The 288,358-nt window shown below is 43.7% G+C and overlaps 1 long non-coding RNA gene and 1 pseudogene across 1 annotated transcript; one reads left to right on the top strand and one right to left on the bottom strand.

The window, feature by feature from the left end:
- Positions 1 to 70,815: 70,815 nt before the first annotated feature.
- Positions 70,816 to 255,329, bottom strand: LOC149750773 (uncharacterized). Its single transcript, XR_016387616.1, has 4 exons — positions 255,203 to 255,329; positions 154,835 to 154,946; positions 86,046 to 86,278; positions 70,816 to 85,613 (listed from the first exon to the last, which is right to left on the bottom strand). It is a non-coding gene; the product is annotated as an uncharacterized LOC149750773 (long non-coding RNA).
- On the top strand, positions 119,072 to 120,291 carry LOC111175669 (transmembrane protein 59 pseudogene; annotated as a pseudogene).
- Positions 255,330 to 288,358: the final 33,029 nt, after the last annotated feature.

Genomic DNA, 288,358 nt, shown 5'->3' with positions numbered 1-288,358 from the left:
AACAGTATGACACAATAGCCAAAAGGTGCAAGCAACCCGTGCCCACTGATGGATGAATGGATAAACAAAATGTGGGAGAGACATACAATGGAATACTATTCAGCCTTAAAAAGGAAGGAAAATTTTTTTTAAACATCTTTATTGGCGTATAGTTGCTTTACAATGTAGTGTTAGTTTCTGCTTTATAACAAAGTGAATCAGCTATACGTATACATATATCCCCATATCCCCTCCGTCTTGCGTCTCCCTCCCACCCTCCCCATCCCACCCCTCTAGGTGGTCACAAAGCACCGAGCTGATCTCCCTGTGCTATGCGGCTGCTTCCCACTAGCTATTTACATTTGGTAGTGTATATATGTCCATGCCACTCTCACTTCGTCCCAGCTTACCCTTCCCCCTCCCCGTGTCCTCAAGTCCATTCTCTACGTCTGCGTCTTTATTCCTGTCCTGCCCCTAGGTTCTTCAGAACCTTTTTTTTTTTTTTTAGATTCCATATATATGTGTTAGCATATGGTATTTGTTTTTCTCTTTCAAAAAGGAAGGAAATTCTGTCACACGCTACAACATGGGTGAATCATGAGGACATTAGGCTAAGTGAAAGAGGCCAGTCACAAAAGGACAAATATTGTATGATTCCACTTACGTGAGGTACCTAAAGTAGTCTTATATAGAGGCAGAAGGTAGGATGGTGATGCCAGGGGCTGAAGGGAGGTGGCGGAGAGAGAGGCAGTGTTTCATGGGGACAGAGTTTCAGTTATGGAAGATGAAAAAGGTTCCAGAGGTGGATGGTGGCATAGCTGCCCAACGATGTGAATATAGTGAATGCCACTGAACTGTACACTTAAATATGGTTAAAAGGGTACATTTTAGGTTATGTATATTTTACCACAATAAAAAAAAAGAGCAATGTGAGCACAGAGAGGAGTTTAATGCCTGTTTATTGAGTGAATCAGTGAGCGAATGGGTAATTAACCAAGGGAAATCGTTGGAGCCTCCACAAAGCACTTAGGGGATTATGTAACCAGGTCAGAACTGAAAAGCCTGGAGGTCGGGGTGCGACAAGGGTAGCCTCCATTTCTATCACTGTCCCTCCCAACAAGAGGTCTTCACAGTGCCTGGGCCACGGTTTTCAAACCTAGACCTCCCAAACCAAGTCAAACCTTCGGGGCTGCAGCTGGATGGAAATCAGTGTTCGTCCTCAGGGGCCCTGCCGCGTCCTCCCAGGACCCACATAGAATAACTCCCAGGGTAGAATCAAGGGGGAAAAGTTAAGCCCTTTGGCAGAAGCTGTCACCGGCTTGGTTTTCACGGGGTGTGGGGGTCAGGACAAGTGGGGAGGAGCCCGAGGGGGCAGGCTGGCAGGAAGGGTTCACTCCACACTCAGCCCCCGAGTGAGCCGCACGCTTCGGAAGTATCACATTAAAGAGATGAATCACACCCCGACTCAAAGGGAGGAGGTTGCAGGGTTGTAAATCAGAAGAATGGCTTCTATTTGTCAGAATGCTACAATAAATGACATCTCCATGTGCCACTTGACAAAAGGAGAGTGGGCAGGAGGGCACCTGGGCGCTGCAGGGCGAGGGGTTTGCAGAGCAATATACTGGGGGCAGCGGGGGGGTAATCCTGCAGCCACCAGGCGCTTTCAGGACACTCTCCAGTCACTGTTGTTTAACACAAAGGGAAAGAAAAGTAAAGGATCATCTTTCCCCCCAGCTTCCTGAGAACACAGGGTCCTGACATGACAGCATAAGAACGGCTGGAGATGGAGGAGACCCTCAAGGTCATCTGCTCCAGCCCTGCTTTGTAAGTACAGCTGGCTGTCTTGCTGGAGATGACGTTTATGGGTGTTCTTCAGAATCATGGGGCCAGAAAATCACCCACTGAGGACAGAGACCCCTTAGAAAGGGGGGAAGGTAAGGCGCCCCCCCAGAATTGATGAAGGTCGCTGTCCTTGCATTGGTCAGTCAAGGCAAGTTGCCGTGGCCAGAATCATGGAAGGAAGCTCTTCCCAAGAGAGGTGCAGGGTGGGGCAAGTAGCCCATTATCTGGGGAAGGACATAGAATCTGATCCTTTGGCTTCCAGGGCTTAGGAATAAAAAGCTGCCTGGCTCTGCAGGGACCATGCAGAGGAAGGATGGGGGATCTGAGTCTGCAGAGGGGCAAAGAGACATGTGACCAAATCAGGCCGAGTTGCTCGGGGCAACCTGCAGCCTGTAGAGGCAGCTGTGCTTCTGGAGAGCATCATTCCGTCAGGAAGCCCAGGACCCCGCCTCCCCGCCTACCCCGCCTGCCTTGGGCTGTTACTGGGGAAGGTGGACTCCAGGCTGTAGGGCTGTGCTGTCTGAAATGGAAGCCACAAGTCACCTGTGGCTATTGAAAGGCGGCTGGTCCACACTGAGATTTGCTCTAAGGGTAAAAAACACACTGGCATTCGAAGACATAGTATTTTAAAAAAAGAACGTCAAATAGCTTATTAATTTTTTAATATTGATGACATGTTGAAATGGTATCATGTTGGATATGTTGTGTTAGAGAAAATGTATTATTAAAATTGATTCCAGCTGTTTCTTCTTACTTTTTTAATGTGGCAACCAGAGGATTTAAAATGATACATGTGATTCCCACTGGGGGCTCGCATCATGTTTGCATCAGTTGATGCTGCTCTGGAGGAATCCTTGGACTCAGAACAGGGAGAGCGATCGCCCCAGACTTACTGCTCATATGCTGGCTGGGTGGGGCAGCCTGGGGATGTTCAGGGCTGCAGCAACAGCGCTGCACACTGAGAGGGGCTGGGTCAGGCCAGCTGCTGACATGCATAATGGGACAGAGACCTGAGTGCTTCCATGACCTGCTCAAGCAAATTAATCAGATCTTGGCTTACAATCAGGCTTCATAAATTCTAGTGTAGCCTTCTTACCATCACATCCTAGTTTACATAGAAAACGCTCTTGTGAAATTATTAGCCATTTTAGTGAGGGTGGCATGAAACAGCCTCCTGCTTAGAGCGTAAGCTTTTATAATTTTTTTTTTTGGCAGATAATTCAAAAACCTCTATCAAAGCCCTGTAAGCCTAGATAAAACTGGATCTGAATGTCCATCCATCTTGGCAGGGTGCTCCATCCAAAAGAAACACAAACCGAGCTCCCCATGTTTGGGAAAGTATTGTTAATTCTTGACTGAGTTCTCCCGAGGAGGTAGCAAAGGGAAATGAGTAGGCATGGGTCACGGCCAAGCTTCCTAAACACCCACAGCCCTCCTTCTCTCGTGTGCAAGGGTCACTCCACAGGGCAGCCGCTCAGATGGCTCCCTTCTGCCTCCTACACCTGCCGACTGCATTCTTCAGTCCCCCCTCTTCTCTGGCCAAGTTCTTCTCAGCCCGTCTTCCCTCCGGGATCTTTCTTTTCCGGCCGTGCCTCCAGGCCCTTCTACATAAGTATCAGTTCAGCTCCTTATGCTGCTTTCATTTCTCCTGTATGTCATCTGCTGTCATCTGATCAGCCCAAGAGGCCCTACAACTGGCTGAGTAGGCAAGGAATGGGGAGTGGAGGGGGCCCACATTCAGAATTTTACACCCTTTGACTAATTCCACTCCTAGGAATCTAAAACGGACCAACAGTGTAAGAGATCAAAAATTTAGGTTCAAAGTTGGGGATCATAGTATTATTTATAACAGCAAAACAGCTGGAAACAACCTCAGTATGCAAAAGGAGTAGTGGTTAAATAAATAACAACTCTACAAAATATTGGGAATATTGGGAGGACACTAAAACTTCTGTTTTTTTGTTTGTTTGTTTGGTTTTGGTTTTTTTTAGTGGTACGCGGGCCTCTCACTGTCGTGGCCTCTCCCGTTGCGGAGCACAGGCTCTGGACGCGCAGGCTCAGCGGCCACGGCTCATGCGCAGCCACTCCGCGGCATGTGGGATCTTCCCGGACCGGGGCACGATATTTATTGGTGTGGGAAATTATCCATGGTAACATTAAATGAGACCAAAAACTAGAATATGAAGCTGTATACAAACTGTGATACCAATTTTGCTTCACTTTATATATGTATATTGAAAAATGCTTCTCTGGTGTCCCCTATTCCAGGCTTTTTGTGGTTTCCTTGGACCAGTAAGAACCCAGGAGATGGTAACTGAAAAGCATGAAGTCAAGTGACTTTTTCAAGTGGGTTATCAAGGTGCTACCTCCTTTTCTTTGGCCTGTGACGAAGGAGAGGAGGTGACATGGAGTCCAGAAGCCCAGCCAGCTCCCAGGCCCCCAGGGGCTCCCACCAGCGCCCAGGAGGAGCAGGAAGGGCATCTGGCTCCCCAAAAGACATCACCTTCACCACACATGCCAGGGATTCAATGCCGGAACAGGGAGGCATGAAGACCTGGCTTCGCAGACAAGAGCATTCCTTGCAAGGAGACACGCATCAGAAGGAGATCTTGCTTGGAAGGCGGGTGACCTAGGACCAAGGGCAGGCTCAGGTACCAGGTGTGGAGCTCAGGCAAGTTGGGTCCCCACTAAGCCCCAGGTGTTCATGTGAAGTTAGGTTACTAACACTTACCTCATAAGAGTGCTGGGAGATGCAGCGAGGAAAGGGAACAGCACATAAGAAGCAGCAGAAAGCACAGGCTCTGGGCCAGGCTGGGAATGCATCCTGGTACCTCATCTAGAAAACGGGTTAATTATGGTACTGGTATGCACCCTACAGTTTTGTTGAGAGGATTAACGTAGTTAATACAAGTACAATATGTGAAAAATGCCAGGCACACACCAGGCGCTCAGCAGATGTGAGTTTCCTTTCCCCCCTGTTGTCTTTCAGGAGGACTTTTCTTACTCCATCCTCTGTTCAGGGCCTGCCCTTCCTTCTCAGCCCAGCCTTAAGGATGCTCCTTTAACCCTCATCACTTCCAGTTTTACATTTCAAAGTTCACTTCCTGTTGCCTGCCTAAAGCCGTTATCTGCAAATGAGAGCTCACAGGTCAAATTCAACTTGCCACCTGCTTTTATAAATATAGTTTTATCGGAACACAGCTCACTCATTCACTTCTGTATTGTTTATGGTTGCTTTAGCATTACAACGCTGAGCTGAGTAATTGTGACAGAGACCAGATATCCCACAAAGCCCAAAATATTTACTCTCTGGCCTCTTACGGATAAGGATTGCCAATTCCTACTCTAGACCAATGCTGTCCAATAAAAATACAATATGAATGATACAAGTAAATTTCTCATAACCACGTTAAAGAAGGAAAAAGAAACAAGGTGAAATTAATGTTAGTAACATATTTCATTGAACGCAATATATCCAAAATACTATCATTTCATTGAGTAATAAATATAAGAAACGATTAACGAGGTACTAGAAGCAAGGCTGGCATCTGACATACACACTATGACAGAACAGTGACATCTTACTGGAGGTTAAAAAGTGAACTGTAGTACTTCCAAAACAATAAAGTTGTATTTCATGGGAAAATATTCTATGTGCTTTATTTCTAAATTCAAATGTAAATGAAAATAAAAAATCTAGTTCCTCGGCTGCACTAGTTACATTTCAAGCGATTGTCATATTGGACAGCACAGACATGGACAAGAATTCCTCCCCACATATGCATACGCTCCTTCCACACACACAGCAGATCACTTTGTATGTGGTTCCACCTGTGTGCAAGGTGATTTTCAAGCTGGGAAAGGAGAAATTTTGGTGAGGGGTAGGGCAGAGGGAGTGAGAGAAATAAGTAAGGAGGGGGGTGGATGTCCGTAGGTCCCCTGGCCAGTTCTGAGCTCCTGTGGAGAGAGAGGTCAGAGACAGAAGCCAAAGGAACTACTCGAGAGGGGTTTCCTATGACTTTGGGCCCACGCATGCTGCTTTGGGGCTCAGGTGGTAAAGTACCACCTCTATCTCCACCCAGCTTCCCGTCTCTCTCCAGAGTCCACACTGCCCTGTGCCCGAGGACTGGAGGCCTTGGGACCATCCAGACCGAGCCCCCTGGCAAGGAGTGGCCACCACCTGATAGGTGGCAGCAAGAATGAAGCTTCCCTGAGCAGCTTCAAGGGAGGCAGATGTGCTTAAGTGGGAACCAGAGCAGGAAGGCAGGAAGGGAGCGGAAGCCCGTGGGGACCACAGCTGACGCACAGCGTGGTGGGTATATAGGAGACCCCTTAGAGGACTCCTCAAAATTACTAGGAGACAGTTTGGGCTGCATCCAGATGAGCACAGACCCAGGGAGGCAAAGTAACCCAGCCAGTGACCCCTCGCAGGTCAGGAGCCAGGGGCCCTATGGGGACGAGGGAGAGAGAGGCCTGAGCGGGAGGGCATGGCCAGGTAGTCCCGCTTCCCAGTTGGGAACAAAGCACAGTGGGTCCCGCAGCTCTGATGCGCTCTGGGGCCCGGCCAAGTCCATTTGTTACAGGGAAGCACAGGTGAGTCACCAGGCATCCTGCTAGCAACGGCGTCCTGGGATGTGGTCCAGGTAATTAGTGCCTTGGGCACAAGGGTTTCTCTGAATTGCATCTCATCCAGGGAAGTGAAATTTGAAGAAAGCTGGGAATGATGCAAACCATTCTGTTAGAAATGAACGGCAAATGGAATAAGGAAAACTCCAGATAAGTGCCTATAAACTTGCCTGTGGAAAGGAAGGCACGTCAGCCAGCTGCTCCTTTGTCCTCCATCTCAACTTGTCTGGCAGCTGAGCCCAGCCTTCTTCCCACTTTAGCAGAATCCCGTATCCCCTGCCAATCTCCAAGTCTTTTCCTGTCAGGGGTCCCTCCAGCTCTGGGGACACTGGAGCAAAACCCTGTAGTCACCTTACCTCTCTGCTCCCCATCTCTCCTGGTCCGCAGGGAATCAGTATCATCCTTACACACTCCTTCCCTCTTTGGGCACCAACCGCCTTCCCTGGACCGCAGTCATCGCGGGCCAGCTCACATCGCCACACTCACGTCACCACACCCCCTGCAGCAAAATCTATCGTAGAATCGTGGCACCTCAGACAGAGCCAGGCCTTGCCTTGGGCTTCCCAAGATGGGGAGCAGGTACTGCTGGAGGATTATAAGTTTATTTGAGGTGGATCTCGCTGTGTGATCTTGGGCACGTTACACAGTCACTCTGCTTCAGTTTCCTCATATGTGAAATGGGGCTAATAAAGTACGTACCTCATAGGGTTACTGCAAAGATGAACTGAGTTCATACATTACTCTGCTTAGGGAAGTGCTCAGTTCAACATTTGGTAGCTATTATTATTACTATCGCTATAAAGACAAACTTTGGTGTTTTATTTATAGTTATGAGTTTATTTTAATGTGACTTAGAGAAAAGCAAATCAAAACAAACCCATGATTCTACAGACCCATGTTTAGGTCAAAACTGGATGAAAAAAATATATCAATGTAAATAGATTTAAAGAAAAATTTACATAAATAATAGTCTAGGGGATAGGTTGGTGTGGTGTGAATTGTGAGGGTGGAACACAGATGATTTGGGAAATATTCATTTAGTCTGAACTCTCCAGTTCACTGAAAAGGCAACTTTGAACAGGAAGTAAAGGGCTGGGACCTCAGCCGCTGGTGTTGTCACCGGCTGGGCTGGGACCAGACCTTCCTCCTGTCTTCCCAGTCATGTTGCCTCAGTACGAGACTCATCAACGCTTCATTCATCTGAATAAGTACATGTAAAAAGCTATGAATACGTGGCTTGTCACCAGATAGGATCACACATAACATCCAGGTCAAACCCCACGTCATGTAAAACAAAATAACCCCGCAGAGTAACAGCCACCAGTCTAGGAAACAGAGTCAGGTGTTTCTCCAGGGTCAGAGGTGACTGGTGGAACTGGCTTCTCTGGTTCTGCCACTTCCTAGCTGTGCGACTGAGGACATGTTGCTTAACCTCTCTGTGTTTTCATTTTCAGATCTGCAAAAGGAGGTAAGAGGCAGTGTAGAGAGAGTAAAGTGAGTTTCCTTTTTTCCTTCCACCAAAAGCCAGAGCAAGCATCCCTGCTGAAGACATGACCCCACTGGCCATGGGAAAATCCATAGTTAGGATACCCGACTACCAAAACTTCAGTGGCTCCCTGTTTCTTACGACAGCAAGTCTCCAGGCCTCCACAACGTGGCCCTTCCCTCCAAGACAACTTTATTTCCCTGATCCCAACACCCATCCTGGTTTGTCTCACTTTCCCTTACTGTCCCATGAATAAGATGCACACATTCTGACACCAGTACCCCCAGGCCCGTTCTCTCTCCCTGACCTGAGTGTTCAGACTCACCTTCCAAAAACTCATATCTGATTAACTTACCCCCTGAAAGTCTGCATGATTCACCCTTTCCTGCAGAATCAAGTCCAAACTCCCTCCAGTCTGTCATAGTTGCCCCATCCTCCCTCTCAGAACCCCTCCTAACCCTTCCCCATACATATGACACACATATGTATAGACACACATGCACATACACATTTTGTGTACACACACACAGTCTACCTTTGAGCCAGTCACATCCACTCACTGTCCCCCCAACAGCACATGCTCCTTCATACCTGTACACCTTTGCACCTGCTGCTGCTTCTTCCTGGAACACCCTATTCCCTTTCTTTGATGGACAAACTCCTTCTGACCTTTGAACACCTTGCTGAAATGAGGTTTTTTCATTCTGCAAACTCTTACCTCCCCTCATTTCTTGCAGTTAGGTGACTAACCCCTGGCCAATAAGATGTAGGGGCAAATCATTGGGAGGAACTACCAAAAAGTCTTTTTGAAAGGAGCACAGATGGCTGCATGGCTCTTCTGCTTTTCTCTTGTTGCTTTATATAAATTGGATGTGATGGCTGGCACTTCAGTAGCCATCTTAGAACATGAGGTGGCCTTCAGGATGGAAGCCATGCTTTGTGGATGGAGGGCCTGAAAGAGAGGAGCTTGGATATTGTGGACGGCACACAGTAAGCCTAGGCTGGCTACCTTTGGTTCTTTTATGAGAAAGGAAAATAAACCCTATGTATTTAAACCACTGTCGTTTTAGTTTGCTGTTGCTGTTTTACATGCAGAAACTCTAATCCTATCCAATACAATAGCTCTACAAGCCATTTCCTGATTTGGCTCCTACTTATCTCTCCAGACATACATTCCCTTTCTCTACTCCAAACCCACTTATTTACTTTTGGTTTCCTCAAGCATCATATTTTTCTCAGGCATCACACCCTCTGCCCTCTCCTCAACACCCGTTCTTCAGCCACCTGGGAACACCTTCTCGGCTTTCCAGACCCAGCTCAAGGGACACCTCCTCCAGGAAGCCTGTGCAGACACACTCGCCACACGCTAGCCAGGTAGAAGTAAGCACTCCTCCTGTCCTGTATGCCCCCAAATCTCTACCATAGCATCTCTACCATGTCATCATTTTTTTGTCCATCTGCACCTCCCAGGTCCTAGATTGCTTGAGGCAGGAGCCATGTCATCCGTCCTTGTTTCTGACATCTAGTCCAGGACCGGCAACATCAGGCATAAGTGAAGTTGTTCAGGGAACGTTCTCCAAGACAGGATTCATCTTCTCAGGCCTGGGAGGTGAACTTAGGGGCAGGGCCGTGTCCTTGGGGGAGGATGGGGCAACAGGGCCTGCTCTTGGGCACAAGTCTCCCAAAATGTGTGTTGACTGGATGAATGAATGTGTAACACAGCCTCCCTTCCAGCTTCTCTGGTGCTCACAGAAACCTTGTTTAGAGCTCTGGCTTCTATTCGTGGTGGCCCTGCCAGTCACCACCTGCCCCTCCCCAGGTCCCTCTCTCTGCTGCACTGAGCAGACACTCATGCCCTAAGGCAGGAGGCTCAAGAAGTGAAGGGGAAAACACCCAGATGCCTTAAACCTGCCCTTCTGGAGCCACCCACTGCCCAGGAGCACAGAAGTCAGTGCTGTGAGGAGGCCAGTGAGCAGGAGACAGGCAGCCCTGCAGAAGCCATCTGGCTGGGCCTTCCCTCCCACCAGGACTTTGACTTAGATTCAAGTCTGCAATATACAACAAACCCACGGCAAACATAATTCTCAATGGTGAAAAACTGAAACCATTTCCTCTAAGATCAGGAACAAGACAAGGATGTCCACTCTTGCCACTATTATTCAACATAGTTTTGGAAGTCCTAGCCACAGCAATCAGAGAAGAAAAAGAAGGAATACAAACTGGAAAAGAAGAAGTAAAACTGTCACTGTTTGCAAATGACATGATACTATGCATAGAAAATCCTAAAGATGCCACCAGAAAACTACTAGAGCTAATCAATGAATTTGGTAAAGTAGCAGGATACAAAATTAATGCACAGAAATCTCTTGCATTCCGATACACTAACAATGAGAGATCAGAAAGAGAAATTAAGGAAACAATCCCGTTCGCCATTGCAGCAAAAAGAATAAAATACCTAGGAATAAACCTACCTAAGGAGGTAACAGACCTGTACTCAGAAAACTATAAGACACTGAAGAAAGAAATCAAAGATGACACAAACAGATGGTGAGATATACCCTCCGCAGCATGTGGGATCTTCCCGGACCGGGGCACGAACCCGTGTCCCCTGCATCGGCAGGCGGACTCTCAACCACTGCGCCACCAGGGAAGAATGAATTGGATTGGAAGAATCAATGCTGTGAAAGAATCAATACTGTGAAAATGACTATACTACACAAAGTAATCTACAGATTCAATGCAATCCCTATCAAATTACCAATGGCATTTTTCACAGAACTAGAACAAAAAAATCTTAAAATGTGTATGGAGACACAAAAGACCCCTAATGGCCAAAGCAATCTTGAGGAAAAAAAAACAGAGCTGGAGGAATCAGATTCCCTGACTTCAGACTATGCTACAAAGCTACAGTAATCAAGACAATATGATACTGGTACAGAAACAGAAATACAGATCAATGGATCAGAAGAGAAAGCCCAGAGATAAACCTGTGCACCTATGGTCAACTAATCTATGACAAAGGAGGCAAGAATATACAATGGAGAAAAGACAGCCTCTTCAATAAGTGGTGCTGAGAAAACTGGACAGCTACATGTAAAAGAATGAAATTAGAACACTTCCTAACACCATACACAAAAATAAACTCAAAATGGATTAAAGACCTAAATGTAAGACCAGACACTATAAAACTCATAGAGGAAAACATAGGAAGAACACTGTTTGACATAAATCACAGCAAGATCCTTTTTTGACCCACCTCTTAGAGTAATGGAAATAAAAACAAAAATAAACAAATGAGACCTAATGAAACTTAAAAGCTTTTGCACAGCAAAGGAAACCATAAACAAGATGAAAAGAAACCCTCAGAATGGGAGAAAATATTTGCAGCAAATCAATGGACAAAGGCTTAATCTCCAAAATATACAAACAACTCATGCAGCTCAATATCAAAAGAACAAACAACCCAATCCAAAAATGGGCAGAAGACCTAAATAGACATTTCACCAAAGAAGACATACAGATGGCCAAGAGGCACATGAAAAGATGCTCAACGTCACTAATTATTAGAGAAATGCAAATCAAAACTACAATGAGGTATCACCTCACACCAGTTAGAATGGGCATCATCAGAAAATCTACAAACAATAAATGCGGGAGAGGGTATGGAGAAAAGGGAACCCTCTTGCACTGTTGGTGGGAACGTAAATTGATACAGCCACTATGGAGAGCAGTATGGAGGTTCCTTAAAAAACTAAAACTGGAATTACCATATGACCCAGCAATCCCACTACTGGGCGTATACCCAGAGAAAACCATAATTCAAAAAGACACATGCACCCCAATGTTCACTGCAGCACTGTTTACAATAGCCAGGTCATGGAACAACCTAAATGTCCATCAACAGAAGAATGGATACAGGAGATGTGGTACATATATACAATGGAATATTACTCAGCCATAAAAAGTAATGGAATTGGGTCATTTGTAGAGACATGGATGGACCTAGAGACGTCATACAGAGTCGAGTAAGTCAGAAAGAGAAAAACAAATATTGTATATTAACACCTATATGTGGAACCTAGAAAAATGGTACAGATGAACCAATTTGCAAGGCAGAGATAGAGACACAGATGTAGAGAACAAATGTACGGACACCAAGGGAGGTTGGGGGGGGTGGGATGAATTGAGAAATTGGGATTGACATATATACACTAATATGTATAAAATAGATAACTAATGAGAACCTGCTGTGTAGCACAGGGAACTCTACTTCACTTCATTGTACAGTAGAAACTAACACAACATTGTACAACAACTATACCCCAATAAATAAATAAATAAATAATTTTAAATTAAAAAAAAAACATTTTAAAAATAAATCTGCACTGGGGCAGTTCCGCTCAAGCTTCAGTGCATACGTGAAAGATACATGGACAGAAAACAGAGAAAAGTGGGAGAACTACCGAAACCATACCAGGAAATGCAGAGGAACTTAAAGCAGCTGTGTGTGAATGCGTTTCTTGACTCCAGAGCCTTCACGTTGTGTCCCTGAAGGACAGGGAGATGAACGGCCAGGAGAGAAGGTTCAGGGAACCTGGATTCCGTTCTTCCAGATATGGATGACCACCACATTGTAGGATGATAGGACCATTCCCCCAGAAGGCTAATGATCAACGGGAATTACAGGGAGGAGGATTTCAGTTCAGCCTAAAGAACTCCCCAAGCATCAGAACTGGCACATACAAGAGTGGGCTGCCCTGGGAAGCTGCCACCCTGTGTGCCCTGAAGCCAGTGGACATACCCAGGATCACATGCCACCACAGAGACCTTGGGTTCTGGGAACTTGGGGCCTGAGACCTTCTGGGATGACCCAGGACATCCATGCAGTCTGTTCCTGGGAAGGCCTGTTGCTCCAAACATCTTGTCCAGCTTTCTGGGCTTCTTCTGCCTCATCAGGGATGCTCTCTGCTGTAAAGATCCTTCTCTTAATCTGGCCACTCCTCTAGTCCTTCACTTCTCTGCCCACTGCTTGGGTTTCAATGTCCCAGCACTGGTTCCTGTGGGTCTTACTCAAAGGGGCAGGAAGCTGCCCTGCGGGAAAGGCCAGCAGAGCAGGTGGGAAGATGGTATGCTGCAGAGGGGGCTCGGCTGTGTATTTCCCACTTGGTCATAAGCGTTCATTCATTCATTCATTTATTTATTCACAAAACATATATTGAACACCTATTATGTACTGGGCATAATTCTGGGAATAAAGCAATGAAAAAAACCTGATCAAATAAAGGGAAAACTGAGTTTATAAGTAGAAACGTTTCTGTCCTGCAGGAATCAGAACTTTTACTATGTTAACAGGCACTGTGACTCCCCCCCGAGGGGGCTTAGCATATAGGTCCTTTGCACAAGAAACAAAAGTATTGAAAATTTTGAAAATATATATAAAAAAGCACAAAGAGGAAAATCAAAAATTACTGGTAATCCCACCACTCAGAAATTACTCTTATAAACATTTTGGTATTTGGCCTTTAAATATTTTTATATACATGTACATGCTTTTTTCCTAAATTTGTATCGTTCTGTGTATACATTCTCTTCTCATTTACTACACCAAAAAAATCTTTCCATATATTAAACAGTATTCTACCATACCATTTTTTGGATACATGGTATGTCACTGTATGTATGTATTAGAACTAGTAGAACCAGTGCCCACATTCCTGTATATATGGATTGTTTCCAGTCTTTCACTATTGCAAACAATGATATACAGAGCATCCTTCTAGGTAATCCTTATCCACATCAGTGAGTATTTTATTAGTATAAATTCCTGAAAGGGGAACTTATGAGTGAAAATGCACAACTATTTGATATATACTGCCATACTTCCCTTGGGATATCTGTAGCAATTTGTACTTTTTAAAAAAATTGAGGGACAACTGACATAACATTATTAGTTTCAGATATACAGTGTAATGATTCAATATTTGTATACATTACAAAGTGATCACCACAGTAAGTCCAATTAATATCCATCACCACAGTTACAAAAAATCTTTTTTCTCATGATGAGAACTTTCAAGATCCACTCTTCTACCCTCAAATGTGCAACAGTGTATTATTAGCTATAGTCACCATGCTGTACATTACATCTCCATGACTTACTCATTTTATAACTGGAATTTTGTACCTTTTGATCCCCTTCACCCATTTCCACTCCCTTCACCCCCTACCTCAGGCAACAACCAATCTGTTCCCTGTATACATGAGCTTGCTTTTTTGTTTATTGTTTTTGTTTTGTTTTAGATTTCACATATAAATGAGACCACACAGTATTTATCTTTTTCTGTCTGACTTATCTCACTTAGCATAACACCCTCAAGGGCCATCCATGTTATTGTGAATGGCAAAATTTCATTCTTTTTATGGGTGAATAACCATTCGTCCACTGATGAACATTTAGGTTGTTTCCATGTCTTGCCTATTGTAAATAATACTGCAGTGAACATGCATATATATTTTCGAATTAGTGTTTTTGTTTCCATCGGATAAATACCCAGAAGTGGATGCTGGATCATATGGTAGTTCAATTTTAATGTTTTGAGGAACCTCCATATTGTTCTCTCTGGTGGATGCACCCATTTACACTCCCACCAACAGTGCACAAGGGTTCCCTTTTCTCCACATCCTCACCAACACTTGTTATTTCTTGTCTTTTTGATAACAGCCATTCTGACAGGTGTGTGGTGGTATCTCATTGTGGTTTTGATTTGCATTTCCTTGATGATTAGTAATGTTGAGCATCTTTTCAGGCACATGCTGGCCATTTGTGAGTCTTCTTTGGAAAAATGTCTCTTCAGATCCTCTGCTCATTTTTTGATTCGATTGTTTCTTTGCTATTGAGTTTTATGAATTCTTTATATATTTTGGATATTAACCCCTTATCAGATATATGATTTGCAAATACTTTCTCCAGTTCAGTAGGTTGCCTATGAATTCTTTATATATTTTGGATATTAACCCCTTATCAGATATATGATTTGCAAATACTTTCTCCAGTTCAGTAGGTTGCCTTTTCATTTTGTTGATGGTTTCCTTTGCTGTGCAGAAGCTTTTTAGTTTAATGTAGTCCTATTTATTTATTTTTGCTTTTTGTGTCAAATCCAAAAAATCATTGCCAAGACCACTGTTGAAGAGCTTACCACCTATGTTTTTCTTCTAGGGGTTTTATGGTTTCAGATCTTACATTCAAGTCCTGAATCCATTTTGAGAGTTAACTTTTGTGTATGGTGTAAGATAGTGGTCCAGTTTCATTCTTTTGCATGTGGCTGCCCATTTTTCCCAACATCATTTACTGAAAAGACTGTCCTTTGCCCATTGTACATTGTTGGCTCCTTCATCATAAATTAATTGACCTTATATGCGTGGGTTTATTTCTGGGCTCTCTGATATGTTGCATTGATCTTTGTGACTGTTTTTTATGCCAATACCATACCGTTTTGATTACTACAGCTTTGCAATATAATAGAAACCAGGGAGTGATGCCTCTAGCTTTGTTCTTCTTTCTCAAGATTGCTTTGGCTATTTGCGGTCTTTTGTGGTTCCATACAAATTTTAGGATTGTTTGTTCTCTTCCTATGAAAAATTGATAGGAATTGCATTGAATCTGCATATTGCTTTGGGTAGTGTGAACATTTTAACAACACTAATTCTTCGAATCCATAAGCATGGAATATCTTTCCATTTATTTGTGTCTTCTTCCATTTCTCTCAACAGTGCATACTTTTCAGTGTATAGTTCTTTCACCTCCTTGGTTAATTTATTCTTAGATTTTTTGTTCCTTCTGATGCAGTTGTAAATGGGATTGTGGGATTGTTTTCTTAATTTATCTTTCCAATAGTTCATTATTATGTATGGAAAAGCAACAGATACTTTATATTGATTTTATATCCTGCAACTTTACTGAATTTGTTCATTAGTTCTAACATTTTTTTTGGCGGTATCTTTAGGGTTTTTCATATGTAATATCATGTTATTTGCAAAGAGAGACAGTTTTACTTCTTCCTCTCCAATCTGGATGCTTTTCACCTCTTTTTCTTGCCTAACTGCTCTGGCTGGGACTTCCAATACTATGTTGAATAAAAGTAGCAAGAGTGGGCATCTTTGTCTTCTTGCTGATCTTAGAGGAGGAGATTTCAACTTTTCACCATTGAGTATGATGTTAGCTGTAGGCTTGTCCAAGTTTGTACTCTTACAAGTGGTTGTTTACAGTGCCCAGGTGCCCCACATCCTACATAGCACTAGGAGTGTTAGGATTTATAACAAAATGTTTGCCAATTTAACAGGTAAAAATGATCTCTCATTATTGTAACTTGCACCTTTTTATTATTAGACAAACTGAACTTTTTCTATGTTTATTGGGCTTTTGTATTTCTTTGGTGCATCACCTATTTTATCAGGGAAGAATTTTCAAAAACTTGTTTTTGAAACAATCTTAGATTTACAGGAAAATTGCAAAGATAGTACAGAAAGTTCCCATATACCCTTCATCCAGCTCCCATTAATGTTAACATCTTCCATAGCCATCATACGTTTTTCAAAACTGAAAACTTAACTTTGGTACAGTACTATTTACCAAACTCCAGACTTTGGATTTCACCAGTTTTTCCACTAATGTCCTTTTTCTGTTCCAGTGGCTGATCCAGGATCCTACATTGTATGTAGCTGTCATGTCTCCTCACTCATCTCTGATCTGTGACAGTTTTTCAGTCCTTCCTTGCTTTTCATGACCATAATATTTTTGAAGAGCTCTGGTGCAGTATTTTGTAGAATATCCCTCAGTGTGGGTCTATCTGATGTTTTCTCGTGACTGGACTTGGGTTATAAGTTTTTGAGAGGAATACCACAGAGGAGACATGCCCTTCTCCTTTCATCATTTTTGGGGTCACATGATAGCAACATGACTTAGAACTGAGGATGCTAACCTTGGTCATTTGGTTAAGGTGGTGTCTGCAGGGCTTATCAACCATGACTTACTATTTTCTCTCTCCATACTCTATTCTTTGGAAATGAGTACTAAGTCTAGCTTATCCACAAGGGGAAAGGCATTAAGCTCCATCTACTGGAAGGGAAGTAGCATATATCAACTGGAATTCTTCTCCAAAGAAGATGTGTGCCTTCTTCCCTACTTATTTATTTATTCATTTGTTTATTTGTAATACATGGATTCACGGATTCTTTTGGTTATAATTCAACGTTATCATTATTTATTTTATTGCCCCAGTTGTTCAGCTTTGGCCATTGAGAGCTCTTTCTAGTCGGCCTGTATGTCCTTTAGACATACCCTTACCTTTTGTGTTGTTGGGTTTTCGTTTTAAGCACTTCCTTACTTTCTGGAACTACAAGATGTTTCAGGCTCATGTTGTAGCTTCCCTGCCTAGCCCCAGAATCAGCCATTTCTCCAAGGAGCCCTGGTTTCTTTTACTGGAGAATGGTACTCAGAAACTAAGATCTAGTACTGGGTATGCTCATTTCTACTGGAGTGTCATTGCTAGTGGGCAGAGCTAGGAAATAATTGTTTGTATCCTAACCCAAGCATAAACACACACCTCTATTTTTTTCTGTATCTGTACATGTATTAAACGTACATTGAAGATACATCCCAGCCCTGCCACTAACTTTGCCTCCTGACAGATTCTTTTCTTGTGAAATTAAATTAGATGATGTCTTCTATGATACACAGAAAGCACTCAATCAATGGCGGTTGAGTGAATGAGTGAATAGGTGAAGAGAGGACTGGGGCACATGCTGTGGCCTCTCTCTAGTTCAAGTCCACACTCCATCACTTACTAACGTGGGCAGGTGATTTACCCTTACCAGGTCTCAGCATTTGTTATTTTCTTCTTGGTATGTTTCTGTATATTCTAAATTGTCTAAAATAAACATGTGATTTTATAATTAATAAAAGAAAACACTTAAAAAAGCCCAACAAAATAGCATCTCCCACACTCCTCCCTACAATTAATATTAATAAGCACATCAGAGGCTTGCACTGAGGACAACATGCACGTGTGGATGAAAACACACACCAGCTGTAAGTTTCTGACGTAAAGCAGACGCTTAATAGGTGTTGGCTGCCATCCTCTCTCTTATCTTTCACTGATCCTTCCAGAAGCTATGTTATGAAACTGATGAAAAAAGTCTTCCTCTCCTTTTTTCTCCAGGTTTGAGCAGGGATGACCAAAGCAAAAAGTCATTGTCAGATGAGCCCCTTTCTTTGTCACCCAGAGTCCTACGACCAGTGTCCTCTTATGGTGGAGGTTTCTGGTAGGAATATTCTTGAGGACGTGGAGGGTCCACTCCCAAAGCCCACGCTTGGGTGTCTCCCAGCCCAGCACGAGGCCCTGGCTAAAGCTCCAGGCTCCTCTGCTCATTTGCAACCAGGGTCCAGCTGCCGTCACTCTCCTGAATCTGCACTGGAATCACAGGGTTTGGAGCCTCACAGCGAGCACAGCAAAGCACCCAGCCTCCGGGCTACACGTCACCATCTCAGTAGTCCTGGCTTAACTTCTGTCCTTCTACCCTGGAGGAATTCCTCTGGGAAAGTCTTCCCTCCCCTTCTTCCAAGAGGAGGGAAGAACGAGCATTTTTAATTTCCACACCTCTTTTCATTTAAAAAAAAAATTAGGGACTTCCCTGGTGGCACAGTGGTTAAGAATCCATCTGCCAATGCAGGGGACGCGGGTTCGATCCCTGGTTCCGGAAGATCCCACATGCTGTGGAGCAACTAAGCCCGGGCACCACAACTACTGAGCCTGCACTCTAGAGCCACAACTACTGAAGCCCATGTGCCTAGAGCCTGTGCTCTGCAACAAGAGAAGCCACTGCAATGAGAGCCACTGCGGTGAAGAGTAGGCCCCACTCTCCGCAGCTAGAGAAAGCCTGCACGCAGCAATGAAGACCCAATGTGGCCAAAAACAAACAAACAAAAATAATAATTTAAAAAAATTAAAGAGAACCACTCAGAAGGAGAGGAAATATTTTGCACTTTTAGAGCCGAGAATGCAGAGATGTTCAACCATGGCAGCAAAAGTCACGAGTCTGGGAAAACGTATCATTTTCAGCAAAAGCCAAAGGGAGGCCTTGTCATGAAAACAAATCTAGAAATACTGAGTTCATCCCCCCGCAAAAAACTTAGCATTTTGTCGGAGGGCTCACTTTCCACATGAAAAATTTTTTCCACTTTCATCCCTTTCTACTGTAGTGGATTTACGACCAAGTCCCCCTCTTCTTCCCATTCCCTTTTCAAGAGAATTGTAACATCCTGCAGGACTACGGTAGGTAGGGGGGAAAACCTCCTTCTGAGCTCGTGCACAGAGAGCACCTAGCATTTCTCACCTGGAGCATCACTTCAGCCTCCCAGCTCATCTCCTCCCGTGTTTTCTTTACTGCAGGACTTCTCAGAGCCTTTAGTATCTTGATGATCAGCCAAGAGAGAAATACATAATAATATACATATTTCCCAAACTTATGTGCTATGGAATCCTTTATTCAAGGGGCATCTACTAGCATCTTTCAGGCCACTACAGTTCCAGGAACCCAGTTTGGAAAACTCTGGCCTACAGGGTACAATACCAACTCCTCAAGAGTCAATCAAGGCTGTCCATCGTCTGGTGTGAGTACCTCCCATTCCATTCTCTGCCTCCCTCCTATACTTTTCCTGCCACTCACACTTGAACTAATTACCTGAGGGTCCCTAAACAAGCTCACCTCAAGTTTCAGTGTCTTTGCATATGCTATTCCACCAGCCTCAATGCTTTTCCCAACTTCTCCTCTGAGGTCTACACTGCCAATTCTGTGAAATGTCCCCAGCTCCCCCAGGCTGACGTAGACATACCGGCCCCGATGCTCCAGCAGCTCTTGGCCTGTACCCTCTGAGCACTCCCCCAGACTATAAATGTGTTTCCAACCTGTCAGTCCTTTATTTTGCTTCTTGCTCTCTCCTGGCCCAATTCTTCAGCCTCCCACCAATTCCATGAGGCCCCCATTCCCTTTTAATACATTTCTTCTTCTTTTTTGTAAAGTTAGTGAGAATTAGTTTCTGTTGCTTGTCATTAAAACAAAAAACTAACTTCTACACCCAGGAAGAAGAGTTTTAAAATATCTTTAGCCCAAGAAACAGATGTTGAAATGGCAAAAAAAAAAAAAATTCAGGTCTATTTTCATAGGGGGATTAATGATTAATGCTCACAGGACTCCAGGGAAAACTTAGCATGATCTGAGTGGTGCCTGAGGTTACAATTGTGACTCCAATCCTGAGAAAGCCCTCCCTTCATGCAGTGCAGGGGCCGTGCACCCTAAGGTGTTGCTCATGTTAATCAAGAAGGTGGGTGTTCACATTCCTTAGAAGCAGCCATCCCCAGCTCCACTCTGCAAACAGCCTCTTCCAGAGCTTTGGGGCAGGCAGGGACCAGAGCATCAGTTCCTGAACTTGACCATGCCATGTTCAGACGGCTTCCTTAGAAACCATTTCACAAAGGTTTCCAAAAGGAGGATTTTCCCTCTCAAAGCAAACAAAGCAGGGTGTAGTAGATCATTGCTAAATAGTCCCAGAGCCTTTGCAGTGTGACTTTGCCACTCCTGTCAACAAGGGGTGAGTCTATCTTCCCTCCCCTTGAATATGGCTGGCCTTGATTTTTGTTTTAACCCAAAGAATGTGGCAGAAGTGATGCTGTGCCAGTTCTGGCCTAGGCCTTCAAAAGCCTAGCAGCCTTGCCTTCACAACTCTGGGAACCCTGAGACCAACGTGCTGTGAAGAAGCCGGGTCTGGCCACCTGGAGGCTGAGAGACCACGTGGAGGAGAACCAACTAGCGCTGAGACCCTAGGCATGGGGGTGAGGCTCTCTCGGACCTCCCAGCCCAGCCCTGACACGAGCTGAATGCAGCTATGGTTCCCAGCGGAGAACTGCCCAGCCAGAACTGTGAGAAATAAGAAATCATTGTTCTGAGCTACTAAGTTTCGGATTCGTTTTTTAGGTAGCAGTAGATAGCAAAAAATAGCAGGAAGGTTTGGAACGAAGGACAAAGCACAAATGTGGCCAGCCACTGGGGAGAAGATGCAGAAACAAGGTGGGTGCCCCTTTCACAAAGTCTGCAAAGTAGTGAGGCATCAGGAACCCAAGTGACAAGGCTGCTTCCTATACAGAGAGATGACAGGCCCAGGGGTGGAGGATGGGCTTGAGCTGGGACTGTCCTTCCCTGCCTCTCCCATAATGTTCCAGCCAGAGCCTACCCTGAGACAAAGGAAGGAATTCACTACCCACCTGCCTACCCACCCCGCCTCCCTTTCTTCCACATTATCAGGCCCTGAACCATGCCGTGGGGAGAATAAACTCTAATTAGGGCATCTTCACACTCAAGGAGCCTCAGTTACCAAGTGGAGTTAAAGAAAGTCACAAAGAACTTAAAAGCAAGTACGGTGAAGACAGGTCAGAAGAGAGGCAGTATAACCAAAGGCTCATCAGGGCTTGGAGGAAGAAGATGCAAGGCTTTTTTGCGCGGTTCTAAGCCTGGAAGGAAGGGAGGTCTCAGCAGGAAGTGATGGGGAGAGGACATTATCCAAGGCAGAGGGAGTGGGAAGGAGGTAGCAAAGTAGGGGACACTGGCAGACAGCAAAAGCCCCCCCCCACCAGGTCATTCTCACCGCCCCACCCCCAGGTTGGTCTCCCTGCTTCCCTCTCCAAGGCCCCTCAAGGCAATGCCCTCTAGGCTGATGGGTTTTCTTATGTCTCTACCCCACCCTGTGCCCAGCTCTGCTTTGGGTTAATCTAGAAAACTAAGCATTTGAGAAGATCTACTAAGACCTGAGAATGCCCCCTGGTACTGGTTCCAGTCTTGGGAATTTAAGAACTCCCGCAAGAAATCGATGATAACTTTTAGCATCTGTTGCTTGAGAAAATATACATGTGAAAATAGATTTCAGTTCTCCTCACAATAATGCCCCCCCCCCCAGCGTCCAGGAGGAGGTTGAAAAAACACCAATAAAAGGGAATAACCAGCTAATAAAACAGACCTACACTTTTAGAAGGGCAGTCATTGTTTTACCCCAAAAGACAATGGGGGAGTTGCAGGATCTGGGACGGCATGTGGAGGAGTGAGGGGGAGGGGCAGGGAAAAACAGAACCCTATGACCCCGTCCGTCACCAACTAGCTTCTCTGAGAGAGAGGCAATGCTCGCAAATGTAAACTCCATGGCTGGCTGGCCTGGGTTGCCTGGCTAGGAGTTCCAACTCTGTCCCAGGTCAGGCTGGCATCATTTCCCTGCCAGTTTAGAAAGCATCTAAGGCAGTTTGGAAGACCAGTAGACTAGAAACCAGGAATTAACTAACTTTCTTACTCTGCTACTAACTAGCCATGTGAGTCTCTGCAAGCTTTTTTGCCTCTTGGAGCTTCAATAAAAAGGTGTGGGGAGAGGGATCAGAGAGGAATGTTGAACTTGCTCCCCAAGGCAGGTCAGACTGCCAGCTCCTGAGTAAGTGGCTCTAGTCAACTGAATGTTTCTGAGCCTCAGTCTCCTTATCTGTAAAATGGGAATCACATGCAACAGTTGAGAGAGCTGTGAAAATGGCAGCTTCCTAACAAGTACCAATTAACGTTAGTTTTTCTCTCTTCTTCCCTGACCCTTCTAACAATAGCTGGCTCTTTCTTCCAAGTCCCGCCCTCACGCTCTTTCTGAATCTCTCATTTGACCCTTGGGTATGAAAGGTCCCCGCTTGTGACACAGAGCTAGTCTTCCCAGAGAGAGGCACTGCAGAACTGAGTGTGGTGACTTCAAACCCCTGGGTGTCCCAGGAAGCAGCTGGCAGGGTGCCCCAGTTCCTTGCCCCCTCAATTCTGGGTTCCTCTTTGGCCGCTGCTCAGAAGGGAACTGGCTCAGGGGAGAACAACGGGCCTCAGCGGGTGAGGCCACCTCCCTCCAGGCCAGGCACAGACAGCGACAACCACCCATTTTGCAACAAACAGGAAACCAGTTTACCAGCCTCAGAAATAGAACAGACAAAAACCCCAAAATTTGAGGCTCTGACAGTGGGGCAGCTCAGGTTTCTCACATTGCTTCCTGACAGCCTGCAGTGTATGTGTGTTTTTTGTTTTTTGTTTTTAATTTCATACAAGAAAAAGTCTTGCAATTTCTTTATAAAGGCAACCAGCCTCTGGGGACCAAGGGCAGGAGGCAGCCCAGCCAATTAGGCTTCCTGCACCACTGCCAAGGCCCCGCCTTCTGAGTCTCCAACATGATTGCAAATGGTCGTATCACACGGCCAGAGAAACCCGGACACTTGTCTCATCCCAACAGGTCTCCACACCCCGGCATTGCCCTTCCTGTGCCCCCCATGCAATGCCATCCACCCCCAGACTGCTTCCACAGGTACCCCGAGGCCCCACTGGGTCACCCCATCCGAGAACCATGCTGGGAATTGGCCAGCAGACATTCCCTGCAAAGAACCCCTGATAAAGACTTGGAGCTGGGCTCATGCCGTTCCCTCTGCCAAGAACACTGTTCCCTGCCTGGCACACTCCCCCTCAGAAGCATTCACATTGGAACGACATGATTATTGCAATGATATCACTAAGGCCTATGCCACACAGAGTTCCCTCGTCGAGGGGTCCTGGGGAAAGCATGTCTCAGTTCTTAGCCCCAGGAAAGCTGTGCACATCCTGGGCACCTGATTTGTTTTTATCCTGTGAACACGATGACTGAGAACTGCCAACCTGATCATGTTCCCTTTTTGTTTTCATTGCTAAGAAGCTTAGTGCCAAATGTGTTCATCACCTCCAGCAGTTTTATGTCCTAACCTGTCCCATGGTTTTATTTTAGTTCCTTCTCCTTATTTCCCTTGTACCGTATTTCCTCATTTACCTTATTTTACCTTCATGTAGAATATCTATAAATCATATTACCTCTTTATTTGGAATAAGGCAGGGTATACATAAGTAATTGAGTGAACAGTTCCTTCTTACTCTGCAAAACCCACCTTGAATGTCCCTAACTCTGACTTCTCCCTAACCACTCCATGAAAGTGGGGCTCCCCTTCTCAGTGCTCCCACAATCCCTGTGTGTACCCTCCTGGATCGGCACTCAGCCACAGTTCTGTACTTTCTGTTTTCACCATTCTCACCACCATCAGATTAGAAAGTTCTAGGGTATAAAACCTGAGAGCTTGCCTTCTGCCAAGATTTGTACCTAGCGCTTCACATATATCAGCTTGTTTACTTCTTAAGACAAACCTGCCAGATAAGGAAGACTGTACCCATTTTACAGCTGAAGAAACCAAGACCTGGCAACATGAGATACTTATACAAGGCCACATACTATTAAGTGGCAGAACTGACATCAAACCCTGGTGTCCTAACCTAGTCTTAGGCTCATTTACCTAAGGTGACCTGACATAGGAAAAAGAGCTTCACATGAAAGAAAACATTATAAGAAAGAGAGAGAAAAGGAGAAAGAGAGAAGGAAATTAGATTTCCTTAGATTATTAAATAATTTACTGCAGACGTCAAATTCATCCACACCACTTAAAGCATTTAAAATATGGCTTGGATTATAAAATCCATTCTCTGCAACTGCCTAGAAAAATTTCCACACATTTAATTGTGGTTTCCTTATGCTTACCCTCCCATAGGCTGGTTAGAACAAACAGATTAGAGAATTTAATCACATGCTTGACTGTTCGCGAGCATCCCCATGCTCACCTCCCCCTGAAACATACACATTTTTAAATTCTGGAAAGTGGTTACAGAATAAAATGAAACCAGAAGCAAGAGCTCATTCTGCAAGAAGCTTCCAGAAGAAAGTGAGGCCAACTTTCCTGATGAGCAAGTGCATGTAAACCTCGAGGCCATTCATTGTCCAGCCCTACAGTGACCAGACTGTAACTAAACTATATGAAAGAATTTTTAATGTTTTAAATATTTAATGTTCCAATTGGGAACCTAATTGGTCTGATGCTTTTAAATTAAAGTGCCCACTGGATACAGACCAGCGCACTTCCATTCAACCTGGGAGGCAAAAAGGCGGAGGGCTGTCTGGATCTGGGTCCAAATGAACTTGGACAAGCCCAGGACCCTCCCTCTAAGCCTCAGTTTACCCTTTTATAAGGGAATGATAATAGCACCATCTCGTAAGTGATAGTGGGGATGGCCTGGCACAGGCGGGAATGTTCCATATCACTGCATTCTGGGTGAAAGGATATGCAAGCAAGAACAGGGATCCTCTTTCCAGACCCTGTGTTCCCTCATTTTAAAATGAGAGCAAAATTGGAAAGAAAAAGGAATAGGGCATAAGATGTGAGTAGACGGGAAGGAAAAGGGCTTCTGAGCCACTTCTTCTGCAAGAGCATTTAGTGTCCCGATGGAGATCATCTCTTTGAAGGATCTGGTTTGTTTTTCTCATGGGCCACTTTATACCTTGTGTTGTGTGTGTGTGTGTGTGTGTGTGTGTGTGTATGTGTGTGTGTGTGTGTGTGTATTTGTATATGTGTGTGTGCCTCTCTTCTGTAGAGCCATGAGCTCTGTGCACCCAGTTGCTGTGACTAATTCACCCCAGAGTCCCCCCAGCACGTGGTTGAGATCAGTATTTGCTGAGTGAATAAATGAGGGCAGCAGCTATCTCAGAGCTGGTGAAAAACACAAGCCTGGCAGAGTCTAAAGGCTCTGAGGTCAGAGAGGCCCAGTGTGCAATTCCACTTCATCAGCCGTGTGCCCTGGGGTAGCTTACTCATTCTCTCCGACCCTTCATTTTTTCATCTTAAGTTTGAGCATAAGACATCTCCCTGGCAGGCAAAGCACCCAGCCTAGTGGCTGGCACAAAGCAGGCCCTCGACAAGTTCAGTCTGGCTTGTGTCCTCCTGCTTCCATCTGCAGGATCCTGGGCCACCCTGCTTCACCTTTTCCTTGGTCAGAACCCAGGAGAGGGAGTCAGGGGTGGCTGGTGTCACCTGCCCCGTTCAAGATGCCCAGATTCAGTGTGGCAGCCTGGGTGTCAGGTGTAAGTGTCAGCAGGACTCTCCATCTCTCATCCTCAGGATAGGATCTCCCAGCCTCCCCATTAGCCCCACGCCCTCACTTGTCCATCTTCCACACTGACCGTCAGAGTCGCTTCTCTGATACCAATCTAAGTGTTTATCAAAGTCACCCTCGGCTTCACCCTCCAGTGGTCCAGGAAGCCCCCATGGCTCTCCCCTGCTGGACCCTGCTCACCCCTCCCCTGCTCCTTCCATAGGGCCCAGCCTCCTTCCTGCCTTTGCCGTGCTGCTGCCCCAGCTCCCGGCAGCTTCTCCACGCCGCCTCCCTTCTCCCAGGGGCTGCCTGGTGAACAACTGCTTGCCTTCAAGACTCAGCTCAAACGGGCATCCTCCTCTAGCCATCCCCACATCCTTTACAGCCTGCACGCACTCCTCACTCCCCTCTACCAGAGCATCTCGCGCATCTGTCTCTGGTAGTGCATCTCGCATTACCCTGCTGCTATGGCTCCTCACTGGCCTCCGCCACTCCACTGAGCTTCCTCAGGCGGAAACGCAGCCTTATTCCGATCTGGGTCCCCAGCTCCCAGCATGCGGCTTGGCACACAGCAGGTATATCCTAGATGTCAGTTCTCTCTGTCCTCCCCGCCAGATAAAGCCCTGGTGCCTGCCCTCTGCCTCCCTTCCTGAAGGTCCCAGGGCCTCGGGCCACTCCCCTCCATTCTCTGGGCCAGCTCCCTCACTGCCCCACAGGTGATCTTCTCAGCCCAGACCAGCTGCACCCCCATATCTGTCCTCCTCAGGTCTCCCCAATTCTTGTCGACACCCTCAGGTGCCATCACCTCAGGGAAACCAGCCAGGGCGACCAACCTGACCACACGAGGGGACAGATGACCCAAGGATCTCCTCAGCATGTCCTTTGCTCTGCTCCCCTCACCCCCCGTCACCTCCTAAGAGAATGTCACGGTGATTGACTGCGTTGGGGGCCCACAGACTCAGGAAGGAGTCCCTGCTATGCCAGGGCCCTTTCGGACCTTAGGCAAATAAGTTCACCTCCCTGAGCCTCTGTTTCCCCATATGTTAAGTGGGGAAAGAATGGCCTCTGCCCCTGAAGGTTGTGGTGAGAATGTGAAATGCTTATCCTGCACCTGGCGCACAGCCAGGGGCCAGTGACAGGTGGCTTCTGTCACAGCATCATTATGAGTAAGAGCTGAGCAGGAAGGGACACGTCTGTGCTTCCCCTCTGTAGAAGGGGCAGGGACGGACCCAGCTGGATGGCTCAGGCCTGACTCAGACTCTGGAGAGAAGGGGTATCTCGAGGGGATTCCAGCGGGGTGGGGGACTCCAAGCTCAACGCCTTCCCTGCTTTTCCCAAGAAAGATCAACTGGACAGGACCCAGATTGTGATGTGCTCACCACCTCTACCCTCACCTCCTCTCCTACCCGCACACTCCCTACACCCCCAAGTGGACAGGGTGAATCATCTCCCGATCACCCGGTCACTGAGCCAGCAGCTGAGGCTACTAGGGCTCAATTTCCTCTTTCTCTTGACTTATCCCACCCCCAATTCCCCTGCCACTCTCGACCCCTGCCCCTTTCCTGTGCTCTAATGTGGGAGGGATATTGCCCCTTGACATGTTTCAAAATCAAAAGTAGAGCACATTTTTTTTTTTTTAATGTTGGGGGTAGGAGTTTTTATTAATTAATTAATTTATTTTTGCTGTGTTGGGTCTTCGTTTCTGTGCGAGGGCTTTCTCTAGTTGTGGCAAGCGGGGGTCACTCTTTATCGCGGTGTGCAGGCCTTTCACTATCGCGGCCTCTCTTGTTGTGGAGCACAGGCTCCAGACGTGCAGGCTCAGTATTTGTGGCTCACGGGCCCAGGTGCTCCGCGGCATATGGGATCCTCCCAGACCAGGGCTCGAACCCGTGTCCCCTGCATTAGCAGGCAGACTCTCAACCACTGTGCCACCAGGGAAGCCCAGTAGAGCACATTTAATTCTCCCCGTCATAGAGCGCGGATCAGCCAAACAGAGGGCCTGGGCCTGGCCCCCAGGACCCTCCTCCGTGTCACTTGGACCCGGTTCCCTCCCACTTCTCATCCTTACACTGAGGGCCCTTTCCCCACTATTTGATAGCCCTGTGCTAGAGAATGAAGACGTGAAATGAGGAGGGGAGAAGGGAAGAAAATACAAACATGCATTCACCACCACCCCTGCCCCCATGCGTTAGGCCTTGTGGTAGATCCCAGGAGCCCAGAGGACGGGCGAGGAAGGGTGCTCAGAAACCAGCATGCGTGGCCTCTCTGGAGCGCCAGACCTCTCGCCAGGTCAGGGAGACTGAGGTAAGGACAGAGGGAGCGAGGGAAGGGACTCAGGGATGGGCCAGACACACAATCTCTCCACACCCTGCCAGGCAGCTGTGCCCATCTGCAAAGACAAGAGGGGAGGGCAGGCGGTTTCCCCAGGGTCTCAGCTCTGGCAAGCTGTGAGCCAGAGTGCACATCCAGGTCTGCTGCCTCTAGCACGGTGGGCGATGGAGACACACGAGGAACCGAATCACTGGGGCAAGAGTGAAGAGAGCTCACAGTGCAGGTGAAAGGTGCTCAGGGGGCTCTGAGACGGGCCGCTTGGCCCTGCCGGGCGAGGCGGGAGTCCAGAAGGATTTCCTGACAGTCGTGGTGTTTGGCCTGGGTCTAGAGTGGTGTGCGTGTGGGAATAGGTCAGGAGATCAAGAGAGAAGACTTCCAGCAGTAGGGGCTGCGGCCAAGGGCAAGATCGTGGAGGAGGCCCCCAGTGGTCACTGCTGTCTTCCCTGCTCACTTGGACCCCAGAAGTCATTCTGTTTTCAGATAATTAGAGTTATAACCCCAATAATAATAATGTCAAATATTTACACCATCTGCTAGACACTGTCCAAAGCACTTCATAAACATTAGCCCGTTTAATTCCCACAGCAACCCTAGGAGGTAAGTATGATTATCCCCGCCTTATAGTTAAAGAAACTGGGCCCAAAGAAGCTAAGTAACGTGTCCAAGGCACACACCCCTGTAAGTGGTGGGGCTGGATCCGAATCGGCCGGCAGGCTCCAGCGGGCCACCCCACTGACCTCTCTGCTTTGCTGCCTCTGCCGACCTTACCCTGCCTTCCCTCTCCTGAACGGGTCCATCTCTGCTGGTCTCCCCCACAGACTGCAGGCACCTCGGCAGCAGGTGCTGTATCTCTTCCTCCTCCTGGGTGTCCCCCCGACGCCCCGCCTGGCCTTTGTAAGGAACTTGACGGGCATGTCAAGGCCTGAAGATTCCAGCAGGAGAAAGCCCTTGTCGCCATCCGATTCGGGCTGGGAACCAACAATTTGTTGACTTAATCAGGCAGATGCAGAAAGGTGTTGTCATGGTGGCAAGGTTTCTATTCCAGGAGGCCAGCCCGTAATTTAATGTCCCAACCTGCACACCTCCAATTATTGCACAAGAGCTGGTTTCCTGGGCCTGTTAACTAGCAATTATAGAACCTTCTGCTGAAATTCCAAATCATTTAGTAAAGGTTATCTCCTTTATTTATTTTTCAGATTTGGGAGTAGAAGTGAGATGAAATTATTGCCCAAAGCACAAGTGATATTCATTATTTAAAATAGGTTTATTCAAATAGTCAGTCAGAAGCAAATGACACAGTCCTCAGTCCTGATAAGTTATTGTTGGAAGGGCTCCTGTTTATGGAGTATTTACTGTGTGCCAGGCACCACTGTAGGTGCTTTAAATGTGTTATATGATTTAATGTTTATAATAATTATTATTATTTCCTTTTTATAGAAGAATAAACTGAGAACAAGAAAAGCTATATAACTTTCTTAAGGGTCACACAGTACACCTGGAATATTCAGGATTTATAGCCAAATCTGTGTGCCTCCAAACACCAGGTTCTTTCCATTAAACTAGGTTGTCTCAAGGTGAGAAACTTTGGGATTCAGAACAGGGCTGGCTATGTGCTTTGCAATGAGTGCTGAGAAGTCCCAAAATATCCCCTTCTCCTGGCCTATCTCTGGATGCTCAGTTGAGACATGGGTCTCTTCCACCCTCTGGGATGGTTACCCCATTAGGGTAATAATCCCTCACCACTGATGACTAAGGCAGCTTTTTCTATGACAAGAGAGACTTGAAACAGCTTGAGAGCAGAAGGACCTTGGAACAGAAATATCTTGGTGCCAAAGACAACACCAGTGGCCATATGATGCTCATGACAGACATCACTAATCGATCACGACCCTCTTTCCCAGTACAGCCTGAGGCTCCTTTTCAACACAGGTGATCCCTCCAATGGATTGAACTGGCCCAGGAGATGAAAATTATTTTCCCTTTCAGTCTTTGACATATGGTGACGATATTTCCTACATGCAAAATTCAGACATGTAATTTGACTGAAGATTATTTTCCTGATTTAGGAATTTATTTAGGTTTTACAAAAACATAAAATGAAATCACATTCAGTCATACATTTAACAAATCACTTTTAATGAACAGAATGAAAGTATCCATAATCAGAATTGTCCCTGAGAATCTAGGGCATACGGTTACCACAGGTGACCATGGGTGCATAGCTCAGCTCTGCACAGAAATGACAATAAATGCCCAGGGAAAAGTGAAGACGAGGGAAACTGAGAGAGAAGAGAAAGAGGAAGCAGAGGAGCCATGAGGATAAAATCTGTTGACATCACCAACTCACCAGAGTCCACACCTGGCTGGGGACTGAACCTATTAATTTTTTTTTTTAAATGCCTTGTTCCAGAAGAGAAATATCCAAACCACACCCCCACCTGTACACGCACACACCAGATGCGTGTGGGTGCATCTCCCCAAACTGCAGTTGGTCAGGTTTTATACCAAACTTAATCAGCCTGCACTGTTCAGGGCCCGAAGCCTGAACATGTGAAAGCCTGGCTTCGTCCTGCGTCTCACCGACAGTCCCTGGACACCCACAAGAACTGAATGGATCAATTGGAGAGATTCACACATCCATGAGGCTGAAAAAGCAGAACTGCCACTGAGCTTGTCCCAGTTCTTTGGTTCTGCCTTCAGGCAGCAGCAACCCTTTCAATGTCTTATCTCAAATAACTAAGTCACCTCCACTAGAGGAGAAAGGCTACCAACTGCCTCTAAGACGGCAAAGTGCCACAAACACCCTAGTGACAGGACCTAATAGCTGACTCCAGGATCGGTGCAATGATCTCTACTGGGTACCAGGAAGACTGCATCCAGGGAGAGGGCAGATACCCAGTCTCCATCCTGAGCCCTTGCTCCCCACCTGCCCGGCTGACCCGGCTCTGGGGTCTCCACCTAGAGGAGTACCAGCCTTCACAATTGATGCCCACAGGAGATACGGGCCGGCACCTCACGGGTCCAGCAGCAGGCTTCTGACTCATGCTAAACTAGTTGCCTGCCTCAGCTATTTGGAACCCCCTTGGAGCTCTCCAAGGTACTGACCCTCATTCCTGGCTGGGCCCCTGAAAACAGTGCCCTGGTGAACGGTGGTTATTCAGAGTTTATATAACATACACGCATACCTTGGAGATATTGTGGGTTTGGTATCAGAACACTGCAATAAAGCAAATACCTCAGTAAAGCAAGTGACATGAATTTTTTGGTTTCCCACTACATATAAAAGTTATGTTCATGCTGTAGTCTGTTAAGAGTGCAATAGCATTATGTCTAAAAAAAAAAAAGTACATACTGTAATTAAAAATTACTTTATTGCTAAAAAATGCTAACCATCGTCTGACAACACAGGTTTGCCACAAACTTTCAATTTGTAAAAATCATAGTATCTGCTACATGCCATAAGGGGAAGCACAATAAAACGATTACATTATTTTAAAAATGAATAAATTTAGCTTCATTGCTGTACTATGTGTGCCTCTTAAGGAGGAAAAGGTATATTCTTATCACTTTGAGAAGCAGCTTTCTAACTTTTTACCCCCCATTTATAGTGCGGGTCTTTTTTTGAAGCCAGAAGGCCTATGTGGCACACGGGTCATGGGTTTGCCTACAATTGCCCTGAACCTTTGATTTCACCAAGTTTTCACTCTCTTGGATCTTGCCTGTTCTATACCTTGATCTTGGGTACTTCCCACCCCCTCCCTAGTAACTCCAAACTCCTAGGATGCTGCATTTTATCTTTCCTACTGGGTTGAGTCTTCCAATAACCAGATCCATTTTCATCCCTCCTGTAGGGTGTGGCCCTCAGGGTCCTCAGTTAGCATTTATTGCCTTGGTCTAGACAGTTAATGAACAACCTGCTGGCTGTGACCCCATCTCTTAAACCCTTGGCTTGACCTGCTCTCCATGGCCCATTCTGCTGGCCAGCCAGCTGCCTCTCCTCCTGATGGTGGGGACAGTGGCCTGTGCTGGTCTCGCACTCAGAACGGACACCACTGGAAACTTCAGGATCCATGTTTTCTGTTTATTTCCTTGCTTGTCTGTTGCATTTCCTAGAGGAAAAGAGGCTGGTGGTGACTCTGGGTTACATTTGCCATCTCACCCCATAAGAAAGCAGCAATAACAGAATAACAACAAATGAACACTGCCACAACCATTCTAGGTGCTTTACATGCATTTGTCTCTAAGGTAGGTGCTGGCGTTATCCCCTTTTTGACAGATAATGGAGCAGACACAGAGAGGCTAGGTGATGCACCCAGGGTCACCCAGGTGTCAGTGATGGAACCAGACCACACACCCAGGCTGGGCCCCTCCAGAGACACTACCCTTAGCCATCGTGCTATGTTGCTTCCTGCTGAACTCAGAGCATCTTCAGGTTAGGGGTGTGGGGAGCGGCAAAACGTCAGGAGGAAGTGAGAAATAAGAGGTAAGGCAGAAAGTTAGGGAAAGGAGTTCTTTTTCTTGGGGTCACAATAAATTCCAACAAGAGAGATAATACAAAGATAGCAGCCATTGTAATTGAAAAGGTAGATCCCATTCTATCTAGTTACCTATTTAACTCCCAAAGTGTCATATAATTTAGAGCTAGAAAAATTGCCTTCTTTTGAAGCTGGGCAAGCAGAGGTCCAGAGGAGCCCCTACGTGCCCAAGTTACAAAGAGAAGTTCCCAGGGGCACCTGCTTAAGAAGACAGATGCCTACGCAGTCGAACCTTTCTTACGAGGGTATGACATTTTAATAAACAAAACAACCCAGGTCATTAAAACATCTGCTACCTTAGGACAGACAGGAGCGCAGAGCAGAGGGGGTATGCGAGGCTGCCTACCCTAACCGCAGCCAGCTGTCCTCCAGGGGGAGCCAGAGTCAGTCCTTGTCTCTAAACAGAGCCTCCTTCCCACGCACTTACAAACACAAGAAACACAAATATAGAACTGTCTCGGCCTGAAACGGACAGATGTCTGATAGGATGCTGTGGATTTGGCACAAACAGAGGATAAGGATAAGGTGTCTGGAATGTCTCAATTCCAGACACCGCTCAGCAGCTTTCTAGCATCCCCTCTGTGATAGCTGGGTCACATCTGTATTGTGCTCCCATCTGGACGCCTCATTTCTAAAGTGATAGTGACAAGTGTCCCAGGGAAGGGAAATTAGCAAATACTAAGACTGTTGGGAGGACCCGTGGTCTTCAGCCCAGAGAAGGCAAACCACTGCGCTGAGCACCCACTACTCAAACGGTTGCTCCATCTGTGAAATGAGAAGCATCCCCACCCCTGGACAGATGAGACAGAGCGGGGAAGTCTCTCTGCTCTACAGATGCAGCCCGTCAGGATGGGGCAGGGGCCCAGTCCTCAGCAGCACTTGGAGCACAGCAGTTTTCTGGACCTGGGTCAACCCGGCCACACCCATGATCCTGTGTTCTGTGGGGCCTCAGAGGCTCTTAGAGGGGGCACGAGCCTTCGTGGTCTCGAGGTCCTGGTCCAATGCCTTCATTTTAGAGATGAGGTCTCTGAGGTGTCAGATCCCACAGCCAGTAAGAAACAGAAGTGGGGGTCAAATCCAGTCATCCGGGCCCTCCTCTAGCACTCTTAACATCTGGCCTGCAGCTTCCTGCAGCTGTGGCAGCCCCTACGTGTCAAACACATCTTGTCTTTCTGGTGACCCAGAAGCAGCGCTGGCATGGCAGTCCCAAAACAGTGACTCACGCGTCTGCCGGGCACTCACCACCAGCTGGTCCTCCTCCCAAACACGACAGGCAAGACTCAATGACCTGGAGGGAGCTTAAGAGACTGCTCGCTTCCAGCTGCCTCTCTCTCGCCACGAACAGCGGTGCTATTTCTCTCCCGAGGACCATGGCGAACAGAAATTGCTGTGGAAATCTCTTCTTTGCCATTGGCCATAAAGAATGTATCTTCTAGGCCAAAAGAAGAAGGCTTAGAGAGTCACAGAGCCATCAAATAAGAAGGGCCATCAGAAGTCAGCCAGTGCCCTCCAATTCTGTGCATGATGCCCAATATGTAATTCTAACACATGAGAGACTATATGAAAATAGGAAAGCTGACACCGTGCCACTTAACACCTTCCCTTTAATTCCAGGTCAGAGCAGCAGGTCTGAACACTGGGTCAGCGCCCACCCTCGCCCCCCAAAAGAGGCACAAACAGAAAGAACCATGACAGTATCTGTCTCACAGCTTTCCTCAGCCACTCTGATGGTGGCCTGGGCCTCCCCACTTAAGGGGTGTTTGGGGCTCCTGTGCCTTCCTGCGGCCATCCACAGCAGCCCCCTCCTGACCCCCCACTCAGCCCATCCTCCAATGGCAGGGGCTTCATTTCTTGACATCCTGGACCTTGGGCACTGTAGTTCTGCTATCTGAGAAAATCCCCAGAAGACTCTGAATTGTGAGAGCCTTCTTAACGAGGACTGGTTTTGTCTGTTTGTTTGTTTGTTTTTGTTTTTTTGGGCCACGGATAAAATTCAAGCCCCAATACGTCACGTCTGTGAGCTTATAGAAAGCTGGCTTCTGACCACAGAGGTTGGAGAAGAGCATCCCTCAGCCAACACTCAGCAGACACATATCTGGCATGACCTCTGAGCTCACACTACCAGGGCCAGAGCTGGCCAGAGCAGGGTCACATGATGACGGTCCCTGCTCCCTCCCCAGCCTGCACCAAGCCCATGTTTGTTTCACATGCACCATATCCATCACCTTGGTCAGTCCTCATAACTACCATGGCAGTTAGTATGCTCGCATTTTACAGATGAGAAAATATAGGCTTCAGAAGCTTAAGGGAAGTGCCCAAAGCCACACAGATAAGAAAATACAGAACCAGAACTTGAACTCAGGCCTTGCTTCTCCAAGGCAGACACGGAGCCTATACAACCTGAGTGAAACCCTTTCTTGAACTCTATTTCAGAATCAAGAGCTGGCCTAAACTATGCTATAGGCTCAATCCTCAGTGCTTCCCACAGCACGCTAGTCTTGCAATTATTACTCATTTACGATCGCTCTCCATGGTGCTCTCAACTAAAAGCTTTATTGTGCATTAATATGATTCAGTTCCACAAATATTTATGTTTCAATTCCACAGGTTTGTTTCGTTTTTTATTGTGGTACGCGGGCCTCTCACTGTCGTGGCATCTCTTGTTGCGGAGCACAGGCTCCGGACGCACAGGCTCAGCGGCCATGGCTCACGGGCCCAGCCGCTCCGCGGCATGTGGGATCTTCCCGGACTGGGGCACGAACCCGTGTCCCCTGCATCGGCAGGCGGACTCTCAACCACTGCGCCACCAGGGAAGCCCCCTCCACAGGTATTTATAGGCACCGAAGAAATTAGTTTCCATATTTTGAAATGGAGAGTTGCTTCTTCTTTCAGTAAGTCCATTTATCCAATTGCCCATGTATTCAAATATATTTATTGAGTGTATAGTGTGTATATAGCACTGTTCTGGGTTCTGGGGATATAACAGTGATCAGGACAGACAAGGTCCCTGCTAAGACAGAACTTATATTCTAGCAGAGGAGACAAGTAAACAAGTAAATAAATAAACGAGATGACTTCAGGAATAAGTGCTACAAAGAAAATAAAACAGGTGACTAGGGGGCAACAAGAGATGACGTTCGAACTGATAATGCAGAAGGAGCCAACCCTTGAAAAATCAGGTGGAAGAAAGTTCTAGGCAGAAGGAACGGCAAGTGCAAAGTCCCTGAGGCAGCAATGACCTAACCCTAACCCTCTTCCCTTGGTCAGTGTTAACAGGACTTAGAGAGCTCAGGGAAAGCAGTGGAAGATGAGGAACGTTAATTCACACAAGGCCTCTTAGGCCAATGGAAGAGCTTTGGTTTTCAGTCTAGTTACATGCAGCATGTGCCCCCAGAATTTAGGAATAAAATCACCTTCTGAATTAAACCACTAAAACCCATACACCATTGATGTAACTAGCCCCCTGTTGGTTCCTGGAGTGAGCACCCAAAGAACTGTAAAGCACCCCAAACTAATCAAGGTGGCCCTGGAGGCAGAGCCAGAACTAGTAAGTAGAAAGTGGCAGACCCAGCATTTGAACTCAGGTCAGCCTGACTCCACAATCCTGAGTCTTTCTCTGCTCCAGGCTCCCACGTAAAGTTTAGACACAGAGCACACATAAAGATAACAAGAAGGAAAAATGAACCACAACACTGAACAGAAGGTGTAATCTCATGCAGCTCTTTCCCTGTGCACAAGTGGGGTGGGTACGTGGAAGGCAGCCAAGGAAGGAGGCCACCCAAACCTGGTGAGACAAAAGCCCAGCATTTCTCTTATTTCAGATCAAACCCCAAAGGCAAATTTTTAATCAAATAACAACTAATAGCACCCATCCCTACAGCACGTGTTGGCAATGCAACACCATCCCTTGGTATCTGCGAGGTATTGGTTCCAAGACAACCCAGAGGATACCAAAATCTGCAGACGCTCAAGTCCCCTTCTGCCATCTGGAAAACAGCATGACAATTCTGAGTTTAAATAAGTGTTTCTCTTCCTTGTGACCCAGAGAGTTCACCCCCAGCTATAAATTCCAGAGAAATGTTCACAGGGTTCTATAAGAGGTCATCTATGAAGAAATTTCCAAGTATTGTTTCTTGCAGCCAGGAATTAAAGGCAACCTATGTTCCTGAGACTAGGGGAAAGTGTAAGAAGAGGTTGTGGCCAGATCTGGCTCACCATTGAGTATCACACAGTCATTAGAGGCCATGAACTAGATGCATTACAGCACAGAGATATCTTGACATGTAATGCCAGTGAAATTGAACACAGTCAATGGTAGATAACATGGTTATCACCTTTCACAGGAGGGAATAGGTGTTCATCTAGCACACCAGCTGATGCACTGAGGAGAGTTAGTAAATACTGGTTCTTTACCTTGTATCTTCCCAGCTCCGTTCCTCCTTCTACAGCCTCCTTTGACAAGCCCTCCCCTTCCTCCCAGGTGGGGTCTAGAGCACCAAGAGAACTTCCTAAGGTCTCCAGGGTAGTTAAAACATTCCTGTCTAAAGGTGAGGGAGATGCATTAAGCGATTCTGGGGCAAGCTTAAGACTAGAGAAAGTTTTGAAAATCAGTGTCAATGAAACCTTGGCCTGAAATCCCAGCATCTTGAGAAGGAGGGCGTGTGAGCTGATGGGCCAGATGTTATTATTACCTTCATTTTACAGACAGGGAACAGAAGCATGGGAAGGATTTAAGTACCTTGCCCCAAGGTACCCACTAACAAAGTCTAGAACCGATCTTAAAGCTCAGGCAGTTTGAATCCAGAGCCCACACTCTTTTTTTGTTTAAACATTTTATTTTACGTGTGCACGTGTGTGAGAGAGGAAATCTTTCAAACATACAGAAATGTACAGAGACTAATGAAAAGAATACATTGTGCCTATCTCCCGCTCTATCCAGTCTGTAGCCATCTGACCACAAAGCAGTTTCATTCTCAATGGTGTTTATTTGTTCTCATCTTTTTTTTTTTTCCTCTTGGTCTGTCTTGCTGAGGGATTCTTTATCTTTTGTTTTCTGCTTTACTGGATCTTTTCTATTGGCTCTTTATTTTCTATTTCATTAATTCGGTCTTTAATATTTCCTTTCCTCTACTTTCTTTGAGTTTGCTCTTCTGTTCTTTTCCTTACTTTTGGAATTGGATTCTTCTTCCAAATATAGATAATTATAGCTCTACATTTTCCTCTCAGAATTGTTTTAGCCATTTCCCACTCACTTTTGAAATGTAGCATGTTCATTATCATTCAATTCAAATGTATAATTTCTATTATGATTTCTTTGATTCATTAATTATTTAGAAAAATATTTTAAATTTCTAACTTAGGGGATTGCTTATCTTTTCATTATCAATTTCTGATGTAATCGCTTTGTGATCAGAGATATATGATATTGGGTTTTTTCTGTGGTTAGAGATATATATGATATTGGGTTTTTAAAGTCAATATTTGCTACATTATCAATTTTTATAAATGTTCATGTGTGCATGAAAAAAACATGTACTCTTCAATTGTTAGAGGCAGGGTTTTGTTAAATGCTTTAGATCGGGGTCAACAAAATTCCTATAAAAGGGCCAGATAGTATATATTTTCAGCTTTGTGAATACTGTCTGTCACAGCTATTCAGTGCTGCCATTGTAGCACAAAAGCAGCCATGGTCAATACTAAATAGATGAACAAGTCTGTGTTCCAATAAAATTTTATTTATAGAAACAGGCAGTAGGATGGTATTGGCCCACAGGCCATAATTTGCCAATCTCTACCTTAGATCAAGCTTGTCACTTGTGTGTTAAAATATTCTGTATCCCTAATAATTTTTTTGTCTGTTTACTCTATCAGTTATCGAGTTTTAAGAGTTATGTTTAAATCTCCCTTTATGATAATGGATCTGTTCATTTCTCCTGTCATTCGGCCAAATTTTGCTTTATGTATTTTGAAGTTATGTTATTAGGTACAAGCAAGGTGAAAATTGCTATAGCTTCATGAACTCTTTTTTAAAATCCTTAACAGCATTCTCTGTTAACAGACTGTTTTCTGATGACAATATGGTTATATCAGCTTTCTTTTGGTAGTGTTTGTCTAGTAAATAGCCATTCATTAAAATTCAAATGTTTTAAATATTTATTTTGTATTTACTTATCCCCTCAAATTTCTACTCTCTTTTGGGTAACAGGCAGTTTTGCAGTCACTGTAAGTCACAACATAAAATATCAACTTTAAAATGTCTAGTCCTAGATATTCATCCATTAAAATGTTAACTCCATGACAGAAGTTATTTTTATGTATCTTGTTCACCGAGAAATCCCCAGCATTGAGCAATGCCTGGCACAGAATAGGCACTCCATATGTATTTGTTGCAAGACTGAACTCTTGAATCTTCATTTCAAAGTAAGACATCTTCTGTCCCCAAACAGGCTGGTTAAAGGTGGTTTCCGCCTTCCCTATATACGGCCTATGACAGGTGGGAACTTGGGGTCAGGGAAGGGAGGTATGGTGAGCTTCTTTTTCCTCTTACCCTCTTGCCCCTAGCTTCTTAAGCAGGGCTTCAAGCCCCTGAGTGATTGGGGTACAAAGGGGAGGAGAAGCAGGGGCAGTAAAGCTCTTGCTTGGCTACTAGCTGGCCCTACAGACTTTACACTCTGGGCCAAGCAGAAGTTACAGCTGGGCTCCTCTGGCTGCAAGTTCCCTGAGGTAGAAGCTGCATCCCATCCCTCTGACTGTCCCACCCCTCTACCCTCGGTCCTTCAGAGGTCCATATCACAGGATCTCACCCTGTCTTTTTGGGCCGGTCTTAAATATTAAGGCTCCCATCTGACTATCTCTGCATGATCCATATCTCATTCACAGAAACCATCCTTGGCCCTGCTGTAGTGGGAACGTAGGTACTTCCCAAATGCAATCTGTCTGCAATCTCTACTCTCCCTTCCCTGCCAAAGGCCACTTTAGTGTCTCAGTCCTATGTCAAACATCAGAGCAGATCTCTCGCAACTGCAGGAGACAAATCAGGCTCTCTGAGTTGTCTGGTTGAAGAGTTTCCCCCACCCAACCCCAGCACGAAAGATAACTCAGGTTGAATTGAAAGGTTAGGCTCCCTCACCTCTGTATCCTTAGGGGACTGGACTTCAGCAACTTTCCAAAAATTCTCCTCACAAGATGCCTGCTTCAAAATCCTTACCCAGATCCCCTTTGATATACTGGATCCTGCTGACGGGTCTCAGAATCAAGGAATTGGGGATCAACGTTTCCGTTGGAAATTCTGCATCTTGATTTAGCACCTCGTTTTGAAAATAGCAGATAATTACATCTTGGTGCCCCTGTCGAAACTTCCATTTAACATCCCGTTTGATTTGTATTTCCAAATGCCTCTTTTTATTGTTTAACCTAAGTTTTTTAATGCACACAAAGACTTACATTAGCTCAATTCTTCTGTCAAATATTACAGAAATTCAGAGTGCTTAAATGTCCAAAAAAAACCTTTTTACCGTAAAATTAGCATTGTTCAGTATTTTAATTCTCCCCGATCTTCATACTCTCAAATTTGTGATTATCGTTGTTTTAAAACAGTAAATGGTTATTTATATGTATTCATGTTTACCAGTTTCTTTGCCCAATGTTATACCCTCTTTCTTGCTTCTAAGTTCCTCTTCCTTTTTCCTGAAGTTTGTTCCATAGTATGTCTTATCTTTATTCTTGAATAATAGGTTAGCAAGGCATAATATTCTGTATTAGTTATTTCCTCTCAGCAATTGACATATAATTCCATGGGCATGTGAGGGTGGGGCTTCCACTGTTGCTATGGTGTCTATAAATCTAATCATTTTCATTCATAGATGACTTGTTTCTCTCCAGTTATTTTGAGTTCTCTCTTTGTCTTTGGTATTCTGCAGTTTCACCACAATATGCACAGTTTAGTTTTAGTTTCATTTATCCTGCTTGGGGATCATTGTGATTCCTTTATCTACAGACTAATGTCTTCAAACACTAAAAGTTCTCAGCCGTTATTTGTTTATTGCTTCTTCTCCATTCTCTCAAATATTTCCTTTTGGAATTATTCTGGACATATTCTGCACTTTCTCCTTTCTTTCATATTTTTTGTACTTTCATCTCTCTGTGCTACAATTTTGATAATTTGGTAATTTCCTCTAGTTTACTAATGTATTTACTAATACATTTTTCTTCTGTGTCTACCAAATGCTTAACTGATCTACTGATTTTTAAAATCAATAACTATACCCAGAAGCCAAAGCTCTGACTGAGCTTCTGAGTAAGTTCCTATTGGATTAACCTTCCTTCAGGTAACAATTACATATTCAAAACAACAAACAATGACTCAAAGGGATTGGAGAGTGAAAACCTAAGGTCAAAGGAGCTGCATGGGGTGGGTTTCCCATTTTTGTACCTTTTAGACTATTGGCAGGTCATACCACCTTGGAGTGGTTAAAATGCCAGTAGTAGTGAAAAACAGGAAATGAAGGGGGAAATCCCAGAAAAGAGAGATCCAGAAATGCAACCCCAAATTTTGTGTAAAATTTCTACCCCAATCTCTGGATCTCTGAACTATGCACGCACAGATCAGGCTCCAGGAAGACTTGGTAAGGAAAAAGAAATAGATGGATATTTAAACTGCAACCCAAGAGATTACATTTTCAGCTTGGATCCAACCAAGCTAATTGCCTGCTAAAATCAACCAACAACCAACTTAAATCAACACACCTTTTGGAAGAATATAGAAGGGCCAAGTCTGTAAAACATTAACAATGTCCAGGATTCTTGATACTTGTTCAAAGTTACCTGATATATGAAAACAGGAAAGTATTATCCATTTTCAAGAAAAAAGACAATCAACAAGACCAACCTCAAGATAAGCCAGACGCTGGAACCAGCAGACAAGAATTTTAAAGCAGCTATTATAACTACATTTGATAATGTAAAAGAAAATGCAATCACAATGAAGAAGATAGGAAACATCACCTGAGAAACATGAACTATAACAGAAGGACCAAATGAAAATTCTAGAACTGTAAAACACAACATCTGCAATAAAAATTTACTGTATAAGCTTGACAACATAATGGAGACGACAGAAGAGAGAGTGAATTCATAGATCACTAGAAAATATCCAAATCTCAAGAACAAAGAGAAAAGAGATTTTTAAAAAATGAACAGAGTGAACAAATAAATGAATTCAGTGAAGTTGCAGGATATAAAATCAATATACAAAAGGCAGTTGTGAGGAGACCTTCAAGATGGCAGAGGAGTAAGACATGCAGATCATCTTCCTCCCCACAAATACATCAGAAATACATCTACCTGTGGAACAACTCCTACAGAACACTTACTGAACACTGACAGAAGACCTCAGACTTCCCAAAAGGCAAGAAACTCCCCACATACCGGGGTAGGGCAAAAGAAAAAAGAAAAAACAGAGACAAAAAGAATAGGGATGGGACCTGCACCTCTGGGAGAGAGCTGTGAAGGAGGAAAGGTTTCCACACACTAGGAAAGGAAGCCGCTTCACTGGAGGAGATGGTGGGTGAGTGTGGGGAGGGGAAGCTTGGGAGCCATGGAGGAGAGCACAGCCATTGGGGTGCAGAGGGCAAAGCGGAGAGATTCCCAGACAGAGGATCGCTGCCGACCAGCACTCACCTGCCTGAGAGGCTTGTCTGCTCACCCGCCGGGACAGGTGGGTGCTGGGAGCTGAGGCTTGGGCTTCGGAGGTCAGAGGCCAGGGAGAGGACTGGGGTTGGCTGCGTGAACACAGCCTGAAGAAGCTAGTGCACCACAGCTAGCCGGGAGGGAGTCCGGGAAAAGGTCTGGACCTGTCTGAGAGGCAAGAGACCATTGTTTTGGGCTGCGCGAGGAGCGGGGATTCAGAGCACCACCTAAACGAACTCCAGAGAAGGGCGCAAGCCGCGGCTATCAGCACGGACCCCAGAGATGAGCATGAGACTCTAAGGCTGCTGCTGCCGCCACCAAGAAGCCTGTGTGCGAGCACAGGTCACTATCCACACCCCGCTTCCGGGGAGCCTGTGCAGCCCGCCACTGCCAGGGTCCTGGGATCCATGGACAACTTCCCCGGGAGAACGCACGGCACGCCTCAGGCTGGTGCAACGTCACGTCGGCCTCTGCCGCCACAGGCTTGGCCCGCCCTCTGTGACCCTCCCTCCCCCACGGCCTGAGTGAGCCAGAGCCCCCGAATCAGCGGCTCCTTTAACCCCGTCCTGAGCGAAGAACAGACGCCCTCAGGTGATCTACACGCAGAGGCGGGTCCAAATCCAAAGCTACACCCCATGAGCTGAGCGAACAAAGAAGAGAAAGGGAAATCTCTCCCAGCAGCCTCAGGAGCAGCGGATTAAATCTCCACAATCAACTTGATGTACCCTGCATCTGTGGAACACCTGAATAGACAACGAATCATCCCAAACTGAGGCGGTGGATTTTGGGAGCAACTGTAGACTTGGGGTTTGCTTTCTGAATCTAATTTGTTTCTAGATTGATGTTTACCTTAGTTTAGTATTTAGAGTTTATTATCATTGGTAGATTAGTTTATTGATTTGGTTGCTCTCTTCCTCCTTTTTTTTTTAATATATAGGTATATATACTTTTTTCCTTCTTCTCTTTTTGTGAGTGTGTAGGTGTATGCTTCTTTGTGTGATTTTGTCTGTACAGCTTTGCTTTTACCATTTGTCCTAGGGTTCTGTCTGTCCTTTTTTTCTTTTTTTTAGTATATTTTTTAGTGCTTGTTATCATTGGTGGATTTATTTTTTGGTTTGGTTGCTCTCTTCTTTCTTTCTTTCTTCTTCTTTTTTAAATTACTTTTTAATTCTTTTCTTTTTAATAATTACTTTTTATTTTAATAACTTTACTTCTTCCTCTCTCTTTCTTTCCTTTTTTCTCCCTTTTCTTCTGAGCCATGTGGCTGATAGGGTCTTGGTGCTTCAGCCAGGTATCAGGCCTGTGCCTCTAAGGTGGGAGAGCTGAGTTCAGGACATCGGTCCACTAGAGATCTCCCTGCTCCATGTAATACCAAATGGTGAAAGCTCTCCCAGAGCACTCCATCTCAATGCTAAGACCCAGCTCCACTTAACGACCAGCAAGCTACAGTGCTGGACACCCCATGCTAAACAACTTGCAAGATAGGAACACAAACCCATCACTTAGCAGAGAGGCGCCTAAAATCATAATAAGGTCACAGACACCTCAAAACACACCACCGGACATGGTCCTGCCCACCAGAAAGACAGGAACCAGCTTCATCCACCAGAACACAGGCACTAGTCTCCTCCACCAGGAAGCCTACACAACCCACTGAACCAACCTTAGCCACTGGGGGCAAACACCAAAAACAACAGTAACTACGAACTTGCAGCCTGTGAAAAGGACACCCCAAACACAGTAAGTTAAGCAAAATGAGAAGACACAGAAACACACAGCAGATGAAGGAGCAAGGTACAAACCCACCAGACCAAACAAATGAAGAGGGAATAGGCAGTCTACCTGAGAAAGAATTCAGAGTAATGAGAGTAAAGATAATCCAAAATCTTGTAAATAGAATGGAGAAAATACAAGAAATGTTTAACAAGGACCTAGAAGAACTAAAGAGAAAACAAACAATGATGAACAACACAATAAGCGAAATTAAAAATTCTCTAGAAGGGATCAGTAGCAGAATGACTGGGGCAGAAGAACGGATAAGTGACCTGGAAGATAAAATAGTGGAAATAACTCCTGCAGAGCAAAATAAAGAAAAAAGAATGAAAAGAATGGAGGACAGTCTTAGAGACTTCTGGGACAACATTAAACGCACCAATATTCGAATTATAGAGGTCCCAGAAGAAGAAGGGAAAAAGAAAGGGACTGAGAAAATATTTGAAGAGATTATAGTTGAAAACTTCCCTAATATGGGAAAGGAAATAGGCAAGTCCAGGAAGCGCAGAGAGTCCCATACAGGATAAATCCAAGGAGAAACACACCACGACACGTATTACTCAAACTATCAAAAATTAAATACAAAGGAAAAATATTAAAAGCAGCAAGGGAAAAACAACAAATAACATACAAGGGAATCCCCATAAAGTTAACAGCTGATCTTTCAGCAGAAACTCTGCAGGCCAGAAGGGAATAGCAGGACATATTTAAAGTGATGAAGGAGAAAAACCTGCAACCAAGATTACTCTACGCAGCAAGGATCTCAGTCAGATGCCACAGGGAAATTAAAACCTTTACACACAAGCAAAATCTAAGAGAATTCAGCACCACCAAACCAGCTTTACAACAAATGCTAAAGGAACTTCTCTAGACAGGAAACTCAAGAGAAGGAAAGGACCTACAATAACAAAACAATTAAGAAAATGGTAACAGGAACATACATAATGATAATTACCTTAAATGTAAATGGATTAAATGCTCCAACCAAAAGACATAGACTGGATGAATGGGTACAAAAACAAGACCCATATATATGCTGTCTACAAGAGACCTATTCAGACCTAAGGACACATTCAGACTGAAAGTGAGGGGATGGAAAAGGATATTTCATGCAAATGGAAATCAATAGAAAGCTGGAGTAGCAATTCTCATATCAGACAAAATAGACTTTAAAATAAAGACTATTACAAGAGACAGAGAAGGACACTACATATGATCAAGGGATCAATCCAAGAAGAAGATATAACAATTGTAAATATTTATGCACCCAACATAGGAACACCTCAATACATAAGGCAAATGTTAACAGCCATAAAAGGGGAAATTGAAAGTAACACAATCATAGTAGGGGACTATAACACCCCACTTTAACCAATGGACAGACCATCCAAAATGAAAATAAATAAAGAAACACATGTTTTAAATGACACATTAAACAAGATGGACTTAATTGATATTTATAGGACATTCCATCCAAAAACAACAGAATACACTTTCTTCTCAAGTCCTCATGGAACATTCTCCAGGATAGATCGTATCTTGAGTCACAACTCAAGCCTTGATAAATTTAAGAAAATTGAAATCGTATCAAGTATCTTTTCTGACCACAACACTATGAGACTAGATATCAATTACAGGAAAAAATCTGTAAAAAATACAAACACATGGAGGATAAACAATACACTACTTAATAACCAAGAGATCACTGAAGAAATCAAAGAGGAAATCAAAAAATATCTAGAAACAAATGACAATGCAAACACAAAAACCCAAAACCTATGGGATGCAACAAAAGCAGTTCTAAGAGGGAAGTTTATAGCAACACAATCCTATCTCAAAAAACAAGAAACATCTCAAATAAACAACCTAACTTTACACCTAAAGCAATTAGAGAAAGAAGAACACAAAAACCCCCAAAGTTAGCAGAAGGAAAGAAATCATAAAGATCAGATCAGAAATAAATGAAAAAGAAATAAAGGAAACAATAGCAAAGATCAATAAAACTAAAAGCTGGTTCTTTGAGAAGATAAACAAAATTGATAAACCTTTAGCCAGACTCATCAAGAAAAAAAGGGAGAAGGCTCAAATCAATAGAATTAGAAATCAAAAAGGAGAAGTAACAACTGACACTGCAGAAATACAAAGGATCATGAGAGATTACTACAAGCAACTCTATGCCAATAAAATAGACAACCTGGAAGAAATGGACAAATTCTTAGAAAAGCAAAACCTTCCGAGACTGAACCAGAAGAAATAGAAAATATAAACCGACCAATAACAAGCACTGAAATTGAGACTGTGATTAAAAATCTTCCAACAAACAAAAGCCCAGGACCAGACAGTTTCACAGGTGAATTCTATCAAACATTTACAGAAGAGCTAACACCCATCCTTCTCAGACTCTTCCAAAATGTAGCAGGGGGAGGAACACTCCTGAACTCATTCTACGAGGCCACCATCACCCTGGCACCAAAACCAGACAAAGATGTCACAAAGAAAGAAAACTACAGGCCAATATCACTGATGAACATAGATGTAAAAATCCTCAACAAAATACTAGCAAACAGAATCCAACAGCACATTAAAAGGATCACACACCACGATCAAGTGGGGTTTATCCCAGGAATGCAAGGATTCTTCAATATACACAAGTCAATCAATGTGATACACCATATTAACAAATTGAAGGATAAAAGCCATATAATCATCTCAATAGATGCAGAAAAAGCTTTCAACAATATTCAACACCGTTTTATCATAAAACCCCTCCAGAAAGTAGGCATAGGAGGAACTTACCTTACCATAATAAAGGCCATATATGATAAACCCACAGCCAACATCGTTCTCAATGGTGAAAAACTGAAACCATTTCCACTAAGATCAGGAACAAGACAAGGTTGCCCACTGTCATCACTATTATTCAATAGGTTTGGAAGTTTTAGCCACAGCAATAGAGAAGAAAAAGAAATAAAAGGAATCCAAATGGGAAAAGAAAAAGTAAAGCTGTTAGTGTTTTGCAATGACATGATACTATATATAGAGAATACTAAAGATGCTACCAGAAAACTACTAGAGCTAATCAATGAATTTGGTAAAGTAGCAGGATACAAAATTCATGCACAGAAATCTGTTGCATTCCTATACACTAATGATGAAAAATCTGAAAGAGAAATTAAGGAAACACTCCCATTTACCACTGCAACAAAAAGAATAAAATACCTAGGAATAAACCTACCTAGGGAGACAAAAGACCTGTTTGCAGAAAACTTTTAGACACTGATGAAAGAAATTAAGGATGATACAAACAGATGGAGAAATATACCATGTTCTTGGATTGGAAGAATCAACATTGTGAAAATGACTATACTACCCAAAGCAATCTACAGATTCAATGCAATCCCTATCAAACTACCAAAGGCATTTTCCACAGAACTAGAACAAAAAATTTCACAATTTGTATGGAAACACAAAAGACCTTGAATAGCCAAAGCAATCTTAAGAAAGAAAAATGGAGCTGGAGGAATCAGGCTCCCTGACTTCAGACTATACTACAAAGCCACAGTAATCAAGACAATATGGTACTGGCACAAGAACAGAAATATAGATCAATGGAACAAGATAGAAAGCCCAGAGATAAACCCACGCACATATGGTCACCTTGTTTTTGATAAAGGAGGCAAGACTATACAATGGAGAAAAGACAGCCTCTTCAATAAGTGGTGCTGGGAAAACTGGACAGCTACATGTAAAAGAATGAAATTAGAACACTCCTTAACACCATATACAAATATAAACTCAAAATGGACCAAAGACCTGAATATAAGGCCAGACATTATAAAACTCTTAGAGGAAAACATAGGCAGAACACTCTATGACATAAATCACAGCAAGATCCTTTTTGACCCACCTCCTAGAGAAAGGGAAATAAAAACCAAAATAAACAAATGGGACCTAATGAAACTTAAAAGCTTTGGCACAGCAAAGGAAAACATAAACGAGATGAAAAGACAACCCTCAGATTGGGAGAAAATATTTGCAAATGAAGCAATTGACAAAGGATTAATCTCCAAAATTTACAAGCAGCTCATGCAGCTCAAAACAAACAACCCAATCCAAAAATGGGCAGAAGACCTAAACAGATATTTCTCCAAAGAAGATACACAGATTGCCAACAAACACATGAAAGAATGCTCAACATCACTAATCATTAGAGAAATGCAAATCAAAACTACGATGAGGTATCACCTTACACCAGTCAGAATGGCCACCATCAAAAAATCTACAAATACTGAATGCTGGAGAGGGTGTGGAGGAAAGGGAACCCTCTTGCACTGTTGGTGGGGATGTAACTTGATACAGCCACTATGGAGAACAGTATGGAGGTTCCTTAAAAAACTAAAAATAGAACTACCATACCACCCAGCAATCCCACTACTGGGCATATACCCAGAGAAAACCATAATTCAAAAAGAGTCATGTACCACACTGTTCATTGCAGCTCTATTTACAATGGCCAGGACATGGAAGCAATCTAAGTGTCCATCAACAGATGATTGGATAAAGATGTGGCACATATATACAATGGAATATTACTCAGCCATAAAAAGAAACAAAAGTGAGTTATTTGTAGTGACATGGATGGACCTAGAGTCTGTCATACAGAGTGAAGTAAGTCAAAAAGAGAAAAACAAATACCATATGCTAACACATATATACGGAACCTAAAAAAGAAAAAAATTGTTCTGAAGAACCTAAGGGCAGGACAGGAATAAAGACACAGATGTAGAGGATGGACTCGAGGACATGGGGAGGGGGAAGTGTAAGCTGGGATGAAGTGACAGAGTGGCGTGGACTTGTATATACTACCAAATGTAAAACAGATAGCTAGTGGGAAGCAGCCGCACAGCACAGAGAGATCAGCTCAGTGCTTTGTGACCACCTAGAGGGGTGGGATAGGGAGGGTGGGAGGGAGATGCAAGAGGGAAGTGATATGGGATATATGTATATGTATAGCTGATTCACTTTGTCGTAAAGCAGAAACTAACACGCCATTGTAAAGCAATTATACTCCAATAAAGACGTTAAAATAAAAGTCATTTGTGTTTCTGTACACTAATACCAAACTATGAGAAAGAGAAATTAAGGAAACAATCTATTTACAATTGCATACAAATTAATAAAATATCTAGGAATCAATTTGACCAAGGAGGTGACATATCTGTACACTGAACACTGTAAGACACCAATGAAAGAGGATGAAGACACAAAGAAATGGAAGGATAGTCATGCCCATGGAATGGAAAAATTAATATCATCCATACTACCTAAAGCAATCTACAGATTCAATGCAATTCCTATCAAAATTCTAATGGCATTTTTCACAGAAATAGAAAAAATAATCCTACTATTTGTATAGAATCACAGAAGACTTTGAATAGCCAGTGCAGTCTTGAGAAAAAGGAATAAAGCTGGAGGCTTCACACTACCTGATTTCAAACTCTATTACAAAGCTATAATAAGCAAAACAGTATGGTATTGGCATAAAAACAGACACAAAGATCAATGCAACAGATTAGAGAGTCCAGAAATAAACCCATGTACATATGGTCAATTAATTTGCAACTCAGGAGCCAAGAATATACACTGGGGGAAAGGATAGTGTCTCCAATAAATGGTGATGGGAAAACTGGACAGCCATATACAAAATAATGCAACTGGACTACTCTCTTGCACTGTACACAAAAATCAAGTCAGAATGGATTAAAGACTTGAACATAAGACCTGAAACCATAACACTCCAAGAAAACATAGTGGGTAAGTTTCTTGACATCAGTCTTGGCCATGACTTTTTTGATTTGACACCAAAAGCAAAGGCAACAAAAGTAAAACCAAACAAGTGGGACTACATGAAACTAAAAAGCTTTCTGTAGAGCAAAGAAAATCATCAACAAAATGAGAAGGCAACCTACTGAATGGGAGAAAATAGTTGCAAGTCATATACCTGATAAAGGGTTAATATCTAAATTACACAAAGAACTCATACAACTCAACAGCAAAAACACAAACAATTTGATTAAAAAATAAGCAGAGGATCTGAATAGACATTTCTATAAAAAAGACACACAGGTGGCCAACAGGTGCATGAAAAGGTGTGCAACATAACTAGGCATCAGGGAAATACAAATCAGACCCCAGTGAGATATCACCTCGTACCTGTCAGAATGGCTATTATCAAGAAGTCAAGAAATAACAAGTGTTGGTGAAAATATTGAGACAATGGAACCCTCCTGCACTGTTGGTGGGGATGTAAATTGGTGCAGCCAAAATAGAAAACAGTTTGGAGGTTCCTCAAAAAATTAAAAATAGAACTACCATATGATCCAGCAATTTCACTTCTGAGTATTTATCCAAAGGAGATGAAATCACTATCTTAAAAAGATATCTGTATCCCATGTTCATTGCAGCATTATTTACAATAGCCAGGACATGGAAGCAACCTATGTGTCCACTGAAGAATGAATGGATAAAGAAAATGTGGTATATACATACAATGGAATATTATTCAGTCATAAAAAAGAAGGAAATCCTGCCATTCACAACAACATGGATGGAACTTGAGGGCATTATGCTAAGTGAAATAAGTCAGATGGAGAAAGACAAATATTGTATGACATCACTTATATGTGGAATATAAAAAACCTAAAAACCAAAAACCGAAAAACAAAACCAAATTCATAGATAGAACAGATTGGTTTCCATAGGTTGGGGGGTGGTGGAGGTGGTCAAAAAAGTACACACTTCCAATTATAAGATGAGGAAATCCTGGGAACGTAATGTACAGCATGGTGACTACAGTTAACAACACTCTATTGTCCATTTGGAAGTTGCAAAGAGAGTAGTTCTTAAAAGTTCTTATCACAAGGAAAAAATTGTAACTAACTGTTAACTAAACTTATTGTGATAATTATTTCACAATGTATACATACATCAAGTCACTATGTTGTATACATAAAACAAATATAACATTATATGTCAATTATATCAGCTAAAAAGGTCCACTCATGATCAGCTGAAATTTTTTTTTAAAAATTTTTAATTAAAGAAATGCCAAAAAAAAAAAAAAAAAGAATAGAGCCTCAGGAGCTAGAGGGACAATATGAAAAGATTTACATGTATGTATTTGGAGTCCAGGAAGAATAGACGTGAGAGAATAAGGGTAGAAAAAAATTTGAAAAAATATTGGCTGAAATTTTCCTAAATCATGTAAAAGATATATAGATTTAGGAATCTCAGTGAACTTCAAGCAGGTAAAACGCAAAGAAAATTATGCCTAGTTACATGACAGAATAACTGCTGAAAACCAAAGATAGCAAATCTTGAAGACAGCCAGAGAAAAATGACACATCTCATACAGAGGATCAAATCTCACATTTCAGGTAACTGTTCATTAGAAAAAAATGAAATGGCCGCTGAGGATAATGGAACAACATCCTTAAAATGCTGAAAGAAAAGAAATTAAACTCAGAACTCTGTATCAAGTGAAAATGTCCTTTAAGAATGAAAATGACCCAAATGTATTATGTTAAGTAAAAGAAGCCAGACCAGAGAGCACACCTGTATGGGCCCATTTAAGTGAAATATCCAAAAAAAGGCAAATTTATAGAGGCAGAAAGTAGGTTAGTGGTTGTTTGGGGCCGGGGTAGGAACAGAGATGCACTGCAAATGGACAGAAGGGGTGTTCTCGGGGGGCGGGGTAGGGAGGAAATGCTCCCTGACCTGGAAACTTGGCCATTGCCCCCAATCCCTCCCCACAATGTGCTCCCAGAGCACCCTGTCCATTTCCCATAATAACACTCAGTGGGTATTATAATCGTGTTTACTATCAACCTTCCCCATTAATTATGAACTTTATGAGGACAGGCTCCGGTTCCAAATTGTTTTTCTTGGTACCCCCCATCCCTCACACAGTGCCTGGATACAAACTTAGGGCTCAATACATACTTGGTGAATGGAATTAAGCTTCTAATTCCCTGTTGGTGAGCCCTTTCCACAAACTGTGGGCCCCTAGGTTCTCCTCTGTGTGGCCTCTCTCTCTCCATAGGGTCTCTTATCCTCCAGGGCCCTTCTCTCCAGCAAGAGAGCCTGGATTTCTTCAGTTTGCGGTGGGTTCTGAGAGAACAAAAGTGGAAGCTGCCAGGCCTCACTGCCACCGCATCCTACTGGGCAAAGCAAGTCACAAGACCAGCCCAGATTCACGGGACCTGCTTCTGGATGGGAGGAGCAGCGGGTACACAGAGGGCCGAGAGGAATTGTTGACAGCCAGATAGAAGAACTACCGCTGTCCTCTTCTGCTCGTATTCCTTGTTAATTCCTTGGAGATTATTTCTCATTCTTTGCATGGGGACAAAGAAAATAATGGTGTGGTTAGAGGTTCACTTGGCCTAGGCCTTAGGATACTAGTATTACCTGGAAGAGGGTCTCCAAGAAGGCTCCTCTGCATTTTTCCCAGACCAGCTACACCACTGGAGTCCCCAGATTTGGGGGTATCAGTGTGGTTTCTCAAAATTTCCTACACTTACCTTTCATCACACGAAACTGCTTTATGTGGAAAAGCAAGCTCTCCAGCAACTCAAGCATCCTCCTACCATTTGGGCTACACGGCTCTGAATCTGGAAAAGGTCTGCTAATGTCTGTAGAATGCAGTTGAGACTTGTGCCTCGTTCAAACATTCATGTTCTATTCTTTGCCATTTTCACTTCCTTTTGATGATTTTGTCCAGTTCCACTTTCCCCAATGCTAAGGACTGATTTGAGACCCCCCAAATTCATGTGTTAAAACACTAACCCACCATGGGACTCTAACTGGAGATAGGGTCTTTAGGAGGTAACTAAGGTTAAATGAGGTCAGAAGGGTGAGGTCCTAATCCAATAGGGCTGGTGGCTTTCTTAGAAAAGGAAGTGAAAAAAATCTTTCTCTCTCTCTCCATCATGTGAGGCAAGCCAGGAAGGGAACGCTCACCAGAATTCAACCATGCCAGCACCCCAATCTTGGACTTCCAGCCTCCAGAATTGTGAGAAAACAAATGTCTGTTGTGTAAGCCACCCAGTCTGTGGTATTTTGTTAAGGAAGCTTGAGCTGACCAAGACGCTGCACCAACTGCTTAAATCTCCTCACAAGGACGCAAAGATGCAGGTGTCACATCTCACAGATGAAGAAAAGGGGACCAGTCTTAATTAGAGTAACGTGACCAAGGTCACCCGGTGAGTGACAGATCGGAACCCAGGATGCCTGGCCCCAAGGCCCAAGCTCCACCTTCCTGCCTCCCGTGGATCTCCTGGTAACTCGCAGTTGGGGAAAGGAGGCGGAGTCCTGGACTTCTTGCAGCTGGTGGCTGTTTGCTCCTGGCTCTGTCCTCTACTTCATTCTACACTCTCCTTAGGCACAGGCCACCCCAGAGTGGTGACCTCGGGGTACGGAGAGAAGAGGAATTCTGCTCGGGCTGCACATTCCTTCCCAGCCTTTGGGGAGGGCAACAAAGAAGCCCAATTAACGCGGAGTATGTAGGTGGGCGGGGAGACAGCGGCTTTTGTCTTCCCTTCTTGGGGAAGTACACACACAGCTCCTTTCTAGGTCCTGGTCATTCCAAGAGGGCGCTAGGACACCAGCATGCACACTCCTGTCAGTTATTCAAAAGCCCGGAAACCAAATATTTTAAAAATCCATTTATTTCTCTCTTGGCACATAAAAGTCTGGTTACTTGCTATTTCAAAGTAGGCAGCAGAAGCAAAGAAGCTGGTTTGTGAGCTCTAGTGACAGATTTAATCTCTAGTGAAAAACCACCATTGTACAGCACTTTTCAGTGTTCAGGGCACGTTTATACCACTCCAGCTTTATCCTCACATCAGGTGTCTGTAGGGCGAGTATTTGAGTATCATGATCCCCATTTCATAGGTGAGGAAATGAAGACACACAGGAAGTAAGAAACTAGCCCAAGGAAACACCAAGAATCCACCCCAGAGCTTCTAATTCTGAGTGCAACACTCTCTCCATCTCAGAAGGCTTCGTAACACTGGTAATGATCACCCATTTCCTAACTACTTCTAATAGAAATTTCTATTACTTTTCACTAATCATTTCTTGCTTTATCAAAACTACTATCTATCATTTTGTAACTTAATCATAGCCTGGTATAGTAGGAAAGGTAATACTCCCTTTTCAATTGAGGACAGGCTCACACAGCTAATGTTATAAGTGGCCTAGACCTTAGTCCTGACATTTTTCCTTGAGATCCACACAACCCACCTGTCAATCGACAACCTCAACAACTCCCAACCCCGACTAAAAAACCCTCTAATACCTAAGCAACTAGAAAAGATCTTTTGTGTCTGGTTTATGCTGTTTGTGAAAAGCTAGTCCTTCCCATGAACATGAGAAACATTAACTCACATGAATAAGAATCAGAGTTAACATGTACTGGTGATCACCAGATTCTGGGCCCTGTTTTAAACGCTTGACATGTAATAATAACTCATTTAAGTCTCACTACTTTTGACGTGACCTCCAGAGACCCCTTGGTCCCACAGCAGCTCCACTTCCCTGCAGCCCTGAAAGAGTGATGGACTGTAATGTGAATGATTCACCCCTGTTGTGCAGTGCACAACCTGTACAACTGGACATGGCCACCCTGCTGGGCTATGCCACTGTTACCCCCTCACTCTGGCACAGGACTTACTTGAGGCCTTCTCTCTCACAAGTGAGGCTGCCTCCTTTCTTTTCCAGAGCCTGTGAGCATATTTTATCATTCATTAATAAACATTTTGTAAAAGGCTTATTTCTCTTTTGCACAGTGGCTTCCCCAGGGATCACCATCACAGAGGTGAGGGTGTACTGCCCCTGGGAAAGACTGAATGAGGAATTTAGGGACTTGAGGAAATGGGAGATTCTAAACAGAGTACATGGCCTTGGATGGGTAGCAGCATTTACTCAGGGTTTTCAGTATGTGTGCACGGGTATGAGGTGTCCTAGGCTTTTAAGTAACATGTAATTATAATGTGGTTTATCTCATACAACAATTAGGCGGAGCATTGGAGAAGATAAAGGGAGAAGGGCACCAGGCACCTGGCCAGGTACTTCACTATTTGTGTACACCAACCATTCAACACCAAAGAAAACGCTGTCAAGTTCATACTACTGTCTACATTTTACAGAGGAGGAAATGTAACCTCAGAAATGGCTCATCCTTCAAAACCGAGCTCAGGGGTGTGAACTGATACAACCATTTTGTTTGGCTACAGATATCAGGAGCCTTATCTTCCCTGTGACCCAGTAATATACTCCTCGGAATTGATCCCAATGAAATAATCAGAGATTGGCCTAAAGAATATGTAGAGGGATGCTCACTGCAACATTAACCATTGATATTGTTATTAATTATAATTGAGAATGGCAAAAAGTATGGAACATCGTAAATGGCCACTGGGGAAATGGCCAAGTAGATTATGGTAGATCCAAATAAAAGGCTATCATGCGGTCACTAATAGTCAGGTGTTCAAGATAACTGTGACATGGGAAAATGTTCATGATCAAAGAAATCAAAATTATATATAGTAAAAATCATTTATAAGTATATGTGTGGCTATACACAGAAAACAGTCAAAGGAAATGCACCAAAACATTAACAGTAGCTGTCACTCGGTGGTGGGACAGTGGGGGATTTTTTTTCTTCTTTATACATGTGTATCTTTTTCAAACATTCTATAAAGAACAGGTATCACTTTAATAGTCAGGGAGAAGTGTCACTGACTTCAAAACCTGCTCAGGCAATAGCAGACCAGACTAATAGTGCCTGGGCATCTCCACGCACTTGGCATTGAGCGAGCCATACAAACTCATTTATTCTCGAGTGGAGAATTTAAAACCTCTGTTTTAAAGGTGAAGAAACTAAAGCTTCAAGAGGTGTGGTGTCTTCCCCAGGTCACACGGAACCCACGTCCTTCTGTTTGACTCTGAAGCCCCAGCTCTTTCCTCTAGCTGGAGCTCTTTCCTACCTCTACTGTATCTGGGCAGGACAAACAGCCACCCAGCGAAGGTGGTGCCCCATAGCTGGGGTGCTGCTCACAGCAGAGATCAGGGAATTCTTCCTGAAATAGGTAAGAGACATGGGCCTGGATGGATGGAGAGGTGCTTTCTTGTCACACCCCAAATCCACATGACATTCTGCTTTTCCACTAGCTTTTTCACCAGGAGCTCTTCAGTGCATGTCCTCACTGACAACACCTAAAACCCAAGAACAACCTGATTTTCTTTCTGAATCGGTTTCCATGCCTCTCCCTATTGACGGGCTTTGGGACACCTCTTCCTCGCTGCTATGGTTTTTGCCAACTTTACCAATTTACCATCACCTGCAAATGAATGCTCCCTTTTGCCTAATCCTAGATGAGCTGATTTTTACATTGTTTCAGGATACCATAGAGGTTCCAGGTAGGATATCTGAGGCACCACTGGAAAGGCATGGGCTGCGGACGGTGAGGAAGTGGCCAGGCCAGGCCGGCTCTCCCCTCCCCCACCCCAACCAGAGCAGCCACTATGCATCTTTGGGTGAATACTGGGCTTTGTTCGAAGAAAGGACCTGAGAGTGATTGAAGGCTACGGATCTAGATCATTAATAGATATATTAAATATTCCATAATTAAACTATTCCTATAGAACTCAATCACAGACAGAACATGAGGATGATTCTTTTCAAGGTTGCACTTAAATCTCATTGATTCTAATTCACTGGGCAATTTCAGCAAGGCCTGCCTTTTCTAAAGGCTTACTGGGGAAAGATGGTGTGTGTGTATGTGTGTATGGGGGATGGATGGGGAGTAAAATAGGGAGGGAGAGGTGGGGAGAGGAGAGTCAGGAGGGAGAGAAGAGAAGAGAGAGAGGGGACAGGCAGGGAAGTCGGGGACCTGGGGACTCCTAGGATAGCTCTCTGGCTCCTTCAAACACTGACGTCAAAGAACACCTTTACTTTATTTGTAGTTTCCCAGTAAGCCATGACTCTGGCCTCCCTGCCTTTGGAGGTGCTATTTCCTCTGCTCGGAAAGTCTTTTCTGTGCTGATTCAGCCGGTAAACTGCTCAAATCTCGCCTGGGACCCTCTCCTTCACCCCCCTGGGAGCCACAGACAGTGTGAGGGCTGCTGGGATGATGCCCAGCTCCCTGCGCAACCCCCCGTGGAAACAGCTATAGTCCCGAGTCAGCTGGATGGCCCTCTGCTTGTCCTTCTGCACGGCAGGCCGAAGTCTCCTTGAGGACATGAGTCCTCCTTGTCACCTCTGCACCCCAGGCCCAGCTCCAGGCCTGACACCTGGCCATATGCTTTTCTCGCAGTCAGGCAGCCCTGCATCTGAGTCTGGACTCAGTTAATCAATAGGTACAGGACCATGGAACGTTACTTAACCCTCCAGAGCCTCAGTTCCATTACCTGTAAAATGGGTATAATGCCACCCATCAGAAGGTGGTTGAGGGGACTGACTGGCCTCCTTACCTTTATTTGTCTCCACAGCATTCAGCACCATCTGAAAAATTATATACTAACTTTTTCTTTATTGTCTGTCTTCCCTCGCAAGAAGGCAGGGATGTCATACAACGGGGACTGGCACCTGGTAGGGGCTCCATAAATATCACTGCATGAATGAATGCACTGAATATATACATGGACAGCCCCTCAAGTAATGCCTGACCCAGTGACTGTACTCACAAAGGAGAGAGAGTTCTAGCCAATGACCCTGTGGCTCCCCCGGCACAGGCAGACTATCATCAGAAGAGTGAGGAGAAAGTCAGAGGAGCGATTAGAAGTGAACCAAATGAGACTAGAAACCTGCGCACTGTCGGGGGGAATGCAAAGTGGTATGACTGCTAGGGAAAACGGTGTGGAGATTCCTTAAAAAAATAAAAATAGAACTTCCATATGATCCAGTGATCCCACTTCTGGATATACACAATAAAGAATTAAAAACAGGGGCTCCCCTGGTGGAGCAGTGGTTAAGAATCTGCCTGCCAATGCAGGGGACACGGGTTCGAGCCCTGGTCTAGGAAGATCCCACACGCTGTGGAGCAACTAAGCCTGTGCACCACAACTACCGAGCCCGCATTCTAGAGCCAGCGAGTCACAACTACTGAGCCTGTGCACCACAACTACTGAAGCCCGTGTGCCTAGTGCCTGTGCTCCGTAACAAGAGAAGCCACCGCAATGAGAAGCCTGTGCACTGCAACAAAGAGTAGCGCCCGCTCGCCACAACTAGAGAAAGCCTGCGCACAGCAACGAAGACCCAACGCAGCCAATAAATAAATAAATCTAAAAAAAAAAAAAGAATTAAAAACAGTATCTCAAAGCGATACATGCACGTTCATGTTCATTGCAGCATTATTCACAATAGCCAAGAGGTAGAAAAAACCTCCATGTCCATCAATGGATGAACAATAAACAAAATATGATATATACATTCAATGGAATACTATTCAGCCTTAAGAAAAGAAAATCCTCCCATATGTGGCAACATGGGTGAATCCTGAGGACATTATTGTTGCTAAGGGGTAACGAGCTGGTCACAGAAGGACAAATACTACCAATACATGATTATACTTATATGAGGTATCTGAAACAGTCAAATTCATAGACTCAAAGAATCAAATGGTTATTGCCAGGAACTCGGGGAGGGGGATATGGGGAGTTGCTGTTCAACAAGCATGAAGTTTCAGTCGAGATGAATAAGCTCCAGGGATCTACTGGACATTATATCTGTAGTCAACAGTACTGTATTGAACACCAAAAAAAAAAAAAAAAAGTGTTAAAAGGGTAGATCTCATGTTACGTGTTCTTACCATAAAATAAATTGTTTTTAAAAAGTGACCCCCACGTGAGTAGGATTCCCCAGACTCACAATTTCTTCAACCACTCTCACCCAGCCAATTTCTGTGTCTCAGAAACACTACCGGGCTATTTGGTCCTCTAGGAAGTTGTGTTGACTGGAGGGATGGGGGAAGGCAGGCAGCCTCAGCCAGACAACACTTCTGAAGAGCGAGTCCTCACTAACAGGTGGACCTGGCCCATCCCAACCATCTGGCAAGACTGCTCACACCCAGGAGAGATAGAAGCCCCAGGCTGTAAAGCTAGTGAGAAAGGATGGGAAGGGGGCAGGTGAATGAAGGGGGATGATCTCCACCAAAAACTCACGCTCTCCTTGAGATCATACTCCCTTTTCATAAAGCTCTTTCCACATCACAGAATTCATCTACATCCGACCTCACACCCAGCTGCACATAACAGGAAATAACGCTTTTAATTCTTTCAAGTGCACTGTGGACTCTGGTCCAGGTCAGGCAGCTGAGGCGTTCTAGAGCTCAGAGGGTCCTCTGGAGGTCAGGGCACCGGGTGGGCATGGGCCATGACCCTGTGGGACTGGGGGACTCCCTGAGGCCCCTCACTGCTGCTCTATCAGGCCCGAAATCCGCAGATGCTCACAAAGGTCTCTGGAAGGAACTGCCTTCATCGGAGCCAACTCTTAACCACACCAGGGATTGACTCTCCTTATTTGGAAGAACCCCTAACTCACGTTTTGAAACAATCCGAAGAGCATTACCAATTTGATTTGATGGACTTTTGCCTTTCGACCATTTCCAAAACGGGACCCCTTCTTAAAGGATGAAGAATGGCCTTCCCTGGGGAATCCTAGGAATGAACCCCAGGCTCTGAAGGCATTTCTGGGTAGTACTTTAAGGCAGTGGTTCTCCACCTTGGCTGCCATTGCAACCAACCGGGAAGACTGAAAACAAAATACAGATCCCAAATGTCACTCTCAGAGACTCTGGTGTAAGAAGTGTGAGTGCTGCCCGATGGAGATATATTTGCTCCCCAGGTGATTCTAATGTGTAGCCAAGGTGGGGACCCACTGCTTAGCACTAGCATCAGAAACACACGTGCTGGGTACCCCACTCTGGTGGTGGCAGATGCCTACTTGAACGTTATAAATTTTGTAAATTTGCAAAACCATTGTAGAAGCTGCTCAAGAATAGGTGGCTTGCCCAAGATATCAGAGCTGAAAGTGCCAACTGAGGCTCCTTCAATGATATTTGTCAAGCACCTGTGCCCTGGTCAATCTCTTAATTCCTATCCAGAATCTCCGTCACGGTACCAGAACTTGCATCCAGTGCAGCCCTGCCATCGAGTCTGTGCGTCTGTTTTATCTGACATTCACAGTCTTTTATAAAAGTCTGAATTAGTTGGCTAAGAATCAGAAGATTTTGCATTAAAACTCTGGATTTGGGGCCACCGCTATGCAACACTCCCACAAGGCAGAGGTCACCTGTTGTTGGCTGGGTGGCGCCCTCCCTTGGACACCCAGGCTCTCTAGGGGCTACCCCCTTCCCCTCCCACATGGCCTGTTGACTTGACCTGTCTGGCCGTGTCACATCCGCTTTTGTGGCCCCTGCATTACACCATGAATAGAGGTGAAGCTTCAGAAAACGGGAACAACACCCACTTAGATATCTCATGCTTTCTGGAAAAATCAGTCTTTGCTTTTACCTAAAGAAATGGGAATCAGACCTGATACACAGAAACTCAGATGAGAATGACAGAAGGAAAATACCACACTGACACAGTGTTTTATCATGCTCAAATTGCTTTCATGCACCTTCACTTATTTGAGTTAGAAAAATCCTTCCTTCTCTGTCTTCGTCTAACCCTGTTGCTTAACCAGGTCCTGAAAATGGTCTGGATGTAAATCCAGATCAGTGGCCACTAGACAATCAAAACAGAAACCCATGAGCACAGGAAGCATTGTTCCTATTGCTTTTCAGAATAATCCTCAGAGATGCAGAATTAAAAGGGAAAATGTGATTCCAACATATAATAAGAATGTCAAGGGGCAGAATGCAATCTCGCACATACGAATGGATAGAAGCTATGAAATACATTCATATACATTCAACAAAGGTCAGAAGGAAATTTGAGGGGTCCACATAACTTTAGATTTGTTAATTAGCCTCTTTCAAAAACGTTGCCTTTAGGGCTTCCCTGGGGGAAGCCTGGCGCAGTGGTTGAGAGTCCGCCTGCCGATGCAGGGGACACGGGTTCGTGCCCCGGTCCGGGAAGATCCCACATGCCGCGGAGCGGCTGGGCCCGTGAGCCATGGCCGCTGAGCCTGCGCGTCCGGAGCCTGTGCTCCGCAACGGGAGAGGCCACAACAGTGAGAGGCCCGCGTACCGCAAAAAAAAAAAAAGTTGCCTTTATGGTCCTAATTTTTAAAGAATGACTCAAGAATCCCTAAATTTCTTGTGATTTTCTCATCTGTAAAATGAAACAACAATGGTAGCCATATCGCAGAAATGTTGAGAGAGCTGAAAGAGTTAATCCATACGCAGCGCTCAGAATAGCACTGGCACAGAGTAAAGGATTCAACTAATATTTGCAATTTTTTACTATTATTCAGGTGTACCAGGCAACTGATCTTTCCTTTCCCTCCTTCCTTTGCCCCAAAGAAGCTAATCAAATGGGTCTATGGAATGCCCACGACTTCTGTCCATTAAATAAAGGTGAACACGTTCAGGTGTGACACACTTTAGGCAAAGCTCTCATTGAACCCACAGATTTGAATGTTTAAGTGACTATAGTGTCTATTAAAGAAGAAGTATTTTTGTACAATTTACTGGCTGGAAGAGCTACACAGAGATACTTGTTTAACTGTCTCTCTGTCTAATTTTCTCTCTCCGCGCAAAGGCCTATAAACTCCAGGATGGGAAATGTGCCTAATTCCTTTCTGCCCCTTCAGTGTCCAGCCCCATATTTGGAAGTCAGTAAACATCTAGAATATTGTGATAAAGAAGTGAATATTCAGACAAGGCAAATATAAATCAAGATAAAGATGTCCTTATGTCTGTCCGTGGGGTAGTCCTGCCAGCAATAAGTCTTAGTGCCCTAGTGACAGGCTGTGGCACTGCCCAGATGCCCCTTTAAGATAAATGTACTCATTCTCCCAGGTGCCAGGAGTGTTGCCAGCTGCCAGCTCACAGTTGAATCCCTCCCCAGGAACTGACTTCACCAAAGGGAGCTGCGTTACCCAAAATGCAATACCAAAGGGAGCCACACACCCTCCCCAAGGGCAGCCTAAATCCAATGATCCGTCAGTTGTGCAGGGACAAAGCCCTGGCCACTTGGCCTCCACATGGGACAGCTCTGAAGTTCCATTTCAGCTTCAGAATGAACTCTATAGTATTGACCTTTATTGCAACTGCATCACAGCCTAACTTTTTCCTTGGCCCAACCCTGCTTCCCTCACTCCCCAGTAAGCCTTCTGCACACAGATCTCCATCTCCAAATCTGTTTCCTGGGGAACCTGGCCTGTGACAGTTGGTACCAGGATTAACAGCTGGGAGGTGGGAGCAGGTTGGCTCTTCCTGGAAGTTTCCTATCCCCATACCTGCACAACTCACAGCCTCACTTTATTCATAGCTCATCTTGAATGCACCATCTCAGAGAAGATGCTCTGACAGCCCTAATGCTTCCCTGCCCAAATCAATTGCTAGCACATTGCCCCACGTTACCTCCTATGCAGGAATCGACATCTGAAATTGTTCTTGTTCTTTGCTTTCTTACTTGTTCATGGTCTTTCCCTGCCACCAGGGATGTAAGTTCCAGAGGACAGACACCTTGCTAGGCTGCTCACCACTACATGCCCAGCTTCTAAGCAACACCCAGTACAATGTAGGCCCTCAAGAAGTACTTGCTGAATGAATGAATGGGAAGATGTATACACATCTGCAGTGGAAAGCATTGGGCTGCAAGTGAGGAACCCTTATTTCTAGCTCTGTTCCTGCCATTAACCACCTGTGTGACCGTAGGCGAGTGCCTTGACTTCTCTGAGCCTCAGTATTCTCGTCTGCAGAAGGAGGTGGCTGAATGGGGTGATCATTAGGGGTTCTGGCGGCTCTAGCATGCTACAATTTTACATGATTATGCAGCTTGGAATTACTCTGTCTATAAACTACGTGGGAATCATAGAATTTTTGAGCTGGAAAGGAGCTTCCCAGCGCATTTTGCAATATCCGATGAGTATGGGCTTTCAGATGCCAATTTTGTGATTATATAAGTGCTAGAAAAACTTTCATGGGAGACCCCGCATTTAAGGATATGTTTAACATAGGGGTCATCAAAGCTTTAAACACCATGAAATAACCGTTCTCCTCTTTCCCATGAAAAGTGTGAAGTCTCCTTCTCTAGTCCTAGGTAAGGATAAAAGCAAACAGTGGGGAAGGCTGCCCAAGTGGCAGCGTGAATCTGTGCTCATGAAGCCCTAGGCACAGCGCCTGGCCTGGAGCAAGCTCTCAAGGGATGCTGGCTCTGAACGGCTACATTTTTGAAGGCAAACGACACTCATGTTGAGGTGGGTGCTTTTACCACGCACCTTGGAGTTACAGAGACTGAAGCATGGAGAGACCACATAACGTACCATACCTGTCATACAGCTGACGAGTGGTGGAGCCAGTGTTTGAATCTGGACAGTCTGGGTCCAGAGCTTTGTCATTTAGCCACTGCACAATGCTGTCACCCATGGGATTCTCATCTTTTTCTAAAAAAAGATGGGAATCCTGGCTTGGGGACAGGTCACCACTTGACCCACAACTAGAGGCGATGGGTCTGGTCTAGAGAAAATTTTCTCAAACGTTGACATGCACACGATCAGCCGAGCGACCTTCTCAAAATGCAGGTTCTGATTCAGAAGATCCGGGGACGGGCCTGAGACCTGCATTCTTAACTGTTTCCAGGTGCTGCTAATGCCACTGGCCTGTGGATCAGACTTTGAGCGGCAAAGATGTAGAAGAAGGACTCCTGCTAAAAGTCAGAGACTAGCTGCTGGCCCAGCCCTGGCCAACCCTGGTGATGAGACCATGGCCAGCTTGTGCCTCACCTCTCCAGGACTCAGCGTCCTCACCTACACTATAGAGATGACCTCGGGATGCACCTACCGCCCAGGATGGTCATGGTGACCAAATCACAGGGGATGTGTGTGTGAAAGCACAACATAAACCGGAAAACTCATAAACATAAGCGAGGGGGCTTGAATGGACAACACTTGTCCACTGGTCTATAGCCCCCTAGGATACAGGTCCTTGAGGGGTCACCAGCAGAGGGCCTGGCACATCGGAGGTAATTAGTTAGTGTTCAATCAAAGAGACAAGCACCTTAAAATATTATCTAACTTAATCTTCCCAACAATCTCTGATTCCCATTTTCCCAGATAAGGAAACTGAGACATTACCTACCACACCCCAAACCACCCATGCAGTCAATGCTGGGCCCTGGATTCAAACTGAGATCTGTCTGGTTTCCAAGGCTGTGTGTACCCTTCACTCCTAGCATTCCTCTACCTGAGAGGCTTGGCTGAGCTCTCCCAATGGACCCAGAGTTTGCTTCTGCACCTGGGCACTTAGAACAAATGAGGACCCTCTGTGGGCTCTGAGGACCCTCTGAGGAACTCTGGGCTCTGGTCTGGAGACAGATCCTACAAATCCAAGTTGAGGCTCTTCATTTTAGGGGTGGGAGAAGGCACAGAAATAATAATCCAGCTGAAATAAACTCTTTAAGTATTCTGCAGTGAAAAACAAAGTCAAGGGCTTCTTACTATCAGGGCCTCCAAAAGCCAGTGTCCAGACTGTGTGAGTTTAACAAGTTAAAAAGTTAAAAGGAGCAAATGCTCAGAACAGTTGTTCTCAAAGTGGGGTCTGTCAGGGTCTCCAGATGGCCCTGCTGACCACACTATTTGTCCTTGACACCGGCATATAGCTCCAGCACTGGCAGGAAACGTAGAGGTCACTGAGCCCAGCTTCCCACACAATGCAGTGCCACATGGGAAGGCTGGTTTTTGAGGCCTTTCATCCACTAACCAACTGTATTTGAGGCCCAGCCGCTTAAGGGAGGAAGAAAGTAGAATGAGAGGATGACATTATCCTTATCTTAGAGGCAGGGAACTGATGCTCAGGGAAGCTAAGGAGTTTAGTCCAAAGCACAAAGGTATGAATGGTAGAGGTGAGACTTCAATCCAGGGCCACAGGACTCCAAAGTCTGTGTCCTTTCCTCTGCCTCCCTGTATCTGTAAAAGAGCAATAGGACCTGGGGCCCAGGAAAGAGCTGGACGGGGGTCCAGGGGCTCCCCTGAGCACTGCTGGCTTCAAGCATCGCAGTGACAAGTGCCTCACCTGCGGCCACACAGTGAAAACGTGCTCCCCCCTCCATGACTCCTTCTGCTGGTGGCGCCCAGCTCATATGAACAATGACTAAACACAAACTGGCCACAGAGAGAAATCCAAGACCTGATGAACGCTCAAAGGAAATCACTTCTCAGGAGATGCTGCTGAACCCGCTCAGAGTGGGAGCCTCCAGCTCGTGAACCAGCGGGGCCACGAGCCCTGGATGGGGATGCAACAGCTGGAGAGGGGAGCGGTGCTCTGACCCCAGAAAGGAACCTGCTCCTGGGGGTCTGCTTTCCTGTGTGTCAGAGGTATGCACAGCTGCCCCAGCACAGTCACAGAATAAGAAAGGTCAAGAGGCTGGAAGGTCATGAGACCAGCCGACCCTGTTCCTCTGGGCCTGTGGCCAGACCTTACATAACACACCCTCATTTAACCCTCCTCACAAATGGGTCAGAGAAGCCAGAAGCAGTGGAGGACAGGCTGGGTGGTAGCCTCTGGGAGCCCCATCAGCTTTTTAGATACTATCAGAACCTTTCTTGTTCTACCTAGAGCCAATTTCTCCTTGCTCAGTTCTCTGCAGACAGGAGACATCTTCACTGATACCCCCACTGCCCTGCTCTGAGTCGACAGCTCCCTGGGCCCTTCCCCAGAGGGCCTTGTCACTGCCACTGTTCTGTGGGCTCTGTCTGGCTGCCCCTTACCCTATAAAATACAGAGACCAAAATGCAGTTTTCATCAATGTCTAGTGCATTCATTCTCTGGCACAACAAGTGCTCAGTAAATGCTGGCTCAACTAATAGTGATAGTGTGAAGGGTCTGACTCAGGAGAACCCTGGGGAAGACACAGTTCCCTAGTCTTAATGGCACAAGACACTGATGCTGGAGCTTCTTCACATAGGCAGGCTAGGACTCTAGTGGGGACCTGCATCGATTCATTCATTAAGTAATTATTGAGCATCTACTATGTGCCAGGCACTATGTGGGGATTTGGCAACCTACAAAACAGACACTGGCCCCTGCCTTCACGGAGCTTATATTCTAGTGGAAGAGATAGACAAGGACATTATATAGTGTCAGGTGGTGATAAATGTTCTGAAAAAAATCATAAAGGAAGGTATGAGAATAAAGAGCTTTAAGGAATGCTCTCTGAGATGGGATGGCCAGAGAAGGTATTCCAGGCAGAGAGAATAGCAAGTGCAAAGGCCCTGAGGTGGGAATGTGCTTGGAGCTGGAAAGCAGTGATAAAAGTTGAAGGGTTGGGAAGTGAAGCTGGAGCAGCAGGCAGGATTATACTGGTCATGGTGAGGTCTCTGGGTTTTATTCTAAGCACCATGGGAGACACTGGAGAACCCTGAGCACAGCAGTGCCACTATCTGATCTATCAATACATGGTTTGGGGACCAGAATAACTGATCTCCAGCATGAGCTCCAAGGAAATCTAGAGACATTAAAGGAACCTAAGTACATAGAAAGAAACTTGTTTCAAAAACACTATTGTCACAGTCTGCTTAGGCAGTTATAAGAAAACATCACAGACTACGTGGCTTAAACAACAGAAATTTATTTTCTCACAGTTCTGGATGTTGGAAGGTCCAAGATCAAGGTGCCAGCCAATTTGGTTTCTGGTGAGAGCTCCCTTCCTGGCCTGCAGATGGTAACCTTCTCAAAGTGTCCTCACATGGCCTTTCCTCAGTGCAGTACTCCAGGGAGAGAGAGAGCAACCTCTCTGGTGTCTCTTCTTATAAGGACACTAATCCTATCAAGTCAGGGTCCCACCCTTTTGGCCTCATTTAACTGTAATTACCTCCTAAAGGTCCTATTTCCAAATACAGTCACAACGGGGGTTAGGGCTTCAAAATGTGGATTTTGAGGGGTACACAATTCAGCCCATAGCAACTATACTCCTATAGAACTAGAGGGACAAAATCATTTCGGCTCCTTCATGGTTAACCTCAGAGGCACTGATGGAGAAAATCAATGGTAAAGTCAGAGTCAGCCAATACAGAGAGAAAGGAAGCAGATCACCCCAGTATCCCCAGGGCAGCAGCTGTATGCCCTGGGGTGGTTCTAATTCAGAAGAGCAGATGCCGTCCAGGGAAAGTACATGTTAACAAGCATCCTCCATGGACTGATGGATGGTGGATGACTGCAACGCTCCCTGGGCCGCACTGAGAAGCTGCACCAAAGATATAGTTAATTCCAAGTCCCCAGAGATAGAGTACTATGCAAATAAAAGATAATTTCGTGCTCCTCATGCTTTCACCAAAAGATGCTGCTAACATAACCTTCCATGTTAGCTCCTTCGTGTCCACCTGACACTTGTCTTCCTAGATTATATGACTTTTGTACATAGTACAGTCCATGAATGAGTGAGTCTACAAATGCTGGTGCCTGCATGTCCTCGGGGGCCACAGGTACATTTCACGTCCCACAACCCTCTACCCATGACTAAGTCAAGAATATGTGCACAAGCCAAAGACAATGACCTTCAGGAGAGATGTCAAGGACTCCAGCTGCCTGAGGCCTCTGCCCTGCAGACATGCCCTGTGGTGGACCAGCCAATCTAAGCAGATGTTCCCTGTTGGGAGCTGGGAGCCAGCAGGCAGAGATGCTCTGGTCTTGAGAGCTGCCAATGGCCCTGGGTGATGAGGAACATGCTTGTAATTCTCCTTGGTGCTCAAGGAGCAGCTGCCAGGATGCTTTCTGGAACTTCCTCACCTCCCCAATATCCTTACAATTAACCCCATCAATAAGACAATCTGAGTATGTTCTCTGTGGCGAGAATGAACCTAAGAACCCAGACCAGTGAAATCGGTAGCATGCCACACCACTGCAAACTTACTGAATCTTAGCTGATTCTCACTTCTTTCCAGTGCTGTTCCCTGATGGCAATTCATAACGTCCAAAAGATGACCAGTTCCCTGGAATTAGGTGTGGGAGGATGTGACTGGCAAGCCTAGGGGTCATCCTGGTCTTTTTCCTTTCCACCCCACCTAGGTCCAGACTACCAGAAAATCCCTAAAAGCCTCACTTCAAAAGTATCCTCAAACCCAACACCTCTTTCCATTTCCACTGCCAAAGCCCTGTCACGCCACTGCCATCTTGCCTGGACTATTGCAGTAGCATAGCACGTTCTCCTTTTTCCCACTCTTGCTCCTCTAAAATCTATCCCCACATGGCGGATCGTGTCCTTCACCCACTTAGAAAATTCCAGGGGCTTCCCAATACCAACTCCTTAGCAAAGCCTACAAGAACCTATAGAATCTGGCCCTTGTCCATCTCTTCAACATCATCTCCCTCCACACCATCCTCCTCAACTCCCCCCCCCACACACACACATACACACAATGGCTACTTTTCCTCAAACCCAACAAGCTTATTCTGTCTCAGGGACTTTGCACATGCTCTTCCTACATGGCTGTCTCCTTCTCATCATCTAGGTCTTCCCTCAAATGTCCCCTCCTCCGAGCAGCCTTCCCTGACCACTCTGGCCAAAGCAGCCCCTCAGTCACTCAGTCACACTTTGCTCTTCTGTCTTCTTCAAAGCACCCATCAGCACCTGATGTGTCAGATTCACTTACGTGTTCTGTGGTTAGCGCCTGTCTCCCATTCTACAGCATAAGAATTATAGACGGGAATACTGATTCTCTTACCGCTGAGTTCCCAGCCCTGGAATGGCACCTGGTACCCAGAAGGTGCTCAACGAGTATTTGTCGCCTGCCTGACTGACCAGGATTTACCGGACATCCCACCACCTCTGGGGATTCTGACTGGTCTCCATCACTCTTCCTCTTGCACTGCCTTCTGCCATGGCAGCTCCCACTCGGGGTGGCCCTCTCAGCTCCACAGCGCCCGAGCTAAGCCTCAATGCCTCTAGTGCAGACACGTGAATACCTCTTTGCTGCAGAAGACGGTGCTCAGGCTCTGCTTCCAGTGCATGAAAGGTATCAGGATTCTGCCCCTTTGATGCAGATGGCCCCACGATCTCCTTGCTTTCTCTTTTTCAGGGTCTAATTAAACTTGTTGAGATCATTGTAGATTCACATGGAGCTTTAAGAAATAACACAGAGAAATCCCACATCCGCTTCACCCAGTTTCCCCCAGTGATAACATCCTGCAAAACCATGTTACAATATCTCAACAACTGGATGTTGTTGATGCCGTGAAATACAGAGCATTTCCATCACCACAAGGATCCTTCACATGGCCCTTCAGGGCCACACCCACTGCCCTCTCCCACCCTGACAACCACTGAACTAGTCTCCTTTTCTATAATTTTGTCATTTCACTCTTGGCTTTCTTACCACACTTTCAGACCCCACGTCATTGCTGTTGGATGCCTGGCTGCCTCACATCCGCTTGTGGTCAGCCTCAGGTCTGGCCTCCCCTTCCTCCTGAGTCACATTGTCCCAATCTTTGCCCTTAAATGGCACTCTGATTTTTTTTAGCAACTTCCTTCTACTGTATCCAGGGTATTTCACATGTATCTCCATCTTCCTAGGGAGGACGGCATATCTCTGTGCAAAAAGAAGGGGCTTCAAAACCTGTCTCCACTTCTTTCAGCCTCGGTTTCCTCATCTATGCAATGGGGTCAGTAATACCAACCTCCTTGAACCACGGAGATTAAGTGACACAAGGAGGGGACTTCCCAGTACCTGGCATGTAGTGGGCATTTGATGCATGGTAGCCGGGAGAGGCAGCCATGCATACCTTAGGACCACCTACAAATTTCAGCCACCGGTGGGCAAAATAAAAATAGCAACCAAACAAAATGCCATTTCCTGATGGGATTAAAGTCAGAAAGCGCATCCGGTCCCAGAGCAGAATTCCCACAGTTTACTCACAGTAGCTGACAATTGGGCTAAGTTATTTTCTCTCAAAAAGGGTGTCAAGGCTTTGGGGAAAGCCCAGGAATGGATTATCAGAAATCCGCCAATCAGTAACATTCATCACACAGCTTGCTGTGTGCCCTTGTCAAGTTTCTCTACCTCTCTGGACCTCCACTTCTTGGTTGGCCACAGGGGAAACCAGCCTCAACCTGTGGTTTCCTCAACCTGTGCTTCAGGGTCCACAGAGGAGGGCAAGGTGGGGCTCTACGAAAGTCTCTGGCCTCCTCCTCCCCTCACCCACCAACACAAAGCAGCCTTCTATTACTGATTCTACATATTAAGAGTCCAAGAGAGTTTTCCTTTGAAGAAGCTCTGGTGGTTTAAGAACTTTTGAGACCACATCCTGATAACTGCTGAGGTCTCTCTGGCTCTAAAGGCCTGTGATCCTGAGCACTTGTCCTCGTGTATGAACACTGGGCTCTCTGCAGCAGAAATAGGTCTCAGCTTCAGCACCAAGTCCTCCAGGAGGCCTTCTCTGACTCTGAAGATGAGCACAGGGCCACCTGTGGGCACGTGCATGGCATCTCCTTCCTAACTTGCCCACTGGAGCATTCTAGGGGATGGGACTAAAGAATCTCGTGGTCCAGAGCATAAGCATCCCAGCAGCAGGGTGATGGGGATGCTTTGGGTGTATGAATACCCGTGAGGGGCCGACCCTGACTAATAGGCACCATTGGGGATGAGAGGACCCCACGTGAATTGTAGCATGGCTTACTTTGTGACACAGTCACAGCAGAGGACTTTGTATGACATCCTTCTCCTAACCCAGAGGGAAAAGGAGCAACAGTCCATCTTGTTCAGCTTTGTAAACACCTGGTAACCACCATGGATGCAAATGACTCTGCCCAAGTCTGATATGGTAGCCACTTGTCATTTTAAATGATTTTCAATTTAATTTAAATTAAATACAATTTAAAATCCAGTTCTGCAGTTGCACTAGGTATAGTTCAATTGTGACTATCATAGCTGAGGGCACAGCTACAGAACATCTTCATCATCACCCAAAGTTCAACTACACGGTGCCGCCGGAGCTCAGCCATTGCCAGACTTCCTTCTGTGAATCAGTATATGCCATGGTCCCCACATCTGTATCACTTGCTCCTAAAGGGCTTGGACTGGGGTGAATGGTGCCCCCCGCCCCCGCCAACAAATTCATGACCACCCAAACTGTGACCTTATTCTGGAATAGTTAATGTAACCAGTTAAGATGAGGTCATACTGGATTAGAGTGGGTCCCAACTCCAGTAGGACTGGCATCCTTATAAGAACAAAAGACACATAGATTGGTTCAAGGTGGTGGTTCAAGATGGAGTAGAAGGACATGCGCTTGCTCCCTCTTGCGAGAACACCGGAATCACAACTAACTGCTGAGCAGTCATTGACAGGAAGACACTGGAACTCACCAAAAAAGGTACCCCACAACCAAAGACAAAGGAGAAGCCACAGTGAGACAGTGAGGGAAGCAATCACAATAAAATCAAGTCCCATGGCTGCTGGGTGGGTGACTCACAGACCGGAGAACACTTGTACCACAGAAGTCTACCCACTGGAGTGGGGGTTCTCGGACCCACGTCAGGCTTTCCAGCCTGGGGGTCTGGAAGCAGGAGGAGGAATTCGTAGAGAATCAGACTTTGAAGCCTGGCAGGATTTGATTGCAGGACTTCAGCAGGACTGGGGGAACCAGAGGCTCCAATCTTGGAGGGCGCACACAGGGTAGTGTGCACATCAGGACCCAGGAGAGGGAGCAGGGACCCCATGGGAGACTGAACCAGGCCTGCCTGCTGGTATTGGAGGGTCTCCTGAGGAGGCAGGGGCTGGCTGTGGCTCACCGTGAGGACGGGGACACTGGCAGTGGAAGTTCTGGGAAGTGCTCCTTGGCATGAGCCCTCCCAGAGCCCACCATTAGCCCCACAAAGAGCCGGGTAGACTCCAGTGTTGGGACGCCTCACGACAAACAACTAACAGGGAGGGAACCCAGCCCCACCCATCAGCAGACAAGCAGATTAAAGTTTTACTGAGCTCTGCCCACCAGAGCAACACCCAGCTCTAACCACCACCAGTCCCTCCCATCAGGAAGCTTGCACAAGCTTCTTAGATAGCCTCATCCACCAGAGGGCAGACAGCAGAAACAAGAAGAACTACAATCCTGAAGCCTGTGGAAAAAAACCCACATTCACAGAAAGATAAACAAGATGAAATGGCAGAGGGCCATGTACCAGATGAAGGAACAAGGTAAACCCCCAGAAAAACAACTAAATGAAGTGGAGATACGCAACCTTCCAGAAAAAGAATTCAGAATAATGATAGTGAAGATGATCCAAGACCTAGGAAAAAGAATGGAGGCAAAGATCGAGAAGATGCAAGAAATGTTTAACAAAGACCTAGAAGAATTAAAGAACAAACACCTAGAAGAATTAAAGAACAAACAAACAGAGACAAACAATACAAAAACTGAATTGAAAAATACACTAGAAGGAATCAATAGCTGAATAACTGAGGCAGAAGAACGGATAAGTGACCTGGAAGACAGAATGGTGGAATTCACTGCCGCGGAACAGAATAAAGAAAAAAGAATGAAAAGAAATGAAGACAGCCTAACAGACCTCTGGGACAACATTAAATGCAACAACATTTGCATTATAGGGGTCCCAGAAGGAGAAGAGAGAGAGAAAGGACCCGAGAAAATATTTGAAGAGATTATAGTTGAAAACTTCCCTAACATGGCAAAGGAAATAGCAACCCAAGTCCAGGAAGCACAGAGAGTCCCAGGCAGGAAAACCCAAGGAGAAACACGACGAGACACATAGTAATCAAATTGACAAAAATTAAAGACAAAGAAAAATTACTGAAAGCAACAAGGGGAAATCGACAAATAACATACAGGGGAACTCCCATAAGGTTAACAGCTGATTTCTCAGCAGAAACTGTACAAGCCAGAAGCGAGTGGCATGATATATTTAAAGTGATGAAAGGGAAGAACTTACAACTAAGATTACTCTACCTGGCAAAAGACCTCATTCAGATTCGATGCAGAAATCAAAATCTTTACAGAGAAACAAAAGCTAAAAGAATTCAGCACCACCAAACCAGCTCTACAACAAATGCTAAAGGAACTTCTCTAAGTGCGAAACACAAGAGAAGAAAAGGACCTACAAAAGAAACCCCATAACAAATAAGAAAATGGTAATCGGAACATACATATGGATAATTATCTTAAACGTGAATGGATTAAATGCTCCAACCAAAAGACACAGGCTTGCTGAATGGATACAAAAACAAGACCCATATATATGCGGTCTACTAGAGACCCACTTCAGACCGAGGGACACATAGAGACTGAAAGTGAAGGGATGGAAAAATTCCATGCAAGTGGAAATCAAAAGAAAGATGGAGTAGCAATACTCATATCACATAAAATAGACTTTAAAATAAAGAATGTTACAAGAGACAAGGAAGGACACTACATAATGATCAAGGGATCAATCCAAGAAGAAGATATAACAATTATGAATATATATGTACCCAACAAAGGAGCACCTCAATACATAAGGCAACTGCTAACAGCTATAAAAGAGGAGATCGACAATAACACAATAATAGTGGGGGACTTTAACACCTCAATAACACCAATGGACAGATCATCCAGACAGAAACTTAATAAGGAAACACAAGTTTTAAATGCCACAATAGACCAGATAGATTTAATTGATATTTATAGGACATTCCATCCAAAAACAGCAGATTACACTTTCTTCCCAAGTGCACATGGAACATTCTCCAGGATAGATCACATCTTGGGTCACAAATCAAGCCTCAGTAAATTTAAGAAAATTTAAAACATATCAAGCATCTTTTCTGACCACAGCGCTATGAAATTAGAAATCAATTACAGGGAAAAAAACATTAAAAACACAAACACATGGAGGTTAAACAATGTTACTGAAGAACCTAGAGATCACTGAAGAAATCAAAGAGGAAATCAAAAAATACCTAGAGACAAGTGACAACAAAAAGACGATGATCCAAAACCTATGGGATGCAGCAAACGCAGTTCTGAGAAGGAAGTTTATAGCAATACAATCCTACCTCAAGAAACAAGAAAAATCTCAAATAAACAATCTAACCAATCTAACAATCCACCTAAAGGAACTAGAGAAAGAAGAACAAACAAAACCCAAAGTTAGCAGAAGGAAAGAAATCATAAAGATCAGAGAAGAAGTAAATGAAATAGAAAGAAAGAAAACAATAGCAAAGATCAATAAAAATAAAGCTGGTTCTTTGAGAAGATAAACAAAATTGATAAAACATTAGCCAGACTCATCAAGAAAAAGAGGGAGAGGACTCAAATCAATAAAATTAGAAATGAAAAAGGAGAAGTTACAACAGACACTGCAGAAATACAAAGCATGCTAAGAGACTACTACAAGCAACTCTATGCCAATAAAATAGACAACATGGAAGAAATGGACAAATTCTTAGAACGGTATAAGCTTGCAAGACTGAACCAGGAAGAAATAGAAAATATGAACCAATCACAAGTAATGAAATTGAAACTGTGATTAAAAATCTTCCAACAAATAAAAGTCCAGGACCAGATGGCTTCTCAGGTTCATTCGATCAAACATTTAGAGAAAAGCTAACACCCATCCTTCTCAAACTCTTCCAAAAATTTGCAGAGGAAGGAACACTCCCAAACTCATTCTATGAAGCCACCATCACCGTGATACAAAAACCAGGCAAAGATACTACAAAAAAAGAAAATTACAGACCAACATCACGGATGAATATAGATGCAAAAATCCTCAAAAAAATACTAGGAAACAGAATCCAACAACACATTAAAAGGATCATACACCATGATCAAGTGAGATTTATCCCAGGGGTCAAGGATGCTTCAATATCCGCAAATCAATCAATGTGCTACACCATATTAACAAACTGAAGAATAAAAACCATATGATCATGTCAATAGATGCAGAAAAAGCTTTTGACAAAATTCAACACCCATTTATGAGAAAAACTCTCCAGAAAGTGGGCACAGAGGGAACCTACCTCAACATAATAAAGGCCATATACAACAAACCCACAGCAAACATCATTCTCAATGGTGAAAAACTGAAAGCATTTCCTTTAAGATCAGGAACAAGACAAGAATGTCCACTCTTGCCACTATTATTCAACATAGTTTTGGAAGTCCTAGCCACGGCAATCAGAGAAGAAAAAGAAATAAAAGGAATACAAATTGGAAAAGAAGAAGTAAAACTGCCACTGTTTGCAGATGCCATGAAATTATACACAGAGAATCCTAAAGATGCCACCAGAAAATACTAGAGCTAATCAATGAATTTGGTAAAGTTGCAGGATAAAAAATTAATGCACAGACATCTCTTGCATTCTTATACACTAATGATGAAAAATCTGAAAGAGAAATTAAGGAAGCACTCCCATTTACCACTGCAACAAATAGAATAAAATACCTAGGAATAAACCTACCTAGGGAGACAAAAGACCTGTATGCAGAAAACCATAAGACACTGATGAAAGAAATTAAAGATGATACCAATAGATGGAGAGATATACCATGTTCTTGGATTGGAAGAATCAATATTGTGAAAATGACTATACTACCCAAAGCAATCTACAGATTCAATGTAATCCCTATCAAATTACCAATGGCATTTTTTACAGAACTAGAACAAAAAATCTTAAAATTTGTATGAGACACAAAAGACCCTGAATACCCAAAACAGTCTTGAGGGAAAAAAATGTAGCTGGGGGAGTCAGACTCTCTGACTTCAGACTATACTACAAAGCTACAGTAATCAAGATAATATGGTACTGGCACAAAAAAAGAAACAAAGATCAATGGAACAAAATAGAAAGCCCAAAGATAAACCCACACACCTATGGTCAACTAATCTATGACAAAGGAGGCAAGAGTGCACAATGGAGAAAAGACAGTCTCTTCAATAAGTGGTGCTGGGAAAACTGGACAGCTACATGTAAAAGAATGAAATTAGAGCAACCCCTAACACCATACACAAAAATAAACTCAAAATGGATTAAAGACCTAAATGTAAGACTGGACACTCTAAAACTCTTAGAGGAAAACATAGGAATAACACTCTTTGACATAAATCACAGCAACACCTTTTTTGATTCACCTCTTAGAGTAATAGAAATAAAAACAAAAATAAACAAATGGGACCTAATGAAATTTCAAACCTTTTGCACAGCAAAGGAAACTACAAACAAGATGAAAAGACAACCCTCAGAATGGGAGAAAATATTTGCAAACGAATCAACAGACAAAGGATTAATCTCCAAAATATATAAACAGCTCATGCAGCTCAATATTAAAAAACAAACAACCCAATCAAAAAATGGGCAGAAGACCTAAATAGACATTTCTCCAAAGAAGACATACAGATGGCCAAGAAGCACATGAAAAGCTGCTCAACATCACTAATTATTAGAGAAATGCAAATCAGAACTGCAATGAGGTTTCACCTCACACCAGTTAGAATGGGCATCATCAGAAAATCTACAAACAACAAATGCTGGAGAGGGTGTGGAGAAAAGGGAACCCTCTTGTACTGGTGGTGGGGATGTAAATTGATACAGCCACTATGGAGAACAGTATGGAGGTTCCTTAAAAAAACTAAAAATAGAATTACCATATGACCCAGCAACCCCACTCTTGGGCATATACCCAGAGAAAACCATAATTCAAAAAGACATGCACCCCAATATTCATTGCAGCATTATTTACAGTGGCCAGGACATGTAAACAACCTAAATGCGCATTGACAGATGAATGGATAAAGAAGATGTGGTACATATATAAAATGGAATATTACTCAGTCATAAAAGGGAACGAAATTGGGTCATTTGTAGAGACGTGGATGGATCTAGAGTCTGTCATACAGAGTGAAGTAAGTCAGAAAGAGAAAAACAAATATCGTATATTAACGCATATATGTGGAACCTAGAAAAATGGTACAGATGAACCGGTCTGCAGGGCAGAAATAGAGACACAGATGTAGAAAACAAACATATGGACACCAAAGGGGGAAAGCGGCAGGGGCCATGTGATGACAGAGGCAGAGATTGGAGGGACACATCTACAAGACAAGGAAAGCCAAGCTTTGCCAGCAACCACCAGAAGCTAGCAAGAGGCTATGCCCCTACTGACACCCTTGACCTTGGACTTTTGGTCTCCAGAGCTGTGAGAGAATACATTTGTTGTTTTAAGACACCCAGTTGGCGGTAATTTGCTACCGCTGCCATAGGAAACTAACACAGGACTCTACCTGGAGACCTCCACATCCTCATACAACTCTCTCCCTCCCTTCCCAGACATCTCAGACCATTGGATCCTTTGGATACTAACCTCTAGACATGAGACCCTCGGAGCAAATCAGATCCTCAGCCATGTCAGCTGGCCATTTGCTATGTAAGGTGAGGAAGCCTGGCGCTGGAGGGGTGCGTGCTGGCAGGGCTGACCAGGAAGGAGCCGGGAGACTCCTGAAGAGCCCACAGATCCCACACGTTCTGTCTTTTCAATTCTAAAACAATATCAGAAGGTTCCCAGAAAGCAACAAGCCCCGGGCGATCCGGTCAGTGGTTAAACAGTGGAGCCTGATAGCTTACTTTATTAACTTGCTAAATCAAAGGGCTGTTATAGTCTCTGTCTGGTAATAAAACTCAGGAAGGAGTTGAATCACCCACCTATTAGATTGGTGTTGGCGTGGTTAATGGACGTGGCCCGCCTGGGCCCAGGCCGGACCACAACAAAGCCAGCCCGCATTTCTAACTACAAACCCCGCCACCTCCTCTGCCCACCTGCCCGCAGTCCCCTGCCTGGGGATGAAGGCTGCAGCAGACTCTGTGTGCCGTGGCGTGCTTTTTAAATACACCCAGAATTGTCCCTCTCAAACACACTTCCACCTAGCTCCTCCAGGGTCCCACCACAACCCCAAACAAACACAAAGAAACCAAACATCCAGAAATACAGGCTTTATTGAATCCATTCTTTAAGGAAGCAGCCAGCACCAGAGTTTATACAGCTCAGTATAAGCAGGTGCAAAGCCCCCAGAGCCTGATGCTGGGCAGCGTGGATAAGCCCAGTCCTGATCCAGTATCACCCCCTGACCACACAGAGCCACGAAAACACCCTATTTTCTGCCCCTCACCCTACCTTCTTGGGGCTGTTCCTCCAAGCACTTTTTCCCACTGCTTTAAGAAGGGGAGGAAGGGCACCGCTGGGAAAAGACGGGCCTCAACCGCGGTTCTCCTTCATGCAGCTTTACCAGCACTGTCACTCTGAACAGCTGAAGAACGCTCTGAGCCTCAGTCTTTTCACACGTAAATGATGCCTCCAATGGGGACTTCCTTCTAGGGATAACTAGGAAGGTATGTATCTAAAAGTGCTTAAGAGTTTGCTCTATCATAAATGCTCCGTTAATGTTGCTTGTTAATGGTTTTGATAAATAATGTGCCTGGTGTACAGCAAGTACTCAGCAAAAATAATAATCACTGTTATTATTTCTATAATAACATCCAGCAAAACCAGGCTCCAAGGGCAATAAAAACTCATTATGAAAAGCTCATTATAACAGATTCAACTCTATAACCATCCAAATTACATCCCTCAGAACATTCCATGGATACCCAGAAAAGACTGAGCCTGAATGTCCCACTCATGTTAAAAGCAGGACCCACAGGGACTTCCCTGGTGGCGCAGTGGTCAAGAATCCGCCTGCCAATGCTAGGGGACATGGGTTCGAGCCCTGGTCCGGGAAGATCCCACACGCCGCGGAGCAGCTAAGCCCGTGCGCCACAGCTACTGAGCCCACGCGCCTAGAGCCCATGCTCCACAACAAGAGAAGCCACCGCAATGAGAAGCCCGCGCACCGCAACGAAGAGTGGCCCCCACTCGCTAGAGAAAGCCCGCAAGCAGCAACAAAGACCCAACGCAGCCAAAAATAAATAAATAAAGCAGGACCCACAAAGACCCCCAGAGTCACAGGGAGCCAGGTTTGGTAGATTGCTCCCTGCTGTCCCATGACTGGCTCCTCATCCAGGCCACTTGATTTATTACTGCACTAGGACTGAGCTCTTAGACCAGGAGCTCGGCTCCATTACGCTCCATTACTCTCAGCCTCATTTGCAAGCAGCCTCTGGAGCTTAATCCACTTCCATCCGGAAGCCTTGGTGGGAAGAGTTCCATGCGCCCCTGTGATAATGTAATTCTTGACTCCCAAAGCTCCGACCCACTGAGGATCCTGAAGAAAGAACCCCACATGAGTTCGTTCTCTTTCCCAAGAGAAAAGAGAGCAGAAAGAGAGAAAAAAGAGAGGCATTCATTCTTGACGTCTCCGGAGACGGTGACGTTCCTTTGCATCTGCTTCTGAGGTCTGCCAACTGGATGGTGATTTCAGCCCCACCCTTCTTGCCAGAGCATCGGGAAGGCACTAGGGCCAGCAGCTTCTTCTTCACCTGTGATTAGATCTACAGCTGGGATCTGTCCACGGGGCGCTGACCTGGGGTGACCTCAGATCCGATCTCTGCAGCTTGCCGGAATGGGGTTTCGTTGTGAGAAAGTTAAGGCTTTCCTTACACTGGAAAGCAATTCACCCTGGAATTGTTGCTATGAGGACAGGAAGGAAGGATGCATGCATTCAGCTACGAAGTCAGTCCTCCCTTCTCCCTTACAGAGCACCTCTACTTCCTCCCAGACCAAAGATCTGATAAAACACTAAGAGTGGGCATACGCACTACACAGCAAATCCCAAATTTTGTGGCATATGTGCCTTTCCAGATGACTGCATGGATACACTCCATAACACATTGTTAAAGTGATAATTAGCGATAGACTTGTTATGAATATTCCAAATAAAATTTCTCTCCACAACAGTTGATAGAGACAAAGGGCATCACAGGAAATGTAAGAAGTAACAGAGGGATTTTCGTATATCTGTATCTTAAAAAGGCATTGGGAGAATAGCATAAATCAGAAGTTCAACAAATTAAACATCGCAGAATCCATCCTCAATGGAAGGCACGTGAGTATGTGTATTTCTCCCACAATGCTGAGGGAACACAGTGCCCCCACTTTAAAAAAACCTCCAGTAAGGGAAGAGAAACCCAGCTGTGGAAGCCACTCTTCTGTTGCCCTGTTTAACAGCAGCCAAGGATGCTAATAAAGATGGGTAGTTTAAGAGGAAACAGGGGAAGCGCTGAGGAATAAGCAAGAAAGGAACTACAACCAAGGTGACACATTTTAACAGTGAAAGAGAAAAGGCTTCTACTCATGTTTAACATTTTTCTCCTAAATGAAATTGCTGAAGCCTCCAGCTCTGTCCCCACAACCTTTCACACACATTCCCATTCTGAAATTCACAGTGATTTTGCTCCACATGGAAAAATGGTGATGCCAATGACACACTCTCTCTCCTCCCCACTGCCTCATCCATCAGGGCAGACGAAAGACTCCAGGCATCCAAACTGATGAGAGTGAGACAGAGAGGGCACCTCTGAGGCCAAAAAGAACAAAACAAGGAGCTCCACACCCCGCCATGGCCACGGCCACGGCCACTTGAGACTGAGGATCAGCGCAGCTCAGGGGCATGGAGAAAACCAACCCTTCAAGGGTGCAGAGGAAACAAGGAGAGGAATGCAATTAGCAGTGTCACCGTGTCTCCTCTGTTATCATCAGGGGTTGTGACTTACTCAGATGGAATATTCTATTTTAAGGGTGAAGCTGAGCTCTTCTAGTCCAAGAGGGGAAATCAGGAGGCAGTGCCCATTAGCACATGCACCGAGTCCTCTGCGGGCAGAAGCCCCCACTGCATCCCCTGAAGTATCACTAGGCATCACCTGACACCACTTCCTATCTAGTCCGAGGACAGCCCTAAAGCCATCTAAGTACACCCCCTTCAATTTCTTTTTTTTTTTTTAATAAAGATATTCTTTATTTTTTAAATTAATTTATTTATTTAATTTATTTATTTTCAGCTGCGTTGGGTCTTTGTTGCTGCTTGAGGGTTTTCTCTAGTTGCAGCGAGTGGGGGTCACTCTTCGTTGCGATGCGCGGGTTTCTCGTTGCGGTGGCTTCTCTTGTTGCAGAGCCCGGGCTCTAGGAGCATGGGCTTCAGTAGTTGCAGCACGCAGGCTCAGTAGTTGTGGCTCGTGGGCTCTAGAGCGCAGGCTCAGTAGTTGTGGTGCACAGGCCTAGTTGCTCCGTGGCATGTGGGATCTTCCCGGACCAGGGCTCGAACGCATGCACCCTGCATTGGCAGGCGGATTCTCAACCACTGTGCCACCAGGGAAGCCCCCCTTCAATTTCTAAATGAGGAAACCGAGGCCCAGAGAGGTAGAGAAATGTGCCCCAAATGCCTGAAAATATGTGGCAGGATTTGTTTACAACCCAGGACCCTTGAGTTTCAGTCTTGCTTTTTCTGTTGCAATGATGCTATTCCCCTTCTTTCCTTATTTGGACTAATTAACCACCAAACCATAGAATTATCTTGGAAGGAGTAAAATTAAACATTAGGATCAAAATTTAGAGAAAGGAGAAGCTAACATCTAGTATAGAATAATCTCAGCACTGCACACAGAACCCACCAGCCTGACTTTGGGGTCTTCAGGAACTGAGGGAACCCAGCGTCAGAGCAGAAGTCACCAGGTGCAACCTGCGGGTGGTTCCTGCCGGCAGCTTCCCAGACTCACTCTTCTGCCACAGGGCCTTTGCACTGTCTCTTCCTTCTACAGGTGCTCCTTCCCTGGATATCCACAGGGTTCACTCTCTTACCTTCTTCAGGTCTGTGCTCATACACCCCCTTCTCAAGCCCACCCTGACCACTCACTTTAAAATTGTTCCCTGATACTCCCCATCTTCTGAACCCTACTTAATTTTTTCCATAGCACTTACCACATTCTAACAGACTACAGAATTTATTTATTATGTTTATTGTCTACCACCTTCCATTTTTAATGAATATTCATGAGGACAAGGAATTTTGTCTTTTGGTTCACTCCTGATTCTCCTGGATCTAGAATAGTATCTGGCGTATAATAGATGCTCAATAAATACTGGTTGAATAAATGAATAAATAAAGGAATGATTACTCTTTCCTTTTGTTTCTTGTCCCTTCCCTTTCTCCTTCAGCAACGACAACCTACTCCCCTCCTACACACACACACACATACACACACACACACACACACACACACAAAACCCAGTCTGCCCCTTTCTCTCTTCTTCTCCATCTGTACCCCAGGACTGTCACTAAGATCCACAGGATAGTTTAGACTAAACTTACAATATTCAGTAATGATATTACCAAGTCCTCCATTAAAAATTCATATATATATATATATATATATATATATAATTTTATATGCATGAAAAAACTGTAGAAGGATACACAAGAAACTGATACCCTTGGGTCTCTCTAGGAAACTAGATGGCTGGGGCATAGACTTTTCATTCTCTATGCTTTCACGCTATTTGAATTTTAAACTATGTGAATATAATTAACTATTAAACATGTTAAATTAAAAATTAAAATGGGACAAAACTAAAAAAAAAAACCTCACATATTCCTCCACTCTTATCCTCAACACCATCTTAATACACATTTTTCTGGGCAAAGTTCACCCAAATGCCACCAGCCCCGGGTTAAGATGATGAGACAGGGTGAGAGTGGTCCTTTTCTCTAGTTCCCATATTTTCTTAAATGAGATTGTTACTTTCATAATGAAATATTTGAAAAAGTTTCTATCAACAGAAGGATATGAATTAATGCAAATTTCCCTGCATACATAAAATATTGACTCTGTTTCAATTCATGAATCCCTTTACCTTTAATTTTGTTTCTTCCCATTTGGATTTCACATTGAACAGATTTCTGAATAAGTTGTCTAAGACGGTGCCAGAGTCTCTGGAGGTGCAGATGAAGGACACAGACAATGCCTTCAAGGAGGCTGTACCCAGTGAGGATGAACACAAGCGAGCAAGCCTCAAAGGACACACTTGAAAAAGATAGCTGTCATGAATAGGCCAGTGGATTATGTGTGATTTTCATGTTTTTCCTTTGGGACTTTCAGATTGTTCCTATTTTCCTGCCCTGAGATGTATAACTGAACTTACATGTTTCTCCCCTTACTATACTGTAGAGTAAATGTGTGTTATTCATCATTGACCTTCTCTAGGCTGTGATCTTCCGGAGGATGGAGTTCCTGTTTAATTCATCTTTGTCTTCTCAGACTCCAGCTTGACACCTTGCAACAGTGGCTGCTCCATAAGTGGGTAATGAATGAATGAATGAATGACTACCTCTCAGCATCCAATGAGGAATCACAAGATATACCCAAGTAGCCAACCCAAAGAGACAACATCACTCCCTCTTTCACCATCTGCTTACTTTAGACGTCATTTGTGAGTGCCTTCTGTTCTGGGCAAGGGAAAGGAGGCCAGAGTTACCCAAGCACGGATGTGTGATGTCACCTTAGGAAGGGTGTGTGCAGCCTTCCAGTGGCCCAGCCTTTAACACATTTTGGTACCAAGCAGTTAATGCTGGTTGCATACTTGGAGGTCTTTGTAGCTTTCACTAACTGTCCTTTGATCTCCTTCTGGGCATTTACTTCAAGGAAATAACTGTAGGTAGATTAAACCAGAACCATGCTCATTAATGCTGCTTAAAATAGAGAAAAGTTGGAAACAACCTAAACATTGAACCATATGAGATTAAGTAAATGAATGATGGGATAGCTCTATAATTGAGTACTCTTACATTACAATTGCTATAGACTCATATAACTCATGGCCCAGAAAAATGGGGGTGTGCATGCTTTGCGCTGAATCTGCTTGGCTTTATTCCCTTATACCAAATGACTTAGCATCCTCTTTTTTCTGTAAATTACTTTACATTTTGTCCTCAGTTTTCTCTTCTGTAATTAAAGACATTACTTAACCATTTTTAAAAAAGTTTGTTGATATAGAAAAGCTGTTCATTATAAGACATTAAATGACAACATATGTTATCAAAGAATATACGTGGTATCATGACATCACAATATGAGAAATCATAGTGATATATGATATATATTAATATATATACGATACTATATGCCTAGAAAGGGATCTGGAAGGTTCTTCAACAGAGTCTCAATGGTTGCCTTTGAGGCAAATAGGATTTGGGGCTGGTTTTTCCTTCTTTTGTTTGTCTACCTTTCTGATGTCTTTGTAATTAGCATGTGCTGCTTTGCAATAATGAAAATAACAACAGAAGTGGCTTCTATTTGAAGAAAGAAAAGAAAAACTACCCTGGATTAAGAAAGACACTAAAAGGCAAGACTAAGAGTTAAGAGGGTAGAACCAGGGGGCACACGGAGATAAGGGCTGGCCTCTCTGAAACTACCTTCTCCCAGGAATAAAGCCCTGCTCCAGTGGCCTCCAAATTGACAAAGATGTTGGTCCACCAGACCACACTTTCTCTCACACCTCCAGCCAAAGGCCATCTGCCACATATACGGTCCTCACCAGGAGAGGTAGGGTTGCCACTGAGTGAGTCTCACCTGGGACAGGGTGGAGGAGGGGAGAAAAGTACCAGGAAGCCAACAGGAGACACACTGCCCAGGCCAGGTAACATCTGTCAGAAGTGGACCCCTGTTCACAAATGAAACAAGTGTGACATGAACTTGGCAACTTCTGAGAAATGAGAATGTCCAGAGGTGCTTCTAGCCTAAAATGACCCAGTTTCAGGTAAGACAGTTCAATCCAGAATGTGGAGGGAGAAAAAAATGAACATTTTCTCACAGAGAAGGTTAACCACACAGAAGGTTAACTACCACAGCTGAAGCAGGAACTGCATGCTTAAAGGTAGATATGAGATCTTCGAAGTCCACAGGGAAGGGCATCCAGATAGGATGGAACCCAGTGGGGGAGGGAAGGTCTCTTCTCACACATTGGTAAAACTGGTTGTCATTCAATAGACAATTTTCTCAGGGTGATTCTGAAAGCTTCTGGACTCGTGCTGCTTCGTCAGCTTCTCTGGCCTTTGTTTCAGCTTTTGTGGTTGTAAAGGGAGAGCCGCTGCGTGTCCTCCATTCGGTGGGTCCTGGACGGACAGCCGGGGAACTGCTATGGGTGGCCCTTGGTCATTGCTGGTATCTGCGAACAGGGAGAGTGCTTATCACGATGGGACTCTACCATTCTCCCGTTTCCATCACGTCAACGATGCATAGAAGTGGACGAGGAGGATGGAGTGGGCAGTGGGCAGGGTACAGCAGGAGCATGGGGCGGGCAAGTGGTTAACAAGGGTGTCAGGACCGCCAGGATGGCAGGAGGAAGGAAGGACCCCGGGATGGAACGGCATGGTCAGAGATGAAAGAATTCAGAAAGAGGGGCAGGAGGCGTGAGCAGAGAGGCAAGGCCAGCTTGGGCTGAAAGCCTCATACTCCTTGCCATGCCCTTGTCACCTCCTGCTTTGCCCATCTGCCTCCCATTCTCTGTCTTCTGGCCAGTAGAGGCCATCCCAGCCCCACTCCCGATGCCTACCTAGTACTAACCCTCCTCTAAGCCCTACCAGGAAAATAAACTTACTTCTACCCTTCTTGGGCCTGCGTGCCTCCGGATCCAGCATCCTTGGTGCTCCTGTTGGTGTGGGGCAATCCCTCCAGGTATAGGTTTCCTCGGCCTCTGGTACAGTATTGCAATCTGTGTTTTCAGAATCTCCTCTCTTCCCATTCTTCAGGAAGGTGTCAGGGCGTTTTGTCCCTCGAATGGACAAGATCCAGCGGGAGTGGGCAATGCAGGGCCAAATCCGAGACACCAGACTGAGAGGGACAGGAAGGGGAAAGACGGGACAGTCCTGGGTGATTTGGACCATCTGGTCACCTCACTCTTGTTTTACGAGTGGACATTTAGACAAGGAGACCAAACTGGATCAGAGCTCTAGATTCAGTGTACAGCAGGGTCACCAGATTACTTTTTCTTTGAGACCCAAGACTTTTCATCACCACTGATCTTCACGACACAGGTGCAAGCAGATCTATCTACCAGACTCTTATAAACCCAGGACAGTTCCATGCTTTAAAACTGTGTGAACGCTAACATAATCAACAGCCGGCTCCACTTGAATCAGCCTCCACCGAAGCACGTCCAGCAGCCCCTCTGCCAAGGCTTCCTCAAGGATGAGCACTCCCCTTGCCAACACCCTCCTCTTAGCAGGTCCTCGCCTGGAGTAGTGGACAGGATATGATGCCAACCAGAAGATCTTGGGCCCAATCCCAGCAAAAGCCATGAGCTTCCCTTCCGCTTTACAGCCACAGGACTGTTCGCCAAGCCAAGCTGGATAAACATCTTACAAATGCAAGCATTTCCTGTGGCCACAAGAATGGCTGAAATATAAGAATCCATCACTGGTAGCCCCAAATCTTAAAGCACGTACTCTACACCAGTGGCTCTCAAACTTTACTGTGCGTCAGAATCACCTGGAAGCCTTGTTAAAATCAGATTTTGGGTTACACACCCAGGGTTTCTAATTCAGTAGATCTGGAGTTGAGGCTGGGAATTTGTATTTCTAACAAATTCCCAGGAGCCGCTGGTCCAGGGACTACATTTTGGGAACCACGGGTCTACACCGAGGGGTCAATAGTAGCGCCTGGCTTATATGAAGGAATCACTACCATTACAAATGACTCACCTAGACTTAGTGCTCTAACCTCACTCAAAGCGGGGGCACGAAAAAGGCTGCAACACAGAGAAAACTAACTGCTGATAAATGCGTTCATTTTAAGGCATTGAAAGGGAAAGGAGAAGTGTCTTAGAGTTCATTTAATCTCCCTCCCTCACTTAATATAATATTTCTAAGTTTAGAGAGGTTAAGTGACTTGTTCAAAGAAACAATGAAACACAGATAATTGATAGCAGAACCCCAACTTGAAACCCCAGCAGCACAATTTCAAATCATAAATATGGAGTCTTAGAAAACCTGACTCTCGTCATTACCAGGGTTACAAGGGTCAAGAGTTTCTATAATCGGTGAATTGGGGCTTTCTTCCAGTCCTCCCCACTGAAGCACTCATTCCATGCCCTGGTCATTTCTTAGTAAGCCTGTGATGGAAGCAGTTCCTGGGTCTCCAAGTTCAACTGTGAGTCCACTGTCTAGCACCCAGCCTGGTTTTCTCACAGAAATCCCATTACACATGTGTCGGGTCCTGGGATAACTCCTCCCACTAGGCATGTTGTTGCTGAACCACAGTGATGACAGCACATGCAATCTAACCACCATGAAGAATATTACTTCCTTAAAATCTCATTCTGAGCTTCCACTTGGACCTTTGCCCTTCCTGGTCCCTCTTCCTGGCCTGGTTTTCTCATGTTGGGCTCCTTCTGTCACCCAAGTCTCCGTTTGTATGTTTCTTCCTCTGGAGTCACTCCTGAGTACCTAATCCAAGCAGCTCTCACTCCCACCCTTTCTACCCCATCACCCTTCTCTATTTTCTTTATAGCCCCCAGCATGGTCTGAAACATTGTGTTCATCATTCACTAGCATGTGAGCTCCAAGAGGGTGAGGACTCGGCCTGTTTTGTTCACCATGGTAACCCCAGCACCTGCAACTGTGCCTGGCACAGAGCAGGTTCTTTATACATATCTGCTGAATAAATAAATAAATGCACAGAGGAACAAAAGACCCTAAGGCACCAGGAGCATCTTCTTCCCAAATGGATCCCAAAGTTGGAATCTGAGACTTCCCTTTGAATTTCTCTCCCTTTCAATAGTAGGAGTTGGACTCCTCGTGCTTCAACAGGATGTGGAAGAAGAAAATGTCCCCTTAGGCTGGTGTCCTCAATGACAGGAGCAAGAAGACAGGAAGTTCCAGGGATTGGGGGTGGTGCTGAATCACTTCCCAGCCCTGGTGCCCCTTCACCTAGCAAGAATGCTAGTGAGTCAGGTCTATCTGGATACAGGATTTGGGAGGCAAAAAGTGTACTGGAATGATGAGATGCTTTAGAGTCAAGAGATTTGGATTCCAACCCTAGGCAAGTCATTTCAATCTCTCTGAGATTCATTAGTTTCTTCATCCATAAAATGGGTATGGTAAAAATACCCAAGACGGGCTCCCCTGGTGGCGCAGTGGTTAAGAGTCCGCCTGCCGATGCAGGGGACGCGGGTTCGTGCCCCTTCCCGGGAAGATCCCACATGCCGCGGAGCGGCTGGGCGTGTGAGCCATGGCCGCTGAGCCTGTGTGTCCGGAGCCTGTGCTCTGCAATGGGAGAGGCCACAACAGTGAGAGGCCTGCGTACCGCAAAAGAAAAAAAAAATACCCAAGACGTGGGGTACTTGTGAAGATCAAGGAAATTAGCATATATGGAAACTCTCTGTAAACAGTAAAAGACTATAACTTGCCATTAGCTGATCAATAATAAGACCAAATAGTCTCTGGAGGGATCCAAACCAGTGAAACTTCTCAGGGTGTGCATGTCCACCCACTCGTGCTCTGCCTCCCTCGTAGTTCTCCCCAGCACCCCCAGGCCCCAGGCTGCTGGGTGGAAACCCCTAGCCTTGGGGTGCTGGCACGGGCCACTCAGAGCCCTGGTGCAGCTTCCAGAGGCATCACAGCCACAGGCGGTGCGGCCAGAAGGAAGCCCAGGAGAAGACCACTGTGGGAAGCCGCAGAGGAGCTTGGGGAAACCGTCAGTGGAACTGAAGCAGGGCAAGTGGTAGAATATAGGCTGAGATCCCTCGACTTCTGGCCAAAATTTCTGGATAACCTAGAGTCCCATAGATGGGGACTTCAGAGGAGCTAAGATTCCCTCTTATCACCAGGCCCTGACTTCTTGACATCCTTGGTGGTGGTGGGGGGGCGGATAGGAGGGCACCGGGTCTACACTCCTTCCCTTCCCCAAGCCGGCATTAACCCGTAGGATGCCTGAACCAATTTCCCATTAGCCAAATTTTAACACTCCAGGCAAAGAGGCTCTTGGCCACAAGGTGCCCTCACATTACAGGTGTCACCTCCTCTGACCCAGTCACTCCCAAACTGTTACCACTCTTCCTCCAGTGATAACCTTAATGACAAATCTGCATGCAAAGACTAACTTCTCATCCCTTCTACCAGGAATTCAATTCAGGGGGCACCTGGCTACTAACCACGTACCACTGGGCACAGTTGTTATGCAGCAGCGAGCACATCTTAGGGAAAACACGCACAGCAGCCAGCTCCTGCCCTCGAGCAGCGAACAGCCTGGTTGCGGGCACAGAGTTCACCACCCCCACCAAACCGCTATGTTCACCGCCATTAAAGGAACACACGGTGTGGGAATAAAGCGAGGGGGTCATCTTCAACGGCTGAGTTCTCTTCTGGCTCTGAAATGCTGTATTGATTGGGGCATCTGGATCATGGGTGAGTTCTTTGATTTCTGGCAATGTTATGATGTAATCGGTGCTGGTGCTTCCCCAATGAGGGAGGTCCAGGGAGGCATCATGCATTGAGGGGCTTAAAGAAGGAAGGATTTCAACATTTTGAAAGGGTGAGAAAGGGAGATCCAGACTGAGGGAAGTGAGGTAGGTAAAGGCATGGCGAAGACTGCACCCAGGACAAAGCCAGGACTGGGGTGTGGAGGGGATGAGAGCAGGTAGGGTTGGAGGCTCCTGTGACCTCTCCACAGTGAATCACGCATAAACTACAAGTCTCCTCCCACCCCTCCCACTCTGGGTTGACGATGCCGGCTGGGGAGACACCAGACTACTATAAGTGATGATGATGCACGAGTGCCGAGGGAGGACCGGGGGAACGCACGTGTTGAGGATCTCCAGCTTGTGCCAGAGAGGGAGGGGGACCATGGAGGCTTATTCAGCCTGTCCACTCACTGGGTCTGTGCCCAGGGCCACCTGCTACCCCCTGAGGGTGGAGACAGAGCTGCCTTGTCCTCTCCCTCTCCCTCTGCCCTCCCCCCTCCCTGGGTTCTGGGCTGGGGTGGGGAGAAACAGCAGGACTCTGTTACTCCAGACAAATTTTGGCAGATGGGTCGGAACCTGTTCACAGGCCACCCAGCTGTCTGGGGCAGGCGCTGGGGGAGGGGTGACCACTGGCCAGAAGGGTGTGAAGGGCCCTGGGGTCTCTGGTTGGGGTTGGGCAGAGTTGGACAGGGTTGGCCGAGGAGCATCCCACTGAAGAGAGAACGGCCTCAACCCTACCTGCGCTGAGGTTCGCCCCGCTCCCGTCCCACTGGACTTCCCTGCTCCTTCGTCCTCTGAGCCGCTATAAAGACCAATCCCTGTGTTGGGGGTGCCCTTCACAGCTACATCTTGGCGTATTCTTACTGCATTTTCAAGTTCTGGGTCCAAACTCACTTTCTCCATCGAGTCCCTGACTCTTTTCGTCAATAACAATCTTTGCTTCCCCCGTTCTTCCAAAGGACACTGTTCTCATGACACTTCTCATGCACTAAAATTACCTGTGGCTCTGCCTCCCTCCCCCACTGGACCATAAAACCCCTCAGATCAGAATCTGCATCAGGGGTCACAGGTTCAAATGCACAGGGCCAGGCAGGTCCCACAAATGCGTGTGGTGGCTGATTTATGGGACCTGTATGGTATTTGTCTTGGTGCTGGCCAGAAAATTGGGAGTCTCGGGATCCGTGATGAATCAGAGGGACTTGCCCCACCTAAAGGGGGCAGGTGCCCTTGTAGAAAATACTAACACGCGGGAGTGTGGGCCTGTATTGCCAGAACTTCAGATTTTCGGGGAGAAGTAAGTGTCGGCATACTCATGTGAAATCGCCACACCTTTACTGTCAGCAGCAAGTCCAATCTAAGACACCATGTCGTGAGCCAAGTAACAGGCATCAGCAGGCCAGGCCGACTCAAGTGCCACCCGCTTGCAGCCTCTAGATTCATTTGTACGTTGCCAGTGCTTGGTACATCATAGACGCTCAATAAACGCTTGTCGATTGAAAAGCAAATGAACGAACGAACGAATGAATAGAAAAGAAGGAGCAGATGGCTGGGAGAGGGGAAACAGGATGGATGCCCAAGTGTCAAGATGCCAAGTGACAGGTCGGGCAGCTCAAGGTGACCCCACTGCCAAGCTGTCAGTGTGAACATTGTGGTGGTCTTACTGGCTGGCTGAGGCAGGGATGAGAGACTGGGGGCCTGTGAGCTCAGAGTCAGCGTCCAGCTCTCAGAAGGCACACCACTAAGAAGCTCTTGCTGCAGCCAAAACACAGACGCGGCAAACGAGCTGGTGTGCGCACTCTCACGTGCACAAGGCATGCAAAAGCGGAGGCTCGGCGTGCCACGGATTCCACACTCCCAGCAAGGCCCACCTTCTGCCGTATGATACAGACGTGTTGAGGGGAGAAAGAAGAGACAATTTTACAATTTGGGGGGTGCGAGGGGAAAAGAAAGGAGTCATCCAGCCAGAATTCTGTCTCTAGCCAGACATTCCCTCTCTGCTGCCTTATGGACTGCGCTGAAGCTTTGAGGGGCCATGAGTGAGCCTGGCGTGGATCCTCGGCCTCCAGGAACTCTATCAGGAGGGAGTGGTGTGCAAGCCGCCCGGGTGGAATGCCTGGGGTTGCAAAAGAAAAGTTATTTCAGGTTTAACTGAGTTATAATTTATTTTTTCTAACTGATCATTACTGCTGCCGGCTCTATAAATAACCACCTAGGGAGTCTGCTTTTCTGCTCCCAAATCCTCAAAAAGCATTGCCAGGTTCTCTGTGGTTTCTGGCCTGCCAAACACACAGCACATTTCTTTTCTGTGCAGCCCTTCAGGGAATCCTTCTGCAGCGCATGCCAAGGAATCTGCTGAGTTCTGCCCAACTCAGTCCTCCCCTTCCTGATCCAATTCCTCTCCTCCAAACAGGCCACTCAGTCCCCCTCCCCCACTCCACAAGAGGCCTCACTGCCTGGACACAGGTGGTTCCCAGGCCAAGGTCCCGGCTTCTCTCTGTTTACTCTGCTTCAAGCCAACGGCAATCCTCCATGCTCAGAAGACAAGAGCTGTTGGTCGTACAGAAATCCAGCTGCCACAGCATCTAAGCTTGAGCCCAGGGAGGAAAAGAAGGTTAGCCTGATAGCATCACCAGCAAAATATCAAGGGTCAATACAGCCCCAAGAAGGATGGCTGTGGTTTACATGAAATCAATTTAAATTATTTAAAGAAGAACCTATTCAAGCATGACTCAGTTTAATCAAGTACAAAAAGAAAAAAGCACGTTCTTGACGATGTTCTGAAGGACATATCAGTCCTTTCTAAGTGTGCGGCGTTTTCTCTTTAAACAGAGGAACTGGGAAGGAACTGATATTCAGATAGACACACCATGTACCGAGCACTGCGCTGGGTCCTAGATGCTCATTGTTCTGTTTCATCGTCACAACATGGTGTCTCTCAGGCAGGCATCCATGTGCGCATTTTGCAGATGAGTGATCCAAGAAAAGGGACTTGCTCGAAGTCACGCAGAAGGAGAGTTTCAAGTCCGTCAGACTCCAAAGCCCATGTTCTTCCACTGCAATGCCCTACTGCCTCTCTAGCTAGGAGACCAGAGTTTGAAGACATGTTTATTTTTCTATTTTTCAGATTAATTTTGCAGCTCAGAAAGTAAGGACAACTTGGATATTTAACCACAGTCATTAACAGCCATATTTAAACTCTTTGGAAACTACTCTCTCTAGCTAGTCAACTGTGAACTCTCAGGTGGTCTCTCTTTCACCGTCTATTAGGAAAATGACCATAAGGGCCATGGCCATTTATGTTGCTTTAATTGTCTAAAAATAAGAGCTTGTGTATTTTTGGATAGTTTTTAAAAAATAATTACAAATATTAACAAAACAATTTTTTTAAATGTAAGTGTTCGCAATTATTCAACCCCCTCAAGGCAGGTTAGGTAACCCTATATGTGCTGCCTCAATGGCACTTCACACTCATGCTGTCAGCAGCACCTGTAACAACACATCAGCTGGCCTGTTTCCTCACCTGTCTCTCCTTCTAAACCAATGATCCCCAAAGTTTTTTGGTAATGTGCCCTAGAAGTAAACATTTGAGTAAACTGGCATATGTGTATATTTGTTTATTTATAAATTATATTCACACTCTGTCATTCACAAAAATAGAAAGAAAGGATTATATGTGTGTGTGTCTACACCTATATATTTACCTACCTATTCATCTACCTTATTTCCTTCCTGCCCCACAGTGGGTCATCTTGCCTTCCATGGCCTCCAATGTGCGTGTCTCACCTAGAGACCATCAGTCTCTCATCATCCTTCATTTATTCACTTTCCCCCTCTCTTCAGTAGCACCCACTATGTGCGGGAACTATGGTAGGCACTGGGGACACCATGGTGATCAAGAGGACAAGGATCTTGCTCTGCTAAGTCTGTTTTTGAGCTTGGCCATTGGTCTTCTCCTAAGTCTGTTTTTGAGCTGGGCCATTGGTCTTCTCCTGCACTTGGACTAGAATTTACCATTGGCTGGACCATCAGCTCTCCTGGTTCTCAGGCCTTTGGACTAGGACTGGAATTATACCACTGACTTTCCTGGGTCTCCAGCTTGCTGATGGCAGACTGTGGGACTTCTCAGCCTCTATAATCATGTATCATGTGAGTCAATTCCTTATAATAAATAGATAGATAGATGACATAGATATAGATGTAGACATAGACATAGAGACAGACACAGATGTAGACAGAGATATATCCTATTGGTTCTGTTTCTCTGGAGACCCTGATTAACACACTCATCTATAAACTAGCGAGGGTACCACAGGACTCTTGGGCAGATTATAGGGGACAATGTATATAAAGCAGGTTAGCAAAGCACTGAATATGTTAGTGGGTATAATTAAGTTATTACTACTGTTTCAACAGAGAACAATGATACTGACCAAGGGTTCGAGGGCACGTGGAGGTGAGAAGGGAACGCATAAATGGCATGTACTTGTCTTCCTTGATTCAATTTGACAAAAACACATGTTGATCACTGTTTGAAAGTTCTCCAATTTACTATTTAGAACCAGATCCATGTTAATTCTGAGTCCCAAAACTCCATACGGTTGAAAACAGGTAGATGATGTCTGATCATATCTCTCCTTTACTGCATGTATTGTATTGTAATACATCATATTAAATATACAACATTGAAAAATATATTTTAATAAATAAATAAATGAGACCTCTCATATTAAAAAAAAAAAAAAAAAAGGACAAGGATCTTGTTCTCCATGGCGCTTACAATCCAATCATCTGACATTGGGTGAAACAATGTCAGATAATGTCAGACAGTGATAACTGCCACAAAGAAAATAAAACAAGGTGATGTGATAGACAACGATGGTGAATGACTGTGGAAGTGAGAGGGAAGCCACACGGGGAGCTCAGGGAAGGTCTCTGTGAGCTGCATGATGAGGAGGCCACCATGCTAAGGTCTAGTGCGAGAGTGAGTGCCCTGGACAGAGAGAATGTCAAGTGCAAAGGTCCTGGGGTAGGAGAGGAGCACAGTGTGACTGGACTGTAATGAATTTGTAGTAGGAGAGGCTGGAGAAGTTAGAAGCTTAGGCTGGAAAGTCCCTGCCAGGGATGAATCCTAGCCCCACTGCCTACGGACTGGGTGACCTTAAGGATTAATGCCACATGCTGTCCAGGGTTATAAAAGGAGTTATGTAAAAGACTAAAAGAACAAACATATGAAACATCAATATTGGTTAGATGCATACCCAGCACACAGTTGGCATCAATAAATGGCAGCACTTGGTATCTGTTCATTTGTTTATCATTGGTCTCCCCATGGCACAGAAGTTCTGTACCAGTTGGGCATAACCGGTCTTCTACCATGCTGATCCAGAGCAGCTGTCATCATGCCCTGCCTATTGAAAGAGCTCAATGAAAATTTGGTAAATGAAAGAGTTGGAAAATGGGTGAAGCCTTCAGAGCTTGGCGGAATATAAAGGATAGATTTTTTTTTAACCAAACTCTTTTCTAATTATAAAAGTAATGTTGGGCTTCCCTGGTGGCGCAGTGGTTAAGAATCTGCCTGCCAATGCAGGGGACACGGGTTCGAGGCCTGATCCAGGAGGATCCCACATGCTGCGGAGCAACTAAGCTTACCGTGCGCCACAACTACTGAGCCTGCGCTCTAGAGCCCACAAGCCACAACTACTGAGCCCATGTGCCACAACTACTGAAGCCCTCATGCCTAGAGCCTGTGCTCCACAACAAGAGAAGCCACCACAATGAGAAGCCCGTGCACTGCAACAAAGAGTAGCCCCTGCTCACCGCAACTAGAGAAAGCCCGTGCACAGCAACAAAGACCCAACGCAGCCAAAAATAAAAAATAAAATAAATAAATTTATTTTTAAAAAGTAATGTCATGTATATTCTTCAAGTCTTTGATATTTGAGACAAAAATAGAAACATATTCTACATACCACCTAATACATATTTTCCGCTTCACATGTCCATTATGAGAGGCAGTGGAGCATATAGGTTAAGAATGTGTGGGCTCCGGAGAGACCACCTGGATGTACATCCCGCTTCCATCATTGGCCATCTCTATCATTTCACTGAAGTTACTGGCCCTCTTCATGGCTCAGTTACTTTTATCTGTAAAATTGCCAAAATAACAGGCCTACTTTGTAGTAGTATCATGAAAACTGAGTCGATAAAAAATGCCTAAGTAATGCTTAGGCTGTGGCACCCTTGACTTGATCAATCCCCCCTTGTTAGAGACTTGGCTACTTGTCAGGTTTTATTATAAGCATCACCACTAGGAATATCCTTATAGCTAAACCCTTGCCACACAAACAGTATCATTTCCTTAAGAGAAAGCACTAGAAATGGCATTGCCAAATCAAAGGTTATACAGATTTTAAGGCTTTTAATACATATTGCCAAACTGTCCTCGAAAAACAAGTGAGGGCCGATTTCCTCAGATGTTCGTCTATGCTGAGTACTAACCTTTGAGAAAATCTTTACCAATTTGTTGGGGGAAAGAAGGGCATTTCATTGTCTTAATTTGTCGTATTTTTAATTACCAGGGATGCTGAAGTTTTTCATTTGTGTTGCTTCTCTTGTGAATTGCCTGCTCGTGTTTAAAATGGAAGTCCATTCTAGTAATTAGAGGCAGCAGAACAGGCAACTGAAAGTGAATTCCCTGCCACAGGGAACGGTCAGGCAGATTGGTTGCACACTATGGAACTTGGCATCTCTTTACTTCGTGGAGGGTTGAATTAGGTGAGCGCCACAGTCCTTCCTAACGCTGGGATTTAACTCTGGTTCAGACCAGCAAGGGCAGTAAGCAAACCTGATAGGAAAAAAGCCCTGCGAATCAACAGCTGGACTTCGGGTCCCTCTGAGATCAGTGGTCCCCACGCTTTCCCAGGATGGATTGAACACCTAAACATCCATCAGGAGCCTCTGCATAAGGATGCCCGAGTTTCACGAGGAAGAAAAGTTAAGCTGACAAAGCTATGCCTCCAGTAGACGAAAACACGCCACAGCAGGGAAAACTCCTTAAATCTCCCCCTTGCCAAGATGGAAACCTTTGAGGGCCACAGACCAAATCCTGTTACAACAAATGCCTTCACACTCCAGGCCAATGGAACACGAGACTTCCAAGGTGTAGCCGTGGCCTGCTTACCTCAAGCCGTAACTGTATAACTTTCTTCCTTGCTCTGCATCGGTTTTGGGACAATAATTTGACATACAACTCCCTCCGTATCCCACTCCCCGGCAAGTATTTACACAGCAATTTTCTCCTGAGCTGGTCAAAATCCCGCTGGATTTGGAGAGTCTACTGTGTTTGTAGTAAGCAGACACCTGGACCCAGATTTGCCTGTTGTCCACTCTTAGAGAATTACTATTCTTGGATTAGAAATGGGTCTGACTCCTTCAGCCAGAATTCTGCAGTGTTTTCAGAGGACCGTCTCCGTTTTCACCAAGGGGATTTTCCTCCTCTAAAACCTCCCCCATTTCTGCTGTCGCAGTTGGAGTCTCTTGCTGGGTTTGGCCCCAGTGGCATAACGGCAGTTGGAAACAGAACACGCATCTCTTAAATTACAGCTCTGAGGAAGGAGTCACGTGTGGGGTGAGAACCCTGGCGGATTTTCCTGCGGGCACACAGTAAGCCCACAAACCTGAAAGCTGCAGAGTAGTAAAATCGGCAGCCAAAATAAAGCAAGGAGAAGAACATCCTCCAGGAGGGAGGTGGAATCAGAGGGAGGCAAAGCCAGGACTAGGTTCTTGGCAACAGGAGCGAAACCCCAAACTAAGAGGGAGGGGAGTGCTTATTGCCAGCCCCTTGGCACACCCCTAGGAGGGGGAGTTGGTGGGGGGAAGCTGGGCACTGTGCATGGAACCCTAAGCGATGGGCAGATTGGCTGATGACCCCAAAGGAAACCCTTATTCCATCCTCAGTCTGGGACCACATCGTAGCAGAGGATACAGAGTCACTTTGTAGCTTGCTTGAGCAGTGCACGATAATCCTCCAAAACAATGTCCGGAGGCCCGCAAGGGTGCTACGCTGGGCCAAGCACTGGGGTTGATAAAAAAAAAAAATCCAGTTGCTCTAAGGGCTTGTGATTTCACCGAGGAGATGATGTTCATGACAGTAGCCGGCAAGTCAGGTGCCAAAAAGAGATCCCAGCAGTGAGCGCCACTAGACACCCCCAAGGGGAGCTGGCAGATTCAGGAAAAGGCTGGCTGGTCTTTCTGGGAAAATGGGGTGCCTTTCACCTTGGAGTGCGGGCGGGGAGTTTAGGCGGGTGGATAAGAAGTGAGCTGGTTTGCGGGGGAGAGGGCAGACTGTGAGAGCAGCTGAGCACAGGCACAAGCTGCCTGCACTCCCAGCCCCAGGAGGAGGGTTTGTGCAAAGGGAGACAGAGACAAAGAGAATTTGATAGGGAGGAAGGAGGCCAGATTTCAGAGAGGTCTGAATCCCACACAGAGAAGTCTGGGCTTTATCCAATAAACAGTCGGGAGCAGTTGGAGACGTGTGAATAGCAGATTAACATACTTAAAGGAGAATCTTAAAGGCTTCAGCTTTCTGTGGGACTGCAGAATAGGCTAGGGTGCGGAGGGTACGAGGAAGCTTTCACAGCGGTCCAGCCTGGCCCCGATCGGGGCTAGACCACGGTTTTGGCCATGGGAGAGAAAGAGAGAGATCTGGAAGGTACCACAAAGCAAATCTCTAAGGGAGAAGAATTCGGCAAGAGGGCTTAAGGATGAGTCAGAGGGAGTTGTGAATTTCGCAACTTGGTAGCTGTGAGGTGGAGGTAGGCAGACAAACAGGTTGCAGCTAAGGAGGTAAGAAGTGAAGGGTTCGGGACCTCCCCGGCGGTCCAGTGGTTAAGACTCTGCGCTTCCAAATGCAGGTAGCACGGGTTCGATTCCCGGTTGGGGAACTAAGATCCCACATGCCGCGTGGCGCTGCCATTAAAAAAAAAAAGGCGAAGAAGAAGTAATGGGTTCAGATTTGGAGAGTAAGGGCCGCTTTACAAGAACTTAAAAAGGCCCAAACATCCAAAAGGCAGGCAGCAAAACTGGAAGCAGAAGGCCACAGATGATGCTCTGTAATTTCTGTTAAAGGGAAGTAAAAATATAACTGAAGTTTTATCCAGCGTCAGTGAAACAGCTGTCTGTCAAAACAAATAACCAGTGAGAGTGGATTCTGCACACCCCTTCTGCCTCCCCTGCCCTTGATCCTCCCCTGACAGTTTCTCAGACCAAAGGTGGAAATCAGCTGCAGAGAGCAGGACCTAAAAAACTCAGAAATCCAGATTTCTAATCCTCTCTCCTGACGACAAACCAGAGGACTTAATTATTTTCACACATATGCACATGCCTTCAGCTCAGTGTGTGAGTACTGAGTCACTTCTTCCTTTACCCCCTCTTCTCTGCTCCCTCTTCCCCTCCCACCAGCACCACAACCTCCTCCTCTGACCCCCAAACTGCTGCTAATGTCCCAGCATGCGGTTTTCTCCATCACGTTACTGTGTGATGCTCCACACTTCCCATTCCCTCCAAGCTTGTCTCCTACTTCTTTAGAAATGTGGGGAGTCTGCAAGATGAACTACAGATTCAACAGGACAGAGGACCACAGATTTCAACAAAGACAAGCAGCTTGTTGTGAAAGGAGCATTGAGGCAAGTCAGGAGACTTGAGTTTGGGGAGTCACGCAAGGGAATCAGATAAAGATCCTTAGGGACCAGGGGTCTTATGATTACCCAGCTCTACTGACGTAGACAAGTTTTCTCTCTCCACAGATACAGATGGGAGATAAGCAGTTCCCTTTCAGAGAGGTAACCCCAAGTGCAGTGCTCACAGCAGCAGTTACTCTGAATGACAGTGGGAGGGAAGGAAACAATGAATGCAAAAAAAAAAAAAAAGGGCAATGCTTAAGGTGGAATGGACGTGAACAGTTGAAATGCACACCTCCCTCCAGTTCCTGGAAAACAAAGATGAGTCAAACAGAAGCTTAGTTTCACAGGCTTTCCTCCTCCGCTTGTCACACACATTCCCAGACACAGAATCATCCGTCCCCATGTCACCCAGCATCTAGAGCTACCAGCCACCACTTCCTTGTAAATTAAGCTGGAGGGTCAGATCCGCTGTGGCTAGGGAGCTGAAAGCAACCTGGGCCACATGGGGATGATTCCAGTGACCTGAGGGCAGGTGAGCGTAGTAGAAAAAGCAGAGAAGGCTGGTATGACGTTGTTCTGAAGGAGCCGAGGATCACCCGATCTGCACAGCCTGGCAACTGTCGTTATTTCTAGTTTCCTAGACAACTCTGCCTAAACCAGGTAGAAATCGGAACTCCAGCTCAGAGAATTCATGCAGGTCCTGGGAATGGGACAAAATCAGAAAGGCAAGGGGATGATGCCATATGCCACTTCAGGGAATGGGGACAAGCAGGGAGAGGGAGGTCTTCCTAAAGGGAAGCTGAATTCCCATTAGGCTCTGTGCTTTCAATAATCTTGCAGTTGTGGCCCAGAGAATGATTCTAATTCTGGTTCGCTGCTGAGGGTGTGGGTTACACAAGTGCCTGGAAACTGATCTGTGCATTTCACTGTAGATTCCTTAGACCCCCAGTAAATCTGGCTCTCCCAATTAATTGATTGTGTGACCTTGGATGAGTCGTTTAACCTTTTGTGGTCCAAAGTTCCCCATCTGTCAAACTGAAACTAAGAAGCCAGCCTCTAAGTGTCACGTGGCTGTAAAATTTACAATTGTAAGAGCTGGTTGTCGCAGGAAACGGGCAGTACATCCAGATTAAGAAGCCATGATCATCGACCGAAGCTAAGAAGAATTTCTGAGTGAGATTCGCTGCCTGCAGAAAATTCCCCCCAAATCATCCATCCTGGAACCAAATTCGGAGAGACGAGAAGATGCCATCCTCCACGTCAAGGAAAAAGGCCAATAATCACTCCCTTTGCAGTGTCACCTGCTCCTACAGGCTATCTAACCTCTTCCTCTTGAGATTCTCCAGTGGCCTCAAGATTGGGCCATACAGTTCTCTTCCCTTCCTTCCAAACTCCCTCTGGGTTTGTGATGTCCAGGTAGCTGGAGCAGGGCTCTTCCCAGTAGGGGAGGAGAGAAAGCATTCACACTTGGGTGCAGGCAGTGTGCAGAGAGAGCTGGATGGTTGCAGAGACTTAGAGGATGTGAGAACCAGCCAGCCATCGCCCCCATCCCCCTTCTTATGGATAAGAAAATGAAGATCCAGAAACGTGGTATAACTTCTCACCATTTCTAAAGCCCCCCCAAAGAACAGAACAACGAAGCAGCCTCTGGCTAACCTCAGGCTGGTCCTATGACACTGAAGTGAGTCTGCTTGCTCCACAAATGGGTGACCTTTGGACAAAGGGACCAGATCTAACATAAACAGGCACTGAAGCATATCCAGGTGACAACCTGGCTCACCTGATTCTCTTCTCAGAGGGGCTTTGAGACACAGGGAGAACCTTTGGATATGGAGCAATGGCTTCTGTCAGGATGGAAAGGAATTTACAGAACTGTCTTGATAGCAGCTACCCTGGGACACAGCTGAGTGGTAGCTGACTCCTGGAAAAACTCTGCATAAGAAAGACTATCAAAGGAGCATCAGATCTAGATTGCAAATGGCTTTAGCAGCTAAAACAGGCGTAAAGATAAAGCAACTCACTCCAATCCGAGGGGTTTATGCTTCAGCACTGGCTGCCTCTGACTCACTCTTGACCCAGCCCATTCATCAGTATTTTGATAAGCAGATTCCCTTCACAGAGCTACTTAATCTGGGTTCCCAGAGAAGTCCTGCAGAGCTTAATGAGAGCACTGTGCTTGCTGCCAGCTCTTGAGGCCAGGGCAGTTAGACAGCAGAAGGGAAGGGACTTGTCACAGGTGCACAAACTTTCCCATCACTGGACTTGACCCTACTAGGGGTTCACTCAAGTATCTTTTCAATTTAAATACTTGGATCTATTTTGTTTAATCCTCTTTCTCCTTGGTATCCAGGGAAATTAAAGCCCTGGTTCACATCCTCCTTGATGCCAGCTTTTAGTCAGAGCCATAACAGCATCTGAAGCTAAACAAAGATTAGCGGCAAAGGGGGCAGGAAACACAGGGACGGACAGGAGATCTGGTGCTACCAAGGGCACCACCAATGAGCTAGACCCGTTTGGCAGCCCTCCTGCCAAACGCCCTCTGGCCGCGTCTCCTTAGGCCGTAGTGGTAGGGGAAGCTGGGGCTGGAGCCCGGAATCCTGAGCCTCACAGAAGTGCAACCAGCACCTGTCATCAGGCCCCTGCGCTCAGAGGATGCTCTGGGGAGTTGCCACACCCCAAACTTCAGGGACGGTCACTGCTCTTGGCGTTACCTCTGTCTCTTCCAATTGTCTTTAAAGTGGGGCAACTCTGGGTGCTGCGTTCCCTGTGAGAGATGATCTGGGGAAATTTCCTGGACTGTACCCTGGAGAGACGGGAATGATTTCAAAGCAGAGTAAGACGTGACAGGAAAACTCTAGATTTGAATTCTATGAATCATTAGGTAGGGGTAAAATCAAGCTTAAGTAGTTGGTAGGACCTTACATTTGCTGGAAGGAAAAAGTCTTAAAAATTAAAAGTTACAGCTATGGCAAGGAGGAGGGTGACCAGGGGCAGCAGCTTCAGCTATGGCTGCTACCAACGTTGACAACATTTGACCATCCCATGTCGTTTCAGGATTTGGGGGGAAAAAACCAGAACGTGGAGCTTTGAGCTCACAAACAGGTCTGAAGGAGTTGCTAAGTCAACTAACAAAGGTTTTGTGGTAGAAAAAATGGTCAAAATCTGAGCCCCTCTGTGCCTTCCCTCGCCGCTACTGTGACCGCCGCTGGCGTCTCAGCCCTGCTGTCCACGAACAGACAGGGACCCAGCTGAGTCGAAGTTTGCCACCAGAGGAAGAGCCAAGGCTGACTTTCTAGGAATCTTCAGTCCCACTTAAACCGGCAGATCGCAAAGTGTGGGGTGCAGATGCCCTCGGTCTGTGGGCTGTGGACTGGGAGGACGGGGGATGAAAATATCTGGGGGTGGGGAGAAGTCCCAGGCCACTGCTCTTCAGAGGCTGGTTTTTCGACCAGCCCCCAGGACCGGGGGTCATGGTAGAAACCACCGCTGCCACTGCATTGGCAGTAGTAGGTAAAGAAGATCCTCCCTTCTTCAGCCAGAGCTGGAAGCCAAAGACGTCAGGCTGACCTACAGCCCAGGGTCCGCCCCAGGCCAGCCTCTGCCTGGCCTACCTCCTGGCCTCGGAAGTGCAGCTGGCTCTCAATGGCAGGCTACTTGCCAAGGATTCACAGTGAACTTGGCTGTTCCTTGTGCGATTTACTGGGTCTGGACCCAAGAACCAGCCTGGGGTAGAAGGTCAAGTAGGTTCAACAAGATAACTCCTGTCCCCTACTTCTACCTCTCTTTCCCCCTCCCCAGCTACCTTTTCTTCTCCCAATTGGCGTTCCCTTGGATCAGTTTCACCCTGACCTTGACTGACTTCTGGTGTACTAGGTAGTTTTCCAAGGAGAACGGCTGGCCCATCAGGCGAGCCTGGTCTCTTCCCCCAACTAACGAACCACACCGGACAGTCAGCAGCACAGAGCGTTCCTGATGTGCTAAAGTTTGTTCAGGGGTCACCTGAAGAGCGGGACAAGACTCTAAAAGTCCCAATGCACCATCACATCCTGCCTTAAACACAGACTCTGTCTCAAGTGTGATCAGTGCCAGGAGACCCATGACAGGATGGACAACCTCTAAGTATTTCAAACACAACGGGCAAAACTGTCACCTGCAGGGCTTCTGTTACCCTATCTTCCGCCCAGGTTCCCACAGCCGCCTTGACGGAGAGCCAGGGTTGGTCTTTCCGATCATTCAGTCTTTAAATGGCTATTGAGGACGTTCCCTCTTAGAGAGGGGCACTCAGCAGAGACTCCAGGGAGCGCGCTGTTCTGTATCGGGCATTCCTGGACCAGATGCCCGCCCGCCAGCACGATCTCCCTAAGAGCGGCATGAAGTGGGATGGGTGGGGCATGCTTGTCTCGGCCCCATGATCTACCTACAACAAGCCTTTCCTGTGAAGCACCAACAGGAAACATTTTAGGCTTTGCAGGGTCATACACCTTTCCTTTTCTTTTTCTTTTTTTTTTTTTTGCGGTACGCGGGCCTCTCACTGTTGTGGCCTCTCCCATTGCGGAGCACAGGCTCCGGACGCGCAGGCTCAGCGGCCATGGCTCACGGGCCCAGCCGCTCCGCGGCATGTGGGATCTTCCTGGACCGGGGCACGAACCCGCGTCCCCTGCATCCGCAGGTGGACTCTCAACCACTGCGCCACCAGGGAAGCCCCATATACCATTTCCGTTGCATACTCTATACCTTGAGAGCTGTTATTTGTTTTAAAACAACCCAACCATTCTTAGCTTGAGGGGCCGGACAAAAACAGGCAGCAGGCGGATTTAGCTCGCAGGCAGGCTGCAGTTTGCAGACCCCTGGCTGACAGGAAGAAGCTGCAACATTTTTTACTGGTCCCCACCCAGCAGCCCCTCACCACCTTCCCTCTCTGCCCTGATGCCTCCAGACCCGCCCTCTAGCCCAAGGACTGCCCCCGACACTGCGCCAGCTGCACTTGGCGTCTGTGCTCAGGCCCAGGGTGGCCTCTCTGCAGCACGCGTTTCACTGAGAAGGCACCTTGTACAGATACAGATCATGAGCTGTTCTGTCTTCCTTGTGCTTCACTTGAGATGCTGAAGGCCCAGACAACCTCATCCTGCACTGTGAGGTCTCACCTGACCACACACATGCAGCCATGTCCACCCATCTCCCTGCCATGGTGGTGCCATCTAGTAAATGACTTATCTTGGGTTCTTCCTACAGGGCAGGCAAACCCACGGCATGGCAAATCCCATCAGTTCCATCTCGGAGCATAGCCAGGACCCATCACTTCCCACCCCTCCACTACTGCCACCCAGGCCACACCCCTTCTCCCTGGACCACTGCCAGCCTCCCATCTAAGCCTGCTCCCTCCACCTCTGCCCTTCTCCCTCTCCCTTGCTCAAAGCCCCCGGAGGCTTCCCAGCTCATGCAGAGTAAGTCAATGACTGAACAATGAAAGCAAACCCGACATCGGGGTCCTTCCACTGGCCCACGAAGCCCCCTGGGTCTGCACGGCCATGTGCCTGGCCTCACCTCCCACCTCCTTCTCCTGGCTAATGCCAACTCTAGCCATACTGGCCTCCTTCCTTACCCAGCTTTCTTTCTTCTTCTTAGCACTGATCATCAACAGGTCATGTAATTTTTCATGTTTTTGTCCCCCTTTGGTCTTGTTTTTTGTTTTTCTCACTAGAATATTTGCTCTCTCAGCGAGAGGTTTAACCTCCTCAGTGTTGTATCCCAGAGCAAAGCACCCACCACAGAGTAGGGGCTCCACAGATGCACAAATATCTGTAGAATGCACGGGGACAGGGTCCCCCGCTGACGGGAGAGAGGTGGCTGCGTTGCCATGACACTGTGCACCCATTTCCCACTTGGATACCTTTATGCAAATAAACATCCTGCTCTGAAGCCCCCTCAGGACAAAACAATGAAAACAGATCCATCCCTGGAGCCGGCAGTTTCAAACTGTTTATGTTCAATCCTAAAGCAGCAACAAACTCAGACCTCAGCCGAACTAACCAACCATCCACGGGAAAAAACAATGAACGATTGCATCACGGTTTAGAACACACCGGCTCGTGCTTCTTACTCATTCACCTCAACCACCCTGCAGGCACAGAGGGAGGAAGGGGAGCACGGGCTTTGGTGGCAGGTCAGATGTCAAATCCTAGAGCTGCCTTTACAAGTGGTCTGATTCTGGATGCGGCACCAAGCGCTCTAGGCCTCAGCTTTCTCATCTGTTAAATGGAGGTACCAATACTCATTTTATAAGGTTGTCATAAGCTTAAGTGAATAATTAGCGAACAAAACCAGACAGATCCCAGCATGATGACTGTGCACAATAATTACCCAATAAACAATCATTTCTCCCCTTTTGTAAAGGACAAAGCTAAAATTCAGAACGGCAGTGACTCGCCTGAGGTCAGAGGACTTACTCCATGGCAAGGCTGGGACTCAAACCAATGGTTCCTGTTGGTGTATGTTATTCCTGTCATCCTGCCTCTCTCCTGTTCATGTTTCAGACATTACACACTGCTTATGTCAGGAGAAGGAAAGCAAGTGTTGGCTCTCCCATCAGTCTGCTTGTTGAGAAGTTTGGGACAGGGTCTCCTGGAAGAATGCTCATATTAAGATGACATTCTTAAGGGGGTCACCCCGTGACATTGGGAAATCTGAGTGTCACAAGCAAGGGATCAAAAGCTAAGAGAATTCACCTGCCTTGCTTGCTAATCATCCCTAACAGATGCAAACAGGTGACAGCCTTCCTTTCACCGAGAGAGGAACAGAAAACACACCAAGACTAGGACCCACCAGGGACGTAGCAGAACCTGGTGCAGCCACATCTGAGATGTGACGCCAAAGTACAAAAGCCACCTTCAACCTGAATGCTTCTCCAGAAGGGACTGTTCTTTCCACGCACAAGGGTTTTTCTTTATGAAGCACATGTACTCAATAATCCTACCGATAAAGTACATTTTTATACCATACAAGTGCTTCTCCCATTAGCCGTCATCATGAAGTTGAAAATGTGTTCTCCTTCTGGAGGAAAAAACAATTGGCCTCAGACATTATGACAATGTGAATTATTAAGGAACAAACCTTTTCAGTAAGACATTTAGAGAACAAATAATGAGGAGACAGCCCAAACAACATCTAAACAGATTTGAAAAGAAGGAGAACATGAGTGTGGGTGACTGTAAGACAAAGCTTTGCTCAAGATGTGAGTCCCGAGTCCAGGACCAGAGGTGCTTGCCGTCCAAAAGCAGTGTCCCTGCTCCTCCAAGGAGGGAGACGCTGCAGTCCTGAGGATCACTCCCCGCCCCACCATCCCCACCCCGCTGACCCTACCCACACCTCAGACCTTCGCCAAAATGTCCCTTCTTCAAAGAAGCCTCCCTACACTAGGCCAGGTCATTCACTCATTCATTGCCTCATTCATCCAACAAATGATTGTTGAGCACCTACTATGGCTCAGAGTCTCCTTATCACTCTCTACTTTCAACTTTACAATTAAATAATTACATGCAAAATACTCCAATTTACTTCCCCTCCCCTTCCCTAGACTGTCAGCTCCCTAAGGACAGAGACTGATTCCTCTGTCATTTCATCCCCGGCACCTGACACAGTGCCTGGAAAAGAGTAGGCATTCTATAACTATTCATCACATGAATGTACAAATGAATGAACCAAAGCATTCAAAAGCTCCCTTCCTATGCCCAAATTCCAAAATGCATCCTGCTGTCTGCCTTACACAGTTATAACTGATGCCGTAATCAATGGGACTTCTAAATTTAATGAAGGAGATTTACTAATTTATGCATACTTTCTGAATAAAGGAAAACAATAAGATGTACAGCGGTAGGCAGAAAGTTACTTTCCCTGAGGGGCAGTCCCATGGGACAGGCTAGAGGATGGGCCTGTAGGTGTCCTCCTGGGACAGGCAGAGGTAATGAAGAGGGATAGTTAAGGGGAAGGTGGAAAGAGCCAGACTGCCTGGGATAGGGGTCTGGACCCCACCACGGACTAGCTGTGTGACTCTGGGTAAGCTACTAAACCTCTCTGTCTTCCAGTTTCCAAATAGGAAATAATAAGAATATCATCTTCAGATGACTGCATTAATAATGAAATGAGTTAGTGCATATGAACTGCTTAGGACAAGGTCTAGCACATGCTAACTAGTCACAATAAGTTAGTTATTTTTATATTCTGGGAGAATGAGAACAAAGGTAGGCTAAATCAAGGAGTTTGATATGCTTTCAGTCAGTCCACAAACAGAACAAATCTCCAAGACTCCCTATTACTGAAATTAAGTAACTCATAGGCAAGTGACGGTTTACCTACCTCAACTTTCCAGGCTCAGTTGCAGTTATAGTCAGCTGAGGCTATCATAACAAAATACCATGGACTGGGTGCTTAAACAACGGACGTTTATTTTCTCACAGTTCTGGAAGCTGGAAGTCCAAGATCAAGGTGCAGGCAGGTCTGATTTCTCCTGCAGCCTCTCTCCTTGGCTTGTAGGCAGCCACCTTCTTGCAATGTCCTCACATGGCCTTTCCTCTGTGCACTGCACGCCTGCTGTCCCTTTTTCTTAAGAACACCAATCCTATTAGATTAGTCCCCTTTCTCCCATAACCTCATTTAACCTTAATTGCCTCTTTCGAGACCCCATCTCCAAATACAGTCACACCAGGGTTAGGGCTTCAACATATGAATTTGGGAGGAGCACATGATTCAGTCCATAACAGTTGAAATGGTAAGAATGCCACACCCATCTAAAATAAGAGCCAGAGCAAATGACCCCTCGAGGTGTTTCTAGACCTAGAGTCTAAGATTTGATTTTGTACATCCCACAGTGCCCAGCACAACAACAAGCATGTGTTTAAAGCTTAGAAAATGTTCTCTGTATTCATTTATAATGAATAAATACTACTTAAGGCTGAGAAAAGTGCATACCTTCCAAAGTCTATACATCTTATTGTTCACCGTATATGTATACATGGCTGTGTACACACACACACACACACACACACACACACACACACACACACATGTTCCCAGGAGAATAAAATGCAGTGGTAAGGAAGAGCTGTTTGATGAAACTGAAATTAACTGTACATAATTATCTCTGAGCTCTTCACACATCAAGCGGGCAATGGAAAAGCGGATGCAGAACCCCCTTGATAATGAATCCAATGATGAGTACCCTTCCACAGAGGCCAGCATCAGGGCTCACCTGCTGAGACAGCCAGATTTCAGTGGAACGGTTTCACTATCTCTGTGAAATATTGTTCTGGAATCGGGGCATTATTTGACAACTCAAGCAATGAAATAACAGTCTTATCAGTGATTTCAGGATGCCTTCAATGAATTGATAGGAGGAACTATTGAGAACAGACAGGAGGGGCTCAAAATCAAGACGCTCAAAATCCTCAAGTGCTAATAAAGCAAAACCCTGGCAAATCAATGAGCCCAAGCCATCAACAGGCAAATCCCTATGTACTAAGTAACTTCTTAAAGAAAACTTGTTACATTTATTAGGTTCTTTTATAAAAATCAACTTTACTGAGGTATAATCTACATATAATAAAATGGATACATTTCAGGTAAGCAGTTGGTTTTTGTTTTGACAAACACATATACCCAGGTAACCATTCCCCCAGGTCAAGATACAGGCATTTCCATAATCCCAGAAAGTTCCCTTGTACCCTTTACTGGTGAACCCCTGGTCCTACTTCCTTCACCCACCCTTCACCAGGGCAACCACTGTTCCATTTGTTTCCCCCCATAGATTAGTTTTGACTGTTCTAGGATTTCATATAAGTGGAATTATACAATATACACTTTTTTTGGCAGCTTTTCCAGCAAAATACTTAGAAGACTCATGCCTGTCCTTGCATGTATCCACAGTTTATTCCTCTTATTACTGAGTTGGAGGCCTGCACGTGAGTGAGCAGCAGGTTGCTTATAAATTCCCTAGTTGATGGGTGTTTGGGTTTGTGTTACTTCCAGTTTTGGATTATTATGAATAAAGCTGTTATGAACATCCATCTACCAGTCTTTTTGCCAACACAAATTTCTCCTCGATAAACACCTAGGTGGAAAATTGCTGGGTCATATGCTGTAGATGTTTAACTTCACAGGAAAATGCCAAACTTATCCTGAGTAATAGAAATCATCAATAGGTTCACTCTTAAAGCACTTATTAGAGGGATTTTAAAAATAAAAGAGGAAACCAGAGCAGGGAATGCCAAAAAGGCCATCCAAAAGCACATTCAGCTGCTTTACTCAGGGAGCTGGCAGGGTCCTCTCAGGACAGCTCTACTGTCCACCTCCCCCCGTGTGCCCACTTCACCCCAGGAAAATGGCCACCTTTGTCCCACCTTCAGTGGACATGTTGTCCCTCCTCAGTTTCCTTCCTCTCCTCACTCTGTCTTCAGGGGCAGTTTCGACTGGCCTGTTGCCAGCAGGCTCTCCTTGCTTTTCTAGGAGAGTCAGGACTTGGAAGGACCATCAGACCCAGGGGACGTGAACCCAGCTCACCCAGGAGCTTCCACCCTGCTCCACTGCTGCGGCAGCATCAGGCCATGGAGCCCCTCATTGGTGGAAGGCTTATGGAGGGGGTATCCCCCCTTTCTCCCCCTTGAGAGGGGCTAGGCAAAGCTCACAGTGGGGACTCCAGTACTTCCCTCTGCCCGACGGGAACCAGTGTGGGCCACCCTTCAGCCAGGCCTGCCCACAACCTAGCACGTGTCTTCAGAACACAGGGGATCCCAGCAACCACTGTGCCCAGCTAGGCCAGGAAATGGCTCATTTAATGTCATGTTACATAAACAGCATCTGATCTACAAAATCCTATATGTTAACAACCACATGCCTATTCTTTTTTTTTTTTTGTGGTACGTGGGCCTCTCACTGTTGTGGCCTCTCCTGTTGTGGAGCACAGGCTCCAGACGCGCAGGCTCAGCGGCCATGGCTCACGGGCCCAGATGCTCTGCGGCATGAGGGATCTTCCCGGAACGGGTCACGAACCCGCGTCCCCTGCATCGGCAGGCAGACTCTCAACCACTGCGCCACCAGGGAAGCCCACATGCCTATTCTCATTATTTCAGAGGCGTTCATTCTTTTATACAAGATAACTTCCCAAGACACCAAACTGAATTTTGATAAATGTAGGTTTTCAATATGTTCACTGACTTATATTTTTCACATAGGCTTTATTTTGTTTTCTGAGAGATAATAAACTCCCCTTAAAATCCTTCCAGAATTCTCATCACCTTCAGTAAGGAAGGAGGAGGAGAAAAGGACAGGGGGGTGTGGGTTGTAATTTCTCAAAGGCAGGGAATCTCAGAGCTTTGAAGCTTGAGGAGTCAGGAAGCTCAGGGACGAAAGAGATCAAACTGCAGGTCCAAGGGGAACGAGGAGCCCTCAGAATGCGAAGAAGCTTCTCAGAGCTGCTGGCCCTGAGGCCTCACCCTGGCCTTGAGCTGGGATCAGGAACCCCTTTCCCATCCCCCCTTCCTTTCTCCTACTCCTGCCCCAATTCTGCTCCAAAAGCAGCTGCTTCCACGAGACGGCCACCTCCTGAGCTTGTAACAACCACCTGAACAGCAGGCTCCCCCGGCTTCACTGAAACCATTCTTGCTTGCCTTAGAAAGTGACCAGAAATGCAGTAAAGGTGCCTTAAAATTCCCTTATCACTGAAACGAGCAAATCGCAGAATTGCCTATCCGCAGTTTTCATCTTATTCACTGAGTTTTTTAAAGGAGAGCCAAATATATCTAGAGACAACCACAATTTGAAAAGATACATGCACCCCCAATGTTCATTGCAGCACCATTCACGATAGCCAAGACACGGAAGCAACCTAAGTGTCCATCGACAGAGGAATGGACAAAAGATGTGGTGTATATAGATACATATACAATGGAATACGACACAGCCATAAAAAAGAATAAAATAATGCCATTTGCAGCAACATGGATGGACCTAGAGATTATCATACTAAGTGAAGTAAGTCAGACAGAGAAAGACAAATATCACGTGATATCACTTATATGTGGAATCTAAAAAAGGACACAAATGAATCTATACACAAAACAGAAACAGACTCACAGACATAGAAAACAAACTTAGGGTTACCAAAGGGGGGGGGAAGAAGGATAAATTAGGAGTTTGGGCTTAAAATATACACACTACTATATATAAAACAGATAACCAACAAGGACCTACTGTATAGCACAGGGAAATAATACTCAATATTATCTTGTAATAACCTATAAGGGAAGAGAATATAAAAAAAGAATATATATATTTATATATATGTATAACTGAAGCACTTTGCTGTACACCTGAAACTAACACAACATTGTAAATCAACTATATTGCAATAAAAATTTGAAAATAAAATTAAAATAAAGTGGGGCCAAGTGAGGGAAGAGGGCCCACATTTACTTGCTGGGACTTCCCTTGGGCTGTTCGTCTGGAAAGCAAAATAAAGGCTGAAGGTGGCCCACTGATTTCCTCTCACTCAGGGAATTCTGCCCGAGTTAGGCTTGGCCGACTAGCACATGATCTGTAAAGACGAAAGTCCTTCTCTTCCTCGGGAGGGCCACAAAGATGCAGTTACTAGCAGCAGGCCGGCCACGCACAGCACAGATGAGGCTTCCCCAGCAGGGCCACCGCCAAATGCTCTTCTGCTCCGGCAGAAAGCCAGGCCCAGACTCTCCATCGCTGCCCTCCGTGGGTTTTATCTAGGTGACCGGGCAGGGGGCGAGGAGGGCTGGATTCTGGGTGACTCGTAGAGACTCCTTATGAGAAACGCTCAGTGAGCCCCCCATAGGGTCCTCTAGGAAGACAGTTGGGAGGACTTCCCAGGTCATTCAGTCCAATGGCTGCTTTTACAGAGGAAAACTCAGAGCCCTCAAGGGATTCAGTCCACGGGAACAGGACACCTTGACTCTCCTCCCCAGCTTCCTTTCCCTCTCCCAGTCTCTCCGCCACAGAGGAGGAGGGCCTCCCTCCACTTCGCTGCTCAGACACAGGTCTGGGAATCAACTTGGTGCTGGCTACGTCCTGTTTCCCACCAGATCTATCCTCCACCCTCCCTACTCCGCTCTCTGCCCACGGGCTGACCTGGAAGGACCACATCAATGGGCAACCTCTGTGGTCTGGTTAGCAGCCAATGGGGCAGCCCCACAGGAGATCACAGGAGCGGGGAGGGAGGGGAAAGAGGTCAGTGGATTCATTCCTCGGCTCTCTGCCTGCGAGGGAGAAATTCAGAACACTGGCCTGGCTTGACCTTCCACTGAAGGTCACTGCTCCCTTCAAGGCAGCCCTCTCCTTCAGGGTTCCAGTAACATCCCCCCTCTCCTTGCCCCTCAGGCCTCCACAGTAACAGCTCCATCCTATCAGCCCAGCACCACCACTGTCGTTCCTCCACAGCCCTGCCTTTGTAGATGGTCCCTCCTGAATTGTCCCCCTATGAGATGGCTATATCCTGTTCCCACCCTGAATGGGACAAGCATTGATTCCTGCTGCTGCTTCCCCCTCCACGTCCCCGTCTACCCTTATCACATCCCCAGCCTCTTTAGCCTGGACAGCTGCAAGAGCCTCCTGACCACGCTCCCAGCTTTCCTCCTGGCCTCTTCTCGTCTGCTCTCCCCAGGAGCATACCGAGTTATCCCGTGAAATGTAAATCAAACCGCGTCATGCACCTGCAAATCTTGCAATGGTTTCCACTGCCCCCCCCCCAGTAAAATCAAAGCTCTTCCCCTGACTTCTGAGGGCACACCAGACCCAAACTGCTCTCTGTAGCCTCCTCCTGGGTCCTGAGCAGCCATGCAGCCTCCTCTCCTTCCTCCTGCCCCCAGGCGCTTCCCTGCACTGAGACTTCACACGTGCTGTTCCCTCTGCCCAGCATTTGTCTCCTCTCGTGGAAGAGGCCTTCCTTAGCAGGGCACACCCGACATTTTATTCCCCATCCCTGAGCTGTGCTCACGTCCTTCCAGCACTTAACAAATCTGTGATTATGCAATTTTTCGTTTACTTTTAAAATGACTATCTCCCCTCCCTAGCTCCCACCCATGAGAGTTCCACATGGGTGGGAGCTAGGTCTGCTTTTCAGACCCCCTCTCTCACCCACAGTGGGTACTCCAGGCACATTTGCCAGATGAACAAGTCAGTGTATGTTCCAATAACGGGAAGGATTTTCCTTTAATCTGAGATTTGTGCCCTTACTTTGCTGAGAGGTTGTTAATATTGTCCTTTCTTTCATGAAATGACGGTAAAAATGAATGACAGTTATCAAAAATTTTAAACGGCAACCTTACACAGTTCTCCAAAATATTGTTGAAATTTTATGAGTCTATGACATCCCAGATTAAGCAATATTTCAAGGGTCACAGTGCTGGGCCCTAGAGAGGTGACCTGCGTGATGGAGTCTGAAGTCAGACTCAGGGTCTGAGTTCAAGTCCCCACTCTGTTGCTTGGTAGCCGTAAAGCTCTGAGCAAGTTACTTAACCTCTTGCGCCTCCATTTCCTTACCTGTAAAATAGGGATATAATAGGATCTACTTCAGAGGATTTTTGTGAGAATTAAATGAATTAATACTTGTGAAGTTCTTAGAACTGTGCCTGGCACTGTTCCATAAATGTTGGATAATAAATTTGTTGAGCAAAAATGCTCAGCAAATGTTAGTGCTACCATCATCATCTTTATTACCAAACCCAGCTCTTCTAAATCCCCCACCAGGGCTCTTTTCTCTTTAAAATGTTATCTCCCAACATTCTCTCTTCAAATGTTATCTGACCACCCCTGAATGTCAAGCCAAAATTCAGCACTTGGAAAACTATCCTAGTCCAGCCAACCAGATTTTCTGGATAGCTAAGCACCAACCTAGATCACATGTGCTTCTAACATATGTTACTTCTTTCCTACTTCTTAACTAATTTTGATGAAATGAGCATCATTATGGGAATGCCTGGTGCTGTGGATCCCAGAAACACCACAAGAAAAACTCCATAGGTCTGAGGCTCTGCAGCCCAGGTGGAGGCTCCACTCTGTCCCCCCAAAGCACTCAACACCCTGAGCTCCGCTCTCCTTGTCTGCAGAGTGGGAAGGTCATAGGCACTGAGAGGTCACTGTGGTCCTAACGAGTCATGTGCACACACCGCAGGCTCCTAAAACACTCCTTTTCTTTCTTATTTTTTGGTTAATAATACTATAATTCGCCCAGGAGAACGCCTTACTGTAGGTCTCCGGGCAGAATTCTCTCTTCCTCAAGATATGCTAAACACCCAAGCCCCTGCCTAGAAGACAGTGGGGTTAACGCCTCAGGGGGAACCGACCCCTCACAATCTGTACAGAAGGAATTCCTTCCTGGTGGTGTTCATGTGGCCGACAGAGCAAGTCACCCGCAGGCTCCTCCTGAAGCAGGACAGGCTTTTGAAGCTGTGATATTTCTGAATTTGGCCTTGGACAAAGACACCATATTTCCTCATAGCCATTCACACCCTGACTCAAGCAATTTTAACTGAATTCTATTTCCTTTCAACCCAAGGCCATTTGAAGATACAAAAACCATATCTGTGAATGAATTCTAGCATTTGATTTGCAGAGTCAATTCTACTGAATTCCATGCTTTATCCCAGGTATATTTCACGTTTCTGAGGCTCAGAACCATTTTCCCCACCCTCAACAATATCAGACACCCACCTCCCAAATACACAAACGTATATGGGTTATATAGCCAACAGCTCATGTTAAAGGGGACCCATATTAAATAATATTGTTACATAGATATTAATAAGGCTAAGATAAAAGATGAGAAAATAGAAGAGAGTCTTTGTATCTTTTTAATGTTGTTCGTTATGTAGAAATTGGGAACCAAATCAATGAATTTTCTGACTACAGAGTCAACAAAATGATCTGAATTCTAAACAAATCCTGGAGTATACTTATAAATAAATAGCATAGAGAAAAGATGAAAGCATAAACTAAGGACAGGAAGTGAAACCGGATTCAGAAATATTACTCTTGCATTTGAAATTAAAAGAAATATACATACATCTATAATTCTACAACTCCCACAAAGCCTAATATCATTTGTAAAATACACCAGGGAACCCTGACAAGTTTCTGTGGAATCATGCAACTAGGTGTGTCTTTTAATTAAACGCACATCTAGCAATCCACAAATATGAATTAAGCATCACCAATTACTTAGCACTGTGGAGGATTTAGGTCTCTACCCCCCACGGAGTAAGCAATTTGCGAAACTTTACCCTACAACACATGAAAACCAGGGCCCCGGCTACCAATTTTAAGGACATTCTATTCTGCAGGGGTGCATCTTCATTCTCTCCAAAAGTGTATCAAGGTCCTGCTGTGTTTCAATGGAACCAAACAGCTAAGGCTCTGAAAGACACCATTTCAGAAGAAAAAGGGGTGAGATTATCTCTGAATAATCACTCTATTAGCATGAATCTGAACTGTGATATTTGGTCACTTTGGTGTTTGTTTGTTTGTTTGTTTGTTTGTTTTAGTTTACAACCACCCTTGCAAGTGATAAGATTGAAATTGATTGATGGGGAGAGGGTGGGAAAGGAAAACAACACACACACAATAAACACACACACACACCCATCACACACATACACCCATAACACGCACACACATCACAGGATCCAAATTCAACAAGCAGAGGTGAATGCAGAACTGGTCTAAGCTGAATGTATGCACAAAAGACCCCCTTCCTTCCTCCCTTCCTCCCTTCCTCCCTTCCTCCCTTCCTCCCTTCCTGTCCTACCTTTTTTATTCCATCAACAAGGCCAGGTGACAGCGGGAACACCTCATATTCACCCTGCTTCAAGTAACAAGGGGGCAGATTGTGAGAGAACACAAGTGATGTGAGCTTCCAAGGTCCAGTCCAGTCCTTCCTGTATCAGCGCCAGTCCCATTTCAAAGTTTTACTTCCTAGGTCATCCCAAATTTGTAATTCATCCATAACACAGGCCCCTAACTATTTCTTGAGCCATTCCTGGAAAGCCAGAGATGAAAAAGGCCCAGCCTCTGTGTGTTCTCAAGTCCTCATGGGATGGGCAGCCCAGTGGGAGAAAAAGCACTCTGGGATCAATGGGGGATTGCAGTTTGCTTGCATGCTCTGTTCCATGTGCCTGAAGTTTTCTAGGGGATTCCTCCCCTTCACCAGTTACCCCTCCATGAAGAGCTGCCTCTCCTAACTAGACAGGTGCAGCATTCGCCACAGGAGGCCTAGGCATCCCTTCCCATCGACAGGGCAGGTCTCAGGTAAGATCCTTGAGCCCTGCAAGGCTTGTGTCTCCCTGTGGATCACACAAAACACAGTCCCCAAGCCTCCATCGTGTCTGTAACCTTGGGGCTGCTTGCTTCCTACAAACTTCTCTTCCTCTCTTCCTGAAAATACCACGGGTTTCTCAACTGAAGTATATTACAGCTAATTCCATTTTAACATATTCTGGAGCCCTTCACAGCATGCCTTAAATTAAGCAGGAACGCTCTGGTCTCCAGATGACAGCCTCTCAGGCAAACCTCCCTTGGTTCCCAGGACTCCAGCAAACAGCCCCCTCTCGGTCTCCCCAGCCCACTGCTCCCTGTCCAACAACTCTGGTTTCTCCCACTTGGAAAAGTACATCTGACAGGTTTTACATCCTTCAGACCAAGAATGTAAAATCCTTCACCTCCATGTGAAACCTCTACTTTTATTTCCTTTTCTGACTTGTATTTGAAGAACATCTGGGCCTTTTACTCAGCTTTTAGAAAAATTAGGGAAGGTCACAGCCCAAGTAGTTACTTGGTAAAGGTAAAAGGTAAAATTAACTACAATAGCAAACTCTCACATAGCCCTGATTATGTGCCTGGTAGAGTTCCAAGTGCTTTACCTATACTAACCACTAAATCTCACCACAGTCCTATAAGGCAGTCTTATTTCTTACCCCCATTTTACAGGTAATGAAAGTGAGACCCAAAGAAGTTGCAAGAAATTAACCTGCCTAGAGTCATCCAATTAATAACTGGCAGAGCAGGGATTTGAACCTTTGTCATCCATCTCAGCGGTGCTGCTCACCAGGAAGGGAACGCTGTTGGCATGACAACAAAGGTACTTCCGTGCCCCCTTAAATGCAGCATTAACTCTATGAACACCCCGCAAGCCCTGTAGATAAGCTACCTTGGTATAAATTTACGTGTCACCTTCAGGAAGAGCAGGGTTTGCCTGGATGAGGAGAAGGAAGAAGAGAGGAGACTTCTGCCCTTGAAAGATTCTATTTTAATTCTTTAAAAAAACCACTGAACAGACCCAGCCCTGGATTTCAAGATCAGTTTTCAAGGTCTCCAGGCATGAGGCAGTCATCTGAAAAGGGAAGCATGACAGGAGTCTGACCTCTGCGTGGCCTCCTTGTTCTCAAGGTGCTGCTTTCAGATCCGAAAGTGAACAGGAAAGCCGAGGAGCCAAAATCTCCCTAATCTCGGATCAGGTATCAATACCATTAGGCCTTGGAAGCTTGTGACAGCAGAAGATGTCACACTCTCAAGTGCTAACACGGCAGCATTTATCTAAGTTTACTGATAAGCAATCTAAGACATAAAAGGTCAATTAACTATTTCTAGACGTTCTATATAAGACTCAGAAACTTGCTTGTTAATCCTAGCCTAACTTCCTAGAAACACTGAATCACAACATCACACAGTGCAAGTCCCTCAAACCCAAGTCCCTTTGGAGAAAGGAGCTGGCTGCAGCAAAGGCCCTGACAGGTAGAGGGCAATCATGAAGATGGCGATGACAATGATGATGACGGAGAAGATGGCGGCAGCCATGATCACGAGAGCAAGCATTGGTGGCACATCTCATATGGGTCAGGGACTGTGCTGAGGACTCTTCCTGCACTCTTAATCTTCACAGGAACCGTGAGAGGCAGATACCAGCACAACACCCATTTTAAAGACGAGGAATTCGATGAGAGGGGCCAAGTATCTGGGTCAAGGTGTCATGACTGTGGTCACGATATGAACCGGGGCCAATCTGACTCTCCAATTTCACATTATTATCTAATGCTCGACTGTCTCTTCCTGTAAGGAAACCTTAGTATAGAAAGTTCTGGAAACAGGGTATGCTGATTACTCACATTTCCTGGTAAATATATGTGCAATCAGTTCTAAATACTCATTTGAAAAATGTTCCACAATGTTCATGGTCCTCTTTCCTGTCTTAGTAAGTGTAGTACACCAAATATAAATCTACTTGTACTTTATTAATAGATACGTTCAGGGCTATCTCTTAGCTATTTGCCATAACAATTAGGTCTGATTGTAGAGTAGTTCAGATATAGGCACAAGAATTAGACACAGCCCAGTATATATATGTGTATGTGTGTGTGTATATGTGTGTATATATATATATATATAAATAAAATATATAGAGCAACAAGCTGACCTGCTGTGACAGAGACAAACAAAATGGCGGCCCCGAACGGGAGCCTCTGGGTCAGGGCCCAACTGGGGCTGTCGCCGCTGCTGCTGCTGCTGACCATGGCCCTGACTGGAGGCTCAGGGACCACTTCGGCTGAAGCGTTTGACTCGGTCTTGGGTGATACGGCGTCTTGTCACCGGGCCTGCCATTTGACCTACCCCTCGCACACCTACTCCAAGGAAGAGGAGTTGTACACATGTCAGAGAGGTTGCAGGCTGTTTTCAATTTGTCAATTTGTAGATGATGGAATTGATTTAAATCGGACCAAATTGGAATGTGAATCTGCGTGTACAGAAGCATATTCCCGATCTGATGAGCAATATGTTTGCCACCCTGGGTGCCAGAATCAGCCGCCATTTGCTGAATTGAGACAAGAACAACTCACGTCCCTGATGCCAAAAATGCATCTAGTGTTCCCTCTAACTCTGGTAAGGTCATTCTGGAGTGATATGATGGACCGTTCACAGAGCTTCTTAACCTCTTCGTGGACTTTTTATCTTCAAGCTGCTGACGGAAAAATAGTTATATTCCAGTCTAAGCCAGAAATGCAGTATGCACCACAGTTGGAGCAGGAACCTACACATTTGAAAGAACCGTCGCTAAGCAAAATGTCCTATCTGCAAATGAGAAGTTCACAAGCACACAGGAACTATCTTGAAGATGAAGAAAGTGATGGCTTTTTAAGATGTCTCTCCTAACTCCGGGTGGATTTTAACTATGACTCTTGTCCTCTCCATGACGGTATTGCTCTGGATTTGTTGTGCAACTGTTGCTACTGCTGTGGAGCAGTATGTTCCCTCTGTGAAGCTGAGTATCTATGGTGACTTGGAATTTGTGAGTGAACGAAAGCTAAACAGATATCCAGCTTCTTCTCTTGTGGTTGTTAGATCTAAAGGTGAAGATCATGAAGAAGCAGGGCCTCTACCTGCAAAAGTGAATCTTGCTCATTCAGAAATTTAAGCTTTGTTGTTTTTTTTTTAAAGAAAAGTGTATACACATCTAAATGTCCATTCCTCATAGTGCTTTTTAAAATTTCATTGGCTATAGGGCTTAAAAATCACTATTAAAATCACTATTAAATGCAAATAAAGTTACCCAAATCTGTGAAGACTGTATTTGCTGTAACTTTACCTGTAATTTTTTTCTAGTAATGTAAGAGATGGATATTTGGGATTGGATTTTTATTTTACTAATATCTGTAGCTTTTTTTTTTTTTTTTTTTTGGTACGCGGGCCCCTCATTGCTGTGGCCTCTCCCGTTGCGGCGCACAGGCTCCGGACGTGCAAGCTCAGCGGCCACGGCTCACGGGCCCAGCCGCTCCGCGGCATGTGGGATCTTCCCGGACCGGGGCACGAACCCGTGTCCCCTGCATTGGCAGACGGACTCTCAACCAGTGCGCCACCAGGGAAGCCTTGTAGCTATTTTAATTACTATTTGCATTGTTTTTGTTTGTTTCTTTTCTTAGCCAAATTCTATGAGCTGACCATTGTTCTTCCCCACCTCCTACCATGTCAATCACCTTAATTAATAAGTTGAATACTCAGTAGGATATGATACTCTTGCTTAGAAATGACCCACAACCTGTAATTTGAAATTTAGTAGAAAATGTCCTTTAACACACTGCATTTTCAGTTGTATTGAACTGAAATCATTAAAATTTTATTTGAATTATTATGTGCCAAAATTTGAGTTAATATACTCCTGATTTTCCAGATCTTCCCTTTCACCCCTACCCAACCCAGAAAATAATTAGAAAATGTTCTATGTCTATTTATTGCTATATGATGATCAGGAAGCAAATTAAAGCGAAAATGATTCTCACACAAAAAAATAATAATAAAATTAAATATATACACATGGTCCCTGACTTACAATGGTTCGACTTATGATTTTTTGACTTTACAATGGTGCAAAAGCAACATGCATCCAGTAGGAACCATACGTCAAATTTTGAATTTTGATCTTTTCCCGGAGCTAGCGATATGCTGTCCTTTCCTCTCCTGATGCTGGGTAGTGGCAGCAGCCACAGCTCCCACTCAGCCATGTGATCACAAGGGTAAAAAAGCGATACACTGACAACCATTCTGTACCCAGACAACCATTCTATTTTTCACTTTCGGTACAGTATTCAATCAATTACATGAGATATTCAACACTTTAGTATAAAGTAGACTACATATTAGATGATTTTGCCCAACTGTAGACTGATGTGAGGGTTCTGAGCACATTTCAGGTGGGCTAGGCTAAGCTATGATGTTCAGTAGGTTAGGTGTATTAAATATATTTTCAGCTTACAATGATGGGTTTATCAGGATGAAAGCCCATTGTGAGTCAAGAAAGATCTGTATACTAGTAGATGTAATATATATTTTAAACATTTTTTCATATATTTATATTATATATTTTTATAATTTATATTACATCTTATTTTTTATAATGTATATTATATCTTTTTTATAACTTATATCTTATTTTTTTAATATACCACTTTCAGAGCATCCCCAAGGCATGCTCTGAAAGTGGCACGTTAACAAATAAGATCTAAGAAAATTAATTTCACTATTTGCCTTTTTCTTATAAAAGTTCAGTCCAAATTATTTTGGTTGATAACTGCAGTGTACTGTATCAATGACTGCCCACACATGGTGTGTCTACAGCATGAGGAGTGCTGAGAAACAGGAAGAGGAGCAAATGAAAACTTAAAAACAACAAAACCCAGCATAAAAATGAAAATGACCAGCCCCCTAAGTCTAAGGAAAGACCAGTTTCTCATAAGGGGCAGTCAATGTATTTTCATCTGTGGCTTTAATGTTTTTGCAGACACATTAAATCATAAAAATCCAAGAAACCATATCTCACCCCCAAACCGCATAATATATTTTAAGGAATGTGTCCCTTTTCTAAGAAACTGCTTGATTCGCAGGAAGTGGCAAAGTGGCAGGTGTGTTCCCAGGATCAAAGAAACCAAATAAACGTTCCACTGGGCAAACCTGTTTCTCTCCGATAAACGGCTGCCTGCTGCCTTACAGGGGGAAAAGGAACCACAGGACTGTCTGCATGATTCCCTGGCACTTCTGTTTTTCTGCTTAAGTTGAAAAGGAAGATGGCAGTCTACACCTATGCAGATACCGCCATGCAGCCAGGCCAATCCCAGGCCCTGCGTGGGCTGGGGGTTTCAAAGCCACAGCTCTGGACGGGGGCCTCACGGGTCTTCTGTGCTTTAGGTAGGCATGGAAGAGGATGGCTAAACTAGGCGTTGCAGGAGAAGCAGATTTCACTTGGAAAAGAGATCATTATGCAATTAGCTGTATTACACAATAGCTAGGCTCAGGAGGAGTGCGGGTGGAAGGTGGGAAAGAGTGTCCATCTTTACTTGCTCCAAGGCAGCCCGTTCCTTCCCTCTCGCACCACTCACCATGCTGTAAATAACCACCTGCCTGTCTGTATCCCCAGGAAGTCAAAGACTATCCACCCTGGGCACATAAAGAGCACCCAATACATGATAATTCTTGTTGCTACAGTGTGTCCTCAAGAAATATCTGCTGAATGACTGAAATAGGGGCAGGAATCAAAGAACATAACTTTCTATTTGGAAAGTGTCTTGCTAAATGCTTGTCGTTGGATAAGATTCACTATATTGCAGCTCTGGTCTGTTGTGTTGTAAGCAGGGTTAAATAAATAAAGGCAAATTTTTAAAAAATACCAAAGAGGAGCAGAGCTGAACTGGCTTGCTGGAAGTTTCAGATTAAAATAAAGGACTGTCTAGGAGAAGAGAGCCAGCTGGCTGCTTAGAGGACATGGAGTTTAAAGCAAAGTCCTAATGGAGATGGTCTGAGGGAGACCATCCAAGGGGTCCCCTAGCCACACAGACAATGGTGGGGACAGTGTTCAGACTACCTAGGAGCTCTGAGGACTCTCAGAGACAGACTGGCTAGGATGGGGCCAGAAGGGAGTTGCTGGGTCAGCCTGGGCCAGCTACTTAGTCATCCTGCCAGTAAAAATCCTCCAGGAATATTGTGCCCTGCAGAGAAGGAGCTGTTGTGAAAATGACCTAGGCAGACAATCTGACTGCAGCGCTGTAGGCAGGGCTGTGTCCTTCCCCTTGGCTAAGAGGTCTCTCATGCTCCCTTCTCCCAAGCAGCCAAAGAATAAGAAAGGATAGACAACCAACATTCATGACCTCCTGCTATGGACCACTTCCTTCTCCCATGAAATGCCTATGAGGTTGGTAGTATCATTTACATTACACAAAACTCAGCTGAGAACTGTAACGCACCTACAATCACACAACTGGAAAGTAGCAGAACCAGAACTTTTCGTTTTGGCCAGGATTGAAAGAGAACCTCTTGCCCCACAGGATGCAGCCTGCCCTCCCAGCCTCAGAGGAGGTCTGATGGGGCAGAGAATTTGACAGCAAGATGCTGCTGGCACAGCCTGCTCCTCTGAGAGCTTGGCAGGCCTGTCCTGACCTCTGTCCCAGAGCCACCTCCATCTGGAGACATAATTTTATTGGAGTCTCAGCTTGATCTGCTGACGTTCAGCTCACCTGCCTGCTTCTAGCTAGATCTCTCCCGACACTTCTGTTAACCCAGCTCCAAATAAAGCAAGAGTCCCCAGACCAATGTTCCTCAAAGGGTGGTCTCTGGGATGTTTGTGTAAGTGGCAGATTCCAGACCCCAACCCAGACCCACAGAGTCATAATCTCTGGAAGAGGGACCCAGGAACCTGCAGTTTTAACAAGTTCCCTGCATGATCCTTATGCCAGCTAAGGTGGGAGAGAGACTGTGTCCGGGATCCCAGGGCGGCAGGGGCTCCCAAACTCCCCCATGAACACCTTCCATTCATCCCCCAACTCCAAAATTGCAATAGTACATACTTAAGATAAAAAATTGGGGGATTTTTTTTAATTAAAAAAATTTTTTTAATTCTTATTTTACATTGGAGTATAGTTGATTAGCAGTATTGTGTTCGTTTCAGGTGTACAGCAAAGTGATTCAGTTATACATATACAGGTATCTATTGTTTTTCAAGTTCTTTTCCCATCTAGGTTATTTTAATTTTAAATTTTTAAAAAAATTAAGTGACCTATTATTTTACCACGTAGAGAGAAGCACTGTTAACATTTTGGATTAATTCCTTCTGGTATTTTTCTACGTATATAGACACAGATACGGTTCTCCTGTGAACAGCATTACACCGGACCGTTTAGAGGCCTGCTTCTCTTGCTCAGCTGAGCACAAACACATGCAACTTTGCCACTTAGAAGGATACATGGGCGTCACTGCAGGCCATCGATGTACAATTCTCCATGGCTGCTGCTGACCACCACAGGATGACAGGCAAGTCGTGCTGCTGCAGGAGGATGGGGAATTGGAATCGGGACACCAAGGCATTGAAAATTTGTTTCTGCTGACACTACCCATCTCCCCAACCTCAGAAGGCTACCACCTGGAGGTGGGTCAATTCCAACACACTCAAATTTTTTTAGTCCTAAACGGTTAGCAGTGGAAGAAATTTTAGAGGTCATCCAGACCAGTCTCCTCACCTGTAAAAGAGGAACCAGAGTCAAGACAAACCTAGCCTCTGCTGGAGTCTCATGGTGTCTCCTCACCACACCCAGGGTCCCGCAGGTGTCTGCCAGGCTTGACAGAGGGCAGCAGCCACCTAGGGCAGGCCCAGGTGGGGATCAGGGCCTCAGGACACGCCTTTCAAATTTCCAGGGTCTCTCAATATTATCACCACAGCTCTTGACCCAGCAACCAATTTTCAGATCCAAGGGTATCTGTCTGGCTGTGGAACTTTGTTGAGGAGTGTCCTGGTCACAGCTATTGAATTCCAAAGGCATTAGGTCCCCACACTCTTGGCTGAACAGCCCTTGTACAAAGGAGGCTCTGAACCAGCTGAGAACCATAGTCCAGTCTCATGCTGCTTAAGAATCTTCTCCAGCCTTAACGTGATAATTCAGGCACAGTGCCCCCAAATCACAGTGCACGGGACGGTCATGAGCAGCAAGACTTGGCTGAAGAAAAATTACCAAATTCTGCCCACTCAAAAAATACCTTGAGGGCTTCCCTGGTGGCGCAGTGGTTGAGAGTCCGCCTGTCGATGCAGGGGACGCGGGTTCGTGCCCCGGGCCGGGAAGATCCCACATGGCGCGGAGCGGCTGGGCCCGTGGGCCGTGGCCACTGGGCCTGTGCGTCCGGAGCCTGTGCTCCGCAACGAGAGAGACCACAACAGTGAGAGGCCCGCGTACCGAAAAAAAAAAAAAACCTGAGTGTTCCCACTCACGTGAGCTTGGTTTCAGCTTCTGGCTCTCACCCCCATTTCTGGTTGGAGTGAGGGCTCCCCTAGAGCTGCTCAGCAATCTGGGGGATACTGTGAATTCAAAGAAGGCCACTGGACTTGAAGCAGATGGCTAGCAAACATTACTTCTGTCCTTTCCGTTTTAATTAATTCATTCACTCATCCATTCATTCATCCGTTTATTCACTCATCCATTCATTCATCCATTTATTCACTCATTCATTCTTCCACACTGAGCATCTCTTCCCCAGGCACAATGTTAATGGTTTTCAAATACAATTTTTTTTTTTTTTTTTTTTTTGCGGTACGCGGGCCTCTCACTGTTGTGGCCTCTCCTGTTGTGGAGCACAGGCTCCGGACACGCAGACTCAGCAGCCATGGCTCACGGGCCCAGCCGCTCCGCGGCATGTGGGATCTTCCCGGACCGGGGCACGAACCCGTGTCCCCTGCATCGGCAGGCGGACTCTCAACCACTGCGCCACCAGGGAAGCCCTCAATTACAACTTTTTAAGGCTCATGATGATTCTATGAGATGGGTCTCATTCTTCCCATTTTAAAGGTGAAAACTCTGCGACTCAGCGCGATGAACAGTTGCAGATTTACTGGGAGGCAAATGAAGAAAGCTTCGGGCGTCTCTTGCGTGGGCCTCTTTCAAGGACCTAGCAATGTGTTTGCAGAATTGTATAACTAGTTTTCGAAATTTACAAAATTAAGGTATTTTAGCTGCAATTCGTTAGGAGCACTCTTTCCACTCTGATGTCTCCTCCTCCTGTTGCATTTCCCTTCATGTCAAGTGGTGTTAAGGCAGCTTCAGGCATTGGGCGATCCAGCTGAGGGGAGCTGGATTTGGGGATAAATTTAGTTTGGGTGTAGTGGGATTGAGGACTGTGGTTCACAGACACTTTAATGCAGGGGCAGGTTATTGCTAGCTGCCTCTGTAGCTGTCCCCATGGCTTCCAGGAACCCGCCTACCACCTACTGGGCCCACTCACTGTCGCGGAGACTCAAAGGTGCACCATCTGGTACCTGAGATACGTGCAAGGTGGAGGGAAAATGAAAACTGAAATATACAGAGCCAGAAGCTAGTCGGTGGACATTTCTTCCAGTCATCAGACAGGTGGAATTATAGGAGGAGAAATTAATTCTCACTCAATGATGCTTACTCCAAAAGGGAAGTTTTCTCCTGTCAGAAATATATTTGATAACACAGCAAACACAGCTAGAAATATGCCAAACACTTTTCCCCTTTTTCATGGAAACCATGCAAAACAAATTTTATCAAATTTTATGCACTGTAGGACCCAAACCCGTAGCCGTACAACAAAAAGTGGGTGTCTGTGTATGAAGTCACGTTTTGTGACTGTCAGTAATAAAAAACAATTTTATCAACCATGCTAGAAGAAAATTAAATGATCTTTTCAGCCTTCCTTTAGAAAAATTATGAACTCATTATCACATGAAGAGGTGATCAAAGAGTTTCCAGCCAAAAGATGTTAAGAAAAAAAAAAGTATTATAGAGGTTTGATAGACAAATAACTAATAAAAATACTCTTTTTCTGGATTTTGTAAAGATACATATCAGGCTTTTAAAACTTATGTTGGATGTGATTTCTTTTCTCACTTTAAGGAAATTTTCACTATCATGTCTAATTTTGTATTTGTAATTTTATATTCTTTCTCTTAAGGAGGGTCCCCAAATTACTTAAGCTTCAAGCCCTGTGAAATCTCGATCCATCCCTGGAGGTGAAATATGTTCCCCAGCCAGGAAGCAGCAGGTGCTGGACTGGAAGACTTGGTACCCGAGCGTGTGATTCCCTGCACCTCAACCCATGTGGACCCAGTCACCGGGTGGCCTGCGCTGGAGTGGAGAAGGGTGGGGGAGGGTGATAAATTAACCACAGGCTCTATTACCGCACACAATATTAAGTTTCTACCTCACCTGGGTAGGCAGGCAAGAGCAAGAGGCATTTTGAGGACCTAAGCGTGCAACCTGACAAAACTTGACTCTTAGAACCAAGTACCCAGATTAAGGATAAATAACCCCAAATCATCACACAGCATCACTGAACCTGATTTGATTCTTCCAGCTGCTTTATTCCCTAGATCTGCACTAAAATGGCAGCCACTAGCCACATGTGGCTCTTTAAGTTTAATTATAATGAAATAGAATCAAAAATCTACTCAGCTGCATTAGCTACACTTCAAGTACCCAAGAGCCTCACGTGACTAGTGGGGACTGTATTGGACAGTGCAGAGATGGACCGTTTCCATCACCCCATAAGTTCCACTGTTCACTCAACTGATTTAAATCTTCATTACCAAGACACATCTAAGCTCTCCTTCTCAAGCAGAGGGCATTTTCAGGTGAGTGTGACAGACATGTGAGGAGAAGGGAAGGCCTGTCCAGAAAGAAAAGCAACATGGAGCAGCTTGTTTGCAGAGAAGGGTCAAGGGAGAGCCAGAGAGGAGAGAGAACCCGGGCCAGCTGAGGTGTGGAGCCTTAGACACAGGAAGGGCATCATCAGACACACGACCAGGAACATAACTCAGATCACACCCAAGAACGAGTGAGAAGCAGAAATTATTAGTAGCTCTGGAATCAAGATTATTTTTCTCTTTACACACACACACACTTTTTAGAGTGTGCTTTGCACTGGGAGTCTTTACTGGGGGCTCAGTGACAGCTTTGCATGGCTGGAACATCTACAGGCCTGAACTGCAGAGTGACTGGCATGACATCACCCACTTCCTCAGGCCTCCCCCTCCACTGCCCCCCCCCGAAGAGCTACTGCCAACTCTGGTCCTCGGCAAAGATCTGAGGGGCAGCACCCCTTTCTCCTGAGGCTGAAGGGACCCCTTGCTTCAACTCTTCTGCTGGAACTGACTCAGGGAATAAATCCTACACCCAACCTCCCGTATTCTGAGATTAAAGGACAGCTGGGGGCCTCCACCTCCTCTCATGGGCTTCCAGGGGCACATGTGCAGTGAATTCTAGAGCAAGAAGGCCTGGCAGAGTGAGGGACCCACATTTCTCCACCATGTCAGGGTGTGGGGATGGAGACAGTGAGAAGTCCTGGGGAGGATGTTGGGGACAAGCTGTGCCCTCCCAAGTGGTTCTAGGATGGAGCTCCCAGTAGGTAGGATGGACTCGTTACTATGGTGATGCTGCTGAAGCAACGGCTCCCCACACCTGGGGCAAGGCCGTAGCGTTTACTTGACAGTCATCATCCCATCTCTTCCTCATAATATTGCTCAGCCATTCAACTCTCAACAAACAACTCTTAAGAGATAGCTTGCATAGTGGGCTCAAATCCTGGCTCTGCCAGTTGCTAGCTGTGTGCCATTGGGCATGTTACTCATCCACTCCATGCCTCAGTTTCCTTGTCTATGAAATGGGAGTAATAACAGCAGTACCTACCTCATGGGCTGATGTGTGGATTAAATAAATGTTCCACGCACTGGCACCATGAAGACAACTAAACACAGTACCTGCCCTCAAGGAACTTACAGCCTAAGAGAAGGATGAACAAGTGCTAGAGGGACAAGGGTGCTCGGGGTACAAAGGAGGGACCCCGAAGCCAGAACAGGCCTGATTCCTGGGCAAAGTGACAACTCCGTTAAGTGTTAAAGAGCTGCGGGACAGCCACTGTTACAGGCCCTTTTTATATGGTTTCTCATTGAATCCTTGGCCCATTTTACAAACAGGGAGGCTGGGGTTCAGAGAGGTTAAGGCACTTCCCCACTGTCGCCCAGCTGGTAAGTGGTGGACCCAGGATTCAAGTCCACGTGTATCTGATTCTAGAATTCTGACTCCAAGTCTGGGCAACGTGTGGGCCGGCCAGGCAGCCGCCTAGAGGACAGTTCTCTAAGGGGCTCTACAGCAGTGTGGGGGGAATGAGAAACGCGGCGCCAGTTAACGCTGGTCTTTGCAAAATAAAACGTCAACAGACCCTACATGGGCCCAAGAAGCTAGTGCCTGCACCTGGAAATAAACAGTCCACTCAGGCAGAGTGGACTCCTGCTTCTGGCTATGTAATTACTGGATAATCGGTAAGGAAGAGGTCTGAATCATCAGCCAGCCTGGAGGCCTACCTGTTTCCCCACAGCCGTGTTCTCACCAGGTTGGAGCCCTGAGAAGAACACGTAAACTGGAAACGTGGGCTCACACGCACGCTTTCTTCACCCAGAGGCTCCGGGCTCCCTAGACTGCACACCACCTGGTTTCACAGAAGCATTTAGCCGGAAGAAGGGCCCCAGATTTAGACCCAACCTGGTCCTTTTCCAGGAAACTCGCCTGGTATCTGATTTATGTGTCCCAACTTCAACCGTGGGCTAACAGGGACAAGAATTCCAGTAAAGGTGCAGGATCACAGAGAAAACCAAGGAAGTAGCAGACAGGCCACACACTAAAAGACCCAGCTGTATCTCCCAACCCTGAGTTTCACATTTATTCCTACTCACAAAAGAGAGTTTGCATCCAAGCAGAGGTATTAAGAGTTTTAATTAAACTTCATCAAAACACAAAACTCAGTTCCCTTAACGGTGCTTCCCAACCCCCAAACGGTGGCATCAGGGGGACAGGAACAATGATGGTGTGTATGACCATGCCGAGTGCCTAGCTCTGCCCTCTCTTGCTCTGCGTACCCATTCCACTCGGGTTCCCTGGACAGGGAGGTCCTGCAGGCTGTCATGGGTGTGTCCCCAGCACAAAGTCCAGCTGGCACTCAGGAAATCTTAGTTGGCAGTTGGATGAATGAGTCTCCCTCCAGGTAAGGAGGGAAGCTCTTGCTCACAGAACCCTCCAGAAGTCCTTGATATTTCCTTTCTCTCCCTGTTCTGAGCACCCCTGTGGGCTGGTTTAGCACACAAGCTCACTCAAGAGGCAGCCCTCCAGAGAAGATCAGGGGTTAATTGTGCCCACTGAGGAGCCATCTTCCACAACCCCCCCCCCCACCGCCACGGTGACGTCTTCCCGCATCCTGATTTTTTAGCTTGTAAAAAGCAAGGCCTTCCGATGGGAAAACAGAAGGAGTCAAACTCACAAGAAACAAGTGTCAGCGACAGATTTTCATGGGAATGGCACCTCCAGACCTATCAGTGCTTGAGAACTGCCTGTTTCCCAACCACAATTCAACACAAGGGCAAATATCATCCTTCCGTTGAGCAGGGGTAGAGCAGGCTGGGAAGAAAGCTTGCATCCAAACGAGGGGGCGAGTGCTTCCCTGGTGGCGCAGCGGTTGAGAGTCCGCCTGCCGAGGCAGGGGACACGGGTTCGTGCCCCGATCCGGGAAGATCCCACATGCCGCGGAGCGGCTGGGCCCGTGAGCCATGGCCGCTGAGCCTGCGCGTCCGGAGCCTGTGCTCCGCAACGGGAGAGACCACAACAGTGAGAGGCCCGTGTACAGCAAAAAAAAAACACAAAAAACAAAAAAAACGAGGGGTGAGGGACTTGCCCGGTGGTCCAGTGGTTAAGACTCTGCACTTCCACTGCAGGGGATGCAGGTTCAATCTCTGGTTGGGGAACTAAGATCCCACATGCCGCGGGACGTCGCCAAAATAAATAAAATGAGGGGTAAGCAAGATCTGGACCAGAATGAAAAATGCTGGACACCCAAGCTGTGAATACTGATGTAAAAGCATCAACCTACAATAAAAAATATTTGAATAGGACCCAGCGTAGTTCTCTTTAAGTGGCCCAAACACTAGAGCTTTACTTTAAAAAAAAAAAAAAAATCTATCTATTCCCCTTCTGCCCTCCAGCTCCCCAGCCACCCCCCCTGCTCCAAGAGCCACACATGCTGCTAACTCTGAGAGTTTTCTAGGAAGCTGGTCAGAGACCCTGAGTGGCTGGTCAACAACGTAGTTCTTTACAAATGAGGCTTAGAGAGCAGAACTGGCAGCTGGGTGCCAAGAACGCATCAGCCCTGCTCACATCCCACATCTGCCCTGACGCTCTGAACCACAGCCCATCTCTGCCACACGTTAAAGTTTGTGAAACTGAAAGAGAGCACAGAGAAGGGTAGAAGGTGCAGAAAACGACACAGAAATAAGTAAATGAGAACAGGAACTGAATGAGGTGGCATCAAGATGCGGCAACGAGGAATGTCAGTTCCCCTCTTGTCCGCTGACCCCTTCCGCTCTGGGACCCTTCACACTGACACCAATTAAACCCACCAGCTGTGCTTCCAAGGAACGCCTGCCCAGGTCGGTCTGGCTGCACAGACACTGGCGCTGACAGCCACAGAGAGCAGCTCAAACCAGCCACACGGCTCGGCCTGCCCTGTGGTCTGGTGAAAACATGCCTAGCCAAGGGAAGAAAAGAAAACGTCTCAAAAACATGCCTGAGAAGCTGCTGGCCTGTGCCTGGATGCAGGGGCTTCTCAGCTGCAGTGTATGTAGATACCAGCCACCAGGGTCCCAGCCTTCTCTGGCCATGGGTCTATAAAGAAAAAAAGGTGATAACTGGGAATTGGGCTTTTAACCTTGGAACTGAGAAATCAGCCTGCTGCTCCCTCCAGGGTGTTAGACCCTCTCACCCAGTTCTTCTCAGCCAGGAGTGATTTTGCTCCCCACCCCAGGGGACATTTGGCAATATGTGGAGACATTTCTGGTTGTCACAACCGGGGATGGGCTCTTGCTACTGGCACTTAGTGGGCAAAGGCCAGAGATGCTGCTAGATACCCTACGATACACAGGCCAGCCCCCAAAACGAAGGACTATCTGGTCAAAAATGTGCCTCAACAGTGCCGAGGCTGAGAAACCCTGCTCTAGAGCCAGAGAGCACAGGGTTCGAATCCCAACTCCACTACTTACGAGCTCAGGGATCTTGGACAAGTTACTTCGCTTCTCAGAGCTCCAGGTACCGTTTATATAATTAATAAATCTTATGTAGCAGTTTCTAAGCGCCGGGCACTATTCAAAGCACTTTACACGTATGAACTCATTTAATCTTCCTAACCACCCCATGCCACAGTACTATCCTTTATCCCCATTTTACAGATGAGGAGACTGAGGCCCAAGATTACCCAGCTAGTAAGTGGAAGAACCAGGATTCGCACCCAGCAATGTGGAAACACGGCCTGCACTCTCACATTACTCCATTCTTAGCTTGCCTTATAGATTAGAGCTCACATTTACTATCTAATTTAGTTCCTGATGCAAGGGCGTGCAGCAAATGGGGCTTCTCAGCCCTCCTTCAGCATTTAGCCCGTATTGTTTGTACTGTCTTGAACAATGACACCAAGGATCACGCCACTTGCTTTTTCTCTTTCCCTTCCAGCATCTAAAAATGGCAAACATTCAAACATTCCCATTCCCCAAACGCCAGCTACACCAAGATGTTTATTCAAAAGTGCAAAATGAGCTCTAGCCAGGCTGGCATTAACACTCTCCAGTACAATGTTCCCAAACATCGTGCTCATTGAGGATGAGGACTGCAAGGTCATTGAGAACCATGTCCTGGACCTGACATTGCTCTCTGCGGCCCCCTGATTCCTCTGCATGTTGGTTGGAAGGTCCCAAGTGTGTCTATTTGAAAACAAATTGTCAGATGCCATCTATATTTAACAAACAAGCAATCCTCCCTAAGCAATCTGAAAAGCACGCTCTCGGGAGCACGCTCTGAGGGCACCCAGGCCAGTCATTTTGCAGATGCAGAAACTAAGCTTGCACCAGCAAGTCAGGACAAAAAGAAAAGCCCAGAACAAGTTTGAGTGTGGTCAGATCTGGAAGCACAGCAAGTGAGTAATTAGCCAAGCTGAACATTGGACAAGGGGATACTTTTATGAAAGGACAGACAGTTTCAACCCATTCATGTGGGAAAGAAGCACAGTGTCCCCCTCTAGGCCCCTCCCTTGCAGGCTCTTCTGTCTCCAGCTCTAAGCCAGGGAAAGGATGCTCCTGGGACTCTGACTCTTTCTCCTCCACACCCCAGTTTCCTCCCATCTTCTCTTACTCTCCCCACACACATTCCACATCTGGTCCAAACCTTCATTCTACCCCCTTTTATTAGCATAGTTCCCACACTATTCAGATCTCCGGACGCGCAGGCCCAGCGGCCATGGCTCAAGGGAGGATCACGTGGGATCCTCCTGGACCGGGGCACGAACCCGTGTCCCCTGCATCGGCAGGCGGACTCTCAACCACTGCACCACCAGGGAAGCCCCAAATGACTCAACTTTTACCTGTGATGAAGATGCTCAGGTGAACCAAAAAGCAGGGCTGGACTGTTGGCACCCCCAGTGTGCTAGTGCAGGCCAGCTCAGGCCAATCAGCAGTGCTCACTGGCAGAAAGGCACATCTCTGATTAAATTTAAAAATATATTTTTTAATGACAAAGATTTTGATTGGTTTAGAGGTGTAATTGGATAAGAATCTTTTGATCCGGGATATAGAAATGGAGAGAATAACCAAGTGGTTCTTGGTGGTTTACAAACTGGGCTAAGGGATGCTATCCTTTTCCACTGACAAATGACTCTGTCCTGGGATTCTGAAGGTGCCAGCCAGTTCGAGCATGGCAGCTGATCCCCCCACCTCTCCGGGGCCCCATGAGCAGCCAGTGGCCCCAAGGCAAGGCCATTCCAGCTAATGGTAAGGAGGGAGTGGAAGTCAAGGCTGAGGAGGTCCTGGGCATAGAAAGTCAGACGGCAGGACAGGGCATGGCTGTGACCATCCTCCAGTGACACTGCAGGTGACTGATAAACATGTATTTGTCTTAGATTAGGAGAATGAGAACATGGTAGACAGAGAAATGGAAACGCTGGGGGCAAGGAAAAAGCTTAAAGATAGACTGGGTTTGGACAAAGTGAGAAGGACAAAAAAGGCAAAGTAGAACTTTTCTCACTGTAGCAGATCCTCAGAAAACTGCCCCCAACTCTGGAATGATTTTTCCATAAGTCAAGAAGAGCAGCAGGCAAGATTCCAAAGGAAAGACTTGGTCAAAATGCACCGTCAACTGTTAAAATAATATACAGCATACCACTAATCACAGTACTGCCCCAATGAACATTAATTGGCTATTACATATAATTCATTATACACTGGATGACAAAAGTTGCTTTCTATACATATTTTAACATATTTGAAAATAAGGTGTGGTGAAAGAGGCGGGCTTGCTCTGGACCCAGGCTTCCTGGGTAAATTCCAGCTCTGCCACATGTTAACTGCGTGACATTTGGCCAATCCTTCAACCTCTCTGTGTAGCACTTTTTCCTGTAAAATGGGGATAAGAACAATGCCCATCTCAAAGTGAACTCTCAATAAATGTTAGCTTTTATTTTTAAAAAGCCTCAGGATTAAAATGGATGAGTGAAAGACCTGGGGTGCAACCAGTTTATGAAGATTCCTTTTCTTCTGAAGTTAATGCTGAATTATCTCGTCTTTCCTTAATCACCGTGAGCTTGGGTTACCTCCAGAGACACAGCCTTTCCTATCTGTCTGTGGAGGTAATGGTACCAGTTGGCCCACTGTTTCTCTGATCTCTATTCTGCCAGACCTGAAGTTCCCCTCAAGTCTGTGAGGTGCATCTCACTTTCAAGTCTCCTGAATACCCCCTCAAAAAGTCAGGCCTTTTAATTACATCCTACTCTCCTGTCTAAGGCCCCTCACATGGTCTTCAAGAAGAGGTGGCCCTGCCATGGCAGAGGATCCTGACAGCACCCTTGCAGGACCTGTTGAAGAAAAATTATTCAATGACACCTGTTAAAGCATGTAAGGCAGACTTTATTCGGGGGGCCATCACGATAGGTATAGGGACCACTGCCATGGGGGGTTTTGCAGTGGAGGAGAGAGATGGGGCTCAACTCCCAGTACAATAAGGAAGAGGGGGAGTTTATAACCAAGGAGCAGGGTGGGGGTCAGTGGACGGAAAATTACTAAGAGGAAACATCAGGGGTCAGGGGTCGGGGGGTCCTGGCTAAGCCGACCTAACAGGGTTCTTGCTGAAGGCAGCCCAGGGTAATGAGGCATCACCTATGGGGGGAGGGGGGCGGATGAGGAACCTCATCAGATATTGAGGGTGGTCAGATATGAAGGATGGGGGATTCTGACGAAACCAACTTAGCAGGATCCTTGCTAAAACTGGACAATGCAGACACACACAGAGGCTCAAAAGTCAAAAACTAATTGAAAAAGAGCTCAGAAGAGCCTGCCTAAAGTTTGGTCATGGACAGAATCTTTGTCGGGCCCAACCCCCAGGACAGTATGTTCGTGGGCAAGGCCCACACTCTTAAGCAGAGGTGATTCTTTGAATGAGCTACATCTGTGCGGGGAGAAGGAGGACACAGGGGCTGGGAAGGGGCAGGGGGCGGGGAAGGGGCATGGTCCCGGGAGAAGGACAGAGCCTGAGTGCTTCCATCAGCACTGGCACCACTGTGTTCTTATATGGCTCCACTACTGCACAGGATAAAGCAGTCATTCAGCCTCCCAGCATCCCGGGGCCAGGAAACTTTGGTCTCATCTTTGGGTTTTTTTTTTTGTTTTTTTTTTTTTCATCTTTGGTTTTGTGTTTATTCGTTTCCTTCTTGGTGCACGCTGGAGTCAAAGTTTTCACTGTATGGATACAAAACTAATCCAGGCTCTTTCTATCCAACATAAGAAAGAAAAAGTCGGTTTCCCGTGAGCCAGTATTGATGGATACAAAGCCAAGAGGACAGAAAGAAAGGCCTCTCCTTCCCAGACAGTCTTCCTCTGTGGGGGTGGGGTGGGGTGGGGTGGAGCGGGGTGAGGGAGAGGAAGGAGTGATTTGGAATCCAACCCCAGAAGAATTGCTGACACCGCATCAGCAAAGAGCATCACCGGGCACCCGTCTCAACTTAGTGCCTCTCCATGGCTTAGAGCAAAGGCTCAGAACCCCTGTTCACAAGGGTTTCTGATGTTCTCTCCCACATCCTTGTCCTGGCTCAGAGGACCCTCAGGGCCTCAGGGCTGAGCTATGTCTTCAGGTCAGCCTGCCCACACGATCAGGCCCGCTTGCACACATGCGCGCACACACACACACACACACACACACACCTCTACATGCTGGAGATAACACAGGAGAAGGAACCATTCTAAGAATTTACAAAGGCACTGGACCACCATCAGCAGGGTTGCACAGAGCCATATCTACATCTGACTCTCTGCAAGTAACAGTCTCCACAGGTAGGAAGAGACACAAATGAAGCTGCCTTCCAGCTGAAGCAAACGGAGGCTTTGTTTTCTCACTGGAGTGCTGTAAGAATTGAATTTGTTTTCTCACTGGAGTGCTGTAAGAATTGTTTGGGCGAAATAACATAAAATCTAAAAAGCCCTGGTTCCCAGGCTGGAAGACAGGCCAGATCTATTCATTCAACCAGCATTAAAAACCCACTGCTTAATTAATACAGCAGCTAGCTGCGCTCTCTTTGCAGAGAGGCAGCACGGTGCAATCCCACGGGCCAGTGTCCTTGCCACGGAGGCCCCCTCAAGACGGGCACGGTGAGTACACAGCTCCTGCCATTTGGGATGTTTCCTTGTAACACTGATGAAGCGATAAAAATACAAACTGTGAAAAATCAAACCTCTGCTGTGATGTCTTGAACTGTATCAATGAGTTCCTTTTTTAGCAAGGTGTTATGTTCAGGGAACATATCCATTTCCTGATTGTTCTTGAAGAAAGGCCCTCTCTCCACCAGGAAACTGCTTCAACCAGAAATCTGGTTTCCCATTTGAGGGCGTTTGTGCACCTTCGGGCGTTTTTAGTGCCCTCCTGCCTGTTTCACGACCCCACTGAAGAGTGGGGTGTCTCCCTAAGAATATTAATGTTGACACTCCCCTGATGACTTTTGTGTGGAAGAAAACCATGTTTGTCCCATGTCCCTTACACATCATTTACTCTGCCCTGAGCTTGACAGACACTATAGAATCTAATATTTAATGAGTGCAGTGATAAAGGCTTCACCCTCATTGCATCATTTAGCTCTCCCAACAGCTCTATGAAGTAAGTTCTATTATTATCCCCATTTTACAGATGAGGAAACTGAGGCTCTGAGAACAGTCTTCCCAAGGCCCCGTTAAGCGGTAGGACCAGGATTCGAATCCAGCCTGAATTTCTCCAAATCTAGGGTCTTGTCCCTGTACCAGAAAGCTTCCAGGCCACGGTCCTCTCCCCCGTCAGCAGAACCTTGGTGTCCTGGCAAGGCCAGATCATGTCAGGAGTGTTTTTGCATTAGTTTGGAATTACATAGCCCTTCCCTACAGCAGATTCCTTGGAAGCACAGACCTTGTGAGGCCCTTGAGGAGAAAAAACAGAACAAGATCAGAAAGCCCGTTTTGCATCAAGGCAGAGACAGCCGCCTGCTTCAGGACCAACTGCCTCTGCTCACGGCTTCCCCGCCAGCAGTTCAAGATGGGCCTGTGCCGACTTTGCCTCTTTGGTCTCGGTTTGCCCACCTTTAAAGTGGATACAATCATGCCTGTCCTATCGGGCTGCTGCGAGGAGCCAGGGTCGTAAGAATCCTCCCACATCTAACAGGGCGGCTGGCACATGCTGGTCAGTAAATAATGGTTATTGCTATTATTTCTTGGTGGAGTCCCTAGACTTATTCCTAGATCCACCTGAGGGAAGAGGAGAGCAGCCCTCCTCTGTGGGGAAGAGTATTTTATCATCAGCCGTTTTTAGAACTTCTGGTGCATATGGTGAGAGTAAAAACCAAACAGACTTTTAATGGGTTTTATTATTGTTTTTAAATTCTCTACAGACAATGCACCTCCTTCTTGCCTGCCCCTGTAGTAGATTTCTCCCACTCCCTCCCTCCCGCTCCGAGCCCCTTCCCTACCGGATGCATGCCACAGCCTAGATTTCTTCCGATTTCCTCAGAAAGGGACTAGAAAGACAGTGGCCATCTCCCCCCACCCCTCATCCCCACGGTGATCACAGCACTTCAGGGATAAAGAAAGCAGCTCCTTCATACACCATGTGGGCCTGGCCACAGAGGGCCTCCCTGAAACGCTATCCAGGGAGAGGGAGATGCACGTGCAAAGCTCATAACTGGCAAAGGACGTGCTGGTTAGAAAGGCTGGGGTGCGGGGAGGGAGGGACAGTGCTGAGGCTAGGGAAGCAGTCAGGGATCCATCTTCTAGGGCCATGCAGCCCGTGTTAAGAATTTTCCGTCATCTTTCATTCGGCAAGAAACCACAGACATGATCAGGGCCTGTGCAAAGGATAGCCTGGAAGGGTCAAGGCAGGGCTTGGGGGGACCAGTTAGGAAGCTTTTGCCACAGCCAAGCCTGGACAGGGGAGTGGGACTCAGACTGGACTAGTGGTTGGATTCAAACCCACAGCCTTAGGAAGAGGAATGCAGAGGACATGGTGATAGATGAGGTGTGACGGGTAGTAGAGAGGAGAGGACGAAGTGTGGTTTCTGGTCAAGCAGCTGGGGAGACAGGGGTGCCCCTTCCTGAGACAGGGGATGTCAAAGAGGAGAGACTCAAAGGCTGAGGGGAGGGACTGGTGGGGAGTGGAGGGGGGGCGGGTGTGAGCAGATACTGAGCCGGCTGTACACACGGGGGATCACCCAGCGAAGAGGCCGAGAAGACGGTTGTATTTACAGTCGGGTGTTCCAAAGAGCGGTCCAGGCGAGACTCACGGAAACTGAAACCAGGCGAGAGTCCACAGGAAGAAGAGGGTCCTGGGGCCACTCTGACCCTTAACGGCCAAGTAGAGGGGGTGGAAAAAGCGGCAAAGGAGACTAGGCAGAATAAGCCAGGAAAGTGGGAAGAAAACCAGGAGCGGGTAGTGGCTCAGAAGCCGAGGGCAGAAAAGAGGATTCAGAGTTTTAATTAAACTTAATAAAATGCCGCCCAGAGGGCGAGAAAGCTGAAGTCTGACCTCCATCGGCCTTGATGGATGTGCAGGTCAGAGATGTTCTGATTCACGCAAAGCCTGAAGCGTGAGCGGGAGGGGAGACAGGCACTTAGATCTCTGGCAGCTGCCCCCAAACTTATCCTCCTTCACACCACTAGCATCTCCCTCCCATCCTTCATCTTAATGTGTGATTATCCTGCTTATTGATTTGTTGATTTGCTTGCTGTCTTCCTCCCTCCCTAGAAGGGTTAGGTCTGTTAGGACAAAGTACTTTGTCTGTTTTCTGCCCAGCTGTATGCCCCCTACACTTAGCAGGATGTTTGGCACGGAACAGGGACTCAAGAAATACCTGTTGAATATTGAATGACTGAACTAGAAACAGAGAGTAGAGATAGTTTGGTTAATAAGAAGTGAGAGGGCGAGCTGGAAAGGGAGTGGGCTGCAAGCAGAAGCTGCTGATGGAATGAGCCCCTGATAAGGAGAAGAGAGATGGGTGGGCGCCCCTGAGATGGTGGGGTCCCAGGCTTAGGGAGGTGGTTAGGGCGAATGCAGGGCACTAACATGAAAGCTTAAACTAGAGACTTAGAGGTATTTTTCTGGTCTAAATGACATCTAACCCACATGCCCTGGCCTTAGGACATGTTTCCCCGGAGTAAGACAAGGATCCCTGGGCAGGTAATTCATTAATGAAATGCTTCCAGCTGGGCGGGGTGGGGGGGGTCCTCAGGAGAGGAGAGGGGGAGCAGCACAGAGGAGGGGAGGAATCAGGCCAGGCTGTGAACTCAGGTGGAGCCCCAGCATGACCCCAGGAAACTTCTGGAAGACAAACTGCACCTCCTCCCAAATCTGCCCCCTCCTCCCAAGGCGAGGCAGCTGAGTTTCACGTCCCCACGCCAGTTATAATTGGCTACTGTGACACCAGCCCTCTTGACAGGCCAATCCTTTGAAGGGGCAAAGGTCACAGAAGCTTCGGGGTGGGCGCACAGAACTAGTCAAAGTGATCCCAGGGTGTCTGGGCAGAGCACCAACAATGTTTGCTACTAAAGCGGGACAGAGCATGGTGTGCCCCCCCCCCGGAAGACCCCCCCCTAACAACCAACTTCATTCCAGGAGGCTGGTCGGTGCAGGGATAGTTACCACTTAGGATCATTTTTGTTGCGGAAAATAATCCTACAAAAGAAGATATCAAGGCTGCTATAGTTACAGAAGTGCTCTTCTTGGAAAATGATAAGGGCATGAATTTAGTCCTTCTACGAATACTGAATGTGGTGTGCAATTATTAAGAAAGTACTTAGAGTATTCCAAAATACTTAAAAGTCAAGAAATAGGAAACTTCTAGGGAACCTGTATTACATGCCTAGGACGTGTTTATTATGATCATAGTATGTGATATTGTGGCATCCTCGGAAATAAAATCAATTGAAATAAAATAAATCAACCAACTAATATTTACTGAATGCCTGCTATACATCCAGCTCCGTGCCAGAAGAGGTGAAATGGAGAAATGTCTTCCATGCTAGAAGCTTATGATCAGCTCAGGGACCAGATGATATTGCTGAAACAATGAAAGGATAAGGCAACACACGATCCATGGTAGGCGATGTAGTTTGATGAGTAAGAGTTGAGGCCCAGAGTCAGACTGCCTGGGATTACTCTTATTACTGCCTCAGTTTTCCAATCTGAGTAATAACAGTACTTCCTTCACAAGATTCCAGTGAGGATAAAATGAGGCAATTTGTTTAAAGCCCTCAGAGCAATGCCTGATTCATACAGCAAGCTCTCAGTCCTTGGGAGTCCCACTGCTGCAGGTATTATTGGCGGTGAGGGGTGGAAAAGACCTCTACTTACCTGACTTGTCTCCTATCTGGCTCTGCTCAGGAAGGACCCAGGCATTTATGCCTGGCTATGGGGTCACACCAGATAAGAAATCAAGAAACATCCATCCTTGTTTTCTTGGACACAGGTGCAAACTAAGCAAAGACCAAGAGTTGAAGGGCACATGGCGTGTTCCTCTCCTGGGCTGGCCTGGAGTTGAGGCCGACGGCTTTCTGTCCCGGGAGCCTTTCAGACTTGGAGCACACACGTGCTCAGACTCTAAAGGGTGTTGGGTCAGTAAGGAAGCACTGGGAAAGTCATCAGCATCTTTGTATCCCTACTAATGGATTCCTGCCCAGCACCTGGGAGCCGGTGCGGACAGTTTTCTGATCAGCACCAGAGTAGGGCGTTCAGGCTCAAGTGATGCAATCACACACACCCGTGCTCCTATCCTGCAGCTCCACGCACAACTGTGTGACCTTGGGCCAGTGACTTTGACCTCTGGAGGCTCAAGTCCCTAGTGTGTAAAACAGTTCCCTGGCCTTGGCTGCACTTTAAAATCACTGCAGGAGTGTTTAGAAGTCTAAATGCCCGGCACTCACCCCAGACCAATAAAGTCAGAATTCCCCAGGATGGGAAGCACTGCTATAGGGAAAATGGTCATCTTCTACTCATCGGAGTGAATTAACTGAGATTACTCAGGGAAACGTTTAATAAAATACCATGTTTTACACAGAGTGCCATGACAAAGGTGGTTAACACATCATACCACTCAGAGTTCTCCCCACAGACCCACAGAGGATCATACTTTGGCAGCTTTACTCTTTTCATAGGAAACTTCGGTTCAGATACCTCACTTTGGCAAGTATCAAGGATCAAGCCCCCATTTTGATTTCTCTAGTTGTTTGATCATCCTGGCCCCGAGTCACCTTATTCTTGGAGAGGAAAAAAAGGTCAGACCCAGAAAGAGCTCCTCTGGATGTAGGGCTGTGAAGCTAAATCCTCATTTCCAATTATGCACTCAATGGCCTCATGTCCCCCATCCTAATAAGAGAGTCACATTCCAAAGGGAGCCTCAGTCCTTGGCTTACAGAGGTGACAGGAGCTGGGGATGGGCATCCACAGCCCTGGCTCCCATGGAGGCCGCCTGGACAGTAACATCCTTGAGAGTTATAGGAAAAATAGTTCTGGGCCTGTGCCCCTCCCCTGCCCCCGCCATATCATTAATCAACATAGAGCTTCAAACCCTGTGATACATGAAGATGCATGCAAATCTGGGTATGAGGATTTCAGAGTGTGGCGGGGGACTTTCCAGGCCTCGCTTCCTACCGTATTTATGCGTCTGGACCCAGAACCCAGAGAAGGAACTGGGACAGAGCAAACAAGTGGGATCCTCTGCAACTTGTAGTCGTGTTTTTCTGTAATAAACACTTGGGAGAAATGAACAGAGATCCAATTCAAGGAGTAAAGGGGGGCAGCTAGCATCCCAGTTGGAGGAAGAGCTGGTTGGGGGACAAGGGAAAAAAGTGCTGTCCACCCAGTGTAGAGGTAGTGTTTGCGGCCCAATGGGAGCTTGGATGTCAGGGTGCCAGGCAACAGAGCTTGAGGGAGACTATTCCTATCTCACCATGAACTGAGAAAAGGAGATCTGACCACGTGCATCCCAGATCCTGAGATTCCTTTTTGTTGAGCCATTCAACAACACAGTATTTATTTTGGGCTAAGCATATCTATCTATCTATCTAACTATCTATCTATCAATCTATCATCGATCATCTGATCGATATTTCATAGCCCCATTCGGTTAGTACTCTTACTATCCCACTTTGCAGGTGAGGAAACTGAGGCACACAGAGGTTAAGTAATTTGTCCAGGGTCATAGAGTTAATATGTGACAGAGTGAAATATGAACCCTGGAATATGAATCTGGCAGTCTGGCTCCAATGCCCAACGCTCTCAATTCCTATGCCATATTGTTTCTAGTCTAGTAAGGGTGTCAACAGACAATTAGAATAGAATGTCTACAGGATATACTAAGGACGAGCACAGGTGATGGTGTGCAAAATCCCGTTATTATTTGAGGCTCACTCATAAGAAGGAAAATGGAAGGAGCCACCTGGTGACAGCCTGACAGTCACAAAGGCAGATAAAATGAACCTTCCAATTGCTGGAGACATAAAGAAGGAACTTGCTTAGGTATTCACCCAAGAGAAATGAAAATATATGTACACACAAAGATTGTGATTGTTCACAGCAGCTTTTTTTACAATAGCCAAAAACTGGAAACAACCTGAATTTCCATCAAGAGACAAATGCAACTTGCAGGACGTCTGTACAATGGGATACTACTCAGCCGCACAAAGGAACAGCTGATGCTCCCAGTGTGAATGAATCTCAACGCACTGGGCTCAGGGTACAAAGTCAGGAGCAAAAAAAAGTACCTATTTTACGATTCCGTCTATACAGAGTTCTAGAAAAGGCAAATTCCAGTTTCAGAAACCAGATGAGTGGTTGCCAAGGGAAGAGGGTGGGAGGGGAGAAATGAATGCAAAGGGGTCCAAGGAAATTTGGGGGGGGGATGATGAAAATGTTCTATATCTTAATTGTGCCTTTCCAATCCGAGCCTCGTGGCAGGCTGCTGAGCTCCGAGCATTTCCAGCGCTGCCATTACAAATTAGTGGAAGGGATCAGATACCCAGGCAGACTAATTCACAGCTGACCTCAGAAGGGCAGATGTTCTGCAAAACTGGCCAGTGACCCACAGAGAAGGCTGGCAAGCCCACAAGGCTCTCCTTGGGCTCTTCTGTGGCTTCTGCCTCCCAGGTAGAAACTATGCATCTATTAGATGAAAAAGGGGAAGCACCTTTCCAAGATTTACTTGGCCTTAGGAGGGTGGGAGATAATTTGTCTCTGTCCAAGAAAAAATTTTCACCCACCCTTGAATTGTTCTCTCCAGAACATTTGGGGATTGGGGTAGGGGTGAGGGGCTGCAGCAGGGGAGAAAGGGAGAGAACAGGGAAGCAAATGTCACACTGCTCTGAGGTGGCAGCAAGATGAGCTCTTACCATCTTAAACCCTAGAAAGGATGGAGGAAGAGAAGGAACCCTTCGCCTACCCCATTCTCACCTGGCTACCTAAGTAAGAAAGCAGCCACATCAGGGCGCCCCTGCCCGGGCTGGATGAGAAGAGAACAGAGACATCGACAGGGCAGGAAGGCAGCAGGATTGGGGACAGAACACGATACTGGCGCGGGTCCCTCCCCTGGACCCGCAGGAGGCTTGTGGCAGCCGGAATGTCCATCTGCTGTGCCCCATCACTTAGTAGGCTCACAGGAAGGGAAGGAGACAATGACAACCTGAAGGCCCTTTGCTCAGAAGTCATACCAGGAAGTGAGCAGTAGTTCCTGCTGGCCTAGGAGTAAACCATGTCAGTGTCACCAGCCAGCACTGTCTTGGACAAACCGCTTACAACAACAAAGAGTTACAAAATCCCTTGGCCGAAAGGCCTGGAAGTTGAGTTCAGCCAAGCACAGCCCAGCCACATGGGCGGTGGGAGGAACAGGGGGTACCAGCTGCCATCCAAGTCCTCTGCTGGAAACTGAGAGAGCCAGTCTTAGAGAACGAGATGATTGCACTTTTTTTTCTCCCAAAGAGAGTTAGTTTCCACGTGGTAAGGCCTATCATTCAATAACAAGCTAAGAACAGAGAGATAAGGGTAGCATGAAGGTAGAACTCTGACCAAAACACAGGCATCCGGAAGGGAAGAGGTGAGTAATTCTGGACATCTAGCTCTTGGTAAATGGAAGAGGAAACGGACAGCCTCTGATCCTAATTCACTCTGTTTCAGGTTTGGAAGAGAGCTGCATCCAGGAGAAATGTCCTAACGGAACAGGACTGCCAATGCGTGGAACTGGAAATCAACCAAAAACCCATCAGCTCCCCCAGGTTACCAAGAAAGGAGAATTAAATCCCTAGCAGTTGATATACTTCTGCATTTAAAGGCTAAACTATCTGTTATCTACTCAACATCGCTCATTTCTACTCTGGTCAGACTCTCTGGCAGGTTTAGAACATTCATACTCAATCCACTAGCACCAACTTGTCTTCTATCTTAGCCTGGAAGGAACCTAAGTTACACCTCTAAGAGCATACCATCTTATCTATGGAATGAATCATGGATTAAACTGAATAAACCATTGTAATAAACACGTGCAAATATATAATACATCCTGTCAATAGACTCAGCATTGTCTTTCACAGTTAACAAGTGTTCAGGTTTACTGTGGTATTAAAGGAAACCCTGTAGATTTTATTTCCAGCGCTATGGTGGGCTAGGTATGTAAGTAAGTCTACTGAAAACAACTAAGAAAACTGGATACTAGAGAAAAAACATCTTTTAAAGTGACTTACAAGCTGAGAAATTGGTAAGAAATTCTTTTATTGAGGTGAAATTCACATAACATGATGGAAATTAATTTTGAATTATTCTAGAAGCTTTGAAGATGCCCACAGTTGTGACCAGTAATTCTACTCCTATGTATATTCCCTAAGTAAACTTATATACATGCTCACCAGGGGAAAGTTCACAGCAGCGCCATTTACAAGAGTAAAAAACTGGAAATGATTTAAGTGTTCATGGATAGCAGAACAGATATATAAACCACAATGTATTCATTCCATGGAATTACAGTTCAGCGAAATGAAAAAACTTAAGCTACAGTCAACAATACGAACAAATCCAGGAATGAAACATTTAACAACTAGCTGGGACAGGGATTGTATAGTCAGAAGGGATTCCGGCCACAGGACTGGAGATGGGTCCCAATACCCCCTGCTGTGCCAGGTGTAATCCCTTTAGGAAGGTGAAGGGACTTGAATAGGTTTCATGGGAGCACAGGGGGGTGGGGGGAGGAGTTAGGTAAGCAGCAATTTACCACCAACTGATATGGAAATATTAATATTTCAATATTTCAGTTGTTTGTCAACTAGTGCAGCCTCTGGTATGCATGGGTTAACTATGAACACAATATAAACAGTATTCCACTTATATGACATTCACAAACATGTACAACTAAAGATATGGTTTAGAGATGCAAATATAAAGGGTGAGACAATAAAGAAAAGCATGGGGAAAAGAGACAGACATGTCCAGAAAATGATTATCCCTGAAAAGGGAGGGGTGGGATGGGATGGAGAGGGGTACCACTCTTCAAAGGTAACAGTAACATTTTTTTTCTTAAATTGACTGGTGAGGACATGAGTGTTGATCATAATATAATACGAATAATGATTATTCTTTAAACCTTTATATACAGTTTATAAGTGTTCTTTTGTATCTAGTGGCTATTTCATTAAAATTAGTTAAAAGGATTTTATCAAGAAAAATTTAATAAGAAACTCTCATATCAAATTGCTGTGGTTCCTGCCATAGCTCTTCCAGGGGCTTGGCAAAAATGATCTTCTCAATTTTAATTGGTGGAACTCTTAAACCCACTGCAAATTCTAGGAGCTTCTCCCCAAATCACTCCGGAAAGATTCTTGTAAGAACACCTCCAATGAGGAGCAGGAAAGCCCAACCTTCAGAGTACATTCTGCTCTGGCTCTTTTTTATTAAATATAACATAAGCAGAGTGGGGTTTGTTTTTGTTTTTTTAATCTCCTGGAATCTTCTCAAATTTTGAAATCTTTAAAATGAGGGCATGGAGCAAATGACTACATTCTGTCTCTCTTGCCTAGATTTGTTTTGTCTTTCACCATACGCTTCAGCTGTGTGATGCCCCAGTTCTCTCCATGAGATATGCTGACAGGGGAAGTTTCTAAGAGTGTATTAAATCTATATTGAGGGCCAGGGAGTGGAGGGAGTTTGGGAGGTTGCGTGCCTGTGTGATTTTTTTTTTACCAATTTCAGAAGCTGCTTGGCATCTGTAGACACACCATTCACTTTGTTCAGTTATTTGTGAACCACCCCTAAGAGCCACGCTACATGGCGACTCTCCTTTTCCTGAAGCACAAGTGTGAACTGTGTAGCAAAGCTACACAGCACAAGAGCAAGTCACTTAGCCAGAGAGGGAGTCTTGTCAAAGCTCCTCCTCCCAACACACCACCAGGGAAACAGAAACTCTCTGAGTGTGAAACTGCTTCCTTGAGTGCAAGTTGAAAAGGCAAATCATTGGTGGCCTGTGAATAATTATGGAAACCTCTCCTCTCTGGACAGAAACCTGATTCAGAAGGAAGTCAAGAGCCTATGCAAATGTTTCTGCATTTGCAAATTTGGGAATTTGTAAACGGTTTGAGATGCATCCATAAAGATTGTCAAGAGTCTACTGTATTGAATCTTGACTAAAGAGATTTTTCAGAATTCTTCTTCTAATAAAAATAAGTTGGTTCATTTTTACCAGGGCTCCTCTGATTTTTTTTTAATACATCTTTATTGGAGTATAATTGCTCTACAATATTGTATTAGTTTCTGCTGTACAACAAAGTGAATCAGCTATATGCATACATATATCCCCATATCCCCTCCCTCTTGAGCCTCCCTCCCACCCTCCCTATCCCACCCCTCTAGGTCATCACAAAGCACTCAGCTGATCTCCCTGTGCTATGCGGCTGCTTCCCACTAGACACCCATTTTACATTTGGTAGTGCATATATGTCAATGCTACTCTCTCACTTCGTCCCAGCTTACCCTTCCCCCACTGTGTCCTCAAGTCCATTCTCCAGGTCTGCGTCTTTATTCCTGCCCTGACTCTAGGTTCATCGATACCATTTTTTTAGATTCTACATATGTGCGTTAGCATATGGTATTTGTTTTTCTCTTTCTGACTTAAGTCACTCTGTATGACAGACTCTAGGTCCCTCCACCTCATTACAAATAACTCAGTTTCGTTCCTTTTATGGCTGAGTAATATTCCATTGTATATATGTGTCACATCTTTATCCATTCATCTGTCGATGGACACTTAGGTTGCTTCTATGACCTGGCTATTGTAAATAAAACTGCAGTGAACACTGTGGTACATGTATCTTTTTGAATTATGGTTTTCTCAGAGTATACGCCCAGTAGTGGGATTGCTGGGTCGTATGGTAGTGCTATTTTTAGTTTTTTAAGGAACCTCCATACTGTTCTCCATAGTGGCTGTATCAATTTACATTCCCACCAACAGTGCAAGAGGGTTCCCTTTTCTCCCTTTTCTAGATTTTTTCATGATGGCCATTCTGACCGGTGTGAGGTGATACCTCATTGTGGTTTTGATTTGCATTTCTCTAATGATTAGTGATGTTGAGCAACCTTTGATGTGTTTGTTGGCCAACTGTATGTCTTCTTTGGAGAAATGTGTATTTAGGTCTTCCACCCATTTTTGGATTGGTTTTTTTGTTTCTTTGATATTGAGCTGCCTGAGCTACTTGTATATTTTGGAGATTAATCCTTTGTCGGTTGCTTCATTTGCAAATATTTTCTCCCATCCTGAGGGTTGCCTTTTCGCCTTATTTATTGTTTCCTTTTGTGTGCAAAAGCTTTTAAGTTTCATTAGGTCCCATTTGTTTATTTTTGTTTTTATTTCCATTACTCTAGGAGGTGGGTCAAAAAGGATCTTGCTATGATTTATGTCATAGAGTGTTCTGCCTATGTTTTCCTCTAAGAGTTTTGTACTGTCTGGTCTTACAAAATGTCTTAACCCATTTTGAGTTTATTTTTGTGTATGGTGTTAGGGAGTGTTCTAATTTCATTCTTTTACTTGTAGCTGTCCAGTTTTCCCAGCACCACTTATTGAAGAGGCTGTCTTTTCTCCACTGTATATTCTAGCATCCTTTGTCAAAGATAAGGTGACCATATGTGTGTGGGTTTATTTCTGGGCTTTCTATCCTGTTCCATTGATCTATATTTCTGGGTTTTTTTGTTTGTTTGTTTTTTGATTTTTGCAGTACGTGGGCCTCTCACTGTTGTGGCCTCTCCCGTTGTGGAGCACAGGCTCAGCGGCCATGGCTCACGGGCCCAGCCGCTCCGCGGCATGTGGGATCCTCCCGGACCAGGGCACGAACCCGTGTCCCCTACATCGGCAGGCAGACTCTCAACCACTGCGCCACCAGGGAAGCCCTATATTTCTGTTTTAGTGCCAGTACCATACTGTCTTGATTACTGTAGCTTTTCAGTATAGTCTGAAGTCAAGGAGCCTGATTCCTCCAGCTCCATTTTTCTTTCTCAAGATTGCTTTGGCTATTCGGGGTCTTTTGTGTTTCCATACAAATTTTAAGATTTTCTTTTCTAGTTCTGTGAAAAATGCCACTGGTAATTTGATAGGGATTGCACTGAATCTGTAGATTGCTTTGGGGCGTATAGTCATTTTCACAATGTTGATTCTTCCAATCCAAGAACATAGTATATCTCTCCATCTGTTTGTATCGTCTTTGATTTCTTTCATCTGTGCCTTATAGTTTTCTGCATACAGGTCTTTTGCCTCTTTAGGTAGGTTTATTTCTAGGTATTTTATTCTTTTTGTTGCAATGGTAAATGGGAGTGTTTCCTTAATTTCTCTTTCTGATTTTTCATTGTTAGTGTATAGAAATGCAAAAGATTTCTGTGCATTAATTTTGTATCCTGCAACTTTACCAAATTCATTGCTTAGCTCTAGTAGTTTTCTGATGGCATCTTTAGGATTTTCTATGTATAGTATCATGTCATCTGCAAACAGTGACAGTTTTATTTCTTCCTTTCCAAGTTGGATTCCTTTTATTTCTTTTTCTTCTCTGATTGCCATGGTTAAAACTTCCAAAACTATGTTGAATAATAGTGGTGAGAGTGGGCAACCTTGTCTTGTTCCTGATCACATTGCGGTGGCTTCTCTTGTTTCGAAGCATGGGCTCTAGGCACGTGGGCTTCAGTAGTTGTGGTACGCGGACTCAGGAGTTGTGGCATACGGGGTTAGTCGCTCTGTGGCAACTGAATCTTCCAAGACCAGGGCTCAAACCCATGTCCTCTGCATTGGCAGGCTGATTCTTAACTGCTGCGCCACCAGGAAAGTCCGTCCTCTGATCTTAAGATAGCTTCAGCATCTAATGCAAAGCCTGCAATTCCTGAATAGACTAACTTTGGTGACAAAGGCTCAGCAGATCATGTCATATATTTATAACACTGGTCTTATTTTTTTCCATCTGTATTATTTGTTTATCATCTTTTCTTTGGATCCCAGTCATGTATATTACTCTTTTTTTTTTTTTTTTAAGTTTTACCTGAATTCCAATTCAAGGACCCATGGACATCCAGAGACTTCCCATGATTCTTGAGATTGACTTCTGTATGCTTCTCCCTGGCTTCACTGCTGAATCTAAGGGGTATTCTCAGTTCATCTCTACCGCATATCTAGATGTAAAGTTCCACCCTTTTTTTTTTTTTTTTCAGAAGAATGCCAGCCACACCTGGTATTTTGTAGCACTTAGTAATGAGGGGAGGAATCAAATCACTCATGCATGCATGGTTTTCAGGAACAGACCGGATCAATAGCCTAAGCACACATTTCCAAATGTGACCCTCCCAAAAGGGCAGCCCCTTGGAGAAAGTGGTTCAGTCACCTCCCACCACCAACCCCTACCTCCTCTGCCTTTCAAGCCCCCTGGGATTTCAGAGAATAGCATTTTATCCATCTTATTACATCAGTATCACTTTGCTTATATACATGGAAACTCGGGACAGTTCTGAGCATTTCTGATCATATTCAGTGGCCTGTTATTGACAGTTTCTTTCAATAAGTTCAAAACGTTCTTCAAATAATTTACCAAAATGATGAACTTATGTGTGTCTAGAAACCGAGCAATACTCTTCTGCTACTTTTAATTAGGGCCTTCACATTTTTGACATATGCATTAAATTTAAAAATTAAATTAAATATACAGTACTCTTTAAAAAGTGTCAGCATTAATTTTCCTGTACTTGTGTCTTTCCTGTTGCCTTTGTTTTGGAATAAACTGTAACTAAGCAAATCAGCAGAGGGTCAGGCAAAGCTCAGGCAAAGCTCGTGTAACTCACATATCCTTCCAGTTTTGAGCACCATGTCTGAATTGAGTCAACACCACAGTTTAACATGAGGGTGTTGTCATGACACCTTGAACGTTTTTTAACAGCACACTGGTGGTGGGGAGTCCACATTCCCTACACTGACATAAGAAGCATATGCCTCTCTGGCTTCAGCTTTTCCATCATCCAGTCTCTTCCAATTAATTCCAGCGTTAAAGTCGCCAAGTTGGAAGGTTCTAAATGTGTCTCTGGTCAGAGCGAGACAGGCTGAGGCTCCCATGCCTCCTTCTTAGAATTTTCTATAACATCAAATGTTAGAACATAAGTACTACTAATTCTAGCATAATAGTTCCCTGCCAAGTTTCAGCAAAAGATCATAAAGTTCTCAATTAATTTCAATAGGGGAGCTTTATAGTTATAATATAATTTTGATCAATAAGCCCTTGGCTGTCCAGAAACATCGGGTGAAAAAAGTCATTTGGGGTATACGTCATATTCTCACGCCTTTTGAAGCTGGACACACAAAATGCCATTTAAACTCCTCTTGATGCATATAGGTCCCTGTGAGCGTCAGTTATTATGCTACAAGACAGTGTTCTGAAGACCTATCCAAATATATAAAATTTCACTGAATTCCTCACATTAAATACTTATGTTAAATAGTCTCAAAATTCTATACTTTGAATTCCTGTGCCTTTTAAATTTTATTTTAAACTTGTTTAGTATTTCTATTTCTTACATTACTAGTACTTCTTAGTGATCTTTTACAAAAGAGCTATAAGGACCCTTGTACACTACTTTATCAATCTCTTCCAATTTTCTGGGTATAATTGGCAAACTAATCATCGAACCTCTTAGAACTTTATGTAAATGAAGAGTCCTGCAAAAGGGTATGAAATTTTCTGCAATGAAATTTTCCAATGATCATAATACCTGACCTGAGCTCATGGACTTATGGCATCTCTCTTGCTTTACCATTTAGGTCCCAGATGGCTAAGTGACCTCGTATAAATGTGCATTCCAGATTGTCATGGTATCATCCTGACACCCATCAGCTACAGAGCACATGTTACTTTTTAGCCCAACTCATTTACTTCTCAAGATATGTCAGTGGGCTTGGTAAGGCTACGACGGTGACACCCACTTTACAGATGAAGAACGACCTTGGTCAAGGGCTTTAGCCAAGTCTGTCCTGAAACACCAGTGCTGCCTGTTCACGTAGCCAGTGTTTCCTGCCCTGCTTGCCCAGTGCATCTGCAGATTTGTAAATATGCTTTGATTCCACCAGACACAGAAGGAAGGACAGCATGTCTGGGCCTCCTTGATGGGCAGCTTGGAGAACAGAGAAGAACCTGAAAGGCATCAGGGAACTCACAGAGCAAGTGAGAGACAAGTTAAAAGCTATCCAGTTGTCACACAGCTTTCTTAACATTATCTCCCATCAAGTCGGGGCCTGGAATCTGCCAGGATTTCAGACTAAATGCCTCTTCTTCTTGCTGGTATCTTTCATACACCAAGTGCCTCGATGGCTCAGTTGGCAAGAACCCAAAGGCATCACATGCTCCTCCACTCCAAGGAGGGTGACTGCCACTGAGACAGAGCAGGCAGAGACAGTTCAGCAACAGCGCTGTTGGGGAACATCTTCATCCACTGCCACGGCGTACAACTTTGTCGCTGCCTTAGAGCAGACCCAACGGGGTGCGGAGGACAGTAAAACCATCTCAGCCTGAAGGGCCAGACTTCCTGCTAAATTAACAAGTCTGTCTAGGAGCCCTAGGCTGAGGCACCAAGGGGTGTGATAAAGGGGCCCCATGCAACAATTCTGTGTCCTGTGGGTACGTTAGCTAAACAGACAGAGTGGGGAGGAAGGAGAGAGAGCTGAGTGTCATGGACACCTTTCCCCCTCTGCCTGCAGATATCTTGATGGGACAGCTGTTCTCCTACCTTGCAAAAAAAAAAAAAAAAAAATCCCACAGTATTTAATGCAAGAATGTACAGGGCCTCCAGCAACTGCAAGTCATCAGAGCTTTAAAGAGCATGTGTCGAGCAGCTCAGCCAGCATCTGGGTTCTGCTCTTCAGCCCCACAGTGTAGCCCAACCCCAGAGCAAAACTGAAACAGCGTGGCAGAAACTCTTTCCCTCAGCAGGAAGTATGAAGAACAGCTAGAACCTGAAACAAATGAGCCTGGCAGTCACCCTGGATTCAGGATTCGTGTTATGTTTTATGCATCTAGTTAGGAACCCAGGGGTCTTGCAGGGATGATTCCAACCTTTTCCAGAATTCAAGAGGGGGATGACATGACCAAATGCAAATTCAGACAAGCAATGACTAGCTGAAAGGGATGTGGGAGGATCTTTAGATCAACACCAACCCAAAGCCAATTCCACCGCTAACCCTAATGGACACGTGATCTTTGCCCCCCATGTTCTTCACATAAATTGCTCAAATCATTCCCCCTCTTCCCCATACTGTCCCTGCCCCGCTGATACACACAGTTACACAAAAACATCATAAACATAGGACCCAACTTCTTCAGTCGGGGGGAGGACGGGAAACGGTGGGAGCTGCTGGGGCGCACGGTCTGATCATTGGTTGAAGTTACGTAATCACGCAAACAAGGGCTGGAGAACGCTGGGTGGAGATCAATTCAGGACACACCTCACGCTCTCCCTTCTCCCCTCCCCCAACAACCAGAAAGCAAGCCAGTTTTAACACCACCAAAACCGAAGCACAAGACACAGCTGGGGGGTGGCGAGCACCCGGCTACTGCGGTTCCAAAGCCAAGGGTGGCCGGAAACTTGAGGTGCACGGCAGAAAAAGGGCCAAGGTACCGCTCACCAAGCAACCAGACCCCGCAGACCCTCCTGCCGGCATCCACGACCCCCAAAGTTCAAGGGCGGGCCGAGCCAAAGAAGTAGTCCCGACCTGCGACCTGCAACGTAAACCAAAGCAGCCGCGGTCAACCAAACCCACGCCTGGCCTCCAGCGCCTCTCCAACACTTCGGTCCGAGTCTCCGCGAGTTCAGGGTGTCGGCCACGCTCAGGAGTCCTCGGGCAGCTTGTACAGTCTCAGCAGGGGCCATTCAGCACCAGCGGTGTTTCTCCTTTTAAAGGATGGTAAAATGTGGGGCACGACTGGGAAAGGGGTAAGGCGAGAATCCCCAACAGAGTAAAAGTTTGGGTTTGGTTTGATCTTCTTTGGAGGAGGGGCTTTTGTGATTTTGCTTTAGGAACATTTGGGGGCGGGGGCTAGGAAGATTTCCCCTCTGTCTGGGCACCCAGCATCCTCCGATCTCATTTTCGGCAACACAGACGGCTCAGGGGGGTCTGAACAACCCCGGAGCCGCAGCCAGGGCAGCAGAAAAAACTGCAGGTGCTGCGGTGGACAAGGCATTAGCCCGACCGCTGGGGCTCAGAGGAGAGGGGGGCCCCACTGCGCCGGTGCCGCCGGGCTGCCGAGGTGTCGGGAGCGCGCGGCGCGCAGAGGGTTACAGCCGCCGCTGCCGCCGTGATTGACGCGCGGGGGTCACTTGAGGCTCCCGCCGCTCCCCCTGGCACCGGGCCAGGGAGCCCGCTCAGCCCACCGAGGGCACCGCACGCCGCGCGGCCGCCCACCCGGCCGTTCCCGGCGCCTCCGCCACCGGACACCTCGCCCAAGAAAGGCCACGACGACATGGAATCGCAGCTCGCTATTTCACTTGCCCGTAGCGGCCGCTGGCAAAAACACAATAAATAAAATAAAGCGCGAGGCATCCCTCCGCCGAATAAAAATCCAGAGTCCCCTACCTTCGGCCTTGGGATGGCAAACTGGTCCTGTGTTCTCTGACCCACGGATCCAGCCCCTTCTTCATGAATTATTCCGGTCAGTCAGGATTTTGTGCATTTTTTTCCTGAACACCTGTTTCAAGTAAGGGGTAAAGACCTTATTGAAAGAATTGTCCTTAAAAGATAACCTGTGCACACATATGTCCATCCAGGCATGCATGCGCATTTGTATACACACATATGTACACGAGATATGCATGTACATTGAAGCACCAAACTAGGCAGTTGGATAATGGGAGAGTCGGCTGGTTGTGAGCATGCTCGCGCCGGGAACAGATCCACCCTCTGTTATTCCTCTGAATAAATATAAATCACGATCAGAAACCCAAACAGTAGCATCCCTCTTGAATTCCTGCTGCTGAAAAACACGGAATAAATGCAGCCCGCAGACACGGAATCAAATCAGCAGCTGTTTTCTGAATCCAGAGCCAACCCCTGCCTCGCCTGTCTTTTCCACTATGAGTTCAGACCTTTTTTGAAAGGGGTTTTAACCTTTTAAAGATACAGTACACCAATTATCACTTCTGAATAGCTGTCACTCCAAGCGCAGGAAGCCAGTCCCATGCCTAAAGCCACAGGGCAGGGATAATGATTTCATTCATCAGTGCCTTTAAAAAAGAAAAAAATATATATATTTATATATATATAGAGAGAGAGAGAGGGAAAAGGGGGGAGAGGGAGAGAGAGAGAGAGAGAGAGAGAGAGAGAGAGAGAGGGAGAGAGGGAGGGAAAGAGCAAAGGCAAGGCATAAAACTAGACACATTTATTGCAGTGATGAGTTCCTCAGTGACGTTATATAAACACCACCATCCTTCACTTCTGAACACACATGTTCATGGGGTCAGACAATGCCAGGGACACTTGTCAGCAGGGGTGTCACCCCTCACGAGCCCCTACCTGCTGATAAAGGACCAGGAAGCCTGCCAGGGCAGCTGCAGGAAGTGGGGGCCTCCACCAGCTCACAATTAACCACAGGGCACTGCCATGCCCTCAAACTAAAGAATCCTCTGGCACTACTTGCAAACTATAATGTAATCTAGGACCAGATCTTGTTCCAACACATGTTTTTTTTTTTCCAACCGGTATCTGGAATCAAAACTACCACCTGAACCTTTACAGTCTCTAAGATCCAGACTTAGGCCCTTCTTCAGGATTTTGTTAACAAGCTGGTTTTGTTTGGTTGTTGGGTTTTTGTTTGTTTACTTCTTTTTTCAGGACTAGGTTAAGCATGGAAGTAGAAAACTGGGGGTGGGGCTTGAGGATAAACAACAACCCCCCTGCCCCAATGGAAAAAAAAATTATTCGTTAAGTACTTCAGCCACCCAGGTGGTGTTTATTATTCCAGTTTTGGTTTTTCAAGAGGTCGCCCTGAGAAGAAACCAGAACTCCTCACCTCACTTATGTTTGAAAGGAAGGAAAATGCAGTTTCCTTCTTTTACAGTTTCTTTTTCACCCCAGGAGCCCCAGAGCTTCAGAACGGTGCTGGCTCTGCTCCCCTGGTTCCAGGCCAGCAGCAGCAACACCAGCAGCTTAGCTGAAAAGCCACCCCGATGTTCCCACAGCCGCTCTGGGCATGTCCCTCTAGCCATAGGCTCAGAGCCCACCCTCCCTGGGCAAACCGCTGAAACCAATGCACCGTCACCCACTCACCTCATCACAGCCACTGCCTGCACTGCCCCCTCCCAGACACACACACACACACACACACACACACACACACACACATACACACACACCCTTCTCTCTCAGCTCCCAGGGCTCTTTAGCAGAAAATTATCATATTTTGTGTGTCATCACCCAAGCTAGCTGGACCTGTCACTGATTGGCTGGGCACTGCCAGCCGGAAATGTCACCAGCCACACAGCTTGGAACTGGCTCTGACCCACGGCCACCTCAGACCTGAGCCCAGGAGACTCTCTGACAAGGTGCAGACCTACCACAGGGAGCCTGTCACTCTGTCACTCCTCCCACAGTCTGCCCCAGGCCCTCTCCTACCAGCTGGTCCCGCCCTGGGGGAGGGGACCGCCAGGGGATGGAAGCGAGTCTCCAGCCACACTGGGAGCTGTGCTGCTTCCAGCTGCAGGAGAAAGGAAGCCACTGAAATTCCTGTTCTTCTCAGCAGGTTAGGGGAAGACGTCTCCATTTGGTTTTAAAGATTTGGAGGAAGTGTTCCTGATAAAAACAGTCTCTGCTCATGCCGAAAAATAAAAATTATCAGTAAGGTTGGGTGCAAACACGAATATCATACGCACCAAGGTATCATAACCATAATACCCCAAGGCTGTCAGGGAAACCGGAAGACAATTTAGTCCATCCTCTTCCCTTAAATAGAACAGCTCTTAACCCTCCAAGAAAACTCACCAGAAAAGGGGGCTTCCTAACTTGGCTAGTCAATGCCCTATGATGCCACACAAGTGTTTCAGAGTTAAATGGTCTTTGTAGTGACCAACCTGAATCACTTTGGCTGTAATTTAAGCTTAGTCTCTCCTGCTATATCTTTAGTCATTTCAGTGTGACTCACCATTTAAGTCTCACCTCACTCTGTCCTCCCGGCTAAATTAAACCCTATCTCTCTGGACCAGTATGTAAAAGTTGCTTCTTAAACCTTTAATTATGCTGCTTTATTCTTTAGACTTCAGAGACAAGCCCCCCAGAGCTAGATGTAGCTGAAAGGTCATTCCATCCAGCCACGCATGTGATGCTTCACTCACCTCTACTGTTTCCACCCTGGGACTTTTGATTTGGGGGGATAGCAAAACTGGGCTCAGACATTTTCTCCTTCCTTCTCCTCCAAAACACAAAACAAAAACAAAACAAAACCCCACATTTATATGACCAAAACACTAGAGGCAATGCTGGGACCCAGAGAAAGATGCCACCAATAAAGCCTACGTTTTAAAGAATATGGGGAAGATATAAAGCAGATGAGATGTCACTGAAGAAAAGGTGATTAGTGCTGATAAGACCATGTATGATTCTGCACAGGCCCCCTAAGAAGAAAGTGCACAGGCTTCCAGAAAAAGGTCCTGGAAAACCCCAAGCTCAGAGGATCAAAGATCAGATGAGGGTCACAGGCATCGGCTCAGAGGCAAATGAAAGGACATCAGGAACTAGGCATGTTCTCTCCACACAGAACAGCAACGATTCCAGGGCGTCTTTGGAAAGTGGGAAGTTTGTCCCTAATACAGGAAGAAGTCAAAGTCTGAAAAGGGGCAAGACCACAGCTCATTTTGGTATGCCACACACACACACACACACACACACACACACACACAAAGACAAAGAAGAAGAAAGAAAGAAACAGAAAAAGAAATTTATAATCAAATAAGACACAAGATATAACAGAGAAATCCAGAACATCCCATATTAGTCTAAATGAAGTTCTGGAAGGAGATGACATCATTAAGGAAGGGGAAAAGCAACAATCAAGGAAGAGATAGAAGAACATTTCCTTGAGCTGATGAAAGACTCGAGGCCTTACATCATATGGGTCTATTGAGTGCTGAGCAGTAGGGTTACTGAAAGAACACACAATTCTAGATGCAGTCTCCTACTCCAAGAACAAAGAGAAACAGCTACAGGCTTCCTGACAGGGGAGAAAATTCAGGCTGCTTAAAAGGAAAGAAAATCAGACGGACATCATACTTCACATCTGCAACACTAGGCTAGAAGACGGTGGCACAACTTTTATAAAATTCTCGGGAAATCTTATTGTAACTCGAGAATTCTACCAGCTGCCAAATTATAATTTCTCTCACATGTGATGACAAAAGAAAGGCATGTTCAAAGACATAGAAATACCCTTTATTAAATTACTTGAAGATCTCTTCCAGCCAAGGAAAAAACTAAGCCAGAATAGTAAACTCAAGAAAAGAGAAGACGTGTTATATAAGAAAATGTAATGAGGAATAAAGCCAATAAAATATATGCTTAAGTACAAATATAATAGTTAATGTGGTTGTAAAGTTTAATTTAATTGTTAACATAAGATAGGTAGAAAGAGAGGATGAGAGAAAGAAATCAAGAAATCTGGAATTTAACTTCCATGTGATTTCAACCAAAAAACTGGAAAATCTCAATGGAGATGGGTAAGGAAAATCACTAGAATAAAAAAAATAGGGTGGGGCTTCCCTGGTGGCGCAGTGGTTGAGAGTCCGCCTGCCGATGCAGGGGACACGGGTTCGTGCCCCGGTCCGGGAAGATCCCACATGCCGCAGAGCAGCATGGCCGCTGAGCCTGCGTGTCCGGAACCTGTGCTCCGCAACGGGAGAGGCCACAACAGTGAGAGGCCCGCATACCGCCAAAAAAAAAAAAAAAAAAAAAAAATAGGGTGGGAGGATCATTATGGAAGGCAATTAGAACTCCATTTATCACCTCTCTTCCCAAGACCACATTAAAAGGATAATAAGGAATTTTTTAAGTTCAAATACACAATGACAAAGAAAACAGTAGAAGAGCCATTAGCCAAGAAAATTGAAAAAGAAGAATAGAAGGGGACTGAATTTTTTTTTATATAAATTTACTTATTTATTTATATTTGGCTGCACACAGGCTCTCTCTATTTGCAGCGAGCAGTGGCTACTCTTTGTTGTGGTGCGTGGGCTTCTCTACGCAATGGCTTCTCTTGTTGCGGAGCACAGGCTCTAGGCACGCGGGCTTCGGTATGTGTGGCACGCAGGCTCAGTAGTTGTGGCTCGTGGGCTCTAGGGCGCAGGCTCAGTAGTTGTGGCGCCCAGGCTTAGTTGCTCCACGGCATGTGGGATCTTCCCGGACCAGGGCTCGAACCAGTGTCCCCTGCACTGGCAGGCGGATTCTTAACTACTGCACCACCAGGGAAGTCAGAAGGGGGCTGAATTTATCAACTGTGAATATATATGCTACCGTAAATAAAACAATATAGCACAATTGCAGAAACCTAAAAATGGACAATGGAACTGAATGAAGTTAAGAAACAGCTTCAAGTATAGTGTTTGCTATGTGATAGGTGATAAAAACTGAATTTTAAATCAATGGGAGGAAAAAATGTTATTCAATAAATAGTGTCAGGCTGTGGTATTCGGTATTGCTTCTAACTCATACCTTAAACAAAATATATTCTATTTTCATAGCCCCACACACACAAATACCACAAGGAAAAACAGATACTGTGATTGACCAATAAATCACAGAATGTTATAAAGTTGCTGTTATTTTTTTTTTCTAATAGTGGACAGAAAAGAAAAATAGTGGTTATCCAGTGTCTGTTTAAATACCATTGTGATAGGTTTAATAATGCCCCCCAAAGACATTCACCTCTGGAAACTGTGAATATTACCTTATATGGCAAAAGGTGTGGTTAATTGAAGGCTCTTGAGATCTGGGAGGTTATCCTGGATTATCTGGGAGGGCACTAAACAGAATCAAAGTATCCTTATAAGAGGGAGGCTGAAGGCAGAGAGAAGGAAATGTGACCATAGGGGCCAAGACTGGTGTGATGCAGCCACAAACCAAGGAAACCCAGAAACCACCAGAAGCTAAAAGAGGCAAGGAACAGATTCTCCCCTTAGAGGCTCTGGAAAGCACAGCCCTGCTGACACCTTGACCTCAGCCCAGTGAAACTGATTTCAGATTTCTGGCCTCCAGAACTCCAAGGAAATAAACATATTGTGTTAAGCCACAAAGTTTGTGGTTATTTGTTATAGTAGTCATAGGAAACTAATACAACCACCATGATGAGAAACAGTACTTCCTAGGGATTATAATAATTATTATTACCAGCAACAATACTTACTATGTGCCTGGCACTGCTAAATTATATACATATCTAATCTCATTTAATTTGCATGCAAGGTGGCAGTAGAGAATTGTAGTTATTATGGCTCTACCACTTAGTAGCACATATGCCTGGGCAAGTTATATAACCTTCTAATGCTGCTTTGTCTCATCCATAAAGTAGAGGTAGGAATGATACCAACCTGACGGGTTTGTGGAAGGTAAAGTGAAACCATCTATGTAAAGGGCTTAGAACAACGCCTGACAATAAGAGCTCCACAAATGGTAACCAATAGTGAGAAAGTCCTTCCTTATGCTGGGCGGCAATCTGTCTCCCAGAGCATCCTCTCACTGATTCTAGTTCTTCCCTTTGGATACATGTAGAACAAAGGTCTCTCCTAACCACCTGACTGTCATTCAAATATCTAAAGACAGTGATCATCTCATTAAGAGTCTCAGCTTCTCCAGACTAAAAGTAACCAATGCCTTCAGTCATTGCTCTTGTCAATTCATCCAGAGACCCTTGCCCAACCTGACCACCTCCTCTGGACATACTCTTTTTTTTTTTTTTTTTGCGGTACCCGGGCCTCTCACTGCCGTGGCCTCCCCCACTGCGGAGCACAGGCTCCGGAGGCGCAGGCTCAGTGGCCATGGCTCACGGGCCCAGCCGCTCCGCGGCATGTGGGATCCTCCCAGACCAGGGCACGAACCCGCATCCCCTGCATCAGCAGACGGACCCCCAACCACTGCACCACCAGGGAAGCCCCTGGACATATTCTTGTACATCTTTAGACATGATCCCAGACTTATCACCCTTCTTGTTCTAGAACAGAGGTTGGCAAACTATAGCCCTCCATGCAGGCTATATTTTTTAATAGTCTGTGAGCTAAGAATGGTGTTTACATTTTTTAAGGACTGTAAAAAACAAAAACAAAAAAGAATTTACAATATAGACCATATATGGCCGGCCTGCAAAGTTTAAAATATTTACTATGTGGCCCTTTTCAGAAAAAGGTTGCCAATTCCTGTTCTAGAAGCTCTTATACTTCTATCAATGCAATGTAAGATTGCCCAAGGCTGTTTTACAAACAAATTGCACTATTGTATCATATCAACTTAACTGTAGGGCTGCTAACTGTTCGATCAGTATCCATTCTCTTTCTTCTTCTTACCCAGTAATAAAATTCTTAGCTAGGAAGATGGCTACCAGTTGAAGACTACATTTCCCAGTCTCCTTTGTAGGAAGGTGTGGCCAGGAGGCTAGGTTCTAGCCAATGGGATGTAGCCAGATGTGACTAGGGTAATTTTCTAGTCTTTCTCTTAAAGGGGAGGAACATGCCCCCCCCCACTTCCCTTTTCCCTTTCCCATTGGCTGTAATGTGGACCTGATAATCCTGTGGATGAAGGGTAGCAGAGCAACAAGATAGAAGGACCCTGGGTTTCTGGTGCTGCCATTTCACCGTATACTGCTTATTCTCAGTCTGTGAGAGGGAAATAAACTTGTAGTTTATTTAAGCCATTGTTATTTTAGGTCTTTGTGACAGCAACTGAATCTGTGCCCTAACCAATACAACTATTGGTTTTAACTCCCAAGTATTTTCTGTATTTGTGGCTGCTAAGACACACATCTCCCACATTCTGCAAGCACGCAGTTAATTTTCTGGACATAATAAGACCTTGCACTGACCTTGTAAGAATCAGTCTATCATTTTACCGTGACATCTCGGACCCAATTCTGACATCCAAAGTGGCTTCTATCCTTTCTAATTTCATGTCACTGTTCAAGAAGCACTTTAGGTGTAGCACTCAAACTAAATACAGTGCTCACCAAAGCACCTGATCAATGTTGAGCATAATGTAAAGGAGAGGACTGTGACCTCAGTTTGTGGGGGAAGAAAATAACAGATTAAACTAAGGTCACATGAAGGAGAAGGTGGGGAGGATGGGGGCAAGCAGTTGTGAAGAGCTTACTATGTTCCAGGCACTCTTCTGTGAAATTCCTCATTGTTACCTCATTTATTAAATATTTCATTCATTCATTCACTCATCCATTTATTTTTAAAGTACTCATTTTAATTTTTTGAAACAGTAACTATAAATACCCCCTGCTGGGGCAGAAAACTATTATCCATAAACACTGATTGAAAAACAGAGTCCATGCAAATCTCTCTTTTTCTAAGTCTGTGTGCACCCACCCTCTCTTTGGACACCTGAAGAGTACGTTGCCAGCATTCCTTATAAGACTTAGAGGCAAAGATGAAAATACTCCAGGCACCTAGCTCAAGAACTGTCCAGTGTAGAACAGTGGACAGTATTTTCAGAAACCTCTACCCTCGGCCATCTTAAGACAGATGACAAGTAAGTACACGCTGGCCTTCTGCAGAGCTGCATGGCAGAAGGACTGAGTGGGCAGTCTCTGAGTAGTGTCAGACTATCTGGGTCCAAACCCTGTGGGTTTAAGTCAACGGCTTAATCCTTTCCTGCCTCAGTTTCCTTATCTGTAAAATAGGGATATGTTATTCTTACCAAACCATCTAAGGCAGATTTTCCCCCTTTTTTTGCAGGTGATGAATATGATGCTTATGTCCTTGTCCGAGGTTAAACCATCCAGTAAGTGTCAGCATGAGGATTAAACCTTAGGTCTATTTAACTCCCACCTCATGCTTTTTCTTCTTCCAAAGATAAAGAAGGAAAATATGGGCCATATGATCAAAGACAAAGGTAGAAAACAAGTTACCAAATCATGCTGAAATAGATGACCTGCCCACCAGAGGGAAGGCTGGATGACTCTTAATGTGGTGCTCAAGACAAGAGCTGACTGAGGTTAATGGGAGTTTTCTTCTAACTTCCTTCAGAGCTTCCACCATCTAGAGTAGAACAACACCCTAGCATGGTGTTTAAAAAACACACAGCTGGCTCAAGACCCACTCCCATCTTACAATCATTCAGCCTGTTTGGGGATCCTGGTGGGGTGGTTTTCAATGCACAAAACAATCAGTCAAGGCCAATGTGCATCTTCCTTCTTACTTCTGGTTACCTAAAAGTAAATTATTCAGATCTAAAGTCAAACACACACACACACACACGCACACACACACAACAAATGAAACCTTAGAGCACTGGTTCTTAACCTTTCTTTTACCTCTTATACCTAAGATATGAGAAGCACCATCAGGGACCTCAGTAAACTAGGGCAGAATATTGGGGAAGCTTCTAGTGCAAAAGGAGTGTGGTATAGCACAAAACAAGCTTCTCAGACTGGGTGAGACCCTACTTCGGGCAGCCAGTGACATGAGCCCCAAATGGGTACTCTGAGCGCCAACCAATCCTGCACTGAGACAGACCTCACAGCTCCTGTTCTGTGTGACCACCTGGCTTCTGGGCAGTTTGCATATCCTGGCAACATCAACTTTACACGTGTGTATGGGGTGCAGGGCAGGGAAAAGTTCTCTTCCGGCAACCCACAGCCCACATAAGAATGCTGCAAGGACGAACAAGGGAAAATCATAATAAAAAGCAGATCAGAGGCCACAACCCCACAGAGGAATCTAAAGAACCATAGGAGCAGGGTTAGATATTTTGGTCAGACTGGAAAGAGCTCTGACTAGCACAGGTCATGAGCAAACACCAGAAATTATACGTAACTTATTACATTCACCTGGGGTCAAAAACCCACATGCCTTTAGGGGCCCAGCAAACAACGTAAGTGTGTGAAACAGCATGGTATAAATGACCAGGCTTCTCTGCAAATCCAACTTCAATATAAACAAAAGCCATGTTGGCTAGAAAGAGCTGACATCAGAAGATGGATTGCAAGTTTGCCCCCCTCCTCACGATGATCACAGTCAGTAAAAGAAAGGAGGGAAAATTTTCATCTTTCTCTGAGAAGGATAAAGAAAATTAGCTTTTTTCAAAAAGCAGTTTTCTAAAAGTGATTTTAAGGTCATCATCACTTCCAAGACCTAGTTGAGACAGGATAAAAAGCCAAAGTAAGATATAGAAAGAGTTAAAGAACAGCCCCCCCCAAAACTGGATGTCTTCAAATGAATTGGGTTAGATGGCCCCATCAGGAACTCTCAGACTAAGAGCTCAGTGAATCACTTGGGGGCCCAGGTAGCATGCAAGATGTTCTTCTACAAGTCTCATTTACAGTCGAAAGGTGTCCGTACTATTTCCTTATAACACAAAGGAGCCTTTACTTCTTTCCTTAGGGCTATTTCATCAAAAGCTCTCCCAACTTTTGTTTTTTTTTTATTTTGAAATAATTTTAGACTTACAGAAGAGTTGTGAAGATTACGTAAAGAACTCCTATATACCTCTCGCCCAGCTTTCCCTGATGTTAACGTCTTACACAACCATAGTATCATGATCAAAAACAGGAAATGAATGTTGGTACAATACTATTAACAAACTGCAGAATTTTCTCTAATTTTGCCAGTTTTTCCACTAATGCCAACCTTCTGTTCCAGGATTCCATCCAGGATCCCACACTGCACTTAGCTGTTATTTCTCTTTGGTCTCCTCTGATCTGTGACTGTTCCTAGTCTTTCCTTGTCTTTTTGCCCTTGACATTTGAGGAGCATTGGTCGGGTATTTTGCAGACTGTCCCTCAATTTTGGTTTGTCTGATGTTTCACACTATTAGACTAGAGTTAGGGAGTTTGGGCCAGAATACCACAGAAGTGACATGCCTTCTCAGTACACCAAACTGGGGGAAGCGGGGATGCTGTCAATACGTCTTATTACCAGTGATGTTAACCTTGATCTCTTGGTTTAAGGTAGTGTCTGCCAGGTCTCTCCACTGTGAAGTTACTATTTTTCTCTTTGTAGTTAATAAATATTGGGGGACTGTGAAAATGTCTTGCTTCTCCTTAAACTGTCACCCACAAATTTTGGCACTCATCAGGTGATCCGTCTGCAGCAGTTACGTCTATGATATTCTAACGGTGATTTTCGATATCCCTCATCCCTCTATATTTATTAATTTGGAATTCTTCTGGAAGGAAGAGTTGTCCTTTCTCTGTACAAGGTAACCAGCCTACTCAACTTTTATTTTTATCAATATGGACTTATGGATACTCATTTTATTCTTTGAGTTATAACCAACTTTTAAAAATTTATTTATTTAGCCTAAAATTGTTCCAGTTTTGCCCATTGGGAGCTCTTTCATGTTTGTTCCTGTATTTGACATAATCCTGCTGTTGTTTTGTTGTTGTTGTTGATTAGCACTTCCTTACCCTGTGGCACCACAAGATGCTCCAGAATCTTCTTGTATTTTCCCTGCTCAGTCTTGGAGTTTATTTTTTCAAGGATTCCTCATTCCTTTTATTGGATAATGGCATTTAGAAACCAAGATCTGGGCACTGGGTGTGCTCACTGCTACCAAAATGCACTACTTTAGGCCTTCTTAGTAGTTGTCAGTCTGGCTCGAGGTTTATTAATTTCACTGATTTTTTTTCAAAAGCAATTCTGTTTTCAATTCATTGATTGTTGCACTTATCTTTATTATTTCCTTTCTTCTGTTTGCTTTAGTTTTAATTTGTTCTTCTTGCGCTAGTGTTTTTTGGGTTTTTTTAGATGGATGCTTCTATTACTGATTGGAAACGTTTCTTCTTTTCTAATGTAAATTATTTAATACTACCATTTCCCCCCAAGCACTGCTTTAGCTGCATCTCACAAATTTGACACATTGTATTTCCTTTTCATTCAGTTCAAAATATTTTTAATTCTTCCTCTTTGACATATAGGATATTTAGGATATGTTTAGGATATTTAGGATATGTTGTTTATATTTCATATGTTTGGGGATTTTTCTAGATATATTTCTGTTCTGATTTCTGTTTTAACTCCATTATGGTTCATGAACATACCTCCTGAAATTTCTGTTCTTTTAAAGTTGTTAAGGTTGGTTTCATGGCCCAAAATATAGTACCCTATGGTGAATATGCACTACAGAAAGACGTGTAGTTGGGTAGTGTTCTATAAACGTCAATTAGGTCAAGTTGTTTGATAATGCCTTTCAGATCATTATACTTTTATTGATATTCTTCCTATTTGTTCTATCATTTACTAAGAAAAGAGCACTGAATTTTTCAACTTTGTGAACTTGTCTATTTTGCTTTTCAATTCTATCAGCTTTTGCATTATGTATTTCAGAACTCTGTTGTAAAGTACACTCATATTTAGGATTATTACTTCTTCTTGGAAAATTGAGGCGTTTATAATTATTTAATGTCCCTTTTTATCCCTGAGAATAGTTCTTGTTCTAAAGTCTATTTAGTCTGATGTTAATGTAACGACTCCAGCTTTACTTTGGTTAGTGTTCGCACAGCATCTTTTTTCTATCCTCTTACTTTTAACCGATTGTCTTTATATTTAAAGTAAGTTTCTTATGGACAGTGTATAGTTTGTTCTTGCTTTTTTAATCCAATCTGATAATCTCTATCTTTTAACTGGTGTGTTTAGACCATTCATACTCAACGTGATTATTGATATGGTTGGATTAAAACCCACTAACCTTGCCCTTTCTTTCTTTCTTTCTTTCTTTTCTTCCTTCCTTCTTTCTTTCTTTCTTTCATCTGTTCTTTCTTCCTTTTTTTTTTCTTTTCTTTTTCTGCCTTCTTTTTTTTTGTTGTTGTTGTTGTTGTTTTTTTGCAGTACACGGGCCTCTCACTGTTGTGGCCTCTCCCGTTGCAGGGCAACAGGCTCCAGACGCGCAGGCTCAGCAGCCATGGCTCACGGGCCCAGCCGGTCTGCGGCATGTGGGATCTTCCCGGACCGGGGCACGAACCCGTGTCCCCTGCATCGGCAGGTGGACTCTCAACCACTGCGCCGCCAGGGAAGCCCTCTGCCTTCTTTTATTTGCCTGGTTTGGGGGTGGAGCAAGGGAGGAAATGTCCTCTGTTGTTCCCTTAGTCTTAGACAAGCACTGCAACCGAGCCTTCTCAGTGATCCCACCCCTCCTCTGGGTTACTTATGAACCCAACATTTATACCTGTCCTTTCCCCAAAAGTCAAGAGTTTTTTCCTATTCCCTTGCTCCAGAAATGATAAGATTTCACCAGTACCCTAAGGGTAATAGTGCTCATCCCCTTCCACACACACACCACACAATTTAAGGCTTCTGTTCATAGGAGAGAAGGATCCAGGTAGAGTTCTCCGCCTTCCCACAGCAGCTTCGTTCCTTGTGCAGCACAAGGGAGACTTTCTGTAGACGCTCCAAACGGTTTCTGTGAGTTCATGGTGGGGTTCATGGAAAAATGCCTACAAGAGGGCATGGCCTTTCCCCCTTTATTTGTGGCCCCTAGATTCACCCTCTTTTGCCAGTGTGCACTCAGCCAGACTCCACCTACTCAACAACCACTCTAGTTGAATTCTTATCTAGCTGCTTCTTGCCCAGGTAAGTCAGTGCTCATGTCTTGTTTCTCCCTGCAGATACCTGTCTCTTCCTAAATTATGGGTCTGCTGGTTTCCCAGCAACCTCAATACTTCAATTGGCTCAAGAAAGGTTGTGAACTTGCTGTCGGTCCATTTTTTTTCATTGTAAGCTTGAGAGTGATTCTCTTTCTAGCTCTCTACATCTTTGAATAGAAACCAGAACCTTCCTTTGTTTAATGAAGTACTTATGCAGCTTTTGCAGTAGCAAGAAGAAGATACAGCAGGTAGGATAAATCATTGTCCTCTTGGAAGCTTCCCTAAGGGGCTTTAGGAATGACATATGTCCCAGAAACACCTCTCTCTTGTTTTTTGAGAAATGTAAGGTGCAGGAAAATATCCCATAGGGGTTAAGTAAAATACAAATGATATACTGATTTTTCATAAAGTATAAACTATAGGTCAGTCAGCTATAATCCAGGACAGTTGCCTGGCTGAAAGCACTGACCAGTCTCCAATTGCCTAGCAAAGAATACGATGCTATACAGCAAACCTCATGGATAGCTAAGAATAAAATAACTCAAGAAAATTTCTAGCCAATTAAGCCAATTTCAGAATTTTTCACACGTCACTATTCAGTGAAAAATATGACAGGTGACTAATTACTCAAAATTAGGCCAATGACCAAAATATCATGCCTATGTTTTATTATGTATTCTATTTTCCCCAAAGGTAAGTCTTTCCATTAACCATTAACTCCAAAATTATTATTATTAACAATAATGGCAATGGAACAAAATCATTGAGTGATCACTTATGACAAGCAAGAGATCTTACAAACATTTTCTCATTTCATCATCACAAACACTCAATGAGGAAAATGGGGCACCAAGGGATTAAAAAACTTGTCCAATGCACAGAGCTAGTATGTGCTAGAACCAGAATTCAAACCCAGGTCAGACTTCAAAGATCTTGTTTTTAACTTCTGAGCAAGCCTGCCTTAGAATGGTACTAGTTAAGATTTTGTGCGGCCCTCTGAGTATTTCCTTCTGTCATTTACAATGCTGGAAGTGGTCCACCCTTACATAAGAACACAAAAGCATCAGAAATGCCTTACTGGCTAACAACAGTTGTCCAACCAGAAAGACATTCAGTTTCAGAATAGTAATAAGGGACCATTTGTTGAGACAGGATGACAACTGACCTTTATGAGGTTGGTTGGAAAGGAGGGTATAACTGTTCTCCATGTTTTCTGAATTTCTCCCCGGCCCCCTCCTTATACATATATATGCATGTGTGTGTGTGTGTGTGTGTATGTGTATCAAGTATTCTTTTCTTCAATACAACACTGCATTATGATGTCGTCATCAGTAATTTATTTACAGTCTTCTTGAAATTATACCTATGTATGTATGTATGTATCTATCTATATTAACCACAACTATCTCTTAAGAATAAAGGGCTCAAAAATAAATAAAAGCTATAAAAACATTTTAACTAAAAATTAATTAAACAATCAAAAATAAAGAATAAAGGACTCTTTATGGGATATCTACCAGCTCTAATGAGGAGGCATAATATGACATTCTAAACTTAGACATATGGAGTATAGCAACAGCAAAGAAATGAGTTAGTTACAAAGACAATGATGCAAACAGCCACTACTAAATCTTCAGCTGGAAGAGGCAAGCTCTACGCAAACATAGTTCATTTTACCTAACAAGCCTGCATAAAATAAGATAGCAGATGAAACAGGAAAGACAATAAGAAGCAATGACAATCACCAGACATGTAAGAAGAAGAACACCACAAAGAGCAAAGAGCAGGTGGCCCTGCCAGAATCTCCAAATGGTAACGCAAAGCAGTAAGGAGCTCTTCCTGACCTTTTACAAGATGCACATGGAAAATGAACCTATTTAGATGACACGTTGGGGAAACAACCAGAGGCAACTCATTCAGGGGCTTCTGTCACCCCAAGCCCCACCTGGCTTCCCTGAGAGGTGGAGATGGTGGCAGGGGGAGAGGAGGAGGGAGATCATATCTCCACACACCTGTAATCCATTCACAACATACCAGTGAGTGGCTGCTCACCAGGGGGGAGCTCTGCAATAACTTGTGTCAACAAGTACTTCAATCATGTTTGATTTACTCTACTTAAGAAGTTAGGAAAATATATAACACTTCAGAGCAATGTTTTCATCAAAAGTGGTTAATGTTAAAACATTTTGATACTTAAAGGGCAAGCTTCAGTTATTAGAAAAATTAGCTCTTAAAACACCTCGCTCCCTGAGGATGCAGAAACACCAGATGTGAATACTTGCCTTTTATTGGGCTGTCTATCAAAACGTCCTATTATCTCAAGATATTGTTTTAAAGTCTGAATCAACCTTATCAATACCCACCATGGAGTTAAAGTATTAGATTGAACGACCATATGCTCCAATGCTGGGACATTTTTGGAAGTGAAGGGAGTTCTATTAATTACTCTGTAATGACAGGAATAAGTCAGGACTAGCCTACGTAAACCAAAACATTTGATCACTCAGGTATTAGACCACATCCCCATTTTAGAACAAGGAAATCTAAGTTTACCTTTAAAAATAAAAATAAAATAATATATGCTAGTAGCAAGAAACTAAAAAATATGTAAAACAGAAAATAAAAGTGTGTCCTTTACAACCCTTGGAATCTCACTTCCCAGATATAACTTCCACTAACAGTCTGCCTTCCAGCCCTCCTCCACATGGGGAGGATAGAATTCCCAAACACTACTATCTGAGGCCAGATGAATGAATGCCAAATGGCCAAAAATAGCAAATGTCTATCCCATACATTGAGTTCAGGTGGGGCCTACCCCTTTTCTGCACTTCTGGGGTTCAGCATATGATCTGGGTGATTTGAGGTCTAAACCATTGGGTGTGTCACTTTTTTCCCGGGCACGATGTTGGTTCAACATGGTCACGTAATTGTTTTAGAACCAATGAGATACAAAGAAACTTTTGCTCAGACTTCTAAGAAGACTCATTCTCCAGCTCACTCTCACATGTATTGAAACTGAAAGGCTCTAAGGCCTTGACCTGCACTGTCCAAGATGGTAGCCACTAGCCACATGTAACTATGGAGCATTTGATGAGATTAGTACAAACTGAGACATGATGTAAGTATGCAACACACACTGGGTTTCAAAGACAGCATGAAAAAGGAACATAAAGTATCTCACTGATAATTTTTGTCCATTACATGTTGAAGGGATGATGCATGTGGCCCACATTATAACTCTATTGAACAGCACTGGTCTAAAACAGTTGAATCCCTGGTAAAGCCAGGCCTAAGGGTAGCCAAACCCATGGACTTTTCAGCTATGTGAACTAATACATACTTATTTTGCTTAAGTGAGTTTTGATTGGGCTTTCTAGCACTTGCACCGGACAGTCCTTCATAGCCATATGAAGAATTACACTACACATTCAGGCTACTACTCTTCATTGAACAACAGATCATGGGCATTTTTGTCCATACTAGTCACCTTGCTAATAGTGTGTCCAGGTCTGCACAAAGTATTCCATATAGGGACAAATCAACAACTTTTTTCTGTTAGCACCACTCTATGTGCTCAGTGTACGGCACCCGCTTTCTTTCAGGTTCTCTCATGTCAATGCTCTTTTTTGTCTCAGGCCTTTGCACATACTTACCCTTCTGCCTAAAACTTACCCTTCTGTCCTCTCTTTTCATTTGCCTGCTCCCTCTGGTTGCAATTTAAATGCCATCTCCTCAAAGCTGAGCTCCCTGGCCACTCAATTTAGAGTACATCACCCTGTTATTGCCTCTCATAGCCCCTCATCTTCTCTATATATGTGGAGCAAAATATATATTAATTTCTTTAGATGTCTGTTTGACGTCTACTTTCCCCCTCCCCACTACACGATAACGTCCATTAGTGCACACCATGGCTATGTGGTTCTTCCTTTTATCCCCAGCACCTGGAACAGCACCTGACACATAGTGGGTGCTCACTAAATACCTTCTGAATGCCAGGAGTGAATGTTAAAGGGGGCAGGAAAAACAGGAAGGCCAGGGGAATGTGAAGTAATGTGATAAGGAAGCCTAGATAATCCAGTGTGACCAAGCCAAGGAGTTTCTTTATGGTTCACAGGGTCTAGCAGAACCATAAAGACAGTAAGGCTGAGAAATGACAAATGAACAGCAGGTCTGGAAGGATTTGAACAGTTAATGGCTCCCTGGACCTTCCCCCAGGCATAGAAGTAAATGATCAGAGACTCAATGGTAAAGCCTGCAGTACAAAGCATTCCTGAACTTCACACGATAAAGATTCTGCCTGAGGTTTTATTCTCTGTTAGAAACAATGTGGTTCTTAGGCTCATTCTTGTAACTTGACTGAAAAAATTTGGGAGGATCCGGGGTTTAGTCCAGGAGTTCTCATATAACTCTGCTCTAAAGACAAGATCACACTCTCGACCTCTGCTTTGTGGAACTTCTCACGAGCCTGGTTGAAATGCTGGTCAGGCCATATCCCAGCCAGCCTTTCTGGGCTCCATAAAAGTGGAGAATATCCTCGATTTTCCCGTTCACATTCTTGTTCTCACATGGGATCTACCTTGCATGGGATCATCTTACTTTACATGTCAGGGAAGGAGGAAGGTTTGTTACTGAAACTCTTTAGGATTGATACATAATAGCCTCTTAATTATTCCTCTGGATGTGAGGCCTCTCTTTAAATGAGAATGTCTCTTTATTTTGTTTTAATGTGATACATATTTTTAATTCATTAATTTTTTCATGGAAAAACTGATAGACGCAACGGAATTCATGTAATGTATGTTACGATATAAATCACAAGAGAAAAATGACTTTTTTGAACAAAGCACCCAATTTAAGATCTAGACTATTATCTTTGAAGCCCTCTGTGTGGCCCCTCCTGGTTTCATATTAGTTTTTGGAAAGAATACAAACTACTTAATCAGTGAACTCCAGGAACCTGGGCTTAGATTAGCATGTGAGAATTTTAGAGATTTGGTGCTGTCCACACTGCAGGTGCTGACGAGTCTCCAGAAAGCTGGGAGAGCCATCAACTCTCAGAGGAAGGAAGTATTTTCTTTTTCTCTTTGATCTCTCCCCCTACCACCCCAATTTTTTTTAAATTACCACGCCTCCTTTCTCTGCTGGAAGGACCAAGGAAGTCTACCTATAGAGGAAGCAGGTACAAAGCCCTGCAATTCTGTCTCCTTCCTTTTTTACCAGATGGTTTCCATTAGGGCTTACCAGATATTTTTTCTTAAAGGAATCAGGTATGCACTAGAAAAGCAAACATCAGGATCATAGAACTGGAATCCGTTTATTTATTACAGAAATCTGATAGCTTTAAAAATCCTTTAAAGATAATTAAATCCAGTCTTCTTCTTTTAGAGCTGAGAAAACAAAGGTATAGAACTTGCCCAAAGTCATTCAGCTAAATAGATGTCTTCAGTCTCCAAATCATTATCTTTATTTCCCGTTATTCAATTCCCATTATTGGTAGGTGTTCATTATTGAAAATTAGATCACATTATTGATCACTTTACTTTAGTCTAAGGACCAGAGTATCAGTATTTTCATTTAGCAGTATTAATAAAAATAATTTTTGAGCCATACATAAAAAGGGAATATATATTCATCTCAATGGAAAACACTTTCTTTTATTCATAACAGCATTTCTTCTTTCAATCAAAAGTCATTAACTATTCTATCACACATTTTTGATATCCTTTGATATTCTTTCACCATTTTTTCTACTTCTAATAAAATATATAATTGAGCTAAATCTTTAAAAACATAGATACTTCAGCATACTTTTAAATGGTAGAGATGATAATCATTAAGTTCTTTGTCATATCAGGAACCTACAGATTGCTATTATTCAGTTAGTTAACCAAACCCCCTGAATGCCCATCAGATGGCCAGCACTGTTCTAGACATATGTCTTCTTCAGGATAAAAATGTTTTCAATTTTATATTTTAATGAATCCTTGTATTTATTTATTTGCTTGCTTATCTTATTCAATAAATTTTATTTCTATTGTTCTCAAGGCACTTTGCTAGGCATTGTTGAGAATAAAGCAGATGGAGAACCAACACTTAGAGAACATACAGTCAAGAGACAGAGAGAAATGTTTATATAAATAACTACAATATATGGCTTAAGAGAGTGAACACAAACTCAAATGCCCACAGAAGCCAAGCAGACAATGTAAATGCATAAAACAAAGTAAGTATAAGGCAACAGAGAATGGAGAACTATGGGAAGGTGTAAAATGAATGTGCGCTCTCAGAGAATGTTATTCTTTGCTTTAGGAGAAAGAATAGAAAAAGACAGGATACAGGATGTGAGGAGAGGGGGAGGATAAGAGAGGCTGGGTGAAAGTGAGAGAAGAGTGCAAAGGGAGAGGAAGGGAGAGAAGGGAGGGGAAAGGACCAGGATTGAGCCTTGAGGAACTCCAGAATTTCAACACTGAAAGGTCAGGTAGAGGAGGTAGATAGAGGGAGACCAGTGTGATAGGAGAAAAACCAGGAAAGCAAGGTGTCCCAAAAGCCACAAGGAGTCAATATTTCATGATGAATAAGATGGTAAAGAGTGTCAAATTTTGCTGAAAGTGTCTATTGGTTTTGACCACACTGAGGTCACTGGTACCCTTGACAAGAGTAGTTTCAGCAGCGTGGTGGAGTTGGAAGCCAGGCTGAAGTGTTCTGAAAAGTGGATGGAAAGCAGAGAAATAGAGGTAGTATAAAGGCAACTATTTTAAGAAGTTTTACTCTGAAGGGAGCAAAGAAATTGGAAAATGGTTGGAGTGGGACAAGCAGTCAAGGAAGGTACTTTATTAAAAGAAAGTTGATATCAACAAATGCCAATAAGCACATGAAATGATGTTCAACATCACTAATCATTAGGGAAATGCAAATCAAAAACCACGTTTAGATTCTTCAATATATGCAAATCAATCAACGTGATACACCATATTAACAAATTGAAGGAGAAAAACCATATGATCATCTCAATAGATGCAGAAAAAGCTTTCAACAAAATTCAACACCCGTATATGATAAAAACCCTCCAGAAAGTAGGCATAGAGGGAACTTTCCTCAACATAATAAAGGCCATATATGAAAAACCCACAGCCAACATCGTCCTCAATGGTGAAAAACTGAAAGCATTTCCACTAAGATCAGGAACAAGACAAGGTTGTCGACTCTCACCATTATTATTCAACATAGTTTTGGAAGTTTTAGCCAAAGCAATCAGAGAAGAAAAAGAAATAAAAGGAATCCAAATTGGAAAAGAAGAAGTAAAGCTGTCACTGTTTGCAGATGACATGATACTATACATACAGAATCCTAAAGATGCTAACAGAAAACTACTAGAGCTAATCAATGAATTTGGTAAAGTAGCAGGATACAAAATTCATGCACAGAAATCTCTTGCATTCCTATACACTAATGGTGAAAAATCTGAAAGTGAAATTAAGAAAAAACTCCCATTTACCATTGCAACAAAAAGAATAAAATACCTAGGAATAAACCTACCTAAGTAGACAAAAGACCTGTATGCAGAAAATTATGACACTGATGAAAGAAGTTAAAGATGATACAAATAGATGGAGAGATATACGATGTTCTTGGATTGAAAGAATCAACATTGTGAAAATGACTCTACTACCCAAAGCAATCTACAGATTCAGTGCAATCCCTATCAACCTACCACTGGCATTTTTCACAGAACTAGAACAAAAAATTTCACAATTTGTATGGAAACACAAAAGACCCCAAATAGCCAAAGCAATCTTGAGAAAGAAAAATGGAACTGGAGGAATCAGGCTCCTTGACTTCAGACTATACTACAAAGCTACAGTAATCAAGACAATATGGTACTGGCAGAAAAACAGAAAGATAGATCAATGCAACAGGATAGAAAGCCCAGAGATAAACCCATGCACATATGGTCTTATCTTTGACAAAGGAGGCAAGAATATACAGTGGAGAAAAGACAGCCTCTTCAATAAGTGGTGCTGGGAAAACTGGACAGCTACATGTGAAAGAATGAAACTAGAACACTCCTTAACACCATACACAAAAATAAACTCAAAATGGATTAAAGACCTAAATGTAAGGCCAGACACTATAAAACTCTTAGAGGAAAACATAGGCAGAATACTCTATGACGTAAATCACAGCAAGATCCTTTTTGACCCACCTCCTAGAGAAATGGAAATAAAAACAAAAATAAACAAATGGGACTTAATGAAACTTAAAAGCTTTTGCACAGCAAAGGAAACCATAAACAAGACGGAAAGACAACCCTCAGAATGGGAGAAAATATTTGCAAATGAGGCAACTGATAAAGGATTAATCTCCAAAATATACAAGCAACTCATGCAGCTCAATATCAAAAAAACAAACAACGCAATCCAAAAATGGGCAGAAGACCTAAACAGACACTTCTCCAAAGAAGATATATAGATTGCCAACAAACACATGAAAGGATGCTCAACATCACTAATCATTAGAGAAATGCAAACCAAAACTACAATGAGATATCATCTCACACTGGTCAGAATAGCCATCATCAAAAAATCTACAAACAATAAATGCTGGAGAGGGTGTGGAGAAAAGGGAACCCTCTTGCACTGTTGGTGGGAATGTAAATTGATACAGCCACTATGGAGAACAGTATGGAGGTTCCTTAAAAAACTAAAAATAGAACTACCATACGACAGCAATCTCACTACTGGGCATATACCCTGGGAAAACCGTAATTCAAAAAGAGTCATGTACCAAAATGTTCATTGCAGCTCTATTTACAATAGCCAGGACATGGAAACAACCTAAGTGCCCATCAACAGATGAATAGATAAAGAAGATGTGGCACATATATACAATGGAATATTACTCAGCCATAAAAAGGAACAAAACTGAGTTATTTGTAGTGAGGTGGTTGGACCTAGAGACTGTCATACAGAGTGAAGTAAGTCAGAAAGAGAAAAACAAATACCATATGCTAACACATATATATGGAATTTAAAAAAAGAAAAAAAATGGTCAGAAGAACCTAGGGGCAAGATGGTAATAAAGATGCAGACCTACTAGAGAATGGACTTGAGGATATGGGGAGGGGGAAGAGTAAGCTGGGACAAAGTGAGAGAGTGGCACGGACATATATACACTAACAAATGTAAAAATAGATAGCTAGTGGGAAGCAGCCGCATAGCACAGGGAGATCAGCCCAGTGCTTTGTGACCACCTAGAGGGGTGGGATAGGGAGGGTGGGAGGAAGGGAGATGCAAGAGGGAAGAGATACGGGGACATATGTATATGTATAACTGATTCACTTTGTTATAAAGCAGAAACTAACACACCATTGTAAAGCAATTATACTCTAATAAAGATGTTAAAAAAAAAAAAAACCTTTAAGTACTACCTCACACTCTTTAGGATGGCTACTATCAAAAAAAAAAAAAAACCCCCAGAAAATAACAAATGTTGACAAGGATGTGGAGAAACTGGAACCCCTGTGCACTGTTGATGGGAATATAAAATGGTGCAGCTGTTGTGGAAAACAGTATGGCAGTTCTTCAAAAACTTTAAAGTAGAATTATCATATGATCTGGCAATTCCACTTCAGCATATTTACCCAAAATAATTGAAAGCAGGGTGTCAAAGAGATGTTTGTACACCCACATTCATCGCAGCATTATTCACAATAGCTACAATGTGGAAGCAACCCTAGTGTCCATTGATGGATGAATAGATAAGCAAAATGTGGCAAATACATGCAATGGAACATTATTCATCCTTAAAAAAGAAGGAAATACTGACCTATGCTACAACATGGATGAAATCTGGGAATATTATGCTAAGTGAAACAAGCCAATCACAGAAAGACAAATACTGTATGATTCCATTTATCTGAGATACTTAGAGTAGTCAAAATCACTGAGGCAGAGAGTAGAATGGTGGTTGCCAGGGGATAGGGGGAGGGGAGAATGATGAGCTGTTGTTTAACAGGAATAGAGTTGCAGTTTTATAAGATGAAACGAGTTATGGAAGTGGATGGTGGTAATAGTTGCGCAACATTTTGAATGTATCTAATACCAGCGAACTTTACACTTAAAAACAGTTAAATGGGGCTTCCCTGGTGGCGCAGTGGTTGAGAGTCCGCCTGCCGATGCAGGGGACACGGGTTCGTGCCCCGGTCCGGGAAGATCCCACATGCCGCGGAGCGGCTGGGCCCATGCGCCATGGCCGCAGAGCCTGTGTGTCCGGAGCCTGTGCTCTGCAACGGGGGAAGCCACAACAGTGAGAGGCCCGCGTACCGAAAAAAAAAAAAAGTTAAATGGTTAATTTTATGTTATGTATATTTTACCACAATTTAAAAATGGAAAAAAAGACAGTTGATATCAGATCAGGTTTTTCTACTGATGGGAATGATCCCAGAAAGATAGAGACATTGATGTTGCTAGAAAGATATGGCCATGTACATATATACACTACCAAATGTAAAACCGATAGCTAGTGGGAAGCAGCTGCATAGCACAGGGAGATCAGCTCGGTGCTTTGTGGCCACCTAAAGGGGTGGGATAGGGAGGGTGGGAGGGAGGGAGATGCAAGAGGGAAGAGATATGGGGATACATGTATATGTATAGCTGATTCACTTTGTTATAAAGCAGAAACTAACACACCATTGTAAAGAAATTATACTCCAATAAAGATGTTAAAAAATAATAAAAAGAAAGATATGGCCAAAGAAGCCAAATTGGCCAAATCCTAGAGAAGTGGAATGAAATCCAGGAAGAAAGAGAGAGAGAGAGAGAGAGGAGAGAGGAAGGGAGGGAAGGAGGGAAGGAGGGAAGGAAGGAAGGAAGGAAGGAAGGAAGGAAGGAAGGAAGGAAGGAAGGAAGGAAGGAAGGAAGGAAGGAGGGAGGGAGGAAGCGAGAAATACGGAGGGGGGATAGAAGGAGGGAGGAGGGAAAGAAGGAGGGAGGGAAGGAAGGGAGGGAGGAAAGAAGAAAAGAGGTAGGGAGAGTTGATTTAAACAGGGACACTTCTTCCATCCCACTATAAAGAAGAAGGAAAAGATGGTGATAAATTTGGTGGTGAAAGTACGACAGAGTCCCCATCTAATGGCTTCTATTTTCTATATACATAACATAGGGGAGGACATCATTTGAGAATGAGCAGGGAGGGTGAGTGAGAGATTGGCAGAGGAGGGAGAAGGTATGAAATAATCCCTTGGGAGTGTGAAAGAAGAAATCCCACTAAAGAAACATGGTAGGAAGTGTAGAGCATCCAGTTATGATTTGGGATCACAAATTTAAGAAACAACCAGTCAACTCTGCTTTTTTAATTTTCTCCAGCAAAGTTCAGCTACTCAAAGGGGTACGGAGAATCCATAAATCACCTGTGCATTGTGAGATGCTGAGTCACAGACCTGGGGAGGAGCCTGAGATTCTAGGTTCCTAACAAGCTTGCAAGCGATGCCCATGCTACTAAATCACTGGGTCACACTTTGAGTGACAAGGGACCAGAGCCGTTTCCTTTGTCATTCTTTTTTCAAGTACTTCAGTAGGGTAGACAGCAGGTCTGTCACCTCTAAGTCTGAAAATAATAATAACATTAATAATAAAAATTTAAACTTCAATAATAATTTAAAAAGAGGGAAGCATGGAGAAGATAGATGAGTTGATTTATCCAATCGTGTTTGCGCTGGAAATAGATTTTCTTTTTTTAAAAATCTCATTAATAGGTTTTTAATATGATTTTTTTAAATTTATTTGTTTATTTACTTTTGGCTGCGTTGGGTCTTCCCTGCTGCGTGCGTGATCTCTCTAGTTGCGGAAAGCGGGGGCTACTCTTCGTTGCGGTGCGCGGGCTTCTCATTGTGTTGGCTTCTCTTGCGGGGCACGGGCTCTAGGCACGCAGGCTTCTGTAGTTGTGGCTCGTGGGCTCCAGAGCGCAGGTTCAGTAGTTGTGGCACACGGGCTTCGTTGCTCCACGGCATGTGGGAAACTCCCAGACCAGGGCCCGCACCCCTGTCCCCTGCATTGGCAGGCGGATTCTCAACCACCGTGCCACCAGGGAAGCTCTCTTTTTTTTTAATTAATTTTTTTAAACATCTTTATTGAGTATAATTGCTTTACAATGTTTTGTTAGTTTCTGCTGTATAACAAAGTGAATCAGCTATACATATACATATATCCTCATATCCTCTCCCTCTTGCAACTCCCTCCCACCCTCCCTATCCCACCCCTCTAGGTGGTCACAAAGCACCGAGCTGGTCTCCCTGTGCTATGCGGCTGCTTCCCACTAGCTATCTATTTTACATTTGGTAGTGTATATATGTCCATGCCACTCTCTCACTTTGTCCCAGCTTACCCTTCTCCCTCCCCATGTCCTCAAGTCCATTCTCTACATCTTCATCTTTATTCCTGTCCTGCCCCTAGGTTCTTCATAACCATTTTGGTTTTTTTTAGATTCCATATATATGTGTTAGCATACGGTATTTGTTTTTCTCTTTCTGCCTTACTTCACTCTGTATGACAGACTCTAGGTCCATCCACCTCACTACAAATAACTCAATTTCGTTCCTTTTTATGGCGGAGTAATATTCCATTGTATATATGTGCTACATCTTCTTTATCCATTCGTCTGTCTATGGGCATTTAGGTTGCTTCCATGTCCTGGCTATTGTAAACAGTGCTGCAATGAACATTGGGGTGCCTGTGTCTTTTTGAATTATGGTTTTCTCAGGGTATATGCCCAGTAGTGGGATTGTTGGGTCGTATGGTAGTTCTATTTTTAGTTTTTTAAGGAACCTCCATACTGTTCTCCATAGTGGCTGTATCAATTTACATTCCCACCAACAATGCAAGAGGGTTCCCTTTTCTCCACACTCTCTCCAGCATTTATTGTTTGTAGATTTTTTGATGATGGCCATTCTGACTGGTGTGAGGTGACACCTCATCGTAGTTTTGATTTGCGTTTCTCTAATGATTAGTGATGTTGAGCATCCTTTCATGTGTTTGTTGGCAATCTGTATATCTTCTTTGGAAAAATGTCTGTTTAGGTCTTCCGCCCATTTTTGGATTGGGTTGTTTCTTTTTTGATATTGAGCTGCATGTATATTTTGGAGATTAATCTCCTTTTTAAAAATATTTATTTATTTATTTATGTAGGCTGTGCCAGGTCTTTGTTGTGGTGCGCAGGATCTTTAGTTGCGCCATGTGGGTTTCTTAGTTGCAGCATGCAGGTTTCTTAGTTGCAGCATGCATGCAGGATCTAGTTCCCCAATCAGGGATCGAACCCGGGCCCCCTGCAATGGGAGTGCAGAGTCTTATCCACTAGACCACCAGGGAAGTCTCAGAAATACATTTTCTTGCCCTTCTTCTCATCTACATTTCCAGGTTTGGCAACATCATATAATCTTACAGCTTCAATTGCCATCTTTATGTGGATATGATGACCCCTTTCTTGGCTCCAAAGGCCGAATGGACACATCCACATGAGTGTCCCACGAGCAATTCAAACAACAAATTGCCCCCTATATTTGCTTCCCCTTGGTCTTTCAATCCGTTGATTCTTCTCACTCTCCTACTGGCCTCCACATTTAAGAAGTCCCACTGATCTATCCCTAACATATTAATAACTTCTATGAATGCAAATTAGAACTATACCAAGATACCATTTTCCCTTGTCAGATAAGCAAAAATCCAAAAGTTTGACAACATAATCTGTTAGCATGACTGAGGAGACAGAGACTCGCATGTATTGCTAGTGAGAATGAAAGATGGTACAATTCCTGAGCAGTGGATTTTTGTAGTAATGTAGCAAAATTACCTATGCCTTGACTTTTGACCTAGGAATCTATCCTAAAAACACACTGGCAACACATAAAATGATATGTGCACATGCCCATTCACTAAAGCACAATTTATAATAGCCAATGATTTAAAACAACCCTCAAATGTCCATCAATAGAGGATTGTTGAATAAGTTATGATATATTCATATAATGGAGTATTATGCAGACATAAAAAGGAATGAGGAAAATCTCCGTGTACTGATATGAAGACATTTAAGTGAAAATGCAAGAGGCAGAACAGCATACATAGTATTTGCTTTTTAAATAAAAAAAGATTAATACTTATACATATTTCCTTATATTTTCAAAAAGAAGAAATGGAATGATAAACCAAAACCTAAAAAAACGAAGGATTATCTATAAGAGAAAGGAAGGAACGTGAGAAGGGAATAGGCATGGAAGCTAGATCTCTCTTTATGTGCCGTATTTTATAGTTTTTACTTGAAAGCGTGTAAATGTTTTATATAATTAAAACATAAAATTAAATAGAAAAGAAACAAAGTAATCCATAAATATCAAACAATCTGAAATCTTCAGTGGCTTTCCACTACCTACGCACTAGGTCTAAACTCCTCAGTCCAGTCTCAGTGCTCTGAGTCTACCCCAGCCAGACATTCCCATCTTACTTCCTTATGCCCCACTCCCACCCCAACCCCGGACCCATCTACTCTCTTCACATACTAACTATTAACATTTGAGTACCCAGTTTATTTCCCCAGCTAGACCATAACCTCTTGAAAATGAAATCCACCTCTGATCCATTTTGGAAAACTTCAATGCTCAGTCTCTAGAGTTACAATAACATAAATTGGTGATAATTCTGGCATCTGAAAGATATTGGCTGGAAAATTTGTATTTATTTTAAAATTCAAGGAGTCCAGAGCTCCTTGATAATATACCAAATATCTGGCTAAAGCATAACTTTCTACCTACAAAACAAAGACAACAATGGAAGCAACCCAAGTGTCCTATGGGTGAATGTTTAAACATGTGTATCCATACAGTGAATTATTATTCAGCCTTAGAAAGGAAGGAAATTCTGACACATGCCACAACATAGATGAACCTTGAAAAATTATGCTAAGTGAAATAAGTCTGTCTCAAAAGAACAAATACTGTATGAGTCCACATATATGAGATTTCTAGAGCAGTCAAACTCATAGAAACAGAAAGGAGGATGGTACTTGCCAGGAGCTGGGAGTAGCAGGGAGTGAAGAATTATTGCTTAATGGGTACAGAGCTTCAATTTTGCAAAATGGAAAAAGTTCTGGAGATGGATGGTGGCGGTGGTTGCACAACAATGTGAACGTACCTAATGCCACTGAACTGTGCACTTAAAAATAGTTAAAATGGTAAATTTTGTTACGTATATTTTACCATAATTTAACATTTGTTTTTAAAAAGCAAAGAAAATGAGCCATGAGAACACCTTTTAATGGTGACCTTTTAATACCTTATATTAATATAAAAACAATTTAACCAAGGCTATCCTCTCCAGGGCCATTAAAGATCACCTAGGTAAGAGAGCATTGGCTTTTTGCTTTAAACATAGTACCACGTTCTCCCCTTAGGAGTATTTCCAACAGAAACATTCTACCCTTGGACTGCTTTGCCCCCTGGGCTTTGTATAACCAGGGGTTACACATAGCTGTTTAATTTAAAAGGTGTTTCTAAGGCTCTGATAGTTGTTTCTAATCAAAGCTTTGTATTGGCATTGATCCATAATATTTACTTTGATGCTTCTGAGTAGAATGCTCTATCCTTCCCCTCCATTCCCACAGGAAAAAATCACTGTACAATGAGTTACTGCTGAGGTTGAGAAATGCTTTGGGAAGAATTTACCTTCCCAAAGTAAAACTCTGCATTTTGTACCACACTAATACAAGATGTAAACAGTAGGGGAAACTGTGTGCACGGGAAGAAGAGGTATGTGGGAATGCTCTGCACTTTCCAATCAGTTTTTTTGTAAAACTAAAACTGCTCTAAAAAATGAAGTCTATCAATTGAAAAACTAAAGCTCTGCATCTTAAATTCTCTGAGTTGTCGGTATAGCAAATGATCATATCGGTCCATGTAAGTAAAAATGATGCTTTCTTTTTTTTTTGCGGTACGCGGGCCTCTCACTGTTGTGGCCTCTGCTGCAGAGCACAGGCTCCGGACGCGCAGGCTCAGTGGTCATGGCTCACGGGCCCAGCCGCTCCGCGGCATGTGGGATCTTCCCGGACCGGGGCACGAACCCGTGTCCCCTGCATCGGCAGGCGGACTCCCAACCACTGCGCCACCAGGGAAGCCCCAAAATGATGCTTTCTTAATAAGGAAATACATTCTCCTTTAAACATGCAATATATCTGGCCAGAAATTATGGGATATTTTGCTGGCCAGTCATCTTTCTAAATATATTTGAACATTAGGGGAGGAAAAAAGGAAAAATCATTAGAATGCAACCCCCAAGTTATAACCCTCTAGTTTCTGCTCCTGATTGCATTGGAAACCCCAGATTTCTAACACATGGCTTTGTTTCTCTCTTGCCATTTAGAGAGTATAGACAGACATGTTGAAGTCCTTGACCTTAGAGGCAATTAAATACTGGAAGGAGTAAGTTATTGAAATGCCCTTCTAAGAATTATTTAAAATGTAGATAACAACCTTACACTTTCACCTATGATGGAGTAGCAGGTATCAGACTAATCCTCCTGCTAAGAACATCTATAAAAGCTGGGGAAAATAACACACACACACACACACACACACACACACACACATATATACCAGCTGCTTGTAGATAATGAAAAACAACCAAAACAGACAATACCTGAGGGACAAAGATCCCAAAGAGCATAAATGCTCACTGAAGGGAGCCCCCTGGCAGAGCCACATTTTCTCCTCAGGACATTTAACACTATACAGTGCAGAGAATGAAGGTCAGATAGAAATCAGCAGCCTAGAGACTGTGGCAGTCTCAGTGGGCTGGAAAGACAACAACTGGGATGCATGGACCACTGAGGAGGAGGGGGTCATTAAACACCAGGCTTTCAATTGAGACTCTAGAAGAGCCATGATCTATGATTAAGAACAAACTAGAAACAGACCAACCTCAAGTGGCTCAAGGTGATCTTCCCATGCGCTATCTGGGGAAATTAAACCCTCTCTGAAGGAAGGTATTTTCCAGAGGCTCTACAATTTTTCATATATAATGCCCAACATTCAAAGAAAAATACAAAACATTCCAGAAAATAGAACCAAATGACCGATAACCAAGAGAAAAAATAGACAGGATAAACAGATCCACAGGTGACCCATATATTGGAGTTACCACACATGGACTTTCCACTAACTGGCAAAATACTTACACCAATACTTCACAAGAAAAAGAGAATACCTAAATGGCCAATAAGTATATGAGAAGAAATTCAATATCATTCAGGAAACACAAATTAAAGCCGCAGTAAGGTAACACTACAAACCTAGCAGAACGGTTAAACCAAATAAATACATTAAGTATTGGTGAGGACATAGATCAATTTCTACGGCAAAAACTGCTGGTGTAAATGTAAATTGATGCAAACACTTTGGAAAGTTGTTATGCAGAAATTACAAAAGCTAAACACACACACACACACACATATATATATATATATATATATATAAAACCTGTGATCCAGGAATTCCACTGCTGGGTACATAAATAACGAAAAATGAGTGCTTATATATCAACTGAAAGAAAATATCCATGAATATTCATAAAACCCTTATTTATAACAGCCCAAACTGCAAATAGCCCAAACGTCCACCAACAGCAGAATGGTCTATTCCACTGTAGCATATTTATCCAATGCAATATTATAAGACAAAGAAGAAGAACAAATCAGCCTCATCCACCAGAGGGCAGACAGCAGAAGCAAGAAGAATTACAATCCTGCAGCCTGTGGAACAAAAACCACATTCACAGAAAGACAGACAAGATGAAAAGGCAGAGGGCTATGTACCAGATGAAGGAACAAGATAAAACCACAGAAAAACAACAAAATGAAGTGGAGATAGGCAACCTTCCAGAAAAAGAATTCAGAATAATGACAGTGAAGATGATCCAGGACCTCGGAAAGAGAATGGAGGCAAAGATCGAGAAGATGCAAGAAATGTTTAACAAAGACCTAGAAGAATTAAAGAACAAACAAACAGAGATGAACAATACAATAACTGTAATGAAAACTACACTAGAAGGAATCAATAGCAGAATAACTGAGGCAGAAGAACAGAGAAGTGACCTGGAAGACAGAACGGTAGAATTCACTGCCACAAAACAGAATAAAGAAAAAGAATGAAAAGAAACGAAGACAGCCTAAGAGACCTCTGGGACAACATTAAATGCAACAACGTTCACATTATAGGGGTCCCAGAAGGAGAAGAGAAAGAGAAAGGACCCGAGAAAATATCTGAAGAGATTATAGTCAAAAACTTCCCTAACATGGGAAAGAAAATAGCAACCCAAGTCCAGAGAGCGCAGAGAGACCCATACAGGATAAATCCAAGGAGAAACACACTGAGACACATAGTAATCAAATTGGCAAAAATTAAAGACAAAGAAAAATGATTGAAAGCAGCAAGGGAAAAACGACAAATAACATACAAGGGAACTCCCATAAGGTTAACAGCTGATTTCTCAGCAGGAACTCTACAAGCCAGAAGGAAGTGGCACGATATACTTAAAGTGAAAGGGAAGAACCTACAACCAGATTACTCTACCCATCAAGGATCTCATTCAGATTCAATGGAGAAATCAAAAGCTTTACAGATAAGCAAAAGCTAAGAGAATTCAGCACCACCAAACCAGCTCTACAACAAGTGCTAAAGGAACTTCTCTAAGTAGGAAACACAAGAGAAGAAAAGGACCTACAAAAACAAACCCAAAACAATTAGAAAATGGTCATAGGTACATACATATCAATAATTACCTTAAACATGAATGGATTAAATATTCCAACCAAAAGACACAGGTTTGCTGAATGGATACAAAAACAAGACCCATATATACGCTGTCTACAAGAGACCCACTTCAGACCTAGGGACACATACAGACTGAAAGCGAGGGGATGGAAAAAGATATTCTATGCAAATGTAAATCAAAAGAAAGCTGGAGTAGCAATACACATTGCAGATAAAATAGACGTTAAAATAAAGAATGTTACAAAAGACAAGGAAGGACACTACACAATGATCAAGGGGTTGATCCAAGAAGAAGATATAACAATTATAAATATATATGCACCCAACATAGGAGCACCTCAATACATAAGGCAACTGCTAACAGCTATAAAAGAGGAAATTGACAGTAACACAACAATAGTGGGGGACTTTAACACCCCGCTTACACCAATGGACAGATCATCCAAACAGAAAATTAATAAGGAAACACAAGCTTTAAATGACACAACAGACCAGATAGATTTAGTTGACATTTATAGGACATTCCATCCAAAAAACAGCAGATTACACTTTCTTCTCAAGTGCGCACAGAACATTATCCAGGATATATCACCTCTTGGGTCACAAATCAAGCTGCAGTAAATTTAAGAAAATTGGAATCATATCAAGCATCTTTTCTGACCACAACGCTATGAGATTAGAAATCAATTACAGGGAAAAAACGTAAAAACACAAACACATGGAGGCTAACAATATGTTACTAAATTACCAAGAGATCACTGAAGAAACCTAAGAGGAAATAAAAAAATACCTAGAGACAAATGACAGTGAAAACACGATGATCCAATACCTATGAGATGCAGCAAAAGCAGTTCTAAGAGGGAAGTTTATAGCTATACAAGCCTACCTCAAGAAACAAGAAAAATATCAAATAATCTAACCAATCTAACAATCCACCTAAAGGAACTAGAGAAAGAAGAACAAACAAAACCCAAAGTTAGCAGAAGGAAAGAAGTCATAAAGATCAGAGCAGAAATAAATGAAATAGAAACAAAGAAAACAATAGCAAAGATCAATAAAACTAAAAGCTGGTTCTTTGAGAAGATAAACAAAATTGATAAGCCATTAGCCAAACTCATCAAGAAAAAGAGGGAGAGGACCCAAATCAATAAAATTAGAAATGAAAAAGGAGAAGTTACAACAGACACCGCAGAAATACAAAGCATGCTAAGAGACTATTACAAGCAGCTCTGTGCCAATAAAATGGACAACCTGGAAGAAATGGACAACTTCTTAAAAAGGTATAACCTTCCCATACTGAACCAAGAAGAAATAGAAAATATGAACAGACCAATCACAAGTAATGAAATTGAAACTGTGATTAAAAATCTTCCAACAAACAAAAGTCCAGGACCAGATGGCTTCACAGGTGAATTCTAACACTTAGAGAAGAGCTAACACCCACCCTTCTCAAACTCTTCCAAAAATTTGCAGAGGAAGGAACACTCCCAAACTCATTCTATGAGGCCACAATCACCCTGATACCAAAACCAGACAAAGATACTACAAAAAAAGAAAATTACAGACCAATATCACTGATGAATATAGATGCAAAAATCCTCAACAAAATACTAGCAAATGGAATCCAACAACACATTAAAAGGATCATACACCATGATTAAGTGGGATTTATCCCAGGGATGCAAGGATTTTTCAATATACGCAAATCAATCAATGTGATACACCATATTAACAAACTGAAGAATAAAAACCATATGACCATCTCAATAGATGCAGAAAAACTTTTGACAAAATTCAACACCCATTTATGATAAAAACTCTCCAGAAAGTGGGCACAGAGGGAACCTACCTCAACATGATAAAGGACATACATGACAAACCCACAGCAAACATCATTCTCAATAGCGAAAAACTGAAAGCATTTCTTCTAAGATCAGGAAAAAGACAAGTATGTCCACTCTCACCGCTATTATTCAACATAGTTTTGGAAGTCTTAGCCACGGCAATCAGAGAAGAAAAAAAAATAAAAGGAATACAAATTGGAAAAGAAGAAGTAAAACTGTCACTGTTTGCAGATGACATGATACTATACATAGAGAATCCTAAAGATGCCACCAGAAAACTACTGGAGCTAATCAATGAATTTGGTAAAGTTGCAGGATACAAAATTCATGCACAGAAATCTCTTGCATTCCTATACACTAATGATGAAAAATCTGAAAGAGAGATTAAGGAAACACTCCCATTTATCACTGCAACAAAAAGAATAAAATACCTAGCAATCAATCTACCTAGGGAGACAAAAGACCTGTATGCAGAAAACTATAAGTCACTGATGAAAGAAATTAAAGATGATACTAACAGATGGAGAGATAGATATACCATGTTCTTGGATTGGAAGAATCAATATTGTGAAAATGACTATACTACCCAAAGCAATCTACAGATTCAATGCAATCCCTATGAAATTACCAATGGCATTTTTTATGGAACTAGAACAAAAAATCTTAAAATTTGTATGGAGACACAAAAAACCCCAAATAGCCAAAGCAGTCTTGAGGGAAAAAAACGGAGCTGGAGGAATCAGGCTCCCTGACTTCAGACTCTACTACAAAGCTACAGTAATCAAGACAATATGGTACTGGCACAAAAAAAGAAATATAAATCAGTGGAACAGGATAGAGAGCCCAGAGGTAAACCCACGCACCTATGGTCAACTAATCTATGATAAAGGAAGCAAGGATATACAATGGAGAAAAGATAGTCTCTTCAATAAGTGGTGCTGGGAAAACTGGACCGCTACATGTAAAAGAATGAAATTAGAAGACTTCTTAACACCATACACCAAAATAAACTCAAAATGGATTAGAGACCTAAATGTAAGACCAGACACTATAAAACTCTTAGAGGAAAACATAGGAAGAACACTCTTTGACATAAATCACAGCAAGTTCTTTTTTTTGATCCACCTCCTAGAGTGATGGAAATAAAAACAAAAATAAACAAATGGGACCTAATGAAACTTCAAAGCTTTTGCACAGCAAAGGACACTATAAACAAGACGGAAAGACAACCCTCAGAATGGGAGAAAATATTTGCAAATGAATCAATGGACAAAGGATTAATCTCCAAAATATATAAACAGCTCATGCAGCTCAATATTGAAAAAACAAATAACCCAATCCAAAAATGGGCAGAAGACCTAAATAGACATTACTCCAAAGAAGACATACAGATGGCCAAGAGGCACATGATAAGCTGCTCAACATCACTAATTATTAGAGAAATGCAAATCAAAACTACAGTGAGGTATCACCTCACACCAGTTAGAATGGGCATCATCAGAAAATCTACAAACAACAAATGCTGGAGAGTGTGTAGCGAAAAGGGAACCCTTTTGCACTGTTGGTGGGAATGTAAATTGATACAGCCACTATGGAGAACAGTATGGAGGTTCCTTAAAAAACTACAAATAGAATTACCATATAATCCAGCAATCCCACTACTGATTAAAATGGGGTAAAATTAGCCTACGGTGGTAAGATCCAGAATAGTGGTTATATTCAATGGAGGCAGATAATGACTGAAAGAAGGCACAGATAAGACTTCTGCTCCGCTGATAATGCTCTAGTCTTCTTCTGGTGGAGACTGAAGAAGTGTTCACTTTGTGAACTGCGTACTACAAACTGTGTACCTAAGATTTGTGTAGGTAAAATGCACTTAACTAAAAAGTAACCAAAACATGCACAGTAGTTAGAAATAAATCATCTGGACAGCTAAACATTCCATAACAATGGGGGCAGAGGGCACCTGGACTAGAAGGTTCTGAAGACAACTTTCAACTGGGATTCACTCACGGCAGCTGCCTTCAGGGCTGTCTCACCGCTCTCTCTCTGGTCTGTCTTCCACATCCCATGTGGATTTGCAGCAAGTGGTTAAATCTGTTTTTATCAATTTAACCCCAAAGTTACCACATTCAAGACCAAACTTCACCATCTCTCATTTCTCCCTTTGTGCAGTTCTCCCCGAAGTTTCTATCACAGATATAAGGATAATCAACTTCCTGCTGCTGAAGGTAGAAACCTCATCCGCGGGGTGGCATTATGAGGTTCCTGGAGGTTCTCCCTCAGAAACTTTCCTCAAGTCCATGGGTCTCTTCTCCAGCCACATTGCTTTCATTTTTCCTCTTTTGTTCATTCATTCATTCATTGACCTACTGTGTATTTGTGAAATGTGGAGGGCATGCTGGCCCCTATGAGAGGGGCTGAGGAGTGTGGAGGCAAGTCAGACATGGTCTCCACCAACCAAAGCCCTTGACTTTCACCTGGACTCTCTAGTTGCTTCCTAGGTAGGTGAGATTCCTACACAGTCTCACCAACGTTTCTCTCCCCACTTCACTCCTCTCTCTGCACTGCCACCAATTCACGACTCCCTTCTCCAACATACATGTACATATTGCACACATGGGTAAAGTACATACACATTGTTTAAGTAAGCAAGACAAGCTCATTAAAGAAAATTTGGAAAATATATAAAAGAATACAAAAGGGAAAGACCCTATCATTCATATTCCTAACACTCAAAGATTTTTAATAATGTGACCATTTTATTTATCATTTTTGAAACGATGGCTGTCTTTTTAGTATACAAGTCTGATCATTTTCCTCTCTTCTTAGAAGGTGTCAAGTTATTCCACTGCCGAAGGGACAGTGGTCATGGTCTGTGGATGCGGTGTTCTGTACCACCCTGTTTCTGCTCACACCGTTCCCAGTGCCCACAGTGCTCTCCCCTTCCCTCTCCAGCCTCAAAAACTCCCACTCACCCTTCAAGGCCAGGTTCAAATTTCACTCCTGCTAGACCCTACTTATGTGACACCCTTTACAACATGCTGTAATTACATGGCAAGCAGCAGAGCTGTTAATGCTGACGCTGGAGTCAAACTGCCTGGGTTCAAGTCAGATCTGTGACTTGCCAGCTGTGTGGCTGCACCAATTATTTAATCTGCCTTTGCCTCAGCCTCATGGATAAAAGGATAAAATACTAGAACTCCACTCAGAGTAATTCTATGAAGACTAAATGAGGTGATCCGGTTAAAGGGTCACTTAGCACAATGCCAGGCACATAATAAGTTCTCAGAACATGTTACTTATTATAATTGTCAGATGTCTATCTCTTCCCCCTAGACCCTGCACACCCCACAGGAAGGATTTCTTCTTCATCTTTTTACCTCCTACTCCACGCTCAGTTTAAAGTGATTTATAAATGTGTGAGAAATAAGTGAATGATCTGCCAAACTTCTTGACATATCCTCTTGCTATACATACTTTCATAGTGAAAAAAAAGAGGAGGAGGAAAATGGGGAGAAAAAAGGAAGTAGAAAAGAGATGAAAGAAGAGAAGAAGAAGAGGAAGAGGAGGAAGGGAGAAGGAGGAGGATGTGGGGAGGAGAAAAAGAAATAAAGAGGAAAAGGAGGAGGAAGAAATGAAGGAAAGCAAGGAGTTGCCACTACCAACGATGGTATTTGAGTTTTGTGTGCACAGAAAACAGGCATCCATCACAGTACTCCAGCCTGCCAGCTCTTTGGAACTCAGGAGTACGTTGGTCCATAATCTTGGTGCAAAGCTCAGCATTACGTTCTGGCCCCTGGACAACTGAATTGCATACCCGGATCTCTTCCCAGGGAAAGGACCATGAGATGGAGGACCACCCCAGGATTCGAGTCTACGAGGACTGCACAGGGCCGACCCAGGAAGCTCCAGGTCACCTGGGCAAGAAGAAGGTGTACCAGGCATCCTATGCAGGGCATAATCTCATCCTCAAATTACCCAGGACAGATGCAGCAGAAGTACCTTGGCAAAACCTGCTTCCACTGACTCCAGATATACTGGCTTCTACTTCTATTCTAGAGTCGGTGATAAATCCCCAAGAACTCACTAGTGGTTTCTAGCGCATGTAAAAGTACAGAAAGCCTTTGTTTTTGATTAGAGAGGCTACATAAATTTTTAACTGATTATTAAGAAATAAACGCCAACCTTTGCAGAAAAAACACATTCCTCTCTGCCTCTGACTGAATACCAAGGAGGCCTTCGGGGCCTTCACCCCAGCTGAGGCCAGGCATGGGGGCCCGCTCCACCCCGACAGCTGTTCTCAAGGGCAGTTCACTCATCACCAGAGACCCGGAGTCTCTGAGCCAGGGGTCACAGTCCTCAGGGGTCAAAACCCACAAAGAGAACACAGGCCTTCCTGGTGGCTGGCAGCACCACAGCCTTGGAGATTTTTGCAAAACCCTTAAACCATGGACTTGGAAAGCAGTCACGTCTGAGTTTGAATTCCAGCTCTACCACTTACTAGCTATGTGGCCCGGGGCAAGTTGCCTCATCTCTCTGAGTTTCCTCATTTGTAAACTGGGGATAATAATAGCAACCACTCCTGAGGGCTGTGGTGAGGATTAAACAGATAATGCACAGAAAGGATTCAGGATAGCACTTGGTACACACAAGGTATACTCGGGGAATGAGAGCTTTTGTTACTATTATTTAGGAATCATTTTCTCAGCCTCCGGATTTTTTCCCCTAATGTTTCCACTGAGAGAGAAAATCAAATTTGAGGCTGAGGATGCAGAATTGGAAATGATAATAAATAGCAAACGTTTAGGAGCATTTACAATGTTCCAGGCACTGTATAGGAAGTATTTACATATTTTCTCTCAGTTAATCCTCACAACAATTTATCAGCCAAGTACCACCACGGACCCCATTTTACAGTGGGGTGTTTGAGGCCCACGGGAGCGAAATTATTCACTTTGGGGAGAGGGTGAGGAAGGAAATTGTTTGGTGGACTGAGTGGTAATGGGCAGGGAGGTTGGAGTGTTTTTCTTTTAATTGTGGAGGAAAGGAAAGGGAATATTAAGAAGTATCTCTGTGGGTTACAAATTAGTTCCCTTTAATGTTCTTTCAGAGATACAAGTTAAGGTTGGAATTCCTTTTTAATTAGTGGCTCCATCCTTGTTTTGAGACCACCTCGGGTTCAGAGGGCATAGTTAAGTAGGAGGGAAGCATTTTCACCAAAATCATAAGGGGGTCTCCTACCAAGGCAAAAACTCCTCTTAAAGGCAACCTGACCAATGAACTCCCTGCAGTCAGTACAGCAACCTGCGATGCAGAGCACATCCTAGTCAGAAAAGAGCCAACTGAGGTCTCCAGAGACTCAGCTACATTCAACCGCGGTGATCCTCCCTAAGCTTCTCCCAGGGCACAGCTCCTTTTTGTTCTTTCATTCTTTCCCCCTCCCTTTAATAATGAATGTGTGACTCAGAGGTTTAATGAGTTAACCAGGAGAAGTTAACCAGAAGGGAAGCCCAATGAGTAAATGCATAATTAAACTTACGAATGGACAGAGGAATATAATCATTGTGGGAGACGGGGAGCTCACAGGAATGACTCAGGGGTTAGACTGGTTAGAAAAGGGCCTTTGGGACTTAAATTATTTCTGGTGATGATCTGGACATTGAAGGAAAATTCTGGAACCCTTCCACAGTCCAAAGAGACAGAGGAGCCACCCAGGACCCCTCCCTTCCCTCCTCAAATGATCTAGACTGGTAGCCAGGAGTTACTCCCAGCAGAAGCTGAACAATAGCAAGGGCTGAATTCGCCAAGGGAGTCATTACCCCTTTGGTGCTGACAGCACAAGGCTCTAGTGTCAATTACTTCCCTGGTATAAATATCCTGCGGGAAATTATAAGTTAGGAGAAGGTGCAAAGCTACGACAGCATCACACGGGATTTTCTCTCTTGAGCCCAAACCTAGAAATATTTTGCATTTGTGGAGGCCTGGCTGGGGAGAGAGACCAAGCAAGATGAGCACACATTGCCTTTAGGGGAAGGAGGCTGGGCTGTTGTAGTTCCTAGAAGTCCACACACCATCTTGCAGCTGACTACCCGTTCCCGTATGGTCAGGATTAGACAGAAACAGTCCAGGGGGCTGTGAGTTTTTAGGAGAAATGCAGGCTGATCCAAAACAAGAAATATAACACTCCTTGTATCAGGATCTCTGTAAAACGACAGCAACGGGAAACACGTTCTGCCTATGAATCCATTCCAGGAGTTTCTGTAACTACAGCCGCCCCAGGTCAGCTATGCTAATAGACCAGCGGTACAAATTCATGCCAAATATCAAATGATTTAAATATGATGTCTTAATGTCTTATTCCCATCCAAGTGTGCTTGGCGTTCATAGCAGGCCAAGGCTACCCTATCTTTCCTTCTAGAACACAGAAGCAGTTGCTTTGGCAATGTGGAGGGGCGCGGACAACTCAAAAGTATTTCCACTATTGCAAGTAAAAAGAGGTATGGGCCCAAAAGTTATGAATGGAATTTGAAAGTCATTTTTCATTTTTGTTTGAATATAAGGTGATACAGTTTTTGACATCTTTATTGGAGCATAATTGCTTTACAATGTTGTGTTAGCTTCTGCTGTATAACAAAGTGAATCAGCTATACATATACATATATCCCCATATCCCCTCCCTCTTGCGTCTCCCTCCCACCCTCCCTATCCAATCCCTCTAGGTGGTCACAAAGCACCAAGCTGATCTCCCTGTGCTATGCGGCTGCTTCTCACTAGCTATCTATTTTATATTTGGTAGTGTATATATGTCAATGCTACTCTCTCACTTCGTCCCAGCTTACCCTTCCCCCTCCAAAAATCTTTTTAAAAAATGGTTCTGATGAAGCTAGGGGCAGGACAGGAATAAAGACGCAGATGTAGAGAATGGACTTGAGGACACGGGCACGGGGAAGGGTCATACAGTTTTACAGCAGTACTGGAAACAAATTACTAAAGCTACAATATCAAATATGAAGGAGGGGGAATTACAAGGTCCTCCTGCTTCTGTGTCTTTTCATTTACATACATTCTCCAAACTCCTTTCTCTGTTCTCAGGTTGACAGGAAGTGAATCCCTCAGGTAGTCAAAAAGCCTTACAAGGAGTGGGGATGAGGCCTAAAATTTTCTTTCAGTAAAAATTGTATGCCTATTTTGTAAAAGAAAGAAATATATATATATATATATATATACATTTAGAATGTAACTTTACATATGAAATTAATTATATTAGCATGAAAGGATCCAGTGATTTATTTTTCTTTACTCAATAAAGCAAGGGAAGTTATTTAGGTTTTTACCATTGTTTCTAAAAATCTACCTCCCACTAATCTGTAAGCCACTATAAACAGAAGTTAAAAGAACAGTCCTGTGTCCCAAGGAAACTTAGTTTTGCCAGAAAAAAAAATCTTTATGCAAGTAACTAAAAGTTCATTTTATCAAATAACGTGGAATACAATCCAAAATTGTACTATACGAACCCTGATCCAATCCCCAAAGTCATTAATTCCCTAAGACACTGCTAAGTAAGTAGGTAGTAGTTTCTCATCAATAGCTCTCAATAAGTATAAAGCATACTTAGCACAGCCTTAGTCTGATACAAGTGCTGCCGCCCACATAAATAAATTGCTCAGACGAGTGAATGAACTCTGAGCCAACCGGGTCCTTAAGGTTCCAGTCAATCCAGAAGCACCTGGGAGAACTCATCAACCAAGGAGAAACTGCGCAAGAGAAAGCAAAAGTTCAAAATGCAGTGATCCCTATTGTCTAGATTGGACACAGAAAGAAAAACTCAGAACTCTAGTGGAGGAGGAGGTTTCAGAAGGGTTTGTTCATGGTCCAGATCTATTCTTAGCTAAAGGGTAAGATGAATACCTAAAAGATTATAATACAATGCAACAATCCTCCCAGATTTAGCCAGCTCGAGGTCTGAATCACTCCCTGAGTCAGGGCAGGACACAGTACCCGCCCCTGTCCTTGAACAGTACAGTTACCTGAGTCAGAGCCTATTTTGAAAAACTAAAACCGATCTACATCTGGCATTTCAAGGGCGAGCCAATTCACCCACATGGAATCAACCACAGGTGACTTTTTCTTCTATTCATAGATACCCTGGAAATAGGTCCGAAAGCACAGAAGAGGCAACGGGGTGCAGCGGAAATAGCACCTATAAACTCCTGAACTCATTGGCTCTGAGACCTTGAAAAATTATTTAGCCCCTCTGAACATACATTTCTCATCTGTAGAATGGGTGGCTTGGAAGGCTACCAGTTTTCAGTGTGGCCCAAGAATGTGCTAGGGCAGGGTCATGAGTGGAGCTGCCACAATGGCAGAGACATAGGCTACACATGAGCCCAACATAGGCTCCCACTCTCCAAGCCTTCTCTAGCTACTGCTGCTGCTAAACGTTCAATCTGCCGGGCACAAAGGCTAATACTGAGCCCCCAATACGGTACATCCTTAGAGGAGACCAGCTGTCTAGCTGGCAATGAGCTGACTCCCTTCTACCCTGAAAAGGGTAATATTTCATCTTCATTCAGATTGACAAATATTCTGGGTACAGATTTATCTTTCCTGCCTGTAGGCCTCAGCCACCGCCACCACCCAAGGACTCACAGAGTGTCCAATTGACTGCTATGTTGAAAGTCTGATCTTGCATAAATTCAGTTTGGACAAAGAAATCCACTTTGCAGCAAAGAAGATGCACATGGACAGATGACCGTATGATCCACTGGTCCTACTACTTAGCAATCCTTCAGAAACTGATGGCTTGATAGAACATTGGAACAACCTCTTGAAAGCACAGCTGAGGTGGCTTAGACATAATACCTGCAGAGGTGAGACACTATTCTTTGGGAGCCAGCATACACTAAATAACGAGCCATTATATGGGGCCGGTTCCCAATAAACAGAATACACAGGTCTGGGAACCAAGCAGGGCAGAGGGAAGGAGTAAGAGTAACCTTAATCACTATTATTCCCAGTGTCACTTGTGAAATCTGTTTCTGGTACTCAACACTTTAGGCTTTGTGGGTCTAGAGATGCTTCCATCATGGGACACGGTTTTTGCTAAAATTAAAGCTATAGCTGCTGTCTGCCTGGTTACTCTAGGCTCTTCATTCCAATGGCAGGCAAAGAAATGGAGTTGCCTTACTGGCAAGGGGGTTTGACCATGATCATCATAAGGAAGTAGGGATGCTGCTACTGGGGCAGGAAGGAATATGGATGACATGTGATAGCTATGACAGGTGATCCACGGGGTGTGTCTTGGTACTTCAATGCCCAATCTTAACTGTAAATTGGAAAGTTACATCAACCACAGCCTGATAAGGGCATGGTAACCAGGGGCTCAGACCCCTCAGGGATGAAAGTCTGGCTCACTTTACCAGACAAGCCACCTTGGTCAGCAGAAGTGCTAGCCAAGGGAGGAAATTCTAGAAAGGATAGCAGACAAGGGAGAGGATGGGTATAAGTTATGGCCTCAGGACCCACTACAACAATGGAAGCTGTAGTTTATCCCACTAACCCCCAAATTCTGACCAAGAAGAATCCTGTAGAAGTTCTGACCAAGAAGAATCCTGTAGAAGTTGTGAGAGGACAGAATAAACTTAAAGTAAGAAGCAGGTGGATCTGAATGATACAACGGGTAGACTGTAGCAGGCGCTATTGGTGTCCCACTCAGATCCCCATTTACCAGGCAGGTGTACCCATCCTCCTGCTGACGCAGGTATTGGCTGCTTATGGCTCACACCTGTACTCCTCTCCAGAGGATTCCTCTCAGCTAATGGGAGCTGCCTTTTCTAGAAATGCCTCTCCCTCCTCCTGCAAGGGACACCTATGACTGAATGATCCAGGGAAATAAAAGTTCAACCCCCTTGCCTCATGGTAGTAAACGCTCTACGGTACAATTCACACTCTAGAAGTGCCTCATGGGATTAAGCTGTCTTAGTCAGTTTGGGCTGCTGTAACAAGGTACCATAGACTGGGTAACTTACAAACTACAGACATTGGTTTCTCACATCTCTGAAAATCCAAGATCAGAGTCCACATGGTTGTGTTCTGATGAAAGCTCTCTTACAAGTTACAGGCTGCTGTCTTCCTGTATCCTTATATGGTGGAAAAAGGGCTAGAGAGCTCTCTGGAATCTCTCTTATAAAGGCATTCCCATTCATGAGGATGATGATCTAATTACCTCCCCAAAGCCCCACTTCTTTATACCACATTAAGGGTTAGGATTTCAACACATGAATCTGGGGGGACACAAACATTCAGTCCTTAACATAGGCTGAAGCCAGACTTCTAAAACCACCACTAGTTTCTTCCTGTCCTACACTGCTTCTCTCATCCCATTAGGTGTTTTCATAAGAGCAATCCCTCAATACATCTCTTGCACATGCTCCCATCCAGGCCACGTTTCTGGGTACCTAACCTAGTACAGTTATCCAGTATATATTTCTGTGCATCCCACATAAAGCGCTAAGGGCATGTGATAGTTTGGGTTTGTGTTTAGCAAATATCTACTCTCCTCCCCTCCTCTGGGGGCAGAGAATCACCCCCTGCCCCACTACAGCAGACTGTATTTTCCCTAAACGGCTGCAAAACTGTCTCCCATCCCTCATGTGCTTCTTACAATGTGACCTTAACAGCCCTCACATCAAGAGTTGGGAACTGTATCTCTTCCCTTGAAAGTGGGCAGGCTTTTGTGACTGTTTCAACCAAAAGAGAGAGGCAGAGATGATGCTATGTGACTTCCAAGACCGGTCGTAAAGGACAATGGAGCTTCTACTTGGTTCTCCAGAACAAAGGTGCTAGAGCTCTAAACCACCTTGTAAGCAGTCTGACAGCCCTACAGCCACCAAGCTGAGAAAGGCCAATCTAGCCCACGCAGAGACCAGGGGGAGAAGCCTGAGACTATTGGTCAGCCCCCTGCTATGCCAGCCCCAGGCATTATCTGACTGCAACTGTATCAGGGACCCCGAGCCAGGACCACCCGGTGGAGCCCTTCCTGAATTCCTGACCCAGAGGAGACACGAGAGACAATAAAATGATTGTTATTATTTAAGCCACTAGGGTTCAGGGAAATTTTTCCCATCGTAATAGTAACCGGGACACCTACTGCTGTTGAGCGCAGTCACATGACTTGCTTTGGCCAATGGGATTCTGCATCTTGTACTTCTGCCGTCACCATGAGAAGAGCATGTCTTGGATGCAAGCGTGCCACAGACACAGGAGAAGTGAGAGATGTGTGTAGCAGACATAAACAAAACCTGCAACCTGGGGCCAGCCCTGCCCAGATCAGTCTGAGATTTTATGGGATTTTGTTTTGTTATATAACATTATGGCAATAACTGATCCAAGAGGAAACAGGAAAACATTCCCTGTTTCCAAGGCTGGGACACTTCATAATTCGTAATTAAAGGGGCTTCATGATGATTATCAATAAAAATAGTGAAAATAGCAGCATTTTCCAATAACATCTTTATCCTGAAATTTCAATATTCCTCTTCTTTCTTTTCTCCTTTCAGTTAAGCCCAGTTAGTGACATTTTCTGAGGCCCTAATGACACATAACAAATGACCTCGTGGGCTTTCATTAATAGGCCTCCATAGAATGAAATGTTGTCAGGTGCCCTCAGTGCCTCAAAAAGAAGACAATGGATAGACAGAAAATCTTTTCAGCGACCATTAACCAGAATGAGAGGTACCAGAAACCAAGAATTAATTTACAAGTCCCTTGAGTTAAGAGATCAGAAATGCCATCAAAGAGGGACAGATAGTGATCCATCCTAGAAGTATGTTAGAGTTATAAGCAAAATGCATCGATGACTTATTTAAGCCAGGAATATAGAAAATAAACTTAAGTCTAAAACCGACAGGACTGTAAATATTCACCCACGGATGTTCAGGACCAAAGTGAAGAGCCATGCAAAACAAGAGAAGGAGCCAGGGACCAAGTGTCTAGATGAAACCAAACCTAAAATCTGGGGCTTATTCAGGGTCAGTCTTGGCCAAAAGGGCTCAGCTTTCCTGGGTCCAGTGATCCAAATGAATATTTGAAGATAATTCACAATACACAGAGAATAATTACTACCTAATGCCTTTTGAAAATGGAATATAACTTGATTGGGGGAAGGAAATTTCATACCAAATTATTCAACAATTCATGTTTTGAGGTTAATGTTAACCTCACGAAACCCTTGTCATTTGTCAGAACTGTACTTGCTGGGTACCTCTGGGGCTTCACTGGACCATGAGTATATGAAAGTTATTATGTATCTTTCTTTGGTCCATAAAGTGGGACCAGATGGGATACTGGAACTCTTACTCATCTTTGAATGACTCTGGGGATACTGACTTGAGTCTACATTCAAACTCACTTCATCACACTTACCAGAGTAGCAAAGGTATTGAGAGTATCAGTGTCTTAGAAAGACAACCTTGAAAATTTTCTAAGAGAAGGATGCACTAGAGTCTGGCCAAACTCAAATCAAGCATCTTATTACGACCACCCTAGATGTGGAGGCACACGAAACCCACCATTACAGGATTTCTCAACACCAGCACAATTGACACTCTGAACCAGACAACTCTTCATTGTGCGGGCCTCTCCTGTGCACTGCAGGATGTTTATTTACTAGTATCCCTGGCATCTACCAACTACTTAGATGCCAACAGCACCCTCACCTCACACACCGGTTATCACAGCCAAAAATGCCTCCAAACATTGCCAAATGTCCCCTGTGGGGCAAAAATCACCCCAGCTGATGACCAACGCATTAATGTGGCCCAGTCTTAAAGGGCCAGCTTCCTAAGAATGAAAGAGAAGCAAAAAGTCTTTGAGATTTAGGGGGATAACCAATGAGATGAGGTTATATAGCAGCAGTAGCTCTCAAACATTTTTGTCTGCCTGATGGATTCAGATTCACAAGCATAACACTCTAATGGATGTATTCAGATTCTGACATACTATGACTACAGGTGAAGTGCAAAACTCTACCAGTTTATTCTGACTCAAGAAAGAATATTAAAATGCAAGGGGGTAAAAATTTTGTTTCTATGGGGCTTCCCTGGTGGCGCAGTGGGTGAGAATCTGCCTGCTAATGCAGGGGACACGGGTCCGAGCCCTGGTCTGGGAGGATCCCACATGCCGTGGAGCAACTAGGCCCGTGAGCACAACTACTGAGCCTGCGCGTCTGGTGCCTGTGCTCCGCAGCAAGAGAGGTCGCGATAGTGAGAGGCCCGCGCACCGCGATGAAGAGTGGCCCCTGCTTGCCACAACTAGAGAAAGCCCTCGCACAGAAACGAAGACCCAACACAGCAAAAATAAATTAATTAATTAATAAACTCCTACCCTCAACATCTTAAAAAAAAATTTTTTTTTGTTCCTATGGATTGAATGGTATCCCTCAAAAAAAGTTGTGTTGATACAGATGGCCAATAGGCATATGAATAGATGCTCAAAATCACTAATTATTAGAGCAATGCAAATGAAAACTACAATGAGTTATCACCTCACAGCAGTCAGAATGGTCATCATCAAAAAGTCTACAAATAATAAATGCTGTAGAGGGTGTGGAGAAAATGGAACCCTCCTACATTGTTGGTGGGAACGTAAATTAGTGTAAGCCACTATGGAGAACAGTATGGAGATTTCTTTAAAAACTAAAAATAGAGTTGCCATATGATCCAGCAATCCCACTACTGGGCATATATCCAGAGGAAACTCTAATCTGAAAAGATACGTGCACCTCAATGTTCATAGCAGTGCTATTTACAATAGCCAAAACATGGAAACAAACTAAATGTCCATCGACAGATGAATGGATAAAGATGTGGTATAGGGAATTTCCTGGTGGTCCAGTGGTTAGGACTCCGCGCTTCCGCTGCCGAGGGTGCAGGTTCAATCCCTGGTTGGGGAACTAAGATCCAACAAGCCGCGTGGTACAGCCAAAAAAAAAAGAGATGCGGTATTTATATACAATGGAATACTACTCTACAGATTTCAGAGGGAGGATGGCCCTCTTGACACCTTGATCTTGGACTTTCAGCCTCCAGAGCTCTGAAACAATAAATTTCTGTTGTTCTAAGCTACCCAGTTTGTGATACTTCATTACTGCAGCCTTAGGAAACTAACATAGATTTGATCTAGGAAAAATTATAAACCTGATTTAATTTTTAAAAGTCAGTGAATTCCACACTAAGACCTGTACATAGCTGTTTACAGTAGCTTTATTTGTAATTGCCAAAACGTAGAAGTAAACAAGATGTCCTTCAGTAGGTGAATGGATAAACTGTGGTACAGCCGAACAATGGAATGTTTTTCAGAGCTAAAAAGAAAAAAAAAGAGCTGTCAAGTCATGAAAAGACATGGAGGAACATTAAATGCATATTAGTAGGTGAGAGAAGCCAATCTGAAAAAGCTACATACTGTAAGATTCCAACAATATGACATTCTTCCTGGAAAAGGCAAAACTATGGAGACAGTGAAAAGATCAGTGGCTGCCAGGAGTCAGGGGAGGGGAGATGAATAGGTAGGGCACAGAGGATTCTTAGGGCACTGCAAACACTTTGGATGATAATATAATGATGGATATACGTCATTAGATATTTGTCCAAATCCACAGCGTGTATACACCAAGAGTGAACCCTAAGATCAACTTCGGACTTTGGGTGATTAGATGTGCCAATGTAGGTTCATCCTTGGCAACAAATGTACCTCTCCGGTGGGGGGAAGTTTATAACGGAGGCAGGGAGTATGTAGTATTGATATATCTCTGTACCTTCCTCTCAATTTTGTTATAAACCTAACACTGCTCCAAAAAATAAAGTCTCTAAAGAATTAGTGAGTATTCTGAAAGCACCAATGTTTTACTAGTTGCAGTAACTTATTTGTAATGCAATCCCAGCTGATCCAATGCACCAATGTGTCGTCACACAACACTGGAAACTGCCACAGCACAGGGTGCTTGGTGTTGTGCCCCTGAGAATTACGAGACAGAGCTTCTTATAACAGTTATTCATTAGCTTGAAATCTATAAACATGTATATAAAGTCTAGGAATAATCTCAACAGGATTGAGGAGGAGACTGGAGGAGAGATGGTCCAACTACTAGTGGCTCACCACTTCCTACAGGGCAAAAGCCAAACTTATTTAGCAGAGCATGGAAGCCCTTTGCAATCCACTCACAACCTTTTTGCCAGACTCATCTTTGCCAAATCCCATCCTACCTGCCCTGCTTCGTCTGAAGCTGATCCAGTGCCTCCCAAACTTTTTCATGTCAAGGCACACCCAGAAAATAATAATGTTTGAGGGCACATGGGGATAAATAGACAAAGGTCAATAAGTTGGCAAACCCGTGCCTCTTCAAGGCACCCTGGGATACAACAGCCCACACTGCACTGGGAAATTCTGTTCTAATCCACCAGGGTCCATCTTGCCTTTGTTTTCATTCAGGAAAGCCCTACCTCTCACTGAGTTCACCCAGCTCAATGACCATTTCCTCTCTGATGTCTTTCCTACCCCTGCTCTGCTATCCCCCCATTGCACCCAGTACCAAGACCTATGTCATGGCTCTTGCCATCATGCTGGACTGCCATTGCAGCGGCCCCACCCAGGAGGTGATCTTCTGGGGTCCAGGGGCAAACTGGATATTTATTGGCCTCCTATTAAAGGCCAGGCATTGGACCAGTCATAAAGATCCAAGGATGAACGAGGAGAGCGAGGGTCCCTGGCTTCCAGGAGCCCACAGTCTAGTAGGGATGACGGATGTTAAACTTCCGCTTACACAATTAATTATATAATTACAACAGTGGGGCATGTTTCCAAATCAATGAATACATCTAACAAGTAGACCTGATCTATTTTGAGAGTCAGAGAAAGCTGCCTTGAAAGGGTGGCATGTAACAGATGAGATCCAAAAGATAAATAGGAATTAATTAGGTGAAGGGTTGAATGTATGTGAAAGCAGTATTACATGTTCTGAACCAAGCATTCTGGTTCTTGACATCTTCATATCCACAGAACCTGGCCCAGGCAGATTCTAAATAAATATTTATTGAATTAAGTTTTTTAAAAATTTTGAGTACCTCTAAGCACTCTGTCTCTAAGTGGGTTCTTCCAAATAATAATTGTTATTTTAGAAATCCTTTTCAACAACTAAAATGTATAAATATTTACTGAAACATTATTATATGCAAGTGTCCAAGGGCTGAAGGCAAAAAGATGAACAAGAATTTTCCAGGTGAAGAGGACAGATGAAAGTCTTCTAAGCAAAGTAAAGACCACAGAAAAATCATGGAGGCAAGAAAGCACACAGTGTGGTTTGGAGAGAGCATGGAGTTTAGTTCCAAAGAAGTATGAAGCCTTGGTAAGGGACAAAGAGATTAGAGCATACATTAGTAGTAAGTAGCACTTACTTACTAAGTAGTAATAAGAAATCACCCCCCAAATTGAGAAGTTTACAACACACATTTATTTTTTCCATTTCTGTGGGTCAAGAATCCAGACACGGCTTAGCTGGGTCTTCTATGCCAGCTTCAGGGCTCTTCAGGCTGCAGTCAAGGTCTTGGCCCTGGGTCTCCCACAAGGCCACCATCAAAGCATCTGCTGGGGCCATGGTCTTCTCAAGGCTCAACTGGGGTGGGATCTGCTTCCAAGCTCGCTCAGCGGTTGTTGGCACTCACAGCCTTGGCAGGATCCAATACCTCGTAGGCTGCTGGACTAAGGGACTCAGTTCCTCGCAGGCTAGAGCCAAAGTTCACCCTCATTCCCTTGCCACACGGGCCTCTCTAACATGGCAGCTGGCTTCATCAAAGGCAGTAAGAGAGCTTCTGGTAAGACAGAAGCTATAATCTTTTGTAACCTAATAATAATGGAAGTGATAACCCATCAATTTTGCCCTGTTCTAGGTCCAGCCAGCCTAAGCGATAAGAGGAGGTGGGGGTCATTGGGGGCCATCTTATAAGTCTAAGACAGCACTATACGATGTAGACTCTTAAATGCCAGTGAAAGGAACTTGTATTTTACTAGATATTAGCGATCCAGTGAAGGTTTGGGGGCATAGGAATGACACGAGCAGAGCTTCTCTACAGAATGATTATTTTGAGAGATTACACATTACTGTGTAGGATGGATTGGAAGCAGAGTATGTGTTTGGAGTTGGGGAAATCAGTTAGGAGGCCAATTCTCTAGTCTAGATAATGAAGGCCTAAAGTAGGATGCTTTAGCATCAAGAACACCACAACAAATACTTGTATGGTATTTTATAAGTCACCAGCCATGTTTAACATATATCACATATCATAAATGTAAGAACCCCAATGAGATAAACAAGCCAACCATTATCCCCATTCCACAGATAAGGAAATTAAGGACTAGAAGTTAAATGACTTGTCTCACCATCCAACATTGAAAAGATGTGGACATTTCCAAAAGACCAAAATGCAAAGGAAGAGTCTGATAATCCTTGGAAACTGACAGGCTATGGGGCAGTGGGGTGGGGGGGGAGGGCACAGAGAAAGAAGGATTTGTCAAAACTTCAAATTTTCCGACTAGGATGAGTAGGAAGAATGGGATTCACAAAAATCAAAAGGCAGGAAGAAGCATCAGCGTGGATGAAAGATGAAGGATGATAGGACTTGGGGTTTGGGGTGCTGAGGAGACAACCAGGTAGACCAATCAACAACCCTTAGAAATGCCGATCTGGTGTTGGGGGCAAGGGACAACCATGTGGAAAGGTCAACTGAAGCCGTGGGAGCGAATAAAATGGCTAGAAAAGAAAGAAGGCAAAAATCACAGGGACCTCCTACTTCCAGAGAAGTAAGAGTAGGAAGTGGAGGAGGCAGTGTGGGTGGCAAAGAGAAGAAAATGGGGAAATCAGGAAGAGAATCAAGAGACCCCAGGTTCCAGAAACCCTGAAAAAGAACACTCCAAGAAAAGGGGGTCACCTGCATGGAATTCTGTAGGAAAATCCAGAAGACAACGGCAGAGAAGGTCATTGAAAAGGGTCACCCATGCCACCTGAAGGAGATTCGGTAATAAGGAGGTGGAAACTAAATTATGTAACAGGCATGAGGGCGTGCGAGGTCGGGGAGCAGACCGAAAACGAGGGTCTTCAAGGAAACGGGGCGGTAAAGACAAGAGTGGCTGGGAGTAGCAGCTTGAGAAGTGAACAGAGGACTTCCTTAGGCTAGAATGAGGCAGCAGTGGGGGTGGGGGGATTGGAAAAAAGTCAAAGGCCCAAGAAAAAAGAAAGGCTGATATCTATTGGTTGTATAAGATTCCCAAAGGGCTCAGGCAAACACAAACATAGCAGGGTTTATAACAGGAAGGGGCAGTAGATGTCACCTGGTTTTCCTCCTATTCCCTGGCTCAGTTACTGCCTCTGGCTCTCTGTGCCCATCCCATGAGCTCTGGTTTCTCCTCCCTTCCGTTCCTTCCCAATCCCTTCCCTTCTCATTCAAACCCTTGCTCTAGGCCAGCTGTCCACTCAGTGGTTTCAGGCCCCAGCTCACCCCTCCAGCCATAACCACCCCCTCCCCAACCCCACACAGACTGTACCCTTGGCCATTCTCAACCTTATTCATTCTTCAAACATGTGATGCTCTCCCTCTCTGGCCGTTGGGATGTCCTGCATACTGTGCTCTCTGCTTGGGATACTCCTTTCATGCCCCTCTCAATACAACCAGCTCCTTAGTCTTCAGATCTCATCTCAGATGTGACTTCCTCCAGGAAGGCTTCCTGGCTCCCCCACCACGGAAGCCCACAGGACGGTAAGGTCTGTATTGTAATTGCCTGTTTACTTCTTGGCCTTCCACAGGACAGAAAGCTCTGTGAAAGCAGAGGCTGTACCTATATTATGCACCATAGCCTTTGTATTTAGTACAATGTTTGGCTTGGCACAAATTGGTTGACGGGGGTAGTGGATGCTCTGCTGCATTGCCATTATCCCCACACAACCCACCCCTCAGGATGGAGGCCACATTCCTCCCCCTGCTGAGGGCTCTCAGCTGAGTCCATTTCTAGGAACTGCTCTGGACTGAAAAGAGCTGCCTCCCCTCAGGCCACATCCCCTTCCTGAGGGCAGTCCATGGGTCCGGTGACTGCTGGATACAGGTGTATAAAGGCTGGTCCCCTTGCATCAATTTGGGACAATTCTGAGGGGCCATCCCTGCTCCCAAGCCTCCTGTGGGATCAGCTGAGACCTTCTTTGTGACCACATCACAGCTCAGCTTCCCCTTCACCCAGTCCTGCTTCCCTAACTCCCCCCACCGATGTTGATCCAGAGAACTTTCCTAAGTAAACCTCCTGCCTGCCAATCTCCATTGCAGAGTCTACTCTAAACCAGAATCTCTGGTTCCCCAGAGAACCTGACCTGAGGCAAGTGAGTAAACAGAAATGAATTTTGTCCAAGTCACTCCCCAACACAACAATGCCCACTACAATATTTCTAGATCAGCTCCTATGGTAGCAAGTATTGGGCCTTTGGTAGATACTGAGATTGAATGAATCAATCTGGTCATTTGGTTCTTGAATTTTCTGGTCACTCTCATCACACAATTGTTGAGTGACTCAAATTACTTTCTTTCTTTGGAACTAAGAAAAATCAATTTGTAAATTTTTTTATAAATAGTCCCTTCAGTCGGTCTCAGGTACAATGCCTCTACCCGAGCACAGCACAGGTAGATTCTGCTGCTAGCCATTGCTAGAAAAGAAAGAATAATGCCAGTACTGTTCTCAGGGGACATTTCTTTAGACCAAGTGCGTCAAGATTGAAGGCAGAGGTCCTCTAAGCAGCGATAAGGCAGACCGGGAGCCTTGTGCTGCTCGTCTTGCTAGGGAGCACATCCAGAGATTCTGTGATGGCAAATGTCCACTGGGAGCCATGCTTCCGAAGGACAGATCCATCGGGAGCTGATGAACTGGCAAGGCCATGTTCAGAGATCAAGGACTTACGAAGGGGTGAAGAGTGCACAGAACGGTCCAGGAGCGGGAGCACACCCGGTCAGCTCTCACAGCAGCGTGAACAGTCCTCATGCCAGGATCTGAACAGCATGTTCCACGCTCAGAAATTTACTTCAAGACCCATGAATTCACCCACCTGATTGATTTTCTCTTTGATCTGCCTCTGAGGTCACCTCCACATCAACAACGCTCACCTCCACACCTGTGATTGCAGCTATGACCCATGGAGATGAATGCAAAAGGGAAGATCATTTTTCGTGTCTATCTCAAGTGGTAATTGAAAGTTACTGCTACCCTTATAGTGCCTTTCATCAGAGGATCTCCTAAACACATAATCCATTCACTCCTAACACTCCTCTCCAAGGCAGCATTATTCCATCTCCCGAGATGGAGCACTCTAAGCCTGGGAGAGAATGAACAATTGGCTCAGGCAGCGGCATTCAAGGCCAGAAACCAAACTTGGAGCTCCCAATTCTTACCCTGACTTGCTGGGCTCGCTCTTTCCAGAATGCTACCCGAAAACAGGCAGTCAAAGGATTGCTCAACCTCTGGTCTGTTCTAATTCTGCCTACAAGAAGTCACACATGCAAATGTCACTGCCCCTTTCTTTGCTTCCTCATGTAAAGAAGATGTAATTTCCATCTCTTGCTATCTTAAAAGTAAGCATGATATAACAATGTATGGTGCAGGGACTTCCATGGTGGCGCAGTGGTTAAGCATCTGCCTGACAATGCAGGGGACTCAGGTTCAAACCCTGGCCCGGGAAGATCCCACATGCCACAGAGCAACTAAGCCCATGCACCACAACTACTGAGCCTGCACTCTAGAGCTCACGTGCCACAACTACTGAAGCCCGCATGCCTAGAGCCCATGCTCTGCAACAAGAGAAGCCACTGCAATGAGAAGCCCGCGCACTGCAACGAAGAATAGTCCCTGCTCGCTGCAACTAGAGAAAGCCTGCGCACAGCAACAAAGACCCAACACAGCCAAAAATAAATAAATTTTTTTAAAAATGTATGGTACAGTATTTATTTATAAGCATATTCTTAGAAACCCTGACTCAGACTCTATCTAAAGTTATTTCTCATAGTAAGTCAAAACTACTGCTATGAATATAGGGTCACTGACGATGTAGCTTGTTAAATTAAGATGAGATTATGCTGGAGAAGAGTGAGCCTCTAATCCAATATGACTGTTGTTCTTATAAAAAAAAAGGGGGGGGGAATTTACAATAGCCAAGACATGGAAGCAACCTAAATGCGCATCAACAGATGAATGGATAAAGAAGCTGTGAGATATAGATATATAGATATATATACACATATACACACACAATAGAATATTACTCAGCCATAAAAAAGAATGAAATAATGCCATTTGCAGCAACACAGATGGACCATGTTTACTTATCATACTAAGTGAAGTAAGCCAGACAGAGAAAGTCAAATATCATATGACATCACTTATACGTGGAATCTAGAAAAATGATACAGATGAACTTATTTACAAAACAGAAACAGACTCACAGACATAGAAAACAAATTTATGATTGGGGAAAGGGGGACGGGATAAATTAGGAGTCTGGGATTAACATAAACACACCAGTACGTATAAAATAGATAACCAGGGCTTCCCTGGTGGCGCAGTGGTTGAGAGTCCGCCTGCCGATGCAGGGGATACGGGTTCGTGCCCCGATCTGGGAAGATCCCACATGCCGCGGGGCGGCTGGGCCTGTGAGCCATGGCCGCTGAACCTGCGCGTCCGGAGCCTGTGCTCCGCAATGGGAGAGGCCACAACGGTGAGAGGCCCGCGTACCACAGAAAAAAAAAAAAAAAAAAATAGATAACCAACAAGGACCTACCATATAGCACAGGAAGCTATACTCAATATTTTGTAATAATTTATAAGGGAAAAGAATCTGAAATACGTGTGTGTGTGTGTGTGTGTGTATAACTGAATCACGTTGCTGTACACTTAAAACTAACACATTGTAAATCAACTATACTTCAATTAAAAAAAAATTAAATTTTTGAAATTTTTAAATAAAAAGGGGAAATTTGAACAGACGCGCACACAGAGAGAACACCATGTGAAGCCCAGAGTTACACTGCTACAAGCCAAGGAATTACCAGAAGCTAGAGTGAGGCCGGGGACAGATCCTTCCCTAGCACCCTCAGCAAGAGTATGGCCCTGCAAACACCTTGATTTCAGACTTCTAGCCTCCAGAACTAGGAGACAATAAATTTTTGTTCTAATAAGCTAAGCCACCCAGGTTGTGGCACCTTGTTTCAGCAGCCCTTGCAAACAAATATGACCACAGTGCTAAACTTATCTCCAAAGTTTACAACTTTAAAACCCCTCACAGCCTACCTGTTTAGAACCCAAGGAGCAAGGAAGTAGGTGAGCTGAGGAATGGAAAGAGGGAGTATGGGCAGATGGAGTATGTAAACTAGGGTGAGTTGACTAAAGTGGAAAAGGAGAGAGAAAGAGATAGGGCAAAACCAAAAATCAGACAGGGAGTTCAGGACAGGGCCTGGCAGGGACAGCATGAGAATGATTACCTTCCCTGGTCCTGCAACTCTGCTATCCAAAGGCTCCAGCTGGTTCTAGCTGCCACCTGCTGCTACCACCAAGTGAGGCAAATAGCCACCCCAGGAGAGGGATGTGACCCCCAAGTTCTCGCACCTCCCAGCTGCCTTCCTTCCTTCCTCTCTTAGCCTCAGGAGGTGCCGGCCTGCCAGCCAGGGGAGGAAGCAGATGCAGGCAAAGAAGTGAGCACCGTCCTCCTGCAGCTCCCCAGCCGACTGACTGATGCTCCTGCCTGAGCGTGAACAAGAGATGGGGATCAGGCAGTTCAGGAAACACCAGGCTGTCACACCAGTGATATCAAACTCATAAATCATAACATTTGCAAATAAAAGAGAGGCCTCCAGTGCAATGGATTTGTTGAGAATGTGCAATGTTCAGGGACTATGTCGTAGGGGGACTACATGCTGTGAGACTCAAAGCATAAGTGACAAACTCCATATTTGCCTCCCGCCAAAGGCAAAATAGTGAGACTCCCTGCTGTGTCTGCCCCATTGTCTGAGTCCTCCAGGAATCCAGCTTTTCCTGACCCTATTCAGGGCAGAATACCTCTCCTCAGTGCTTTAGCTCTAAAGTCAGATTTTAGAAGCATGGGAAGAAGATTTGGGGTTATGAACAACATGTAACTGAGGAATAATTTCACAGTTTAATGCTGTATAGTCAAGAAAAAAATTAATCATGCTGCCAATAGGCAATGGCTCTGGAATTTAAAAAATGAGTGGTTCCCTGCCAAAACTGTGTCTGTCAGTACTTTTATTCCTTTTTTTCCATTAAGACCTAAGTCTATGTCTCTATTCAGCCTTTCAGTAAGGCACAAAGGAATCTACTAGATTGGGGGTTCTCAGCCTTTATGGAGCCCCAAGCTGAGAAATATGACCCTCCCAGCCTACAGCTGTGGTTCATGGTGGTATAGACTAAATTCTGTCCCCCTAAAATGCATATGTTGAAGCCCTATCGCCCAACGTGACTGTGTTTGGAGAGACAGCCTTAAAAGAGATAATTATGGTTAAATAAGGGCATATGGATGGGGCCCCCCTAATTGATATCCTTATAAGAAGAGGAAGAGACAGGAGAAAAAGTATGTCTCATAAAGAGAAAAAAAACTAAAAAAGAATCCGCTACTAGTTAGGGGAGCAAGAATATGAATATTGTGAAGTTATATTTTCTGTGGTCATTTTACACTGACTTTGGGGGAGCAGAAATGCCTGAATGAATGAATCTGCAGTCCAGTAAGGGTACAATGCCCCGAAAAGGAACAGGCAGAGTGGCAGGCTTTCAGTATGTGTCCGAGCCAACCTTTAAGTTACAAGGGAACGTATTGGCGACGATGTGGAGAAACAGGACCCTTCATACATTGCGGATAGTAAAGTAAAACGGTGCGACCACTTGGGAAAACGGTTGCGTCATTTCTTAAAAAGTTAGACATAAACTTATCCTATGACCCCAGCAATTCCCTCTCCTAAGTGTCTACTCAAGAGAAATGAAAACATGTGTCCACAGAAAGACGCGTGCGTGAATGTTCACAGCAGCATTATTCATAAGAGCCAAAAGGCGGAAACAGCCCAAAGATCCATCAGCTGGTGAATGGATAAACCAAATGTGGGCTCTCCGTACACTGGAATACTACTCATCAATAAAAAGAGACAGACTACTGATACAGGCTATAGCATGGATGAATTTCAAAAACCTTATGCTTATTCAAAGAAGCCTGATGCAGAAGACTATGAATTGTACGATTCCGTTTATATGAAATGTCCAGAAAAAGCAGCTCGGCAGAGACACAAAGCAGATTAGAGGCTTCCTGGGGCTGAGATGGAGATGAGCTGTGATTGGGCACAACAGATCTTTTGGGGGTGATAGAAATATTCTAAAGCTAGTTGTGGTGATAGCTGCACAGCTCCACAATCATTATACTTACATTTTAGACTGCTGAATTGTATGGCATGCAAACTGTACCGCAATAAAGCTGTTTTTACAAAGGGGGCTGTGAATGGGACCCCTTGAGGTCTACAGGCATGAGCTGTTGGATTTGGTACAGCTAAGGCTCATTAACACTAACACACGGGTAAGCCCCAGGGAGAGCAAAGGCTGTCATCATTTTCTTCTCTGATAAATGTCTTGAAAGACAACCTGGGGGACAGTTCCACTGGGGCAGAAGCTCTGCAGCTGAGCAAATACTACTCCCGAAGGAACGCAAGGCAGGGACGGGCCTGCTGGTGTCTCAGCTCAGGGCCCAGAACTTGAGATCAGACCAGGGCAAGCCATGCCCAGCAGAGCTCATCCTGCATGGCTGAGCGAGGCTTCGAGAAGCCTGGCTCAGAAGCACAGCCAGGATCCACTGCCCTGAGAAAGGGGAGGTACCTAGTGGTCACAAGGCGTGGGTGGGCCCTGTCAAGTGGAGCCCAGGAACGAGGGGAGAAGGGAAGCTCTTCCCTCAGAGGAGCAGCCAGGAGGGTGAAAAACCAAGAACAGGTGACACGAGGCTCGCCATCCCCAAGGTAGCAAGCTCTTCCAGGTAGCCTGGCATCACCTCAGCCTTTCACTAGGGCTGGGTAAGACCTCAAAAGAACACCACCTGTGGGGCTTCCCTGGTGGTGCAGTGGTTGAGAGTCCGCCTGCCGATGCAGGGGACACGGGTTCGTGCCCCGGTCCGGGAGGATCCCACATGCCGCGGAGCGGCTGGGCCCGTGAGCCATGGCCGCTGAGCCTGCGCGTCCGGAGCCTGTGCTCCACGGCGGGAGAGGCCACAACAGTGAGAGGCCCGCGTACCACAAAAAAAAAAAAAAAAAAGAACACCACCTGCAAAAAGCTCATAGGAGCCTCATCAGAAAATAAAGTCAAAAGATTTCAGGAGCCTGCAGGGAGAAGGGAGGAAATGAAGGCAGAGGCTCAACTGCGTCAAGCCTGTTGGGCTGAGTACGGGGTGGGGGGAGGGGGCTGGACTCCGAAGGCCGCCGTGAGTCCTCCTGCACACCTTACTCGTTCTGTGACCTTCCCCAACTTACAGGACCACTGGGGCTCACCCCCCACTATCTCCTCATATGTGAAATGGAGACTTTATCCACTAGAAAAAGTTGTGTGAGGATTAACACGAAAATGTAAGGCACTGAAAGAAAACGGAATTGTATTCTGTTATAAATGTAAAGAGGTTTTCATGGCTCCACCACTGGATTCATCATGCTGGGACTCCCTCTCCTCTACATCCTCTGAAAGCGGATGGCAGAGACAGGAAATAGGAAAGAAAATATCCCATTTCACATTAGGCCAACATTATCATGAACCAATATCCAGGAACTGTTAGAAAAGTAAGCATGACCACAGAAGCTAGGTGGTCCAGTAAAGTTACCATGATACTTTAAGACTTAATCACTCTGGAGAAAAGAAAAACCTGCACTTTGCCAGGATTTCATTCTTATGCCAATACTCCGGTGAGGGTAAAGCCCATGGTATGGGGCTACAAAATATGTTGAACATTTCATATTACTTCTTCAGAGAGTATGCCTATCTCAGTTGGCTAAGCACAGCCCCTAGCTATAGAAACCATTCCCTGTTGGGATTATATTTTAAAAACTTAAACACATTAATTTTGGAAGACTCCCAAAAGGCATATTTACTGTGAGACATGCCTTTAATTCTGCAGTGGGAATGCATGGAGGACCAAATCAACAAAGGGTTCCCTCCCACCTTTAGAGCCTAAACTTCTAACAGTTAGCAGCTTTAGGAGATAGGACAGAGGCGCACCTTACCTAAAATTTAAATGGAGGGAGGAGTAGGTATTTCTGGAGGTGAGTCGTTCAAAGTAAAGAAATGTTTGGGGATGAAAGGATGAGGGGATGGGAATATATTTACCCCACTTGTGAGTATCCCTACATATACTTCAAAGCATACGCCTCCAAAGTAGATTTCCTCATGGTAGTATTTTATAAGCTTTCCTTGTTTGCTTGTTTTTAATTAGCAACAAACATACAGCATTGAAACTGGAGCCATATATGTCATTCATGTCAAAGGGGCTGGAAAGCTCAGAATCGACTTGAATGACAACTATTACTAAAGTTTTCAGAATGGAAATTCAAAAAGGAATTCAAAGATAACAAAATCCTCCTTACAAACGAAAGCAGTTAAAGGCGTTATTGGAACTAATTCCTTGCCTACTGTAGTGGTCAAAGTCTCTGGGAAACATGAAAGCCAGCTCTTATTTATTTTAATAAACAGCTCCAGCTAGGGTGAAAATCAGCATGGTTTTGAAAATAAATCTGATGATTCGTGTCCTTCAAGGAGAGGAATTTACTTAACGCTGAAGGTTTTATCTTGTTTGACCTACCCATCATGAAACTGGAAAACTATAATTTATGTATCCAGTGAACACAAAATTGATTAACAGGTCAGTGTAAATGTCAGCTTGGGGGAATTTAACAAATGTAGTTCCAAAAGGGTCAGTTCTTGCCCAGTACTATTTAACATTTTCATTAATTACTTGCTGACAGAATAGGTGATAGAACTGGAGGTGCATCATTAAACATGACGATTTAGAAAACAACAGTTAAAATACAAATAGGTCTTGACAAATTGGAAGACAAAGAGGGACCAGTTGGTATTCCCAGGGCTCTGCTTGGTACAAAGCAGGTGCCCAGTAAATGTTGGTTGAACCAAATAAATGCCAACAAAACAAAAGACCAGCGTGAGTGATTCCCTGAAGGAGGAAATGATACTCATTAACACCATGCATTTAAAACTCAATCTAAAATTATAGTATTTGACAAGCGCAAATACTATAAAGTAGGGAACACACTCAATAGTTCAAAACATGGTGCACGCTGTTATCCTTTTCCTTAAGTAAAGACACGCGGATAAATAGAGCCAACCATCCACCAGAATGTGAATGAGAAGGAAGGAAAGGGATGAGAGAATAAAGATTAACTGTCTTAGCAGAAAACAGTAACAGCAAACAGAGGCGCAGGTAGGTGGAGAAAAAATACAGTCACACCAGGCCAAGCCCTGGAACCACAAGTTCCACACTCCTAAGTGGCTGGCTCACCCCCAAGCAGGATGGAACAGGACACCAAAGCTAAAGAGACTCACTAGGACACCATGGTTCACCTCCCTCTGTGCGGACGAGTGGCTCCTGGAGGTTTTGTTCTGTTTGGGGTTGTGGGGAGGGGGGCTTTATTTTTAAATAGAAAGAGAAAAAAAGAAGCGAAGTTTACTGACGATGACCACCCTCCAGAAAGGCTCAGCCCTAGACCCACCTTCCATGGGCAGTGGAAGGACTTAACAAAAATACAGACTTTCACCTGCAAAGTGGAGGATTCCAGCATAGCCAGGTAAAGAAGTAGAGGAATCAACAAAAAATTTTTTTCATACTATTTTTTTGGACCAAATAATAGGCCTGGGTAGAATTTTCCTTGGTAAAAAAAAAAAAAAAAGAACAAGCAGACAACAAATAAGGGCTCTTCAGCAACAGCAAGAAAAAAAATATGGGGAAGAATTTAAATAATAATGTCTAAGGAAACTTAAAAGGAATATCGCCTGAGTGGAAAAGAAAAACAAAGAGATCAAAGCTGTCAAATCAAAGTTGACATGATGGAGCTAATGAGAAATGAAGAGAAAAGCAATACGAAATCAGAACTTAAAAATGCCTGAGAAATATCCAGAAGCAGAATTAGCATTCCAGAAAAACTAAGTCTATGGTGAGGAGCCCAGCTTTAAAGGAGGGGAAAAAATCACCTGGAAGGCAGAGGAGATGGATAAAGAGACAAAAAAGAAGAGAAACCATGGAGGACAAGATAGCAGAGCTTTGTTTGTTGTGAAAAAGTTCATTCACCTTTAACACAAAAATCTGATTTTGCTAATGGACAGATATGAGGGGGGAGGTCCAGGCAAGCCACAGGACAGAGAGTTCAGAGGTAACTCTAACTGAGAGGTCATTTCAACATATATTCATTCATTCAACAGGTACTTACTGGTTGCCTTTTATATGCAAGCAGCCCATAGGCTCACTAACCAAACACATGACTTCCCTGCCCTCCTGGGGCACACAATCTAGTAAAGAAGCAGAGAATGAATGAATGAATGACGAATGAATGATAAAGAAAGAAATAAAACTATTACAAACTGTCACAGGTGCTACATAAGAAACAAACAAAGTGCTGAGACAGAGAACAAAAGAGAGCCTGCTTTTGACAGGGCAGCAGGGAAGGTCGGGTGGGAAGGAGCCAGCCCTGGGTAGAATGGAAAGCTAGCTACAGGCTACGAACTATGAAAAGCATGGTGAGTTCCAGAAGAGGCTGGACTGTAGTTTGATGGTAGTGGCGCAAGAAAATATGCAAGAAGTAAGCAGGAGCCAGGTCACACGGAATCATGCAGGCCATAGGAAAGAACTTGAATGGCCTGCTAAATATTCCTTCTAAGTCTGAGAAATGCTGAGTTGGCCCTGCTTGTCAGGTCAGGGGGAGGGAGGGGCAATAGCCAGAAGGAGGGGATGCCATGCCATCCCACTTAGCCACCAAGAATAGTGGCTCAAAGGAGGCCTGTCTCAGATGTCTGCTCATGTCCGGTTGGCTACGGGGTCGTTTGCCTCCTAATACAGTAGGAAAACATTCAGTCCAGGGCTAACATATCAAATCTCTTCTGTGAATACAGAAGTGAGTTTAAAAAGCGATCCACACATGCTCAACTTGTCACAGACATATTCTCTCTAGTTCAAAGTTAAGATCTTTATAGAGTAGGAGGCAGCCATAGCGGATGGGAAGTCTGCTGAGCCAACACCTGGATCCCTTACCCCATTCTCGCTCTCCCTTCTCTGTCTGGGACTCTGAATAAACGTTTGTTGGACTGTTTCGTCTCTGTATCTTAATATCCTCTCTTAAGCATAACCTCTCTCATGTCATGCTATCTGTGTCTCAGGGTCCTCATCATAAAGCCTAGGGGAGAGAGCAACCTGCTCTCTAAGGCCCCTTCAGAATAGAAAACGTAGGAAATCTCTGAGAGAGGAGAGCCCACTTATATATAAATAGCTAGTTGTTGAGTGTTCAGAAGTGGAGGACAATTTTTATGCCAAACTGAAGTCTGCTTGGGTTTTCCTTGCACAAGACACGGAATATTATTTTAACAAAAACATTATCATGTTCATTTCCATAACAGCGAGTCTTCCATACATAACGTAGAAGTTCTGTATTTGTTGAACAAGCAACACAGCTCCCCTCACGTGGATACAATTTTTTTCTGTTGACTAGGAAATTTTTAGCACAAATGTATTTATTAATCACTGCCCATTTAACAAACTATTTATTAAGATATGTACTGCCCTTCTGGCAGAGTATTCAATGAATACTATTCATCACTTATACTTAAAATGTGATGTTTTTAAAAATGAGTTAGATTTGGGGAAAGAAAGGGGTTTTATTTTTTAACTAAGCAGACCTCTAAAGGGCAATAGATTATTCCAGATGCTATTCTGTACTTCCAGTATCTCTGATTTAAAAAAAAAAAATCTATCTGCTCTACTATATTGAATCATGTCTAAAGGATTCTGAGTGTCTGAGATACTGTTCATTTAGTCATACATGATAGTGAAAGGAGAGACTCAATAAACAAATAAATGAGTAATTCCAGAGCATTCTCTGTGGTAAAGAGTACTATGGAAAAATAAGGTAGTTTAGAAAGTAGCACTACCCAGGGATAGTATTTCATATCGAGTGGTTAGGGATGGCTCCACTGATGCGATATTTGAGCAGGGATCTGCGGAGGGTTAAGGAATAAGTAAGAAGGATAACTAGAGAAAGAGAAAAGGCAGTCCTTGCAAGTATTTACTGCCAAAAGGTATTTCCCCTGTGTAGGCCCTCCCAAAAAAATCAAGCTGTACATTTATTTTAAAACGATATTGGAGCAGGAATGATCCTAGGCACCTGACAGAAGCAAGAAAAAGAAAAATTCTCTCTGGAGAAGGGCACCTTCAGCTTTGGCCTCAAAGAATTCCCACAAACTACTTTTTAAAGGACAATGTGAAACTCACAGAGGAAAAACACCCAAGCACCCTAGGAAACAACATATTATAAGCAGACAACATCAGCAGAAACACATCAGCCAAGACTAGTGTTATGGGAATTATGAAACACAAAGTATACAACAATCATGCTTACTTTGTTTAAAGAAATAAAGCATAAGCCTGACAATACCTGCAGGGAACAAGAATCTGGAAATCATGAAAGATTTGAAAAATAACCAAAAAGAATCTCCAGAATAAAAAAAAAAAAAAAAGCACAGAAGATCAATGTCTGGGTTTAACAACAGATTAGACATTGTTGGAGAGAGAATTAGCAAAAAAGTCCAAAGAATTACCCAAAATATTGCAAAGAGAGACAATACCAGAGAAAATACAGAGAAGATATTAAGATAAAGAGAGGATTCAGTCCAACATACATTTATTCCAAGTCCCAGGCAGAGAAGAGAGAGAGAACGGGATAAAAGCAATATTTTAAGAGAATCATTGAGAATTTTTCAGAACAAATGAAAGACGCCAATCACAGATTCAAAAGGCTCAGTGATACACAATCACGGTAAGTGAAAAGAAATCCACTTCCAGACACATCATAGTGAAACTTCATAAAACTAAAACAAAGAAAACATCTTAAAAACAGCCGGGGAAAAAAGACAGATTACTTTGAAAGACTGGCAGTTGTCTTCCCAATAGCAACAATGGGGGCCAAAGACAATGGAATGATATCTTCAATGTATTGAGACAATACAATTGCCCATCTGCGAATGTATCCTCAACAAAAACATCTTTTTAAGATGAGAGCAAAATAAAAACATTTTCAAACAAAAACTGAGAGAATTTGCTACCAGGAGATACTCACTAAAAGAAATTCTAAAAAATGTTTTTCCAAGAAGAAGAACGGTAATCCCAGATGAAAGATCTGAGCTACAAGAAGGAAGAAGAGCTAAAAAAGTAACAAAGATGTAAACAAATCTAAATTGACACTATTTGCATAAACAGAAAAAATGCCTTGTGAGGTTTTTTTTAAGGAATAAAATGCATGACAACATAATTTATAATCAGGAGGGAGGTAAATGAAATCAAAGTGTTCTGAGGTTAGTGGGTAAAGAAATTCAAGAGGGTAAAGAAATTTATTACTTAATTTTAGACTTTGATGAGTGAAGCATGTATGTTATAACTTCCAGAGGAATCACTAAATATAAATAGAGTGCATACATTCAGAACCAGGAAGGAAAAAAAATGGAATGATATGAGATAACCAAAAAGGAGGCAAGAAAGGAAAGAAAACAAAACATAGAAATTGGCAGAAAAAACAGCAAGCCCAAATAAGAGATGTAAGCCTAAATAGATCAGAGGTAACATTAAATATGAATGAACTAAATATTCCAGCTAAAAATCAAATTGTCAGACTGAATATAAAACCAAATCCAGCTGTATATATGCCATTTGCAAAAGACCTGTATAAAATATAAAGATATAGAATGTTGGAAAAGATACATAATGCAAATACCAAAAGAAAGTTGATATAAATATATAGATACAGATATCACTTATATATATATATATACACACACACAAGCACACACACACACACACATACACACACACATCATACAAAATATTTAGGCACCAAAGGCTTTATCCTAAGCAAAAGGAAGGATGGAGGTGGGTTTAATGAAAGGTGAAGAGAAATTAAGTTGAGAGAGATTATAACTGCTGGGTTACAGTTTTAGCAGTCAGAAGTCCCAAATGGATCTCGCTGAGCTAAAATTGAGGTGTTGGCAGGGCCGAATTTCTTTTGAAGACGCTAGGGGAGAATTCATTCCCTTGTCTTTTCCAACTTCTAGAGACTACCTGCATTCCTGGGCCCATGGCCCCTTCCACTACCTTCAAAGCCAGCAGTGGACCGTCTTCAAATCTCTCTTTAACACTCTTGTCTCCTTCTTATAAGGACACTTGTGATTACACTGGGCCCACCTGGATAATCTTCCCATCTCAAGATCCTTAACTTAATCACATCAGCAAAGCCCATTCTGCCACATAAGGTAACATATTCACAGATCCTAGGGATTAAGATGTGGATATCTATGAAGGAGCAGGGGAAGGGCATTATTCTGCCTACTACATACTGGAAGTCACACGGTGTCACTTCTGCTCTACACTGTTGATCAAAGCAACCACAGCCAGCCCTGATTCAAGAGGAAGGGGCACAGACCAGCCTCTCAATGGAAGGAGTGCCAATGACTTTGTGGCATGTTTTTAATGTCCCACCATCGTCCCTGTTGTAGCTGCTCCACGGGCAGGAAGGAGCTCCGTCCCATTCTTCACTCAGCAGCATAAGCACACAAAGAGATGAACAGTCTAATGGCTCCACGGACACGAGAGCGGAGGCAAAGGATACACAGTGCAGTCGCAGTTTCGGCCAACTTTAGTGTCATATAAAACAATAAATACCTCTTCTCTTTATGCACAGTCAAGCAAATCCTACTTTATATTTATCCCTCTGAGAGAATTAGACTCGAACTGTGTAAGTTTTGAATTATGTGAGTGTTTTCAGAATGCATCCCTTGCATAAACTGTGAACACGCTGTACTCGTTTTTATTCTGTAAGGGTCCAAAACATAATGTAACATGAAGAAAGAAAACAGAGGAGATGTGAAAATTACAACCAACTTTCAGCATGAGGATTAAAGAATCACCAAATGATTAACTTCCCTCAAAATACGAGTTTCCTATGTTGTTTGAATTGAAGGAATGTTTTTTTCTGTTGAAATCAAGCATTATTAGTAAACAGCAGTTCTGAGAACTCGAAGTGGCTAAATTGTAGGCTTTGTTGGAAACAGGCCTGAATAGAACATATTAGCATAAATTGTATTTTTTATGGTTAAGCTGCAGTGTTAAATATCAAACTGTGCTAAACGATTGCTCTCCATACAGCGGCTAAATTGAACTACCTGTTATATCAGTTTAGTAAATTGTCAAAACTGGAGAAGTCAGCAATTTCAATGGATGTGTTTGTAAAATATCCTAAGGTAATCTGGCTTAACTTCAAGGAACAAAACGCCCCTTAGAGTGTTAAAAGCTTGACTATTAAAAATAAGGATTAGCAAGGGGGTAGAATATAACATTAATGTGTAAAAGGAAAGCCAGTATACCATAAAAAACGAACATAAGACGTTCGGTTCACATTTCATGTCAAAAAAGTTTGTATTGTGCCTTAATTTCCTCTAAATTAAGTATTGTGTTCAATCATTTTTGCCTCACTATTGTACCTTCAAGAGACTGGACGTTGAATTTTGCCCCCTTCAACTGATCATCACTGTCTGTTTCCTTCCACTTTTGATCCTGGACATTTAGCACATTTTATGAAATAAGGAGGGGAAATTAAGCAAAAGGTATACCCTCACGACTTCATGGGTTTTGCTCAACTTTATATATCCTTTGAGAATACTGAGCATTGCAGAGAGGCCTCTGCCTTCTACTTTAAATGGATGTTTGTACACCACCTGGCAGATACATGTAACATCCTGAGAGTAAGTGGTTTGTATGTGGCTTAGTTCTGCCAAATGTGAAATTGAGCATCTATGTTAGACAGTGTTGGATGCCAAAGCTAATCACTGAAAATAAGATCATAAACCCTTATTTGAGGTCTGACCATTCAAAACGTTAGAAATATTTGAAATAATCAGGCATTAGTTAACAAATGGGTTTCTTATGTCTCCTACAGTACAAGAAGATTGCTAGAAGATGAAGGAAGCTGTCCCTAGCACTTCCCTCAGGCTCTTCTGCCACTCTTATTTTGATACCATCTACATAACTGGGAATCATTTTTCTTGTTTTTAATACTTTTTTCTAATTACAAAAGCAACACATGCTCATTGTAGAAAATTTAGAAAATATAAAACAACGCAATAAAAAAGTAAAAATCCTCCATGATAATTTTTTTTAAAGTCCCTAAATTAGATCCCCAGTCTCACTCTTTAAATCAAAAGAAATTAGAATTGGAGCAAAGGGGTAAATAAAAAAATTAACTCATAAAAGTGCTAGAGGGAGATACAGGTAAAGTTTTTATAAGTACCTCCCCGGCAGTCCCGCCTAGCATCTCATCAGCAGGCCAGGTCTGCATCTCACATCAATGGGCATTCAAGCCATTACCATTAGAATCTCAAAGCCAGGAAAATTCCAGAGGGCATAATGGAGTTGAGATAAATAGAGAAAAATTATGCAACATAATGCAAGTTGAGATAAATAGAGAAAAATTAAAGATCTGGGGGAATTCAGAGATGGAAAAGAAGGGATCTGACTAGCAGGATGAGACGGTATCAGAAAAGAAATATTTGAGTGGAACTCTGAATGATGAATAAGCTAACAAGAAGCTAAGAAGTCAAAGGGGACAGCATTCCAAGAAGAGGGAACACAATGGAAAGGACAGAGTTAGTTGTGACGTCCAATAAGGATAGTGATCAAGTCGCAGAAGAAATGCCTTGGGGACCCACTCTTCAATCATCAAGAAAGTCAAGCCAGACAGCAATTTGATCCAACCTTTTTCCCGTGTTTTCTTATGGGGCCATGTCAGGGCACTCTAGAAAATCTAGCATCTTCAAACATTTCTGAACTCTGCTAGACAGGGTTATTTTAACTGCAGTTAACAGAAACCCAAGTCAAACTAGTAAAAAATGGAAAACTGTTAACTCACATATTGAGAAGCTTAGCTACCACTTGCTAGCATAAATGAAGAGCACCGTCTTCCCCACTAGATCTAGTAGAAGAGCCTCAGGGAGGCATCTTTGTGACCCAAATGGGAAACACACCCATCCCTAAACCTCTCACCGTGGCTGAGGAGATGTCATACTAGGGTTGGCCCAGCGTAGATCACACATCCACGTGAGACAAGAAGGCAGTACACATCACCTTAATGGACAGCCCCACCAGGACCACATGAGGTGGGGTAGCAGCTTCCCAAAGGAAGCAGAGGAGCATGGGAGAGTATGCTGGTCACATACAGCTTTAACCATCACAGTCTATCTCCCAGATATGTGAGGGGATTTCTTCCATCTCAAATGTGGGAATACATCTTCATAGTCCCCCAGACTTGAGTGTGGTGTGCCTCACACGCTGGGGAGGACTGCTGGTGGGTGAAGCTCTCCTACAATATATGCTGTGGAGAGGTATACTAAAGACACATTCAAGCCAGCACCTAAACAATTCACCTGACAAAGATTTTCACGAAATGTTCAAAATGGAAAGCTGCACTGAACTGAGCCCAGGCAGTCCAGATCCAGAGTCTGTGCTCCTAACCCCCACCCTGGAGTGCACCCACTCAAGATAAATCATAAAGTAAAAATGGAGAGCAAGGGGATAGAAAAAAAGAGACAGTGATGAATACTACACTGAAATGAAGCAATCTTCAAGAGAACAAGCAAGCAGATGTATAATAACATAATCTAGACAGAACTGTCAGCTCCAAAGCATGAAACCGTGGGCATAGCCTCAACGCTGGGTAGGACACCAGGACACACTGTCAAGAGAGGCTGGGAGCGATCTGCTTTAACTAATCCAGATTAAGGGCTCCTCCTAAACTAGTGGCATGAAAACATCCTCTCCCTCCCACAGATGCCATGCCCACAAAGGCAGCCTGGCACGTGGGGATAACCTTTCTACACAAGGACCTGAGGCAGCTCATTGTCATGTTGAATAGTGTTTCTTTAATATTAAGGCTTCTGTGGCCACCTATTACTAGGAGAGTCACAAGGGCTGAAAGACCAGGTTCTGGGATCAAGAATGTATTTATTGTGCACCTACTATGTGCCCAGCCCTGGGCTAGACCCTGAGGACACATAGGACAATGACCAGACAGACTCAGCCTTGCCCTCACTTTCTACCTAGCCCTGGTTCGTTTCACACTCTAGCTGAGGTTAACTAGAGTTTTTAGCATCTTTTACAAGCAGACCTGGTATCTGGACAGTATGCACCCCTACGGGCATACTGGTTGGTAAATAGTGATTTTTTTTTTTTTTTTTACTGTTTAGTAAATAGCCATTACCTAAGTCTCTTAACTGTCCCACCACTGCCTACCGTACCCTGGCCCCCTTCCCAGGAACCCCTAGCATGTCCCCACAATCCATTAACTACAGGGCTAACCCCGGTGAGGCAGGGGTTCTCCAGGACCACTCTCCAGCACATGACCTGCATAAGTTCTGATTGTGGGTGCCCATGCCCCTGCTCATATGCACTAAAAGTAGCCAAATTGCAAACAGTGCCTTCCCCCACTAAGCAAGTGTTCACCTCACAGTATTCTGGTTGATTGCCAGTTCTCTTTGGAAACAGGAGGTCTTTATGTTTTTTAAAAAAAGGAAAAGCATCAGCCACACAATGTGACAATCAGCAATTGTCTGAGCGCCGCCCGTTGACGCAGAGAACGTCTTGCCAAGATGGGACCAAACTATCACCTCCACCCACGCCGTCCACCACAGCGCCTCTCAACAGACACCTTCAGAACAGGGGCCTCAATGAGACAGACCCAGATGGCCCAGCAGCCACGGTAACCAGAGGGGTCTGTCTCATGGCCCAGACTCCTGCCAGCTGTGTCAGTCACGAAGGGGTGGCAAGTCACATCAGTCAAGTAGTTTCACCCACTCGCTCAGATGACAGCCACACTCGCTGGGAAATCCCTCTACCTGCCCAGGTGCCAGGAAAGATGGAGACTGGCCCTGAGAGACGTCTGCAAAAGCAGACTCAGAGGCAGTCAGTTCCCTGTGATTACTGTGCTCTCAGTCCTGGCTGTACCTTAAAATCACCTGGTGGTGCTTTAAATATAGATGCCAGACCACAGCCGGGCACCATCAGTGTTGATCACCAATCCACCAGGACCTGCTGTGGCAGAGGGGGCTCCAGACCTGTGAACTGCCTCCATGGACCGGTCAGACCCCAAGAATTTCACTTTCCTACAGACAAGCCAGCAGCCCAAATAGAGAGTGTTCAGATGTCACTCTGCCTGCAGGTCCCCCCACACACCCTGCCCATGTGCTCATACAGAAGACTGAGCCATGGGGCCATGAGGGGTTTCCCCCTTCTGCCTGGGGCAAGTTCTGGAGGCTAAGTGATTCTGGCACTTTGCCCACACATGGTGGCTGGACAGTGAAAACAAGAAAGACATTTGTTAACAATCCTAAGATGAGACTGCAAAATTTTTATATCACAAATTATTTATCCATCCTAATGTTTATGGAAATCTGGGTGGCTTCCAGTTTGGAGCTATTAAAAATATTCTTGTACTTATATCTTGTGGAACAGATGTCCACACTTCTGTTGGATATGTGTCTAGGGATGTGACTGCTTGGTCACAGAATAATATGCATATATTAAGCTTTGGTAGATACTGCCAAAGGGTTTTTCAAAATGGTTGTACCAATTTATGCTCCCACCAATGGTATATGAGAATTCCATTTGTTCTACATCTTTGCCAACACTCGCTATTGTTTGTCTTTTTTAAATTTTAAACTTCAGTGGGTACGTGGGTATTTGAAATTCCTGATGACTAATGCCATTGAGCACCTTTTCTTAATGTTTATTAGCCATTGGGATAGCCCTTATTGTGAAATTCCTGTTCAATGGTTTTGTCCATTTTTCCACTGTGTTTTCCATCTTTCTTTATTGATTTGTAGGAGTTCTTTATATATCCTTGATGTGAATCCTTCGTCAACTATATTACAATTATCTTCTCCTACTCTGTAGACTGCCTTTTCATTCTCTTAATGGTGCCTTTTAATGAACAGTTCTTATTCTTAATGAAGTCAATATTTTCTATCATGGTTAGTATATTTTGTGTCCTGTTTACTTATCTTTGCTTACCCTAAGGTCATAAAGATGTTTTCCTGTGCCTTTCATATTTAGATCTGTAATTAATCTGGATTGTCATTGTACAGATCAACCATATATATATATATATATATATATATATATATATATATAGATGCACTTAAGTGTCACCTTTGTCAAAAACCAGGTGACCATTTGTGTGTCAGTCTATCTCTGAACTATATTCTGTTACAATGGTCTATATGTCTTTTCTAGTGTCAAATACTACCTTAATTACTATGGGTTTATAACAGATCTTGATACCTAGCAGTGTAATTACTCCAATTTTGTTCTCCTTCAAGATTGCCTTGGCTATTTTTATATAAATTTTAGAATCAACTTGTCAATTTCTGTAAGAAAAAAATGTGGCTGTTTTTTAAAATTAGGATTGCACCAAACCTATAGATCAGCATGGAGAGAGTTGACATCTTTAAAATACTGACTTTATAATCTGTGAATATGGTATAACCCTTCATTTATTTAGGTTTTCTTTAATTTATCTCAATAATGCTTATAGTTCCATCTAGAGCTCTTACATATCTTTTATTAGCTTTATTTCAGACTATTTTATGGTTTTGATGCCATTGTAAATGCTATTTTTAAGCTCAATTTTTATTTATTTGAGGTTCGCATATAGAAATATAATTGATTTTTAAAATATTATCCTGTGTCAGTGGCCTTGATAAAGGTCTATAGATTCTTTTGGATTATCTAAATACATAATTATTATATTACTTGCAAATAATGATAGTCTTTATTTCTTCCTTTCCAATATTTGTGCCTTTTTATTTTTTTCTTTTTTTTTTTCTTTTTTTTTTTTTTTTGCGGTACGCGGGCCTCTCACTGTTGTGGCCTCTCCCATTGTGGAGCACAGGCTCCGGACGCGCAGGCTCAGCGGCCATGGCCCACGGGCCCAGCCACTCTGCGGCACGTGGGATCCTCCCAGACCGGGGCACGAACCCGTGTCCCCTGCATCGGCAGGCGGACCCCCAACCGCTGCGCCACCAGGGAAGCCCATCATTCTTTTTCTTGTTTTATCTTACTGGCTAGGCCCTCCAGTAAAATGTTGAATAGAATCGGTGGACAGCAGGCTTTCTTGTAACATTCCTGGTCCCATCACTAAGGATGATATTTGCCACAGGGTTTTAGTAGATACTCTTTACCAGAATAAGGAATTCCTGTCTATTGTTAGTTTGTTAAGAGATTTTTATCATGGCTGAGGAGATTGCAAATTTTAATAGTGTCATTCATTATTGCCTTCCAGGGATTTGGGTTTTTTTAATTTTCTTAACTGCTAACTAATATTTTAACTTTTTTAATATTTGTGACCTATATAGAAATTAAGATTTAAAAGTTGGTTTCTAAATAGACTTACAGATATAGAGAACAAATTAGCCCTTACCAGTGGGGAGAGGGAAAAGGGGAGAGGCAAGATAGAGATAGGCTATCAAGAAGTACAAACTACGGGACTTCCCTGGTGGTGCAGTGGATAGGACACTGTACTCCCAGTGCAGCGGGCCTGGGTTCAATCCCTGGTCAGGGAACTGGATCCTGCATGCATGCCACAACTAAGAGTTCACATGCCACAACTAAGGGGCCACAACTAAGGGGCCCAGGAGCTGCAACTAAGGAGCCGCTTGCCACAACTAAGACCTGGTGCAACCAAATAAATGAATAAATAAATATTTTTTAAAAAAGAAGTACAAACTACTATGTATAAAATAAGCAAGCTACAAGGATATATTGTACAGCACAGGAATTATAGCCAATATTTTATAATAACTATAAATGGAGTATAACTTTTAAAATTGTAAATCACATGTCATACACCTGAAACATATAATATTGTACATCAACTATACCTCAATAAAAAAGTTGGCTTCTCAAAGATAATATCATGCAAAAGGGGAGAAAAAATCATAGTCTAAATGAGTCCTCATTGTCTTCTGAGCCCCTGCAAAGTACCCTGTGCTTAATTCAGCAGAGGGGTCCTTGTCCACACACCCTGAGGCCAGTGGATCCAGAGAGAGGGCCATGGAGACGGAAGAGAAATCGCTTTGGGAAGCAAGTCTTTCAGGCACTCCTTCCTGGCACAGATCCTGAAATCTTGCCCCTCCCCTGAGGTGGCCCAGATTGGCAGGGAACCAAGCCATAGTGCCTCAGAACCTCCCAAGGTCTCCTTTCTAAAGAAGGATCATGTCTCTTGCTTTGCTGACAAGGAAACTAAGGTGCAGGGAGGTTAAAGGGACCAATTCAATGAGCAAATGTCTCCTTAGGGCAAAAAATGTCACTATCAGTATCTCAAGGGCACAGTAAAGAGAAAAACCTCCGACATGCATTGGGCAGACATAAACTTGAGATTTCAGTTAAATTAAGCTGCTGTTAAATGTGTAGTTTTTCCACCTTTTAATAGCTTTGTTTAACCCATACATTCTGATTGAGGGGATTCATTTGGCCTCAAGCTGTGTCCCCCGTACCCCCTGACACACACACAAAGTTGTTGTAAATAAAGTTCCTGAATTCTCTAAAAAAAAAAAAAAAAAACAGTGTAGTGTTTCTATCTCACAAATCTTGCCACCAAAAAAAAAAAAAAGGAACAAATCAATGCAAATATCCCGGGTTAGGTACTAAATCTGGGCAAACTGACGAGGCATCTTGTGCGGCAGGTCTCCCCTCCACACTGTCACTGCTGAAGAGGCCAGTCATTGGATAGAGCCTTGCCGCCTCTCCCAGCAGGAGGACCTCCTTCACAGAGAGGATGACAGCAGGTGAGGGAGCAGGCCCCAGGCGGAACTGAGGAGGAAAGCAAACCAAGGAAATGAATCAGAGGGCCAAGGGAGAAACCTAGAAGCACATGAGCTCCAAACAGGCGGAGTCCAAAGTGCATTCCAGGGCTAAAAATGTGGCAAAGATAAAGCAGGGACTTGGGAGCTCCAGTTTTCTCTGTCAAAACCAAAATGTGCCCCTCCCCCAGTTAGAAAGCAAACCTTAAGTAGGTTTGCATCTCCTGGTTCTAGAAACAAGGAAGAGAGGGGAGCTTAATTTTCATTACTTTTACATACCAGCAACTCTTCCAAAACTTAAGTATGTGACTTGGGCAAAAGCCGTAACCTCTTTGCATCTTGACTGCCTCATTAGTAAAAAATGGGGTTTAAAATGGTAAAAATGATTGCCCAAAAGGCAAAGAGTTGGACCAGATGACCGCTCGAGCTTCACAACATATGACTGTACAACCTACTGAGGAATAGACGCTATTGATGTAAAAGATAGATCCCTAAACAAATTGTCAATAAACTATACCTAAAACGTACCGCAGACTTCACTCTTAGAGAAATCCCATTTTCCGTGGAGCAGTGGTTCTCTTAGTGATCAAAGAAGCAGCATCGGCCTCAACCAGAAACTTAGAAAGGAAAATTCTGGAGCCGCCACCCCAGACCAACTGGCTCAGAAACCCTAGGGGTACAGCCCAGCAGTCTGTTTCCCGATGTGCTACTATAGCAACTCATTTAGTAAACATTATAGCTCCTAATATTTGTTTCAAATATTAGCTTTATCTGTAAGCATTCCTGTCACACAGTTCTAGAGACTCTGCTTCAAACAGTATCTGTATCAGCGAAGAAGAGAAACCTCCCCTGCAACAGGCCTCCTTGCTGTCCTGGATGCGCCCACATTAGGGCCTTTGTCCTGGCCATTCCCTCTGCCTGGAGCACTGTCCCCTCCACCCAACGCCCTACAGGACTTGGCTCCAATGTCACCTTCTCAATGAGGCCTACCCTGTACCTCTGATTCCCCTTACCCTGCTCTACTTTTCCCAAAGTTTTTATCTCCTTCTAAAGAACAAATAATTTCCTTATTACTATATAGGGTTTTCTGAATGTCTCCCTCCAGTAGGAAGTAAGTTACATGACTATAATTTGTTTTGTCCACTAAGAGAGCCTGGAATAGTGTCCAACACATAGTAGACCCTCATATATATTTGCTGAATGATTGAGTCAGGCAAACAAACATTTGGGGGTGCACAGCTTTCCTTTATTTTGTAAAGACTCGAGTGAGGGGCTACCTTTATGAACGCAAGAGAAGTTTCCATTTCTCATGGAAGGCTGGAGGACTGGTGCCCTAGCACCTCACCTAAGGTCCCAGTGCCACAGTGCATCCTTCTGAAGATCATCCTTCTGATGATGTTGTTTTGCAATCAACATTCAAGAAAGAGTGAATTGTTAGAAGCACACTATGAATCAGTAGGGAAGGTGTTGGGTGTAGAAAGCTTAACCACCAGTTGAATGCACCATGCAACTGAAAATACTTCCTCTCAAATAAAGCTTTCTCCAGTGTTTAAAAGTTAAGACTATTAGTTAAATTGCACAATCATCAGAGTTAACTAAAATTCAATGCTTCTGCTTCTAGCTTAAAGTGGGAAATGTGACATCCTGCCAAACACCTGTGACATTTTCTTGGCTGGTGATTTGGAAGTAAGGTATCCAGTCTCTCATAACTAGTTTCTTTTTTATGATTTCCCTGGGAATTTCCAGATCTAGATATTTTTCTATAAAATGGTTCTACACAGATAGCTTTAGGGTCACAGCAGGGTAAAAGTGAAGGCTTACCACTAGAAAAGATCATTGGATCATTGGTAGATGTTCCACAGTCTTCCCATCCCCCATTTCCTCCAAATAAACCATAATAAACAAATTTTCCATCATGTATTTTAGTGTGGAAACTAAGATCTGATGTACTAGTGCATGTCACAATATTCATTTGCTCCCATCCCCATACTTTTCATAATAGGATCTTCTTTTATGCAGGGTATACTCCCTCGCCATGTATCCACAAGGGGTACCTCCTGACTGGTCTAAGTCAATCATGGCCATCCAATGATTGGATATACCTTTCCAATCATGGCTATACTTTTCCAATGATCGGCTTAGGAAGAAGAAAAAATTTTGGTCAAAACATGAAGGAAAGTCTGTTGGAGCTTCTGAATAAGAGACATTCTTGTCTTCCTCTGGAAACCGTTATTTCTGGATGTGGTGCCTGGAATGACTGTGGACATCTTGTCATCAGAGAGGAACTAGCCTGAGTACAAAGCCAACAAGCTAAGGATAACACAGTAGAATGAGAAGAATCAGGAGCCTTGATTGTTATTTTAAGCTTAATAATTAATCATTATTAAGCTGATTAATTTACCAACCTTGGTGATGCCTTATCTCTGAATTTCACATAATGTAAGGTAATACATTTCCTTCTTGCTTAAGCCACTTGAGGTTGGCTTTCTGTTCCTTCCAGTCAAAAGCACACTAATTAACACAGCTAGGTATAGAATTCTTGGTTTACTTTCTTTTAGAACTTTGAAAGCATTATTCCATTGTATACTGACATCTACTGTTGTTGATTACTGAAGTGATATGCAAATCTATTTCCCATTTCCTTGTGAATAATCCGATCTGTCCTCCTGCTGAGAGCTTCAACAGTGTTTGCCTTCATTCCCAGAGTAGTGAAATTTCATCAGAATGTGTCTTGGTTTGAATCTTTTCTCATTTATCCTGCTTAGTACTCAGTGGCCCCTTTTAACTGAAGAATTTGATTTTTCAGAGAAAGTTTATTATTTATTTGATTATTTCTTTTGTGTCAATTACACAGATATTGGACCTTCTCAAACTATATCTATTGTCTTTTTTCGTATCTCTTATACTTGGCACCTTTTTGCTCTAGGTCCTGAATCGACTTTCTTAACTCTATCTTCCTGTTTACTCCCTTGGAAATTATCAGCATCCTTTCTGTTATTTAGACATTTTTACTACACTTTCAGATTTTCAGTAATCATATTTTTAATTTCTGAGAATTTTTTTTGTCCTCTTTTTACATCTCTTTCATAGCTGCATGTCATTGTTTCATCCATGTGAATATCTTCAAATTGCTTTTCATATCTCCTTATCCACCCAGCTGACTTGTTTATCTTCATCTTTGTCTTTTATGACATTGATTTCCCTCAGACATTTGGTGGTCCTTAGTTAACCATTTATACTTACTGATGAAGGACTTTGTAGATTAGTGTGAGTAGCTTGCCTGATTTTCCTTTGTGGTTAAGAAGGCTCTATTTGCTCTGAATGTGAGGGCAGACTGTAGCCTTTTTGTAGAGAGATCCTTCTCTTCAGTATACCTGGGTAGGAAGCAGGAAGGTGGATTTGGAAACCCCACCACTGTCAAAGAAAAGTAGGGCACTTAACTGCATTTCCCTCCTAGTCTGAGATGACTCTCTTTTTTAACCCTCTGGCTCTACCCCAGAATTTCCATTTTATCCTGTGGCCCTCCTTCAAATATTAGTCTGCCTTGCTCTTTGCTCCAACTTCATTACTTGGACTGTCCTTTAGCAAATCTTTCACAAGTTCAGAAAACAATTCTTAGAATTCAAATTGCTCTATATGCATCTAAGAAAGGAAGGAGCTACTTAGCCAAAATGTCCTGAGGACATCCTTCTAGTTAACCACCCAGATTGCTGCCTCAAAGTTCATTCTTATCCTCTATATGTAACAGTTCTAGTACCTGTCTGAAGAAAGGCTCCCACATCCAATACAATCTCCCATTTGAGATCTAGGCCATGGATTCCTATGGTATATTACACTCTTGAAATAATAGAAGGCAAGCCCATCTCATTTCCATCTTCCAGAAATTTGATGAAATCTCTTATCAAACCATGGCACGCATTCCTGTTTTCAGAGCTGTCATGGATTCATTTTTTTCTACATATCTTTAACTGTCATTTCAGTGGGTTCTAGGAAGGCAGGGGAAGCAAATGAATGTAAAGTCTGTCATCTTAAACCAGAATTCTTAATATATTTCTATTAACACAAACCAACTTTTTATTTCCATTTTTTGACATTGTGAGAGGTTTCAGAGTATCTGGGAAGTCCCCAAAATTGTATGCCAAATTTGATATGTATGTGCATATGTGTATTTTTCTAGGGAAAGCAGTCATAATTTTCATCACATTCTCAGTGGCCTGTAACCCAAAGCAAATTAGGAAACCAAGGGGAAATGGATAAGACAAACAACTGAGTGTTTTTGGTGCAAGTGAAATTCATATAATGTGGGAGGTAATGGGCTAGAAGTAAAAATTAATGTACTGTGTAAAAAAATTTAAATCTATACTCAAATGTATAAAGTCAAATATGTTTTTCTCAAATTAACTTTAATCAGAATTAATAATTTGTCTTGGGACACCTCCCCCACAATTCCCTCCAAAGTTAGAAATTTAATCTAGGTTATTTCCAGGTAAACCCAGTCACTTCTGGGTAAAAGTAAGCATTTCAAGCTAAAACTTGTCAATTCAAAATATCACACCATAATCATCCTTCTTGCCAGGGTTCTATCAAGCATGGCTCAGGCATTTGGAAACATGGTGCCTGCTCTGGCCTCCATCACACTGCTTTCCTCCCACTTGATCTTTGGTCACTGGGCTCTCTCCTCACAAAATTCTTCACTGATGTCTTTGGTCCTCATGTTGGCCTCCAAGCATAAGGTCCAGAGGGGTCATATGCATTCTTTTCATCTCAACCACAAATTTATTCAGATTCGCTGGCTCATTCACACTCAGTCTCTTACTTCATGTATCTCTTTGCTACTTCAAAACTACCTTGAAGACCAGGAGTTTTGGATGCTGTTGTGAGCTACACTCTAGTCTCAGACTTAGACATGCCACCCTTACCTTTTGTACCTTGCTGGTCCTGTACCATTATGATACAAAGAACTTCTCTACAGGGCTTCTCCCTGGGAAACAGTGGGAATGGGAAGTACAGTAGTAATGACCCTGCTCTTGAATTCACCTCACCCCACCTTCAAGGCTCAGCCCACTGCATAAAGATAGGACACTGGATCTCCTTCCATGAACCCATGGCAATATAAGCTCTATCACAGCTCCTCCAACTGATGACATCTCAGATTTGTTTTTTAATGTATTTTTTTAAGTCTTTATTGAATTTGTTACAATATTGCTTCTGCTTTATGTTTTGGTTTAATGGCCACGAGGCATATGGGATCTTAGTTCTCCAACCGGGTATCGAACCCACACTCCCTGCATTGGAAGGCGAACTCTCAATCACTGGACCACCAGGGAAGTCCCAATGACATCTCAGATGTGATGGAACATGATATTTCCAATCTGTTGCTTATGGCATAACTTTTATGTTTTGAGTCTTAGGTTGCTAGGGCTGCCATAAACTGGCTTAAACAACAGAAATTTATTGCCTACAGTTCTGGAAGCTAAAGTTCAAGATTAAGGTATTAGTGAGGTTGGTTCCTTCTGAGGGATTAGGAAAGGATCTGTTCCAGGCCTCTCTCCTTGGCTTATGGATGGCCATTTTCTCTATGTCTCTTCATATCATCTTCCTTCTATGAGTGTCTCTGTATCCAAATTTCCCCTTTTATAAGGACATCAGGCTTATTGGATTAGAGCCAATCCTAAAGACCTCATTTTAACTTGAATACCTCTATAAATACCCTATTTCCAAATAAGGTCACATTCTCAGGTATTAGGGTTTAGGACTTACGAATTTTGGAGAGACACAATTCAACCCATAACACCTTGATTTCTTCAAAGATTTGCTTTTGATGTTCAAAGCCCAGCTCTTACAAATCAAAAGTCATGCCTGTCTCTATTATGAATTTAAATTCATTCATTCATTTATTTATTTATATTCTCAGTAGGATCCCTGACTGTTTCTTTATCTTTACATTCCTGCTGTAACAATCCAAATGCTCCCCAAGCAATAAATTAATAACAGAATAAGCAGGACATAGGGAAACTTTAAAGGGCGAGGAGGAAAGAAATCTCTATTAATATTTCAAAATTTTCTCCAACTTCATTAAATCAACCCTAGGTGCCAAATTCACTGGGTGAAACTCACAGAAATCTGCTACTTCCAAGGACTGCTTTATGTGCTGTTCAAAATTCTCGACTGAAGTACTTCCTAACAGCAGAGGAGTGGAAAGACACCACAGGAATTTTGAAGACATAACCCAAAGCAGCTTATCAGAAGCATAAAATTTTTACATCTCCTGTTTAATCTTTAAATGCCATGTGAATTTTAGGTTGCCCTCCAGAATATGCTTCAACTCATATGCGGCAATTGTTTTTATGAGGAAGAAGAATTCAAAACCATTTTCCCCCGAAGTTTTGAGTGACATCCAGGAAGACGTGCCCAGTTTATCCTATGATTCCATGTGCCCCTGGCTTAATGCCTCATGTTTGAAAAGCACAGCTTTCAGCGGAGGAAACAGGAAGTTCCACAGATAAAGGGGTTTTGTTTGTTTCCAGCAGAGAAGGAGCTTCATTCTGGCACTGCTAGGAAGCCAGTCCTTTTCCACCCAAAGGACAGCATTTCCTGAAGAGTAGATACATGTTCCTCCCCAGCTGGGGGAGAGTCTGCGAGGTGGAGAGAAAAAGGCCTGCCACAAAATTAACAATAGAGCTGCACTTGAGCGAGGATGCGCACATCACGAGGAAAGAAAGGGACCAGGGGCAAACAGGGTGAGAGTTCAGGGAGGAGAAGAAAAACCAAAGCCCAGCACGGAGCAAAGAAGTCAGCAGAGTGCGCAAAGCATAAGCAGGAAGGCAGAAAGGGCACGGGAAGGAGGGATGAGTAGATTAGGGCTTTTGGCAAAGGTCAGCAAAGTCTGAAATGGTGGTGGGACAGCAGAGCACAAATACAGCCGGGCCAACCAAAAACATCCTCATCCTGACCTTCACAGAGTACCCAGAACCACTACCAAGAAACAACTTCCGGGGGAATTCCCTGGCAGTCCAGTGGCTAGGACTCCGCGCTTTCGCTGCCGAGGGCTAAGATCCCACAAGCTGCCTCTACCGCGTGTCCAGTGGCACTATTCCGCCCTCTCATTTCCGTTAGCTTGTTGTCTTGTGACACCTACTTAAGTGAAGATTCTGGGCACTCATGATGCTGAAGTCGCCAGGTATTAGCTTTAACTTAACTGTAAATTCTATGAAAATTAACTTTAAGTTCCATGAATCAAAGCTAAATGTAGGTCAGAAAATTACTCAACCACCCCTTGAATTAATGCAAGTCAGTGATGAACATTTTACTTCACAATCAGTTAGAAAATGAGTCCTTGTTGGTTTTCATTTGCATCTCTTGGATTATTCAGCATTGACTTTAAATGTGTTCCAGGCTGGGTTCCTATATACTCTTGCTCAGAAAGGTCCCATTCTGCTGATTTCATCTTTCCCTACTTTGTTCACGTACAGATGTTATGGTAAACACATCTGTGGCTGCCACGCCTCTGTTGGCCTCCAAAGGTCCATGGCAGCCCCCCAAAGCAGCAAAGCAGGGCAGAAGTGAGACAGCCTCCACAGACCATACTTAAGGAAATCCCTGGGATCACGGCCAATTACATCAAAACCCGACAGCACCACCACCAAAGCAAAGAAATAAAACTGGATCTCTTCTCTTCTGTTTGTAATGGAGACAACTCTCAGTTCTCAAACTCAAGTGTGTAAGGAATACAACTTTACTGTTCTCTAATAATCTGATGTGTATTGAAATCCTCCTTCTGGTAATGACATGCAATTCAAAGTCTCTCCCCAGCCCCATCTTCCTAGTGTAACATCTAAATTCCAGGGCCTTCCTTAGTGAGTGCCAAGGTGCCAGAGGCAGAGAGGCACCTGACCCTCCAAGTTATCCCCCACCCCCCAGCCTCTGCCTACACCTCCTCTCCCCTCTCCAGCCTGGATCACTGGTCCTCTCCAGGTATCATGGAGGCCGCCTCTCCCGACCACAAGGCTTCCTCAGCCACTCTCTAAGTTAACCTCCAAGTCTTCCACACCCCTTCTGGGAGCACTTTCTCTCCCCTGTGCTGTGCAAGGGCTCTGGGAAGTGCTGGGGTGGGGCTGGGGGGCTTCTCTGCCTCTGTAGGATTTGAGGCCATTTCTACTTGAATGCTCCAGGGCCATATTCATGATGCGAACTCGAGTCATACCTCCTCCCTGGGCTTTGCCTAAGCGCAGGGCCACAGGTTTCCTCTGCACTCTGGTTCCCCAGGCTTGTGAGGGGTTCTCACTCACTGCCCTTCAGGACTCAGCCTAGACACAGGGCACAGCCTCCCTCCTCAGGGGCCTCAAACATCTTCCTCTCCTCCTTCCCCTCCACCACACCCCTCCCCTCACCAAGGGCACCATGACCCCACTGGGAGTAGGGATGTCTGAAGAGCACTTCTCTTACTCATCAGGCAACCTTCTAAATCTGCTGTCTATGCACTGAGTTCTTTGGTGCCCCCATGAGGACCAGGCTTTGGAAATGCAAGACCCAAGCATTGATTTCTGAATTCCACTATGTCACTTGTCCCTTGAGGCAATGAATGTGAAATGCCCTAGCTGCCTAGGCAGGGGAATGTGCCATAACTAAAAGGAACCAAAGGGACAAAAACCTCAGTGAATAACTGGAAATAGTATCCTGCCACCTTCCCCATCATCCTTCAGCTGCCCACATGGCTATGGCTCTGTCTGCTTTCCTTTCATGCTTTGTCCCTTTTGAACTTCTCCCCTCCAAAGTCCTTAGTAAAAGCATCAAATAATTAGATGCTGTAATCGCTGTTTGCACAGAGACTAGAGGAAAGGGTAAAAGGGGCTTTTGGCTAGTCATGTAGGGGTGAAACAGCATGAACAGTTCAAGGAACAGCAAGTAATAGAATGTGGTTAACTGTGTAGAAGTAAATGGTATAATATCATAAAGTGTGATCAGAGGAGCATGATGCTTTACTTGGTTCAAGAAGGTCTTAGAGAGAAGGTGTTATTTTGAGTAATTATGAGTTTCATAATATTCTCATTAATTATGTTAGAATGCAAGTTTATTTTAAAAATTTTTAATCATGTAAAGCTTAATAAATAAACAGTATACATACATACAACAACAACAAAAAAATAGAACGTGGTTAAGAAGTAGGGAGCAGGGCTTCCCTGGTGGCACAGTGGTTAAGAATCCACCTACCAATGCAGGGGACACAGGTTCAAGCCCTGGTCCGGGAAGATCCCACATGCCACAGAGCAACTAAGCCCGAGCGCCACAACTACTGAGCCTACACTCTAGAGCCTGCGAGCCACAACTACTGAAGCCCATGTGCCACAACTACTGAAGCCCGCATGCCTAGAGCTCGTGTTCCGCAACAAGAGAAGTCACTGCACTGAGAAGGCCACGCACCACAATGAAGAGTAGCCCCCGCTCGCTGCAACTAGAGAAAGTCCGTGCACAGCAATGAAAACCCAATGCAGCCAAAAATAAATAAATAAATAATTTTTTTAAAAAAAAGAAGAAGTAGGGAGCAAGTATCCCATTTATGTTTTTAAAAAGACTGTATTTGTACATGGACATACACATGTGAGCAAAGGTACAGAAGAAGATGTTGGGAGGCAGTGGAATTGGGAAGGAGACTTCCATGCTTTTTCTCTATATGCTCTATTTTGTTTAAATTACTTCCAATGAGGAAGTATCTGTGTTCCATAGAAGAATGAAAGGCAGGATGCATGTGGAAGATGAGTGGCAGATAAAGATGGATAGACAGGCAGGAAGGATGGAAAGAGATGCCTTCACTAGGAGTTTGATCATTATTGTGAAGCTGGTAAAACACAGACAGAATTTGAGAGTCCTAATTAGTATCTTTTGATTATTAAATCAACACACACTTATTGTAGGGGATTTGGAAAATACAAAGAAATATAAAAATAAAATGAAAATCATTAGTAATCCCATCCCCAAGAGATAGCCAATGTTGACATTTTGGTATATTTTCTACCAATTTGAATTCAATTTCTTTGAATTTTGCTTTTCAAAGAAAATTTTAATTTTATACAGTCCAATTTCTGGTTCCAAGATCATAAAAATGTTTACCTATTTTTAATGGTGAAACTTTCATTTTATATTTAAATATTAAGTCTAGCTACAATTTCCTTTGGTTTAAGAAATGAAGTAAAGATCCAGGTTGCTTTAAGTAAACATTTTAATGAAGTATAAGATACATACAGAGAAGTGTACAAAACATAAATGTACAGGTTGATGAATTTTCACAAGTAAACTCCCCCATGTACCACCCCATCCAGTTCAAGAGACAGAACACAACCCACACGGCAGAAGTCTCCTTAATTTCCCCTCCCAGTCATCACCTCCCCTGGGTAGCCACTATTCTGGTTTATATCCCCAGATATTAGTTCTGCCTGTTTTGGTGTCTGGCTTCTTTTTCTCAGCATTATACTTGTGAGATTCATCCACATTTTTGCATGTAGTTATAGATTACTTATTCTCATTCCTATGCATATTACCATAGTATGAATATATCAATACTGTGATTTACTTATCCATTCTACTATCTTTGGACATTTGGGCTGCTTTCAGTTTAAGGCTATTATGAATAATATGAATGCTATGAACATTCTTATATGTGTTTTTTGGTAATCATATATATACATTTCTGTTGGGTACATACCTAGGAGTGGAATTTAAGGTAGAGGGTATAGAGTGTTCAGCTTTAGCAGATACTACCAAACAGTTTTCCAAAGTAGTTGTATCAGTTTACATTCCCACCAACAATATATGAGAGTCCAATTGTTCCATGTTCTTGTCAACACTTGCTCTTGCCTGACTTTTTAATTTTAGCCATTTTGGTAAATATATGTAGACATACTTATCAGAGTTTTAATTTGCATTTCCCTGAGAATTAGTGAAGTTGTGTACCTTTTATTGACCGTTTGAACATCCTCTGTGTGAAGTGTCTATTCAAGTTTTTTTCCATTTTTCTATTGGGCTATTTGCCTTTCTCTTATTGATTTGTAGTTCTTTGCAGTATCTTCTACTCTGTGGCTTGTCCTTTCATTCTCTTAATGATGTCTTTTGATGAAGAGAAGTTCTTAATTTCAATCTAATTTAGTTTATCAATATTTTTCTTTATAGTTAGTGCTTTGGTGTCTTGCCCATTCTAAGGCTGCAGACATTCTCTTACATTTTCTTCTAAGAGCTTTATTGTCTTACTACCATATTCAGGCCTACGATGCATCTGGAATTAATTTTTGTGAATGGTTTGAGGAATGGGGTCAAGATTCATTTTGTTCACATGGCTATTAAATTGAATCAGCACCATTTATTGAAAAGACATCCCTTCTCTACTACATTTTGGTGTCACCTTTGTTGTAAATCAGTGATCATCTGAGGGTCTCTTCCTAAACCGTCTACCATGTTCTGTTGGGCCATTTGTCTATTCTGGCACATACACCACACTGTCTTAATACTATGGCTTTATAATTAGTCTAGATATCTGATAGTGGAAGTTCTCTCAACTTTGTTCTTGTTCTTCATGATTATTTTGGCTAATTTTGGCCCTTTTCCTTTCCATACAAATTTTATAATCAGATTGTTAATGTCCATTTTAAAAGCCTACTGGAATTTTGAATGGTGTGCAGAATTTACAGATACATTTGGGGGAAATTGACATCTTTACAATATTGAGTCATCCAGTCTATGAACATGGTGTATCTCTCCATCTATTTAAGTCTCATTTAATTTCTCTCAACATGTCTTCTTGTATTCAGTATAGAAATCTTGTACATCTTTATTATATTTGTTCCTATAAATATGATGTGTTTTGAGGTAAATGGTATCATTTTTAAATTTTCATTTTGCATTTTTGTTACTAGCATATTGAGTACAATTGATTTTTATATATTGACCTTGTATTCAGCAGCCTTGCTAAACTTACTTAGTAATTCCAATAGTTTATCTATAGATTCTTTTGGATTTTCTAAATACTCAATCATTTTACCTCCTGATAATGACAGTTTTATTTCTTACTTTCCAATCCATATGCCTTTTATTTCTTTCTCTGGCCTTGCTGCAATGACTAGGACTTCTAATGCGATGTTATATAGAAGTGGTGATAGCAGACATCCCACGGAGAAAGCTTTCAACATTTCACCATTAAGTATGATGTTTGCCTTAAGTTATTTGTAGATACTCATCAGATTAAGGAATTTCCTTTACTAAGACTTTATTTTAAGTCATGAATCAATATTGAGTTTTATAAAATTATTTTTCTGCATCTATTGAGATGACTATATTCTTTTTCTCTTTACTCTGTTATTGTGGGGAATTACCTTGGCTTATTTTGACTGCTCTTGAATTCCTGAAACCTATCCCACGTGGTTACGATGCATTACCCTTTTTATGTATTGTTTAATTCATGTTGATTATATTTTGTTTAGGATTTCTCTACCTATGTCCATGAGAGTGTCTGGGCTTTAATTTTCTTTTCTCATAATGTCCTTGTCAAGGTTTGGTATAAAGGCTTTCCTTGAGAATGAGCTGAGACATGTTACCTCTTTTTCTATTCTCTGGAGAATTATTTTAAACATCTTGAAGACTTTACTAGAAAGACCATCTAAGCCTAAAGTCTCTTTGTTTGATTGTTTATCCGTTTGGTGGGAAGGTCTTTAAGAATAAATTCAATTCTTTAATGGATATAGCTCCATTCAGATTTTCTATTTCCTCTTGTGTTAGTTTTGGTTTTTTAAGAAATTTGTTTATTTCATCTAAATTGTCAAATATTTTGGCATAAAACTGTCCATAATATCCTCTTATTAATAATCCATTTCATCCTTAAATGCCTAACCATTTTTTCCCCAAATCACTTGTTGAATAATAAATCTTACAAAATGATACATATGCTACCTCTATTATATATGAATTTCATTTAATCAGTCATTCAAAAATATGTATTGACTGAAACTATGATTCAGTCATTATTCCAATGCTGGGAATATAGCATTAAACAAGACAACATTCCTGCTTCATGAAGCTTACATTTAGTGAAGAAAACAGATAATAAACAAGATAATGATAAGGGTTCTGAAGAGGAGGAAGGGGAAGAACTGTTTTACATAAAATAGTCAGAGAAGGGTCACCTTGATGAGGTCATATATGATCAGAGACCTGAATGATGTGAGGGAATGATCATAAAAAGACCAGAAGGAAGAAGTATAAAGGCCCCACAGCAGAAATGTGCTTGGCATGTTCCAGGAAGAGCAAAAAGGCCAGTGAGACTGTAGCAGAGTGAGTGAGAAGGAGAGAAGCAGAGATGTATTCAGAAACCTAGGCAGGGGCCAAATAATGCAGTGATCTACAGACCATGGTAATGATTTGGGATATTCTAAATGTAATGAGAAAACAATGGTTTTGAGCAGGCAAGTAACATGATCTGACATGTTTTGAAAGATTTCTCTAACAAATGTGTGTAGAAGAGACCATAAGAGGAAGAAATGGAAGTATAGAAGTCAGTTAGGAGCTATTGCAATAATCCAAGCAAAGGATGGTTATGGCTTGGACTATGGTGGGAACCGCGGATAAGAAGTAGTCAGATCCAGGCTATATTCTGAAGGTGGAGTCAAAAAAGTTTGAAGAGGACTTGCTGATGGCCTAAATGTGGAAGTTACAGGAAAGAGAAGACTCAAAGATAACTCCTAGGTTTTTGGCCTGAGCAAAAAGATGGTGGTGCCATTCTAGGGGCCTTTTCGGGAAGGGAGCAGGTTTGGAGGAGGGGAGGTTGGGAATCAGGACATGTTAAGTTTCAGATCCTCTTAGACACCCAAGTGAGAATGCAAGTGGGCAAGTGAATATATGGGTCTGAATCTCAGAAGAATGATGAAAACCAGAAATACAAACTTAGGAGTCACACAAATAGATAGTTAATACTACAGGACAGGATAAATTCATCTAGGAATGAAGCCTGAGCCCTGAGATACTCTAGCTTCAGAAATCGGGAAGAGAGGATCCATAGCAAAGAAGACAGAGTAGTATCCAGTAAGGTGAAATTCTCGTATGTGTATGAGCCTGTTTCTGAATTCTCCACTCTGTACTCCTGATCTTTTTGTCTGTTCTTGTATCAGTTTTGATTCTTTTAATTCCAATTAACAGACAACCCAACTCAAATCAACTTCAGCAATGAAAGGAAAACCAGGTTTGACTCCAATAATGTCACTTAGATGCAGTTTCTCTCCATTTTTCTGCTATGCTCTCCTCCGTGGGCGACTCATCCTTGGAGGCTGGGGTCCCACAAGCAGGAAAAGAGTGAATGCTGCTGGGCATCAGAATCCACAGATGTCCACCACAATTACTGATTACAATTCCTCTGCCAACACCAAAGGGGTTTAATTACTTTATCTATGGATACACTTTTCATAAGTAGTAGGACTTTTATGTTTACATCACTATGATTCTTTAAAAAAAATTCCAGCTATTCACTCATATTTATTCTGAAAGAATCTATACTTATAATCTGTCTCCTTCTACCCTGGTCATATGGGCCTGTTCCCCCAAAGCACCTTAAATTTTTCTTGCCTACAAAGCACATTTCATCCTCATTCCTCCCCTAGAATACTTTCTCCCTTTCTCTCTTCCTATCCATAAATTTACCCTCCTTCAACACACAGATCAAATCTTCCCTCCTCCATGATATCCTTCTCAATTATCACATCTGGCAGTGTTATCTCTGTCCTCCTATATACTTTACAGCATAAATAACATTTTTTTAAATGGTCCAGATTTGTCAAGTATCTTTTCCTATTTGCCAATCTCCCAACGAGAGTGTAAATTCCTCCAGGAAGAATCCTTGTTTCATATTTCTATATAATCTTCTCAGCAATCTGCCCAACCCTAAACAAATAGTTTCTACACTGAATATTTTTAAACAATGGGCTGGTTAAGCTACCACCCCTATTTTCTCTCCTCTTATTTTCTAAAGAGTGAACAGCAGCAGAAGAAAGCAATAAAGGAATAATGTTTGTGGTTTATGATGTGGATTCTGCTCTGTAGGTGAGCTTCATCATTTGGGAATGGTTGTAAGTACTTAGTATATAGTACCCTGGGTGCTGAAGCTTTGGTTTTAGGTACTCTGCAAGGTGCTGGGGTACAGTGATGAATAATATAGACATAGTATCTGTCCTTGTGAAGCTCAAATATTTCTTTTCCAGTGCTGTAATTAATTATTACCTTCTTTTCATAGTAGCTTTTAATTAAAATAAGTTCTTAATTTTAATGTAATCAATTTTCTCAATCCTTTCTTAAGTTTGCTTTTTGCATCTTATTTAAGAAGTCCTTCCCATGCAGGGATCATGAAGGTATTCTCTTGTATTATCAAAATGTTTATAGATTTTCCTTTCCTGTTTAAGTTTTCAAATCCCCTTGAAATTGATTTTCATGTATTATATACGATAGTCAGACGATGTTTTTCCATATGCATATCCATGAGTCGCAGTACCCATTTATTGGAAAATTCAGTGTTAATCTGTAATGCATACTTTGCAATACATAAAGAGTCCATAAATGCACAGGTTTGCTTCTGGGCTCCCTATTTTGTTCTGTTGGATTGTTTGGTTATTCTTGAATCAAGTTCACTCTGTTGTTCTTACTATGGCTTTATTATAAGACTTGATATCCATAGGGCAAGTCCTCTGACCTAGTTCTCCTTTAAAATGTCTTAGCTATGATTGCAGGTCTTTCTCTTTCTCCTTATAGTTCTGTCATCCTTTCCTTTACATACTATGCTATGTTATTAACATATTTAATATTTCAAACTGATATTTTTCCTGGTAAAAGTAACTTTTTACCCCTAGTGATGTTTTTAACCATAACATCTGCTTTATCTGATATTGTGCTTATTGTTTTGACAGTATCCCATCCTTTCACTTTCATTCTCTCTACAGTTTTGTTGTAGATAAGCCTTTCTTGACTAGCTGTGATGCTATACACTCTGCTTCTATTCTTTCCCTGGTTATTCTAGAAAATACAATATATATTATTAACTTATTAGTCTAAGAATGACTATTAATCTTTACTCTCCTTCCAGGTAATATCAGGATGTTAGACTCCTTTCTTAATTTGTATGCCATTGTTGTCTTATTTTCAATTCTCTATATTTTAATGCATAAGATATTAAAATTCTATTTTATATTTCATTTTTCCTACATTTGCATTTACCCACATATTTACCTATTTTTAAAATACTTCATCCCTTACTAGCTCTCAGCTTTCACCACCGGAGTCACTTTCCTTCTGCCTAAAGGAAAAATCAGTGAAGATTTCCTTTAGGGAGGCAAACTCACAAAGTGTTGGCAAACTCTACATTTTCTTTATATAGAAAAGTCTTTACATTGCCATTTTCTTGAAAGATATTTTCTCTGTGCATAGAATTCTAGGTTATCAGCTAGTTCACTATAGAAATCATTCCACTGTCTTCTGGCTTCCATTGTTGGTATTGGGAAGTGTGGAAATCACTTTTCAAGGCAATGTGTTTTTTTCTGGATGTTTTTAGAATTTTCTCTTTGCCTTTGGTGCTCTGCTTGAATTTTTGGCTTGATATGTTTTACTGATTCTGGAAAAATGTCAGTCATTATCTCCTCAAATAGTTGCTTCTACCCATTCTCCCTTGCCTTTTTGTACTCCAATTAAATGTACATTAGAACTTCTCAGTCTATCCTCCATGTCTTTTTTAAAAATTTATTGAAGTATAGTTGATCTATCCTCCATGTCTTTTAACCTCTCTTCCATATTTTCTGTATTTTTGTCTCCCTATGCATCATTTTGGATAATTTCTTATAATGTATCATCCAATTCACTAGTCTCTCTTTGATTTTACCTAATATGTTACCTAATGGTAATCCATTAAGTTTTTAAATTTCAGTTTTATATTTTTATTTCTAGAAGTTCTATTTGGTCTTTTTCAAACCTGCCAAGTTGCTTTTAACTGTTACCCATTCCCTGAAAATATTTACAAGCTTGCTTTTATTTCTATGAACATAATAAACATAGTTATTTGTCTCTGATTAAATACATAAAGAATTTGTGAGTCTTTTTTTTTTCTTTCTATCAGTTACATCTGCTAGTTCTCTCATCATGTTTTGTTTCCTCATGTGCTTTGTTCTTTCTGACTGTACTGCTCATTGGCCCTGGAAAACTAGGAAGATGCTTTCCTTTAGAGAAGATTCATCTTTGATTCTGCCAGGTATCAGGGGAGGGGAGGGGGCAGGGAACACCAGCAACCTGGAACTACCTTAAAGCCAATTTTTCCTACATTTACATTTACCCACTTATTTACCTCTTTTTAAAATATTTCATTCCTTGAAGTATTTTACAACCCAAAGACTCTCTTTTTTCCTTGCTGCCAAAAAGACAGAATACTTCCTACATATATGGCAGCTTGCTTATGTGATTCTTTATACAACCCTTCTTCTTTCACAACTTTGAATCGAACTATGCCAGGAGGGTTTCTTCTACCAGCTGTACATCCAGTTTTCACAATAATTGCTGTAAGCAAGGGATATAGCTTTTTCACATCAGGGTGCACTTTTCACCTTAAAGAATATGACTTTTCTGGTACTTTCTAAGATCTACTGCTGCTGGTGTCTCTTGCTATCTCTGTGCTGCCTCCCTTCAGTTCTCCCCACGTGGCTTCTACCTGATCTCATCTATTTGGGACAGTCTTAACACACATTTTGAAGTCTACAGATTAAATTTCTTTCCTAATTTTGCTGGAAATGGGGTTTACAAAATCTTCATTATTATTTTTTCACCTTCCTTGTTGCTTCTAAATATTTTCAAGGAAGAGAGGGGGAAATGCCAACTATTGCAATAATGTTTATACACAAAGGTTGGAATCATCTTGACTCCTCTCTCTCATATCCAGTACAAAAATACATCATTAATTCCTGTCAACTCCACCTTCAAAATATATTCAGATCTTGTCCACTTCTCACCACCTCCATCTCTACCCTAGTCCTAGCCACCATTATATTTTATCTGGACTATTGTATAGCCTCCTAATTAGTTGTCCTGAATACACCTTAGCTGCCTTGCAGTCTATTCCCATACAGCATTTACATTTATTTTTCTTAATTAAAGTATAATTGATTTACAATGGTATGTTAGTTTCAGGTGTACAGCAAAGTGATTCTGTTATACTGAGAATATATATATATATATATATCTCCTTTTTCAGATTCTTTTCCATTATAGGTTATTATAAGATACTGAATATAGTTCCCTGTGCTATACAGTAGGGCCTTGTTGTTTATCTATTTTATATATAGTAGTTTGTATCTGCTAATCCCAAACTCCTAATTTATCCCTCCCCTCACCCCTGTTCCCCTTTGGTAACCATAAGTTTGCTTTCTACGTTTATGAGTCTGTTTCTGTTTTATAAATAAGTTCATTTGTGTCATATTTTAGATTCCACATATAAGTGATAAAATATGGTATTTGTCTTTCTCTTTCTGACTTACTTCACTTAGTATGATAATCTCTAGGTCCATCCATGTTGCTGCAAATGGCATTATTTCATTCTTTTTTATGACTGAGTAATATTCCATTGTATATATGTACCACATCTTCTTTATCCATTCATCTGCCAATGGACATTTAGGTTGCTTCCATGTCTTGGCCATTGTAAACAGCAACATTTACATTTTTAAGACATAAGCCAGCTCATGCCACCTATGCTCAAAATCTTCTAATGGCTTCCTACCTCACTAGAATAAAATCCAAAGTCTTTAGCATGGCTGTGAGACTCTAATTCCCTCCCCCTCCCCTTCTCCCATGATTGTTGCATTCTAGCCACCATATCCTCCTTGTTGTTTTCCAAACAGGTCAAGCATACTCCCACCTCAGGACCTTTGCACTTGCTCAACTGCTCCACCCCTAGGTTCCCTCATGGCTCACTCCTCACTTCATTCACATCTCTGCTCAAATATCACTATGTCAGGAGGTCTTCCTTGAACAACCTCTCTCACACAGCATCGCTACCCCGCACATCCACTCCATGTCTCCTTACCCAGTCTATTTCTCGTCTTGGCACTTATCACCACCTTACATATTTTATACTTACTTGCTTCTTTGTTTGGCGTTGTTTGCTTTCCCCCACCAAGATATAAGCTCTATGAGAACAGGGCCTTTGTCTGTTTTTGTTCACTGATATATCACAAGCATCTAAACAGTGCTTGGCATTATAGTAAGTGCACAGTAAGTGTCACTGAATGAATGCTGTAGCTACAGAGGAACCCAACTGCAGGAAGTAGAGTGAAAGCAGAGACTGGGCAGCTCCTCTATCTCTGCTGCCACACCGTCTCTCACTACTTGCCGTCCAGCTTCTCTGCTCACTCAGCCACCTCCAACATCACCATTTTCAGCCTGAGTCTACAAGTCCTTCCCACCTGAGGTTCCTCAGCTTGGTGTCTAAATCCCAAATATCAGATTGGTCTGCCTTAGTCCAAGAACCCTTCCAGAGTCCAATTAGCCACTGTTGGGGGGATAGACGGTGGGTGGGGTCTGTTCACATGCCAAGTAGAGTCACCCTCTCCAGACTCTTTACAAATGGGAAAGATGCTGGGGATCTTTAATTCAGATACAGAACAAGCCTCCACTAACACATCCCTGACACTGGCAGAGAGAACGGGTGTGACTTCTACAAGGGTGCCTCTAACAAATGCCTTCAGAGTCCTGGCAAGTGATATAAATGAGTGAATTGGGCAGGATGGTAAAGATGGCAAACTAGGGAGTCTCTGCTACATCCAAAGAGGGGTGGCTACTATAACTAACTACTGCCAAGGAGGAATGTGGACCCACCGTTGCCAGATCTTCTGATGGTTCAAGAGAAACCAAGAAATTTGGCAATTTGGAAATTGTAGTGTGAAATCTCCCACTTTCAACTAATCCAATTTTTAAAAAATAAAACACTGCACAGACCAAATAAAACACATCTGCTAACCAAATTTGGTTCAGGGCTACCCGTGTGCAATTCTGTTTTATACAGTCAGCTCAAAAATAGGACACAGGTAATTTATCACCCTCAAGAGCAATGTTTCCCAGGGGGTTCAGTGTGAAGATTTCATTAGCTGGGGGAACCAGAGCTCTCGGTCCCCTTTCACAGCACCTGCCTTCATTTTCTCTACCAGTCCTGGTACAAACTCCCACCAATTTTACCCATGAGAGACGAGGCCTAATGGAAAGAATTAGGGCTTTGGAATCAAACAAACTGGCTTAAAACCCAATGCTACCTCTTAGCTTTCCTTAACTTCTCCAAAACTCAGTGTCCTCATCTACAACCTGGGAATACTAATTCCTACCCAGAAAGGTTCTAAGGAATGGAATCAATATAAGTAAAGTGCTTGGTGCATAATAGAGGCACAGAGTAGATAACTCTTATTAATAGACTAGGAGTCGCCCTCACCATAGAAAGGCATGATAAAATTTTCCATAATGTAAAAGTTTTGAAAGAAAGGTTGCAGGAGGACACAGCTACAACCTGAAAACAAAACCAAGCGCTCTTCACTCTCCACTCTGTGTCTAGACACGGAAGAATCCGGGAAGTGCTCAGATCGACAGCCTACAGGGTTCCTGTACTCCCAGGACAGAGATTGTGTCTTTGAAGCATTACACGCAGTGTCCTCAACAAAACCACCTTTAGAAAAGTTTCCTAGAACTTTTCAGAATTATTCTGGCAGGACCCAGCTTCCCTTCTTGGCCTATAAACCCTTGTGCCTCCACAAATTACCCTGACAGCCTCCTCCCACTCCAAGGGCCTCTACTTCCTGTTCCAAACTACCGTGTTGAGCAATCCAGTTATGGAAATAGCTCCTGGGTGGCAGAGGAACGCCTGTGTTCCGGAGGCTTGTTTAGCTGCTTCTCCCTCCTGCCTGTCAGAAGGGAGGGTGCTGTTATCACTTGCAAGGACTCAAGGAACACTTTATATTTCCCTCTTCTTCCTCTTCCCTCTAGCCTCAATATGCTCCTAATAAGAAATGTTTTTAACATCTAAAGTGGAGTTTTTCAATCTCAACCCTATGAGCATTTCAGTCTGAACAATCCCTTGTTTGGGGGGCCATCCTGTGCATTGTGGGATGTTCAGCAGCTTCCCTGGTCTCTACCCACTGGATGCCGGTAGCAGGTATGCTGTCCCCAGTCGCAACAACCAAAAATGTCTCCAGACATTGCCAAGTGTTCCCTAGGAGGCGAAATCGCCCCTAGTTGAAAACCACTAGTCTAAAAGATAGTGGAAAACCAAGGCCAATATTGTCCTGGCAAAAAAAAAAAAATGAGATTATACAGGTTATTTCCACATACACTATTAGACAAAGTATTTCAACTTATAAATTTGTAAATATGAATACAGAACTGAAGAAATGTCGCATCCTAAGCCAGAAATACATAAAGGAACAAGAGAAAAATGAACTTACAAAGCTTGCAACTATTTCTCCTGTCTTTGTGGCTTCCTGTGTAAATCTTATTTGTTTCCTCCAAATTATCCTGTTCTCCAGTCAATGTGGTAACCATTTTATGCCAAGCCTTCTCTGAAGTGACATGCAATCTGCATTGGAGAGAAAAACTCCTAATGCCTCTCTGAGCACTCCCCATGAGGTGTGGTAGCTCTACAGCACACACTCAACAGGTATCACTGGAGAACGGAAGCCCCCAAAGATTTCCCAGTGAAATCAGAAGAAAGCATCACGTCCTCCTGGTATGGCTTCAAACACCACCAGATTCCCATCATGGCCAAGAAGCAAAACACAAGGCTAAAAAAGCAGTGTGAGAGGTTCCAACACCCAAGGAGAAATACTATTCTATTTTCATTAGGCAGAGGGAGTTTCCCATGGTACACTCCCCTCCTGAAAAGAAAGAAAATCTGCTTTCCACTCTGCACAGGGCTTACACTAGCCACAGTCTGTTATTCAGCTTTGGGGGATGTACATACAAAAGCTGTCTCTCCTCCCCACAGCACTGGACTTCCCAGCTCCACTCCCAACGCCCCCCCCCCGCCACCCGACCCCAGAGAGATGTTGACATGTTCCTCCTCTCTGACGCTTGTGGACAGGCAGATGCTGGGTGCAGGGGATTCTGTCTTTTGGAGTCCATGACCTCTTCAATCCCAGGCCGCCACCTGTCTCAGTCTGGATCCCCTCAATCCTAGATTCTGGCCAAGGCCTCCTAACTTGTCTTCCTGGTTTAGAGTTTCCCCTCTAATCCAGGTTTCACACAGATGTTGATCTTTCAAGAGCACAATCCAGAAGGGCCCAGAATCCTTCTGTGGTTTCTCGTTCCCTATCACTGGATACAATCCCAGCTGCTTCTGTGCACAGATTTGTGAAACACACCAAATGGCTGGCTCAGGAGGTTCCCGAGCAGCAGCAGGATAAGCACTGAGTGAAACAGGTATGCACACGTGGGGGGTTCATCCATTGTATAGATGGTGAAGGGAGAAAGGGGTGGAGGCTGTTAGATGCAGTGACCTTAAAGTTTCCTTTCAACCTTGACTTGCCACAATGCTGGGAGCTCCTGGATCCGCCATTCAGTTCCTGCCATCCAGGTCCTGCCATCATCTGACCCCAAGCCTCCCGCAAAGTGATGCCAAATGGTCCTCCACGAATGCTCCTGCATTGTCCAGCACATGATTGCCCCACTTCCACAGCATGACTTCTTTTCTGCTTGTCTTTTATTTTTTTAATTACAAAGGAATGATGCTGGTGGCAACAGAATAAAGCAATACTGAAATATTTACGATAAAGTCTCTCGACCACCGCACTCCCATGGTGCAGTGCATGGTGGCCACTGGCAAGCATACATCGTGTGCCCTCCAGTCCTTCTCCATGACACATACACATACGCATGCGCACACACCCCACTCATTTGATACTTGATCTTATACTGTGCCTTAGGGAAGAGGAAATTTAATTCTTACATGCATTGACTCATCTCTCCAGCTCCCCAGGAGGTTAAGGCTAGTTAGTTCATCTGCTTCAATTGCTATTATTCCACCAGTGAGGAAATGGGAGGCAGGGAGATCAGGTACCCTCCTCAAAATCACAGATTAGTTGGTGGCAGAGTTAAGGCCAGAATAAGAACTCTTAGCCCAGTGTTTGTTATTACACTGTAAGTGCTCTTCTCCCCACAGTGCAGGGTGTATGCAGGCAGCAGGTAGAAATAAATACCTGCTGGAAAAAAAATAACCTACAGAGGCAGGATGGCACAGTGGTTAAGTACTTGGACTCTGAACTCAGGCTGCCTACGTTAGGATCTAGCTGTCGTTTACTTAACTATGTGACCTGAGTCGATCAACTGGGCCTCAATTTCATTGTCTGAAACTGGGGTAATGATAGTACCTCCCTTATAGGATTGTTGTGAGAATTAGATAAGTTAACATCTATAAGGCACCCAAAACAACGCCTGATACCTATGCTAATAAAATCAGCATCATAGTACTAATATAGTCCCCCAAATACAGTAAATATCATCCTTCTTAAAATTTAAGCTGGCAAATCAAAACTAAATCTTAACTCGGTTCCTTGTTCAAAAAGAAATCAGCATGTGGGGAAAACTCACATGCTATTAGTCCACAAAATATTTAAGTGACACCGTGACTGAAATCATTTCTACAAGTAGGAATGACCTCATAATGGCCTCATAGATCAAAAGCATTGTAACACCTACCTCACCAAAGAATAAAAAACCTTAACAGCCTCTAGCAGTAATTATCTAAGTAGTAGGCTGCAAAAATGTTGAAGAATTGTTTTTGCCATGATAATATTTCGAGTAAATTGCTGCTTCTATACTAAAAGTACTCATGTTGCAGAACTGGCATACTAATAGAAAGATTATTATAGAAACGCTATTAAAATGAATTAGACATTATTAAAGATTCAACACTACAACAGTGCCTGATTACAAGAGATTTCAAGCTGTATTGCTTAATGGGCAGAAAAAAGTGCTAATTAAGCCCACTCTTAGAGGATGTCCTAGGCAGGTTTGTAAACCACAGGCAGCAAGAGGTCTATGGACTAAATGCAGAACCAGTAACGCCAGCCCAGATGGATACAGTCCTACCAGGAAGATAGGGAGAGAACAGGAAAAGCCAAGGTTTTCTGCACACGAGAGGTAACCTGGTAAAGCAGACAACTATCCAAACTTATTTGAACCTCAGGGTTTTGGGGGTTTTTTTTGTTTGTTTGTTTTCCTTAACTGCTTTGTCAGCAACACTTCTAATTCCTCCTTTGCTTAAGTGAAGAAACCCAAATAACCCACCATAGATTAGCGACCCTTAATAAACAGTATAAGCAGGGAGAGGCAGAGAAAGCCTTGCCATTATCACCAAAGCCTTCTCAGGCAACCAGAAGACACTGAATAGCTCTACCGGCAGCACCTCGGCCAAAAGCATCTCTCACCGCAAACAGCCTAAAGCTCTCAGTGGTTCCCAGAGTTGCTAGACTAAAGGCATTAGCCATGCGTTTCAGGATCTATTTTGCTTTCCCACCTTGTTAATTAACTAATCAGGGATGGCAACGCGCCTCACAAATACAAAGTGTCAGGGAAATGCTAAGTAAATTCGTCTACACGTTCTGTCAATGCTCAATTAGGAAAGGGGGAAGAGCGAGGGGCTGAGCTTTCCCCAGAATGCTGCAAGCTAGGGGATAGGCTCGCTAACGTACAAGCGGAGAGAGACCTGTGTGCCCTGCAGCAGCCTCCAGCCCAGAGCAGGGCTCTCGGCAGGACTTCTGGAAAGGAAACCTGGACCAGGGCCACCCCGGGGCAAAGGCAACGCTGCTCGCAAGGCGCATCCTCGCAGCTCAGCCTCCATCTCTCCGCATCTCTCAGATGTCAACAAACCCGGACCACAAAGTGAAACTTTCCGGGCCCCCGCTGTCGCGCTGGTTGTCTGCCCTCTGCCTGGGAGCGCGGCACGGGGACAGGTGTGGGGCCGAGGCTCGGGAGGGGCCCCTGCCCCCAGCCCCAGCGATTGTGTAATCGGCCCGAGATGGGGGTGCTCGGGACCAGCCCCACGCCGGGATGCGGAGGCGCGGCCCGGGGACCCGGCTGCAGGCGCGGCGCCCGGAGGTGTGGGGGGGATGGGGAGGACGGTCGTCCCGCCCCCCGGGACCGCCCCCGGGAGGCAAGGGGAGCCGCGGCGCTGACACAGCCCGGAGGGGGCGCCCGCGCGGCGGACCACTGCTGAGTAGGGGGACGCGATGGCTTGGCAGCGCAGCCGGCCTTACCTGCGCGCAGGGCCGGCACAGCGGGAGGCGGCTCGGGATGCCGGAGCGACGGACGGCGGTCGGCAGCGCCGGCAGCCACCGGGGCCACGACATGTAAGGAACCGCGGCGGCGGCGGCGGCGGCGGCGGCGGCGGCGGCGGCGGCGGCGGCGGCGGCGGCGGCGGCGGCGGCGGCGGCGGCGGCGGCGGCGGCGGCGGGCGCGGGACTGACAGCCCCAGGCCCCGCCTCCAGGCCCTGGGCCCCGCCCCCTCCGCGGCCGCACGGCTGGCCCCGCCTCCTCCGCCCACCGCTGGGGTCAAGCTCGGTCCACCGGCCCGGAGGGCGGGGCCCCTCGCTTCCGATTGGTCCGGGAGATAACCGCCCCGCCCACTCCCCACCCCCTCCTTGGCGGCGAAGCGGCGCGTGCGCGGTGGCTGCGATGGGCAACGCGTAAGTGCTGAGTGCTGGCGTTCTGGGTCCGCTACAGCTGGTATTGGGCATCCTTCCTTATCCGGAACGACTGAGAACCTTGGGTGACCTGAAGAACCAGGAGTCAGATTCAGACTTCACGGTGAATTTTCTTTATTCACCTGTGAACGAATCTGCGGGAAAAAAAGTCAAACCGGAATGAGCCAGGCTCTAACTACAGGAGACCGCGAAACTATGAACTACAGAAAACGAACCGCTGGCCCGGACGTATCTGCGACAGGTCTAGGGGTGCTTTATCCACGCGCTGGATTCGCTCCCTGGTCAACAAGTGTGATGGGTGTGCAGAAGGCCCAGTAGTTGTGAAGCGAGGTTAGGACATTAAGGTTGTGCCGACAGAGGACGTGAGAGGGATGTTGAATAAAGTAGCCTCTCTCCAGCGCCTACTTCCTTCTCCCCACCCCCCCCAACCCCTGTATATCTCACGGCTCCCTCTGCGGCTCCCGCCACCCTCAGCCTGTAAATAAGACCAAGACTCTTCCAAAAAGAATCAACTGAGACCCAGAAATTCCACTCCTAAGTATTACTCAAGGGAAACATATATCTACACAAAAACTTGTCCACAAATGTCGTAGCATATTCATAATGGCCCAAAATTGGAAATAATCGAATGTCCATCGTTTGATGAATGGATAAACAAATTATGGTTTATCCATACAGTGGAATTTCATTGGGCTATGAAAAGGACTGAAGTACTACTGATCCATGATATTATATGGACGAACATTGAAAACTAAGTGAAAGAAGCCAGGCACAAAAGATCATATTGTATATAAGTCCACTTGTATGAAATGTCCAGAATAGGCAAATGTATACAGACAGGAAATAGGTTGGTGGTTGCCAAGGGCTGGGGGAAGGGAGAATGGAAAATGACGGCTAATGGGCATGGGGTTTCTTCTGGGGTGATGAAAATGTTCTGGAATTAGATAGGAGTGATGATTGCACAACTTTGTGGATATACTAAAAACCACTGAGTAATACATTTTAAAAGAGTGAATTGTATGGTATGTGAATTATATCTCAATTTTTTTTTAATCAAGCTACAATTTTTTAAAAACCACACCTAACTCCCTTGAGGCTGTACCCTTTCCAATTACCATGCACTTTCCCAGCCCTTCTCATCCAAGATTCTTGCAAGGGTGGTCTGCATGTTTTTACTTCTACTTCCTCATCTCCCATATATATATTAGTTCTCTAGAATGTGGCTTCTGCCTGCACTAGAGCTCAAAACTGATGTCTCCCTTAATCCTTTGGCTTTCTATGACCCTGAACATTCCTGGTTCTCCCCCTTCTCTCCATTCTTTCTGTCTTTTGACCTTCATTTCCTTGGCAAACTTATTTTAAATATTGATGTTTTCCATGGCTCCTCCCAAAATCTTCCTAGGTTCTATCAGCCATGTCCATGAGTTCAGTTACTGTGCTTCAAATTCTTACATGCACCTGATGTCCCACAGGCTTCTCAAACTCAGCATGTCCTAAGCAATTTGTCACCTTCGCTCCCCCTGCTCTACCATCTCTCTAATAGTGATATCTATCACTGCATGCTGGGACCTGGGAGTCATCCTTGATTCTTCCCTTGCTCTTCTTCTAGAGTCAACCACCAATCTTTATCCCATAAATGCCCTTACATCCCACCGTTCTTCTCTATTGTGACTACCAAAATAGAGTGTGCTAGTCCACACTCTATCATCTTTTGCCAATTCCCTTCATCTTTTGTCCCCTTCACATCAAGCTCCCAAACAGCTGGTAAGGTGGATACCCACTGCTTTAGCTGACATAGCGAGCATTCCTCATTCTTATGAGAGCAACGCCCTGATTTTGCTTTAAGAACCCACCCTCCCCCCGTGAGATATAGGCTTGGTGAGACTGCCAATCAAGATACCGACTCTACCTGGTTCAGGCTGGGTGTGCCCTCAAGCTGGGACAATACAACATCCTTCTTCTGGAATTTGAATCCTGCACAAAGCAAAATAAAAACAGAAGGTGGTTGGACCTGATTTTCCCTGACCAAGGAGACTGCCAGTCAATTCCTGATATTTCTGTCCTGGGAGCTCTTTTCAGAGCCTGGGTGCTGCAGCTTTTCCTTTGGTTTTCTGAATGATCCCATAGCTCTCCAGTGAATTCCTTTTTTGGAAGTTAACCAGGGTTGCCTGCAACCATAGATCCAAATGAATACAGTAATATGTCTAAGACACAAACCATGTCCTTCCCTACCTAAAACTGTTTAGAGGCATCCTATCACCCATAGGATAGACTCCAAGCTTCATGACCCTGACCCTGCCTGCCCCTCCCACATCTTCTCTCCCCACCCCCTGCCTGGCCCTTCTGAATTACTTGGAGTTTCATGGAAACTCACTGTAAGATTTCATGCCTCAGCGTTCATGAGTCCCCTCTGGGTAGAATAACCTTCCCTATTTTCCACCAGCTAACTTCAACCGTTCTTTAAGGAGTTCTCCTCCTTCAGAAAGCCTTCCCTAGCTCTTCCCTGTTCCCAGTATTCTGCTTCCTTTGTGTTCTCAAAGCACCCTATTCTTCCAGCTGTTACTACACTTAATGGTGTAGTATTTTACTTATCCGTTTAATTATCTTCCTCTTCCACTAAACTTGGAGTTCCTGGAGGGCTATACCCTTCTCTTTCGTATCCTTAGCGCTTAGAACAGCGCCTGGCACATGGCAGGTTCTCAGAACCCTCCTTTCTTCTTCTTTGCCTCTGTAATTCCTGAATATGTGAATAAGACACTGAATAAGTGTCTCTCATTGAGGGACATTAACAAGGATTTTTCCCAGAAAGATAAAAAGCAGAAGTTTTTTCCCAGAAAGATAAAAAGCAGAAGTTCAGCCCTAAAGCATCTATACAGTTGCCCCCAAACTGAATTCCAGTTCCAAAACATTTTCCAGAAGATGGCTAAAACCTCAGTAAGACTAAAGAACATTTATTTAAATGATATAGTTCTCATCTCTAAAACCTACTCAATTTCTCCTGAAAGCCTTCATGGCTTAATGAGATGCAAAATTAAGTGGCTCAGACAATTGTACTCATTACTGTGACTAAATAGCAAGGTGTGTTTTTGTGGTTATTTGTAATCATAGCGGAAGAATAAATTGAACATAGCGAGTAAATCCGTAGTTCCATCTGGTGTCTATTGTGAAACATGCACTACCTTAAGAGGGACTGTAGAGCCATGCCTATGCAGATACTGAGTGAGAAGAGCTGGGTTCTAGTTTTAACTTGGCCATGACCCAGCTACTTGACCTTAGGTAAGTCGCTGCCCTTGGCTACTTGACCTTAGGTAAGTCGCTGCCTTGGATGCTTGCAGTCAGACTCCCCAGTACCCATTCCTCCCTTGTCCCACCATCAGAGCTACAAAATTTCTTTGGAAAACCACTTTTTCTCCATTCTAATCCATATAGTCTTGCTTAACCTGACCACAAACTCCAGGAGTTGGGCCTGATTGACTTAAAGCAATCATTCTATACCATTTGGTTATAGAAATTAGTTCAAAGGCAGACATGAAACCCAGTCAAGGCAATGAGATTTGAGAAGACATTTTCAAGGGCTTCTGACAAAAAGAAGATTCCTCTGTCTGCTGTAGCTCCTGTCAATGATGGTCTAGAATTAATGCAACCACATGTGACAACAAGGATAGAGACGAGATTGCCAGACAGTGGATGAATCCTGAGAAAGGCTTAATGGGAAAATGGAAAATAAACAGAACCTCAGTTACGTTGTTGAGCAGTGAGCAGCTAGATCAAGCCACACCTGAAGCTGTTACCCCATACTTTCCAGTTATATGAGCCAATAAATCCCTTACATTGTTGGAGTTTAGTTTTCTGTCTATAACATAAATTGTCCTAACAATAACACTTAATCTCTGTGGGCCTCCATTTTCTCATAAATAAAATAAAGGTAATATGAATAATCTCTAGGAATTCTTCCAGCTCTCACATCCTGTGAGTCTCCAAAGGGTTAATGTACTTATAAAGATGTAAGCGCATTATGATTTACTAGTAAACACTAAAGAAAATAAGACTCTCTAACCCAACCAAAGAGACTAGAAATGCAAACAAAAATCCTTAATCTTTAGCCTATACCAGGGGCTACCCTGATCTCCACCCTCTCCCCCTATACTTCAGCCACTTGTTCCTACGCTCTGAGAATAGTTATTGGGGGAGGGGTGATCTGGGAAGGAAGCACATAGGTTGCCCTGCTTTAGAAGGTCTATGATTCTTGGTGGTGCCCATGGCCTTAGACCCCTTGTTCAGATTCTGACCTCTTCTACCTGAACTCTTTGACCTGAGCCTTCCCCTGTGCCTTCTCTCTCTCCCCAGATCTGACCTCTGAGTCATATGTTTAACCTGCCAGCCTTCCCTCATATCTGCGTTCCCAGCACTGACCACCTTCAATCAGCTGGAAGTGCTGATATATTACCCAGCAACTCCAGAGCACAGGTTCGTTTATCTGTAGCAACAGGGCCTAGAGGAAGGAGACCGGGATGGTTACTTAATTGAGGAAAGTCACTTAATAAAAGAGATTAAGCACCTTAGAAGCCTGAAGGGTTGAGCAAATTGTTTGATATACTGCCCTAGCAATTATGTGTGAAAGGTTTCACATACAGGATATGTAGCTCGTATAAAATAATGCATTTGGACATGCAATTGTAATCAACATCCTAATTCAAAAAGGCATTTCCTGGGTCCCTGTTAGGTATTGCACTGGGACACTGGGGCCATACCTGAAGGCACTGGGAACCCCAGGAAGAAGCGATGTGGAAAGAATCCGTGTTGCTTTCCTAGAAATGGAAATTAAGAGTATGCTGTTAATTAAGTTTGTTCTTTGTTCTGCTTTGCAAGATTCATGGAAAAAGACAGATCTCCAGCACAGTTTTGATTGATTCAGTTAACATTTTATGACCAAATCACCTTTACATACAGAGATGACTAAGATAATGTCCCTATCCTTCAGGAGCTCAGGAGCTGGCGCAGGAAACGAACACTGAATCAGGCTGGACACTGGCTGATCAATCAGGACACTGGCTGATCTGAACTGAAAACCCAAAAGAGAGTCCAGATGACGCAGTTTATAGGGATCAGCCTCCCAGGGGAAGAATAAAGCAGAGAGGGCAGAGAGTGGATATAGAGCATAAATATAGAATAATCAGTTCACTTCACCCCATTTACCATCCAGCTTCCATTACTGCCGTTCATTTTAGTAATGAAAATCTCATCCCAAATACAAGGAGACAGAAGTGACATCAGCCATCGTATTATTCTTGGTGATGTCATCTAAAGTGTACTCCCACCTGCAATCTAAATTTTGAGGTTCGCTACCACCAGTATTCTTCATGTAAAGAATAGGGAAAGGGGAGAGGGAAAGAATCAATTAGCATAAAATTAGTATGACTGTTATAGTCACCACTTCTGTAGCCTGTCCCGAGGCGAGAGCTCATAATCGTGGCTTCCTTCTTTGATTATCCATTCTGTGTTCACCTTACCCTCTACCAGCTGGTGGGAAGACCCAAACCTTCGTCTCAAGGTAACTGAGCCCTTACTAATCCTCTCTGTATTGGGTTACCAGTTTTCCAATGAACTTTATAATTGGAGTGGAAATTCTAAGAAGTGGCCCCATGAATCCCTTGGGTTCCAAGCAGAGTCTTCTCAGCCCAGTGCACAGCAGACACCCAATTTCCCCTTGATAGCCAAGACAGTGATCTGCTTCTCTTCTTGTTGATTTAGTGGCATGAGGAGTCCCCAAGTGGCCAGGGACAAGCTCAGCTTCCAATTCATCAGAACCATGACTGCATTCCTTAGTGGGAACATACTTCTCTATTCATTGTAATTGTTAGAAGGGCCACTCTTTTTTTTTTTTGCGGTACGCGGGCCTCTCACTGTTGTGGGCTCTCACTGTTGTGGCCTCTCCTGTTACAGAGCACAGGCTCAGGACACGCAGGCTCACGGGCCCAGCTCACGGGCCCAGCCGCTCCCCGGCATGCAGGATCCTCCTGGACCGGGGCACGAACCCGTGTCCCCTGCATTGGCAGGCGGACTGTCAACCACTGCACCACCAGGGAAGCCCAGAAGGGCCACTCTTAACTCTTCCCTTTGCTTCCTAGCCCATGTGTTGTTGCTATGGAGACAACAGCAGCTATCGATTGCTGGTTTAAAGCATACACTGCATCCTACAGGTAAGCTCAAGCCTTGCATAGCATCACATCACAGCTGGCCTACTGGCCCTTCACTTACAGACGTCTTCATTACAGTAGCCCTGTGTTGAAAAAGACAGAGATGCTGTCAGTCTTTTTTCCTGGATGGCAGTATGGAGCAGAGCTGTCCGCAGATTTCAGAATTGTTATGTATGAGAGAAATGCATGACTATATTCTTTAAGCCATTCTCTCTGGGGGTCACTTTGGCTCTAAGTAAGATAGCAATCATGGCTGTTAGCACAGCCCCAACTTGTGCTCTTTCTAGCTAGGTTACAGGGAGGGCCATGGGGTGGAGAGTATAGAAAGAGGAGAGCCTCTGGCGCTCTAACCCATGTTCAAATACAGCTGCTGGCTGTACATTCCCCACTGGGCAACCCTCTGCCTCAGAAAACCACCCCTGTACGTAAATTCCAGCTCTTGCTCAGGTGTTTTCCTTCAATGGCAGGGGGAAGAGTGGGGGAAAGAAGGGACACTCAGAGGCAGGTAGGACTGCTTGAAACTGCTCTGAATCACTGCCCTGCCCCATCCGGTCCATTGCTGCCCTGACACAACTGTCCACCCCCAGCCAGCACTACTAGAGCCCTGCTACTTCTCTGTCTTGAAGAGATGAAGATGCGGGCAGTGACCTGCCCAGGGAGAGAGAAATAATTCAACTCAACTAAAAGACTTCCCTCTAGCCTAACCCCGCTAGGCTTCTACCCAGCACTCCTCTGCTCTGTGTGGTTTTTAATCATACAGAGACACCAACTACATTCTGTCTCCCTAGGAGATTCTCACCACCTTTCTGATGGTTTCTCAGGTCCATCGACTTCCCTCTCCCATCTATGTTGTCAGGGAAAAGTTGAATGACCGGTGCTCGTTCCCTGTCCTATGCTGAGATGAGGTTTCGGAGGTAGTGGGGAGACAGGTCAGAAGAACCTGTTGCAGAAGGAGGTGGAGTATGAATAGGAAGGTGGTTACATAGTATATGATCTCATTTATATGAAATTTCCAAAATAGGTCAGTCTACGGAGAAAGAATGCCGACTAATGGTTTCCAGGGGCTCAGGGGAGGCAGGAATGGGGAGTGACTGCTTAATGGGTAGGGAGTTTCCTTTTGGGGTGATGAAAATGTTCTGGAACTAGACAGCAGTGATAGTTGCACAACACTGTGAGTGTCATAAATGGTGCGGAGTTGTATACTTTTGGCTAAAATGGTGAATTTCGTGTTATGTGAATTTTATCACAATAAAAATAATAGGCAGTTGGACTTTATTCTGATTGGACAGAGAAGATATGCAAGAGTTCCGGGGTGAATCTGGCGGAGACTGAAGTAAACAGAGCTGTAAGAGATTTATTTGACCTTGGAGTCCGTCTTGGAGCGTCTGTTCCCTTGAGCACAGGGACTCATGGGAATGAAGGAGAGCGGGGGAGAAAGCAGGATGAGTAGAGGATGCTAACTCCAGGAAGGGGAGGGGAGCAGGTGTCTGGGCCAGGCATCTTTTCTGGATTCTCCTGATGCCATGGATTTTCTGGGGTTTTTTGTTCTTTTGTCTGTTTCTGAGTACTCGGCATTCTATCACCTCCTTATCTGGGGAGAATTCAAAGTGAGGGGTGGGGCATGGGCGGGTGGAATACTCCTTTGTAAATCTTGACTATAGGCAGGGACCTTCCTCCCAATCCACAGTCTGAGAAGGCCAGAGACTTTCCCTCTAAGCCCTGCACCACCACCTGCTAACTTGCTTAGCTGATGGGATATTTCTTCTAGGACTTCAAATCATGGAGAGTGACACAATGACACAAAAGCAGGTGAGGGACCACTCACAGCATCCAATCCCAAGGATGAGAGTTCACCGGTGGCAGCAGTGGACCGAGTGTGGGGCTTTGGCATTGAGGGTCCAGGGGCAGCTGTACCTGGCAGCATCTCCATCACACTGACCTTGAGGGTGGCCTTGGCTGTGGTAGCCATGGCCTGGCCTCTTGTTCTGGTTATCTTCTGAGCCTGGTTTGCCAGCCTCCCTTCAATTCTCAAGCCACCTGACATCCTTCCAATAAATCCCTTGACTGCTCACGTTAGCCAGAACTTGTTTCCGTTACTTGTAACTAGGAACCCTGGTACGTGGATGTGGCCTTCCCGCCTCCCTTCCAAACAGAGAACGTGGTACATTCCAATTAAATGCAGACGGCTTCTTGCAAAACTGAAGTGCTCTCTGCACCTTAATTTTTGTGTGTGTGCCTGTGTGTGTGTGTATTTCATTTTAAATGTTACAGATGTGAAAACAAAATGCATTTCCAGGCACTGATTTATTGCAACTATGGTGATGGGCAGAAAGAGCACTGATCTAGCAATTAGAAGACCAAGCCACGCTAGTAGTGCATCCCCGGGCAAGTCAGTTTCTTCTTTATGTGGCTGACGATATCTATGAGACCTTCTCCAGCACTTAAGATTCTGTGATTCAGGAAATGCAAAGGAAATAATTTATATTAGCACCGTGCCTGGGAAAACAAAGTATTCTCTCTCACAAAGAGGCTCTGTCTGAGTCAGTGTCATACAATGAAGACAACCTCAGTTGTCAGTCTTTACTTCATCTATTAAATGATGCACAGCCTTGTAGACAAGCGACAGAAGTTAACAACAGCCTCATCTCCCCGTGGGGGTTGCCGTCTGCAGTAATCATACTACTGAGAGTTCACATTTGGAGCTCTCATTTAATCTCTACAACAACCCCATGAAGGAAGTGCTATTATTATCCCCATTTTGCTGATGAAGAAGCAGAGGCACAGAGAGGTTAGGTAACTTGCCCAAGGGCCACACAGCTAGTAGGTGACAGAGCCAGGACTCAAACTCAAACTTTCTGGCTCCAGAATCCAACTGCCTTATGTGTATGTATGCGTGTGTGTGTGTGTGTGCTAAAATTCACATAACATAAAATTCACTATTTTAACCATTTTAAGGCATACAGTTCAGTGGCATTTAGTACACTAACAGAATCCGTGCTTTAAACAATACACTATATTGCCCAAACTATATACGTCATATTACTCAGCCATAAAAAAGAATAAAATAATGCCATTTGCAGCAACATGGCTGGACCTAGGGATTATCATACTAAGTGAAGTAAGTCAGACAGAAAGACAAATATCATATGACATCACTTATATGTGGAATCTAAAAAACATGATACAAATGAACTTATTTACAGAACAGACATAGACTCACAGACATTGAAAACAAACTTATGGTTATCAAAGGGGAAAGGGGGGAGGGGTAAATTAGGAGCTTGGAGTTAATAGATACACACCGCTATATACAAAATAGGTAAACAACAAGGACCTACTGTAGAGCACAGGGAACCATACTCAACATCTTGTAATAACCTACAATGGAAAAGAATCTGAGAAATATATACATGTATGTATAACTGAATCACTTTGCTGTACACTTGAAACTAACACAACATTGTCACTTAATTGTATTTCAATTAAAAAACTATATATGTCATCAAATAAACCCAATTTACCATCAGTTTTATAGACTGGGAGATCGTGAGATGAAGCAGTCATTTCTTTCATCCACTCCCTGGAATACGATGGGTAGCAATGTAATTTCCCAATGATGATTATAGAGTTGTGGTATGATTCATGGTGTTAGGTAGCTTCTACTTCTAATCCACTCTTTGCCTCCACAAAGGCTGCATCTAATCTTTTTTTTTTAACGTTTTTATTGGAGTATAATTGCTTTACAATGGTGTGTTAGTTTCTGCTTTATAACAAAGTGAATCAGTTATACATATACATATATCCCCATATCTCTTCCCTCTTGCGTCTCCCTCCCTCCCACCCTCCCTATCCCACCGTTCTAGCTGGTCACAAAGCACGGAGCTGATCTCCCTGTGCTATGCGGCTGCTTCCCACTAGCTATCTATTTTACGTTTGGTAGTGTACATATGTCCATGCCACTCTCTCACTTTGTCACAGCTTACCCTTCCCCCTCCCCGTGTCCTCAAGTCCATTCTCTAGTAGGTCTGCGTCTTTATTCCCATCTTGCCCATAGGTTCTTCACGACGATTTTCTTTTAGATTCCATATATATGTGTTAGCATACGGTATTTGTTTTTCTCTTTCTGACTTACTTCACTCTGTATGACAGTCTCTAGGTCCATCCACCTCACTATAAATAACTCAATTTCGTTTCTTTTTATGCTGCATCTAATCTTAACCTCACGAGATGAGTTTCCATCACGCTTTAACACTTCAGTAGAGGATCTAGCAAGGGAACTCCACACTTCCTCCCAGGGCTGGTCCCACCTTTTAATGACATTCCAACTCCAGAAAGTCCTGACCTACATCCTCTTTCACACATGGAAGCTTTCAACTTTAATGCTGACTTTGGGGACAGAGGGGGATGTGTTGAAAAAAGATGATCAGTGTTTCCTCTGCGGTGATCCTTCATGTTGATTGAGTGTCTGAACCACCAAGACACGACTGTGGCTTTGGGCAAATTATCAGTACTTCTGAGGAGTGTCCCTTGTGACATTCATTTACTCAACAGCTATTGGTGGCAGCTGTTTTGTGGCAGGCGCTGGGCTGAGCCCTGGAAGCAGAGAGGGTTGGGGGGGTCATGGGGTGGGTATGAAGCTAGTGGTTCTCAGCCTTGTTAGACCACAAGTCATCTAATGGAGCTTCTCAAAATACAATGTTCACTCCCACTGGATTCTGATATCCATGTGGAGGCTGGAGTGGTAGGTGGATGTGAGGGACACGTGCTTCAAAAAATCTGTTACATAAAAGGTACCAACTTCCAGTTACAAGATAAATAAGTACTAGGGATGTGATGTACAACGTGATATATATAACTAACACTGCTGAATGTTACATATGAAAGCTGTTAAGAGAGTCAATCCTGAATTCTCATCCCAAGGAAAAATTTTTTTTCTATTTCATTAATTTTGTATCTCTACAAGAGGATGGTGGTTCACTACTTATTGTGATAATCGTTTCATGACGTATGCAAGTCAAATCATTATGCTGTACATCTGAAACGTAGACAGTGCTGTATGTCAATATTATCTCAAGAACACTGAAAGAAAACAATTTTAATTTTGAAAAATCTCTCCTAGATATATCTCATCTCCCTTCTCCTGCCCCACCCTCCGGCCTCCCACCACTGCCCAACGCCTCACCCCAAGTGCATTTATTCTTTCAGAGCCATTGGAATTGGCAATTTCTGAAACTACTTTGAGCTCGGATTAAAATTCTGTGGTTCGTTCATTAATATACTTCTCGATTCAGCATCTATTGAGTGCCTACTCTGTACCAAGCACTGGAGATACAGGTAAATCAGACCTAGGTAGACTCCATCCCTACCTCCGAGAAGCTCTCCATCTGGTTGAGGCAGACAGACAAGCAAACCAAGAACATCTACAAAACATGAGGATCTTGGGACACAGGGGAGCATTTTATGAACTGAATGCCCCTCTGTTGACAGCTCAACTTTCTCTTCTCCAAAATAAATGATTCCTTTGTCTTCTTTTCAAAGTTCCTATTTCCTGATGATCAAAAGCAACCATATAAGAAACATCTGACAAGTTTTAACCCTAATACATCTACCTTCCTTCTGGTTTCAGATGCAAAGCACATTCTCCACGGCACCTCACACCAGACGCAAATCCTGCCTGCTAACACTCCTCTACCCGAAGACTATTTTAATGAGGAGCTCGGTTCAGGCGTCAGCTATAGAGCATTAATATTCATGGTTAGTATTTGTAAAAACCTTTATTTCAATCTTTTGTTTCTGTTGAAGGGGGAAGTCTTAAAGTGGCCAGAAATTCCCAATTCCTGTAAATTCTCTCTAGGCCTCTATTTTCAGAGTATTTTCTTTTTGGCTCCCATTATTTCATCAGGGTTGGCAAGGAAAGTTAGTTCTGCTCCTGTCCAAATGTTAAATGGATACTCATGTGTCTCTTTGCCACACTGGTATAATTAATTTTATTGCAAATAGGATTTTTCTTTTTTCCCCTTTGCATGCAAATGTGGTACCCTTTCAGTGTTTGCATAATAGCAGTAATTCTTTCATTTGTACAAAAGGACATGCATTATTTTGGCAGATAGATGGAGCTTTGATGGAGAGATTATTACATTTCCAAAAGCAAAGAGAATAAATCAGAATTTAGCCAGACGCTGACTAAACACCCCCTTCCCCCAAGAGCACTGATCATGTGCCAAGTGTCTAACACACTTACACTTTCCTCCCAGAGAATAAACCTTACGTCCAGGAAGTAGGTCTCCACTCTCTGCCCTGCTCACCTGGGTTTCCCTGCCCTCTGGCTTCTGTTTGGGTTTGGCCAATGGGAGGCAGCAGCGTGAGAATGGAGGGTGGGAACAGAGAGAAGCTGGGGTATTTACTCCCCTTCTTCCCTCCTTGTTTGCCGGGGCTCAGACAGCGGCTGTGCTCTACCTAAGGCCACAGTCCAGCTCTCACTGGACTCTGGTAATCTCCTTCCTTCTTCTTGCTGCTCCATGCTAGACCTGGGAACCTCACTACCGCATGTTGGCTACCCCTGCCCACATCTATCCATATGGCCCTTTATGTTCAACCCCTTTGAGTGAGCCATCTCCTTCCTTTTAGGACACTGAGAAAACCACCACATTTCTAAGATGTCACTTAGCCCACTAGGAAACATACATACACACACACACACACACACACACACACACACACACAAATCCATAGCACTGGGAAGTAATAAGAAAGCCCCAAACCACCGAGGTATGGAGGCATCTATACATCTTCACAGAGTTTTTAGGAATTCCACCCAGCAGAAGAGGCATTTTCCCTAGGTGTGTCTAGCCTCACTGAAGTTATGTAGATGGTCAATATCTGTGGTTTTGCCCGCCTGTCATTTGGTCCCCTTCTTCTGGTCACAGTCCCCTGGTTTTCCTTGAGGAGCCATCTCTTCCCTTCTCTTGGTACGCATGATTGGGGGAGCTGTTGTCACCCTTGGCTCAGAGGAAATACAAGATCCCAGCTTGGCCACTCAGAGTCTCACCTCCCTCAGGCGACAGTATTGGTTCAGGGATGGGCATGTGATCTAAGCCAGGCCAATGAAAACCACTTGGATGAAATTCTGGGAATTTGGCTGGGGCAGCTAGGGAAAAGGTGCTTTCCAGCCTCTGAGGTTGCTGAGGACAGAAACTGAAGTTTTGGTGGCCATCTGCCATGAGGGTCAGAGCCCACCTGAGAAGTGAACAATTGCAGAGCAAGCGAGCTGGAAAGTGAAAAGAGAAAAGATGGACTCTGATTACATCATGTGAGCCCTGGATCAAGCTTTGCTTTGCCTTTGCAGTTACATGAGCAGAAAGTTCTCTTTTTTTTATTTACTTAGGCTGGGTTTCTTTCACTTGCAGCTGAAAGAATCCTAACTAGTACATTGAAGATAGAAGCTCTTTTTAAACTAGGAACTACTGTGGACTGAGTAAAGGGGAGACGGAGAAGAAAAAAGGATTTCTGGAGCAGTTATTGTGTGCTCTAGATTAAAGCACATATCAATGTAGGTTAATTTATTTAATTCTCAAAATAATTGTTCAGGGCTTCCCTGGTGGCGCAGTGGTTGAGAGTCCGCCTGCCGATGCAGGGGACACGGGTTCGTGCTCCGGTCCGGGAGGATCCCACATGCCGCGGAGCGGCTGGGCCCGTGAGTCATGGCCGCTGAGCCTGCGCGTCCGGAGCCTGTGCTCCGCAATGGGAGAGGCCACAACAGCGAGAGGCCCGCATACTGCAAAAATTAACAATAACAATAATTGTTCAGCTAAGTTGAGGAACTTACCAAGCACTACACAATTAGCATATGGCAAGGTTAAGTTCAAACCAAGGACAGTCTGCCTGCAAAGTTATATTTGCTCCACTCTGATGTGCTGCCATCATCACCATGACTTTCCTCATCTTCCTCCTCATTATCATCTCCTTCTTCAGGAAGTTCCCAGAGGATCTGGACCACAGAGTAGGAAGCTGAGTTTCCTGGCCACCAGAAAACATAGACCCTGACATATATATATGAGGGTACAAATAACTGAACATGAAGGAGACAGTAATCAGTACCAGTAAAGAGGAGCAGACATCATGTTGAGAAGGATTATTTCCATCTGAGACAATGGAAGACCAACATTTAAAAGGTGGTAGAAGGGAATCCAAAGATGAGGAAAGAGTCTGAGCAAAGACATCAAGGTTAGGAATGCCAGACCATAAAAAGATTTGGTTTGCGCATTTACAAACTTATGTAGTTCTCTAGTTTTCCAAGGTTCTCTCTTTGGACCCCTTCTTTATTTTCTCTTATTTTATTTTTATTTTTTATTTTGGTAAGAACATTTTTTTTTCTTTTATTTTTGCCGTTCGTGGGCCTCTAACTGCTGTGGCCTCTCCCGCTGTGGAGCACAGGCTCCGGACGCGCAAGCTCAGCGGCCATGCCTCACAGGCCCAGCCGCTCCCTGGCACGTGGGATCCTCCTGGACGGGGGCACGAACCCGTGTCCCCTGCATCGGCAGGCGGACTCTCAACCACTGCGCCACAAGGGAAGCCCTATTTTGGTAAGAACATTTAACATGAGATCTTAACAAATTAAATTGTTAATCCTCTTAACAAGTTTTCCAGTGCAAATAGAGTATTGTTTTTCTGTTTGGTTTGGTTTTTAAAGATTTTTTTTGATGTGGACCAATTTTAAAGTCTTTATTGAATTTGTTACAATATTGTTTCTGTTTTGTGTTTTGATTTTTTGGCCACAAGGCATGTGGGATCTCAGCTCCCTGACCAGGGATAGAACCCGCACCCCCTGCACTGGAAGGCGAAGTCTTAACCCCTGGACCGCCAGGGAAGTCCCCAGTGTTGTCGACTATAGGTACGATGTACAGCAGATCTCTAGAACTTATTCATCTTGCTTAACTGAAACTTTGTGTCCATTGATTAATAACTCTTCATTTCCCCTTCCCCCCCAGCTCCTGGCAACCACCATTTCACTCCTTGATATGGATATGACTATTGTAGATACCTCATATAAGTGGAATCATGTGGTATTTGTCATTTTGTGACTGGTTTATTTCGCTTAGAATAATGTCTTCAAGGCTTATCCACGTCGTTACATATTGCAGAATTCCATCTTTTTTAAGGCCAATGGTATTCCATTGTATATATACAACATTTTCTTTATCCATTCATCTGTCAATGGACATTTAGGTTGTTTCCTAAACGTCCTTGGCTATTGTGAATAGAGCTGCAATGAACATGGGAGTGCTAATATCTCTTCAAGATCCTGATTTTACTTCTTTTGGATAAATACCCAGAAGCGGGATTATTGGATCATATTATAGCTTTATTTTTAATTTTTTGAGGAATCCCCATACTGTCTCCATAACAGCTGCACCATTTTGTCTTCCCACCAACAGTGCACAAGTGTGCCAATTTCTCCACATCCTCACCAACACTTGCTGTCTTTTGGTTTTTTATTAATAGCCATCCTGACATATGTGAGGTGGTGTCTCATTGTGGTTTTGATTTTCATTTCCCTGACGATTAGCGATGCTGAGCATTTTTTCCATAAAGGAAACAATCAACAGAGTAAAAAAGCTACTTATAGAATGAGAGAAAATACTTGAAAACCATACATTTGATAAGGGGTTAATCTCCAAAATATATAAGTAACTCCTACAACTCAGCAGCAAAAAAACCGGTAACCCGATTTTTTAAATGGACTCAGGACTTGATAGACATTTCTCCAAAAAAGGCATACAAAAGGTCAACATTTAAAAAAAACAAACAAACAAAAAAAAAACTCAACATCTCGATTTTTTTCTTGATGTCCTTCCTTTCAATAACAAGACCAGAAGGTTGATAACTCCAGTCTCCCACTTCCCACAGTGCGTGGTACATTCCCTCCAACCTTCAGCACGAGGAGGGGAGAGCTGTTGAGTCTTGCAATATAAATATATGTTCTCTTCAATGGAGTTCACCTTGGAGGCACAAGGAATAATGAACTGGTAACCATGCTGCCTGGTTTTAAAGGTGAACCTACAAGCCTCTGAACATGTCTTGAAAATCCCAGCATGTTGAGGCTCCTATCAAGTTCCCAAAGAAAGAGTTGTCGTGTGTTCAAACATTGACGCTCGTTCCAAATATTGTATGAATTCAGCCCTGGAGACATAGCCTTTTTTCTCTTTAGCAGAAACCCTGCTCTTGACCTCTCCTTTCCCCTACTGTTGTCTCACTCCTCTGTGAACAAGTGACAAGCTCTCACACATGCATCAATGCCTCATTTTATCACACTACCTGCCTACATCAATTAACGAAAGGTATACTGATGCTAAACCAGGCAGACAGACCAACCCCCCTCAGTCAGTGTGTCTGCCAAGTAAAACACATGAAAATATGGTGCTCTATTTTTAAAAGCAAGTTAAATAAGGTGCTTTAAAGTTGAGTCTCCTGGGATTGTATTGAGTCCCCAGGTTCTTGGTTTTGTGAGCCCAAGAGACAAAGCAGGTTAGCTTTAATTGTTTAACTAGGCCACTTAAGCCACTGAGCCCTTGTCTAATAGGACAATATTTATAGGCATTGCATCATGCATAGTTGAACTGCTCTTGTCAGACTGAGATCGTCCTTCAGTTTGTTGGGACCTTTTTTTTACCTCAGGAGGGAAGAAATGAAGAAGGTCTTTTCATGAATAGAAACTACTGATAAAAACAGAAGAGTAGAAAAAAATGTTGAGATGCTAACTTTTTAGAGGCATAAAAGGTAGATTCTCTCCTGGCAAGGTTTTGCTTCATAGCCACGGAAAATTTGAAGGTAATATTTTGACCATTGGAGACTGGGACATATTTGATTAAACTTACTAATCTGGAAAACTCAATTTAGTCCAATTTTCTTCATAAAATACATTACTATTGTTTGATATAACTCTATCGTTCATGTGGAGATCGATGTGGTTTTCACTGCTTGGACTACACATAATCCATTGTAAAAGAGAGTTTATTTTGCTGTTATTTTTTCAGGTGAACTTTCCAGTTATGTCCTAACTTCATGATTTGGTTGTTTTATTTAACAGAATTTATTGACACATATACTCATGATTTAATCATAATGATACCAATGGTTAACATCTATTGGGCACTTACTATGTGCCAAGCACTGTGTGTAAACACATCAGGTATATTATGTCAGTTGATCCTCAAACAATCCTATTAGTTTCTATTATTACCACACATTGAAGATGAGGAAAATGAGGATTAAAATGTTGTATAACCTGCCCAAAACATACAACTAGTAATCACTGGCCAGGACTGAGTGATTCCCAGGGATTCCCAAGGCTCTTAGCCACTACATTAGGCTGACTTCCGACAACAAGTGAGATCATGCACTTTCTCCATGTAGTTCTACAGAAATCATGATTTTCTAGATGGTTTGGCGGGGGGAGGTGCCGTGGTATATGAAGAGCACAGAAATCCCCATCAAAAACAACAGACTTTTAAGTTGCTTTATTTTCATTAAAGCAATGAAAGTGTTTATAAATTTCGGGAACTATTTTTATAATAAATATAAGTAAAATTATTTAATAAAAATGTCATTTTAAGCATGGAGTTATATAGCTATAAGATGTAGCTTTCAGAAACTAAAATTAAATGGATTTCAAACAAAATGAAAAGCTTTACAATGTAGATTGGACTTCCAGCCAAGATGAAGCATCAAAGATGAATGCTTTGATCCACCCCCTTTGCTCCAAACACATTGCAGTGATTGATAAAGTATAAGAAGAGAGGGGGAAACAAGATAAACATCTCCATTGACCAGAGCTGGCAATGAATTACAAAGTGTTGAGTGGGTTTGAAGGCACAGGTCTGCTTTGTTCCAAATCTGCAAGCACATGGTGGCAGTTCAAATTGTGGTTCCTACCATGAAATGGGAAGTAAAAGTGCTTCATGCACAATAGTGGATCAGAACCAGGCTCACCACTTGAAGCCAGAGGCTGGGATGGGGATCCTCCCTCTACAGAAAGAAGTCTATTAAGAAAAAGCAATTATCAACTCACTTCCTGAGACTACAGTTTCACAGAGGATTCTTGGCTTAGGAAAGCAGGCTGTAGATATAACTTCCTGGGCAGGAAGTGAGCCAGCCACCTGCTGCCCCATGATTGAATCTGTATAGCCCCAATGTCACCCCAGAGAAAATTCCGCCTGGTGCTGTACTGGGGACATAGAGGAGGGTCAGATGGAAGGAACTGCAAATCCCCAATACTGCTAGACAAACAGGATGAGAGAAACACACACACACACACACTCACATTCAAAATGTAGCTGCCATAACAAGTACAGAAGTCGAATACTAAAGAAGACAGCCTATAAAACCATCAAAATCGTTGATTGAAGTATGAAATGCCTAGAGTTAAAATTAATTTTATGAAACAGTCTTACAAAGACTTCAAAATAAGTATGTCTGGAATGTTCAAAGGCATAAGCCAAGGTATCATGTCCATTAACAATGAGTAAGAAATTCTGAAACAGAAAAGAGACATATATGAAACAAAACCAGGTGAGTATTAAGAAAACCCAAATATATGTTAGAACTAAAAAAAATGTGGTTACCAAAATAAAAACTCAAAAGACAAGATAAACTCCAGATTAGATCCAAAGAGTAGTGAACTAAGAATTAGTCGTGAGATGGACACACAGAACTTAGTGTTGAGTGACAGGTTATTTTTAATATAGTGGTTAACAGACATGGAAGAGGCTCCAACCTATACCTGGTAGATGTTCCAAAAGAAGAGGATGGAGGGAATGATGGAGGAGAAATATTTCGAGATTAGGGCTGAGAATTTTCATAATTGCAAAAAACATGTGTCCTCTGATGGAAAGCACACTCTGTGGACAGAACTTGACACATTCAGTGAAAGTGAAAATCACCAGCGATAAGAAGAAACTCCTGAAACCTACTAGAAAGAAAAAATAAAAAATACCCAGAAGGAATCATAAGGCTGACAGCAACTTATTTTCAGCAACAATTGTGGCCAAAAGACAATGTAGTAACATATCCTTAACATGCAAAAGGAAAATAGCTGTCAGCCTACAAATTTATATTCAGTTAAATTATTATTTAAGAGTGAGGGCAAAAATAAAAAAAGACATTTTCAAAAGCACAAAGACTGAATGGGTCCTCCCACATACATATCCACATTTACACACTTAGTGAAGTATATATATTCAATAAAAAGAAATGTAAAATTACTAAGGAATAGAAGAAACAATGAAATAATGGTGAGAAAAATAATTAAATGTATTTTTAGGCTTAATTAAATATTAACTGTGAATACACTCTGTTTAGAAGGATAGAAATGCCAAAGAACCGTATGTTTTTTAGAATATTTTAAATTCAAACAAGTTATGTTAAAATTTTAGGAAAATCACTAAAAGAATAGATTAACAGCCAACAAAGAATATAATAAAAGAAGTATTTAAAAAATAATTTGCAAACCTAATAAAAAGCCAAAAGGACTGGAATATTAACAAGGACAATGTTAATAAAAAGAAAATATAAAATAAGTTAAAGTATATCAGTAATCAAAATAAATGCAACTGTATTAAATGCATTTATTACAAAACAAAGATTAACATATTGGATTGAATGGACTGAAAGTAAAGAGTTGGAAAAAGATATATCCAAATAAAACTAGTGAGGTGATGTTTAATGCAAAAAGTTAATAGAAATTAAGAGAGGAATTACATAACAATAACAGAAACAATCTACCAGGAAGATATTAAAAATCATGAATTTATATACATCTAAAAACAAAGCTTCAAAATATATAGAGCAAAATCGAATTACAGGGAAAGGGATAAATTCATAATCAGACTCCAAAAATTTCAAACACTTCTATCAGACAGAATCAGATAAATCAAGCAGGCGAAAAATTAGTAAGGCTATAGTAACTTTGAAGAACCAAATTTTAAATCATGATATAATACAGAATTTCCAAATTTTTTAATGTAACACTTTTAAGAAATATATTTTATATCAAAACCTATATACAAATGCACATGTGTGCACACAGAGAGAGAGAGAATTTTACAAACAATATTCACCTTTAATACAAGTGATGCATTCTGATACAATTTGTTTCATTCCATTCTATTTCTTTTTTTAAAATGTGAATTGCCCCCAACTAAATTGATTTCACAACCCAAGAATGGATTGTGGCCTATAGTTTATGAAACACTGATCTTATAAATATATACAGCTGTGTATCCAACAAGTAACAATTATACATTCTTTTCAACCTGAAGTAAACAGCATATACAATGGTGAAACCACAGAAGCATAAAAGTACAGAGGAGGAAAAAGGAATCAGAGGAATATGAGTTTGAAAGGTTGAGTACAACAAACTACAGCTGATTTATTATCTGCACAGAAGACAAACTTTTAGTAGTAATATGGTCAACAAGATTCTGAACACAAGAATGACAAACATGAATTATTTTTCTAAATACCAGTAATGATCAATTAGAAAATGTGATAGAAAAAAGTTATCATTCATAGTAACAATAAAAACGTTAAAAATCTAGAAGTAAATTTAGCAAGTTGCATAGCCTTTATGAAGAATATTATAAAACATTTTAAAAGATATAAAGGAAGACCAGAATAAATGGAAAGGCATAACATGTTGAAGGATGATGAAGACTTGATATGAGGAAAGTGGCAATCCTCTCCAAAATACTCTGATATTGAATAAAATTCCAGTCAAAATCCCAATAGATAAAGGTGATCCTGAAATTCATTTGGAAGAGCAAAGAGACCTGAATAGCTGACATAATTTTGAAAAAGAAGAAGGTAGGGGGACCTGCCTACTAGAAAAGCTAGGTTTCACTGAAGCCACGATAACTAAGGCAATGTGATGTTGGCTTAGAATGAACAAATATATCAATGGAGCAGGACAGAGAGTGCAGAAACAAGCTACCATATGTATGAAAACTTGATATATGACAAAAGCAGCATTACAGTCATTGCAGCAAGTGTGGGTTATTTAATAATTTATGCTGTGACATATTCAAAAGGAAAACTTACAATGCAATCCTTAATGCATTCTTCAAAATAAATTCCTGATAGACAATGTTAATTTTAAAATTAAAATGTTAAAATCTCAAAGAAAATATAGAATATCTGTAAGGTTGTGGAGAAAGGCTTTTTTTTTAAAAAAAAATAAGATTTCTTAAATGAGAAGCAAGAAGTACCAACCATATGAAAGGCTGATATTTTTGTCACTAAAATTAAGTTGATATGTCCAACAAAAGTTATCATCAACAAAGTTAAAGATGCAAACTGAGAGCAAATATTTATGATGCATATAATTAACAAAGGATTGGTGTCCAAAATTCAGATAGCATGTCTACAGTTTGATAACAAAATGACAAACACTATAATGAAAAAGTGAGGAAGGGGGCTTCCCTGGTGGCGCAGCGGTTGAGAGTCTGCCTGCCGATGTAGGGGACACGGGTTCGTGCCCCGGTCCGGGAAGATCCCATATGCCACAGAGCGGCTGGGCCTGTGAGCCATGGCCGCTGAGCTTGCGCGTCCGGAGCCTGTGCTCCGCAATGGGAGAGGCCACAGCAGTGAGAGGCCCGCGTACCGCAAAAAAAAATTAGGAAGGGATCTAAACAGACAATTCATAGAATAGCAAACTTGAATAAATCAATAAAAACATATTTGAGCACACTGGAAATCAGAAAGTTAAAATTACATAACATTTCACCCCATCAGATTGTCAAAATTAAAAATTTTGATAACACCAAGTACTGGGGACTACTTATAGCTACAAGAACTCCGACACATTGTTTAAGGAAGTACAACTTGGTACAACAACTTTGGAGAATAATTTGACCTTATCTTATAAGATGAGCTACTCTCCAACCCAGCAATTCCACTCCTAGGTATGTACTGCAGACAAACTCTCATACATGTATGTAAACAGAGAAGAATGCTCACTGCAGCACTGTAATGAAAGCATAAAATGGCAACAACCTAAATGTCCATAAATAGAAGAAAGGATAAGTAAATTGTGGCATCTTCCTTCAGTGGACTATTCTATAATGGGTAAGTAGATAAACTAATGTTACATACATCCATGTGGATAAATCTTAATACATGATGCTGAATGCAGAAGTAAGTTGCATGGTGAGATACTCAGGATGATAATATTGGCAACAATAAAATATGATGAAAGATGATGCTAATTTATGGCTACATATAAATGTAGTAATAGTATAACAATATGCATGGGAATGATGAAACCAAATTATTGTTTATCTCTGGGCAAGGAAAAGGGGAAATGGGATAAGAAAGAGGTTGTCAGGGGCTTCAACTCAATCTTTAATGCTTTTATCGTATGCCAAAAAGAGAAATATTAGGTTTTGACAGAGCTGGGTTCAAGGTACGCAGGTGTTTGCTGTTACTCCCATACTTTTCTGCATTTCATCGGATCTCATCATCACAATTAACTCTGTCCACTTCCTCTTTTTATCTGTAGATTGTGATGTTGTTTGTTTAAATCAGTTCTGAATTAACAAATTGAAAAACATAAAACAAAATCTACCTCGTATTATCTGTTCTCAAATATTCTTTGTCTGCAAAAAAATGCTGTTGCTATGAAAACCTGTATTGTCACCTCATTTATGTCACTTCAATTCAGATAATTCCCACTGGTTCATAAGGGTAAATTTCTAATCTCATCAGAAATCTATTTTCTTAATTGGTTCTCTCTTTTTAAAAAGTATAGAAGTAATATAACACAATTATAGAAATTTGGGGAAATAGAATTTTTTAATCAACTCAAAATCCTCCTCTCCCCAAAACCCCATATAGGACAATTAGGATTTAACATCAATTAGGATTTAAATATATCTCTCACTAGCCTTTTATGCCTGTGCATATTTTAATGCAGTTGCAACCAATTTGCACACATAACTTTGTAGCCTGTGTTACCCTCTTAAATCAATATTGCTACATAGTCTTCCTACTCTTCCTAACCTTCCTTTATATTGTGTACACAATAGTCCCTCAAATCTTTCTACCATTAACCTTTCTCTTATTTTTGGACATTTAGATTTCTTTCAATTTCATATTTATGTAAACAAAAGCTCATGACAAAATTTTTTGTAAAAATATATTATATGTATGTGTTTTGGATTATGTTAGAACTGGGATTTCCAGGTTACAGAGCATGAGCTTTTCCATAAATTGCTTCCCAAAAGCGACCTTGCTGTTTCCATTACTCCATGACAATGTTTGAAGGCCCTGAGAAGCTGATGGAGCCCTGGACTCAAGTTGGAATTCTGTGGCACCAGAATCCTGCTAATTATTTTTTTCCTAAAATGTTAGCCTTAATCTTTGTGTCTATAGCCAGTGGTCAAGCTGACAGGTGCCTCTTTTGACCTGTTTATACAATTTTCTAAAAGGTGATCTGGGACAATGGCATCTCAAATGCCATCTATATAATTAGAAGTAACTCTTACTTCATGATCATACCCTTGAAATTGCACATCTTTTTTTTATAGATTTTTAAAATTTTTTTATTTATTTATTTTTGGCTGCGTTGGGTCTTCATTGCTGCGTGCGGGCTTTCTCTAGTTGTGGCAAGCAGGGGCTACTCTTCGTTGCGGTGGGAGGGCGTCTCATTGCAGTGGCTTCTCATTGTTGCGGAGCATGGGCTCTAGGCCCATGGGCTTCAGTAGTTGTGGCACACAGGCTCAGTAGTTGTGGTGCACGGGCTTAGCTGCTCCGCAGCATGTGGTATCTTCCCAGACCAGGGCTCGAACCCGTGTTCCCTGCATTGGCAGGTGGATTCTTAACCACCGCACCACCAGGGAAGTCCCGAATTTGCCCATCTTAAATTAAAACTATGTTCAAAATTTGCGGGGCAAGAGGGAGAGTTTTATTTTTTAACCTAAATTATTGTAGATAAACTTCTCGAAGGTTGAGTTTTTAATAACACTGTGCTACGGGTCCTGTATCTTTCCTTGAGTATAGGAGGAACATATTGAGAAATACCAAAATATGAGAAACTAAATATAAGATAATGAAAACCCAATCTGTTTTCAGCCTGATTAAATAAAATTTTATTAAAAAATCACAGGACATTTTGTTTTTTCTACCAAAGTAGGTTAATTGGGGCATATTTTGGAAGTAATTAAGTGGTAGTAACTCTTGCAGGGACATATGTACAAGGATGTTCTTTGCAGCACTAGAGAGGCAAAAAAAAAAAAATCTCAAAACAGAGTGAAAGGCTATCATTAGGGACTGGTTAAATAAGTGTCACATGCATTCTATGGAATGCAAGCAGCAAATAAAAAATAGGCTGCTTCCCTGCCCACTTTGTTGGAGAGATTTCCACAAGGTACTGCTAAGTGGGAAGCAAGATGTAGAGATTATATAATAAAAACAACAGACAAAAATAGAATGTGTGTATATAATTATAAATAAACAGATCATTACCATGGGTTATCTGTGAGTAGGAGGAGGTTGGAAGGGAGAAGGAAGAAGAAGCAAGAAAAGAGAAAAACTCCATTCTTACAGACAACTTGGGCAAGTGTTTAAGTAAAACGCTATGAATGGGCAGTAAAGGAAGCAAGAAGTTATGCCACCAAACACAGTGGGAGAAGCTCAGTCCAAAACGTCCCCAGAATGACCCCCCAAGTTGCATCACTTAAAGGTCACCAGTATTGGAGACTGGTATCCGATTCCATGTTCTATACTTCATATTTAGTTGTATATAAGATAGTATAGTAGACAGCATTGAGTTCTCCTTTAAAATAAATAAATGAAAACAAAACTTTAGAGGATGAAAGTAGACACTCTAAACAAAAACAGTTGATGAAAGTAGACACTCTAAACAAAGCAGTTGACAAAGACACTCTAAACAAAGCAGAGTTCTCCTTTAAAATAAATAAATGAAAACAAAACTTTAGAGGATGAAAGTAGACACTCTAAACAAAGCAGTTGACAAAGGGCTAATCTCCAAAATATACAAGCAGCTCATGCAGCTTAAGATCAGAAAAACAAACAACCTGATTGAAAAATGGGCAGAAGACCTAAAGAGACATTTCTCCAAAGAAGATATACAGATTGCCAACAAACACATGAAAGGATGCTCAACATCACCAATCATTTGAGAAATGCAAATCAAAACTACAATGAGGTATCATCTCACACCGGTCAGAATGCCCATCATCAAAAAATCTACGAACAATATATGCTGGAGAGGGTGTGGAGAAAAGAGAACCCTCCTGCACTGTTGGTGGGAATGTAAATTGATACAGCCACTATGGAGAACAGTATGGAGGTTCCTTAAAAAACTACAAATAGAACTACCATATGACCCAGCAATCCCACTACTGGGCATATACCTTGAGAAAACCATAATTCAAAAAGTGTCAGGTACCACAACGTTCATTGCAGCTCTATTTACAATAGCCAGGACATGGAAACAACCTAACTGTCCATCGACAGTTGAATGGATAAAGATGTGGCACATATATACAATGGAATATTACTCAGTCATAAAAAGAAATGAAATTGATTATTTGTAGTGAGGTGGATGGACGTAGAGTCTGTCATACAGAGTGCAGTAAGTCAGAAAGAGAAAAACAAATACCGTATGCTAACACATATATATGGAATCTAAAAAAAAAAAAGGTTCTGATGAATCTAGGGGCAGGACAGGAATAAAGATGCAGACGTAGATAATGGACTTGAGAACATGGGGGTGGGGGGAAGGGTAAGCTGGGATGAAGTGAGAGAGTAGCATTGACATATATACACTACCAAATGTAAAATAGATAGCTAGTGCGAAGCAACTGCATAGCACAGGGAGATCAGCTAGGTGCTTTGTGTCCACCTAGAGGGGTGGGACAGGGAGGGTGGGAGGGAGACGCAAGAGGGAGGAGATATGGGGATATATGTATATGTATAGCTGATTCACTTTGTTATACAGCAGAAACTAACACAACATTGTAAAGCAATTATACTCCAATAAAGATGTTAAATTAAAAAAATAAATAAATATAATAAAATGTTATCTCATTGTAATGTTAAAAAAAAAAGAAAGTAAGACTTCCCTGGTGGCGCAGTGGTTGAGAGTCCGCCTGCTGATGCAGGGGACACGGGTTCGTGCCCCGGTCCGGGAAGATCCCATATGCCGCTGAGCGGCTGGGCCCGTGAGCCATGGCCGCTGAGCCTGCGTGTCCGGAGCCTGTGCTCCGCAACGGGAGAGGCCACAACAGTGAGAGGCCCGCGTACCGCAAAAAAAAAAAAAAAAGAAAGAAAGAAAGTAGACACACTGTATTGCTCAGAGTTCTCTACAGAAACAGAACCAATAGTATCTATACATCTCTAACTGATATTTATTTATATTTTTATATGTTTATATATAGAGAGAGACAGAGAGAGAGAGAGAAATTTTAAGGAATAGGTTCATGCAGTTATGGAGACTGGCAAGTGGCGAGTCCCAAATTGGCAGGTTAGGCCAACAGGCTGGAGGCCCAAGGACAAATTGGTGATTCAGTTTTGAGTTTGAAAGCTGTCTGTAGACCGAATTCCCTCTTCCTTGTGGGGGGAGTCTTTTTCTCTGAAGGCCTTCAACTGATTGGATGTGGCCCATCCACATTATGGAGGGTCATCTGCTTCACTCAGAATCTACTGATTTAAATGTTCATCTTATCTAAAAAAAAACGAAAACAAAACAAACAAAAAACCCTTTCTGGCGACATGCAGCCTGGTATTTGCCCAGATATCTGGTTACTGTGGCCTAGCCAAGTTGGCACATAAAATTAACCATTGCACGGAGCAAACAATATCACTTCAAAAATAGCAAGCCCATCTCACTTACCATTTTGAAATGAGCCGGATGAGACGACCACATTTTCTCTTAAGTTATATTAGAAAATACAATCAGAACACCCCACAGAATTCAAGGTTGTTGAAACTCTGGCCTTGATCCCAATTTCCCTCACTGACTTGGCTGAGTAAATGCTAGTGGGCACATATATAAGAACTCGATGGTGTATATGTCAGCAAATTTCCTGAGTATGTTATATGGATTTACCTATATTAAAAGCTCTCTGGGACTTCCCCAGTGGCACAGTGGTTCAGAATCCGCCTGCCAATGCAGGGGACACGGGTTCAAGCACTGGTCCGGGAAGATCCCACATGCCACAGAGCAACTAAGCCCGTGCACCACAACTACTGAAGCCCACGCACCTAGAGCCCAGGCTCAGCGATAAGCCATGGCAACGAGAAGCTGGCGCACCGCAAGGAAGAGTAGCTCCCACTGGCCGCAACTACAGAAAACGCGTGTACAGCAATGAAGACCCAACGCAGCCAAAAATTTTATTTTATAAAAATAAAAAAATGTTTTAAAAGCTCTCTGCATGTGCCTTTCTGTGGGATTAGTCACCTTTCTCTGACTTACTCTTCCAGCCATTCTCATCTCTCCTCGTAGGTTCAGAAATCCCGGTGTCCGTCAAGGCTCAGCTTAGATATCTTTGCTTCCTAGAAACTCCCCCATAACCTCTACCCTCTCCCATCTCTCCAAGTCCTGCGTTCACCCCAAGTCTGGTGGGGTACTCCTCTTTGGTGTTCCCGTTGTCCCCCTTCCATTCTCCCCCCACATACACACTTCCATCCTAGCACCTGCCATGCTGTATTTTAATTTCCTGTTTATGCATCTGTTTTACCCCCAATAGACTGTGAGTTCCTTGATGGCAGGGTTGATATCTTATCTGTTATTGTATTCCCAGTGCCTCAGCAGTATTTATTAGAAGAATTAATAATTAAATTCTGCATTCATTATAAAGTTTTTCAAAGAATCTTGCCCAGCTTCTCCAGTCCGACATAGCTGAAGGCAATTTCACCTTGCACTTTGGAGGATTAGGATCACTTCCTTTAAAGAGGGTCCATGCATCTTAAAGGCATAGCTACTACGGATGCTATTTACATATTGTGAATGTTTAGAAAGCAGCATAAGGACTGGGCAGTCTTCTGAGGGAAGAGCCTGCTGTGCTCTTTTGATTAAAGTGAAGATTGATGTCCCCAAGGTAGCCCTTAATGAGGCCTTCAATGCTCTCATAAAATTTCCACCTAAAATAAACACTTTGGGAGTGTTTGGCCCAGCTCCTAATCCCCCATCCCTTTTGTCTTGGAACTGCCTCTGATCCCCCAGGGCAGGCTGCTGGCAGCTATGTTTGTACCATGTGACAGTATAAGATTGGACTAGGGGCGAGCACCTGTCCCTGGGGCAATCCGATTCTCTCTGACCAGCTCAGAGAAACCAGCGAATTAGTCTCAGCCTGTAGCTGAAAGTCAGAGCCATATTCTCTCCTGTGAATGGAAGAAATAGAGAAAGTTCGTCTCTGGTGATAAAGACTAAAATGGAGATGAGGGGTGGAGTGAAAAAAGCCCGGACTTTTCAGCGCCTGGTTTCAGTTCTCCCTCAGGTGGTTGTGTGCCCACTCAGGAGGTCCTTCAGACCCTCCTATATTTTAAAAATAAAGTTCCCCTTTCCCGGTTATGCTTACTCAACTGGATTTCTATTGCTCACAACCAAAATGGCACTGTTGAATTTTCCAGCCCAGGAAAGGCAAGAGCAGAAAGGTGTCCTGACTTACGCGGGCAAAGGAGATAGTTACACAACCATCCTCACGCTTTCTCGCATAAGAAATGTACCAGGGAAAGGAGAAGAGGAAATGAATGGAGGAGCGCTCTAGATATCCTAGCTTCACTTCATGAACCTGACGTATGTCCCTGTAACTCCATCACGCTTGCATTTTTCCCACCTGTGAGACAAAGACAATGTTTGCTGAACCTTCCCCACGTCAGCGATATGAGGCTTAAGTAATAAATGTTTGCTATGTGTGTTGAATTTCTCAGATTAAAAAAAATGACAAATGAGACTCAGTCTGACTTGGAAATTTACCATTCAGGGAAATATATTTTCCAGTGACACCTTCCTTGAGCGCTTGGAATACTCAGCTACATATTTTACCTAAATATGAACTAAGAATCTGGGCCTATCTGTGTCACCCCTTGACCTACAATTTCCGCACTTGTGAAATCAAGATTTGACACTTGGCAGTAACCTCTGAATCACCCACAATCATATCAGAGAGGGGAAAAAATGAATTAGTACAATGTACATATTTTCCAGAGCTTTTGTTTCAGACAGAACCATTGACATCCTCTCGAGTAAATACTAGTTCCAGTCACCCTTCTTCTTCCAGGGAAAGCAGGAAGGGAATAAAAGCCTCTGCTTTAAGAGCATAGAGCCATTTGGGATATAAGGAGCCCACAAGCAAGATATGCCAACAAGAATTCATAGAGTAATGGCCGTCCTGGAGTTTCATCACCTAGGGGTCTAAGAATTCAGGAGAAAACCTGAAAAGACTTGCAATGAGAAAGACAATCAGAAGAAACATAGTTACCATGAAGCTGATGCAACTTAAACTTCATACAGATGGCCAACAAACACATGAAAAAATGCTCAGTATCACTAATTATTAGAGAAATGCAAATCAGAACTACAATGAGGTATCACCTCACACTGGTCAGAATGGCCATCATCAAAAAGTCTACAAACAATAAATGCTGGAGAGGGTGTGGAGAAAAGGGAACAGTCCTATACTGTTGGTGGGAATGTAAATTGGTACAACCAGTATGGAGAACGGTATGGAGCGTCCTTAAAAAACTAAAAATAGAACTATCGTATGACCCAGCAATCCCACTTCTGGGCATATATCTGGAGAAAACCAGAATTCGAAAGGATGCATGCACCCCCCATGTTCATTGCAGCACTGTTTACAATAACCAGGACATGGAAGCAAACTGAATGTCCACTGACAGACAAATGGATAAAGAAGATGTGGTACATATATACAATAGAATATTACTCAGCCATAAAAAGGAACGAAATAGTGCCATTTGCAGAGACGTGGATTGACCTAGAGATTGTCATATAGAGTGAAGTAAGTCAGAAAGAGAAAAACAAATATCGTATAATATTGCTTATATGTGGAATCTAGAAAAATGGTACAGATGAACTTATTTGCAAAGCAGAAATAGAGTCACAGGTGTAGAGAACAAACTTATGGATACCAAGTGGGGAAGGAGGAGTGGGATGAATTGGGAGATTGGGACTAACATATATACACTACTATGTATAAAATAGATAACTAATGAGAACCTACTGTAGAGCACAGGGAGCTCTACTCAGTGCTCTGTGGTGACCTACATGGGAAGGAAATCCATAAAAGAGTAGATATATGTATACTTATAACTGATTCACTTTGCTGCACAGCAGAAACTAACACAACTTTGTAAAGCAACTATACTCCAATAAAAGTTAAAAAAAAAAAACTTCAGGGCGCCTCATGTGGGTAAATCCCCATGAGAGCTGGGAGGTGTTGGAGGGTTCCAGAAGGGGAGGGGAAGCCAGGTGATAATCAGAAACAATTTAAAGGCATTTCTGGTCAATTACCTAAAGAACTCTTAGAAGAAAGGGACCTAGAGTTCCTGGGCCCAGCAATTTTTTGATTTTTTTTTTTCCTTCTAAGAAAATACTTAGTATTTTTTAAAGTACTTTTAGTACTTAATTTTGTATTTGTAAGTCCTTTTTCTTAAAGAGGGCACACTAAATGGTATAAATGCAGGCCCCACAAATTCTGGATGTGCATTGATGATTAGAACTCTCCATAAACAAATTGTAAAGTCCTTCCACCCCTTCCGCCTGCTCCCTTCCCATCTATTATCCTGATTTCTAACTGTCCAGACCTTGCCAAGGTCAAGCTCCCTCCCCGCACCCCATCTCTACAGTCACACCCCACAGTTCTTCCCATTTCCCCTCATCAAAACCAACCTGTCCTTTCTAGTTCTCCTAGGACCGTGCTGGCCCACTCCCATGTTTCCAAGGTTACAATTAGTTTTGTAATAGACTACAGTGCTTTCTAACTAGGTGACACAGCCTGAAAAATGGGTTGAAATAATGAGTTATACTGAAGATACAGAGTCTTAACCCAAATGAACACACTTCAGTCTAATTAAATTATTTTTTAATTTGTGTTTATTTCATATTACATAAGTGGCAATTTAATTGAGAAAGTTTAGTAAATACAGAGCAGTCCAAAGAAGATTATAAAAAGGTCACCCTGCGAGAAAATAAAAAACAAAACACTAATCTCATTACCCCTTGCTAATCCCGATTAGCATGTTCTTTTGGACAGTTTTTTTTTTTTTCTAAGCATATATAGATGTATAATGTATGATTTCTGCAAAAATGGAATCAGAGTGTAATAATATTTTGAAACCTAATTTTTGGGGTTAACAATCTACTGTGAACATTTTTCCCTCTCGTTAAATATTTGTTTACAGAATCATTGTAAATGGCTCCTCAACGCTCCATTACATCAAGGATCAGCTAAGTTTTGGGATAATCTAGATGAAATGGATAAGTTCCTGCTAAAAAGACACAAACTACCAAAACTGTCTCAAGAAGAAACAGAAGATCTGAATAAACCTATAACAAGTAAAGACATTAAATTAGTAATGAAAATTTTTTTAAAAACACAACTTCCCACAAAGAAAAGCACAGGCCTAGTTGACATTACTGGCTAAATCCACCAAATGTTTAAAGAGAAATTAATCCCAATCCTCCTCAAACTATTCCCAAAAAAGTGAACAGGAGGGAACACTTCCTAACTCATTCTGTGAAACCAGCATTACCCAAATACCAAAGCCAGATAAAGACATTACAAAAAGAGAAAATTACAGACCAATATAACTTATATGACTATAGATGCAAAATCCTCAACAAACATTGGCATCCATTTCAACAGCATATTAGAAGTATTATTCACCATGACTAAGTAGGATTTATCCCAGGAATACAAGGGTGGTTCAATGTAAGAAAATCAATCAATGTGATACATCACCTTAATAGAACAAAGGGGGGGAGCACACAATCACCTCAATTGACACAGAAAAGGTACTTGACAAAATCAATACCCTTTCATAATGATAAAAATTCTCAGGACACTAGAGACAGAGGGAAAATTCCACAACATGATAAAAGTTAGTTATGAAAAATCCACAGCCAAAATCATACTCAATGGTGAAATACTGAAAGCTTTCCACCCAAGGTCAGGAACAAGACAAGGATGCCCACTTTCACTGCTGCTGTTCAACATTGTACTAGGAATTAGATAAGGCAAAGAAATGAAAGATATTCAAATTGGAAAGGTAGAGGTAAAACTATCTCTACTAATAGATGATGTGATCCTATGAATAGAAAAATCTCAAAGAATTCACAAGAAAATTTCTAGACCTAATGAATAAATTCAGCAAAGTTGCAGAGTACAACATCAACACACAAAAGTTGGTTGTGTTTCTATATACCAACAATGAACAGTCAAATAGGAAACTGAGAAAGCAATTCCATTTACAA

The sequence above is a fragment of the Delphinapterus leucas genome, chromosome 1, assembly GCF_059928025.1.
Source record: "Delphinapterus leucas isolate spDelLeu-1000000601 "Yukka" chromosome 1, BTC_Dleu_Yukka2, whole genome shotgun sequence".
NCBI lineage: Eukaryota > Metazoa > Chordata > Mammalia > Artiodactyla > Monodontidae > Delphinapterus > Delphinapterus leucas.
Note: the sequence above shows the minus strand (reverse complement) of the source record. Positions and strands in the feature narration are given on the sequence as shown.